Genomic DNA, 218617 nt, shown 5'->3' on the forward strand with positions numbered 1-218617 from the left:
CTGAATAAAGTCGCTCTTCCTTGCCCCAAGAGCTAGTCTCTCGATTTATTGGCCTGTCATGCAGCGAGCAGTATGATCTTGGACTCAGTAACAAGGCCAGCAGAGCTCTGGACTACCCAGTCCCCCTGGCCTGGAGGAGGATGGCCCCAGGATCTGAGGATTCTGAGTGTGCAGCCCCTGTGCTGTCTCCTAGCAGGTTGACCATCTCCCCAGCTGCTCCCTGGGTTCAGAGTAGCTGTCAGCCAATCTGCTCTCAGTTGCCAAGACACGGTCCCCAAGAGGACTTGCAGGGAGCTAGTCCACCGTCCTCCCCCACCCTCTGCCAGCCAGTGGGGGAGCCAGCTGCACCTGATGGGTCTGCCTCCTTGTCTCCCAGACCCAGTCAGCACCAGCAGAGAACTGCTCCTGTGAGCCCCCAGGGTGGGAGGACACACACTCTCCCCAGGACCTGACAGCTCCAGGCTCGAGGGCCAGATACACAGGGCAAGTTACACCTCTGCTGAGGGTGGCATTCCCAGCCAGGGCTGACCAGACACTAGGAGAGGCCTCCCCACAAGAGCCAGGGGGAGTCCCTGGCTTGGCCTTTGAGATCCACTATCATTTTGTTCCAATAATCCAATTCTTTCACTTACATTCTGCTCTTTTAAGAAAGATGACTTCATAGCCTCAATTTCTTTTCTTTTTAATTGAAGTATGGTCAGTTACAATGCTGTGTCAGTTTCTGGTGTCCAGCATCATGTTCCAGTCATACTTACACATACATATATGCGTTTTCATATTCCTTTTCATTATAGGATACTGTAAGATACTGAATATAGTTCCCTGTGCTCTACAGTATCTATGTTATATATAGTAGTTAGGATTTGCAAATCCCAAACTCCTAATTTATCCCTTCCCACCCCCTTTACCCCTGGTAACCATAAGTTTGTTTTCTATGTCTGTGAGTCTCTTTCTGTTCTGTAAATAAGTTCATTTGTGTCATTTTTTTAGATTCCACATATAAGTGATATCATACCGTATTTGTCTTTCTCTTTCTGGCTTACTTCACCTAGTATGACTATCTCCAGGTCCATCCATGTTGCTGCAAATGGCATTATTTTGTTCTTTTTTATGGCTGAGTAGTATTCCATTGTATAAATACACCACATCTTCTTTATCCCATCATCTGTCGATGGACATTTAGGTTGTTCCCATGTCTTGGCTGTTGTAAATCGTGCTGCATAGCCTCAATTTCACATGTTGTACCCTTCCCAAGCCCACTGTTTTTCCTTGTCATAATTTTCTTGGCTAGTCTAAGGCATTTAATCTTTTTATACGAACTTAAAAGGATTTTGTCCTATCCCGCCACTAGCAAAAAACCCCCAAAATCCAAAAAACAAAAATAACAGCAAAAACAAAACAAAATAAAACAAAACACTAGCACCATGTTTCAAAATATAATTTCATTCACTTTTCATATCAGATTTGGTCCAATAGACAAATGCATTCATCCTAGGATAGAGATGTCTTTCTTTTTGTTTAAACCGTATTTAGGTTTTTAGTTAAGATTGTATCACTTTCTTGCAGTGTATATGCATTTTAATGTGGAAAGGCATTTATAAGTTAGAACACTGGTTCTCAACTAGGAGAAGAAGCGGTCATTTGGCCACGTCAGGAGACACTTTTGGTTGTCACAACAGGGGTTGGGGGAGGGTGCTTCTGGCATCTAATGGGTGGAGCCCCGGGCTGGCTCCGCACAGCAAAGAATAATCCGACCCCAATGTCAGTAATATTGAGATGGAGAAACAATACGTAGACCACAATTAAATTTTTCTAAAATACTAGTAGGAGTGCTGAGCTTAGAGATTAGATATAACTTTGTTTATTTCCTTCTTTCTAAAATTTCTATGATCGGCATTTTTGACTTTAAGCTTTTTTAGACAATATTTCATTATGAACATTTGCAAACATAGGGCAAAGCTGAAAGAATTTTACAGTGAACTCCCATATACTCACCACCTGGAACTTACAATGAGCCCTTTACTTGCATTTTCACGTGTGTCTCCATTCCTGCATTCCTCTGTCCATCTATTCATCCATCTTATTTTTTTAAGCATTTCAGAAGAAGACGCTGCCTACAGTAGACTTGCCCTGTTTCCCTATTAAAAAAAAGAAAAGAGAGGAAAGGACAAAATTTGCTATTCTCTTCAATTGCCCATTACAATACTAGAAAACTCTCCCATAGCAGTTGTTACAAAATCCCCAATTCTCCTTGAGAAACACCAAAGAAAGATAAAAGACGATGCAAGTTCCTATTTTTGCTTCCATTTCGTCGTCATGGCTAGAAGTCACTTCTTGCCTTTGGGTGGTAAGTCTTTCAAACATTTTATTCTCTTCAACTAGAAACAGCAAGGACTCTTGGCTTCTCATATTCTACTTCGTTTTCGACGTTGTGACCTGGGCCGTGGGGGGCCGGGAGAGGGAATCCACTTTCTTTGTTCTTTGAAACCACAGCTGGGGTGTCTTCTATGGAAATACCTAGAGGAATTAAGAAGAAGAAGTAATTCAGAATGATTCCTAAGGAAATGGGAATTTTTTTCAAAGCCTACAATCTCTAATATTCAGTCAAACAAGGATTGGATGGAAGTGAACCCCTGGGCATCACCCTTCAAGACATGAATCGATTTACCCTAAGAATGGATTCTTTTATGTCAGGGCCAGACTTTCGGCATGGAAGGCTGCCCCGCGCTCATTTTTCTTCCTGAAACTGAGATAGAATCTCCGTCTTTGGGACCCATTTACTTAGACAAGCTAGAATTCCCACAGTGTGTGTCCTCCAGGTTTTAGAGCTGACTGCAGCATCCAAAGAGCTCATCAAAGCACTGCTTTTCTCTTTCCATCTGAACATCCTGCGGTTGGAACTGAAAACTGAGAGAGAGCCTTCCTCTCTTCCAGGGAAAGTATAGTTGGTTTCTGCTCCTGATTTTGGAAGCTCCCAACCTCCCAATTATATAAAACATATTAAAATTCTTTCTCATTCCAGGCTATGGTTGGGGGGGAGGGGGTTTTGACTATAAATACAAAGAGGTATATATAGTTTTCTATGTATTTCTATATAGCATTTCCATAATTTTATTTCCATAACTTTATTTTTTAATTTACTAGCCGGTGATAAACTCACATCTAATTGTTCAAGTCCTACAACTTTTATGAAACACTTGCCAGATGAGAAAACCTGACCTATGTATTCTTTTCTTTTTTTAAAAAGTTTTAAGTAAAAAATTTTTATTATCATTTTTGTTTGTTTTGGTGGGGTGAGGTAACTAAGTTTATTTATTTATGTATTTTTTAACAGAGGTACTGGAGATTGAACCCAGGACCCGGCCCTCGTGTGTGCTAAGCACGCGCTCCACCGCTTGAGCTACACCCTTCCCCTCTATTTTCAAATATAATAAAGTGTTAATGCCTGAAAAATTCAACAGTTGATTAAGTCACATGACGTTACCTTTTGCAGGCATTAAAGTGAACATTTATCTATTGATGTTGTTCAGTTTTCTAATTTTACCCCCTATTTTATCTATTTTTCCCCCTGAGGTCTCAAATATTTTTATGGATCTGTGAACACTTTTAGCTCTAAATGATAAAACCGTCGCTAGAGGGCTAAAAGTACATTGGATGTACCCCGTGCCTTTGGAGGAACTAAGCACCCAAGAGCTATTTGAGGGAATAACAAAAAGTCAAGTCAGTCTCAAGAGAGTCAGATCCTCAGAAAACACTTAAAACATTAAATTCCCCTTTTGTTTTCTCTCCCAGGGCTTTCCTGCTTCATTTTCTTCACGAGCATTCATAATTCATTCCAAGGTACGTGGGTGACAAGCAGAGGGAATCCGAAATGGCTCATGGAGCTTGTGTTTCTAAGATACTTATTTACAACGCAGTTTGGAGATAAGCAGACCAACTTTTGCTGTCCCCCAAATTCACACCTAGAAAGAGAAGTATGGAAATGGTGAGCACTGGCTCAAGTTCATGCAGCCATCCAGGGACACAGCCAAGTGTAATTCCAGCCCTTGTAAGTTTTCTCTCCACACTGTACTTACAGCATTTGAAAAGAAACAGCTTCATTGGTTTATTCTTACTATTCCTTTCTTTCTTTCCTTCCTTCTTTCTTTCCTTCCTTCTTTCTTTCCTTCCTTCTTTCTTTCTTTCCTTCCTTCTTTTTTCTTTCCTTCTTTCTTTCTTTCCTTCTTTCTTTCTTTCCTTCCTTCCTTCCTAACTTCCTTTCTTCCTTCCTAACTTCCTTTCTTCCTTTCTTCCTTCCTTTCTTCCTTTCTTTCTTTCTTTCTTTCTTTCTTTCTTTCTTTCTTTCTTTCTTTCTTTCTTTCTTTCTTTCTTTCTTTCTTTTTCTCTCTTTCTCTCTTTCTCTCTTTCTCTCTTTCTCTCTTTCTTTCTTTCTCCCTTCCTTCCTTCCTTCTTTCCTTCCTTCCTTCCTTCCTTCCTTCCTTTCCTTCCTTCCTTCCTTCCTTCCTTCCTTTCCTTCCTTCCTTCCTTCCTTTCTGTCTTTCTTGGTTCTTTTGTGGAAGAGGTAATTAGGTTTACCTTTGTTTTTCTTTTGCTGCATAAAGCTTTATTGTTTTTGTTTGGTCCAAGGCTTGGGAGAGGGCTCCAGGACAGTTAACAAGCTGCCTGGTGACTGCAGAAAGAGGCTCCAGGCAGAAGCCCTGACACCAGAGGGGCACAGAGGCCGCTGGGGTGCAGAGGCTCCTAGTCATGCTCGAGGGTGAGCCTTTCAAAGAGATACTTGCCCAGCCCAGCCTAGGGACCAGAAAGCCTGTGGGGGTTGGTCAGGTGGTTGCCCATCTTCTTGATGAGTTTCACCTCCTCATCTAGGAAGTGGCTCTCCAGGAAGTCACAGAGGCGTGGGTCTGCGTGGGCAGAACCCAGGGCATGCAGATCCAGAAGCGCCTGGTTAGGGGTCTTCTCCATACCTACTCATTTTTAAGAGAGGCATTGGGCCTGAGCTCAGAACCTCGTGCATGCAAGGCACACACTCTACCACTGGCTGCGCCCTCCCCCCTTATCCTTACTGTTTAACTTACACAGGCTATTTACACAAAGAATCCACAAACATCAGGAGAAACGTTATATGGAAATAACAGATGACCACTCTTTTTATTACAACATTTATATACATATATACCCATTTAGCTATTTATATATACCTATATATGTGTGTATATAGATACCTGTATGTACTTATTTACCTATTTATGCATGTAAATGTATAAAATATGTTTATTTGCATATATTTATATAGATATATAAAATATGAATATAATTTATATTTATATAAATCAAATATATAAATGTATAAAATATATTTATATTATAATATATGATAATATAGTTTTATGTTAATCATATATTTATATTATAATACATTAATAATATATTATTTATATTATTATAATGTATACTGTATAATATAAATGTATAAAATGTTTATATATTTTGATATATTTAATATATAAATATATATAAATTAATATATATATTTATACAGATGTAAACATACATTTTATATATACCTATTTATGTAAATATATATAAATAGATAAATAGGTATATATAATATATACATATTTGGCATAGGAATATGTAAACATATATTACATATATTTATAAGTAGATAAATGGGTATATATTTAAACTCTTTAAAGCTCTAATAAAAAGTGACATCTACTTATTATTTCCATATTATTTTTCTCCTGATTTTTGTGACTTCTGTGTGAATAGCTTGTGTATGCTAAATAGTATATGCACAAATATGTACATGCATTTTTACATATATAAACAGGTATAAATACAGACCGAGATTTGATAGATGCAGGTTTGACCACGTACATATTATTTTACCGAATGCGGTCACAGTTTATAAAGTGTCCTACAGTGGGCTTTTATTTCACCTATTATGTGCTAAAAATCCTCTCTTGACAATAATCAGTGAGCCGTCTTGTCGTTAGAGGCTGAGTAGCATGATATTGCATCTCTCCATTTATTTATGAATATATTAATCTCATAATATAGAGAAGCATAAGATTCCATACCGCGCAAAAAGAATCTAGTCAAAACCCACGCAGAGAGAAGTATAAAGGAGTACGGCAGACTGGGCCGGCGTGGACGACCCCCCTTCCTCACCCCCACCCCAAGATCCCATTGAAATGCTGGGCAAAATTTAACATTAACGTTACCGTCTGTAGACAGTCAGCCAGACATGTGCTGCTTTCTGCTTTTCAGTTTTCTATTTTCACTGTGGAGCCAAAGACGGAACGCAAGGAGGAGGAAGGGATGGAGAAGGAGGGGGCGGGGAGGCTCACCAGGCGTCTGGCATGTTTTCCCTGTGACAGGCGCCGCGCGAGCTGTGCTCGTGTTTAATTACTGATACTCCTGTCACGCAGGCACACACTGTGATTAACCTATTTGGCAAATTTAACACAGTTACTAAGTAGAGAAGGCAAACTTTGAACCAAGGTGGATTGGTTCCGGGGTTATTTTTCTTCAAATTTCCATCCTCAATTCTCATTCCAAGACAAGTAACATAGCGTTGTGCTGACTTGAGGTGAGGAGCTCGCTCTGGGTGTTCTAACTTCCAAAGCTTCCAAGGGCTATCCTGTTCACTCAGAGTGAACTAGAAAAACCCCATCCACTAACCCAGAAGGGCAAAAAGAAAATTTTCTAGTGGCCCCTGCCCCTAGGTGGGGGGGTGGGGGGGGAAAGAAAGAAAGAAAAGAAAAATCCACTGAAGCCTCATGCATTGGCCAGGATCGGGTCTAAACTTACATATTCAAATAGCAGGGATCACAAACTATCACAATAGCAGGAGAAATTCACACGCCGTGGGTCCGCAGGGAAACTTTCAGGACCCAGTACGTGCAGAATGCCAGCAGAAAGAAAACAAAAAGTAACAATTCTCACTGCAGAGTCATCACTTGTAACGTGTTTATTTAACGAATCCCCTCGGCATCGGTGCTTGGGTTACGTCTTGTTTCCCTCTAGGGGGCAGTAAGCCTTCTTGAGTACACATGTTCACGCACTAGAAATTAAACTTCCTGAAGTTAACCTGCAGAAAGAGGAAGGACTTACATTTAAGACCGCTGATAACTATTATGAAATTTCCTCTGGAAGACTCCTTATCAACTTAGGCTTGCAATTGTGTCTTTTGTAGCATAGGAGGGACACTTTTGCCTGGTGGCTAAACAACTTCTCTAGGGTTCGATAGAACTGACTTTCCCATTTACCTGCTATTCCATCTCAGACAGGTCAGATTTTGGCTTCATTCCACCCTCCCCTAACATTTTATGAAAATCTTTACGGAAAACTTTTAAAGATCCTGCGAAAGCAAATGAATTAGATGCACTCTGAAACCCGGCATCATGCACCTGATTAATTACAGAGTTCTCTGTCTGTTTCTTTTTCTTCTCCTGAAGTCAACAGAACATACGATGAATTGCCAAAACCTTAAGTGGACTTATTTATGAGTTCTTCATGTAACTGTGCAGCTCAAGCCCCTGTCAATATATAGAGCATCAGAATTACCCCCCAGAGCTCCCTCGCGTCCTTTCGCAGACAACCTCTGCCCGTTCCACCTAAAGGTAGTATACCTGGAGGCGACCACCGTACACTAGCTTTACCTGTTTTGTAGCGTCATATAAATGGATTCATGGAGTATCTAATCCATGCCTGGCTTCTTTCATCCCGCATAATGTTTCTGAGATTTATCCACATGGTTGATTGCACCAGTAATTTTTTTCCTTTTAATTTTGAGTAACATTCCGTTGTGTTAGTAAACCACCATTTGTTTATCCATTCTCCTATTGGTGGAGTCTTCTATTTGCTTTCTGATTGTTGACAATTATGAATGGGGCTGCTATGGACATTCTTGTACAAGTCTTCCTGTGGACATGTGTTTTCATTTCTCTGGGGTAAACTTCTCTAAGTGGAATCTCTGGGTCATGGGGTGAATTTATATATTTAGTTCTATTTTTTTTTTTAAGTCAGAACTTTATCCTCATCTGCAGAAACTTTTGGTATTGTCTGTCTTTTTAATTCTAGCCGTTCTGGCAGGTGAGTAGTGGGATCTCATTGTGATTTTTAATTTGCATTTCTCCAGGCTGATTTTTTTTTTTTTTACTTTCATTTGATCATTTACAAGATGGAGTAAATTATTCTGCATAGTTGGGGGAGTTTTTGTGAGATTTCATGGAAACCACACAAATTAAGTACTGAACATAATGGCTGACACCTAGTACATTTCAAATATGTGCTGTTTCCCCGATGCTTATGGTACCCACTGGAAACTGTCAATAGTAGGGAAGAATTATTTTCACGAATATTTAGTGGGAGATTGCCCTGGGACATTAACTTTTTAAAATTACATTTTGAACTCAGGGATGATCGTTCCTTCTCTCTCTGTTCACTCCTGTCCAGCTCTACACTCTGAGTTGGTCTCCATCACAGCTTCTGCCTCGGCTCAAAAAACCCTTCCGTCAGATTTTCCCATTCTCTGCACAAAATCATCTCCACCACACTTGCTCTGATCCTCCTACGGACTCTCCCCTCCTAGCTCCCTCTTAGCCTCTGGCTCCTTGCACTGTGTTTATTTGCGGTCCTTTCCACACAAGATAATTTGTTCACATGCCCCCCATAAAACTGTAAGCTCTGTGGAGCCAGGAACTGGAGTGCTTTCATCAACTGATGGGTCAGAGAGCAGTAAAACTTAGTGCCTGGCACCGAGCGACTGCTCCATCAATATATTTTTTTTCCTGTAGGCACTCTTCTTTCCATTTAATTTTTTTCATGATCTTTTTTTTTACTGACGTATAGTCGATTTACCATGCTGTGTTAATTCTCATGTACAGCACAGTCCACCAGTATTTGTTGACAGAACGCCTGCATGACAGGTTGGTGACATGGACTGAATCCACCAGTTTGACCTCTTATTGATTCTTAGTCACAGATGTGAATGAATGCCTGAATGCCGCGACTTGCCCTTCGAAATCCACCTGCAGTAACACCGTGGGAAGCTACTTTTGCACCTGTAAACCCGGATTTGAGTCAAGCAGCGGGGAACAACATTTCACTGACATCGGAGTGACTTGCAAAGGTGAATGCCCTTTAAGAATGTTCTCGGAAAAGTATGTAAACTTATCCCACATACTTAAAGTTTGGACCCAGATTTTGATAATAACTGATCAAATCAAGACCTTTGAGAGTGGAGACCTACATATTACGCCTGAATAATATTTTTTTGTTGATTATCATAAAGATTCCTTAAATCCTTTAGTTCAAGGATTTTTGATCAAATCACAGTCTTTTTTTCCTTTTTAAATTTTTCATTACATCATTCTTTTTCTTTTTTTAATTCCTATTTTTTATTGAAGTTTACAGAGTTTGTTTCAGGAGTATAACAAAGCAATTCAGTTATACGTACACATACTTTTTTTTTTTCAGATTCTTTTTCATTATGGCTTGTTACGAGGAGTTGAATACAGTTCCCTGTGCTATACAGTAGATCCCCGTTGTTTATCTGTTTTCCACATAGTCGTGTGTATCTGCTAATCTATCCCTCCCCTCCATTTCCCCCTGGTAACCACAGTTTGTTTTCTGTGTCCAAAATCACATAGTCTTTTGATCTCATGGGCTATCTGCAAACAATAGATGGGGGCTGCCTGGATCTACTCTCTTTAGTACCAAGGGAGAAGGAATGTTAGCCAGGAATAAATAAAGGGGATTTGTCCTCAATTTGGAATACTTTAAAATTCCATATTAACAAGTTCATAGCAAGCCTGTTTATCATAATGATTTTTCTTCTCATTTGGAAACACATCTTCAAGTATTCAACTAAAAATGTATTTTCTCACCAGTTTCCTAATACATTCAAAAAATATAGATTATACAAAATTTTATTGTTACCATTTTGCATCCGGGGGTTTTCAAAAAACCTCTCTCAGTGCATAATGTATATTTATAGAAAAAAATGTATTTTTAGGAAATATATGTATTTATAGGAATATATTTATAGGAAAAAGTACATGAAAAAGTTATAAAGATTTGTGCATGGGAGTTTGTTTTCATTATATTTTCTAACACGCTATGGCTGGTGTTTAGAAAATCATTTTTTTTTAAAGTGTTTTCCTGGAACTCAACTCCTAAAACACAGTAGTGATTTTTCAAATGTTGCTCCCAAATTTTTCATATTGAAAAATCAAATCATATAAAAAGGATTATTTATATCTTTTTTTTTTATGTAAAGAGAGTTTTTGTCTTCTCAGCATATTGACTGGACCCTTCAGAGCTCATTTGGAAAAATGGCTGCAAGTAGCCAATTGTATTTATCTGACTTCAATCGGAAAATCACTAATATTTATTTTTAAATAAGACATTTTCCGGGTTTTTTTTGGGGGGTTTGTGTTTTGCTAAATACTCTTTTTCATTTCAAGGTCTTTCCCCCTCTATTATTAGTTTAATAAGATTTTTTTGATTCTCAGAACCATGCATTGAATTTTGTGCCACTCTTGTTGACCTGAAGATGTTTTCATTGAATATATAGTCAAATAATCCTAAAGACTGCCTCTGTGAATAGCTAACTTTATCTTGTTCAGTATCTACAAGGGATACGGCTGCAGTTTACTTTTTGCGGGTTCTCTTTCCCTGGAAATTCTCAGATTCCCAGAAGGCAGCCCTCCATCCACGTACAGCCTCCATGCACAGTGACAACACTGTGCTAAACTGGGAAATGTCCACAAACGCCCACACACTAATCTTTTGAATTGGTGAATGTATTACTGTCTTAGTCTGTTTGGGCTCCTCTAATAAACTATCGTAGATTGTGTGGCTTATGAACAACCAGCATTTATTTCTCACCATCCTTGAGGCTGGAAGGTCCAAGGTCAAGGCACCGGCAGACGTGACGTCTGGTTCCATAGGTGGCACCTTCTCGCTCAGGGAGCTCTCTGGGGTCTCTTTTCTAGGCACTAATCCCATTCATGAGGGCTGCACCCTCTTGACCTAATCACCTCCCAAAGTCTCCATCTCCTAATATCATCACACTGGGCATTCAGTTTCCAGCAAATGAGTTTGGGGGCAGGGACACAAACAGTCAACCTATAGCAATTACCTTACACGTCAAAAGGGGTTTTCACAGATGTAATCAAGTTAAGGATCTCAGATGGGAAGATGATCTGAACTATCCAGGTGGACCCAGGTAATCAATGGTCCTCAAGTCATGGAGGAAGGAGGCAGAAGTTCAGAGTCTGAAATGAACTGAGTGATGCTCAGCTGCTGGCTTTGAGGAGGGAGGAAGGGGCCAGGAACTAAGGAATGTAGTGGCTTCTAGAAACTGGAAAAGGCAAGGAAATAGATTCTCCCTTGGAGCCTGTCGAAGGAATGCAGCCCAATTGACACCTTGATGATTGCCCTGTGAGATCTATGTTGGAATTCTGACCTCTCAGACAACAAGATAATACATTTGAATTGCTACAGAAATCATGGGAGGCTCACACAACCAGTGACCTCTGTAGATCCCTTGTATTTGATTCAAGCTGGTGAGTCTCAGAACTGATGACCATGTTTTTCCTCCTTCCCAGACATAGATGAACGTCAAGGTGTATGACTTATATCTTCCTACCTGTGCCTTGAAGAACTCTTGTAATTCTTAAGCATTGTAGCCAGCTCCTGCAACCATCTTACACTCTTAAACACAAGCCTACCACCTGTGATCAGGACACAGAAAGCAGGGACTCATCCCTAAAGCCTTAATTCTTCTGCACAGGCGTGCTCCGTTCTGCATCCTGACTCTTGCATCACTGTTCCTTTTGTCTGGGAATTTCTTGTACAGTGTTTTCTTATCCCCTTACATTTTGTCTTAAGTGTCACCTCTCCAGATAGACCTTTTCTAAACTCGCTCTCTAAAAATCTCTACTCATTCACTCTCTTCTGCCTTCTGCTTTTTGATCTTCCTTCCTGGTAGGTGCCCTTCATTAACAGGGACTCCTTGTCCCTGTCCTCACGGTGAGCCTCCAACATTAGAAAATAAATGCTGATTATCCTGTTCACTGTGCTGTTAGTGGCTGACAGTCTTGGTTTGGCTGGTACTTCGTGGATTTCTGGATGCAGAACATTCCACTTTATACCAAGACAGGCTTGAGCAAATGAAAGTGAATTGATCACCCCAGACATACATAGGACTGTGCCTGGTGTGAGGTGGACATGCCACAAGCATGTGAATGCAGATTAGAGAGACGCCTCAGAGCGCTGTCATTGATCCCTTTTTCATCTCTTTCCTGCCACAGATAAGGATGAATGTAAGAACTCCACCTTGTGCCCACCTACAGCCACTTGCAAGAATGTCCCAGGAAGATACTTTTGTGTCTGCAAACCTGGATTTGTGTCAATGGATGGGAAGAATCGGTTTACTGGCCCTGGAACTTGCAGGGCAGATTCAACGACTCCTTCAGGTGAAAATTTTCCTAAAAAAAGAGTTGAGCAAAACAAAGAAACGAAAACAAACCAACAAACAAAAAACTCATCACTATGAATTTGACTTCAGTTACTCTAATAACCTTTAAGTTCTTCAGTTCTGAAACATTGTTATTTGATGCATGTATGTATGTGTGTGTGTATAGATATAGATATAGACACACAGATGGAGTTTTAAAAAAACACCCTTATGACACATGACCTCCATCACTGGAGCACATAGCCAATCACTAGGTGTATGAGTGAGTTCATCTGAAATCAGGCAACACTCAGGCAACCTGCCAATTTCTTAGATATTCATAAGTGAGTCCAGGTCGGTTGATAGCAGACAAGCCCAACTCAGACCAGAATAACTGCCCAGCTGAGCCCTGCCCAGATCACTGTGTGCCTGTCTAACTAGAGCCATCAAAGTTTTCTTTCTCTATAATATATAAGAAGATCAATGCAACCATGACCTCTATGAACTATAGTGAAATAAAACAAGAGTATTTTCATAGGAAAGACCAAATAAACAGAGGCATTGAGATAGCTTGAAAACAGCAACTGAAAAAGCAGACTTTCTGTTTTTATCTAAATCACGCCTAAATTTTTAGGCTATACGTTGCTTACAGTGTCTTTTTCTTCTCCTCCTTAATTTCCTGTGCTAGGAAAAAATAAGTGTCCTCCTGTTGTTTTCCTGTCATTAAATTTTCCTTTTCATAGCATTTTCGCTATTATTACTTCTTATGTTGCAATATACAAACACCCCTACATGGGTCTGAGTTAAAATAAATCTTATCCTGAGAAATCTCTTTCCCAACTATGAAAGATTGAAAGAGGTATGAACGTTAAAACCTGAGGTAAAAACCCAACTTTAGTAACTACATAGGCCAAGATTATTAAATATTTATTTTAACAATTTGGTTAGTATTGTCGACTGGGGCGGGGTGGAGAAGCACAGCCTAAAAGCTGAGAGTTAGCTTTCTGCAAGGGGAATTTCTGAGGACTTAAGCCTGGAATGCTGCCTCTCGGATCACACTCTAAAAGACTCCTCTAAAGAAGCAGGGGAGGAGCAAAGAGCAGGTAGTTGAAACATCAAAAGATTGCTGTTAATTAAAGAAAACCAGACATGTCAAGTTGAAGAATTTAGCCCTTTTCTATGTATGGAAAGATGCAAGAGTCTGGGCTCATTGAAATGATTCCTTTGACGTGCACCTCCACTATCTAAGGCCAGTATCTTTCCCTGTTCTTTCCCACCCTGGGTTCCGTCTGGGTGCGCTGTTGGGGATGGTGGCAGAGGCCGGGCTGCCTGCTTGTCACCATCCTGAGTTCCCTCTGGCTCACGGTCAGAGGTGGCAGTAGTGGCTGACAATTGATGTCTGCAGCGTCCTTTGTTTACTGACATGGCAGGCAATGTTTTTCATCCCCAGTACATAAGCATGATTTTCCTGTTGCTTGCATAGCAAATTACCAGACCTCTCATTGCTTGAAACAACACAAACGTCTTATTTTACTGAGGGCTGTAAGAAATCACGTGGAAGTCTGAAATGAGTCTCACTGAGCTAAAATCAAGATATCTACAGGGCTGAGTTCCTTCCCTGAGTCTCTAGGGAAGAATCCATTTCCTTGTTTATTCCCCACATTCCTTGGCTCACAGCCTCTTCCTTCATCTTCAGAATCAGCAGTGCTGCATCCGTCTGGCCATTCCTCCCTAGTCATCTCTCCCTCGGATTCCTACCAGGAAGTGTTACCACTCTTAAAATCCCTGTGTCAGGGTATTAATATTGGACCCATCTGGATAATCTGGATAATCTTCCCACATCACAACACCAACCTAATCACCTCCGAAAAGTCCCTTTTGCCACGTAAGATACTATAGTCCTGGGTTCTGGAAATTAGAACTCGGACATCTTGGAGGGAGGCAAATTTTGCTGACTGCAACATGTTAGACAGGTAACAGAAGGGACATACAACAAATTGCATTTTTTTAAACTTGTCATCTGATTCTAAAAATCATTGTCAAGATAAAATGAATGAACTCATAATATTATTGTTGATAAAATCACATTGTTAACTATACACTGTTGGCTTCCTAACAGCACGACTCCCTTCCAGACACGCAGCTCCTGTTACAGTAACACCAATGACTCCCCCTAGTGGCTGCCAATGATGTATTTTAACTTGTCATCCTGACTCCTATTGAAAAATCCAAAGATGGAGCAACCCAGTTAAAAAATGGGCCGAACACCTGAATAGATGTTCTTCCAAAGAGGACATACAGATGGCCAACAGGCACATGGAAAGATGCTCAACATCACTAATCATCAGGGAAATGCAAATCAAAACCACAATGAGGTATCACCTCACACCTTTCAAAATGGCTATCATCAAAAGAACACAAATAACAAATGTTGGCAAGGATGTGGAGAAAAGGGAACCCTCATACTCTTGGTGGGAATGTAAATTGGTGCAGCCCCATGGAAAACATTATGGAGGGTTCTCAAAGAAGTAAAAGTAGAGTTACCATATGACCCAGCAATTACACTCCTGGGTATATATCTGGAAAAAAAAAAAACCAAAAACACTAATTCAGAAAGACATATGCACCTCAGTGTTCATAGCAGCATTATTTACAATAGCCAAGATATGGAAGCAACCTAAGTGTCCATCAACAGATGAATGCATAAAGAAAATGTGATATATTTACACAATGGAGTACTAGTCAGCCATAAAAAATAACAAAGTTTTGCCTTTTGCAATAACATAGATGGACTTGGAGGATGTTATGCTTAGAGAAATAAGTCAGAGGAAGACAAATGCTCTGTTAGCACTTATATGTGAAATCTAAAAAATGAAACAAATGAATGTATATAACAAAACAGAAACAGACTCACAGATATACAGAACAAACTAGTGTCTACAAGTGGGGAGAGGGAAAAGGGGACCAAGATAGGGGTAGGAGATTAAGAGACACAAACTACTATATATAAAATAAATAAGCTACAAGGATATATTGTATAGCACAACGAATATAGCCAATATTTTGTAATAACTTTAAATGGAGTATAATCTATAAAAATATTGAATCACTACATTGTGCACTTGAAACTAATATAATATTGTAAATAGACTATACTTTAATTTTTAAAAATAAACAAACATAGGGCGACCAGCAGGCATGACTGAGAAGCAGGAATCCCATTTGGAAAGAAAGTTGGGAGGGAAGTTGGGGAGAATTTTCCATCTCTTAAGGTAAAGTCACAATTTCAGACCATGAAGAAACATCTCTCTCTCTCTCTCTCTTTTTTTTTTTTCTGCTCTCTCATTCTATTTATAGGAATCAACCCTACTTCCTCTACCCTGAGCCAAGATACATTTTCAAGAGACTATAGCCAACCGGTAAGCTTACATCTTATAAATGTGTGTATGATGCACACCATCAGTATGTGGAAGGAAGCAATAATTACAAATAAAATACTCTCTAAGTATGAAATACAAAACAAGGGTTCAAAGCATCTTCCCCCACATATACACATAAAAAAAGTGATCTCTGGGGGAAAAAAAGTTTCCTGATACTTAATATTTTTACATCCTCTCATATACCTTCCATATTTTGTGCTTTATCAATTGCTTCCATTTTGAGCAACAAAGTATTATTTGAGAATAGATCGGAGCCACAAAATGTCCTGAGTCAACACTAGTTTTGTACAGGATTAATTATTTAAAAAGAGGCAACCCCAGGCACCCCTACAATTTAAACATCCTTATGGTGGATATAATTTCACTGTTGCAAGTTGCTGTGTGTTATTATAAGCAAATCTTTAAAATGTGACTTACAGAATAAACATATGTTACACCAAGATATTAGGGAAATCAGGACATACACCCATAAGATGAATTTTTAAAAATCCAAGCCTTTGCTTCATTAAAAGTTATTTGTAGTTTGGCCTAAATTGTCCAAGCTCAACATCATATGGGACTTAAAAATGCTGCCTTTTAGGCTGTTTAGGTGACCGCGTGCTTTTGGAAAATAGTGTGTCTCTAGTCACAGCCAAGAGTAAAGATCATTATGCTTATGAAGATTGTTTTTATTAAAACTGAGAGTGGAAAAACATTTCTAAATTATTATATTTTGCATACAAATATTATAGAGAAATATGAACATATTAAAATATTTTTATAAAAATACAAATAAATTTTAACATATTGATTATTATGAAAGGCATTCGATCTTTTTACCTCCATCCTCCAGCATTGAGATATTTGAATTGCCCCTCCTCCAATTTTAATTTGTTTTAATTTTCTCAGTGAGAAAACAGAGACTAGTCTGATAGTTGGGATTTTATTATATATATCTTATTATATACATTTATTATAGATATTTTTAAACAGAGGTACTAGGGATTGAACCCAGGACCTCGTGCATGCGAAGCGTGCACTGTACCCCTGAGTTATACCCTCCCCTCCGGGGATTATATTATATCTAGACATTAGCTTTCCAGAAATTACTTTTGGGGATAATGAGGTAGTTACTGAACTAATTTGCCTTTTGCAAATGAACATCTACTTGTCCTAAAACAATTTATTGAAATCTATTTACATCGTGTGCTTGTGTTTATACTCCCAAACCCTTTGCTTATCACGTTAAATTCCCTTAAGTTATTTTTAATTTTGCAGTCTTGCATTCACACGTACACCAGAGTATTTCTCCACCAGGACCAACTGTTTTCATAAAGCTTATATGAATTTAAGAACAATCTCTGGATGCTTTTAGCTTAATGAAAACTGATGAAATGTTCGTACTCTTTCCTTTTCGGACACCACTAAGGACCAGCGTATCAGCCAGACGACTTCCTCCGGTTCAATGAAGATAAAAGATGTATCTGAACATAGAAATGCTACAATTTCTTTACAGGTTTGAAATCGTTCCCAGTTTTGGTTAATGTTGTCTCACGCTAGATAATTCTCCATCTTTTCCATCCTCCAGTACCCTGAGGGAACTGACGATCAGGTAGGTGGGACCAGTCCTTTTTCCCTTCTGTCTTCCCATCGCGGGAGAAGTGCAATCCCCACGTGTAGATTTCTGCCTCAGTTCTATTGGCCATAGAGCGCTCCCTTCCTAGTTCTTCTCTGAAAATAAACGTCTTTCCATACTGGATGACGATTGAGCGTGGCCCCCTGGGGTTTAGCAGAAAGCCGAAAGAGAAAGTACAAACGCAGGGAAATGAAGAAGAAACACAAAGGCGAAACAAGATAGAGGCAAAATCTAGGACAGGTGGATTTAAAATGCTCAATTACTTCACACTGGAAGGGGATGACTGTACAAGGTCCGAGTCCCTTCCTGCCGTGTGTAAACGTTCACACCTTGCTCCTAAGCCGTCGCCTACATCTCATCCCCTTCTTCCGCTGTTAGGAAACGGAAGTCGCCCCAGAGAAAGGTTGCAGTTATCTAAGCTTTCAAAAACGGTCTATTCGCCCCCCTCCAAGTGTTTTAATTAAAATTTTTTAAAGTTAAAAAATTAAAAATTAAAATTAAAAATTTTTAAATGTATATTAAAAGATTTGGAAAATTGGATCTGTAGTCTATTTCCTTCTACCATTTCTTCCAAAAGAATAGGCATTTTTCACACTCACTATTTTTTTCAATGTGAGCTTCTGAAATAAAACTTGTCAGTTGAACTGAGCCAAAACATACTATTTTTTTTCACATTGTACACATGATTTTTTAAAATTGAAGTATTGTTGATTTACAATGTAGTGCTAGGTTCTGGAGTACAGCAGAGAGATTCAGTTATACATTTATATACATAATTTTTTAATTGAAGTATAGTTGGTTTACAATGTGTTAATTTCTGGTGTTCAGCACAGTGATTCAGTTATACACATATATATTCTTTTTAATCTTCTTTTTCATTGTAAGTTATTATGCTATTGAATATAGTTCCCTGTGCTGTACAGTAGAACCCTGTTGTTTATCTACTTTATCTCTAATAGTTTGTACCTGCTAATCCGAAACCCCTAATTTATCCCTGCCTTCCGCTTTCCCCTTGGATAACCAGAAGTTTATTTTCTGTGTCTGTACACTTGATTTTTTATGGCAGGAAATAGCTAATTCTATTGGCCACATCAACAACATCATGACCCAGTCATCTTTGAAAAACAGAAAAGAAACTGCCCTTTTAGCGACGCAGTATCTTCACAGAGTCCAGCTGGCGGCGTACGAATCTGCCCTCAACCAGTCCACAGAGGGGATACAGAGGGTAGCGTTGCCATTCGTGGGTAAGCTATGGTTATCCATCCTCAGGCTGGCATTTAAATTTAATTTGGGTTCAGGAAATGCTGGTGGAGATAAAATTCAAAAGCCACGACTGGCATGAAACAGCCTTCTCTGTTCTTACACTGGCGAGATCCCTGTGTGTACTTGGTGCAAAATATCCTGTTTCTCTCTAGAATCCTAAGTTTGTGTTGGAGGAGGCTTAGAAGTTCATCCTGCTGAAACATCATTCAAGTCTAACTTATTTTCAAAATGACTCTTTTGTGGCTGTATGTACTGTCCCTTTTAGTCTAAGAGTCACCGTACGGTTGTCATGGACACATCTTTATCAAGGATACATTGAGGGATAAAGCATTCTGGGCTTTTAGAGCTGACAGGTGTTTCCATGGGGGGAGGGACTAAACAGTGCCTGATAAAGTGCCTGATGCCTGAAAGTGTTTAGTAATTTTCCAATGAATGAATGAATGGCTAAATACATGGACACACAAAAAAATATGGTGCTGTCATCAATTAGAAGACAACATCCTGCTTTTTTAGGTTAAAAATATCCCAGGGAATGTCAGAGAACAAAATAACAACAGATTTTATCTCCCCCAGGATGAGTGAATGTTGTGCCTTGTACAGTATTTAACTACAGTATTTTCTATATACGAAGTAGAAGGCTATAGAATAATTCAGAATACTTTTCCCCTCGCTCCACCCTATGCTCTTTTCTTCCTTCTCGAAGGCATGTAGTAGCAATTTTGCGTCCCTTGAGTCTGTGCGTTTGTATTTTTTATTACACATTTGTGTTCCCGGAGTAACTGGTGCTACTTATGGGTGCTTGTAAATTTCCATAAATAACCTCATAGCGTATGTTTCTCCAAGCTGCTTCCATTAGTCTACATTCTTTTTTGCATTTTTATAGTGGTAGGAACACTTAGCATGAGGTTTACCCTCTTAACAGAATTTTAAGTACAGTATTAACGATAGGTGCAACATCGTACAGCACCGCTCCAGAACTCACTCATCCTGCATCACTGAAACTACACACACACTGAGCCCCATCTCCCCAGGCACCTGCCCACCCGACCCCTGGAAACCACCATTCTGCTCTCCGTTTCTTGGTGACTATTTTAGATTCCTTGTATAAGTGGAATCATGCGATATTTGTTCTTTGGTGGCTGGTTTACTTCACTTGGTGTAACGCCATCCAGGTTCATCCATGTTGTCACACATGGCAAAATGTCCTTCCTTTCTAAGGGTAAATAATATTCCACCGCGTGTATATGCCACATTATCCATTCATCTGTCAAGGGGTGTTTAGGCTGTGTCCATATCATGGCTGCTGTGAATAATGCTGCAGTGAACGTGGGCTTGCACAGATCTCTTTAATATCTTGATTTCCATCCTTTTGGATTGAGTAGTGGGATTGCCGAATCATATGGTAATTCTATTTTTAACTTTTTGAGGAACCGTCATACTCTTCCACAGGGGCTACACCATTTTGCATTCCAGCCTACAGTGCACAAGCATTCCAGCTTCTCCCCAACAGTCTCATGTTTAGAAAAGATGACAGGGGGTCATGCCAGCCCCACCATATTGAATTTGTTCCTTCCAATGAGAGACTGGGTCCCCAAGTAAGCCAGCACTCTCAGGTGTCCACTCTAATTCCATCACCCAAGCTCCAGTTTTTAGTTGAACCTCCAACTCTCGTCATTTTTTAATGAGATCGACAATGAGATTATATTTTTAAATAACTGATTACAAAGATATCCAATAGTCACATTGACTCTCTTTCTGTTTTGTTTGGGTTTTTTTTTAGTTATCAAAACACTGACCATCAAGAATGGCTGCAGAACAGAAAATGAGATGTTTAAATTAAAGACTGAAAAGGAGTCGATGGACATTGCCTGCACCTCCATCACTGGAGGAGGAATGGAGGGTAACAGAAATTTCTCACATTCTCTAGAAGTCTCTAGAATTGGAGGGAAGGGAAATTTACTGTTTTTATTGAGTTATGATTAACATACAATATTCTGTTAATTTCAAGTGTACAACATAGTGATTCGATATTTTTATACATTATGAATGGTCACCACAATAAGACAAGTTATGATCCGTTACCATACAAAGTTGTTACAATTTACTGACTATATTCCCCTTGTGTACATTTTATCCCCAGGACTTACACATTTTGCAGCTGGAAGTTTGCACCTCTTAATCCTCTTCACCTGTTTTGTGTGTCTCCCTTCCCCTTTCCCCTCTGGCAGCCACCTGTTTATTCTCTGGGTCTAAAACTGTGTTTCTGTTTTGTTTTGTTTGTTCATTTCTTTGTTTTTTGGATTCTGCCTATAAGCGAAATTTTACACTATTTTTCTTCCTCTGTCTGACTCATTTCACTTGGCCTAATACCCTCCAGCTCCACCCATGCTGCTGCGAATGGCAAGGCTTCATTCTCTTTTTATGGCTGAGTAATATTTCTATATAAGTACATATAAATTTATATTTAGATTTTATAAATGGAGTTTATCAATTTCTTGCAGTGGCTTAAAAGTAACTCAGTGCTTAGTACATTCAGACAGCAAGTCGTCTCATTTATTTTGGCATACTATTTACAAAAAGAATTTTTTAAGAGAATATTTATAGCAAAAAGTTACACTAATGAAAGGAAGTATTGGAGGCACTTTATTAAGATATTTTTTCCTTTACAGCTGGGGTGGATGTTTGATTAATCTAGTTGGAGATCTGATTAGTATTTTGTTAAGAATACGTAGGAGATATATACATACACACACACACACACACACATATACACACACACACACACACGTATATATGTATATCACATCTTTTGGGGGCGATTTTAAAAATTTTATTGAAGTGGAGTTGATTCAGTTTCAGGTGTACAGCAAAGTGCTTCAGTTGTACGTACACATACATGCAGATTTTATTTTCAGATTCTTTTCCATTACATGTTATTACAAGAAATTGAATATAGTTCCCTGTGCTGCATGGTAGGTCCTTGGTGTTTATCTATTTTATGTATAGTAACGTGTGTCTGTTATTCCCCAACCCCTAATTTATCCCTCCCCACCCCTTTCCCTTTGGTAACCATAGTTTGTTTTTTATGTCTGTGAGTCTGTTTCAGTCTGCAAATAGAATTTGTATCCTTTTTTTTTTAGATTCCACATATGAGAGATCACATCTTCTTTATCCATTCATCTGTGGGTGGACCCTTGGGTTGCGTCTATATTTGGCTATTGTAAATAGTGCTGCTATGAGCAGAGGGGACTTAGCAACTTGGAAATGGCAAGACTTCAGAATCTCCCCCAATCTGTTTTATACGGATTTATGGTCTAATAAAGTAGGATTCAGAATCCTACATTCTGTACACCAGAAGTTGACACACTGTAATTGACTATTCTTCAATTTAAAAAAAAAAAAAGAATCCTACATTTTGTGTTTGACTCCTAAGAGACTTGCCAGATAAACCCTTAACTTTGGCTAGACCGTCCCCCACTTCCTCCATAGGCTGATGGGTTCCTTGTTTCATTTCAGGTGCCGTGGCCTTTATTTCTTACAAGTCTATCGAGTCCTTCTTAGACAGCTCGTTTGTATCTAAGGAAAACCTAATTCTCGATGAAAAGGTGGATCGCTTTCAGCTGAATTCCAAGGTGGTCAGCGGCACGACGGGGTGCCGGAAGACCTGCTCCCTGGCCACCCCCGTGAACTTCACTTTTCTGCACACACAGGTGGGCAGTTACCAAGCTGCTTGTGCACCAAGACGTTTCTTATGATCACACCTGTAAGCCCAAGGGTGGGAAAGTGTTGTTTTTCACAGTCGGTGCTTTCTGCCTGAGCTGGTCTGCCAGGGACTGCGCGTGGAGGCTGGAAATACAGCCGGTGCTTGGTTAATGGCTACTCCACAAACATTTGCATGATGAAAGCCATTCTTTCAACAGACTGAGAAGCTGTATATCCTGTAGCCGTATTTTTTAGGGAGGAGGTAACTAGGTTTACTTATTTATTTTTGGAGGAGGTACTGGGGATTGAACCCAGGACCTTGTGTATGCTAAGCATGTGCTCTACCGCTTGAACTATAAACGTCCAGGAAAGTGAAGGAAAAAGACACATTTGCATCCTGGCAGTAGAGTACCTATCAAAAGTCAGAAAATATTATCATCATTCATGATGGTAAAGACCTCGAGTGGAAGTTTCTGGTTTGATTTGGGTTTGATTACTTTTTAAAATTTTAAAATTTATTGCTGTATCATTGATTCACAATATTGTGTTCGTTTCAGCTGTGCAGCATAGTGATTCTGTGTTTTTGCAGATTATATTTCACTATTGGTTATTACAAGATATTGGGTATGGTTCCCTGTACTATACAGTAAATCTTTGTTTCTTATCTATTTTATATATATTAGTTTGTATCTGTTAATCCTATACCCCGCATTTGTCCCTCCCCTTCCCTCTGCCCTTTGGTAATCATAAATTTGTTTTCTAAGTCTGTGAGTTTGCTTCTGTTTTGTATATACATTCATTTCTTTTTTGGATTCCACATGTAAGTGATAGCATAGAATATTTGCCTTCCTCTGTCTGACTTATTCCCCTAAGTATAGTGTTCTCAGTAGAGTCCTCTCTAGGTCCATTTGTGTTGTTTCAAATGGCAGTATTTCATTCTATTTTATAGCTGAGTAATATTCCTTTGTAGATATATATATATATACGTTGTATATATATGCACACACACACATTTCTTCTTCTTAAGCCATGTTTTTGTTTTTTGAGAGGGTAATTAGGTTTATTTATTGTTATTATTTTTATTTAATGGAGGTGCTGAGGATCGAACCCATGACATCCTGCATGCTAAGCATGTGCTCTACACTGAGCTGTACTCTCCCCCGCCAATTGTCTGTTGATGGGCACTTGGGTTACTTCCACATCTTGACTGTTGCAAATTGTGGGAAGTTTCTGATTTTAAATGATGGTGTCTCATGAATGAGCAATTCTCTTTCCAGTTGACAGGGGAAAGCAAAAAGCCTCTCTGTGTCTACTGGAATGACATCTCATTGGGCTGGTCTAATGAAGGATGCCACGCCATCTTTTACAACGGAACTCAAACCATTTGCAGCTGCAGCCACCTGTCCACCTTTGCAATTCTCATGGCTTCGGTGGTGCTGACGGTATGTGTATAAACGCACTTAACGCTGAGATTGGCTCCCCTGCAGAATGGTGTTGGGCTGGGTGGGACAGGTGACTGTATCTTAAAAAAGAATGATATTTGTGTAGCCCCTTCTCTTTTCTTCTTCCTTTTTTGGTCTTACTTTAAAAATTGTCTCTTTTTTCTTATTAGAAAATATAGCCCTTTCAGGAGTGTGTATGGTATCTCTGTGGTTTGAGTTTGTGTTTCTTTGATGACTAACGGTGTGGAGCATCTTTTCGTGTGCTTTCATGGGGAAGAGCTTGTGAGCGAGAGCAGCACCCCTTGTGTCTGGGAACCCAGTCACTCAAAACTGATGGAATTCGGTGATTCCACCAGCCTTTTGGAATTTGGTGAAATGCTGGTAGATTCCTTCACACTCGCTCCTGGAACAATGACCGCTTCCCTCTGTGAAGTGAAATAGTTCATCTGTCTCCTCTCTCCTTGGAGGATCTTGAATAATATCGCTTGTTTGCTGTGTAGATGCAACCTTCTGATGGGCTTGAGAAAAGTTAATGATTTTGTCGGTTTTCTCATTGTTACGATGGGAGCCATGTTCTGTTGTGACTTTCTACATCTTAACCATCATAGAACCCTCTCTTTCTATTTTCAACGTTCACCTGAAATTTGTTTTTGTTAATTTTTTAAAATGTATTTATCCTTTAATGGAGGTACTGGAGATTGAATCCGGGACCTCTTGCATGCTAAGCGCACACTCCACCACTGAGCTGTGTCCCACACCCCCACCTCAAATTTATTTTTATGTGTAGAGTGAATTAGAGTTAAATTTTCTTTTATTCCCAATTTTATTCAGTTGTTGCAGTGCTACTAAGGCTTCGTTTCCAACTGGTTGAAATTTCCAATTTTTGAAGAAGCACAAGCTCCTTAAGGAGGTTATCCAAAACGCTTAAAAATTGGAATGAAATGGAAAGCTAGCCCCGCCCCTTATGCAAATCTGTACTCCTATGTTAATGTCCTTGCCCTTCAGACGGCCACCTTCTCACTTGTCCTTCACTCAGCAATAAAACTTACTCTGAAAACTCCCGTCTTCACCTCTCCCTTGTACTCACTGCCTTGAATTATCTTTTTATCTTTTCAAGCCATCAGCACACTGGGGAATTCGTATTCGGCAGGGGTTTTCCTTACGTGGATGATAAATAATGAATCTGCTTGAAGGTTGCACATGTCATCAGATGTGTACCGATTCCAACTGGAAAGATATTCGTGGGCAAAATGAGGAGGACAAAGACAGCAAGGATAAAGGAGAGGCAGATGTCCAGGGAGGAAGCGAATGCTGGTGATGTTTTCTGCTCATTGACATTCTGTCTTGGGCATGTGCAAGATGAACCAAATGAGAAAAAAACAGACTGCATTCTGAGCTTGCTATAGCAAGGAAGTCTGTCACCATCGCTTGTGTTTTGGCAGAGACTCAAAGGCAAGTCGAAGCCTAGGGGAAATTTATAGTGGAAAGAAGGGACAGCTTCAGGCGTGCCCTGATTGGAGGTTGATGGACCGGTGAAGCTGAAGGCAGGCTATCTGGAAGTGCGGCATCCTATGTGATTGGTTAAGGAAGTACTTTTTGTTTTCTCTGGTCGGTCCAAGTTGAAAGTGGGAACAAAATTGAGCAGAATTGTCAGTTATTAATCAAGTCTTGGCCATTTGGAGCCAATTGTTCTGGAAGTTATTGCTGGACGTCCTGAATTGTCACTAGAGAGAGCCCCCTGGATTCCTGCCTGTCTAGCACACAGCAGGCTGGCTTGCTGGCTTGTTCATTGCAGCTAAGGGGTTTGGTTTCCTGGGCACGTGGCTGCAGGCTGTGGGTCAGAGTTCTCTTTTTATCTATGGTCTGGCCGTTGTCTGTGTGTTCGGTCTCTCAGGAGGACATTCCTACTAGGCGATGCAATTGCTAACCTGGGTTGTTAGTGACCACAGCATCCCAAACAAAACTGAGTTGGAATCTCTTTTCTTCTGCTGGATCCAGGAGGATCCTGTGCTAACTGTGATCACCTACGTGGGGCTCAGCCTCTCTCTGCTGTGCCTCCTCCTGGCAGCCCTCACCTTCCTCCTGTGCCGGCCCATCCAGAACACCAGCACCTCCCTGCACCTGCATCTCTCCATCTGTCTCTTCCTGGCCCACCTCCTCTTCCTCACAGGCATCGACCGGACGGAGCCCAAGGTAGGAGAAGTAGCCAAAACTCTTTCTTCTTTAAAAAACAGCTTTATGTGTTGCAGAAAAGTCTGTTACAGCTCAGTGTTACAGCTCGGTGTTACAGCTCAGTTGTAACAGCAACCTGGATCCGGGCCAGAGACCAAGCAGCACGTGGAGAGTTAGAGAACTCAGGTTTATTACGCCAGCGGGCCCAGAAGAGTTAACACTCCAAGCTCTGGACCCCGTCTGCAGGTTTACACAAGCTTTTATAGGCTACCAGTCTAGACTTTGTGACATTTTGTAAAATCATATGCAAATAAAGTATAATAAAAGTGACTAATTAGGAACAAGCTTTGTAGAAATGAACCAATGAGGAGTGAGAGAAATGGACCAATCAGGAGTTAGCTCAGGGAACCAAGATTTTTAGGGGCAAGTTCCACTTTCCTAGAAGTAAGCTGTTTCAGAGGCAAAAAGTGAGATAAAGCCGCTGGGCCAGGGAACCAGATGGTGACAGCAGGAGAGTAGTGGCCCTTCCTGGGGGTCCTGCTGGTCTTTTTTATGGGGCTTCCCACCTCATATTGAGATATAATTCACACCTATCTAATTTGCCCTTTAAAAACATACATATCAGCGGCTTTCAATATATTCACAGAGCCGTGTGCCCATCACCACAACCCATTTTTTTTCTTTTTGCTAAATCTGTTGCCACACAGAATGTTTAATTGCATTGTAGTTACCCTTACACACTTTCTCTCTCTCACTTCTCTTTCACTTTTTTTTTAGTTGAAGTATAGTCAGTTTACAGTGTTGGGTCAATTTCTGGTGTACAGCATAATGTTTCAATCACACATGTGCAGACATATATTCCCTTTTATATTCTTTTTCTTTCTAGGTTACTACAAGATATTGAATATAGTTCCCTGTACTGTACAGTAGAAGCTTGTTTATCTATTTTATATATAGTAGTTAGTATCTGCAAATCTCAAACTCCCAATTTATCCCTTCCCACCCCTTTTCCCCTGGTAACAAGTTTGTTTCCTATGTCTGTGAGTCTGTTTCTATGTTGCAGTTCATTTGTGTCTTTTTTTTTAAGATTCCACATATAAGTGATGTCATGTCATATGATAGCGTTTTTCTTTCTCCCCTCCCCCCCTCACTGAACTTGAAACATGATTCATTTTCATGTTTCTTCAGTGGCCTCAATGACACCCTGCCTGAGGCATGGAAACAGATCAAGGGGCTCCCTCCAATCCATCTGAGGGCCAGACTCTAAATAAAAGAAGCACATGCTTAGCAACACCTCCCACTCAGTGTGTCCAGAGGCAGCCTTAGTGACTAGCGGATGCTGGGATGGCCGTGCCCATCAAACGCTCCAGGGGCTCTCCTCTCCCCGCCCCTCCCCTCCAGGTGCTGTGCTCCGTCATTGCAGGTGGGCTGCACTACCTCTACTTGGCCTCCTTCACCTGGATGTTTCTCGAAGGTCTCCATCTCTTCCTCACCGTCAGGAACCTCAAGGTGGTCAACTACACCAGCGCAGGCAGATTCAAGAAGAGGTTCATGTACCCTGTTGGCTACGGGATCCCAGCAGTGATTGTGGCTGTGTCTGCAGGGGTCAATCCCCGTGGATACGGCACACCTTTGCAGTGAGTACGACGCTGAACTCATGCTGATGGGACCATGTGGACACAGCCGTCCCCGTGTGACAGTGAGGCAGAAAGGGAAAGTTGAGCTCATCCTGCCTCAGGTTGATAATAAACATGCTCACCATTTACTCTTCCTGCCCCCGTGTGAAGTGTTTCATAGACACCATTTCTCATCTCTCTCCAGGGAGGAGGGTAAAAGCTCAGTGGTAGAGCACATGCGTGAAGTCCTGGGTTCAGTCCCCCACCACCTCCAGGAAAGAAAGAAAGAAAGAAAGAAAGAAAGAAAGAAAGAAAGAAAGAAAGAAAGAAAGAAAGAAAGAAAGAAAGAAAGAAAGAAAGAAAGAAAGAAAGAAAGAAAGAAAGAAAGAAAGGAAGGAAGGAAGGAAGGAAGGAAGGAAGGAAGGAAGGAAGAAAGAAAGAAAGAAAGAAAGAAAGAAAGAAAGAAAGAAAGAAAGAAAGAAAGAAAGAAAGAAAGAAAGAAAGGAAAGAAAGAAAGAAAGAAAGAAAGAAAGGGAAGAAAGAAAGAAAGGAGGGAGGGTGGGAGGAAGGGGGGAGGGAGGGAAGGAATATTATCTTTCATGAAACAGCTACAGGGGAAAATACTCCTATTTATTTTGTAGGCTAAGTGAGGTTTAGAAACAGGGTGAATGGCTGGTCTAAAGGAACACAGACAATAAACTTGGAAGAGCATGAATTCTGGGCTTGATTGCCTGGTTTCATGTTCAAGGTCCCTCACTCACTAGCCTGATGACTCTGGGGGAAGTTAGTTAAATTCTTTTCTGGGTTTTCTTATCTGTGAAATAAAGATAATGATAGTATCCACTTCATCATACTTAGACACAGTGCAAATGCTCTATAAATATTATCTATTACATATCATTTATTTTATCACATTACCTTTTTAAGTGCTACTAATATCGTTTGTTTGGTTTTTATCAGTTGCTGGATCAACCTACAAAAAGGATTTATCCTGAGTTTCATAGGACCCATATCGGTAGTCATCCTGGTAGGTTTGTAGTATGTGTGTGTGTGTGTGTGTGTGTACGTGCTATGGGCACTAAATGTGTATACAGTATGTGTGCGTAGTTTGTAGTGTTCAACTTAATTTGAAGATCAAAACAGGTACTATCTTAACAGTCATTTGTTTCCTTTTAATTGCTGACATTTGAGCATATTGACTGGTTGATTTAAAAAGATCTTTGAGCCTATTTAAATGCTGATGTATAGAGAGGAAATCAGCCCTGTCTCTCTAGTACCTAGCATATCTCATGTACTTAATAAATCTTTCTTGAATAAGTGAATGAGTTGATGTGAGAAAAGACCATTGTTTGTATAATCAGTTTAACGTGATCTGGAGGAGATACCACTCATGTCCTTAAATTTTCTTCCATCTTTGTGCTTGTTCTACTGTTAGGATAAAGTCTGATGATTAGTCAGTATAGGCTAAAACATGCTGCAGCAACAAATAAGTCCTGACTTCTCAGTGGCTTAACACCACAAGTGTTTGTGTGTCTGTTCTTGCAAAGTCCACTGTGGATCAGGAGGCTCTTCCCCTTTAATTTTGTGGCTCTCTTATTCTGACACGTGGCCTCCTGGGTTGTTGCTGGAGGGGAAGAGAGCTGGAAGACTGTGTAGACCTCAGGCATACATCACTGCCACCAACATCCCACTCACTGGAATTCAGCCACGTGCTCCAGGCTATCTGAAATGAGCCTGGAGATGTCTGCCTGTGACCCATGTGCCCAAGGAAAGGAATTGATGGAGACATCACATTGCATTGTCCCTGGACCACCTGATCATCCATTCATAGTTCTTTTGTGGACTTCCAGGAGTGCTTAGCAGTATCATATAATATCCACAAGCCACTGAAATGAGTTTCAACATCTTCTAACTAAAAACCTCACACCTTTCCCATACCCACTCTCTATACCGACTGTAGGTATTTGTCCACAGCTGTTTGTGTTTTATGTGTTTTTTTTTCCTTTCAGATAAACTTAATCTTCTATTTGATAACCCTATGGATTTTGAGAGATCGACTTTCTTCCCTCAATAGAGATGTGTCCAAGATACAAAGCACAAGGTAAGACAGTTTTTGATAGTTAGAGGGGCTTAGCATGAGTTGCATTTCTCTAGGATTTTTTTCTGACACTACGCAACATGGATTTTCCAGATATCCATGAAACTGAGTGTGTGTCTGGGGATGGAGATGAGTGTAGGTGGGAATAGGAGAAGGGAGGGAAGTGTTACTGAACACCTACTGTATGCATCAGACACTGTATTAGAAGCCTATGAAGCAAACATATGTATGCACATGAATGCCTGAAACATGATGCTGTACACCAGAAACTGACACAATGTAACTGAGTACCAGAAAAATAAATACACTGAGATAAAGCACAGATGTTCACAGACACAGCCAAAAAATATAAGCCTATGAAGTAAATACATTTATCCCACTAAACAGATGGAGGTTGAATACATTTAAGGGTGACAACAACCTATGTTAGAGGATGATTTCCACTCTACATAAGGATTCTTCCTTTTTCCTCTATATTCCTTGAAATCCAGGTCTAGCAAACTACAGTTCATGGACCAGATCTGGCCCTCTGTCTGTTTTTGCACAGCCTTTAAACTAAGAATGACTTCTGTGCTTTCAAATGGTTGGTAAAAATCAAAAGCAGAATATTTAGTGACATGGGAAAGTTATATGCCAATCAAGTTTCAGTGTCCATAAGAAAGCTGAATTGGAAAACCGCCACATGTATTTATGGAGAGTTAATCTATGGATGTTTTCCCACTACAATGATAGAATTGAGTAGTTGAGACAGGGACCCTGTGGCTCACACAGCTGAAAATAATTTCCTATCTGACCCTTTGCACAAAAATGTACTAAACCCTGCTTTAAATAACAAGGCAACAATTATTGGACCTTATTTAAGGATACAATTAAATGCAACCACATAAACAGTCATTTATAGAGAGTTGGCTGATATGTCAGGAACCAGTATCAAAACAGGATCAACCCCAAAATCATGTGTATTTGACAAATAATAAATGCTGGAGAGAGTGTGGACAAAAGGGAACCCTCCTACACTGCTGGTGGGAATGTAAATTGCTGCAGCCACTATGGAAAACAGTATGGAGATTCCTTAAAAAAACTAATGATAGACTTGCCACATGGTCCAGCAATCCCATTCCTGGGCATATATCTGAAGCAAACTCTAATTTGAAAAGATACATGCACCCCAATGTTCACAGCAGCACTGTTTACAATGGCCAGGACGTGGAAACAACCTAAACGTCCATCAACAGATGATTGGATAAATAAGTTATGGCATATTTATACCATGGAATACTACTCAGCCATAAAAAAGAATAAAAGAATGCCATTTGCAGCAATATGGATGGGCCTGGAGATTGTCATACTAAGTGAAGTAAGCAAGTAGAGAAAGAAAAATACTGTATGGTATCACTTACATGGGGAATCTGAAAAAATGACACAAACAAACTTATTTACAAAACAGAGACAGACTCACAGACATAGAAAACAAACTTATGGTTACCAGTGGGGAAGTGGGTGGGAAGGGTTAAATTGGGAGCTTGGGATTTGCAGATACAAATTACTATATATAAAATAGATAACCAACAAGTTTCTACTGTACAGCACAGGGAACTATATTCAGTATCTTAGAATAGCCCATGATGAAAAAGAATATGAAAAGGAATATATATGTATGTATTTATGACTGAATCACTATGCTGTACCCCAGAAACTAACACAACATTGTAAATTGACTATACTTCAATTTTTTTAAATGTATATTTGAACCCTTAACATTAATGAGAAAATTCACAGAGACAGAACGTAGAATTGTTGTTGCCAGGGGCTGGAGGGAGAGAGAAATGGAAAGTTATTGTCTACTGGGAGCAAAGTTTTGGTTTTGCAGGTTGAAAAAAGCTCTGTCGATGGGAAGTGGTGGTGGTGGGATAACAGTGTGGATGTTCTTAGTGCTTCTGAACTGCATTTTAATATAGTTGTGATAAACTTTATGTGTCTTGCCACAAATTTTTAAGTCCTGATTAGACACCATTCCAGTTGCAAACATTCACATTAGAGGAATAGACCCAAGGAAGAAACACATGATCATTTATTACAAGAGTTTTCTCATTTAAAGGGACAGCCAAATAAATATTGTACACACCACCAGAGTTTCTCCAAGTCCATCCCAGCTTGAGAAGAGCTCACCAGTAATTGTAGGGAAAGGCAGATGGGTACCTGAAGGCAGGACAACAGACTACTCAGGGGAGAAGGTGAAGAGGTTGGTGACTCTCCTTCTTGGTGTTACCAGGATGCTGACGTTTAAAGCCATTGCTCAGCTCTTCCTCTTGGGATGCTCCTGGTGTCTGGGCTTCTTTCTCGTTGAGCTTATAGAGGAACCATTCAGGTCGGTCATTGCCTATGCTTTCACCATCATCAACGTCCTGCAGGGGGTCTACATCTTCGTGGTCCACTGCCTCCTCAATCAGCAGGTAACGTGAACCGCCACGTCTTCTCCCCAGCTCCCCGCTACAGTCCCTTCCCGTTGCTCACATGACTCATCCTCCTCTGCCACATTCGAGCCCTCCTTTCTGTCGCCTACATAACTGATGGCCTGTTCCCATTTTTCCCATTCCTCCTATTCTCCACTGAGTCTAGGGAGTTCATGCCTCTGTTTTCCAAGTTTCCAGTTTCCCGATACATGAAAATGCATTGGGGATTGGGTGGTAGCTTTCCCGTTCATCCTCCCTGGGTCAGAAATATGGAGTCTGAAAGTAACAACACAAAGGTTTGGGGGACAATGGTTTCCATTTCTTAATATCCAAATTATATTTTAATGATTATTACAAACCTGGCTTTGAGAGGATGCAGTGGCTGCTTCCTGAAGAGGGAAGAAATCAGAAACAAGACAGAGCATAAGCAGACATTGAATTACCATCTGTGATTTGCACCATGGGGAAAAATGTAGGCAACATTAGACAACCAAGTGAGGCTTCTTTAGACTTGAGAGCGAGGGGCTTAAGGTGGGTGGGAGTCAGCCAGGCAAAGAAGGGAAGGAAAGCTGGTGTGGAAACTTGTAAGAGTTCCAGAACCCAAAGAAGGGCAGTGCTGTGAGCATAGGACAGACTGGTGGGGTGACGGTCCAGATGTCAGCGTTGGCTGGACCACATAAGACTTTTTAAGCAGTGATTTTGCATTGCATTTGGACCAGATAAATAGGTAGCTATAGCTAAGTTTCGCTCCATAGGGGATGTATAATTTTGCATTTTGACTAGTAATGAGTAAGAATCCTTGTTTTCAGGGGTTGGGTGTGTAAGTAAGTGGTAGAGCATGTGCTTGGTGTGCATGAGGTCTGGGGTTCAATCCCCAGTGCCTCTGTTAAGGTGGGGGAAAAAAATCCTTGTTTTCCTCCAGAAGCACCAATGGAGGGTTTCATCCAAGCTTTGAACAACCAAAGAGAAATAGAGAAATGCAAACTAAAAGTACACTGACAGATGAGATAATATAAAATATTATATAGAAACATATAAAATATTGTATCATGTATCAGTGATTCCTCTTACTATGAATGATCTTGTTTATCTTTTCACATATTTAAAGGTCATTTCTTTCCTCTTCATCATTTTTCTATTGGTGTTGGCCCTTTGTCCTCTTGATTTCTAGGAGCTCTTTACATGTTAAAGACACAAGCTCTTTGTCTATGATAAGTTATTGATACTTTTTTCAGTTTGTTGTTGTCCTTGAGATGTTAAGTCTTGAGAATTTATTTTATACCATGTTCTTTACAAGATAAGTCACTTCCCATGTGACCTCATCCTTTGTTCCCCACACACACTTCCTTCCAAGAGAGACCATGGTTTCCTCTGCCTCTACTGTTGATTTATTTTGCGTGTGTCTTTTTTCATTATCATGTCACTAAGAGGAGGGGGTTCATACAATTTGGTCTCAGCAACTTTCTGCACTTGATCAAACTTCAGTTATGTTCTTGGCTTGTCTCTAATGAGTACAAACACATAAACATATAAACCTGCCACTATCTACGCTTCTCTCTCCTGGTTTTCCAAATGTCTGGGTAGACAGGACATATTCTCCTAGACTCGCTAGCTTAACAAGATTATATTGCTACTGAATTTTAAGTTACAGATCATATCTCTATAAACCTAACAAATGTATTTTTTATATATGTATCAGGGAACATAATTGCATTCATTTCCTAGTGCTGCTGTAATAAGTCACTGCATACTAACTGGCTTAAATAATACAAATGTATTATCTTAAAACTCTGGAGGGCAGAAGTCTCACTGGACTGCAGTCTATGTGTCGCAGGTCTGTGTTTCTTCTAGAGGCTCTCAGGGAAAATCTGTTCCCTTGCCTCCTCTGGTATCTAGCAGCTGCCTGCATCCCCTGGCTCATGGCCTCTTCCTTCAAAGCTGGCTATCGTATCTCTCTGTCCTCTGCTTCTCTCTTCTCGTCTACTTCTCTGATGCTCCTGCCCATTCTTTCCCTAATCAGGACCCCTGAGAATATATTGTCTCACCCAGATCATTCACGACAATCTCCCCATCTCAAGAGCCTTCACTTAATCCCATCTGCCAAGACCCATTGCCGTGGAAGGCAACATATTCCTAGGTTAAGTGAATTAAGATGTGGATTGACTCTTAGATGTGGGGGTCATTATTCTCTGTACCACAAATCCATAGGATGTTTCCTTTTTCCCAAACACCATATCTCCCTATGGATTAATACGACCCACCACGAAGAAGACCTAGAATAGGCATTAGGTATGGTTTTATGTGACATATTAATTTTGTTATTTCAGCAGCCATTTAGAAAGAGCTATTAAGTTACCAGGGTTGCTCTGAGAGATTGGCTGGTGGCTATTGGCTCCAGAAAATCTGCCAGAAATTAATATGCTTGCATTGATTTGTGTTGAAATCTATAACCCCATTCAGATGAGTTTCTAGCGATTTGCTGGATTCAGAGACAGAAAAGGACTCTGAGCCTAACCTCTGTCGTATATTTTATCAGCGTCAAGGTTTAAGCCTAAGACCTAAAATTTGCATTTATTTGCATTTCTCATTTAGTTTTTTCTTTTTAAAGACTTCATTTGCATTTTTTTTTTTTTTACTCTCCATCTTGTATGAAGAAAACAGAGTAGGTCTTCCTTAAATGAGACTCATTTTTCTGAAGCTAATATTTTTACCAAAAAAATTTTTTTAAACAATACTCTGATAATATTCTGAGCATGTCTTTCTCCTAACAATTGAAAGGACTGGAAACATTAACGTCGTTTTACAAAGGAAACGTAAGACTGGTCAGGTAAGCAACTTGGTCAAACTCGGTGAAAATCATTCCATAGAGACATCCTACCATTTGTGCTCCCAAAAATCCAAGCACAGACTCCATACATCCTACTCATCTTGGCGCTGGCGCCTTATCTCCAGTGACGGGGGTCGCTCTGTCCTCCTGGTACAGGAGATGGGAGGAAAATATCTCTCCTTCACAAAGGGAAACTTATGCCCCCGTTTTAGGCAAATGAGGGGAGGGCAGAGAAATCTTCTTGCATTTATTGATTCTCAGTTGTCTTGAGCTCAAAATTATCCATGTGCCAAAGTGGCTTATTTGTGAACCCCCTTCGGGATCTCTGCTGAGCACAATACTCAAAATCCATTAGCGCACATGCGTTGAATGAAGGAATACGCCTGCGCAATGAGAGACTAAAATCAACAAAGAATCCCAATTCACACATATTCAATATCTGTTCAGCTAAACGATGGATGTCTGCTGTGTACCGGGCTCTGTGCATAGAAAGAATTCTTCCTCTGAAAAGTTAAGGAGTTAAACCCATAATGTCATTAGGTAGAGGCATAAATTAAGGTTGAATATCCATCATGGCTATCCATTTGACCAAGTTCAATAAGACCCAGAAAGAAAGAGATTAAAAAATCAGATCTCAGGGAGGAGGGTATAGCTCGGTGGTAGAGTGCGTGCCTAGCATGCACGGGGTCCTGGGTTCAGTCCCCAGTACCTCCACCAAAAGAAGTAGGTAAATAAATAAATGAACCTAATCACCTCCCCCCCACCAAAAAGAAAAATTGGATCTCAACTTCCAGGTCAGTGTTTCTACTAAGCAAGATTTGAAAATGTATTGATTTTCATTTAATTACTAAATTATTTATCTTGTCATTTGAGGTTGCTCTGTTAAGAGGAGGTCGCAATTCTCAGTGGTTACAGAAAAGTGCTCAGGTTCTTAGTCATACATCAGTGCTGTGTGATCGTTAGCGTAAATAATGCACAAATAATATCTCTTACCCACTCTTGGATAAAACTCTTGAATATAGCCTATATGAACCATTGGCAAAGATTAATGGAGGAAAAAAAGCCCTATTTTTTGGTAGCATCCTTTTGTAGTCTTCGTGCCTATAGCAGGAAAGCATTTAAAGGCAAGATTTTCAGTTACAATCTTTTTCAGGTGAGAGAGGAGTATGCCAAGTGGTTTAGGATGATGAGTAAAGTGCCCGAATCCGATAGCTACGTCCTGTCCAGCTCCACCGCCCACACCCACGTGGTAAGGCGATCCCTCTCCCCGTCCGTGCGGTTTCTTTTTTGTGTTTATTTTTCTAAATTTCTTTTGTTTATTTGTGTGTGGTGGGGGTAATTAGGCTTTTATTTATTTGTTTGTTTGTTTGTTTGTTTTAATGGCGGCACTGGGGATTGAACCCAGGACCTCGTGCATGCTAAGCAGGCGCTCTGCCCCTGAGCTGTATGTACCCTCCCCCCACCATGCTGTTTCCTAGTTGGAGATGCTCTCTCCTGCCTGCAGCTGGGTCTGCCACCCCGATAGTGATGGAGTCACACAGTGATTCTTGGTAGAGGAACCTGTTAGCATTTCTGTCTCAGCTGAGTATCTCCCACCTGACTGTGAGCGCCCCTACGTGGGGGGATGGTACTACACTGTCTGCACACCGAATTATTTTGCTTTTCTAGAATATGGTTCTATGTGAGTCCAAATCTTGGAGTTATAGAAACATGAATGAAAGTCTTCCTTGGTTACATGAGATTGGTTCATGAGTTCTACAAGGTTGCCAAACAGGTGTTTTATTATGGTTTCCTATGAGCCAAAACCATGCACACATTTTGTAATCCTCCAAAGGGTCCGTGGGATTCTGGACTTTCCCAAAGTATTTGTCAAACTTTTTTTTTTCCTGTTGAAAACGTCTTTACACTTTGTGGAACACTGATGTTTGAAAGAGCATAATTTAAGGATTGGTATACGCAAAATAGTACATGAAGAAAGAGATAAGATGTTACAAGCCGCTTCTTTTATTTGATAATGATGATGGGAAAAATGAAGGAAGGGTTATATTGATGGGTTTAGATGAGATTTCAGAGCAGGAGACCTAGGTTTCAGTGCTACTTCTGCAGTGAATTTGGTATGACTTTGAGGTCAGCCTCCTTATTGGTGAGATGAGAGGACCAGACCCCATCCTCTTATCCTTACTCTCCAATCTTTGACTTTCTGAGATACAAAAAGCAAACTTAAGAACATTAAGCCTGGAAGAAAGACCCTCATACTTTACCTGGGATCCGCACGTTAAAATGAATCTCATCCTTTTGCCAGGAAATTCCCAATGAATGATTTCTAAAAATGACTTTACTGAATATTTCAACATTAATTCTCTTTATGTCTCTCCCACAAACTCACGTATGGCTCCTTGATGGAAAAGACATCCAATTTTAGGGGGAAAAGAAGCAATACTTCAGACTGAAAATTTCAGGCCACTCCGTGTCATCATCCCAACCATCCTGGAGAAAGAATCAGTCGTGTTACTCAAACATCCATGAGAACCGCTTCATGGTCCAGGAGAATTGTTGGCAGAACGTATGCTTTGGTTGAATGATATTTTGTGCCTTGCTTCACTTACAGCCCTTACGTTTTCAATTAAAGTATTTTACACGCAAACATATAGATCTTAACACATACATTTTGATGAGTTTTCAAATGTATATACTTGGATAACTATCCATCTTATCAAGCAAATCAAGATATAGAATGTTTGCATCACCCCTGAAAGTTCAATCGTTTATCCCATCTTCCACCCCTGAAGCAGTCACTCTTCTGATTTTTATCACAGTAGATTAGTTTTGCCAATCCTTTAAGTCCATAGACATGGAAATTCACAGGTATGTCCTCCTGGTATCTGCCATGTTTTGCTCATCGTGATTTTTTTTTTTTTTGCAATTCATCCATTTCATGCATATATTGTTAGTCTGATCCTTTTATTTGCTGGGTAGTATTTCACACTATTACGTCTTGCGATTTGTTTATCTATTCTCCTGCTCATGTACATTTGAGTTATTTCCATTTTTTTCTATCATAAATAAAGTTGCTATGAACATTCTTATGGCATTATTTTATTAATTTTTATGGCTGAGTAGTACTCCATTGTATAAATACACCACATCTTCTTTATCCAGTCATCTGTTGATGGACATTTAGGTTGCTTCTGCATCCTGGCTATTGTAAATAGTGCTGCTGTGAACATTGCGGTGCATGTGTCTTTTCAAAGTAGAGTTTTCTCCAGATATGTGCCCAGGATTGGGATTGCTAGATTATCTGGTAACTCTATTTTTAGTTTTGTAAGGAACCTCCATACTGTTCTCCATAGTTGGACTAGCCACGTTTTGAATGCTCAGTAGTGACATGTAGCCAATGGCTACCAGATTTGGGGAAAAAAAATCATTAAAACGTGTCTTTTCAGAGCAGTTCTAGATTTACAGAAAAGCTGAGTTGAAAGCACAAAGATTTCCCGTGTACTCCTCCCCTACCCCACCCCACAGTTTCCTCTTTACAGTGTCTTGTGCACCTTCTCTGCAGTTCTGTCCTGAAAGGGTTAAACAGAAACCCCAATATATGAGTGTTACCAGCATCCATCCCACATCACAGCGCTTGAAAACACAGTCAAAGGTCTGGCGCAGAAGAGTTTATACATTTGTTCAGGACTCATCAGAAACGCAGCTGCTGTTGAAATCAAAAATCTGTAACTTGGTTAAGAACTGAATAACACTTTGTTTCAAAAAGGACTTCCCTTGCCTCCCCGCTGCTGCCCAGACAGCAGGCAGGGATGGACAGGTCTGTCTCACTGAGCTTCCAGCCTTGAAAAGGGAAGGCTAAAAAGAAAAAAACAGCAAAATGTTAAAAACTCTCTTCCCCACCTCCTCCGTTGGAAATAGCAAAGTCAGCGAGAAGCGAAGAAATAAACGATGGATGGTTCGGGGGTGGGGGGAGGAGAAAGCACAGGACAGGTGATGCAGAGAGCTTTGGTCCATCTCCAGCAGTCCCCAAGGCACCACTCATCACAACCATCAAGCAGAAAATAAAGAAGTTAAAATGCACTTACTGCTGGAAAATGACACCTTTGCTAGGTCTCTGGTTCCTGCTATCTGGGAAAAACGTATAAAGGGGGAAAAAGTCACTAATCACCACACCTCCATCTGTGTATACACTGCGTTTCATTCTCAGAAAGCAGTTGGGATCAGCCAGTCTGCATGCAGAGAGGAAGCTACAGGAGCAGAATGGTAAAAATTAAGAGTAACGTATTAGAAGCCTTGCAAAGCCCAAAGTCTGTCTGCGAGGTGCGAGGCGCAAAGAGTGTAAACATGTCCTTACACTGTGTATTAAATCGTCATTTTCCAACTTATTGAAATGCTAACTTCATCATATACTGATCTTCAATATACACAAAAACCTGTGTCTAAACCCTCTGAATCACTCCCTCAATCGTTTGTATTTGATGATTCTCTTTCCTCCAGTAACAAACCTTACCGAATGTTTTGGTATATCACTTCTTCCATATTCCCCACCACAGTTCTTCGTTTTTCTTAAATGTTCTTATTTCTCCTTTTAAATTTTCTATTCTATGTGAATTTGAGAATCAACATTTCCATCTTTTCAAAACTACATCATGGTTCTAACTTTATTACAATGAATCACATGGTTAGGGTGAAAGTTACCTCTGTACAATGTGGTAAGCATTGATAAATTTGGCATTTTCCTATTAAAAACCAGAATTCTTATTTCCTTTCATAATGTATTATCATTTTTGTTTTATTTTCCCTATGTATTTGCTTTAAATGCACTGATTTTTATTTTTTCCATCCCTCTACTTGCTTTATTTTGCTCTTCTTTTTCTAATTTCTCAAGAGGAAACTTTCATTATGGATTTGAGACCTTTTCTACTTTCCAGTGTGTGCCTTTAGTGTTATAAATTGCACTCTTAGCACTGCTTTAGCTGCATCTCACAAATTGTGATACATTGTATGTTCATTTTTATTAATTTCTATGTATTTTTTACTTTCCTTGAGAGTTCAGACACTGCGGGATATTTATATTCTTTCATGTTTTAGTTATCACAATGATGCTAGAAAATGCTAGAATAAAATTGATTTAAAACTTTAGTAGGGAAAATGATGTGGGGGAAAGGGAAGTTCTGTGCACTGTTGGTGGGAATGTAAATTGGTGCAGCCATTAAGGAAAACAGTATGGAGGTTCTCAAAAAATTAAAAATAGCACTGCCATGTGAACCAGCAGTCCCACTTCTGGGTAAATATCTGAACAAGACAAAAGTCACTATTCTGAATAGTCATCTACACCTCCATCTTCACTGCAGCATTATTTACAATAGTCAAGACATGGAAATGACCTAAATATCAAAAGATGAATGGATAAAGAAAATATAATTCTACATTTTATACATATATATGTATGTGTACACATGCTCATATCCATACACACACACACACATATGTACATACTCTTTAGCCATAAAAAAAAATTAGAAAATCTTGCCGTCTGCAACAACGTGGATGGCTTGTTGAGGGCGTTACACTAAGTGAAATAAGCCAGAGAAAGACAAATACTGGAGGATCTCATTTATATGCGGAACCTAAAAAAATTTTTTGTATTTTTAAAATCTCATAGAAAAAGGTATCATATGTGTGGTTACCAGAGGTGGAGAATTGGTGGGAGGAGAAATAGGATGAAGGCTGTCAAAGGCACAAACTTCCAGTTATAAGATGAATAATTACCAGGGATGTAATGTACAATGTGATGACTACAGTTAACGCTGCTGAATGATATCTATGAAAGTGTTAAGAAGGTAAACTCTAATTCTCATCTCAGGAACAAAGCATTTTCTTACATCTTTTTTTTTTTTTTTTTTTTTTAGTATACGAAATGATGGATCTTAAAGTTATTGGGGTAATCATTTCATGATATGTATGTCATGTAATTACACTGTACGCTCTAAATAGTGTTGTATGTCAATGATATCCCATAAAACCAGAAAAAAATTGAAGATAAAAAGTGCAAAATTATAAATGAAAAAGGACAAATTACACTGTTTTTCTTTTCGAATTACTTTATTAAATCATAAATGTACAACTGCTTCTTAACTCTACACATGAACTTTTTAAAGGAATACATTATGTCTTATTACACCATAATCCTGGCTAATAGTTTTTCAAAACTTTGAGAAAACCCTTTAAAACAGTTTTACATGTCACCCAAAATGCATACATTTAACATTATCAAAAGAAGAATGCTTCTACCTTCTTACAGAGACTCCTAGAAAGAAACAATTAAGAGCCTAAGAAACTGTCACAATGGCATTTTTTTCTAACAATCTTTCCTCCTCGGTCAGGTAATGTTATTAAATAATCCAACCCATTCACAAAATGCCTCTCTGCATCTGCTTTTGTGTCTTCTGCTACATCACCGCATAATTATGCATGAGTGAGATGTGTTGCCTTAACATGGTTGTTTCCATAACCTGAAGCCGTTCTGTGACCTCTGGGCTCTCATCCTCTCCTATTAATACACTGAAGCCCATGGCAAATAGGAAGAAGCTCAATATGCACTTCTCCCTCCATAACCCTCACTTCCTCCACCATATGGTCCCCTCATGTTCCTGCCAACACCAAAGTTCCCATTCTTCATTGGACCGTAATTACAAGGTTGCTGGTTATAATTCCCAAAATCACTGTAATTCCCACTTCCGTAACTTTCACCTCCATAGCTGTCAGAACCACCTCCAGAGCCCCCAACCTGGTTGTCATATCCAGGTCCTCCACCACCATGTCCTCCTCCTCCACTGCCGGGGATACCTCCAAAACTCCCACCTCCAGGTCCTCCTCCATAACCATAATAACCATCCCTAAATCCAGGACCACTTCCATGTCCATCAAACCCTCCTCTAAAATTCCTTCCTTGTCCTGGTCCAAAATTTCCATCACCACCAGGAGAATCTCCAAAACCAAAATTACCTCCTCTTCCACTTTTAGAACTTTGGATTTCCTGCATTTCTTGTCTAGACAAAGCCTTGCCTACTTCCACATGATGACCATTGATGGTGTGGTGTTTCTGCAACACAATCTTATCCACGGGGTCATGGTCATCAAAAGTAACAAATCCAAAGCCTCTTTTCTTTCTAGACCACCTATCAGTAATTATCTCAATGCTATCAATTTTTCCGTATTTCTCAAAGTAATCCCTAAGATGATGTTCCTCGGTATCTTCCTTAATTCCACCAACAAACAGCTTCTTGACCGCTGCATGAGCCCCCGGCTTTCCAGACTCCCCTCTTGCAATAGCACGTTTGGGGTCCACCACTCTCCCATCAATTGAATGGGGTCTGGCAGCCATGGCGGCATCGACCTCGGCCGTGGAGGAGAAGGTCACGAAACCAAATCCTCTGGATCGTTTGCTTGCAGGATCCCTCATTACCACGCAGTCTGCAAGGTTCCCCCACTGCTGGTAGTAGTTCCTCAGACTTTCTTCTGTGGTTTCGGAGCTCAAGCGACCAATAAAGAGTTTCCGGAGTTGTTCCTTTTCTCTCGTGTCCCCCTTCACAGCGGCCGATCTCAAAGTCGGCTCCATCGCGGACCCTGTGGCTTCCGCGAGATTTCCGACTCCTCGCCGCTGGGGCGGACAAAGGAGATCTCGCGAGATGAAGGCAGACGAACCGGCCCCCGCGCTGCGGCGAGGCTCTCCGCTGGTCCGGGAGCGGCGCGTGCGGGAAGCGCCTGCGGGGGAACCCGGCGCTGCTGCTCCTGCCTCTGCCGCCGCGGCCGCCCTTGAATCAGTCTCGAGCTCCTTTCAGTTTTCCTGCAAAACACCGTTCCACAGAGTGACCTTCCTGATACAGTCATCAAAATCAGTATTACATTTTCTCTGTTAATTTTTTCAGTTCACGTATGTGTATTATTATCTGTTTTTTTATATTATTTTTCTCACTAAGTTGGATCCTTAGTGACGGGAAGACTAACGTGGACTTCAGTGCTTTTACACTGACACTCATTTATTCACTTTGCCCTTAGAAGGTGCTCAGATATGTTTTTTTGAAACTAGTCAAACTCCAAAAAATAAATACTTTCTGAATTTTTCTGATAAATTCACTCAACTAGAGTCATACAATGATATAATCTCTTGTGGTAGACTGCAGTTGTCACTATAATTTCAAATCCTTTCTCTCTGTAATCCACTCTTAAGTCTCTGTTCACAATGATCTGGTTAAAATGTAAATCAAATCAGTGCACCCTTTCTTTTAAATCTCTCATTTCTGTCTTCAGACGCTATTTTTAAAGGAAGAAACTAAAAATCTTGTTTTATTCCTGTTGTCCCGCCACAATTATTAATACTACCTCTTTCGTTACTCAGGACGTCTCAGTTTGGGAGGAAAATTACTTGATTCACCCATTTACAGAGCACCTACTATATGCCAAGTTGTGAAATGAAACCCAGGATTCTGAATTTAACAAAAACAGTGCCCCACGTTATTTCAGTTTTGATGAGAGGAAGGGGTTACAGACTAAAGAATGTCTAATCTAGTGTTAGGTACAATTGAGTGCTGTGATAACCAGTAAGACCAACACAGAGACAGAGAGAAAGAGGGAGATATGAAGGAAGAGAAGGAAGGGAGAAAGAAATAAACAACAATTATTGATGAAGAAATTGGGGAACGTCGTAACTGATGACATATTTGAAGCAGAAAACAGAATTTTGAAAAAAAGAAAAAAAAGACCGAGCACATTGTGGGTAAAGAGCTTTTCAGAGACAGTTATTTAAACAGCACAGTCAATTACTACTTCCACAAATAGTGATTTTGTTAAATAATTTTTTAAAACTCTGGCCTATTATCCCAAAAAGTGTCATACACAAAAATATACAAACCCTTGAATATTTCTTAATACTAACACTATGTAAATAGCTTTCAATAAGATAGCTTCTTGTTTTAAAAGCTAGCTCAAAGAGATTTTTACACCACCCCCCACAAAAGAGAAAAAAAGGATACAAATGGACACTCTTGCCATCAGTATGGATTCCACACTCACCAGAAGAGTTTGGCTTGGAAAATAGGCGGATGCAGCTTCCCCTACGTTCAAAGGGCTGTCCTCTGACCCACTCCTGAGATGCAGAGAGCCTGAGCTTGCTAGAAAATGAAGTGACTTCTGCCTCTGTTCCCCCTTTATAGCGGAAAAGGGTGGGTAACCCAATCGGTGGATAATCCAAAGGACACACCCTGTCTCAGATTGATGGGATTGGAGAGGTCCCTAAGTCTTTATACACAAACACAAGAACTTGAGGCTACCAACATGGTCAGATACTGACGTAGATGAAAAAATTTAATACATTTGTGTATGGGAGTGGTATTTGCAGTGTCTGCCAATATTTTAATGTTTTCCTTCACTCAGTGTGGATACATTCTACAAAAATAAGAATGGAAGTTTCTATATACAAAAATATCCATACAACTTATATTTTAACAGAATAAAATGGAGACCGTTTAAATGTTTATCAGTAACAGAATGCCCAAATTTTTATTAACAAATCTGCAACGTCTATATCACACACAGCCGTTCAAAAGAAATTAGTGTTTCGTGCATTCACGTGACACCAAATCACCGGTAAATTTGAGATGATCTCACCCATCTTATTCTTTCTTTGCCCTTTGACCTAGATAGTCTATTAACTCTCTTCACCTCATTATGATTTAATTCTTTCATTATTTCATTTTCCCTCTGTCATCTTATTTGAAATTATACACATATCTTGGTGTAGTTACATTAGTGATGGTGATTAGCTTGTAAAGCTTGATTCGATGTAGTTGAACACAGATAATCACTTTTACTACCTTTCCCGAAGGCTAATACCTTAGAACACTTTCAATTCCATTTTAATGTTCCTGACTTTTCTACGTTTTTTTTTAATGGAGGTACTGGGGATTGAACCCAGGACCATGCTTTACCACAGAGCTATTTCCCTCCCCTGTTTCATGCATTCTAGTTCCATATATATTTGTACACATAAATATATAATATATAAAATACATGTATTTTTATCTTCAAGAGATTATTTCTAGAATTGCCTTTTTCCAAAAAATTCATTTATATTTATGTCTAAATTATCTTTTCCCTTTATTCTTTATCCCTTCCTGTGTTCCTGGTTTTCAATCTGAAATTATTTTCCTTTGGAACTTAATAATTCTCTCTAGTATGTTATCTTATTCAAGGCTGCTAACAATGAAATGTTTCATTTTAAGTATTTCTAAGACATCTTTACTTGGGGCAATGTTGATGCTGGTTATAGAATGTTTGAAATAAAATTATACTTTGTGTGATATTTATTATATGTGACAGTGTCACTGGGCTAAGGGATACCCAGATAGCCGGTTCAGAATTATTTCTGGGTGTGTTCTTTAGGGTGTTTCTGGAATAAATTAGCATTTGATTCTATAGACTGAGTTAAGAGATCCACCCTCACCAGTGTGGGTGGACGTTATCCAATCTGCTGAGGGCCCAAATGGAAAAAAAAAGAAAAAAGGTCAAGGAAGAGTGAATCCATCCTCTCTTCCGGAGCTGGGATGTCCATCTGTTCCTGCCCTTGGACTCAGAGCTCCTGGTTCTCAGGCCTTTGGACTCAGACTGAATTACACCACTGGCTTTTCTGCTTCTCCGGCTTGCAGGTGGCAGATTGTGGGACTTCGCAGCCTCATAACCACGTGAGTGAACTCCTAAATAATTCTCCTCTTCTGTATGCTTTACATCGTGTTGGCTCTGTTTCTCTGGAGAACCCTGACTGATACACATTATTCAAGTAAGAAAAGTACATCTGGAGGAAATTTTCCAAGGCATAGGCGTCTCCCCCACACCCTTGAAGGAGGCGATCCATCCTACCGTGGCAGCTGGTGCACATGAACATGCAAAAAACACACAAAAATGAATAGACCCTCATGCTCAAACTAACTCTGACTCTCTCTCTCTGCCTTACCGTTGATCACAGCAGTGATTTCTATACAACAGGTTATAAACTTTTTGCTCTATTTATTGTCTCTTTCCTCTTATGAAGATTAAATTAGAGGGCAGTTGATTTCTGGATCAAAGATTTTATACCAGAGCTTTGCACATAGTAGGTGGTCTATAAATAGAGTGACCAAATGATTTTTCTCTCCAAACTGGGACACAATGGGGAGCAAAGAAGATAGTGTTAATCATTAGAACAGGAAAACAGGATAAATATCTGCTGAAGACAAAAATGAAGGACTGAAAAATTACAGTGAACCATCAGGTATTCATTTTAAACAGATCACTGTGATTAGAATCTCATGATTGGATTACAAGCAGAAAGAATTTGGGATCTAAACTGTCATTGCAACTTACTGCAGTCTATCACTCAAAAATGATTATCTTTGCATAAGTGTAGTTAAGTAGATGGATTTTAAATATCTCAGGAAGTAAAGGTTAAGTGTTTGAATAGTTTATTACATAAACGGGTCTGGATTTGGCACTGGGTAATGACCTTCACTTTTCTGTCCTTGTCACACATCAGCTTGACATCCCAGAATCCCATTCTCCACGTGTGATGCTGGTACCTGCCGCTGCTTCAGCATCACCTGGGAACCACTTAGAAATGAAAGTTCTCCATCCCCACCCCAGACCTACTTGGACTGAGGTCTACAATCTGAGTTTTTAAAACCCTCCACTATATATAAAATAGATAAACAACAAGATCCTACAGTATAGCATGGTGAACTCTATTAAATACCTTACAATCACCTACAATGAAAAAGAATATAAAACAAAATATACATGTAACTGAACCACTATGCTGTACACCAGAAACTAACACAACATCATCAACCAACTATACTTCAATAAAAAGGAAAAAAACCCTTCAGATGATTGCGATGCACTCTATAATTTGAGACACATTTCTCCAGGGAGAGGAGGGTAGACTATCCAGATGAGCTGAGAACATTCTCTGTGGGCGGCAGACTTTGTCCCATATTTTATTCAAATTTCACACTTCTTTTGCTTTTAATGGGAAAGCTCAGAAAATATACCCCAGCTTTAGAGAGGAGACCATGAAACTGAGGCCAAGCAGAAAACTGGTTTAAACTCTCCACACCCTGTAAGGCTGACCAGCTGCCTATTTCAGAGTTCAGTCGCTAGAATAATTTTCCATCCTGACAGTAGGTCAGGGACAGTCAATGGGAGGAGAGCTTGGGGGAGCCCCGGCAGGTCTGCGGGAACAGGAGATGGCAGGGCCTCCAGGCTTGCAGCAGTGAAGGAGAACTTGAAAGTCCTTTGGATTTCGCAAGTACCTTAAAAGCATTTGCACTGGGTGGTCCAGGCGAATCCCTGGACCAAGCTGGGGGTGGACGGGGGTCTGCACACCAGCCGTGACTCCACTGGGCGGTGTCTGTGTTGGGCAGAGATGAGTGCAGAAATTGGTCTGGGTCTCTTACAGCCCCTCTACAGGCAACGAGTAACTACTGCAGCTAACGGAGATCAGAAGCCACGTGGGAAGTGAAAAAAGCACAGGAGGGCCTGACTGTGATCCTGAGGGCAGATGGGATTGTCAGGCAGGCAGAGGGAAACAGGAGGCAAGAAAAACTGCCTGAAAACACAGGGAGAAATAGAGTCTTTGCAGATCTGATTAAAGAAGTGAAGATGAAGTTATCCTGGGTTGAGGGTTGGGACTAAACTGAATGACTGGTGTCCCTCTAAGAAGAGGACATGGAGACGTGGAGGCAAGAAGACTGTGGAGATGGAGGTGGAGGTTGGAGCTACGCTGTCACAAGCCAAGGAATACAGGCGCTTCCAGGAGCTGGAAGAAGCGTGGGAGGGTTCTCTGCTGTTGAAAAACTGTCAGTCAGATGTGGGACTGCCCATTTATTCTCACTCAAACCATCAAAACCTGATAGGACTTTGTCTATAAAATCCTAATGACCAGGGGGCCCATCTTATGGATAGCCTGACATCGCTGACAGGACAGTTGCCATCATTTAAATTCCTCAGGTCCACAGTAATCACACCTGAACACCTGCATTTTTCCACTAACTCCCGGAAATCATAGGTCACATCTGGGAGGTGCTCAGCAATCCTTCTAATGCATGGGAACAGAAAATCCAACTAAAATTAACATAGGATAAAATGACTTAGTAGAACATGAGAGGAGAGAAGAGAGGACTCAATGAGGGAAGAAATCAGCTCCTGTTAACCGGACTTGGGGAGTAGACTGTGTCCAGGCACAGATACACGCAGTGCACAGAGGGGGCAGGTCTTGTCCTGACCCTCCTCCCTGCCCACACCCATCTTGCTCTCCTCCTGCTTGGCCTCAAACCCAGGCCGCCCCACCTATGCTGTGACCTCACACAGCTCCACTCCCCAGAACTCCAGGTCTGGCAGATGAGAACCAAGCATATACCCAGCTCCACCTCCTGTTCCATAAAGAACCGTGTTGCTGGTCCCTGTGGGACCAGACAGGGCCATGTGACATCCCCTGTCCCAGGACACTGGGGTTGGAATATGCAGATTACCTCACACTGAAGAGCTGGAATCTGTCCTGGTCCTGGGATGGAGTCGGCCCCACACCAACGCTGTGGGCTCTGGGAGGGACCTGTCACTCAGTTAAACCCAGAGTCCGTGGTTAGGGGCCCCAAGGCACAGCTGAGGACTCAACGCACGTTCTGCCCTTCTGTTCTCAGTCACTCTTTGGCCCTCTGTAATCAGCCTTCCTTCTCCACCACTGATAAAACTGCTCCATCAAAAGTGTTCAAGGAAATCCAAAAAATGCCAGATTTTTCCTAACCTACATCATACTCTTTCCTTCTTGATCTAGTGAAACAGTCTTCCCCTCTGACTTCTGTAACACAACACCTTTATTCCACCATTTATGTGTTTGGCACAAATGATTAATTAAGACATTTATTGAACAAATGGTTTACAAATAAAATGAACTGTTTATTAACAAGCAATGTTGTGTTTATTGAATAACTACAAATTACGATGTACCCCACACTGTGAGGTGGACAAGTTTTGGTGACTCAGGACCTACTTCAGGGCAAAGGCAATAAGTTTGCTGGCAAGTCATTTGCAGCATAAAATATTTCCAAAGAATATGTTCCTTCTTAAGGATTGAAGGTCAAATCTCTTTTAAAAAATCAACCAGGAAATTTTTAGGTAATAGATAAGGATGTAACACATAGCTTAAGTGCTAACTGAATAACATTAAAATGTCTTATACCTGATTTAGCATTTGGCACAACAATGACCAAAAAAAAAAAAAGGTTGTAACTCATGTCAGAATGAGAAGCAAAAGCAAGCTTAATAAAATAAGATTTTTCTCAATTTAATATTAAAAAAATAATCTCTTTAGAGTAGGTATCATTTCCTCCTTGAGTGTAATTAATGTAAGCAAATATTATACTAAAAACACTAAAGAATCCCTCAGGCTAGGTTACCTCCATAGGCTTCAATAAAAAAGTCATGATAAACAGAAATTGAGGACAGCAAAAATCTTTTTCTTGTCACATGAAACCCCATCTCTTAACACAAGACCCTTTACTCTTCCCATATTTGTCAAACACAAGAGTTCAGTAGAGTATAATGTTAATATCACAGAGCATCTTGGTCCAGAGCAGGAAGCAGGGTTGACATCCAACCTTCACAGGGGCCACACCACTCGGCTACTTCAGGATGACCTTCTACTTTTCACCTAGTTCTCAGGACCTTCTTTTGGGCTCCTGGCTCTCTCCATCTCCCTGGCGAGCCTGTCTGCCCTCAAGGCCACAGCCAGTCTCTCCCTTGCTTTCTTCACTTTCCGAGACTGTCGGCGAATATCTGCATATGTGACTGGTTGTCGGCACAGGGGCTGCGGGAGGAAAAGATCCAATCCTGGGACCGTCTCTGACCCATCTGAAGACTGGACAGTGATGGGCTCAGGGCTGGTGGGCAGAGACCCTGCGCCAGCGTCACCCAGGGATTCACCTGCCACACCCGCTGCGATTATTTCTAAGATACTTGAGGAGCTCTCCAAAGTGCTGAAAGGTTCTCCTTCAGGGCTGCAGGCCTGGAGTCCCTGCAGTCTCCTGTATGCACAGACTTGCTGGGGTTTCTCCAAGGTCTCCTCCCACTTCCTGCACTTGACTACATTGCCAGGATGGGAGGTAACCCTTGTGACCGGGCTCTTGAAAATGCAGCTGGTCAGCCTCATTGGAAACGCAGCTCTGTCCCGTTGTCTCCACTTGGCTCTGGCTAAATGGACTTTTCTTTTCTTCTCCAACATCTGGGGCATCAGACTTCTTCTGAGCTTCCCCTTTGAAAACAAAGTGAAATGTAAAATTTGAATAAAATTGGGGGTGGAATGACTGCCAGTCAAGGAGAATGTTCTTAGCTCATTGGATAACCACCCTTCTCTCTCCCTGGAGAAATGGGTCTTGAACTGATCTGTGCATCACAGTCATTTGGTGGGCTCTTAAAACTCAGATTTCTGGATCTCAACCCAAGTGAGTCCAGCGTGGGGACAACAATTTGCATTTCTGTGTTCCCAGCTGATGGTGACACTGCTGGTACAGGCATCACACGTTGAGAACTGGGGCATCGAGCAGATATGCGTCAAGGACAGAAAGCTCAAGGTCACTCCCCAGCACCAATTCCAGACTCTTGCCCCTCCACCAGCCTCCTCTAAGGATGTTCTCCTCTTCCCATCTCTGTCACTGTCAACCACACACATGCTGGTATCCCTTACCCACCATCATTTGGACAGAGGGATCACAGTATCATTTGTATCCCAAGATATTAAACTTTTCAGTATCTCCCTTTCACTTTGCTTTAAGACACACAATCACTTAGTTTTCATCGTCCTTTAGTGCCTCATCTCCAGCAAAATCGTGTACCTCTCAGCCCTTAGACTCATTTTCACACCCAAGTCCCACCTTCACTCAAATATTCTCCTGCTCCTAAAGCAACTTAGAAAATCCATATTTCCATCGCACAGTTCCATTTAAGCACAAAGAACTCCTCTGTAAACAGTCATTTTTACTCCTCTGACTCCCTTCCTTCCCTGCTCCTCCTCCTCTCTGTCAGTCTGGGCTCTACCATCTCACTTAACACAACAACCAATGCTCCTTAGAAGTCGGTCCTGCTCACACATCTGTTCCAGATCTACACCTCCCTCTAGACAATCCCATCCATCTCCCTGGCTCCAAATATCATCAATGAACTAGAAACGCACACAGAATCGGCACCGACCTGGCTTTAATCATAAAATCCAAGTATCCCTCTGCCCACTCACCATATCGTTGATAAAATCAATGACTCAACTCACCAATCAGTGACCAAGTCCCATGTTGAACCGGGTGGTTCCCCAAATCAATCATGCTTATCTCAGTGTCCCCTAAACTCATTTTTTGGTACTAATATCCCATCTGCCCCTGAATGGCATTCTGGACACCCTACCTCCCCACACTCTTATTCCAATTAATCATCCATTTGCCTTCCTGAATCCACCTGAAGTTTCTCAAATTTTGAATAATTCTTGCACACCTTTCATTTGACCTAAAAAAATGCCATTTCCACAGAATGACCTTTCCTGATCCAGCATCGAATTAACATTACATTTTCACTGTGTTAACTTTTTTCAATTTTTAATTTGATTTGTAGTATTATCTATTTATTTTCTATGTCTTCCTGACTAAGTCAGGTACTCGAGAGGACACATGAGGAACTGAATGTTTACACTGATGCAGTCACATCACTTTCACGGCTGAAGGAGCTCAGATATCTTTTCTGAGAGAAGTTATTCAAACTCCAAAAAATACTTTCCAAATTTTTCAAATAAATACACAGAACTACCAATATTAAATGATTTCATCTCTTTTCTGGTAGACTGCAAGAAATTATTCCTAAGATTTCAAATCCTTCCTCTCTGTAATCCACTCTAAGACTCTTCACAATAATCTATTTAAAATGTAAACCTAATCAGTGCACCTTCCTTTTAAATCGCACATTTCTGTCTACAGAAGATATTTTATAAAATAGAAAAGCATAAATCACATTTTATTCCAGTTGTCCTGCTGTTATTAATACTACCCCTTTTATTACTCAAGATGTTCTAGTTTGGAGGGAAAATCACTTGATCCTCCCATTTATAGATCACCTATCATATATGCCAAGTAGTGCACTAAAACTTCCCACTCAGAATTTAACTTAACAAAGTCATTGCCCCAGACTATTTTACTCTTGATAAGAGAAAAGGGTTATAGACTAAGGAATGTCTAATAGTGTTGGGTATAGTTAAGTGCTATGATAAACAGTAAGATCAACACAGAGACAGTGGCAGAGGGAGATACGGAGGAAGAGAAGGAAGAAGGGAGAAAGAAATTAACTACAATTATTAATGATGATGAGATTGGGGAAAGCCTAACTGATGACATATCTGAAGCAGAGAACAGAATTTTTATAAAAGAAGGAAGAAAAAAAAAAAAAGACCAAGCACATTGTGGGTAAAGAATTTTCTGTGAAGGAAAATAATTTAAACACCCTAGGACCAAATACTACTCCCACTACATAGTGACTTGGGTTTAAAAATATTTTATCTACTATCCCAAGAAAGCAGCATATATAAAAATACACAAAATCTTGAATTATTTCTTAACAAATATTAACACCTAGGAAATAACGTGCAATGAGGTTACTGCTTGTTTTAAGAGCCAAAGTCCACTAACTTAAAGAGATTTTACAGAAGGAAAAAAGCATACAACTGGACACTCTTGTCATCAGTTTGGATTCCACACTCACCAGAAGAGGCTGGCTTGGAAAGGTCGATGTTGGTTCCCCCATCTTCCAAGAGTTGTCTTCTGACCCACTCCTGTGATGCAGTCTGTGGTTTGCAGGAAAGTGCATTGACTTCAGCCTCTTATTCCCCTTTTATAGAGGAAGAGGGTAGATAATCCAATCGGTGGATAATCCAGAGGAGACACCCTATCTCAGATCAAAGGGATTGGAGAGGTTTCTAAATCTTTATACACAAGCACAAAAATATGGGGCTGTTGACACTGTGGCATGCTGTCCTAGATGAAAAAATGTAATCCATTTGTGAATAGAGGTGCTATTTGCACTTTCTATCAAAACTTTACTGTTTCCTTTTTTATTGATGTACAGTAACAATTTCTGGTGTACAGCACAATGTCCCAGTCATGCGTATATTAATGTTTCCTTTTTCACTCAGTATGGATGCCTTCCACAAAAAGTTATGAAAGTTATGCATCTCACAAATTTTGATGTTGTATTTTCATTTTCACTTAGCTCTATTTATATTTCCTTTGAGAAGTCCTATCAGAACTATGGATTTTTTAAAAATGTGTAAATTTCCAATTGTTTGGTGATTTTCCAAACAAAATTGACTTGAAGGATGGTCAGAGAACATACTCTGTTTGATTTCAATTCTTTTAAATGTGTTTATGTTTATTTCATGACCCAGAATATGGTCTATCTTAGTGAATATTCCATGGTGCTCGATTTGAGTGTGTATTCTGGTGCTGTTGGGCAGAGTATCCATTACGTCAACTGTGTGTCTTATAAACGTCAGTTGATACTGTTGTTTGATGGATTGTTCAGTACTTACCTAATCTCACTTTGTCTAACAGTACTATCAACTGCTGAGGGAGATGTTGAGAGGGGCGTGGAAGTTCCCAACTATAATTTTGGATTTGTCTACTTGTCCTTTCAGTAATATCAGTTTTTAATACATATATAGATTCTGTGTTGTAACTACTGTCTTCGTGGTGGATTGACCCTTTTTTCATGATATAACATCCCACTTTGTCACTTGTAATTTTCTTTGATCTGAAATCCACTTTATCTTACAGCAATATAGGCACTTGGCTTTTTTTAATGTTTGCACCGTGTAAGTTTCCCTCCGACGTTCTGTGTAGAACTGAGCCCCAGCCCTTCGCACATGCCAGTCTAGCCTTATTCTTGCCACGTGTTCGCCCAGCAAACTCGCTACCCGCTCACAGCCCCGCCCCCGGATAGCCACGCCCCCCGCTCCAGAGGCCGCCCCCGGGCCGGTCGCCGCCCACGACCCCCGCTTCCCAGGCAGATGCTGGTCCCCATTCCCAGGCAGATCCGGCTCCCGCCCAAGTTTGCACAAAGTAAGCAAACGAAAAGCCCTCGGCCGGAGGCTAGGGTGCGCGGCCGCTGCCCCCGCCGGCAGACTCAGGTGGGAAAGCCCGAAGATCCCCATCTCCGCCCGGCAGCCCGAGACCGGAAGCGGAAATGCGGCGCGGCGGGGGCGGGGAGGGGGCGGAGTCTTGCCTACGGCGGGGAGTCCAGGCCGGTCAGCACGTCGGGGCGGAAGCCCGCGTGACGCGCGGGACTCGGTGAGCGGCGGGAGGGCAGGGGCTCGGGGGAGTCCGGGGCGGGGTGGGCGGGCGTGGACGGCGGGCAGTCCCTAGTCACGGGCTCTCGCGTCCCAACGTCCCTCTCGGGAGCCCCTTTTCCTCCCCAGGGGCTTCGCATCGTTTCCTCGGCCTGGGAAACTTATGTTTTCACGCTGCCCCCTCCTCAGAGTCCCCCGCATCACTCTCACCTGGGGGCCACCCTTCCCACAACCCCAGGGTGCTTTTGGCCACGTCCGAAGATGCTCTAGGTTGTCACCACCTGGGAGGGAGAGAGAGGTGTGCTGGCACCTGGGGGTGGTGGCCCGGGACGCTGTTCAACCTCCGGTAATGTACAGGACGGCCCCCATGACAAGGAATTTTCCAGCCTCAAATGTCAGCAGTGCCCCGGTTGGGAAACCCTGCTCAAGGGTCTTAAAATCTCTGAAGTTTTGAATGAACTGTGGAAATCGTCTACAATTCAGCTGTCACTTGTAGGGCCCGTAAGTGGCAAGTCGTTTTTAAAGTGTCTCGAGTCGCCATAAAATCTCTGTCCAGCCAAATGAGCTGAGCTAATCAAATGCACACAGTGTGAAGCTTTTTGTCCCATTTGGGGAGCAGATGGCTGGATAGGATTCAGCAAAAGCTAGCCACGGCCAACAGTTAAATCAGTAAATACACACGCACAAAAGCTGAATGGGGTGGTTTTTCTATCCAGTAATTGTATTACACCCTATTAAAAGCCTCAGAAGCAATATTTGTACTTTTTTCCCCCCACAGACAAGAAAAGCATCTCTGGATCTAAAGTTTCTGTTGACAACGGCCTTAAAGGTCCATGTGTCCTGGGTGATCTGTGGATTTCTGTGTGACCAGGTGAGTAGTGTATGGAACTTGTAAGATCAGGTTCCAGCAGCTTCAGCTGTGCGGAACTGCTCAGGGGCCTTACCGTGCTCAGGTTGAAAACACAAGGAGTCGCTAAGAGTCTGGGGCTAAAAATTAAATTACTCAATGTCCTTATAAAATATTCAAATGTTTAAAATTTTGATTAAAACTTTTCTTTGCAGTTGGTTCAAAACTAAGATGATATAAAAGGTTTACCTTACGAAGTCTTGCCCTCACCTGTTCGTACATTCTATTCTTAGCCACCTATGGGTAATTACTTTTATTGGCTTACCATGCATTTTTAACCTTCCAGGTTTTCTTTAAGTAAACGCAAGCAAGCAAATATATTATCATTTCCACTTTACTTACACAAAACATTGTGGAACTGTATGCATTTTTCCTTGCCTTGCTTTTTTTTTTTTTTTTTTGGCTTAACATATACTGAAGATTTTTCCATTGTTAGTGCATAGAGTACTTTGCTCTTTTTAACTGTGAATAGTGTTAGAAACCAAAATCTAGACACTGGGTGTGCTAAGCGCATCTGGAGTATCATGGCTTTTAGGACCTTTCACTGGATATAGCTAGGAAATACACATTTTTTTAAACCATAAGTTTAGCATATTTCTCACTCAAATTTAACTTTACAGTGGCTTTTTTCCTTATCTTCTTTGATTTCATATTAATCTCTCATGTGTTATATTAAAAATGTTGGTTCCTAATAACACTAATCTGTTTACTTGGTGGTATTCTCCATCAGTGTATGTAACAAACTACTCTCCGAAGCTTTGCTGTTCTTTCCTAGCAGTCTCGCTTCTGGAAATATGCTCTGAATGTAAACCTCCCAAAATACAAAACAACATATACACATGAGGTTATGCATGGGAGGATTATTTCCAACAGCAAAAGATGAGAAACAACTCAGATGTCCATCAATAGGAAACTGGCAGAATTGGCAATATACTTTGTTTTAACGTCATACGTAAGCATTTTTTTCCGAACTGTGTTGTGATCATGTTTCCAAGTTGATGTGCAGTTAGGCTCATTTGGTTATTTGTTTTCAGTGGGAAGGATTGCAGTTGTGTTTTTAAAATATGGTTCCAAAGTCAAAACTATATAAAAAGTCATGTCTAGGGGAATCTAAATTCAATTCTCGTCTCCTCAGTTATTCTTCTGCCCTTATTGGTTACCATTTACATTCATTTGTTTTATCCTCTCTGCATTTCTTGATCTGGTAGATAAGAAATAGCATCAGTGTGGTTACAACATGCATCTCTGTTTCTGTGAATAAGATCTCAGTGATTCCACCAAAGGCATTGTCCTTGAAATGTTAGTGGTAGAAACCAGAATGTGCCATGTAGAGTGAGCAGGAGGGGAGAAAATGAGACAGAGTGAAAAAACTGGCTGTGATGAGGGAGACTGGGTGATAAATGGGAAGAAAGCTGTGCTCTTGGGGTAGATTTATTTCGCTGCTGAAAATACTACATTGGGTTTAAATGGTGTGAGGAAGTCTGGTGGAGTGGGAGAGCTTGAAGAGAGGGGGGACTAGACATAACTGATAGTGTACAGCTCCTAAATGTGGGCGGGATGGAACACAGAGCAGAGCTGCAGAGCCTGGCCCAGGACCTCATGCATGCTAAGCACGTGTTCCACCACTGAGCTATACCCCTACCCCCCTGATTTATTCATTATTTAATTACTGCATAAAAAATTATCCCAAGCCTTAGTCCCTCAAAACAACAAAAATCACATATCATCGCTCACAGTTTGTGTAGTTCAGAAATTCAGGAGCAGCTTAGCTAGAAGGTTCTGGCACACTGGAGAAAAACCTTAAGAAGGTAACAAGTGTTTTCATGTGTTCTGCACTAGATGTATCCTCAAAAGGCACAAGAGTTCATATTGGGGAGAGTCATTATGAATGAGATCAGTGTGGCCAGGCCTTCAGCGTGAGCTCCTCCCTCACTGTGCACAGTAGAATTCATACAGGAGAGAAGCCTTACGAGTGCAGTGCTTGTGGGAAAACCTTTAGGAAGAGCTCACATCTGACACAGCACATGAGAACTCATACTGGAGAAAAACCTATGAGTGTAACCAGTGTGGAAAACCCTTCAGCAGTAGCTTTCCTCTTACAGTGCACGAGAGAATACACAGTGCAAGAAACTCTATGGACGTAGTAACTGTGGGAAAGCCTTTAATAGTCTGTCATCTCGTAAGAAACACGTGAGAGCTCCCACTGGAGCAAAACCCTGTGAGTGTAATCGTTGTGGAAGGGCTTTCAGTAGTAACTCTTACCTGTCTGTGCACAAGAAAATCTATAATAGGTAGATACGGCTGCAGTAACTCTGGGGGAGCCTTTGCTGACTTCTCATCCCTCAGACACCTTGGGAACTCTCACTGGATGTGTAAATTGTCTGCTGTAACAAATTGGCCCCAAAACTTAGTGGTTTAAAAACAGCAGGCATTTATTATCCCACAGTTCATGTAGGTCAGGAGTTCAGAAGCATTTTGGCTACGTAGTTCTAGCTCAGGCTCTCATGAGGTTGCAGTCAAGGTGCCACCTAGAACTGTGCTCGTCAGAAGTCTTTAGGACTGAAGGGTCCCTTTTGAAGACAGCTTACCTCACGTGCCTGACCAGCTAGAGCCAGTGGTTGGCATGGGACCTGCAGTTCCTCACCATGTAGGCCTCTCCACAGTGCCGAGGGTCTTTACAATATGGCGGCAGGTAAATGATCCAGAAAAGGCGATGCAGAAGCCGTGATGTCTTTTATGACCTAACCTCAGAAGGATATATTCTTTCTTCATCTGTATGGTGTTGGCCACCCAGAAAGATCCTGACTCAGTGTGGGAGGGGCCCACACAAGTTATGAATACTAGTAGGAAGAGATCACTGGGAACCATCTTGGAGGCTGGTCATGACTCAGTGAAGAAAAGCTCTCTTCAGACCTTCACCCTCCCAATTTAATCAGTATGGAGTGGCATTCTGTAACCCACATGTTAACTTACTCTGGAGAGAAACCTTATAAATGCGGTCTATGTGGTGAAACCTTCAACTCAACTCAGAATGTTTTTGTGCACACATGCAAAAAATTGCCTACTGGGGAGAAACAGGAGGAATGCAGTTCTGTGATATCTCTGGTGAATCAGAATGGTTCACACCAAGAGAAAACCCTACAACTACCATCAGAATGGAAAACCCTTGAGAGAACGCTCACCCCTTAAGATCTATGTGAGAAGTCACACTGGAGGAACACTGTGTAAGGAATGTGGGATGGAAACCAACTGGCCCTGAGCCTGGGGAGGTTGATGGACTGCATCAGTGGGCTTATTTGTCGTGATACAAATATTCTCCAGTGAACTATGGTGATAGCTGTGCATTTCTGCGAGTCTACTGAAAGCCACTGAATTGTGCACTTTAAATGGGTGAATTTATGTGGTCATGTTACTAAATCCAGACTCGCTCTGCTCACCGCATGACAGGCCAATAAATTGGGAGATGAGGTGTTGGGGCAAGGAATAATGACTTTATTTGGAAAGCGGGCAGACTAAAAAGATGGCAGACTAATGTCCTGGAGTACCGTCTTCCCCAAGTCAGAAGTCAGGCTCTTTTTATACTAAAAAGGGGAGACACTGTGGTTGTTGCAAGCGTCTTGGTGTTGGAATCCTTTGTTCTTACAGCTGTTCATGTGGGTCAGGTCATGGTGTCCCTGTAAACTTCCAACAAAACGTGTTATTTTTTATTCTGCAACTTGTTATCTTTGTGTGAATGGAAACGTCTTAATACCCTTAAAGGTAGAGCCTTGAGAATGGTCCATCCTGTCTATTTCAGGCTATAGGCAACAGTCTTTTACAAAATGTGCAGAACCAGCCCAGGAAACAGCACAGCATTAAAGCCAAAGGAACAGATCTAATATGGAGTCAGATTTGTTCTTTTCTATTACAGTATGGCATTTGAATTATATCTCTTAAAGTTATTTGAAAATTTTAAAGAAATGAAGGAGATAAATGGACCAGAAAAATACACATTTGCTAGGGCAGGTTTTACTCATCAAGCAGGAAGGTTGTGGGTGCAAAGATGCTCAGATCCACCCTAATTCTCAAGTGGAGAATTGTCCCATGAACCACTCGGTGGCTTCCAGGAAATAGGTCTCTGGCTCCTGGACGTTGAGAGAATGGTTGTGACGTTGGCCCTGAAAGGAGAAGAACAGTTAGAAGGGATAGGACTTGCAGGGGACCTGAGCTGTCCCTTGTAGGAAGCTGACTGATGGGTTGAAGGCCCTCTCTGGAATCAGTAGGGGCCAGCAGGCAGCCAAGCCATCCTCTGGCTAGCTTTAATTACAAAAGAAAGATTCTGAAAAGCGCACTAGCTTCACAAGCCCAGCCCTTGAGGTCAGTACCCACCCTTGTTGGAATGACAAATGGCATTTAGCCACCTGAGAGTGACGAGTGATAGGTCAGACATGCCCTTAGATGTCCAGGGCTACACTGAGGGCCTCTGTGCTAGGCATTGGGAGTATCACCAGTCACGAGTCCTTCCTATGCCTGTAAAAGATGATCCGACCCAGCCACCCCCAGCCCCTGCAGCGGACGTGGCCATGTGACTTATTCTAGCCAATGAAATCTGAGCAGAAGGCTGGGCAAGTCTCCAGTTTTTCTTCTCTTACTGGCACAATCCTGGCCTCAGAGACCCCAGGCTGGGATCTCTGACGCCAAATCACAAGGGAGAATACTAAGCATCTGCAGCCGTTTCCAGCAGTTCAGTGGGGCATCCTGAGGATGCTCTCAGTTTGAGGACAAACTGGGATGTGGCACTGATACTCTAAATGGTAGGCAGACAGGAAGGGAATCTCCAGTTCCTCACAGAACTGATGGATGGCATTTTTGGAGGGAGACCAATGACTGTACCTGGGTGATGCCCAGGTATTTTTTTTTGTTACTGACCAGGGTTCTTGGTCTCCTTAATCAATGGAAATTGTTAAGAGAGGTCAGACGAGAAATTCAGGCGAGGCTTTGTTGGGACTCAGCACAAGGGAGCAAAAACAAGTCACAGGCTCCCTTGCTTGCTCCTTGGAGGGGGTGGGTAGTGAGCTGGTCCCTGAAACGAGGTGAGGATAGGGGCAGATAGGTGAGCGAGGCTGGAGGGGCGGCTTGGATGATCTGCCCACCCCCTTGGTGGATCTGTGTGCAGGGATCACGTGCAGGACTTGCTTTTGCTCCTGGCACCTCTGAAGTGACAGTTGGGTTTTTGGTCTTTTCGTATCTTGTTGTTCATAACTTGCTCTAGCTGCACACAGTTATTTTTAGGCCCTTGTAGTTTCTTTGTATTCTGTTGCTCGAGGAGACGTTTGTCCAGGTGCAAGCATTGCAGCAAAAGGCCCCAGGTCCCAGCCTGTCTCATTTTCATCAGGTCTGGTAAGGTGGAGACAACTGCCTTTGAGAGATGAGTGTATTACTCACAGTGCCCAAGAGGATGGGGTAGTCCGTGCCACACAGGGCAGCACAGGGAGGCGCCGGGGGGTCAGGTGGCAGGAGGAGTGGCAGGAAGCATGGGCATGAGCCTTTATTGTGGTCTCCATGGGAAAGGCAAGGCAGGGTAAGCAATATTAGGACTGGCTAGTTTGAATAATTTTTGGGAGCTCTGGGCTGTAGGGATGGTCCCTTGCTCTCTGATACCGGCCCTGGGGTGACTGAGAGCAGGGAGACTATTAACTCATGTGAGAGTCAAAAGAGGTGGGTAGGGTATGGACCCTGGATTGGTGGGTGTGCATATGAGAGGCGCACTCCCAGGAAGGTTTGTCCACCGTCTACGAATTGGCCAGCCCTGGGAAGGCTGCCTCTTCCAGATCAGCAAGATATCAACACATCCTAAAGTACAGGAAAATTTTAAAACATGATCAGTACATGCAGACCCTAAATACATCTCTTCAGAGCCTCTGGGCATTATCCCTGTCTCTTGTTCCAGCTGCCCCTACAGTAACCATTCTGCAAGAGTCAAGCTAGCAGACCTGAGTTAAACATGTATTAAAAAAAAAATTGAGGGGGATCATATAAAAGAAGAGCACCCTACAGTCTGTCTTTCTAAGAGAATGTGAAGGAAGTCCAGAGGTAGACATTCCAAAATGGAACATGCTCTTTAAATATAGAGCCCCTCTGTCTGCTAATTCCCCGACTTCTCCACGAGCCTGGATCCTGGACGGAACAGGACGTGGAGTGGAGCTAGGGGCAGTCTGCAAATGCCACGCGGCTTGGGAAGAAGGAGTGTTGTAAGCTGCTGAGGCCAAGCCTGGGGCCAGAAGTGAACCAGGAAAATAACCATCTCGCCCTCATTCTCCTCCCTCTCCACCCCGCCCCCCCCCCCGCCAGGTCTCCACCCTGCCGATGAGGAGGAATGTCATTGTCAGAACCCACCAAAGCCAGAGGGCAAGGGTCCCTGCTGCATCCACCGTAGGTCAGCCTTCTGGGGTCAGAGTACAGGGTGAAGCAGCATGCGGAGGGACAGACAGAAGCCATCGGCTCGGCATTTGATCAAAATGCAAACTCCCTTCTGAAAAAGAGTGAATAAACTAGGAATATGCACTGCTTCCCCAGTGCAATAGAAAAACCTAAAAACTCACACTTCGTAGCCAGGCGCTGTGCGAAGGGCTTTCGGGTATTAACTCACTCACCCTTCACAGCATCTCTATGAAGAAGATACTGTTACCCCCGTTTATGCTCATCACGGAAGTGCACTGCTCAGATCTCACCCGATGGGGTGAGGGGAGGGTACCACAAACTGACCATCTCCAGCTGCCGCATCTTCAGACCTGCTGGAGGTTCACGCCAAAGCCATGTTGTCCCTGGGCTGCTCCCAACCAATGCCCGAGCTTGAGGGATGGGAGTACCAGAGCCAGGTCATTTCTCACCAAGGCAGGGCTCCTCTCACAAGCATTCTGTGCTCTGGGTGCCCCCATCGGCTTTATGGAGACTTTCTCAGAACGGTCCTGAGAGCTACTCCTGCTCCCTCTCCCCTTATCCACACATCCGATTCTGTTTTAGTGTCTGCTTTTCAAAGAACCTAAGTTACGGCGCTATTTTTCAGATGAGAAAACTGACATGAAGGCACAGAGAGGTTAAGTGACTTACTCAAGGTCACACAGCTCCTAAGAGATTAAAAAGCTGACAGTCTCACTTCAGAATCTGTACTCTTAACCATTCCACTATGAGAGAGAGAGAACCCAAACAACATCTGAAATATTCCTCCTCATCTTGATTTTGTAACCCCGCTGGCCCATCTGAATTATGATTTTCTGCTACTTTGATCCATTTTTCCAAAGGCTGACAACAAAAACATCTCTGGAGTGTCCTTTTTAATTCCAAAATAGTCCCTGAAGATGGCAGTGTTTCATCAACAAACCGAACTGTTCCTAGAACCAAGGATCACAACTAGTGAGGCAGTACATTGTTTTATAACCTGCAGATCTTGATTCCACGTAGTGTACACATTGGTTAACTAGCCCACGGAGGAGTTTCAACATATGTAGCAACTAATCAGAGGACCCAAACCCAGAGCTACAAAGCACCAAATAAAATTCCCACCCCCCGCGTCACTCCATGCGCCGGAACACGCACTGACTTTTACAGAACAGCAGCAGCAGAGCAGGAGCAGGAGATGGAAATGCTCTGTACAGGCATCAGTGTGAGGGAGGTGAAGTCACATTTTGGTAACAGGTGGTCCTAATGGACGTGGGGTGGCTGAAAAAGAATCTGGGATCCTAGGATGTGATGTCAGCGAGCCCTGAAAACTGGTTACAGAGTATGGGAAGCATCTGCATTTCAGGCTCATTTCATTGCTCACAACCCAGATAACAAAGCAAGAACAGTTAATGATTGCAGTGAACTGTATGTTGGCGCTGGCCAGCAGGATCATCTGTTCATCTCCTCGTGACTTCAAGCTCTTATCCAAATGACTCCCCTGGGACAGGGGGGAGGTATAGCTCAGTGGTAGAGCGCGTGCTTAGCATGCATGAGGTCCTGGGTTCAATCCCCAGTACCTCCATTTTTAAAATTAAATAAGTAAACCTAATTTCCTCACCCCCACCAAAAAAAATGACTCCCCTGATGGCTAACATATGTCCACCTTCTGAAACCAATCATCACCAGTTAGACATTTAAGCCAGTTAGCACTTGACTTCTTTTATCCTCCCACTCAGAACCATAAATTGATCTTCTAGACTCCAGTTATACAAGTATTCACTCTGAAGAAGGGGAAATCTCTTCAGGGTCACAGCCGTGGTAGCCATGACACTTGTGATCACTGATCACCCCAAGGGATGGAAAATCATAGTCACTTGCTCAACAACCCCTTGTCCGGAGAGTAGGACTTGCATGTATCTTTTGGAGGGGAGGAGGTTGCAATTGGACCCATAACATGCATTTAGGCACAGGGGTCCGGCATTTGTACCCCTGGACCATTGCCAGATGTGGCTGCCCCTAGGGAGGGGATATGACCTTGGACAAAGCAGCTCCCTTGAGCCCAGGAGAGTGCTGGCAAAGGGACTCAGGTGTGAGCCCCCAGCAGACAGCCTTCCTGGCAGCTGGAAGTGTGAGCACCTGGGTTCTGAAGACGTGGTCTGTGTGGTACTACAGCATCAGCTACGGTGGGTCACCGCAGTGGCGTCCTGCAAGGCTCTGATTATAACGAGGGCTTCTAGAGGTGCCTGGGGTTTGTGATTCTGGATGAGTCACCTTAAGGACCCAATTCCAGGCAGCACTGTCAGCTCCCTGGGGAGAAGGGGCCCCAGCGGAAGGGTTGGCAGCATCCAGAGAGGTTGGAGATCAATGGCTAGAACCTTTGGATCTCATCACACATAGTCTGGACCACCCCACAACCCTGTCATCCCTTCCAGAGTATCACTTCCCTCTTCTATGGAGTGCTTTGGAGAGACCAGAGTTCTCATGTGCTTCCTCTTGCTTGTGCACCAAGCTGATGACCACTGTCCCACCTGTTGTGCTGTTCACATCTGGGGCAGAGCCAGGGCCCCTGCTAAGTTGCACTGACATCACTTAGCCAGGAGTTTGAGGAGTCCAAGTGGCCCCTCTGGGCCTAGAGCCCACCACCCACCTGCTCACCCTGAGACTGAAGCATCCCTGGGACTCTTTCCTGGGGAGACTCTTTCCAGCCTCCGTTGTCCAAGAGGCTTCTACTGAATTTAACAAACCCAGAGAGGCACAATTCAGGCTACCACCTAGCAGGGGCACCAGCTTCTTGGAGGACGGGGATCCTGGAGGGGTGTGAAGGTGTGGGAAGGACATCCTGGAGGGAGCGTGAAGGGTAAACGTTACCTCATTTGATCCTCACTACGGTCACATGAAGGAAGGTCTATCATCTTCAGTCATAGAAGGGTAAAGTGAGACGTGTGGGCTGTTGTTGACTCTCAGTTGGTTCACGCCTCCCTGTATCCAAACTAATGTATATAAACAAGTTTATACTGTACAGCACGGGGAACTATATTCAATATCTTGTAATAACTTGTAGTGAAAAAAATTAAGAAAATGAATATATGTATGTTCATGTATGACTGAAGCATTATGCTGTACATGAGAAATTGATACAACATTGTAAACTGGCTATATTTCAATTAAATATATGTATACAAAAAAATTTAGCATCTAAGTCTCCAGCATGGTGGAATGGAGCAAGGTCCTGGGGGGGGGTCCCCCTGGCATTCTTCTGGTGAACCACTTAAGTGTTTGGATTCTTGGAAGGTTGGAGTCCTTGGGGGAGCAGTTACTTACCAACTAGCATAGAAATAGTTCAGTATTTAAATGGTTGGTTCAACTGTACAGGTATGTACCAATGGAGCAACAGCCCTGCTGGTAACAATATTTAACTTCCTGCTTCAGTGTTTTGATGAACCGGGGGGGTTTGTCCCCTCTCCAAACAGACACCCACAACCCGCCAGAAGGTGTCGGGTAACAGCCCATCCCACAGTTACAGCTCCACACTGTTCACAGGTCCTTGCTTGGACACCACACAGAAGCAAGAGTATTCTCAGATAATTTATTCAGAATTTTCATATAAACAGGTAATTATCCCATATTTTACATGCAGAGCAATTTCAATATCCAAAAAACAAAAAGGCATATTCTATACATGGTGCTACTTGCCTCTTTTAGGAAAACATTGAAAAAAAAATAAGAATTGAGCTTTTGGTGGGTTTTGTGTCTCCGAGTTGTTTTCCGCCTAAGCCGAGGCACATTTGATCCTGCGTGGCTGACAGCGGATGGGTGTCTGCTGCAGACACGCAGGGCCTGGACCCCCCACCAGGCACACAAGGTCAACAGAGTAAACAAGCCATTCCTGAACGTGTGTGTGGACACACATTCTTGGCGGGGAGATGGGTAGGTGTTGCCTTCCTTCTCAAATGGGACCAGGAGCCCCAGAGTCATGATCTGAGTTTCAACAAGGATTTTTAGGGGCCACACCCAAATAGTCATTATTTCCCTCTCTTTCTGGGGGACCCCATAGGGAAACATTTACCTCCAGTTGCAGCTTCTGAACATCCATCACATTCTTTCATGTGTTTGAAAGAATGAATGCCAGTCTGTTCTTTGCATTCCCAACCTCAGCTCTGGGGTAAATCAATACTCTGAAGAACATTCTGGAAGGTTTTCTGAAGGGACACCATCCTACGTGCATCATTTCTAAACAATCAGCATTTTCCCATCCCCCACTCCCAACAAAACCATAATTTCTAAGTAGCCTGAGGTGTCAACGACTCACCAAGTGGCATCTGATAGACATTTAACCCCCAACTTCCACCCACCACAAAGTAGAAAAAAGATTGTCATTGAGGGCGCAGCACACAGATCACTTATGCAGGTGGCTAGCACGGGCCAAGCCCTGATGGTGTTCCTGCCCACTGGCCAATGTTATTGCTGCTGCCAAGAAACATCTCCCAACCCAACAAGCATGTTTCACAGCAGACCGTCTGCTCTGGCTGGAGGAAGTGGAAGATCTGTCCCTCAGTTGGTGGCAGTCTCCAACCATCATGGGATTGTATGTGCAGACCTTTGCATCAGTTTTCTTTCAGTTGTGCTCGCTGTCTATCCAGAGAACCAGCAGCATTTCCCCCCTTTCTTACCAGCTTAAAATGACAGAAAAGCACCCTGGACAGCTCCCAGGATACAAACATTTCCAGATGTGTGTTCGACATCACTGGTCCAGGGAGAAACCACTATGTGGATTTTGCCACACAAATAAAAAAGGGTTTTAAAACCAGCAAGACATCTTTAAAAACACAAACAACAAAAAGCGTCAACCAAAGCTGGCTTTGTTGCTTTTTTTCTGTAGCACATCACTACAACCCTCCAGGACATCCATGACTTTCTAGGACCAAAACTCTGTTGTTACAGAGCGAGTCAACATTATCTGATGTAAAAAGGGGGCTGTTATTCCAGGCTGCTTGCTCTTTGACTGCAGCAAGAGAGACAGCTAAACGAAGGCGGGGAGATCCCGTTCACACAGGGCAGGCCCAGCGCTCTGAACTGCCTCTCCAGGACGGGTGGGGAGGTACGGTAAGGGCGGTGACGTCTGCTGAGGATGACAGCATCCCTGCTGGCCCTGCCCAGACTTAGCATGTGGGCTCTCAAAGCCCCACAGGATCAAATAGTATCATCTTGAGGTCAACCAAACCACAATACAGGGGTCCAAGGTTTTGTTGCTAAAAAATGTGTTCAGCATGGTGGGTTTTGGTTTGAGATTTCTCAACGTGCCCCCTTTTCACTCAGAGAATAAAAGAGACACCACGTTGGGTGTCTGTGTGCAAGGTGCCCATGAGTGTGATTGGTTCCATGCCCCTCTCCAAAAAAAAAAAAAAAAAAAAAAAAAAAACCTCAGCCTGAAAGGAATGGAAATAAGCCATACAGAGCCCAGGGCACCTTGGTGCTCACACCAGAAGGATGCTGTGGGACAGTGGGGGTGCTGGCCCTGCATCACAGCCTGTCTTTGCCCCAGCCGGGGAGCTTCCCTCACCAGAGGGTGGCACTCAGGCCAGGGTGTCCCCCACACATCAGATACATCATGATGGCCTGGAACTTGGTTCATGTTTGGAGAGCACAGTGTCAATGGATGGAGGATTTAAAAAAAAAAAAAAAAAAAGAGGAAGATTAAATCCAGAGAAGAATATTATCAGCCAGAAAAAAAGGATCTGTGTTCATATGAAAGCCACACTTCAGCCCAACTCCCTCCCTCAAAATTCTTACTGGTCCCTGGCATTCGGAATCAGCTGATACAATTTTCCCTGATTCAGATTGGATCCAGGCAGAATTCTGAAGTCTCAAAGATGTTGATGATTGAACCACATCCTAACAGTACACTGAGGTAGACTGTGCTGGAAAAAAAAATCATTAGCCCACATTCACCTGTTTATTTTTTCTTTGAAAAAAAATTTACATGCACTCCATTTTTTACGAAAGTGATTTTTACAGTGATTTTTATATATTAAAATAAATAATTTTTCCCCTAATATAAGAAAACCTTTCTGAATTAGAAAAATGTGAAAATTGCTGCTAGTGTAGTATATGGCCACTACAAATTTACTACGGAAAGAACAAAATACCTAGATCTACGGGTATGTGTTTTTTTAATTTACGTACAGACCCTCTTATATGTACAAAATAAATTTGGCGAAAATAATTTCTGTACTCTTGCTCCTTGTACCCAATCGCTGAGACTCCCCAGAAGTATTTTACATGCTGAGATTTCTCAAATCATATAAATAACAATAGGCAATTGGGATGTGTGTCTACCTGTGTCCTTAATCAAGAACTGAGAAGGTTCAGAGGTCGCCATTGTGTCTCTATCCTGTTCTTCAGCCCACAGCTCTTAAGAGAAGGAAGCAAGCAAAACTGTGAGAAAATGCACTCAAGGGATGACCCAGGGGTGACGATTTCGATGAACCAGAGTGAGGAGTTCACCATGTTCTCTCTTTGAGCAGCTGTCGTCCTCTCCCCTGAGGGAGGAAGCTGTGGACTCATGCCCATTCGGAAGTTCTCGGTAGCGCTGAAGGTCCTTGGTTTCTCCTGCAGACTCCTCTCTCTTAGGGACTGCGACATCGTAAGCACCTGAGGGTTCGGCTCAGGCCCCACACCTGGCCCAGCTGAGGTCCCTGGGCACAGAGCAGCTTCTGGGAGGTCAGTTTTGAGGACAGTCGGATGCCCTGAGGGCGGAGGGGACCGCAGGCACATCTTGCTTCATATTGCTAGTGTTCTCAGAGGCCGTCCGTGCTGTCCCACTTTGGGGTCTGATTCTGTTGTGTTTGCACAGTAACTGTAGGACGTGCCCACCCAGTTGAGGAAGCCCAAGAGGTACACACGGGACCAGAGGATCCGAGAGCCACACGCGTGTTCGAAGGCAGGGCTCAGCTTACCCGAGCAGAAACCAAAGCATCCATCAAACCCAGTCGCCCACACCCTCCGCGTGGCCTCACCACGACGTCCAGAAGGGTTAGCAGCTAACGTGGCTTTATTCCCAGAAAAGCAGATGCCTTTAAGACCACACCGAGAGGCCACTGGTGCCTCGTTCCCCCTCCCCACACAGGCAGACCAACCCACAAGCCCTACCCCCACCCCGGGGAAAGGGGCAATAACTTAGGAGGCTGATGCTGGAGATTTCTTTCAAAAATTAAATATGTTACAAATATATTCTCAAAACTTATCATCTCAGTTTTTTTTTCTTTTTTTTTTTTTCTTTTTTTTAAATGTCCTGGCTTTGTTTTGGTCTTGTAAAGATCCATTATCACTCCAAAGGACTCCCTCGGCTCCCGGAAAACGTTTTTCACCAAAGTTAAGGGAGAGAAGACTCCTGAGGCTAGACTTGGGACAAAAGAAAAACCTGTTGAGGGCACAGTCTCCCAGTAAAGAAGAAGGAAGGAGGCGGGGGACCAAGGGCTCACATACTTGAAAAGCAGAACCTTCATGAGCTGATCCCCAAAGCAACAACTCAGCCCAAATGATTGGCGTGCACACACACTCAGACACACACACGCCAGCTGCGCCTAACCTGGACACACACCCGCACACACACGCCCGAGTACACACGTGCGCCACACACCCGGACTGCAGGTCCTTATCGAAAGTATAAAAGCAGCAGCTATTGGTCAATTTGAGGAACTGATTTTTGTGAAGGAAAAAAAAAAATCCTTCAGCCTGGATGAGAAAAACTTTCTCGAAGCCCACTCGACAAAGCCTGGAATTCTACTTGAACAGGGTTTTCTTTCTTTCTTTCAAACTTTTGTTCCACAAACAAGTGTTATGTTTTATACTGTAGCTCAGACACCAGCAAAAAAAAAAAAAAAAAAAAAAGTAAAAACGGGTGCTTTCTTTCAATCTACCGAAAAAGTAGCATCTTGGCTTGAAACCGCGGTGGCCCGAAGGGACAGCAGCGGTGGAAACCTTTCCCCTCTGTGTTCACAGTTAACTTCTCAGACGAGTCAAGTTGGCAATGGAACCAATGTGTTTTGAAGTCATCAGATGAACAGAAATGGATCGCCATGATCTCCGAGCTCCGTTTGACACTGTGGCAGAGTCGTGTGCAAGTCCTGAGTTTTCTGCAGGCCTTCAAACCAGGAGGAAGTGAAGCCGGGAACCCCTGCCCCCCGCAGGGGCCGTTAGGAAGGGTCGGACCGCGGCAGGGTCAGGATGCGGCCGTTCCTCTTGCCCCCGTTCATGTGGGTGTAGGGGATGTGCTCCTCGTAGCCCCGCTTCAGCCCCAGCGCCGACCCCGCGTCCCGGCCCCCGGCCTCCTCCCGCTGCGAGTGTGCCGACCGGTCCAGCGGGACGCTCTCCATGTCCTCAAACTCCATGTCCAGCTCCTCGCTCTCCGGCGCCTTGTTCTCCTCGCTGTGGAAGAAGGAAACTTCGGGAAAGCTGGGGTGCAGGTCGTCCTTGAGCAGGTCGACGATCTCCAGGAAGGTCGGCCGCATCTTGGGGTTGAACTGCCAGCACATGCGCATCAGGTTGGTGCTGTGGGACGGAGGGGCACGTGGAGGGTGAGCCCCGGGGTCCCCCCACCGCCAAGATGCCCCGCCCCGCCACGCGGTCCACACCCACCGCGACCGCCGACGGCAGCAGGCAGAAGCCGCAATTCTACGGCGGCTGAAAGATGATTTTGGCAAGAGAGCCACGGGCCCTGCCTCATCCCAAAACCAGATCCAGAAAGGCCTGTCCTGATGTTGCCACTCGGTGAGGACTGCAGCTCATCACTGGACGTGTCCCTGCCCGCGATGGGTGTGTGCAGCTGCGTTGACTGACCCTAGGGGTCCGCCCTGCACGCCCAGCCCTCACTCTCCGCAGGGGACCTTGACTTTGCTCAGGACAGGCACTGTCCTGCTCCCCGGCTCCCTTCTCCCAAGGCAACCACCGCTGCGGGGTTTCCTGTACAAGCTTCCAAAGATACGATGTGCAGTAAAGCATCGCGTGCAAAGATGCAATACACACACACAAATATGTACAGTGACACGATGTGCAAACACAAGTGTGCGTGCAGAGATACAACGGGCTAACACAAGCACACGTGGACACAGGACACGCAAACCCCAGTAGCCATGCAAAGGGCAAAGGCTTCTGAATGAGCGGCCCACACACTGCACCCTTTTCCGCACTTACACTCTGTCTGGACAGTTGTCAGGTTGATCCAGATACCCTCCATCCATGACGAATTTCAACACCTGCTCATTAGATAGGCCTTGGTAAGGCTGTTCTGCCAAGCTGGTAATTTCCCAGAGGACCACGCCGAAGGACCTGCCAAGGACAGCTGGGAAGTAGTACCAAGGAAGCCATTAAAACACACACACAACACACCTTCTTGGTGTACGAGAACCTGGCCGGCCAGTTCTTTAAACAATCCATGCTGCAGTTCAGAAATGCCTGTGAGATTAGTTTCACAGAAATGTCACAGTGGCTGCAGAAGGGTCCCCAGCCCTGACATCGCCTTCCGCGAGGAGGGCAGTTTTTGCCTGACTGTCTTGCTGGTCATTCCAGTAGAGCAACCTGGAATTCAAGCCCAGCGTTCTGGCCGTCAGCCCACCCGCGACTCACCACATGTCGGAAGAAGTGGTGAAGACCCCGTCCTTCAGGGATTCGGGTGCCATCCACCGCACGGGGAGCAGGCCCTTGCCCCCTTTCCGGTAGTAGTCCGTTTCGTAGATGTCTCTGGTCATTCCAAAGTCTGCCAACAAACAGTTCACATGCTCTTAACCTTCAGCCTGTGGCCCTGCTGTCTGCCATCTTTACTGCTCCGCCCCGGCGTGTGCTCACCTGGGTCATGGTCAAATCCACTGAGAATGGATTCTGAGGGCACTCATGAGGATGTGGGGGGAGAGAATGGTCCGCCATTTAAAGGGAAGGAAAAGGAGCCACCAAGTGGCAAAGAAATGACGTTCTGGCCTGCAGCTTGGGAATCCCATTCTCAGCAGCGCTTCCTTCCCACCCATGACCTCACAGGCATCTCAAACAACTTCTCACTCTCTGCAGCCAACCTACTGTTCTCCATTGGATACGGCCCCACCAACCACCCAGCTGCCCAGCTGGAAACCCAGGTTTGGGTCCCCCTTTGGCCATCTCCTTTTCTTACATCCCCCAGCGGAGACAGTGGTGAGTTCTGCCCGCTCTCCCTCCACATCCCTCTCTAACCTAGTCTGCTCCTCTCCATTGCCCTGGACACACACAGGACCACCACCATTTCTCACCTGCAGGACCCTCCCTCCGCCCTGACCCTGACAGCCCACTGCCCAAGAGAAGCTACCTGAGCTACGTGCCGCTCGCTGCGTCGCACTGGTGATGTGGGATGTAGGGTGACGTCTGCACAACTCACCGGGACTCGCAAGGTCCTCCTGGGTCTGGCTCCCGCCTCTCCCCTTAACCTCACGTCTCATGCTGCTCTCTGCTCCCCTCTACGTTCATTTTATTCACACCACATCAGCCATCCTTCCAACCTCAGGGCCTTTGCATGTGTTCTAACTCCCCCAGGTCAACATCCAGTCCTGCAAGTCTTGCCTAAAATGTTGCCTCCTTACAGAGAGAGGCCTTTCCTCTCTTATCACGCACCTCTTACTTCCTTCAGGGCTCCTTCCCGTCTTCATTAGCTTACCTAAGTGTTAACTATTTTACCATTCGTCCAGAACAGCTCTGGCCAGGAGAACTTTCCGCAACGATGAGCATGGCCTATCTCCGCACTGTCCCATATGGCTCCAGGTGGCTACTGAACACCAGAAGGGTGGCCAGTGCGACTGATGGACTGAGCATTTTATTTTACTGAATTTAAATTTATGTAACTGTAAACGGCCACACGTGGCCAGTAGCTACCGAGCTGGACAGCGCGGGCAAAGGCTGCAGGGGGCATGGGGGCAGTAAAACCGCGGCAGGTTATTCAGCCTCGCGCCCGGCGCATGTGCCGCAGCGGCTTGCCCAAATACTGCTTAAAGAAGTGAACAAGTGAGTTAATGAGCAAATGCAATTCGATTACAGTGTCAGGATGGGGCCCTCGTCCAAAACCCTGCCCCTTTGCACTATTAGAAAAGATTCCAGTGCTCATCACAGACAATTCCTTCTTGAAGTCAGAAGTCCTGGGATCTACATTTCAAAGCAGAAAGCCAGACGCACCTCCGATTTTGACGGTAAAATCATGAGCGACCATGCAGTTCCGAGCTGCGAGGTCCCGGTGCACGAACTTCTTGGCGTTCAGGTACGCCATCCCATCGGCAATCTCCGCCGCCATCTGAATCATCTCTTGCAGCGTAGGGGGAGGGCGACCAGGGTTATTCTAAAGTCAAAACATGGAGTCGTGTTCAGCGACACTGGTGCCCGCAGCCCAGAGCGGGCGCCCTGCCCGGTGCCTCGCGGCAGCTCACCTCGGCCTCCGGCCGCAGGGAACGGAGGTAGCTCTTTAAGTCTCCGTGAGCCATCAACTCCATCACCACCAGTGTCGGCTGGCCTTTGGACACCACCCCCAGGAGGCGGACCTGCAAAGCAAGCATGGGTGGGAAGGGGGCTTCTTGAATGAGGGTCTGTGGGAAGATTTCAACGCAGCCAGCTCTCCCTGTCTGGTACCTCCATCACACACAGCATCCTGCTGCTGAGTGGACTGTGGGAAGCCCTGGTCTGTCTGGCTGAAATGCCAGGGTCAGCATCTTGCTGGGTGGGGGCTGTGGGGGGAGGGAGATTTCAGGACTCACAGTCTGGTGGGTGAGGGGAGCAGAGAGACCTGCCCACCCATAGCAACATAGCGGGGCAAAGCCCTGGATATCTCCATGCCTCTGAGCACTCAAGGCACATTCTCACCTCTGGGCCTTTGCACCAGCTGCTTCCTCTGCTTGACCCTCTGTTCCCTATTTGCAGCTCAGTCCCTACATCTTTAAGTCTCTGCTCAGACAAGCCTTCACTGCGGCTGCATTCCCAGTTCCCCAGCTCTGCCCTCCTTTCCCATTTTGCCATAGCATCACCTCCTAAAGTATGACATAATTAACCTATTGTGTTTAGATTCTGTCTCCACCCGCTGGATTGGGAACTCCGAGAGGGCAGATGTGTGCTGCATCCCAGAGAGGGGAACAGGGCTCAGTACAGAACAGGTGCTTCGTTAATATGTGTGGGGCAAGGAGACATTAAGGGACCACTGTGGGAGCAGAAAGACAGGGAATCTGTGCTGACTTGGCGGGCGGGGGAGGGAGATAGGGGTGGGTGGACCACAGTATGTTTAAAGGTTACAGAGGAGCCAGGAAGATAGGAGAGATGGAGGATCCTGGAGAGTGATGGGACAGGAAAGGGTCTGGCTCTGGGTGAGACGGGAGAGGATGGGACTGGAGAAATGAGAAGGGAGGGACCCTCTCCCCAGCTTAGGATGCTCAGCAGAGAGGGGGGCCAGGCAGGGGGGTCCATACCCAGCCTCCTCATGCTTTGTGCCCTAGGAGGAAGGATGGAGGCGGTGGGATGAGGGAACAGGCTTAAAAGGAAGCCTTGGTCCCCTCCCAGGGCCAGTGCGGGACTCACCACGTGGTGGCAGGTGAAGCCCTTCATGACCGAGGCCTCGTTGAGAAACTCAATCCGTTCTCGCAGGCTGGCCGACTCGTTGACCGTCTTCACCGCCACGCGGGTCTCCGCCTCGCCCTTGACGATGTCCCTGGCGTTGCCCTCGTACACCATGCCGAAGGAGCCCTGCCCGAGCTCTCGCAGCAGCGCGATCTTCTCCCGGGGCACCTCCCACTCGTCCGGCACGTACACAGAACACGGGAACACTGCTCCTCATTATCTACACAGCAGCCTCAGTGGCTCCCGCGGGGGCCCCTGGCCACCTCCCACCCAAGCCCTGCCTCGCTAACGTTCATCACTAAGTGACGTGTGATGCAGTATCTGTGCCGGGCAGTGGGCACACGGCCAAGAACAGGACAGGTGGAGGCTCGGGAAGGAGCCACAACTGGTCCAGGGTCCTGGCCAGGAAGTGCCGGGATGGGCCTGCATCCCCATCCTTCCTGTCTGAGTGCAGAGCCCTGCCACCAAATGACACTACTCTCCACCCGAGCCTGTTTTCTGCAAAGTGCCAAGGGGACGGGGGAGCACCCAACCTGCCAACCCACAGACATGTGAGTGAGCCCATCCAGGACCACCCAGTGCCAGTGGATCTGCAGACCGGCCTCAGCCAACTGGGTGAGACCAGGAGAACCAGCACTGCCCAGGTGGCAAACCCACCAAATTGTGAGCTAAGAGATGGTGGTGGTTTTAAGCCACTAAGTTTGGGGTGGTTTGTTACACAGCATATGATTCTCAGACAAATGCACAAAGTCCTCATGAGAAAAGCCAAGATGCACCTGCCTTCCTCTGCACCGGTTGTGGGCTGAGCTGTGTCCCCTGCAGATTTACATGTTGAAGTCCTAACCCTGGCATCTCAGAATATGGCTGTATTTGGAGACAGGGTCTTTATAGAGGGGATCAAGGTAAAATGAGGTCATTCAAAGAGGCTCTAATCCAATCTGACCGGTGTCCTTGAAGAGGCGATTAGGACACAGACCCACGCACAGAGGGACGACCACGTGAAGACACACGGAGAAGGCGGCCGTCTCCAAGCCAAGGAGAGAGGCCCTGCCAACACCTCGCTCTCAGACTTCCAGCCTCCAGGACCGCGAGGAAATCAAATTAAGTTTCTAAGCCTCCAGTCTGTGAGGCTTTGTTACAGTGGCCCGAGCAAACACAATACAGTGACCAATGCCTCCTGCAAGGACACTGGGTCAGACAGGAGCTCTGCACCCAAATGACTCATAGATGGTCACTGGGGTGGGGGTGGGGGCACTCTGCCCCCTGGGACCCTGAGCTTGGACCATTCCGTGTGTTCCCTCTGCCCAGATCTTCCTGGCCTTAAAGACTCATGAGCCCCAATTTCTGGCTTTCACCGAGCACCTTTCTGCCCTCAGCCATCGCTGCATCCCCAGAAGGAAGCAGGCCGGTGGGGGGGCAGAGGCAGCCACGAGCAGACAGCCTGGCCTAGCCTGACTCTGAGGCCAATGGCAGCCTTGGGGTCCAACTCCCCCGTTTCTGATGTCATTGACACCATTCCCAAGCAGGTGAGGGGGCTCTGGATCCACATTCATCCCCTCCTGCTCCTGGGCTCTGTGCATATTCCCCCTGGGGTAACCGCCTCGTCTAGTGTCTCTGCTCTGATGCTTTGAGGGCCTGCTGACTCTGGAAGCACTGCCTGTCCCGGGGCAGCCAGTTCCCACAGGTAGTAAATGGCTCACCTGGGAGTCCGCCTTTCATACCTGCACCAGCCAGTTCAGAGCCCACACCCCAACCCCTCCCTGATCTGGGCCGCTATGCCCCTGCCCTGATCACCCCAGGGCCAAGGAGCGGACATGCAGGGACAGCCCCTGTGCCCCAGACTCTGCCAAAATGGTTCAAACTAGTCCCTCCCCCATCTCGCCCTGCCCTGCCTCGCCCTTCCCGTGGGAGCCACAGTAGAGGCTCTCGCCCACAGGCTCCCTCGCACTCTTGCCTCCTGACAGGCCCTGGTGCTTCCCCAGTGGCCCTGCCTCCCGTTCCTAGGAATCCGTGAGGATAAACTTCTTCCTCATGACAGGCACCTCCGTGACTGCAAGTCTTACCAGACTTGTGTAAAGCAAATCCCAGGTGCCCTCAAACATACCACCCCCGTATCCCGAGGCAGCCTCTCGCTGGGCAGTGCTGTTCATGCTTTGAAAGTCACTTTTTGATTTTTTGCTGCATGAAGCATTTTAGAAGCTTGTAAAGCAACAGCTGCCTTCACGTCTGAAGGAGCAGCCAGGCCTTATCCACAGGGGTCACTCACTGGCCTTTGGTTCAGTCAAGGGGAATATGGCCATCCGTCCTGCACTCCTGCCACCAACATAAGCATCCCATCCATGTTCCACAGATGTGTCCCTGGTACCCACCCAGCCTCCCGTCTGCCCCCTCTCGTCCCTGCTCCTTATCTCCCCCCTCCCCGACCCCCAGGCCCCCCTCTTGGCTTCCGACTCTCACCTCCCTGGTGAGACGGCCAATTTGGTCACTGCTCTCTGGCTCTGACCCTTGGCACTCTCTGGCACGAGCCTCAGACCGCACAGCCCCCACGGCTGGGGGACCAGGTTCTTGGCCTCCCAGCCCAGCCCGCAGATCCCAAACCAGCTAGATCAGCCCATCTAAACAGGCGCCAGACAGACAGCAGGTGTCTGTCTGCTCCCAGTAACAGGGTTTCTGAAGCAAAGGGCAGGTCTGCAAGCTCAAGTGAACAAGAGGACTCTTCTCAGCATCCCGGGTGTCAACCCCTGAGTGTCACTCGACACGGTGGCAAAGGGAACTGCACAGCAGGGTTCTGGTCACCCATGGGGAGGGGGCTAAGACTCACCATCGCTGGCACTGAGGTACTCGGGGTTCGAAGAAGCATACAGTGGTCCCAGTGGCCCATCCGGCTGCCTGGATGAGAAAAACAGAGGCACCCTCATAGGACTCTGTGGGTCACTAGTGGGAGGTTACCAGCCTCCCCAGGGCAAATGGCCACCCTTATTAGCAGCATCCACATAACCCTGCATACACTCTGGAGTGAGGATGTGGGACCCTTTTTTTTTTTAGTGGAACCCATCAGATGCCTACTTAAGTGTGCCACCACAGAACTGCTCACCCATAAACTGTAATTTATGGTTGTTCCACGTGACACCTTTTAAAAACCACTCACCCACCGCTGTTCTGAAGCCATCTCTTTCCAGCTTATAAGAAACAATTTTCAATTTTCAGGAGATTTGCAAGCCAGTTGTTAAATACAGCCATCATTAACATTGAATCGCATGGGCTTATAATTAAATAAATTGTATACGAAGCAAAGGTGACGGTTATTCAAGACCCACCACTTCCTGATAATCATACTACACTTTACTAGGATCCACACTCTTGAGCCCGCCTAGTTACCGCACGTATTTACATTATTGCATCCGTGTGGCAGAAACACTGTATGACAGTGAGCGGCTGCTTATCTCCTCCCGACTCTGCGCTCAGTGACATCACGTCTGGAGCTGGAAATTGGCCCCGGTGGGAACAGCCACACCACAGAAGTAGGCAAACACTACAAACCAAGACTGATTTATCACTCTGTTGTATGTCCAGGCTTGAGAAAGTGATGGCAAAAATGTTAATAATGCAGACGAAGCTTAAAAATATGTCATCTCCGGAGCCATGACATCGCAAAAGGCACAAAAAGATTGAGAAAATGTGCTCTCAGAAAATAATCTCAGAATTATTCTCTGATTCTGCAGAGTCACTCCTATTACCGATAAGCATGTATGTACATCATTTTTGTCTCGCTCTTTAATGCACAGTATCAGTCGACACTTATCCTGGAACTACGCTCATTCGTGAACTGCAACCATACGTTGGCTACAAAGGTTTGGGCGGGGAAAAATTGGCAAAGACATTTGGTGAGGCTCAGCTGGCCAGAGAGTTTATGATAAAGAGTACTGTGTGCTGCATTATGACCATTATCCGTAAATTACATGCTATGCGTCCTTTGCACCAGTAAAACGCATAGCAAGTCTAGATGCAGCGCGAGCCGGTTGTTAACCTTTTACACTCACCTCTTTCTCAGGAACAGATAAATACTCCCAATCACAACACTGAAGAGAAACACAAAGATGAGGGGGCCGATGATAATCTTTGCAATATTTGATGGGACGTCTACTGAAATAGAATAAGAAAATACATGTTTCACATCAAAATGCGTTCCCATCAAATCTCACATCAGAACTCACATCTGCATGCTTTAACGGTGGGCCGCACAACCTCGCTGTCCCTGTGCCTCTCCTGCTGGTGTCCACAGGGCTGGGCAGCAGGCTCAGAGGCCCGTATTCTGGAAGCAAGTCCCTGACCCCAGACCCCTGCCCACTACCAGCTTTCTCCCTTTGCCACCGACGGTCAGTTTCCATCAGCCACATCCCCAGGTTTAATGCTTGGCTGTCACAACCTTGAAACTCTTAACAATTTTTAAGCCAGGGGCCCTGCATTTCACACTGGACCCTGTGAATTAAATAGCATATTTTAATCCCAGCAGCACCCATGGTAGATGAAAAATTCACCAGGAAGTGCCCTGAGTATGCTGGGGGCTCCTCCCACCAAAAACTAAACCAGTTGAGGAAATGTTACGCAGCCTTAATTTTTTTTTTAATTCACATGCAAGGCCAAGTTGTCTGAAATTATAAACATGTATTCAGACGCTTCCAAGCCCAGGAGGAAAATGAGCTCTGATAAGTCAGAGAAGAAACCGGGTCCTTTGGGTCTTTCACAAGAGCAGCTTGCTGAATGCTTGCCACCACACCCGGCGGTGTTTAGACTGCTTTGACAGGTGATCTTAATTAATCATCCCATACGCCAGCGTGTGAGATGCTACGACCAACACCAGTTAACAGAGGCTCAGAGAGGTGACGGGTCTTGCCCAAAGTCCCAGAGCTGATCCACAGGGGAGCAAGGATTTGAACCCGGGCAGTCTGAGTGAGTTCTTGGCAACTGCCCTGAGCTGTCTTTGGTGGCCAGCTCTATCCTGAGATATCTCATCCTCCCGGACCTCCCTGTATTGACAGCCAACTGCCTCCTCCCATCTCCGGTGGCTCCTAGCATTCAGAAAGCCTCCGTAAATATTTGATGATTGAATGTGACTTGAGAAATGGAAACCATCTGGTCATGTGCAGTTGTCGGCGGGGTGTCCCTCCTCCCCGCCCCTTAGGAGGTGGGGAAAGCTGGAAGCTACCAAGTGCTCAGGACCCAGCACATCTCAGGGCAGAATATAAGAGCCATGCCGTCCCCCTCTCCCCATCTCTGCCTCCCCGAACCCCGCTGTCCCGCTTACTCCCCAGGTTCCAGGAGCTGCCAGAACTAGGCTGAGGGAAGGGAGGCACCCAGGGCGGAATTTGAGAGGAACCCTTGCTCTGGGCCATGACAGTGAGCGCCTCTCTAAATTCTGCACCCCGGGTGTCTTGCTGGCTTCCCTATTATTTAACAAAGAGTTTTTCTTGTAAGTAATCTAATGAGTCAAACATTTAATTCTCCAGATGTTTTGCTCTTGTTAGTAAGCTGTGCTGGATTTCCTTGAACATTTAGCTTTCTTGGACATCTACGATCACTTCCTTAGGATAAATTTCTAGAACCCAGCACCACTGGCTGAAACAGTGAGAGCCTTCGTAAGGTTTTTTTGATACGTATTATTAAAGTACTACGTTTTAGCAGTCACCTGCCATGACAAAGAAGGGCCATGTGCTGGCACTCTCGGACAACACTACGTAGGTCATTAAAAGACAGAAATAAACAGAAATCTTGCCAATTTGGTAAGTTAGAAATTACACCTTGTTTTAATTTGCTTTTTTGTCTCTTGTTATGGTTTTGAGTGAGGCCAGACATTTTTCTCTTATGTTTCTTATTTTTCAAATCTTCTTAAATCGGTTATTTATATTCTTTGCTTATTTTTATGTTAGGACATATCTCTTTTAATCATATGAGATACATATATATACACATATATAGTTATTTTGTATTAAGGATGTTAACTCTTTGTCAATGATATTACAAATATTTTTCCCATCTTGATATTTGCCTTTGAATTTTATTCATGGTGTCCCTGTTTCTTAAGACAGGGACTCCAAATCCTTGAAATACCCTGAGTATTAGAAGTGTCTCTGTTACTGATGAGCCCCCGGGAACACACCTGAATTTGTGCTGAGAGAGGAGAGGGCCCGGGATGGGGGCTGACCGCCGCGAGACCAAGCGCGCCGCCGGAGGCGCGGGGCTTTCAGCCTGACCTTCGCATGGAGGAGGCGGCTGGAGGTGGAATCCTGTCACGTGGTCAACGATCCGCTCAGTCACACCCATATAATGAAACCCCAATAAAAACTCTGTTCACCAAAGTTCAGAGGAGATTCCGGGCTGATGAACATCACCGCGCCAGGAGGGTGACGTGATGTGTCCTGATTCCTTGGGACGAGGACAAGGGAGCTGGGTCCCGGACCCTCCTGGCTCCCACCCTACAGGGCTCTTCAGCTGGGAGGTCCTGACTTACATCCTTTATAATAAAACTGTCACTGGAAACCGCGTTTTCCTCGGTCTTGTGAGCCATTCTAGCACACAACCAAATCTGAGGGGGTCGTGATAACCCCCGAGTTTGTAGCCAGTCGGAAGCGCTGGCGGCCTGGAGGACCCAGACTTGGACCTGGCGTCTGACGGGAGGGCGGTCTTGCTGGGAACTGGGCTCCTTAACTTGCAGAGTCTGCGCCACCTCCGGCAGACAGCACCCGACTCACAGCACAGTGTGTCCGGCTGGTGTCACAGCACTCACTCTCTCCCTGGCCTTGGCCAGAACCACGGCAGCAAGAAATCACTTCCCATTTTCCACCCTCCCCCCATGCCTAGAACCTGAAAATTCCACCAGCCAAGCAGAGGCTCCGTCTCCCCCCTCCCACCCAAGTTCCCGCTCCTCCTGGTCTAGAGTCTTCCCTCCTTCCAAGTCATGTGTTTGTTCACTCATCCAAGTTCCTACCACGAGTTGGGCTGAACATGTTCTTTTGCCCCGACTCAGACATTCTTCCAGGTTTCCACCAAGATGTCACCACCTCCGGGAGGCACTCCCTGACCAGCTCAGCCTTGCCCACCTCTCCCCGCCCTGCTGTCTACAGTGGGTCCAGCTTGTCCAACAGCAGCACTCACGGCCAGCATGTTGAGAGCACACCCAAGGCTGAGGAGGTGAGCTCCCACAGCCTCCCTCGGAGGGCACGGCCCATCTGAAAAAAAGGTTCAGACACCAGGAACAGGAGCGTGTTTATCAGATGTGCCCTGGGCCAGCCACTTGACAGTCACGTCATGGAAACCTCCCTTCTTCTCCAGAGGTGGTCCTATTATTACACCCACAGCCAGATGAGGGAGCGCGGGCTCAGAGAAGGCAAGGACCTTGCCCCGGTCACACAGCGGCAGCCGGTGGAGCCAAGGCTCAAGTCAGGGCCAGTGCCCACGGCCTCCACGCTTCCCCATCCATCCTCTGAAATGCTCTGCTGTGCCCAGAGCCAAGCACAGACCCTACCGGTCGAAGCGGCCACGCAGACTTACAATAATCTGTCACATAGAAATAAGTGGCTTCTGTCCAGGAGCCGTTGCCCGCCAGGGAGGTGGCCCGAACTCTCACGCTGTAATTCCCGGGCGGCAGCCCGCGCAGCCTGCAGCCCCGCTCCAGAGCGAAATGCCTTCGAGAGACGCACAGGTGCAGCTCCTGAAACACAAGGACGCCTCTCAGCGGTGGCACGGAGGGAGCAAAGCACAGCCAGTGTCACAGGAAAGCAACTCAAGGAGTCCCTGAGCCTTGGCTCTACGGATAAGGCACAGACGCAGAGGTCATGACGGTAGCAGCCCATCTTCCCAAACCACAGCCAAGCACGTGGCCGCATCCAGTCATTTAATCCTGACAACAGCCTTGTGCTTAGCCTCAGGTTAGAGACGAGGAAACTGAGGCTCAGGGCAGGGGTCGGTGAACTTTTGCTGTAAAGGGCCAGATAGTAAATATCTTCAGCTTCAAGGGGCCACAGGATCCCTGTCACCAACTCCACCCTGCCATCCTGGCTCAGAAGCAGCCAGAGAGGAATCTTGAATCCGTAAGATTCGTTAACAGCTAGGCGCACTGGATGCCCAGTGAGACCCTGTGGATGCTGAAAGCAGACCCTCGTCAAAATTTACATGTATCATGAGATACTGTTCTGCCTTTGATTTTTTTTTCCAACCATTTTAAGATGTGGAAGTGATTCTCAGCTCACGAGCTGTACAAAAATAGGCTTCCATAAGTAGTTTGCCCTCCCCTGGCCGGGGAGCCGAATGGTCTGGCCCTGACCTCACAGCTGGTGAGTGGCAGGGCAGCCCTTGAGCTTTCTGGCTCCTAAAGTTCTCCTTGAAGCCACCAAGAGGTCTCCAGAAGCGGGGGAAAGAAGGGACCTTCGTTGCTTAAATCGCCTAAAAACCAAATGGATACACAGGCTTAATGTTAAAACGCCTTCCTTCTCCTGGTGCAACCTTTCGATCTGATTTTATTTATTTTGCCATCGTTGAAAGAGTTGGGATCTACCTAAATGTCTGGTAAGAAGAGAGGAGGTAAGTAAGCAGCTACAGCCCAGCAGCAAACATGTAAAACAGAGGAACCCAGGGCTGATGACAAGAGGCGTGAGGCTCGCTGGGCAACAGGACCACGAAACCTGCACGCATCGGCCCCTGAGGGCTCCCCTCCTGTCCTGACTGTGAAACATTTCCAAAACAGCTCCAAGCTAATGGTGCATGCAGAGAACTGGACTGGAACATGTCAGGGGGGCGTGGGGGCAGAGAGAGCGACGTAAAACTCCCCATGCTTATCATGTGACAATAACAGCAAGAAAACAGACTGAGCTGGCGGCAGGGGTGGGGACTCTAGTCCAAAGGTCCTTCCAAGTAGGATGAGTCACCAAGTGGAGAGGGACAAATAAGCAAATATAGAAACCAAAGGAGGCTGCTATCCGGGATAAAGGGGAAATGCGTCCTCCAAAGCTGCCCGTGTGCCCCGGACACCTTGAGGGCGGGAACAGAAAAAGCCAGAACCTCTCTCCATAGGCACCAAAAAACCCAAAGAAAAAAACAGCAAAACAAGAAGCAAATCTGATCAAGAGTGAAGGAGCCAGTTACAGAAAAGTCTGTGCAAACAAGATAAAAAAGCTCAAACCTGCAAAAACATACTGAATCGAAGGATGTAAGTGCACACACGAAAAGACTGAAAATCGATCAATGCTCTTTGCAGGGAGGGAGTGGTCTCTGGGACCAGGCTTTCCCAGGGCAGGGAGGGGAAGGGGTGAGGGTCCTAATGTGAGGTGTGAGGGAAGACAGCTGTGCCTGAACTCCTTCCGCTGCTCAATTATGGGAGCTAAGCAGCTCCCCTTTGGTCATAAGCTAGTTTGGGGGGGGGGGTTCTTAGATGCTGGTGCCAAAGGAAGGAGAACGGCTTGGAGGAGCTGAAGTCCAGAGCCTGTAACCTCAGCCTCTACATTACACTGCACAAAGAGCTTCCCAGACGTGGTTTCCGAATGGCGTACATCCACCAGTTCCAGGGCTATACCGTCCTCTACGTTTCCATCCTGCAGTGGGTAGACGTCTAGCGGCCTGTGATTTTTGCTAGTGGTGAAATCTTATGCATAAAGCTTTGCCACCACCCCCAACTTTGAATTATTTCCTTGGGACATATGGGTTTTATATATAGGGGCTAATGTATTAATAAGCTCTGCGATCATGGCCCCTAAGAATCATGCCTCCCGTTAACGCACCCCTGAGGGCTCCCCTCCCATCCTGATTCTGGGCTTGGCCACTGGACTCGTGTGGATGTACATTCTTCCTTGTTCCTCTGGATTACTCTCTGCAGGACATACAAAAACTAGCCGAGGGGTCACCGTTTGCTGGTTTCAGTTCTAAATCATCATCAGAGCGGAGTATTTGGACATCAACAGCAGACGTGGTCGAGGAGGGAAGACAGAGGGAGTTCAGCCGCCCTCTCTGACTAGGGGAAGCCATGCTGAGCCCACCTGGTTACAGAATGACTCTCCCCCAATGTCCAGGAAATCAGGCAGTTTTGTTACAACCTCTGTTAGGCGTTGGCAAACTATGACCCGCAGGCTAAATCCAGCCCACTGCTTGCTTTTGTAAATAAAGTTCTACGGGCACAGCCACTCCCGTTCATTCTCCGTACTGTCTGTGTCTGCTTCGGAGCTGACCAGTTGATCCAGAGACCGTGTGGCTCCCCAGGCTGAAAGCACTGGCTCTTTGCCCCTTATAGGAAATGCCCTCTGACCCGCATGATCACCCTCATTGTAGACGGCAGGCGCCAGAGCCCAGTGGTCTGGGTTTGAGGGCTGAGTGTGTGTGACCCTGAGCAAGTCCGTTCAGCTCCCCGAGTTTCCATCCTCTCAGCCGTAAATGGAGACACTGGAAGGTTTCATTTCCTGGGGTCATTGTGAGGTGTAAATGGATCATTGCAAACGGCTCAACCGAGGGCCAGGTGTTGCCTCTGGGTCAGGCCCAGGGAGGTGACCTGACTTATCTGCCTGAAGTCACCCAGTAAAGGGGGAAGCTGTCCTCTCTCAGGTCCAAGCCCCGGGAGTGCCTCTCCTGGCAGGTGTAGACCCCAAGCCCTTTCTGGGGATAGAGAGCTGCCCCATGGTGTTACAGGCTAAGAGCAGGGGCCAGCAACCAACGGCCATTGGGCCAAATCCAGACTGCTTGCGGCCTGTTCTTGCAAATAAAGTTTTATTCACACGCAACCATACCCCTTCCTTTATGTGTCACCCCCGCGGGGGCTCTCACGGTGCAAAGGCAGAGTTGAGTATTTGCATCAGAGACCACCTGCCCACAAAGCCAAACCTGTTTCCTCTCTGGTCCTCGACAGAAAAAAGTTTCCAGCCGCCGGATGAGAACATCAGACGGGCTTGGGTTTGAATCTCGACTCTGTGCTGAGAAACCTTGGTGCCACGTAAACTCTGGATGCCTCAGCACCAGGCTCACGTGGCTCACTCTGAGGTGTCACTGCACTTCGCTGATTCCAGGAGGCCTGTTAGTTCCACGTTTTGACATTTCTGCAATTGGAGCGCATCTTACAGTTGGCAACGCCACCTTACGATTAGAATTGGCAGCAGCTTTTCCTTTCTTAGCGGTCCAGAGGGGTAACGGGGCCTCTTGTCAACGTCTCACGTGGTAAAATAGGGTAATGAGATGCTGCATGAAAAGCGCTTAACGCGCTCGGGCGGGGCACGCAGTGAGCCGGCAGGACACCTTAGCTTCTCCTTAAGAGTCCGCACCTTGTGCACCTCTGCGTTGGCCCATCATCTTGCAGACACCTTGTGTCTGGGAGTAAAGAGAGGCATCCAACAAAAAGTCCTTTATCGTTTTCAGTGATTCATTCCAGACTCAGACGGCTGTCTCTAAAGTGAAATGAGTCTCCTGCCAGGTCGGAAGGGCCGCACATGCAGACAGCCGTCACTCAGCGTGCGGAGGAGGGCTAGAATTCAACGTGAGAAACTGAGGCAGGAAATCAGATTTGTAGGTTGGCATTTCTGACCCATCTCCCTGGAAAGTCGGGGCTTTGAGTCCTAACGACAAAGCATCTAATGAGAGGAGCATGAGGACCAGAATTTAAGAAGAGGAAGGAGGTACCGATGACAGCCCTGAAGGCACACGGCCAAGCACCAGGGGCCTTACCTCATCGCCGTATCGTCGGTAGCTCACTTCATAGAGCACGATCAGACCGTTGGGTTCCTTGGGCTCCTGCCACATCAGGTGGACGACGTTGTTCTCGAAGATTTCGTGGGTCACGGGGCCCACAATATCATCGGCCTTGGCTGTGTGGAGCGGTGGTTAGAGGTTGAGACCCGTGCCCCGGCTTAAATCCCACCTCCACCAACCAGCTGAGCCACCTCGAGCGGGTCACGCGACTGTCCCGTGTTCCATTCCCCTTGTCGGGAAACAAACATAAAACTCACCCCACGGGATTACCAGCATCTCTATGTCTGTCTGTCTGTCTGTCTCACATCCAGTTGGTTCTCTTTCTCTAGAGAACCCTAATACACTACACATGTGTATTTCTTAATTTTACTTTATTTTTCTCATGATTTGTGTGTACCTTCTAAAGTTTATATAATGGCTATGCAGGACTCATGTCATTAAAAACTAATAAAAGCAAACATGCATGCACCTTCAGGGCATTATGTCAAGTGAAATAAGGCAGAGAAAGACAAATGCTGTATCACCTCACTTATACGCGGAGTCTGAAAAGGCTGAACTCATAGAAACAGAATGGAATGGTGGTTGCTGGGCGGGGTGAGGCGAGGAGGTGCAGCGGGGAACCGGGCGATGCTGGTCAAAGGGGACAAAATTCCACTTGTAATATGAGTAAGTTCTGAGGATCTCATGTACAGCATGGTGTTTGGAGTTAATAATACTGTACTGTATACGTAAATGCTGCTAAGAGAGAACTGAAATGTCCTCACCACAAAAGAGAAATGATAATTATGTGATGTGACGGAGCTGTGAGCTAAAGCTACCGTGGTCATCATGTTGCGATATGTCAGTGTATCCAACTGACACACGGTACATCTTAAACTTACGCACTGGAATATGTCCACTGTATCTCGATAAAGCTGGGGGAAATTTTAAATGATTAAGGCAAATGAGTTAAAGTCGCATGTCTGCTGACGAGAGGGTGGAGAGCTGCTTTTGGCCCCCCGATGAGCCAACCCACCTTCGGGCATGGTCCTGGCGCTGACGTAGGCGGCCACGCTGCACCGCTCCTCGGGGGCATCTTGGTTGCAAGCCTGCAGCTCGATGCGGTAGCCGGTAAAGTGACGCAGCCCCGAGATGACCAGTGACTCTTTGCTCACCACTTTCTCGAAGGGTCTGTGCTCCTCTGAGCTGGTGGGTGCGCTGGTGGAGGAGGCGTTGGGGAACCCCGGGAGCGTGGGCACGGCCGCTGTGCCATTCCCTATGTCAGCCAGGGCCCTGCGTCTCCGCGACGGCCTGTCACAACAGTAGGACACACGTGGTCCCTCAGTCACCATCTCTACGTGCTGCTGGGGAATAAAGGCTTAAAACCAAGGACCATGGTGCAGCGATATTCAAAGGGGCCCATAGGTTAAAATGCAGATTTCCAGGAATTACAACCCAGAGCAGCTTTCAAAGAAGGACAGGCAGGTTCACCCCAAGATGGGGGGGAGAGGGTCCCCAGGACCATCCGTCATAGACATCCCAGTAGTCCCCTCCACATGCTTGATTTCAGATTTTCATTTTGCAGGTTAATAGTCCACCCAGGGTCAGTGTTAAAAACAAAACGCCAAAAGTGTGCAAGAGTCTGGCTTTTCAGGACGCCCTGCCGAACGGTCCCAGCTATTGCCATCACCAGTTTAAACAGGAGAAGTGCACCTACTGATCCTTATGACCACTCGGGACATCTGCCTAACTTGAGTAATTAAACTTCAGTTCTTGGTAAAAGACTCGTATCACACAGGTTGCTAGGGGTAACGGAAAACAAAACCCGCCTATGCCATTGGCATATTCTGCCCCCCCCCTTACATAGATACATGAAGAAAAATGTGATAGCCTAAAAAATAATAAATACAAAAAAAGTCTAAATAAAATTTAAATTACTCATTATTCCACAGCCCACTGGGTCCTAGTGTTACTTTTTCTGTAAATACTCTGTATGAGTGTAATGGGGACCAAGCCAGTTTTATAATCCACTTGCTCACTTGCTGTATTGGAAGCATTCTGAAATAGATTCCTTAAACCCTAATGTCTTAAGTAGGACAGAATTTATGCTTTGTTTTTTTTTTTCAGCGTGAGGGTTTCCCCTCTTTGTTAGGAAAGTACCGCAGGCGTGTTGCAGAAAACTTGGAAAACGGTAGAATATTCCATTTAATGCATGAGCCACAAGCTAACTTAGTCATCCTCTCCCTTTTTTAATATAAGCGTAGCCCTAATTTTTTTTTCTCTTATAAATATTGCTTTGATCACTGTCCAGTTGTCTTATTAGTCCCTGAAGTCGATTCTAAGAAGAGAAATGAGTTGATTGTGCCTCCTGGCCCGCATGGCTACGCTGCCCTCCAGACGCTTCGCGCGGACCTGTGGTCTCAGCGGCAGCCCAGGAAACCGCGCCCCGGGCTAATCTCAGCCGTGCTGAAGGTTAACAGGAGTTTTTGTTTTGTTTCTTTTTTCCCTTTTTCAGATTTGCAACCTGACGCTTTTTTTTTTTTTTTTTTTTTTTGGAAGCATCACTCTGCTGCTTTATTGGCTCCTCTCTGTACTGCTGAGTGTAAACTCTTTTTTTCCTTTGTTGATTCTTTTGTGTTTCTCTAAGGAATAGCCCACCCTGGTCCTCTGTTTTTCCATGAAGTTCTAGGACCTTCCGCCTTCCTGTTCCTGCACTGCTCCCTCAGCAAAGGACATCAACCTTTTATCGATCTACCCTGATTTGCTGTGTGCCAGTGAGTTTTCTTGAAATGATCTGAAACAATCTTTCTCATTTATCTGTAAAAGTTTATATCTCAGCAATTTAGAATTGATTTTTCTCCCCAGGTAATTCTATATGGGGTTACTAAGGTTTTAGGGCAGTTATAAAAAGGGACCTTTCCCCCTGATTTATATCGTAATTATTGCCAGTGTATCTACTGGCTTTTTACTCATTTACGCTGTACCTACTTACCCAAACTCTCCTTCTGAGAGTTTTTATGATTGATTTTCTTGGGTTTTCAAGGAACACGCTAGAAAAAGGGTCAGCAACCTTTTCCCATAAGTGCTAGGTAGTAAATATTTGGGGGTTTGTGGGACATGTGGTTTTTGTCACAACTACTCAACTTCCAATGGCTTTCAAGCCATTGCAGACCGAGCAGCCACAGACACAATGTCAACAGATGGGTGTGGCCACAGTCCACTAAAACTTCCTTCAGAAAAACAGGCAGCAGCCGTCTGCCCACCTTCCCACTACAGGATTTGCAAATATCAGTCATTTTATTTCCCTCAATCCATTCTTTACAATTCTACTTTACATCTTTACTGCACTGGCTAAATGAAAGAGAAGTGTTAATTAGTGATGATAAGATTGGCTTTTCCTTCCAACTCCAACAGAAATAGTTTTAAGAAAGACATCAGCTTGGCTGTTGGTTTCATTTAGGTAGTATTTATCTTGCTGCAGAAGTTCTCTCTTCCTAGTTTTATAAAAGGCCTCTTTCCCACTCACTCCCCTTTCTCTAGCTGAGGAATTTTTAATTAATGTTATTGAATGAGGTGATTATGATTTTCCTTACTTGGCCTCTTGATGAATTACATTATATCATCAGAACTCCTGATCTTGAACCATCCTTGCACTTTTGAGATAAACGATGCTGCCAGCACAGAGTTGTACTTAGGACATTTGGATTTAAAGTCCCACACTAGCTGGTCCTGGGGTTTTCTTTCAATGTAGCATCTTTGTCAGGTTCTGCTAAGGGGTGCTGTGTCAGTTTTATAAAACTGGGAAAAGTTTCATAGATTTCTATGCTCTGGAAGTTTCTATATTACAGAAAAGAGTTGCTCTTAGAGAGTGTGGAAGAATGTACAACTCTCTGAGCCTGGGGCCTTTCTGCAGGGGTGGGGGTTAATTGACACTTTTTTTAAAGTCCTTTCCTAAGGTTATTAGGATATTTAATCATTCTGCTTCTTCTTGAATTCGCTTAGACAAGTCAAAATTTCTCACCTCTCTGAACATTTCAAATTGAATGGCTCATGGTTATCCAGAGAATTCTACATATTAAAATCTCCCCCAGACCTTAATTTTATGTCACCTCCTTTACTTCTAGTTATTGTGCACATTTCCCTTTGATTATATTTACCACAAGTTTTGCTATATAGGTTTTCCACTCCCTCCATGACACATTACACTTTACATTTTGAAGTTTTTTTCTTAATTTATGAAACCATTCAAGCCTACTAATTTGCATCGAAGTCCAGCTTCGGCAATATGCTTACAAGTGAAGGTATGTGAGATTCACGTGTCCATTATTTTCCAAACGGACTTTAATGGAAGTTTCCATTTTTACTTTCACCCAATAGATGTCTAAGTGATCCACTGCTAATTACCAGGAAGGAGAACTTTCTATTCAAATTTTGAAGTTTACTTTTCGTTTTCATTGCTCTGTGGTCAGAAATCAAACCCTACTTTGGCAGGAGGGTCCCCACTAAGATTTTCTTTGTGGTCTTTTTATATGAAAAGACCAATGGATTGGAAACCAAAGCTGTGAAACCAAAGATACATCCATATTAGCAAGATTCAGAACATTTCTAAACAACCACAGATGGGCCTTCCAAAATTGACTGAGAGGCTGGTTCTTCATGAGAAACTAATGAGAAACTGGTATCTCAACAAGCGGAAACATCCGTGCTCTCCGCAAATAGGCCAAATATGCATATGTGAAGAGGTTTATATCCAAAAAGACCACCACGTGGTCACGAAAGGCCCCCGCCCCCACCCACGGGGCAGCATCAACTGATCTTCCCACTGGCGACCTACACAGCTTCTTCTTACCCCCCAGTCTCACCCCAGGAGTGATTCTGCCCTCTGGTCCCACCACCCAGGGGACATCTCGCCCCGAATGTCAAGAGGTCCGAGGTGAGAAACCCTTGTCTGGATCAACGCCTCAAATTTCTAGACCTTTCTTTCCTACAGATTATGTTCCAAACGGCCACTAGAGGGCAGATCGGGGCCGCAGGCAGGGCTGAAAGTGAATAAATAAACCCTCCGCTCAAAGAATAGAATCCGGCCGCCTGGCCGCAGCCTGCCTTTCCGGCCCCCCTGCCTGTTTCTCCCCCTAGGAGCCCCGGACTGGGCCCACCGACTTGGCTCTCCCCCAGTTCTCTCTGCCTGGCCTCTCCTCCAGGACAGCCCTCCTTAATTCTTGAAGACGCGAGTCAAAGAGGAGCGCCCTTGTCCTCAGCAGAATTAAGGGGCTCCCGTCTGTCATGCGGCACTTGTCACGCGGCGTAAACCCGTCCCGCTCGGCCTCGCCCACTCCCTGCCGCACGTGGCTGAGGCTCTGGTCCCGGGGACGGGTCTGCACACACGCTCGGCGTTGATAAAATGAATGTCTAGTGAGTGGCTGCACGGAGAGACACGTGTGGCATCTGGCCGGTGCCCAGAAGTACTCCCTGGGTTCTGTGCTTTGGTTCAGAGTGTGTTAGTTAAGATTCCCCACCCCCGACCCCCGACCCCCACATTCGTGCCCAGGTCCCATTTCCGGGTGAAGGCGTTTAACGTGCGGGTTTGTGCAGCGCCAGGCCTCGGCGCAGCGGCGCGTCGCATGCATCAAGCCACAGAAGCCCCCTGCGGTCCCCAGGGCGCACCACATGCTTCCCGCCCCGCGCGCCCCGCCCGCACGTCCCACAGGTGAGTCGTACCTGGTGTCCTCCGCGCCAGGGCCTGAAGAGGATTTTCTGTGAAAACAAAACCAACTGCTTTTGAGGACAGACAGAAGTTCTTTAGACAGACCTCGGCTTCTGACAGCCCGGTAGCCACATTCTGTACCAGCAGCCCGAGGGCGCCCTGCCCTTGCCTATGGACCACTGTTTCCCATCACCTGAATCACGTCTTCCCAGCAGGTGCAGAGAACACAGCAAGGAGGGGTGGGGGGCAGTCAGAGAAAACGCACCCCCCTTCCAGAGACCTGGCCATCTGGGGTTCCCTCTGGATGTCGGACTCGACTACCTTTAAACACCACCACTGACCCAGCCTCTTCCTTAGGTCTGGCAGCTTTTTAACGTGTGGAACAGTAACCGCCTCAACGCCTGGGCTGGGACACTCAGTGCTCTTCTGAGCTCAGGGTGAGGGATGAGAATGCAAGAAAGAGGGAAAAGGAGAAGTGTTACGTGTTGATGGTGCCGGGGAAGCAGCTACCAAGCACAATGGGAGGTATCTGAAGACACCCCGTCTAGAATCTTGTTCTATCCCAGTGTAAACCTCTGGGGGTTTCAGTCCACTTTGGAAACAGCCAATTGGACCGGACTTTTCTGGGTAGCTGTCTGGTGAAGTCTGTAAAGGGAAGAGGTCAAGGGTGGAGAGGGAGGGGGCGGGTCAGAGTCCACATCACACATTTACTGTGAAAACCTGGGCAGTCACTCATCTGCTAAAAAAAATAATAAAAATAAAAACAAAAACAGGTTTCGGACCCAAAACAGGGAGATGGCTGCTGCTTCAGTGGGTTACTGGGAAGGTTCGCGAAACCATCTGATGCAGACGGTGCTACCGGCGTCACGTGAGGAGAGGCCAGGGGTGCTACCCAACATCCTGCAATGCACAAGATGGTCCCCGTCACAAAGAATGAACTGGCTCCAAATACCAGGAGTGCCAAGGCTGAGAATCCCTGTAGGACTCGTGCAGACTCATAACCCTGACAGCAGGGACTCGTCTGCTCTCCACTTTACAGGTAGGTCAACTGAGGCACCGAGAGGGGCGGGATAACCTGAAACCCACACAGCCTTCTACCTAAGTGTCTGCACAAAAGGCAAGGACATATGGAAAACTGGGAGTCATTTTTATCACAAACCCTCGCTCCATAGATCAGGTGTACATCAGCATGTGAGCCCCTTCACTCACTAAGGGAAGTATTTAAATAGGAGCAGCCTCTGGGGTTTTGAAGAGGCCATGGAAAGTTCTGGAAGGATGAGAAGGTCACACAGATTTTAAAAAGAGAATGCACTGTGCTTGAGACAGTAACAAGTCAAGCACGGGGCCAGGCAGGCATTCCTCAGTAATCTAACCTAATAATTGAATCTGTCGATTATTAATTACTGTCTATAAGAATCTATCAGATAATAATTAACCACCAGTAATCTAATGGAGTTGGTTCCAGAACTCAGACTGAGGCCAGAGGCTGGGCTGAAGCGTTCATGAGACATCGGAAAGCAAGTGTGGAGTCTTTTCAGCTTTTTCCCCTGTTCTGATGGTCACGTGCTCTTCCTGGTCAGGAGCCTACGGAAATCACAAGATCTCGTCCTTCACCCCGGGAAGCGGCTCAGCAAGGACTCTGCCCGCCCTCTGTGTCCCCACTTCATCTTGGTCCCTAAATAAGGTTCCCCAACCCCAAGCCAATGGCAAACCCTGACCTGGGGATGAAAACCACATTGTGCAGGTAATCCTCAAATGTCTTCCGGAACGAGGATTCCTCCAGCTCCTTCAGGATCTGAGAGTCGGTCTTCGGGCAGGAGCAGCACTCTCCGGCAGCCTCCTCGTACTCGGTCTGATTGTGCTTCTGGGAGCCCTCAGACTCAAACGGCGGAGACCAGGTCCGGGACGGCAGCTTCAGCCCTAGAGGAGGGCAGAGCAGGTGCGCTCAGGTCTCTGCCTGACACACACCCCTACCCTGAGCGAAGGGGGCTTTCTCAGAGCGGCTGGGCACCCGGGCCAGAGCTCTCCCAAGTTCGACTGGGAAAAATCAGATCGCTCACTGGAGGGTCCTGACACTGTCAACTGAGAAGGTTCTTGTCAACGTGCAGCGGGAAGCTGTCAGACACCATAACCCCACAGGGCTAGAGGCTGAAGGAAACCAGGCATGTCCCTGCCTTCATGGAACTTACATTCTAATGGGTGAGCTGCATCAGGGCAGCGGGGGAGGAATACAAAAATAAAAAATAAATATAATAGAGACATATGCCGTGGATCAGAGGGCAAGGTGAAAGGACACAGGGTGGCTGGGGGAATATTTCAGAGAAAGTGACCACTAAGCAGTCTCCAATTAAGTACAAGAATGAGCCATGCACATATCGTGGTGTAAAGCAATTCAGACAGCAAAGAGCATGTGCAAAGGCCCTGAGGTAGGAGTTTCGTTGGCATATCAGAAGACACCAAGGACCCAGTGTAGCTAGAAGGGGATGAGGGAGAGAATGGTGAGGGATGGGATTAGAAAAGGACAGGGGGCCCAAGTCACAGTTAAATGGATGAATGATGCAATCATCAATCAACCACGTAAAGTGTGGAGAGGGCAGAGCAGAATTCCACATGGTCCGACTTACAGACCCAGTGGTTGGACTGAGCAGTCAAACTGTGCAGCACAAATGAAAGACTCTACAGTCATTCAGGAAAACAGAAGTCAGATTAGGGCAGTGGTTCTCAGGGGGCGGGCAGGAGGGGGGAGTGATTCTGCGCTACACCCCACCCCCTACCACTGGGCAAGGTCTGGGGACATTTTTTGCTGTCAGGGCTGTCTGGGGAGACAAGGGGACGAAAGGCATCCAATGGGTGTCAGCCAGCAATATTCAACATCCTACCTTACACAGGACAGCCCCCACCACAAAGAATTATCCTGCCCCAAATGTCAACAGTGGTGAGACTGAGAAACTGTGGGCTCAGGACATGAGAGAAAATTGGGGGAAGAAATTTTTCAAAGAGGCACAGAAAAGGAAATTTTAAAAAGAAAGAAAGAAAAAAAAAAGAACAACTTCTCAAGGTAGTGCTCTTAAAAATACCACACTGCTTTTTCAAGGACCACAGCTGGTATGTCTTGACCCCTGAGGTCGGGTCCGGGGAATGCTTGCCGCCTGTCGTGTGAGCACAGCCACGCGGTTGGTTCAGCCTCAAGGATGCAGGCTACTCCTTAAGGGCAAAAACAGTGCCCTCAGTGCTGGGCGGCTACTCAGCGAGGGGAATTCCATTCCTTCCTCTCTCCTTTAATGGCTCCGGCAGACAGTGAGCTCTAAGTAGCTCCCTGAGGATGGTGAGTACCCACTCGGAAGCCCAAGTATTTATACAGTTTTGGAAATACTTAAAAATACTTCTTACGTTTATTAATAGGCATGGAATAACCCGTCTGGTTTAGCTGTTAGAAGGGCTATTGATGGCACTATGGATGGGAAAAAAAACCTTAGGATTTCCCTAGTAAAGGGGGTTCCTGACATTTTTTTCTGGGGAGGAGAGGTCTTTTGATCAGGCACAAGCCTAGCGTCTGACACGTGTCACTCTTCCCAGCACCCACTGCACGACGCTTGGGGCCCCTACGGATTCCCTGTGACTATAAAATATAGTGAAGTATCTAAGACAGTCACATCCATAGAGACAAAGCAGAAAGGTGAGCGCTGGGGGGTGTGGGAGGGGGAGGGGGAGTCCATGGTGACTAGGGACAGAGTTTAAGTTTGGGAAGATGAGAAAGTTCTGGAGTTGATGGTGGGGATGGTTGCACAACAATGTGAATGTGCTTAATGTCACCGAGCTGTGCACTAAAAACTGGTTAAAACAGGGAGTGGGGAGGGTGTAGCTCAGTGGTGGAGCGTGTGCATAGCATGCGCGAGGTCCTGGGTTCAATCCCCAGTACCTCCATTAAAAATTTTTTTAAATAAATAAACCTAATTACCTCCCTCCCCCAAAACAACAATAAAAGACTCAATAATTTTAAAAATGGTTAAAATGGTAAGTTTTATGTTATGTGTGCTTTACAATAGCCAACACAGAGTTGGTAAGACCACTGTACAGTTGGCATATGCTGAGGGAGTGGAACCTAGAAGTTCTCACCAACAAACAAAGAAACAAACAGTAAATACGTGATGTGGTGGGTACATGAATTCACTGGACGGGAGGAATCCCTTCACAATGCGTATGTGTATAAAAATCATCATAGTTTACACATTAAACATCTTGCCATTTTACCTGTCAATCATAACTCCATAAAGTTAGGGGGGAAAAATCACTTGTGATACGAAAGGAAGCTACTGCTGGTCGCGGTTAATAAGTGATTTGTCTCGTGTGTGTTAGGAAGGTTATTTCTTTGTGTGTGTATTTGGTTTTTTTCAGCCATGGCAAAATACACATCACATCAAATTTACCATCTTAATCATTTTTAAGTGTACGATGCAGTGGCATTGAGCACACTGATGTTACTGGGCAGCCATCCCCACCCTCTACCTCCAGAACTTTCTCATCTTCCCAAACTGAAACTCTGTCCCCATGAAACTCTCATCCCCTCCCCCAGCCACGGCCCCACCGGCTCCTTCCTGTCTCCATGGATGCGACTCCTCTAGGGGCCTGATATAATACAATATCTGTCCTTGGTACCTAAGTTTATTTTTAATGACATAAACTTTGGCATCATTACGAATAAAGCCATGTTGAAATAGTCATGTTGTAATGATAGATTTCAACTTCCAGAATAAAAGCTGTTGCTCTTAAAAAAAAAAAGCTTTGCCTGCCCGGCTGCTGGTGGCGGTTTCGGTTACTCGAAGGCAGGGCCAACGGCTCACAGCTGAGACCATGACTTTGCTTGCTCTCGAGTTATATAAAGCATCCAAGGAGATAAATCACGTTTGCAACCCTCTGCTCAGGCGGGAGATGAGGTCACAGGCACACACATAGCACATGCTCTGACAGCTGGGACCGCTCCCGGAGATCATCTGGCCTCCCGCCCCTTCTCCCCAAAAGGAGGCAGCCGATGGCAAGCCGGGTGACCACCCGAAGCCCTGCAGCGGGTCAGAGGTCGTCGAGCCAGGAGCAGACCTCAGGTTCCCGACCTCACCCACACCTCGCCCGCGGCCCCGAGGCCTGAGGATACCGCTAACTCAAAAAATCTAAAGGAAAATATATACAGACAAACAAAACCCACTAAAGAGAAAAAAAAAATGACTTCTGTTTCTCCGATTTGATGGGCTTTTTAAAAACCCAGTTCTAAAATAAACTAATTTATACAAACTCATTTGAGGCTTCAAATAGTTTTCCATTTTTCTATAGATGGATGGAAGCCCATTAAATAAACAAGATTAAAGACTGGAAAAAACCTGTCATGAGGGTACATGTTTAATGGGAAGCACAGGAGGGAACCGGTTATCACCCTCTGCTGTCTCCGATCCTTAAAGCTTAAGGGTCTACGATGCAGGGCCAGACTTCCGCCCTGACTTTGTCCGTCACCGCCGCACACATCTGCGGGTCTGCACCTTAGCAGGGGAGCCTTGCGTGGGTTAACACAGCTACACTCCCACTGGGGGAGGCGGACGAGGGAGGGGGGAGGAGAAAGTTCCACAGGGAAGTGGTGCCAAGACGTAGGGAGTGTCTGATTCCGACCCGAGTCTTCAGAGCATGTTCTCGGGCTGTGATCTTTAGAAATGTGTGCAGACCTCCTCTTACTGAGCTGCGCAGATACGGCGTTTTTCCACAAACCAGAGATCTGCGGCAACCCTGCCTTGAGCAAGTCTATAGGCACCATTTTTCCAACTGCATTTTTTTCCCTTCATGTCTCCACGTTATGTTCTAGCAATTCTGGCGATGTTTCCAACTTTTTCATTGTGATTATATTTGCTTTGGTGATCAGTGATCGGTCATCTTTGATGTTACTATTGTAATTGTTTTGGCAATTTTTTTAGCTATAAAGTACTCTTTTTTTTTAGCAATAAAGTACTCTTAATTAAGGTATGTACCCTTTTTTTTAGATCTAATGCTATCGCATATTTAATACACTTCAGTATAGTGTAAACATAATTTTTATAGGCACTGGGAAACAAACAAAAAAAAATCACACGACTCGCTTTATTGCGGGGGTCTGGAACGGAACACACGATGTCTCTGAGGTCTGCCTGTGTGTGCGTTTTCGCAGGAGACCAGAGGGAATGTGTGCACCCACATGCACTCGTACGCACACTGGGAAATGGGAGGAGGGGAGAGAACAAAGCAGGTCCAGTGTGTAAAACCAGCCCCTCCCGCGCCTCTGCCTGCACTCACCTTTGAGGCAATAATCCAATTCATACAGCTCGCTGTCTTCCGCCTGCCTCTCCCAGAAAACCAGGTAGTGTGTGATGTTGCCGTTGGGGTCAGAGGGAGGCTTCCACTTCAGAATAATCTGGGACGAGGAATTAGAAACCGAGATGGGATCCAGCGGGACGGAAGGATCTGCACAGGGGAAAGGAAACAGGTCCACAGTGAGGAGGAGGACGCATGGGTTACAAAATTTCAGTCCATTCAAACCACAGCTTTTGTAGATGACATAGCCATTCGTGTTCAACCACTGATGCAACCAACATTCATCGCGCTCCAACTCTATGCCAAGCTTTCTCTGTTCTGGGCCCTGGAAAGGTGCTGGGGATGGTAGAAATAGACAAACTCACATTTTCTGGTTATGATTAGCCCCAAATGGAACCCAGTCATGACAGGGCAAATTCCAGCACTAAGATGTCACTCAAGCGTGTCCCTGAGCTGGCAGCCCATTTAACATCCCCCTAAAACGCACCACCTTTGGGTGGTGGAGGGAGTCGGTGAGGGATGGGGCCAGGGCGGGGGTGTGGTCTCAAAGCAGAGGACACGGTGTATCCAAAAGCCTGGGAGATGGCAGTTCCTGGAAACTATTCATCCTTTGGTGTTGCTGGAGGGTACAGGATGAGAGGGCAGTAACCAAAAAAGCTGGGGCTGGTGCATAAAGTTTGGACTCTATCCTACAGGACAGGATTTCTCACCCCCGGCACTACTGACGTGCAGGGCTAGATAATTCTCATGGGGGCCGTCCTGTTCATTGTGGGGTGTTGAGCAGCGTCCCTGGCCTCCACTCACTAGATGCCAGCAGCCCCACCTCCGCAGTCATGACAACCAAAAATGTCTCCAGACATCGCCAAATGCCTCCTATCACAGTGGCCGGAGAGGACTTAACGCTTGATGGAAATATAACTGAATTGCTATAAAATCCTCCAGTGCGCCACCCCCCCCCGCCTCAAAAAGTGGAGATGGGGGAGGGGCACAGAGGTGAAACCAAAATGGCAACATATGGGTAATTGCTGGAGCTGAGAAATGGTTATTATGTGGGAGGAGGGGTGTCATTTTCTTCTTCTTTTGTAAATACTTGACAATTTTCCAGAATGGGAGGAAGAAACACAAGTCCCCCTCTCGTGTATTCCTGCTAACGCCTCATCTTCTGAAATCATAAACCTCGGTGCCCGTCTCTTTCAGAAGCCAGCAGCCACGCCAAGGGGCATTTTAGATGACGTCACTGCGTCCGCCTGTTAAAGGCAAGACGTGTGACTCACGCACGGGTTCACATCCACGAGAAACGCTTACTAGTGGCATCTGTCTGGACATAGATGATGTCGCTCTTGGCCCCGTACGTGCGGCGTTCGTCAGAAAAGGTGACCAAGGTCTTGACAAAGATGGCGTACTGGGTCCAGGGCTTGAGACCCCGCATCAGCCACCCGGGGTGGTTCTGTGACTTGGGGTCATTGGACCTCATCGGCGGGTCAATGTCCACCACCGTCCAGCTGTTGGAGCCGCACGCATCCTGTCCATCGAACTCCGTCACGTTCTGATAAGGGCTTTCAAGACAAGAACAGGAAAAGGCGGTTACCGTTTCTCAATTACAGCCCTGAAGACCAAAGAGATGTGGCCAGGGGAAGTTACATCGGGTAGGGGTGCGTCCTGTTCGCCAACGGTCTTGTGCCACAAGGGAAGAGCACACAGGAACGGCCAAAGAGAAAGGGACCACATCCCTCATGTCTCAGTTTCCCAACAAGAAGAATGATGATGGTGATACCAACTGCCTGACTTATAGGTAAGATGACACGAGAGGACTCGTGTGACTTCTCGGCACACAGCCTGGCACCTGGTCAATCTTGAGAGATGGAACAATCATGCCTTTTCACTCTCACCACTCCCATTATCTTCCTTTAAAATTTCAGCACAGTCAAAACTCAAAACAACGGGGTGTTACTGAACGGGGACCGAGTTTCCGTGTGGGGTGACGAATAAATTCTGGAGGTGGACGGCCGTGATGGCTGCACAACACCGTGAACGTACTTAATGCCACCAAGCTGTACCCTTAAACCTAGTCAACACGCTCAGTTTTACGTTGCGTATGTTTTACCACGACTTTTTTGAATGTTGAAAAAAATAAACTTTTTAAAAAATCTGCTAAGTAGACAGAGCAACTTTTTGTGGAAGATGCCTGGTGAGAGGTGCATTTAAGAAACTAAATGGAATCTCGCTATAGGAAACTGCCCAATCTGGACTTCCAAAAGAAACCCGTCTGCTACAATTTTCTTGCTCTTGGCAAAGGGCAACGTTCCTGATGGCACACCCCATCCGCCGGTGAGACCCGACAGAGGAGCCTGTGGTGTTTACTCCCCGAGTACGAAGGCGACAGAGAGGAACCTCCAGCGGGGCCGTCTGAGCCCAGAAGCAACCAGCACGCCTCTTCCACTTTCTACTTACGCCTCTTTGTAGAAAAGCATGAACCCCAAGAGATCTCGGAAGTCAGGGGGCCAGTAGGGCTCCCATTTCAGCAAGATCTTGTCATGAGATGTCCGAATGTAAGAGAATTTAAGTAATTCATTTTCACCTGGGAAGGTAAAAAAAAAACAAAAACAAAAGAACTCAGTATCAGAATTAAATAATTTGTTTCAGCCCGAAGTTGGGGACCCTATACTTCCAAGAGCGTCCGTGAGAAGGAGGCTGTCAGTCTGATGTTCCCTCGACAGGCCTCATCCCCACGTGCCTCCCCCGGGTTCAGAGGGAAGACTGGGACATGGACGGTGGTCCCAGCTGCAAGCCAGTCACTTGGCCAGAGGCTCAGAGGAGTAGCAGCAGTCAGCACCGACATGAAGACCAAGGGCCAGTAGTTACTGGGAAAGGAGGCTTTGGAGAATAACGTTTGTCCTGACACAGTTTGTCTTGCATATGCGACTTCCATGCCTGACATACGAGAAGTCGTAACTGCAGGGCAAATGGACACATGCCAAGTGGGTTTACAGAGTGTGGAGGTCATTATACTTTGGAGGGAAAGTTCTTTGGAAAGATGATGCCTTGGAGAGAGTAGTTCCCTCTGCCCGAAGGCAAGCCCTCTCTTAAGTTCCACCCTAATTGCTGTCTCTCCCTCCGTCCCCCGAATTCCCTTGGACCACATTCTAAGGAACTGACTGCATGGAAGCCCTGGCACCTCAGCGCTCAGATATCCCCTCAGGAGAAAACCTGTGAGGGTCCTGCATGAGAGGACTGCAGTCAGCTGACGGTGTCTGGCTGTGGCAACTGCAGAATGTGCTGTCACATTTGAGCCAAGGCCACATTTAAGGGAGGTGTCATTCATTCATTCATTCAATGCTTATGTGGCGTCTTCCAGTATCAGGCACTGGGTTTTGGTTTTTGGCAAAGAGGTAAGATGTACAACACCTGTCCTCAGTGTCAGAGAGCCTATCACACACACAGTTGTACTAGTTCGTTGTGTGGAAGTGCACTTCCCCTGGGGACCAGTGTGGTGGGGGCTGGGGGGCAGCCACATCATCTAGTCCATGAGCTGGAAAGGGCACAGCATCACCACTTACAGGACGCCTGGTCCCCATTGGTCTTCAGGGCAATGTCGTTTCTCTCCTGGCGCCCCTTGGTTCCTGAAACTTCCTCCATCTTGTGAATTTCCGACAAGCAGAGCTTGGGGTTATAGTGGAAGAACAGTTTCCCCTGCGTGATGGTGAGGTTGTGTTTGCTCCAGTCCCACAGCTGCCTTAGGTTCTGGTTGTCCAAGGCGTAGAAGGAGTAGTTCCTGCGGGGACACACAGACACGCCTAATCAGCCAGCTTGGCGTCTCCAACTCCAGTCGGCGGGGCCGCAGCTGGAGCTGATCTCGCTCAGGGCTGCGTCCTCAGTCCTGACCACGTGCCTGACACCTACTCGCTCCCATGGTGAATGGAAGGCAGGAGGGACGGGGGAAGCTGGGGAGGTCTTCATGGCCGGGAAGGTGTCTGAGCTAAGTCTTGTCGGGGAGGAGGGTAAGACTGTGATGGACTGAGACATGGGCTTTGCAAAGGGGAAAGATTAAAGACACGGAGGCATCCGAGCTGGGACCAGGGGAGAGCAAAGGCGCCTGCTCTGGCCGACAGGTGACAGGCAAAGCTGGAGAGCTGCAGTGGGCCAAGCCCTCTAGGGCCCTGCACGCCAGACCGAGACCCAGAACACACGGCCTTCCTCGGCAGGCAGAAGGGGACCGCTGAAGGTTTTATGACAACTCAGTAACTCAATCAGACCTGTGCCTTGGAACTATTAGTGGGCCACCAGCACATGGGGGACAGAAGACACAGAAGCCACGCCTGGCTGCTGAGCACCTGAAATGCAGCCCTTCTGAACTGCACTGTAAGTGAAAAACAGATCTCAAAGGCTTTGCATGCAAAAACAGAATGTAAAAGATCTTCTTTATATGTATTTTTTATATTGAGTCCATGTCCAAATGACATTTTAGATGTAATGGGTTGAGTAAAATGCATTATTAAAATTCATTTCACTTATTTCTTTTAAAGTTTTTACCATGTGGCTGCCAGGACATAGTCTCACATGTGACTTGCATCATATTCCTGTCGGATGGCACAGGTCTCGTGCTAGGACCGGCTAGGAGATCACAGGAACAGTCCAAATGAAAGGGCTGAGCTTCAAGAATCAACATGAGCCAGTGATTCAAGAATGGAGTCTGAATAGTTCAGTGGGTTGGCTTCTCAAAAGCCATTCACAGCCGCCTCTTCCCTTGCTTTCCTCCACTGCACAGACTGGAAGAGGTAAACAGTCGCTCTCCCAGCCGCCCTTGCCGCTCGGGCGCAAAGTCTGGGCCGCACCCCCTGTGGCTCCCCAAGAGAGACTATGAAATGGGTACCGTTTTCCTTGGCTGGATCTTTAGATGTGTTCTTACCCCCATTCCTTCCTCTCAGGACTGTTCCAGACACTTTCTCCTAGTGGATGTTTTGTTTGTTTGTTTGTTTGTTTTGTTTTTAAAAGCCCCTAAGTTACAGCGTGGTGACTATAGTTAATAATACCATACTGTGTATTTGAAAATTGCTGAGAGAGTAGATCATAAAAGCTGTCATCACAAGGAAAAATAAAAATGTAACTATGTGTGGTGACGGATGTGAACTAGACTTATTGTGGTGATCATCCTGCAATATAGACAAAATAGTGAATCACGATGCTGTTCACCTGAAACTAATATAATGTTATATGTCGATTATCTCATTAAAAAAAAAACTCGGGTTTTCTTTTTCCTCCAATTTTAATGAGATATTATTGACATATAACGTTGTATTTGTCAATACACATATATTGTGAAATGATTGCCTTAATAAGTTGAGTTAACCTCCACCGTCTCATATAGTTTTTAAAAAATTGTTTCTTGTGATGAGAACTTTTAAGATTTATTCTCTTAGCAAGTTTCAAACATATAACGCAGTATTGTTAACTACAGTCACCGTGCTGTACATTCCAGCCCCAGAATTTACTCATCTCACCAGTGGAAGTTTGTACCTCTGGAACCCCTTCACCCATTTCCCCCACCCGTCAGCCCCTGGCGCCAACAATCTGTCCTGTCAGACTTGTTTCACTTAGTCTCATGCCCTCAAGGTCCGTCCATGGCACTGCAAACAGCAAGATGTCCTTCTTTTTTATGGCTAAATAATATTCCAGTGTATATATATAGACCACACCTTCTTCATCCATTCGTCCATCGATGGAAACCCCTAAGTTTTTTCTAACTCATGAACTTCCTGCTGAGCGACTGGGCCACAGTGACAAAGTCAGGCTCACATACCCAATCTCCAAGGTCTCTCCTCGAATCAGACGTAACTTCCGGAAGAAGGAAAGTGACACGAGGGCGTAGGACCGGCGGATTTTCAGGTACCCTGAAATTTCTTCAATGAGTCCAAGGTTGGCCTCCAGCTCAGCTGCCAGATTGTCTAAGGAAAGGAGAGGATATCGGTGGGTTTCTGCTGAGATACATTAACCTTCCTGTAATTCCCCGTGGTGAAGACTTAACCCACAGGCTGAGGATGACTCTGACGCACCCTGCTCGAAGCACACCTACAAGGCACAGGTGAGCAGTTACAGCAAAGACCGTGCTGCCCACAAAGCTGAAGGTATCTGTTATAGTCCCTTCATAAGAAAAGGCAGCCGACCCTCACCCCCTCCGTCAGCCCACTCTGGTGCCCTTCGTAGCGTGGACCACCGCCTGGGTTTACATTATACGTGCATTTGTTTATTTGCAAGACCCACCACGTGCGGACTTCGCCTCGTTCACGGTGAGTATTCAGTAAATGTTAGCTGGATGAACAAGCAAAGGAATGCCTTTCTGCCTGTGACAGAGTTTCTAGAAACACAGTCCCCAGACCTGCATGTTGCCTGCTTGTTAAAAATATAAATTCCTGCCACCCCAACACACAGCTTGGAAATTCAGAATCTCGGGGGGGAGGGCAGGACTGAGCTGTGAACTTCAGACTTGGAACTCCTTGTGTGCCTCCGCTGAGGGGCATCTGGGCTGTTTGCTTTCTGTGCTCACAGGGAGAGTGGGTCCCCGCAGCCAGCGCCCCTGCCACCCCCCCAGGGCACTCACTGCCCCCTCGAATGTTGATGATTAAGCTCCCGTTGACAATGGTGCAGCCTCGGAGCTCCTGGGCGGACGTCACTGAGTCGATGGTCTTCTCACCTTCCAGGAGGTGGCAGACCTTGGGACAGGGGCCCAGGCATGGAGTGCACATCAAGCTGCAGAAAGAGTGGGGAGAGAGAAGTCAGGGTACACAGGAACACACGCACACATACGCACACGCGCACACACGCACGGCAGGCTGCACACGGTCCCAGGTGACGGGACCTCCACTGTCACCCTAAGGCAGGGTGCTTTGACCATCGATAGCACTGCTGATATTTGGGGCAGGAGAAGTCTCCACTGTGGGGGACTGTCCTGAGCATTTAAGGGTGTTACGCAGCAGACCTGGGCTCCATCCACTCCAAGCCAGCAGCACCCCCAGCACGGCAAGACAGCCAAAACTGTCTCCAAACATAGCCCCTGGGGAAGGAGGGGCAAGCCGCCCCAGGCATCTCTCTGTGCCGGCAAGTCCTACAGCACTACTCTGAAGTCGAAGGACTCACGCTTTTACCACAAAGCCAGCGGGACTCGTGGCGTTATCATGGTGATGGGAATCATACAGAGCTTTGCCGCTATGTGGACGTGGCAAAGCTGATGCTGTTACCCCAACTAGCAGAACTCAGGCTGCTACTGCAGGATGATGGGACATTGGCTGTGCTATGTGGGGTTTGACATGAACTTCCCGGAAAGAGAAACTGTCTTCCTTCTGGAGTATTTAAGAGGGTACTGCTATATTGCTAGCACGGGGCAAGGGGCGAGGAAGAGGCTGTCTGAGAACAAAACCAGCAGGGAGAGAAACAGAGCCAAGAGCGGAATGCAAGTGATCAGGTACATCCCTTGAGCTCCTGGATACAGCTGAACCTGAAGCCGTTCCCTGAACGTTTTGGTTTCAGTCACCAGTAGACTCATTTAATCTTGCTTAAGCCAGTTTGAGTTGGGCTTCTGTCGCATGAAACCTCAAGATTCCCAGCTGTTACATCCTCCAGGTCTGTGGCCTCATCGGTAAAATGGAGTCAATAACAGAGCCTGCCTCACAGGCGGGTGATGAGGACGAGGTAACACATACCACCTGAAGCACTTGGCACATAGAAAGCAAACACCATTAGTCCCTTGCGAGGACATCACTTTTTACTATGGAACTGTCACTACTGTCGTGTCCATGCTCCTGCATATTCTTAGCTTTGTGATGCTGGTATAGTAAAGAACACATCTGGTCTTTGTCCTGAGTCCTGGCACAGAGCTTCAAAGAGCCCTTGGAATTTCCTGAGTAATAGGAGCATCTTAGTTGTGTTAATGAGGAGTGGCGGTCCCTACTCACTTCAGGATGGGGGTTGGTTACCAGAAAGACCAAGTACTTGACCTCCAGAGAGAGAAGAGGGGCTGGGAATGGAGTCCAAACCTGTGGCCAGTGATTTAGTCAATCACACCAACGTAATAAGACCCCAGTGAAAACTCTGGACACCAGCCGAGTTCAGTTTTCTGGCCAGTGAACACACTGACGTACTGGAAGGGCAATGTTTCTGATCCCATGAGGGCATGGAAGCCCTGTCTCTGGAATTCTCCCAGCCCTCACTACGAGCATCCTTAATAATAAAGGTATAAGTGCCTCATATGCCTCTCTTTGACTGCTGAGGCCATCTTATTTCAAAAGACATCTGTCTTGAATAAATGTCTCGCCAGCTCTGTGACACAGCCACTAGCAAAACAACCAGATAAGGAACGAGGTTGCCCCCATCCTTCTTCAGAAACCCTGGGGAACCTAGATAATGACCAAGCTTCTCCTTCCCTGTGCCCAACTCCTGCTGTTAAGCTTTAAATTGACCATCAAGTGAACCCATACAGCCCTCGACATCCCACCCTTGGACCCTAACAAAAGCAGACCCAGAGGTGTTTCTCTCTGCTCGGGACTGAAAGAGGATAGCCCCCCCCCCCTTTTTAAGCTCTGAGTGTTGTTCTAACAAATTACTGAACCCAGAGGGTTTGTGGGAGCCCCCAAAGTTGTAGCCAGCTGATCAGAAGTGTGGGTGGCCTGAGAACCGCCCCCCCCCCACAAAGCATGGCTGGTATCTGATATAAAGCCGGCCTGGTAGAGGACCAAGCCTTTCCCTCATGGCGCTGACGCTCACTCCAGGTGGCTGATGTCGAAGTCTACTGTAGTACACCCAGCTGGTGTCAGAACAGCTGGGGTGGAAGCGGAAGACTGACCAAATGTTTGGGTTCTTTTGTTGGTTCTACAAATATTCCCTGAGCCCTTATCATGGGATAGGTGACACTCTAAGCCAGGGATAAGCAAACTATGGCCCGCAGGCCACCGCCAGCTGGCCACCTGTTGTTCTAAACAGTATTATATTGGAACACAGCCACACCCCCTGGTTTGTGTATCATCTATGGCTGCTCTCATGCTATATGGCCAGAGTAGAGGAGCTGCAACAGAGACCATATGGCCCTCAGAGCTGGAAATATTTACTACCCGGCCCTTTGCCAGTGCCCATTCTAAACTGCAGGCACACAGGAGTGGACAAACAACCTGCTTTCCCTGTGGGAAATGGCTTCTTTTCAGCCCTTCCCACTGACAGGTGGAGTCCGCTTCCTCATCCACTGAACTTGGACTTGGCCATATGAATTGCTTTGGCCAATGGTACACGAGCAAATTGATACAGCAGAGGCTTAAAAAGGACTTGCACCTTGAAGCATGCCCTTCCTGGCTACACATGGAGAGAGGCCCCAGCTGCCCATCCAGGCTATGAGAGGCTAGCCTGTACCAGCTAATCAGAGCTGATCCACCCCAAGCCAGACAAACTGCCAGTCAACCCATAAAGTCATTAGAAATCATAAGTGAGCATCATCTTAAGTCACCAAGCATTGATGTGGTTTGTTACACAGCAAGAGCTAGCTGATACACTTGAGAAGTGTGTGGTCTAGTTGGAGAAAATTAATAAATTGACAATTAAAAGATCAGCTAGTGGTAGATGCCATGAAAAGAGTTAAAATGGAGTGGTATGGCAAAGAGTAGTTGGATGGCTAATACAGACACTGTGGTCACACAAGGAAGGATTCTCAAACAAAGTGACTTTTTAAAGCTGTGACCTGGATGACAAGAAGAAGCCATGTAAAGATCAAGGGACAGAGCATTCTAGGGAGAGGGGACAGGGATGCCCCACACCTACCGCATACTTAACATGCACCCCAAATATCAAGTCATCCTCATCTCACTACAGAGTGCCCCACCAGGAACCTCAGAGCGACCACAGTTGGCAAGGTCTCTTCATGAACCCACGTGGTTTCCCAGACCTCTGGTCTAAAAACACCAAGAACTATTTCCCAGATAAGCCACAAGAATGGAGGAAAACATATCTGGCCCTATTTGATATCAAACCACATTAGAAAACATGACAGTCCTAAAGTCTTTCACACACACACAGAAAGCTTCCAAAGGAGAAAAAGAATTTTTTTTAGCCTACAAAGGAAAATACTGCCATGATGGCTCATAATTAATATCCCTCACTTTCCCCTCATTAACTCAGTAAAGGTCCGAAGCATTAAAGGATGAGCTGTCAGTTTCCTGGGGCTTCAATCCCGGGGCCCCTGCCATCAGCAAGAGCATCAAAGGAGGTCGCTTTATTTTTCAGGTCTTAGTGATGATCAGAAAAAAAAAAAAAAAGAACAACTTTCATTTAAAGCCAATGTCTTTTAGACAAACATCTCACCGGATGTTAATACCCATGCTTTATTTCAACGTGGAAAAAAAAAACAGAAATAAATCAAAAGGAATATGGTCATTTTCCCAACCTTACTGATAAACTGACCCAAAAAAGAAAAAACAGCTCTGTCTGGCACACAGGTGATTTATAGAAGCCTATTTTTGGTCAACAAAGCCACTCGATAGGTTTTATCAAAAACGTATAAAACAAAACATATTGTACTTGCAGGTTTCACAAACACTCCAAAGAGGCTCATAAGAACCGAAATATTGTTTTCCTTCCCACCCTCCCCACCCAGGGAAATAAAATTTCCCACCAGAACACTCTCACTTGGCTAATTTTCAAGTCTGAAGAGGAAGATTTTTTACGTAAGCAGGTCAGCTCAAGGCCCCTCAACATGCGTCTGTTTCTGATTTGTTTTTGTGTTGTGTGTGTGTGGGGGGGGGGGGTGTTTTTCAAACCCTCAACACAAAAACCAGGAAACAGATTTTTTAAACTTGGTTACAGCCCCGAGACACCGAAATAGCTCATCTGAGAAGCTAACAGCCTGAACAAAAAGTCTCAGATATGAGTAGGAAATCTGACTCACCCCCAGGGGAGAGAAAACCCTGCTATTTCTTACCCAAATAGTAGGAAATGGTTTGACGGTACTGTCCTTCAAAATACAATAAAGCCTTGAGAATAATCTAGAAGTGAGTCTGTTCCTGCTCGTACTCCAGGCTAACCTCCGCACACCATCCAGCTCCAGCTTAGAGAAAACATTTTAAAAAATCTGAGCTCTGATCTTGCTGTGAGAGTCAGGCAGCTACACAAGAGGGGACAGGCCCATCTGTGTAAAGGACTATATATGAAGCCAAGGAGTTCTAGTCCCAGTGCTAAGCACAGAGAGCTTTAAAAATAGTATGCAGCAGATGACTGGATAAAGATGATGTGGGAGATATATACCATGGAATGCTACTCAGCCATGAAAAAGAATGAAATAATGCCATTTACAGCAACGTGGGTGGATCTTGAGATGATCATACTAAGAAAAGTAAGTCAGAGAAAGACAAATATCATTATCACTTACATGTGGAATCTAAAAAAAAAGATACAAATGAACTTATTTGCAAAACAGAAACAGACTCATGAACATAGAAAATAAATTTATGGTTACCATATGGGACAGAGGAGGGCAGGGATAAAGCCGGAGTTTGGGATTCGCAGATACAAACTACTATATATAAAGTAGATAAACAACAAGGTCCTACTGTACAGCACAGGGAATTATATTCAATATCTTTTAATAACCTCTAAGGAAAAAGAATATGAAAAAGATAATGAAAAGGAATCCTTATGCTGTACCACTAGAAATTAACACAACATTATAAATCAACTAAACTTCAATTTAAAACAAAAAAAATTTTAATAGGTATGCAAGACGCCAAAAATATTTACTCTCTGGCCCCTTGCAAGAAAACGTTGGTAGAGTCCTGCTCCAAAGGCTAGCACAAAAACAGGAGGCACTAGGGGAGGGTCTAGCTCAGTTGGTAGAGCACATGCTTAGCATGCATGAGGTCCTGGGTTCAATTCCCAGTACGTCCGTTAAATAAATAAATAAAGCTAATTTATTCCCGGCAAAAAATAAATAAAACAAAACAAACAAACAAACAAAAAACCAACCAGGAGTCATACATGGTTTCTAAGAGGCTCGAGCAGATCCCTCGCCATCAGTGGCTCCCTCGCTCATGGCCAATGAACTCAAGGTTTTCACACAGTTTTAACAGGCGGCACAACCAACACCAACTCCAACTCCATGCTTTTTTTCCCTCTTTGCTACCCGCCCACCCCCCGCCCAGAACCCACACCCAGGACTCACTTGCTGGAATTCATCGTGTACCCAGAGGGACACTCAGGGATGCACTTGTTATTGTGAATGACGTACTGGTGGCAGCCCTGCCTCCGAGAGTTCTTGCATTTGTTGTGCAGATCCTGGCAGAAGCTGAAGTTCACGCAGCGCCAGTCTTGGAAGTGGTAGTAGGGGGGCGGGCAGGTCTCCACGCAGCGGCCGTCCAGGTAGAAGTTGCGGCAGGCCACGCACTTGGTGGGGTCGTCGGGCTCGGAGCAGTTACCCAAGCACTCGCTGTGGCAGCAGAGGCCCTCTGCGGTGCAGCCGTGCGACTTGCAGATGGTCGGACAAACTGGAGAGAAAAAGAAAACAGCTGGTCAACGGCTTTGCCCAAATCCTGTCTTCACGGCAGCAATCCTGAATGAGGGAGTGCAAGCCAAAGAAAATAGTAACAGTAACAGCTCGCTTCTACAGCATTTGCTACCCGCCAGGCACCGCTATTCACTCACTTCAGCCCCCAAACCAGCGATGGGCTCGTAAATGTTTAACAGCCTCTTCAGGGAGGGGGAGAGGGAGGGGACGGGGCGGGCGGAGGGCAGAGAGGCTCTGCTTTATAGCATTTGCTAATTTCCATGCTGTAAATACTGCCCCCCATGGTCCCTGTCAAGCCACCCACCTACAGCTACTGGATGTGGAGCCAGTAGGAGATACATAGCAGCGCAGTATTAAATAGTCCCCAACGCAGGGCTACAATAGTAGCAAACGACCTCAAAGGCATAAATAATGGGGGAAAAAAAGAAGAAAAATGCAGCAAGATGATTAGGAAGTGGTGAATTTTGACTATTTATTACCTTTGCTTTGAACATCATTTGGTTGTAAGTTCCTATCAGTTAAATTTTAACAACAGCTGGTTTAAGAAATAGTCTGCAGGTTTCCTGAAAATCACCCAGTTGGCTCTAACATGCAGCTGTAGGGCCGGCATAAACGGAGAAGTTGCCATCTCCGTTTTCTCCGCTTTACAAATGGGGAAACCAAGGCACAAGGTGGTTAGGCAAATGGCCCAAAGGTCATTTACTGCTTCAACAGACGTTTGCTTGCACTGATCTGATCTAGGTTTTGCAGGCACTGTGGGAACAGTTTTCGAAGACCCTGCCCTCCAGACCACGTGCTCTAAGGGAGGAGGCATTTTAGTTACTTTAAAGTTTACCTGTATACACTGCAAGTGCTGAAGGTGAGAGGGGGTGGCCGTTCTGCTGTGACCTGAAGGAGCTCATGAATAGGAAAGAAGGAGGGGGCATGGATTTCGTGGCAGAAGTGTATCTTGTGTGATGCGACTGCACTTGTCCGCTGAAGGCTGGACTCCGCGCTGGCTTTCTCCAGAGGCGTGTGGCGCATCCCCGCTCTCCCGATGTCTCACTACTCATCCCTTCCTGCTTACCCTTGACTTTGGTCCCTCAGCATCTGGCCTGGACCTCAAGGACCAGCCCTCCCTTCCCAGACTGCCGGCAGATTTGTCCGTGGACAGACGGCTTCCCTGAGGCTGGAAGACCTGGGCCACGGTAGAGTCTTTTCTCAGGGTGCCTTCTTGGCTCACTGCCTAGACAGCTTGAAACACGGTTTGGAAGCTGGGGAGTGTGATTCACCCCAAATCCTCAGGCCCTTTGATTGTTGCAGGGAACATCACAGCCCAAGTGGACCCCACCCACCAGACCCAGGGAACCGAAGTGGCTTCAGAAGCCACATTCCCACACGAGGAGCAAGCCCTGTCTGATGGAACTCACTGCGATGACGGAAACGGGCCGGCTTGGCGCTGTGCAACACGGTAGCCATTTCTGCCCCGTGGCTGTTGTAGGTGGTTAGTGCAACGCGGAACCAAGTATTTTTTTTAATTGTGGCAAAATATGCACAGCATAAAATTGACCATTTTAACCGTTTCTAAGTGTACGGTCCACTGGCATGAAGTATATTCACATTGCTGTGCACCCATCCATCTCTGGAACTTTCTTATCTTCCCAAACTGAAACTCTGTCCCCATGAAACACAGACTCCCCACCCCCTCCCCCAGCCCCTGGCCCCACCGTCTACTTCCTGTCTCTGTGGATTTAACTCCTCAAGGGACCTCCTGTGAGTGGAATCACACAGTATCTGTCCTTTGGCGTCTGGCTTATTTCACTGAGCGTCACGTTCTCAAGGTCCCTCCATGCTATAACCAGTGTCAGCAGGTCCCTCCTTTTGAAGGCTGAGTACTATTCCATCATGTGTATACACCACATTCTGTTTACCCATCCATCCGTCAGTGGACACTTGGATTGCTTCCACCTTTTGCCTATTGTGATTAACACTCCTGTGATCATGGTTGATTGACCATCTCTTTGAGACGATATTTTCAATTTTTTTATGTATATACCCAGAAGCTAAATTGTTGAATCAGAGGGTACTTCTATTTTTAGTTTTCTGAGGAACCAATGTGCTGTTTTCCACAGCATCTGTACCATTGGACATTCTCACCAAGAAGACACAAGGGTTCTAATTTCTACTGAGGAATCAAGCTTTTAACTGTGTTTCAATTTTAATAACCACAGGTGACTACTAGCTCTGGCATCGGACAACAGAGGCTTAGAGAATACAAATAAACTCCTTGCCAAAGCCTACAGGTCTCACGCGCTCCCAGCCCCGGGAGCAGGGACCCCCCTGCCCTGGAGCCCCCCTGCCCCTCACGCACCCAGGCTCAGCCCCACGGCAGGACCTCTGTGTCTGCTGCTCTGGCTGCGGAACCCGCCCCTTTCTCTCCTGTAACTGGCTCTTTCTCGACCCTCAGGTCTCAACCCCGAACTTCCCTGACGTCCCCACTCCCTCTCCTTCTCAAGGCACATTCTAACACGTGATCTTACAACATTTTTCTTACTTACCAGTCTTGAAAATTATCTTGGGTGCTTGTTGACTGTCTAGAGGGGAGCTGGGGGGGGGGGGGCAGGGCCGTGTCAGCTCCATTCGCTGCCCTGGCTCCCGGGACACCCAGTCCGAGGACGGAGCCTTGGACCAGCAGGAGCTCCGTAGACACATGTCCAAAGAGACAAACAGGAGGCCAAAGGAAGACCTTTGGGGCACTTGTAAGTCCCCAGATTTTAGCCAGTGGCTCAGGAGTCCGCCCAAGACCCCCCGTTGCAAGAGCCCCGCAGACACCACAGAAACTTACACGGAAAATCCAGAGCATCTTTGCACGGGTGCACATTCTGATTTTCTGCTTGGATCCAGAAAGAACAGGAACAGGATAAGGGCCAAACCAATAATGTCTGTGCAGCTTTTTTAGGGTTTACATACCTCCCCTCTTTAGATTCTTACTTCATTCTAACACAGACCCTGGCAGGGAAGGGGGTAAGCAGCATTACCTCCGCCCCACAGCGGAGACAAGACTTGCTCAGCTGAGAAGCATCAGGGCCCAGGCCAGAACCTCAGGCTCATGGCTCTGAACGCTACGTTCCTGGGTCAAAAGAATGACAGGGTCCACCCAGTCGGGGGGGGAGAAGTGACATGTACAACGCTTCCCACCACACAGGCACGCCATGAGGGTTTCTCTAAGGAACTACTGGGAGCCTCAGTTTTCCTGTCTGTAAAATGAGTCCCTCAACTCCTTCTCACACCTAAAAGAGAAGCTGTGGGTAAAACACTGGACCCTTTCAGAGGCCCGCTGCAGGCTTGATATCAGGTAGCCGCTGTGGACACTATTATTACTACTATTACCATTATTAATCATCTGTCTGCAGGGACCCAAGGGCTGGAATTCAATGGCAGGAAGCAATATGGAAGGCAGACAATTATCTCGGACCCACAAGGACCCCACCCTCGGGGAAGGCCTACGTGAGGGCAGGAAGGGGCCTGTTTCCTGGGCTGGGGCTGCATCCAAGGGTCAGTCCTTAAGTTCAAAGGAGGTGTCAGCAAAGACCTAACAAAAACTTCCCGAACACATAAGCCTTCCGGCCAAGACAATGGTAAGAAAAATTATCCAACACTCGCATACAAGGCCAGAGGCTGACTGTAGGACCATTCAGTTTTCCTCTGGAGCCCTGCGGGAGAGACCCACCCCGGGGCGCTGTGTCCCACGCCCCAGCACAGGAGGCGGGGCGCTTTTTCTGTAGAGGGTCAGCAAGCAAACGTTCCTGCCACACGCTCCAGGCCACTCAGCTGCTGGGCGGGAAGGCATGTGGCCAAAAGCACGTTGTGTCCGATAAAACTTTATTTACAAAAGCAGACGATGGGCCGGGTAGCTTGCCAACCCCGCAACCAGGGAAACGCACCTGTGACTGACATTCTACCATTTCTGTTAAGGCCTCAGCTCCAGGGAGCCAGATGTCCTCGTACAGACAGATACACTGTAAGTCATTTTTATCCCGTGAAGAAGTCAGCTCCAAAGATGGCAGGTTTATTGCCCCCAGGACACTGAGCGTCCCCAAGCGGACCCTCGCAATCCCGCTTGGGTGATCACGAACGCTGCGCTTTTACCACCCTGTCGGCGCCCTTGCTAGCGGGTCAGAAGTGCTGCAGGTGTTCCTCTCTGCCTTTTTTTTGTTTTTTTTTTTTTTGCCTGAGAGTCATGTTTTTTTACCTTTCAAAGACTGTACTTTGATAACGATAAGCCAGCCCTGGTATGTCCCATTCGGTTTCCAAGTAGTTTATCTTATTTAATAGAAATGTCACTGAGGGTGCCCCCCACCAAGTTTGAATTATGAAAACCATGTATTTTGCAAGATGAAAAGGGGCCCCGATGGAGAAGGGGGCTGGCTCTCCTCTCCCTGTGACCCGTGCCCCCTGTTACAGACACCAAATGAGCCCTAGCCACAGTCCCAGCAGCCAGGCTCAGAGGGCCACCACCGCCAGGCCGTTTCTGCCGCAGAGAATGGCAATTTTTTCAAGACAACACTGAGCAGTCCGAGAGCTGCCGACCTTCCAGGACAGGTGACTGTTGTGCGCGTAGGAAACATCTGCCACTTCTCAGGGACAGCAAGCACCAGCCCTCCCCCTCCAAACACACAGATTCCTTGTCCCCAGCTCCTACCCAAGCTGCCTTGGGCTGCTGGCCCCAATTTCTTCCAAATTCTCCCTAAAGTTTCTAAAAGCCCCTGGCTTCTAGTTAAACACTAGCCAAAGCAGCCACTACCTTCCTCAAACTTTCAACTCAAGTAGCTTTTTCATTAGACTCACTGAGAAGATTGAAAACTGAACTCTAAATAAGCCATTGGAGTGGGAAGGAGGCAGCAGACGCAAAGCCTTCCAGTTGGACCCTCTAAAGCAAGCAGAATGTGCCTCACCAAATGATGCCTCCCCCCAGGGAGAGCTCTACAGCTGTGCCAACCTGCTTGAGAGGTGGTTTCACTCCTGGGCATATAGCTAGAAAAGATGAAAACTCTAATTTAAAAAGATTACAAGTACCCCCCACGTTCACAGCGGCACCACTTGCAACAGCCATGACATGGAAGCAACTGAAGTGTCCACCGACAGACGACCGGACAAGGAAAATACGGGCGATCTATGCAATGGAATGTTACTCAGCCAAGGAAAAGAATGGAATACTGCCATTTGTAGCAACATGGATGGCCCTGGAGATGATCATACTAAACGAAGTAAGTCAGACAGAGACAAATATCACATGATATCACTTATATGGAATCTAGAAAAAAAAATGGCACGAGTGAACTTATTTACAAAATGGAAACAGACTCACAGACATAGAAAACAAATTTGTGGTTACCAGGGGAGAAAGGGGAGGAGAGGGATAAATTTAGGAGTTTGACATTAACAGATACAAACTACTACATATAAAATAGATAAACAAGGACCTACTGTAGAGTACAGGGAACTATAGTCAATATCTTGTAATAACCTATAATGGAAAAGAATCTGAAAAAGAATATATATGTATCTCTCTCTCTATATATATATATACACATACACATACACATCACACACACATATATATACATATATACACATATATATATAACTGAGTCACTTCGCTGGACTCCTGAAACACTGCACATCAACTACACTTCAATTTTTAAAAAGAGAGAGGTGATTTAAAGCAAAGGAGGCAGGTACAATTTGACCCCAGTATTTCTACTGCTAGGAACTATCCTGCAGACAAGAGAGAACATGTGCACTTAGACACCTGGGCAAGGATATTCTTTACCCCATGGGAAATTAAACATTCCAGTTTATAACAACAAAAGGCCAGAAGACGGGTGTAAATAAATGACTATGGATGAAGGAGGTGGAATAGTACGTAGCTATAAAAACGCAGGTGGCTCCTATGCATTCTGATGTTGGAGTCAAGTTCAAGATAGCATTAAGTGGGAAAAAAAAACCAAAAAATAGTGTCTAAAGAACATAACTTGTTAGTGGAAAAAGTAAAGAGATATACATAGTGCAAATACAAAATGGACAGCTAGTCTGGAAAACAGTTTGGTTGTTTCTTATGAAGTTAAACATATACTTCTTACCCTTACCACACAATCTAGGGATTTACCCAGGTGAAGTGGAAAAAATATTTTTTTTTTTTCACAAAAAGACCTGTTACCTGAATGTTTATAGTGGCTACATTTGTAACCACCCCAAAATTGAAACGTCTCTCAGCTGGGGAATTGATAAACATTGTACCTCCATACAATGAATTCTACTGATCAGTCAAAAAAGAATGAAGTGCTGACTCCCACAACACATGGATGAATTGCAAATTCATCGTATTGACTGTGAGAAGCTGGTCTCAGAAGCTACACACTGTATGATTCCATTTATATGACATCCTGTTAAAGGCAAAACTAGAGGGACAGTGGACACACCAGTGGTCATCAGGGGCTGGAACTGGGAGGAGCAGGGACTGACTGCAAGGGGCACAAAGAAATCTGAGGGATGATGGAACCATCCCCTATCTTGACTGTGGTGGTGGTTACATGACTGTATATATCAGTCAAAACTCACAGAACATTACACCAAAACGGGTGAATTTTGCTGTATGTAAGTTATATCTTAAAAAGAGGGGGAAAGAAAAAGACAAATGGGACATATGTTCCTCTGGAAGGGCCACAAGATATGTGCCGGATGACTGCCTGCAGGGAGGGGGACACAGATGGAGGGGAGGGTGGTAGCAGTGTCCTTACGTATCAGCACAACTTGATTTGTTTTTCCTGTGCATGTGTACTGCCCTTCTAAAATTTACATCTATTTGAAAGCACATTTTTGAAAACACATTTTCTAAAAACCTCTGACAGATGATTAATAAATGTTATTAATCAATTATATCATCCTACCTGCAAATATTCCAGTAGTGCCTGTGTAAGAATAGCTGACAGAGAGACTTCACAAAGGTTCTTTTAAGATCTTTGTTGCCTCAGTACAAAATCAACAGTCAAAGCAACTAAATACCACGTGTGATCCTAGATTGAAATCTGGACCAAGAAGAAATATTATTGATGGTGAACAACATTTGGGACGATGGATGAGATTGATCTAAGGGACTGGGGATTAAAACATTGCTTCAGTGTTAATGTCCTGATTTTAACCATACTGCGGTTGCCTAAGAGCATTTTCTTGTTCTTAGAAAATGCCCCACTGAAGAATTAAAGGTAAAGGGACAAAATGCCTGCAAACGACTCTCCCATGATCAGGGGAAAAATAATATGTATTTAACGTGTGTACATAAATAGACAATAAAACAGCAGGATACAATCTAAGTAACTGATGAATCTAGGTACAAGTCTTGCAGATTTTCTGTAAACTTGCAAACTACATCAAAATGAAAAGTTACCAATTTATATCCAAGCAAGGTTAAAAGCTAGAATAGGGGGAGAAACAAAGGCTGTACCGTGTGGTAAATGACATGCCTACAAAAATACAGCCACTTTTTTTTCCTTGGCGTTTTTAAGTTCAAATCAGTTTGGTTTTTCTCAATTAAGAAGCTATACGGTAAAAACAAAACAAAAATTTAAAGAAAAACCCACTATTAAAAGTCTCCATAGCACAGCATATGTTAACAACATTTTGCTACATTCCTTTCCGAAACCTGTAGTTAAAAAAAAAAAAAAAAAAAAAAAAACCTCAAGATTTATTATTTCAAAAATTACTACTTTCCAGAAATTTCCAAACGGAACAGTTGCGTCATGGGCCTGCAGATACATTCACCACAGAGCCTTGTGGCTCTCCCTGAAAGTGTGAATTTTATAAACTCCTTAAAGTAATTTACTTTGTTTCCATTCAAAGACTTTCTCTCTGGCGCTGGCCCCAGACCCTGAGAGTGGAGGTTCGAGTCCCCGGAGCCCTGTTGTTAGGAAATTCCTCCCCTTGTAATCTGTTGATTTAATGGTGGGGTGGGGAGCTGGGTGAACTTTTGACAGCTGGGTGGTCAACAGACTGCCTTTCGAGTCTGCGCTCCCGGAGAAGCGGCGACCGCAGAAGTGCTGTCCTTGAAGAAAGGAAGCTCCCCTTTTCCTTCCCCGACCATGCCGCCCCTACGCGCGAGAATAGATTCGATTCCCAGACGCGTTTGGACTCTAGTTGCGGAGCTCTTCGGGGAAATACGGCGCGCGCAGGCCAGAAAGGAGGTGGAGCCCCAAAGGGATGGGCCGGAGAGGGGGGGGGGCTTCCTCGCAAAGCCGCCTCAGGATTGGTCGGTTCCAGGCATCTCTGTGTTTGCTCATAAGGGGAGGGCCCAGGGCGGGCGATGCCCCACCCCCGCGAGCCCCCGGCGCCTGCGAAGCACAAAGCCTGCGGCGCGCTCCGCTCCGTGGAATCCAGGCCGGGCGATGGCGGCGGCCGCAGCGCCGCCCTCGCGTTCAGCCAATGGGCGGGCGTGCTGCCGGGGCGCTGGCCCCGCCCCCGAGCGCACGGGGCTCGGCTCGCCCGGCTGGCGCTCGGGCCGTGACCGCCGCCGGGCGGTCCGCGCCGGGGGGCCCCGGGAGGGCCTCTCGAGGGTGCAGACCTTGCAGGGCGGGCCTGCGAAGGATGGCGCTTCGGAAAAAGTTAGAAGTAGAAACCGAGCGTGCTGGCCGCCTGAAGCAGCCGCTGGGCGTCTTGGGCCGCGCGCGGAGCTGGGCGTGTGCCCGGGAGGAGATCGGGTCACCGCGTGGCGGGCAGCGCCCGGCATGGCCGAGGGGCGCCCTGGCCCCAGGCTGCCCTCGGGAGGGGCCCAGCGAGGTGCGGCGGCTCGCCGGGGTCGCACAGCGAAATCTCCCAAGTAGGGGCGAGGGGGTGTGGCAGGGGCAGAGTCCGCAGCACGCCGGGGGCCGTGCTTTCAGACCCTGCCGTCCGTGTTTCCACCCACCACTCGCCCAGAATACTCGCTCATAAATTACGTTAAGAAAACTTACAAGGTTTCTTTTTGGGGTGCCCTCCAGCGAGTGTTACCCCTGCATTTGAAAACGTCAAACTTGTGCTCCACATATGTCTGCAATACCAGTTGACCAAGACATCAAATGGGCATTCTCCAACCCCCCCCCGGGGGGGGGGATACACTAAAATGTATATTCCGTTTCCAGAACACAACATTCAACCCATATCGGTTAATACGCTCTTATTAACCCTACTATTCAGACAGCCATCTCCATTACGGATGGAGAAACTGAAGCACAGAAGGGCTGTTGCTAATGCCAGCTCAGATGGCAAACAGCAGGGCCAAAACTGGAACCCTGATCTCCCAGGTAGACGGGGACTGGGTGTGGCATCATGGACTTACCCTGTGGGTTTGACTCATAGGGTTTGCCATCCTGGCCCACCTGCCTTTGGCCCCTTCCTGGCATTGGGATGCAGAAACGGATGGAGACACTTTCTCTACTCTCCCAGGAGGTACAAAAAAGTTAAGCTACATTTAGGGGAGGCTTGGTACTGTATCTGTCTTATTACTGCATCCCAGTGCCATGCACACAGTAGGTGCACAATAAAGCTCATAGGGGGAAAAAAAAAGTGAGGGGAATCAGGTGACTGGCTTTATCCCAGCAGGACAGGAACAGTACATGCAAATGTGTGAATCATCAGATCTGTCTTTAACTATAAACAGTTCAGAGTTGATGAAGGGCAAAGTACAGAGGAAGCAGTGTGGGACACCAGGCCGGACAAGAAGGTTAGGGCGCCGAGGGGCTTGGACTTTGCATCACAGGACAAGACAAAGAAGGGCTTTAACCAGAAAAGACAACACCAGATCCACATTTGGAGCCAATTTTCTGGTTTTTGGTGGATGGCTGAAGAAGGCAAGGGCAGAGGGAACAGGGAGGAAGAGTCTGGCTCCTGAAGCCATCAGGGAGGTGGAGCCATCAGGACTTACCACGTGGATGACTCCCAAGTTTCCACCTTGGGCAGGTGTACGAGCTCACAAGAAGAACTACAAAGAAGCTAGGTACTCAGACCTGGACGACCTGGATTTGAGATGTGGAGTCCAGGACATCAGGGCTTCTGCACATGATTGACTGTGTTTGTGGCTACTAAGTCATGTCTCAAACCACCCCAACCTGCTCCTGAAAATCATTCTTACTAAGGTGCATGGGCCCTTGTTTGCTGTGGGCAGTTTTGAAGTTTTCCCTCATTTACGTATGCAATACATACACATTTTAGGCAATTAACTAGAGCAATAACTTTTACAAAGTTGAGTTTTCGCCTACTCACGTTTTCTGATTCTTGAGCCAATGTAGATTTTACAGGCTATTTAGAAATTAATAATGGTGAAAGAATGCAACTTATGAGATGCTGGCATAGCTGTTCTCAGGGGCAAATTCAGAGCCTTAATGTCTTGCAAAAGGAAACAATTAACCTAAATGAAATAAGCACTTAAACCAGTAAATGAAGCTATCTTAATAATATTTCCCACATTATTTTTTACCAGAGCTGTCTTTATAACTTTTTCATGGATTTTAAGTTACATTTCCATTTCCATTCTTAATTTTATATATTTGTTCTTCCCGCATCCTTTCCCCCCCCCCCCCCTCAGTTACACTATCTGGAGTCTTCCTGCTAAAACAGCACTGTCCAATCAACTGTCAAAGTTCTGTATCTCTGCTGTCCAATTTGATAGTCGCTAGCTACATGTAGCCACTGAGTGCTGAAAATCTGGCTAATGTGACTGAGAAACTGAATTAACTTTCCTGTGTCTAGTGGCTGCCCTCTTCTGCATTGCAGCTTCAAAAGGCCTAGCTGTTGAATTTGTCACTTCTATCTGTTTTCTAGTCATTTAGTCCCTGCTCATTTGTTTCCCTCGTCCTGCATAGATTAGTCTCATGATTTGTTATCTCATTTTTGTGATTTCTCTATATAATTATTTAAGGCTTTGCCTTTTACATCTGCATCCACATTCCCCCCATCTTCTAAAGAGACTGTCCTTGCAGTGTTGAGATCCTCCTTTGACCAAAGTTAAGAGTTGTGTTTTTAATTATCACATGGTGGGAGTTTGTCTTGCATGCTTGTTTGGTTAAGCTTTTAAAAATTAATTTCCAGTTATGTTTTCTCACAGCCAGAGATTAAGCTGTTCAATGTCTGCTTTTGGGAATATATTGGGTTTTGGAGTTGGGTGTTTTGTTTTGAGATTTAACAGATGATTAGTTTTTATAAATACTCCAAGAGCACTTTAAAATGTGTACTGTTTGCAGAATACAAAGTTCCACCCATATCTGTTACCACAATTTTATTAGCCGTATTATTCAAACTCCTTGTTGCCTAATTGAGGTTTATCTACATGATCAAGGTGTTGTTTGTGTCTCCCCTGAGGTTTTGCAATTCCCCTTGTATTTCCTACAACGTGCTCTCTAAGGCTGGTTCTCTGGGTATTTGACTCTTACCAAGGACCTTCCCTTTACCCAGTGACAAAATCTCTCTCCGATAATGCCTTCTGCCTCGAATCCTTTGCATGCTTTTCTCATTCACATTTGCCCACATGTTTAAGTTTTCTGTGCCATTTTTTGGAATTAGGTAGAATCATTTTCTAGTGGGGAGAGGTGAGAAAGAGAGAGAGAGAGAAATGCAGCCTCTGTGGGAACAAGGAAGTGGGAATGGGAAATGTCAGGGTCTGAAATCTGTCACTGTGGAAGGTCTGAGTTGCAAGGAGGATTTCCCTGGGGACAATCTTGACCATAAAAAAGGTTCGCTCACATGACCGATGGCTTTTCAATGACAAGCACACAGTGGTCTTGAATGTGTACAGGTTGGCAGAAGCCAGTTTCCCGGGAGCTGCTACGCCCACGAGTTGGCAGAGTTTAGGCACAGGGACAGAGGATGGAGAAAATGTCCTCGGTTCCTAAAGGACAAAAGTAAACAGTAGGTGTACTGCATTTCTGCAGAGACACTTGAAATAGAATCATTCATCAGAATGAAAGAGAAAAAAAGAACAAAACACCTATTTCAAATTCCATCACGACCAAAGAGAGACAGGTTTTCGGCTTATTTCCTTTTTAAGTTGGTCCCTAAATCCAGTCTGAACCTGTAGTGAAAAAGAATATGAAAAAGAAAAGCGTATACATATGACCGAAACATGATGCTGTACACCAGAAACTGAGACAACATTGTAAACTGACCATACATCAACTAAAAAGTACAAAATTAATTAATTAAAAAAAAACAAAAACAAAAACAAAAACAAAAACTAAAGCCAGTCTGGCTGCTTTACTTTCCATCTAGAAGAAATGAGAAGCTGCATGGTGTGCCCACCCCAGGGAGCCTTGGGGCTGTTCCTGGGACACTCCCCTGTGCTCACGTCAGACACCGCTGTTCTGTTAGAAAAAGACGGCATTCTCTGATGGGGAGCGCCTATCTCCCGCCCATGTGTGTTTCCACTAGAGAAGAGAATGAGTTTTCCCTCTTTGCCACTGGATCCTCAGACTCTGCTGGCTCTTTGGGTCCACTTGGCAGCCCTCCGTCTACCTGAGTGAAAAACCCATCCACCTGAAACCCCCTGGCTCCAGCTCTCTTGACGATGCCAAGCCCCGGTGCGCACTTAGGGGAAAGCGCACGAAGGAAGCTAAAGCTGCTCCAACGCCTTCCTATCAGACGGTACGCAAGGTATCATCCAAGAAATTTCTAAGAAAGGTGGATAACGTTTCAACTTCCCAAACCGGATGGAGAGAAAGGTCATTGGTAAAAAGCTTTTTTACATGCAGACTGCGTCTACGGAGGAATTTTGTTTCCCCACCAGCATCAACAACCTCCACACCCTGCTCTCCAGCCAGTATTTATTCACAGGTGGATTGTGTTCTGCACCGTGGAGATGCCCTAGAAACCCCTTTGACCTTTACAGACAGGCTCTTTGACTATGAACTCTTAGTTTCTTAATTAAAAAGTTGACTAGGCAGCAAAACATCTCCTCTCACCAGTCCCATCATCATCTTCCTTCTAGGTCCCTCAGTCAACGGCCCTGAGCTCCCACTGAGTGGCCAGCACCATCCTAAGGTCTGAACACAAGCTGCTGAACAGAGCAGACATAATTCCACTGGCTCCTGGGGAGACAGACGGACGTCAGTGCACCGCCTCTTGGGGAGGGATGGAAGTGTTAGGTATCTTGATTGTGGTGGTGGTTTCTTAGGTGTATATACATCTATCAACAGTCATGTGTGTAGTTTACTGTACAGTAGTTATATCACAGTAAAGTGATTTAAACATTTTTAATAAAAAATAAATAAATGTTGCCAACCCCCCCCCCAAAAAAAGAAAAGAAATCAGTGCAGCAGCACAAGGACATTTAGTTACAAATCGTGCTGATACTCTGAACAAGTTAGCAGTGGGGCTGGAACAGGCCTAGCATGTTAATTTCCTCAGAAGGTTATCCTGTAAAAGCTACAGTGTTTCTTTCTTGCATTGAACAGCCAGAGAGTCCAATGCCATCTTCTGGCTGAACCCTCTGCCTTGCCTGAGGCCCCCCCAGTTTCCCTCTCTGTCTTTGCCGTATGATTAAGCTGATAGTCAGCCACGCATCCCAGTCCCTCAGATGCCCAGCCTGTGATGAGGAAGGTGTGATGGGCTCAGAGAAATTCTGCATTGTCCAAATCTGCTCTTTCGAGGCTCTCCCTTCAGATCTGAGGTCTACAAACTTCACATCCCCCAGGTGTGGAGCACAAGGAATTATGGAGCCAGGCAGACCTGGGTTTCCAGTGGACGCAGCCACTTCCTGGTCACGTGACTCCACTTTTTGTGCCTCGGTTTGCCCATGTGCACATGGGCACAGTAATGGTACTTGGGGCTGTCCTGAGCATCGGATGGGATGATGCACGAAACATGCTCGCCACAGCAACCAGCCCCTTGCAGAGCCCAAGAAAGGGTTTTCAATGGTGTCCTCAGCACCAGCAACAATTTCAGGGACCTCATCTCTCAGCCTCCTCCACCAAATGGCTATAATAATCCCCAACATCTTATGGAGGTTAGATGACCAAATTTAAAGTGCCCCCCCTGCAAACACTCATTTCCTTCCCCCTGAGGCATTCTTAGAGGAACTGCTTTTGCGTGATGCTCCTCAAATCTGCCAGGTATGGGAGGAAGGGCAGATGGAGACTTGGTATCGCTCGTGACCCTGGACTGATGGCTGCTCCTGCAATTCCAGCCCATCACTGTGCTCCATCCAATTCAACAAATGCAAATATATACTTTCTCTGGTCAGTGCAGCCCCAGGCCAGGTACAGGAGGCAGCAACAACCGAGCTGTCCCTGCCCACCAGGATCTGCACAACTGAGCACAGACAGGTCCCGGCTAGACACTTCTGCGTGTCCATCCAGATCCGAACCCACATTCCCATCAACCTCACGATGACCTGTTCCTCCAAAGGAAATAGCCTCAAAGAATTGTCCAGGGCTCTCAATAAAGCGCTTTGAGTGTTCTTTCCAAAGCCCAGCTCCTTTGTAAGATAACCAAGCTTCCTGACCATATCTAAATGGTCTCTGAAGTCACTTGGAAGTTTCTAGAAGGGCTCACCCACAGCAGCAGAACACTGGGGACTGAGAGGGAAAACACAAGATGCCCAATTTTCCCCTCAGAAATCAGGATTTAACAGCCTTCCAAGGAAACCATAATTGGAGGGCAATTGGGCGCACTCCTCCCCGAGGCCTGTGATTACGGAGCACGGGGAAAGGCTGGGAATTTGGGCCACGAGCAGCTTTGGGCTCAAACTAAACTGAATCTGACCCAAAGCAAGAGGGGTCGCTATGTCTCTTCACACACACACAGGCGCTGAGAGGAAGCCGGACGGAGCACAAGGAGGTTGGTGGGGTGAGGGGGGAGAGAAATTCTCACTCAGAGAAACCAAGCTCCAACTTCAGCTAAAACACGTGTCCCCACCCCGGCTAAAGGAAGGATCATTGCACAGAGTTTGGCCTTGGCCTTCGTGGGGAGGGATTTATGATGAAGACCTGCCCCCGTCCCCCTTCCTGCTCTTGCGTCCCCCAGAAAAACCACCTCATGCTTGGCTCGCAAACTTCTGCTTCTTGGAACGGGTGTGAGGCAAAGACAACACCCGCTCTCGGAGACACCCACTGACCCCGTGCCACGTAGAGCTTGCGTGGCCGCCAGGAGGAGCTGAGCGTGTTTGGCGGGGGGTTACTCCTACACGCCTAATCCCCGGCTCCCACCTCACCTTGTGCTCCTCACTTTGAAATGAGACGATCAAAGGGGCATCTCCGTGCTGAAGCAGACGCCCCCCTCCCCCCAGTTCCCTTCCTGTCTGCTTCCTCGGCAGTCCTCGCCCCCCGCTGCCCATTATTCGCAAGGAGTTCCGCGGGGTGCAAAGGTAAAATGTTACGTGCTTTTCCTTAGCGGAAAAACGGGGGTAAAAAGAAATGAAAAGGAAAAAGCCTCTTGGAAAATTAAACAGCAGGTATCTAAATAGAAACTTTGCATTGCATTGGTGTCACACACACACTCACACACACACACAAACATATTGACCAGCTTCAGAGGACAGTTCTCACGTATGTGAGAAACCAGTGGTCACAGCCATGGAAACGGGGGTGGGGGAAGACCCAGCGGTGCCGAGCCAGCCAGGCCTCCGAGACAGGGGGGAGCAGGCAGCTGCGAAGCTGAGGGAGGGGAGTCTAATGGGGGGTGAAATGTGAAGCAGTGCTGTCTTTACACCCCACTTAGTACTCGATTTAGGGTAGGATGTGCCAGTGGTTAGAAACAAAAGCCAAGGAATAAGAGCCAAAGAGGACCTTGCCACTCCCTGACTCTGGGCCCTTGGGCAGATGTCTTAGCTCCTCCAGCCTCAATTTCCCCTGTTGTATAAGGAAGATCACTAGGCCACCCACTTTGTAGAGTTGCTATGATGTTCATTCTGTGCCTCGGTCATGGCGCCGAATAACCAAATAATAAAAATCTTTTCCTTCAAGATCACCAGGCACAGGAGAGGGTATAGCTCAGTGGTAGAGCACATGCTTAGCATGCATGAGGTCCTGGATTCAATCCCCAGTACCTCCACTAAAATAAACAAACCGAATTGCCTCCCCCCTCCCCCCCAAAAAAACCACCAGGTGACCTCAGGGCCTTTGTACATGCAGTTCTGACCACCCAGAACTCACTCTGCTGCCCCTGTGCCTCCCACCGCAGCTTCTGCTGCATCCTCTGGTCTCAGCTCAAGCATGAGCCTTAGAGGGACTCCCCAGCCTCTTTTCATCTAAAGGAGACCCCTCTCACCTCGACTGTCTTGTCGCCCTGACATACTTCCTTCCAGGACATAAAGCAATCTGGAATTATCTTGTCCACATGTCTCTGGACATGTTTACTGGCCCCAAGCCCACGGAAGCATCGGCTGCCAGAGAGGAGGCCCCTTGTGTTTTTAATTCACTGCCAGACCCTAGAGACCACCACAGAGCGAGAGCTGCCCACAGTAGCCGTTGTTTTAATGACATCCTCATGCGGGTAAGAGGTCTGCCGGCCCACAGTAAACACGGGGGCCGGTCACAGACCTGGAGGTGACGAAACTGAGGCCTCGCAGGTGATGAGCTGGACCCCAGGCCAGGTCTCAACTTCCCTGTTACCATCTGACCAATGAAGTACAGCTCATTCTGCGATGGGGTGATGTAAGCATTTTTATATAAAAATCACATTTATGGGGAAAACGGGGTTAAGGCCACCGAGGTCAAACAAATCTTCGGTGACACATAATAAAATTAAATGGGAATCTAATTTTTTTTTAAAAGAGTAACAGTTTTACATGTGTTCCATGGTTAAGAAATACACAACTACAACAAAACATTGACACTTGACCTTGAAAGGGCCTGAAGTTTGCTTGTGCGGAAGTGGGTGTCAGAGGGCTGTGAAGAGACAGAGGGAGGGTTTTCTGAAATCAGATGCAAAGTCGGAACCTCCGATGTGGATGGTGGCAGCTTGTTACCCACAAGGGGTGCTGAGGGGGCCAGGAGATATTTGAGATGCGAGCCCACGTTCTGTGGATGCCCACGTGGCTCGGTTTGGCTGAGTGCAGTTTTCAGAGTTCAGTCCCCCTAGCGTTTCTCAGAGATGGGGTTGTGCAAAAGCAAACTCAAAATCTGCACCATGCTCAGATTCTTCCCTCGTGTCACCACAGTGCTGGAACAAATTCAAGTCTTCAAAAGGAACGTGACAGCAGGGCTGACTGTACCACCTCGGGAACAACTCAGGCCAGGAGGGAGCGTTGATGGTAATGACCCACACCTGGAGCTTGGAGGCATGAGCCACCTGAGGCTGGTGTGGGCCTCAACACGAGCCTGGCATCACCTTAACAATTAGGGCCAATTCTTCCGCACATGCCTTGCACAGAGCAATGAATGTGTAACACACCTCACCACCAGCAGCCTGCAGAGGCCAAATGTTTTTTAGAATTTCCAGTTTCTGCTCTTAAATGTATGCGAAGGTGGAGATCAGCTCTGTAAAAGTCATGTGTTTTACTCCGTCAGATTCGTGTGGGTTTGAGCAAAAGATAATGTGTGAATAACTTAGCAGGTTAAAATACAGGACGTTCTGCATCAGCCCGCATCTTTGCATACTAATTCAGCCACGCTCCTCCAGTCCCAGAGAAAGGTCTAGGATGTCTTCAGCATCCCCGCCCCCCTACACCCCCCTCCCCAAACAAAACTCCAGTGCATTTCAAGTGTGAGGACACTCGGCTCCTTCCCCACTTACAATAACAAAGGGCTGGAAATGTCCATTGATTGCGGGTTGGATAAATACACTACAAATGAACATGGCCACAAAAGAAAAAGATTTAGACGATTTCCAAGAAGTGTTATTATGAGAGAAAGTCGAGGCGCAGAGCAACCAGCAAAGAGCATTTTTGCAAAAGGGGGGGCAGGCAGACGTGTGTGGCATCCGCACACATACACATAAAATTCCTCTCCACAGTGAACCGGGAACTCAGAGGGGTGTTTGCCTCTAGGGAGAGGGTGGACTTGGAAAGGCCTAGCTTTTCCTTGTAAATCTCCTGAAAATGGTTCTGACCATTGCATGTACAGTACTCTTTTTAAAAATCAGTTGGATTTGGAGGGAGGGAAATCGCTCAGTAGTAGAGTGCATGCTTAGCAGGCAAGAGATCCTGGGTTCACTCCCCGGTACTTCCATTAGGGGAAAAAAAGGAAGCAGTTGAATGGAGGGAGCGGGGACGAGCAATATATGGGGGAGGGGATTAAAGGGCACAAAGAAGTGTGTATCAAATAAGCTCCAAGGATGTACGGCACAACCCGGGGAATGCAGCCAGTATTTCCTCATAACTATAAATGCAGTACTGCCTTTAAAATTGTGACTCACGATATTGCACACCTGTAACTTACATAATACTGCACATTAGCAATACTTCAGTAAATTTTTTTTTGAAACACTGCATTGACGACTGTAGCTCTATAGCAGTGTCTGAAGTCTGGGAGGGTTATTCCTCCAGCTTCGTTCTTTTTCATCAGTACATTGCTTTGGCAACTCTAGGTCTTTTGTGATTCCATGTAAATATTAGGGTTATTTATTCCAGTTCTGTGAAAAATGTCCTAGGCAATTTCATAGCGATGGCATTAAATGTGAAGCGTGCCTCGGGCAGGACGGCCATTTTAACAATATTGATTCCTCCAACCCAAGAGCATGGGGTATCCTCCCATTTCTTTAATTTCCTTCATCAGCATTTTGCAGTTCTCCCTGTATGTCTTTCACGTCCTTGGCCAGACTTATTCCTAAGTATTTTATTGTTTTGGATATGATCTTAAAAAGGATTGTTTCTTGACTTTCTTTTTCTGATATTTCACTGTTAGTAAAAACACTGCACTGAAATACTGAGGGTTTGTTTGTTTGTTTGTTTGTTTTGATGCCACCAAATATTTTATGCCCTGGGGTCCCTCTCCAGAGACCTCAGTCAAACTGTCCTTGATACAATCAGGTAATTTAAGAAAAAATCGCCCCCTGGGGATCATGTTGTTGGTTTCCTTAGCAAATAAGCTAATTCCATTTCAGGAGCCGACCCTGCCATCGAGGGGCCAGCCCTCCTGTTCCAGGGAAGGATTTTACTCCACCCTCTGCTTTTCCCAAAGCAAGGACCTGCCTGCCACCCAGCTTTCTCAATGACCGGAGGCTTCAGGGCCAGGTAAGTTCCGGATTTTATTACTAGTAACAAATTAAATTAGCTAACAACAGAAGCAGAGCACGCAACCCAGCGACCCTCTGAACCAAAACGTGCCCACGCACACGTACTCGGGGCCGAGCGCTAACAGCTGAGCAGCTGCCTCCTCTCGCACAGGCCGGGCAGCTTCGGGGCCAGCGGCCGCGGGGAAGGAAGCTGTCCCTGTCGACGCAGAACTGGAACAATCCACAAAGCTTATCAAGGGAGGGACTGGGGACAAGAGGCAACAAACACATCTGCCAAACAGGGCTCTGGAGGGGATCCCGGGCTGCGAGGCAGGACGGGACCCCTGCCGGCTCCCAATCCTGTATCCTGGCCAATGCCACACCTGGCAACCACGGGGAACTTTCCCAAGGCACAGACTCGGTCTGGGGAGGATCCAGGACTGTCAGTTCCGTCGCTGTGGTCCTAGAGCACAGCTTCTCAACATCCTCTGGGGACAGTGGGCGTCCCGGGCACTGCAGGGGGTGGAGCAGCCTCCTTGGCCCCACCCACTCAAGGCCAAGAGCAGACCCTCCCCCTCACCCAGTTGTGACAACCACAGATGTCCCCAGACGTGCCAGAATCACCCTCGGGTGAGAACCACTGCCTTCACACGTGACCCGTGGCAAAGACGGAGGGAAATCCTCAAAGCGGATGGGGCTGAATTGGCTGAGTTCATCTGTCTGTTCACCCAGCCCTGAGTACCAGCTTTGGAGTCGCCAGCACTCCTCCCCCAGGCTTCCCTGCAGTCACACCACAGTTTCCAGTCGTCCCCACAGCCCAAGTGTTGCGACACCAGCTCGGCTCCCACCTTACCCATGTGCATGGAAGCCACGGCACCATCCACCTGTCTGAATTTTGCAGAGAGCTGGCCACGTGCAAGGCCATGGGTGTCCTCTTACTACTGCCCTCATGATGCTCCAGCCTCACAGGCAGGCAGAGTCAGAGAGAAGTTTCTCCTTCCTTTTTAAGGCTGAATAATATTCCGTTGTATGGATGGACCACACTGTGTTTATCCAGTCATCTGTCGATGGTGCCCCTTGGGTTTTAAAGCCCAGCTTTGCACTGACATCTTGCACACATGTGCGCAGGCAGTGGGCAGCTAGTGGTTTCCCACCACATGCAGGTACAGAACAAAGCCCTGCCTTCCCACCCTCTGGCTGTGTGTGCCCTCAGTCAAGTCTGTCTGGGAGAGACGAGAAAACCCAACCCATTTCGCAAAATGGCCTCAGGAAATGGGATGAAACAAGACATGTGAAATAGTTCGGAAATGTCCAACAAACGCGGACCTCAAAGTGCCTGCTTCCTTCCTCTTGCACAGAGCCCTTCTGACTACTTGACTTTTTGTTCGGAAGCCTTCCCCCCTGGGTCTGGGTTGTGAGTGGTGGCCTTTTTCTTCGTGAGTCATTTGTACAGCCCATGCACCGGGCTAAGGATTATCCGGCCGTAAAGGTGCGCGGATGATTCGCAAGCTTTGCTTCTGAAACCATCCTCTCCGAGCTGCTCCTTGTCTTGATGAATGAAGAAGCCGTAAAGGAGAATTCACCCCGAGCATCCCCGGTGAGAGACACAAAAGGAAAATGAAGCTTAATAATAGCCCCCTGCCCGCTTCATCGAGGGCAGGTTCTCGCAGGGCCCTGTAATGCTTTGAGGCATCCTCAGTATCTGTTCCAAGCCTCGCATTTTAAACGGAGCTGGATGCACAGGAGAAAACCTGTGAGCTCAAATAGGACCCAGAGTAAAGAGACAGAATTCTCTGAGTCTGAGAAGTCATCCTAGAAGAGAGCCACGTAAATATGGGTTTTTGGAGGAAACAATGGCTGATTCGCAGGACAGAGGCACTTGAACTTCCTGAGACCCAGGCAGGTGGGCTATTAACAATTCCTTTTCAGGACGGCTACCAGGGGAAAGTCTTTTCTTTTTGTCATTAAACTACAAACTCATCCAAAGAGGGAAATTCAGTCTATAAAGCGAACCAGCTAGGAGACGAAACATTTCTACCCGGAGGGAGCAGTGACCTCCTGCCTCCTGGCCCCTGAATTCATTTCTTCCAATGCCTTTTCCTTTACGTCCGGGCAGTGCCTGAGAAAGCAGGCTTGGGTCATATTTCCACCTGTGCCCGCCCTCCATAAATGTTTCCTGAACAAATAAACCAATGGGTTGGAGGCAACAGAAACCTCAAGACGGTGGGTCGCCCAGCCACCTGACCGGAGGAAACCAGTCGTTAGCACTCAAGTTAAAAGTTAAAAGCCTCCCCAAGGTCACGGAGCCAGGTCTCTAACCTGGCCTGAGGTCTTTGTTCCTCTCTGCTGGGCTTACCCAGGTTAGAAATGCACCCCCCCACCCCGACTTTCTCTGCAGGTGGGCAAACGTTGTGGGGGCTGAAACCTACCACAGCTAGAGATTTTCAAACGCTGTCTCATGAAATCCACTCAGCAAACATCTGCAGTGGATGTGACTATTATCCCAATTTTGTAGAAGAGGAAACAGAGACGTTAAGTAAGTCCTGAGGTCACACAGCAAAGAAGTGGCAGAACCTAGATTTGAACCCAGGACGAGGGCCCCTGTCCACGCAGGTTAACGTGAGCACCGGCCAGCTTGAGCATGCCCAGGCTTCTCCCGGAATGTCAGGAGCTTCCAACCAAGACACAAGGGACCCCGTTCCACTTTGCTGTGTCTCAAAAGGCACAGAAAGACTCTCAAGCGGGATGCTTTGCAGGAACAGTCAGTGAACCCTGGGACAAAACCCGAGCCTCCTTTGCCAAGGAGGTTCCCCTTTCTGTTTCCCCATCTTCCTTCTAAGACACACTCACACCAGGAGGCACAGCTCCTTCGGGAATTTGGATGAAAAGTGAAACAATTTCTTGAGGCACATAGCCTCGTTTGAGGGGAAAGAAGAAAACATAGCCGTGTGCCCAGCACACAGCAAGCACAACAGTCAGGGGAACAGCCAGAGCTCTTCTACACAATCGGGAAAGGCTGCTTCAGAGACCCCGCGGGTTAAAGGCTGGAGGACACGCGGAGCGCACATCCTCGGTAAAGCAGCAGGGCGGCTGAGCGGCGCTGGGAGGGGAAAGATGGCCGGGGCGCTGGGGAGCAGAGGGGTTCTTGACCAGCCCCTGACCCCGCTTGACCCTTTGGGCTGCAGCCGCACTCAGATCCCTGGCCTCTGATGACCTTGAGCTGTCTTGGCCCCGAATCCTAACCTCAACCTGTTTCCTATTTACTCTGCTAAGACCTGACACTCGACACAGGCGGCTTCCCTCATTGATGGTGATTCTGCTTACTCCTTGCTCTTGAGGGGAGACAGCTCTGTCCTCGAGGAGGGCCAGGCTGGAGGAGTCAGGCTTCCTTGGCAGAGGCTGCAAGGGGGCCCACCTGCTCCAGGGACAAGGGTGCCGGCTCCCACGCAGGGCAAAGAGGAAAGTCGACAGACAAGAACGACTAAAGTCCCAGGGTTGCCAGGTGCCAGATGCTTTGTTTTGCTTCACTCATCTAAGCACTAAATACCTCACTTAATTCTCACCCAAACCAAGAAATGGAACAGACTAGAGAAAGAAGCCAAGCACAATGCTACAGATAGGTGTTTGGGGAGATGACCGGAGTTCAGGGTGCGGCAAAGAGAATCCAACGGGTTTCCAGGCTCCAGTGTAAGAGTCTGCCGCTGGGTGAGACCTAGGGTGACCACCTGTTCTGGTTTGCCTGGGACTGACCGGTTTCCCAGGGACTGACCGGTTTCCCAAGAAGCAGAGCTCTTAGTACTAAAACTAAGACAATTCTAGGCAAATCAGGACAAGTCAGTCACCCTAGTAACCTAATTCTGGTTTCTAGGTATTGGCCTCTGGTCAGTTTAAGGAGGAGCAGGAGGCCGAAGTCATTACAGGATGCATGGCTTCTTCACCAAACTCCTATTCACCCTTCAAAACCCAGTGCAAAAGTCCCCTTCCTCTATAAGGCAGAGTATAGCAGGAAAAGCTGAGGATCTGGAGCCAGATTCTAGATTCAAATCCCAGGCACATGGAAAGACTATCGTGAGGGCCACGTACCTGGTAGATGGATGGTGCTTAATAAATGCTGGCTTGTGGATGTTCCCAGGTGCTCCAGAGTCCCTAATCTGCTGTATCTACCTGTCCTTGTCCTTCGTTAGACCCGGAGTTCCCATCTTCCCTTCCCTGAACCACTCAAACAGACTAGCACACAATTAAAAAAAGATAAAATCTTGTAATGTGTGCAAACCAGTTAATGCAAATCTCCATTTCAGTCTTTCTCCATCGACCTCAAGCCCTGACACCAAGCAGGGCTGTTTTTCACTTGGCTTTTCCTCTCCCAGTGATTTCACAAGAGCCCACAGAGAGGCGTGCAGCGAGGTAAACAAGAGAAGCTCTGAAAACCCATTCACGGGCAGCTCAAAGGTGTCGGGCAGTGCAGGGGTGCAGCCGAGTCTTCAGCCGTGGGGACAAGGAGCCTCCGTGAAGCCAAGGAGACTTGCCGACGGCCCCACTCCGGGCGACCAAGCCACATCTGGACCAGGGGAGCCAGAATGCACAAAGAAAGACAGTGTCATGGCCAGAGGACGGAGGTCTCAGGCAGCACCCTGCGAGGGGCAGAGAGACGTGCCGTCCCGGGGAGACTCACTGTGGCTAAATATAGCTGCAAGCGTTTTGATGAAGCTCGTGTTTGAAAGTGGAGATGGTCCAGGCTGGCCAATAGTGGGTGGGCTTTTGAGCAAACAAATCAGGGACTTTTTCACAGAGACATGCGCACAGTGCGAAAGACTCTAAGCTCTGTTACACATCTAGGTGACACTTATCTCTCAGCTGGCTGGCTGAGAAAAACCTGCAGCCAAACTACATCAGAGATGGGGGGAAAGGAGGAGAAACGGCCAGGTTAGGGGGCAGGAGTGGGGGTGGGGAGGTCACAGCTGACAGAGGAGACAGAAGAGGACAATGGAAGGAGAAGTCAGCGCCATCAAGACAGCAGGGGAAAGGGGAACCCGTGTCCGCGTGCTGCCTGCGCACAGGGATGCCTGTGTGCCCAGCCCTGCCCCAGCGGTTAGCCATTTATTCCTCCCAACAACCTTAGGCACTGCTTCTCCATCTTACAGATGAGAAAACAGAGGCCCAGAGAGATGACGTCACTGCCCATGGTCCCACAGCTGGTGAGTGGTCCAGCCACAGTCACACAATCCGTGTTGCCCTGAGCCAGCTGCTGTCATGGGTGTAAGATGAGTCCTTTTGATTCCACCCTACTGTGTGTGAGGCACTCACGGGAAAATGCTGAAAGTCCCTTTCCCTGACTCTTCCTCCGGATCCAGAAACTCCTCGAGTTCCCAGCACCCACCCTGAACCAAACAACCTGGACCTGCACCCTGGGCTCTCCCGGTCTACAGCGTCAGTGACCAGGTGTTGAGCGGATGGCTTCCAAGAGGGCAGGCACCTGCCTGTTCCGCTCCCTGCTGCTGCGCCCCCGCCTCCCAGCGCAGCACCGGGGAAACGCGTAAACCCACCGGCCTTGGCCTGTAACCGCATTTCCTCGGATTTCTCGGTCTCCCAAGGGTGGAGATGTGGTTTTTGTCAGCAGGTGGCATCGTGATGCCAAACCATTGATTCTACACACACGTGGCTGACAGCTGGCTCCTGGTTTCCATTTTGCTGTGAAAAGCAGCAGAAAACACCTTCAGAGGGCCCTCCCCGCCCCAGATTCCATCATCCTTGTCCAGTGGTCCTCAAACAGGGCGAGCCTGCCCTCCAAAGGGACGCTGGTGATGTCTGGAGATATTTGTGGTTGTTACAACTGGGGGGAGGTTTTTTTTTTTTAAATACAACATAACAACTTTATCTAACAAAAGTAACAAGTAAAGTCAAACAGGCACTCACACTAAGAAAAAGACTGACCAGAAGAAATTTTATCTTAAACACCTACAGTAACCTACTTGCAGATACATTTAACTGAGCTCTGCTGCTGTGAAGAATAGAGCTCTTGCACACAGAAGGATGAACAATTTGTACACTTTTCAGCATTCACTGAATACTACCTTATATACACATATACATTAAACTTGAAAAAGGTTTCATTGATGCTCCCCAGAGAAACTTCATTTTGTATATGCTCCTGGCATCGGAGAATGGGGCCCAGAGATGCTTCTGAACACCTCACAGTGCACCGGACAGTCCCCATCATGAAGGACTATCCCACATTGACTATCCTAAGTGCCGAGGTAGAGAAATCCTGTCCCCGAGTGAGAAGACCCCGTCTCAATGGTACCACAGCCAAGATCTCATCATTTCCAACTCCAAAACAAGCTGAGAGGGAGAAATGTCTTGTCTTTCAAACAGCTGGCTGCAAAGCTTTCTTTAAAAAAATGCCTGAGAGAGGAAGTAAATCCTAGAAACCAGCACAATTTACCCCTACTCCAAACAGGTTTCCCAATTTCAAAAACACCGATTAAAAAAAAAAAAATCCCTTAAATCTGATGTGATCCGCCCCCCGCCCCCCGCACACCCTGCTGCTCTTGAGCAATTCCACTTGGACACTGAAAAAATATGCCAGAGGAGACTTATTACGCTGATTTCCTTCAGTAAACAGTTCAGATCTTACCTTGGAAACCCATGAAACAAGGAGACCCAGCCACGGGGCCAGGCAGAATCCTTTCCTCTCAACGCTAAGCATCAGACATTCTGTGACTTTTGCGCTTGAGGTGGTAAACACAGATGTTTCTAGACATGGCATGAGTTTGCTCTGCAGCATCTGTATTTTTCGTTTTATTTTTAAGAGGCTTTAGTGTGAAAGATGAGACGACCAGGAAACAAGCAACAGAGAAGATTAGAAAGTGAGTGTAATCACTGTTGGCCGCTAGACAGCCCCTCTGGGGCGAGGCGAGCTGCGTGTTCAATAACCATTTCAGAATCGAGCGAAAACTTGCATTCTTGTCTAAGGGGCACTTGTGTTTCCAAAAGCATATTAGAGCTTCGTATCGATTCCAGCCAGCTCAGAACAGTTCCTGACGCCGGTCTCCCCTTTCACCAAGAGGACCAGCAGTTCTTGCACATTCTCTTGCAAGTTGCACAACAATTTCTCCACGGAGCCACACGGGGCTATGGACGAGAAAAGCGGCCGCCTCCATGAAAACCACAACAGAAGCCTAATCGCTTTGGTTTCGTTCAGTTTTTTTTCCTGAAAACCAACATGGATCGCCAACACTTAACATAACATTCTGAAAGGTGTCTTTCCTGTTTCTTAACATACCTGGAACAAGGTAGTCTGAGATCTGTACCTTCACACGAAGATCCTATTTCAACCCAGGAAATAGGGTGGCATCACCTAGAAAAACTGCTGGCACACTGGACCAGACTGTCCCAAACCTGGGGCCTCTCTCAGGGCACAGGAAACAGCCCTGAAGGGCCCCAGTAGGTCCTGCTCACAACGGCAGCTTTTCTCTGGCCACCACCATGCAGGGCAGTCCTGAAACCTATCCTCACATTACAGAGGACACGGGGCTGCAAGATTTCCCAGGCCTGGAGCCCACCAGACCACCACCCCCCCCCCAACCCACCATAGAAAGCTGCTCCGGAGTGGATGTGGCCTCTTGGCAGGAGGCGACAAACCGATACTCCGCTCTGCTCACAAACTGGGGTGGGGGGGTTTAAAAGCTATTTTCACAGCTTAACAGCTTAACACATTAAATCTGCTGTCCTCAAAAGTGGACAAATGCCATTTGTACCTCTTGGATATATGAGACAGTCAAGAGTTCATGATTGCATCCCATTGACTAAGCGAGGCTAAAAACAGGAAGGTCAAGAGTCTTAACAATTATATAATTATCCTCCGCAGTGAAACAATCGAAGCATTCCACCCCAGTCAGAAGCGAGCCTGGGCTGAGCACGGCCGACCCTGCCATTTAACACGGTTCTGAAAGCTCCCGCTCTACCACGGCTGAGAGCAATGACGGCATAATCGCTGGTAAAAGGCAGCAGATCATTGTTACCGTCACGTGCTGTGATTATGGAAAATTGAAGGGAACCGACTCCCTGGCTTTTAGAATTAGTGAGCACTTAATAAAGTAGCAGAGAGCAGAGAATACACAATCCCTGTCCCATATTCTGAAAAATTGCCACTTTGAATGCTTTTTTTTTTGAGGTGTAGTTGATTTACAATGTTGCATTAGTTTCAGATGCACAGCAAAGTGACTCAGTTACATATATACACATAGATTCTTTTTCAGATTCTTTTCCATTACAGGCTATTACAAGATATTGAACATAGTCCCCTGTGCTCTACAGTAGTTCCTTCTTGTTTATCTGTTTTATATATAGTAGTGTGTATGTGTCCATCCCAAACACCCAATTTATCCACCCCCCCCACTTCCCCTTTGGTAATCATAAGTTTGTTTTATATGCCTGCGAGTCTGTTTCTGTTCTGTAAATACGTTCATTTGTATCTTTTTTTTTTCAGAGTCCACACAGGTGATATCATACAATATTTGTCTTTCTCTGCCTGACTTGTTTCACTTAGTATGAAAATCTCTAGGTCTATCCATGTTGCTGCAAATGGCATTGTTTCATTCAATGCTTTTTAAAAATCTCTCTCACATTAGATAGACAATAGAGAGATTAGATAGGTAGGTAGGTAGGTATGTAGGTAGATAGACAGACAGACAGATAGATAGATAGATAAAGAGGTAGGTAGATGGATGGCTAGATGAAAGAATGGATGGGTAACGGTGGATGAGTAGCTGGGTAAACAGACAGATGGATGGATAGAAAGCCAGCCAACCTACAAAAAATGCTCGTAAGAATTAGATTCTGCCTGAAGAAAAATCATAAATCATTTCTAAGAATAGAAAAGAACCCTTGGGAAGACAGAGAGGTACAAGAAAATATTGTCAAGATGTCACTTCTCTCCAAATCAACCTACAGCCTTGACATCCCACAATAAAACTCTCAAAGGGCCTCTGGGTCTGCTTTTTTTTTTTTTTTTTGTCTTGCGCTTTCTCTCCTTTTTCTTTCTTGGAACTGGGTTACACTTTCTACATTTTGAGAAGAATAAACAAAGTGAGGGTGCATTTCAAAAATGGGAAGGAAGAATGACCTAGAAGCTACCTTTAGGATCCTTTTACGATCATTTTTATTGTGACGTGAAGGCCAAAGAGGAATGGGAAGATTGATGGTTTAGAGTACGTGGCTCTAAAAGCAGACTTCTGCTCTATAAGTACACTGCCCCTAAAAAGCAAATAAATAAATAGAACCAATGTGACCCGCTTACCCGCCCATGAGATGGACCATCGCTGCACAAATCTGAGCGTCACGGTCTCACTCTGTGCCACAGTGTAGCAAACCCCAGGTGTTTCATACACATGGTGCAAAGCAGAACTTCTCAGAATGGAAGCAATGGTAGAATCTCAAATCTGAGGGCTGGCGGGAGCCCAGGTCCAAACTTAGGAGACTCAAGAGATGGGGTGGGGGGAGCAGGTAGGGTAGAGCTCAGTGGTAGAGCACGTGCTTAGCATGCCCAGGACCTGAGTTCAATCCCCAGTACCTCCATTTAAAAAAAAAAAAAAAAAAAAAAAAAAGGCAGAGAGGAGCGTAAACTTCAGGCCCTGGCCACTTGAACCCTATTGCGGCTTCCAACCCACTTCTTTTCAGAGACGGAGCCTGGGTCAGCTTGCTAAGCCTGCTCAGACAAAGCGCCCCAGACGGAGTGGCTAGGACATCAGAAATTTGTCCTCCTCAAAGCTCTGGAGGCCGGAAGTCCGAAATCAAGGTGTCGGCAGGGTTGGTTCCTTTTGAGGAAAGGACCTGTTCTGACCTCTGTCGGTCCCTTAGAGATGACCGCCTTCCCTCTGTCTCTCGTCGCATCACTTGCCTGTACACGTTTGTTTCTGTGCCCAAATTTCCTCTTCTCATAAGGACACCCCAGTCACATTGGATTGGGGCCACCCCGGTGACCTCACTTTGACTTAACTGCCTCTCTAATGAACCTATTTCCAAATAAGGTCACATTCTGATGTCCTAGGGGCCAGGACGCCAATGTTTCTTCCTTGTGGGGCACACGATCCAACCCATAACAGAGCCCACTGGGGCGGGTGGGGTCCCAAGATGTGGCCCACGCTACTTCTGGACCACAGCAAGCCCACTGGTGACGGAACCCAAGCACCTACCTCTCTAGTCTCCACTCTCCTGTCTGACAGCACCCCCACCCCCGGCCCTGGGCACACTTAATGCCCACTTCTTTCCCCCGATGGACCCGAAGTCCTCACACCTCCATCCACTGAACGACACTGCTACTTGCCACGCTGCAGCCACCAAGCAAATACTGGAGCCACCAAAGATGGAGGGCACACAGCCCTCCAAGTGAGACAAGACGCTTCCTAGCCTGCCAAGGGCTTCGCGGTACCTGGAATAATATCCCAACTTTCCCCCGTGGCCCATGGCTTTTTTTTTCTTTCTTCCTTTTTTAGTTTATTTTTTAAATTGTGACTTAAAATATAAATAATATAACATTTACCATCTTTATCCATTTTAAGCACACAGTCTGGTGGCATGAAGTACGTGTACGATGTCATGCAAACATCACCACGCCCATCTCCAGAACTTTCTCATCTTTCCAAACTGAAATCTGCCCCCATCAAATAGTAACTCCCCATTCTCCCCTCCCCAAAGCCCCTGGCCCCTACCATTCTACTTTCTGTCTCTATGAATGTGACAATTCAAGGAACCTCCTACAAGTGGAATCACACAGTATTTGTGTCCTTTATTGCAATGGCTTTATTTATTAGCATGAAGTCCTCAAACTTCATCCACGTTGTAGTCTGTGTCCCAATTTCCTTCCTTTTCAAGGCTGGATAATATTTCACCGTGAGGATACGTTACACGTCTCCTAACTATTCATCCATCGATGGGCATCTGTGCTGCCTCCATTGTTCGGCAATTGTGAACAATGCTGCTATAAACACGAGTGTCCAGTCATCTCTCCGAGTTTCTGCTGCCCAGTGTTTTGGGTGTATGTTCAGAAGTGAAACTGCTGGATCATCTGGTAAATCTACATTTAATTTTTCTGAGGAACCACCGTACTGTTTTCCACAGTGGCTGCACAGGTAACCCCCCAACAGCGCACAAGGGCTCCAGTTTCTCCACATCCTCACCCACATTTGTTATTTCCTGTGTTTTTTGATAGGAGCCTTCTTGGGGGGGGGGGGTGCAGTGGTATCCCACCGGCCTGCAGCTTATCGACAACATCTACCATTTCTCCGATGGAATGTCAACCTCAAAAGGGCAAGAACTCTTACCTTTGTTGTTCTCAGCCACCCCCTCAGAGCCTAAAACAGTAACTCCTTGGTAGGTGGATTGAAAGTGAAGGTCAACTAAGAAGCAGCTTGGGCTGGGAAGATGGATTCAAAGGACACTTAGAAGTCAAAGATAGTCTTCGATAACTGATTAGGAAGAGGAAGGTTCTGGACCAGAAGATCTGGGTCAGGCTCCCTTGGGTGCGGAGGGAGCTGGAAGCAGCTGGGTCCCCCTGAGTGTGGTCCTGATCTTTCTCTGAGCCTCAGTTTCTTCCTCTGTAAATTGGGGGTGATAATGGTGTCCACCTCATTGGATCACCAAAGAGCTGGTGAGATAAGCTGCCCAAAGGGTCTGGCACAGTGCTCTCCATCAGTGTCAGCTCACAACCTCCCCTAGGAGAGATGAAGTCACACTGCGAGGCCCTCCAGCACGCCCAGGAGCCCCGGAGGTCTGCGCAGAAGAGAAACCATCTAGGGAATGTGTTTTCAACCAAGCATATGCCAAAGGAACACGTGTCTACAACCGGGGCTGTGGCCTTTAAAAGCCTCCAGCTTCCCTGCCTGGCTCAGGGCACTCACAGCCTTGGCTGGCCCGAGCCCTCGGGCGGCCTCCGGAGCCGGAGCCAGGAGCCGCGAGCCACGCCACCAGCCTGCTGAATTGCAGAAACTCAGAATTGCCCACTTAATCTGCACAGCTTGCTCCGAGAAAACAGAAAAAAAAAACATCTCCGTGGAACATTCTGGCCGTTCAGCAAAGAGGAAAGTAAAAGTTCCTGATTGTGAACTTGCCTGTGCGAGTTCAGACGCTTCACATTGTCCGGATAAAGTTCAAAGTCATCAGGTGTCCGGGTGTCTATCTGCCACCCAGCAGTCTGCCAAATGTCCTTCCCGCTCCGACCACCACCAAATTCTGGGTCTTCCGATCTTAAAGGCTCACGGCAGTGAATTTCATCGACTACAGCCTGCCAACAGCTCTCAGGCTTTTCCCAACAAGACTTTCCTGAGGCCACGTCTCATACACTTTGTTTTGTTTTTTTTTTTTTTTTGCATGAGAGGTACGAGAGGTCTGAGTGACAAGGAATTAATTGGAAAGGGATACGAGAGGACTCCTGGGGTAATGGCAGCTTGTTTGCGGCAGTGGTTACACGAGTGTATATGCTTGTTAAAACTCACTGAACACTGAAGTCTGGTGCATTTTATTGTATGTGAGGTGTTGCAAGTATTTAAACTAACTAAAAGGGATTACACAACAGCAACATTATGAATACAATGTATAGTTAAAATATATTATGATAATAGTAACAATGTAAGTACAATGTCTATCACCCCTGTAATGTCTTATCTGATCCTCACAGCCCTGTGATATATTTCCATAGCAGTCGCCCCTTATCCACGGGGGGTATGTCCCAAGACCCCCAGTGGATGCCTGAAACCAAGGACACTACGGAACCCTGAATATACATACTATATTTTCCCTATACACACACACCTATGATAATGTTTAATCCGTTAATTAGGCACGTAAGCACATCCAGATTGCCAGCACCCCTACTCCTGTGCTTTGGAGCCATTATTAAGTAAAATAAGGGTTACTGGAACGCGAGCCCCGCGATACCACACCAGTCGGTCTGATAACTGAGATGGCTACCAGTCGTGTATACAGGATGGGTACTCTGGGAAAAGGGATGATTTATGTCATGGGTGGGACAGAGCAGGACAGCACAAGGTTCATCACACAACTCAGCACGACACGCAATTTTAAATGAATGAATTGTTTACTTCTGGAATTTTCCATTTACTATTTTCCGACCCCAGCTGACCACATGATTAACTGAAACCATGGCTCGTGAAATGGCAGATAAGGGGTCTGGTGTGTTCCCATTTTACAGATGAGGAAACTGAGGTACCATGGAGAATTCCAGTAACTTGCCTGGGGTCCCACAGCTAGTGAGTGGCAACACCTGGTTCCAAATCATAGCAGCTCCCTTTAAGCCCTGGTATGTGCTTGTTAGGGGAATGAAAAAATACAATGTGACTACAGCTTTTCAAGAAACGTCCCCACGGAAGTCATAAATCCAAGTGCTGTGAGCCACTGCCAGTGACAAAACCTCATTAGCAAAGACAGAAACCCCATCACACACACACACACACACACACACACACACACACACACACACACACAGTGCCACTGAACTTCCCTACCACCCTGGACACTCAACACATTCAGACCAAGGATGTCCAGTCCCTGCAAAGTTAAGCAGCCCAGGAAAGCTTTCATTTATTTCTTTTCTTCTAACTATTGAAAGATCTATTTATTATTCTGACTCTTAACAGAGTTGTTCAGTAATCCAAAGCTACAGTATGCATTTGTGTGTGTGTGGTTTTGTTCTTAATAAAACAAATATAGACCACTTGTTTTTTAGCAGGGTCAATAGTCTCTTGCTTTCTCCCTCACACGCCTTAGTCTGAACTGTGATGTCCTCGCGCTAAATGACCGCTTGCTAGCTTACAGCTCCAGGGGAAACTTGGATTGTATTTTATCTTCTACAAGTGGGAAAGCAGAGGCCCCCAAAGGATAAACAACCTGCCCAGAGTCGTTGTCAGTTAACAACAGGCTCAGATTTAAACTCACTTGAGCCCTTCATCACAACAACAAAGTGGCTTCCTTGAATTTGACTGCGAGTTGCTTCATCTAAAAAAAATTATCTTTAATTTTGATAATTTGATGCTTGTGGACAAAATCTTGTTGATAGAAACTTCTGAACAGCTTTAAAAATATAGCCTTGGATGCATTAAAAGATGCTCAATACCACTAACCAGAGAAATGTAAATTAAAACCACAATGTCACCTCACACCTGTCAGAATGCCTATCATCAAAAGGACCACAAATGACAAATGTTGGCGAGGATGTGGAGAAAAGGGAGCCCTCCTACACTGTTGGTGGGAACGTAAACTGGTGCAGCCACTGTGGAAAATAGAACGGAGATTTCTCAAAAAGACTAAAAATAGAACTATCATGTGACCCAGCAATTCCACCCCTGGGTATTTATCTGAAAAAAAAAAAATGAAAACACTAATTCAGAAAGATACATACACCCCAATGTTCATAGCAGCATTATTGCAATGGCCAAGACATGGAAGCAACGTAAGTGTCCATCAATAGATGAAAGGATAAAGATGTGATATAGATAGAGAGAGAGAGAGAAAGAGAGAGAGAGAGAGAGAGAGAGAGAGAGAGAGATCTCAAATGGAATATTACTCAGCCATAAAAAAGAATGAAATGTTGCCACTGCAACAACATGGATGGACTTGGAGGGTACTGTGCTTAGTGATATAAGTCAGACAGAGAAAGACAAATACTGTATGCTATCACTTATATGTGGAATCTAAAAACAAAAACAAACTGTTAAATATTATAAAAAAGAAAACAGACTCACAGATATAGAGAAGAATCTAATGGTCACCAACGAGGAGAGAGAAGGGGCAGGGACAGGATAGGAATAGGGCACTAAGAGGTACCAACTACTACATATAAAGCAAAGTTACAAATACAGCCAGTAGTTTATGATAACTCTAAATGGAGTATAAGCTTTAAAACCTGTGACTCAGTCTGTTGTACACCTGAAACTTATATAATATTCAGGGCTTATTACTTTACGTCTTTGCTCAAAATTTCTTTGGAACTTAGCAACGGTAACTTTTTAATGTGTCTACATGCTCTGTGTTTGAAATGTGATACTAAGTTATGGTCAGCATGGAAGCCTTGTAAAGACCCAAGTCCCTGATACATGAAAAGAACAAACACAGTAAAATTCATCCAGTTGGGTTGCAAACTTTTACACAGCGAGTAGGATGCAGTTTGATCCACTCAAAACGCATGCAGCACTGTGCGTAGGTCAACATTTAGCTGTTAAGAATACAGTCTTGGCAACCATTTAAAGACACAGTTACCTCTGGGAAGAGAAAGGGGATTTTGACTGGAGGGACGTGCAGAGGGACTTCCAAAGCGCCCCGGGGTGTTCCGACACTTCACCTGAGCCTGGCGTTCTTTATAATTACTTGCTAAACTGCACAAATGTTCTACATGCTTTCCTGTCAGCATGTTTCAAACTACAAATAGAATCAGAAGGAAACGAAAGTGAGAAAATTGAGAATTCAGACTGTCGGGACCTAAGGATAAGATTTTAAAACACTCCCTTTCATATCTTCGAATCATGAAAACAAGGTTTTTTTAATCCCTTCTTTTAAATATATGCATGTCTGTATAACTGGATCATTATGATGTACGCCAGAAACTTACACAACATTGTAAATCAACATACTTCAATAAAAGGAATTTTTTTTTAATTTGTTGAGCCATAGTCTTCAAATATGTGCATTTTATTGTTGGTAAATTACATCTCAATAAAGCTAGAAAAGTAGAAGTTGAAAACAATCAGAAAAGTGAACAAAAACATTTGGGGCGCAGTAGGCTTCCATGCCAATGACAAACTGGAAGCAACCTCAAAATGTGCACCAATGCCGGGATTTAAAGTGGGATGTAGGTTCATATCCACACAGAAAGAGTCGGAAGCTCCCGGGGGAGGCGGGCGGGGACCGGCAACACGGCTGTCACACGGCATTGCATCGTCTCATTTCCCTCCATGCACAGTAGGATTCCACTTGACACATAGATGTTTGCAGACACAATTATGGAAGACTTTGCATCAAAATTAAGAAGTCATAGCTCTGGGGCAGTGGGTGTTAAGGTGCCCTGACGCTTTTCCTTTTAGCTATATTTTCCCAAAATAAACATGGATAACTTACGGAATAAAGAATATGTGTTTCTAAAAAGACATAATACAAACTTTTAAGTGGGCAAGATAAAAGCACAGAATCTAGGGATGCACTCTGGCTGGTAAAACTACACAGAAGTGCAAGGCAGTGATCACTCTACGTCCGGACACCTGCTACTGTGGGAGGAGTGAAAGGCACTAAGACCACCATAGCTCATGCAGGGGGCTAAATGGGAACTGGCCAATTCTTGGACCGGGTAAAGGAAACGAGGCTATTTGCCCTAGAGCAGTAGTTCCCAACCAAGGGACATTTGGCAGCGATGTCTGGGGACATTTTTGATTGTCACCACTTTGGGGGGCGGGTGCTACTAGCATATAGTGGGCGGAAGCCAGGGATCCTGGTCTCCATCCTATGATGCACAGGACAGCCCCGCACAACACTGCAAAATGTCAGCAGTGTTGAGGTTGAAAAACTCTGCCTAAGCTCACTAAGTTTAAAAACAAAAACAAAAACAAAATACAAGAGACAATATGAATAGGACCAACTTTGTGACCAAGAGAACACATGTTAAATGCACCCTAATGTTCACAGCAGCACTATATACAATAGCCAAGACATGGACACAACCTAAATGTCCATCCACAGATGACTGGATAAAGCTGTAATACATTTATACACTGGAATACTACTTAGCTATAAAAAAGAACAAAATAACGCCATTTGCAGCAACATGAATGGACCTAGAGATTGTCATTCTAAGTGAAGTAAGCCAGAAAGAGAAAGAAAAATATCATATGATATCACTCGTATGTGGAATCTAAAAAAGAAAAAGGAAAAAAAGGACACTGTGAACTCATCTACAAAACAGAAACAGACTCGCAGACATAGTAAACAATCTTATGGTTACCAGGGAAAGGGGGTGGGAAGGGATAAATTTGGGAGTTTGAGGTCTACAAATGTTTGCCACTATGTATAAAAATAGATTTTGTTTAAAGTTTCTTCTGTGTAGCACAGGGAACTATGTTCAATACCTTGTAATAACCTTTAATGAAAAAGAATATGAAAACAAACAAACAAACAAACAAAAATGCATGTTAAGGTCACTATATTCCTTTCCCACACCCTCCACTAGGACCCAAACTAAAAAGTCTGACATTGTTAATTCGGGGAAAAGATGTGGAGGGGAAAATGGTGACTTTTATTCACTACAGCCGTGTTCAATATTTAATTTTTTAAAGTTTAAACCTGTCTATGATCCTATGTTAAATAAGACAAAATTCATGATGCAAAAACAACACTGAAAACACTGAATGTTGTGTGTCTTAGGAACTATTAGAAAATAAAAGATTTGGGGGTGAAAAGAGATTTTGGCCTAAAAATAAAGAGGAAAAGAACATAAATACAAGGGGACACTCCTTTAAGATCAGCAACCCACCCGCAGTTTCTGGCTGCAGCCAAGACAGAGAAAATGAGATTTTTTTTGGATGATAGAGCTGAGCCTCTGGGTGGATGTTAAGGCTATGTCGCCAAACCCACCCGCCCCAACACCACTCTTAGTTATGAGCAATTAAAAAAAAAAAGCGTCAGGAGCACAGATTCCAGATGGCAGATTAAAAACCTTTATTAGATCTCAAATGAACATTCCTACTGTAATACTTCGAACGTGATGCAGTCCCATAAAAATAAAGATGAATCACAGGCCGTTTTAAAGGAAAGGTTTGGCTGCATTACGTCACAGCAAGCCGCACTGCCTTTCAGCATCCTCATGCTGAGAGCAAGACCCAGAAATAGACACGGAGGCCAAGCAGCAGGTCAGCCCACAGGTCAAGTTCAGCCCTGGACCAGCCCTCGCTCTTTTAAGCCAGCATCACAGAACTATAAGCACATGATGAGGGAAGGAGAGAGAAAGTGTGTTTGGGAAAACTAGTTCCAGCTGTCTCGGGTGGCGGGGCAGCTGGAAGAGCAGGCAGCATGGAGTACGAACTCTCCAGAAACAGTTCCTAACTCCGGGAGGGCAGAGGTACTTTGCCAGTGAAATTAAGCCTTTATTTTCACTCTCCACGTATATGTGGGTCCCAGGGGAATTCTTCTGTGTGGAACTGTAGATTCTGAGCTCTGATTCTAAATTCACAGGCTCTTCCAGCTTCTGTACAACATCTACAGAAGCCACATTGAACAGTTACTCAGCTACAAAGAAGCCACAAGCAATTATAAAAGGCAGAAACTCTACGACAAGTTAATTTTTTTTCAAACCCCATCAACCGGAAATTGAGACAACCTATTAAAATGAACAGTTAATTTTTTTTTTAAACCCTAACTACTAGTGATTAAAACTCACTCAACTGGAGAGGCAGTGTAGCAGAGTCAAAAAGGCACATGGTTTAGAATCAAAACAGACCATGGGCTAAATTCCAGCCCTACCCTGCCCCCACACCATTATCCATGTGACCTTGGGCCAGTCGCTTTACCTCTTCTGGAGCTATTAAACCAGGGTAAAACAAGGATAATTCTTAGGGAGGCTATGAAGGTTGATTGAGATAATTTATATAAAGTGATTAAAAAATGATAGGCACTCAATCGCAGCTTTCATGATACTAATTATCAAAAATAACAAATCAAAGCTATCTTCACAAACTCTCTAGAAAACAAGAATGTTATTCAGTCAAAACCTGTGAGGGCAGCCAAAGCTGTGTTTAGGGGTGAATTCATGGCTTTAATTGTATTAAAATTATGGTATTAAATTCTTCACTTACTTATTTATTTGTTCCCCAACTTATTGGATTTATTGGATTTTAAAGGATTTCAGTGTCTGGTGAGTTATCCAAACACTTCACACCAAGGGGAAAAAAGCAAAATCATGGCTCAGAATAATCTAAAAATGAAAAAAAATGGGAAAAAAAATAATTGAATAATAAATCCAAGGTCTGCTTTTCTGAAGAAAAAAAAAAGGGAGAGCAAAACTGGCAAATCTAAATAGACACAAAGAAGAATACACCAACAAGATATAAAAGCATGCTATTAAATCTGAAAATTTCAATGAAATGATCCCTAAGAAAATACAAATCACAAAAGTTGACTCCAGAAGATCTTACCAGAGGTTAAAACAATTTTCAGCTGAATTCTATAAACTAGCATGAATTTTTTTAAGTTATTAAAGAATGACTTCTTTAAAAAGTTATTGCACCATATGATTTTTCCAACAAATTTCAAGGAACCATTAGTCCTAATGTCATAATTCTAAAATATTGAAAATGGAAACTTGCCTAGTTCACTTTATGTGGTTAGACTATCAGATAATAAAACCTGATGGAGATTGTAAAATAAAACATACCAAAAACATAACATGATTTCACTCATGAATACAGATGGTAAAAATCCAGAAAAACAAAATAAACCTAGCAAATCAAATTCAACGTTATACTAAAAGAATAACTCATCACAACCAAGTAGGGTTTACTACACAGGAAAGCAGGGGTGATTTTATATTATGAAATCTATTAAACATGATTGTCAGGTAATACCACTGTTAAATATTTAATATTAGTCTTGAAGTTCTTTTCAGTAGAATAAGATTTAAAGTAAATGAGAGGTCAACATTTAGACATGATTAAAAATTTTTAAAATGGAGGGGGTATAGCTCAGTGGTAGAGCACATGTTTAGCATGCATGAGGTCCTGGGTTCAATCCCCAGTATCTCCTCTAAAAATAAATCAACCTAATTACCTACCCCCACTGCCAAAATAAAATAATGAAATAATACAATAATAAATTTTAAAAATATAAAGAATAAAATCTTAAAATTAAAAAATAAAATAAAAAATAAATTTTGTAACAGATAAAATTGTATACAATGAATAAAAATATTAAAAACCTACTAATCAATTTCACTAAAGGATCTGGATTCAGGATTCAGGATAAACATGCTTATTCACGGGAGCAACAACTAACCACAAAAACTCCATGTTACAGGAATTAGGAATCATCATAGTAAGAAATATATGGGATAAATATTTTTAAAAGCACAACATGAAAAGATTTGAACAAACAGAAAAACTGATCACATACCTGCATGAAAAGGAAAAACATTAAGGCATCAATTTCTTATGTTAATTTATCAATTAAGTACAATTTTTAATCAAAATCACAATGACTTTTATGTGTACTAAAGGATGTTGATTTGGAGATTCTTAAGTTCGACAAGAAGAATAAACATTTTGAAAAAATGTAAAGGAAAACACTGGATCTATCATCAATAAAACATGTTCTAAATCTATAATAATTAAATCAGTATGTTTCTGGGGGAAGAACAGACACAGATGCATGAAATAGAATTGATGTCCCTGAAGCAGATCTTGGTTTTTGGTTGAATTTAATAAATGATAAAGAAAACATCAAGAGTCTTTGGGAAAGGAACTGATTATTCAATAACTGAAATTCAGGAAATTAAATAGCTCCTGCGGAAAACCATTTTAGATCCTCAGTTATACCATACACAGTCTTGGGTGTCTGATCAAGTTCTAAGTCCTGGCTAAAATATTTCATGAGTTCCACTGTGTTTCCCGTCCTGAGATTCTGTGTAGGTGACAAAGACAGCCACAAATGCTTCCTCTCCATCCAACAGGTGGTGTCTATATCCACACTCTTCCTTCAAGCTTGCCTTGGTCATGTGACTGGCTTTGACCAATGGGATATTAGCACACATGAAGCAAACGGAGATCTGAAAAGTGCTTGTGCACTGGGGATTGATCTCTTGCTGATCTTGGAACCTTGAGACCACCATATGATCCAAATCTTAGCTAGGCTCCTGCAGGATGAGTGACCATGTGGAGAAAAACCAAAGCATCCCAGCTGACAGCCAGCATCAACTACCAGTCACATGAGTGAGGCCATGTTGGGCCATCCAGCTACCAGCCATCCCACCAGCTCATTCCAGACGCAGGGAATAAGCAAGCCTGTGTCTGTGGTGAGCTGTGTGGGAGGGCATGTCCAGCCCAGAAAACCTACTTAGAAAACCTACTTCACAGAATCATGAGCAAAATAAATGACAGTTGTGCAAAGCCATTATATTTGGGGGAAGGTCTGTTACACAGCAAGAGCTAGCTGATACAAGTTCCAAGAGAAGACCTCATGTCCTCCCAGTAAACCACCCCCTTGTGGTTTAAGTGAATCTGAGTAGATTCCCATCACCAGCAATCATGAGTTGACTTTGATGCTCAATGCCGAGCCAGGAAGACAAGCTCAGGCTGAGGCCTCCCTCGGTGTCCTACCCATCCTGAGTCTATTTCCTCTCTGCCCACACTCATTCTATTCTGCTTAGGCTGCAAAGCACTCTGTTCTCTGTTCCCCAGAGAGCGAGGAGAAGCCAGGAAGGAGCTGACACATTCCTCGATCTTGGCCACCCATAGACATGATGACACCCTCAGCCCCAGTCGACATTCTCAGCCCTGGTCGACACCATTTCCCCTTCCTTGTTCCTCTTCTCCCACAGATGTACCTATAATGGCCTCTTTGTTGTGCTCAACTTTCTCAAGCCACTCCTGCCTCTATTCCTGGGACTCTCAAGGGCTTACAAAGGTTGAAAAAAAAAAAAACCTCATTGTTATATTTCATGTTTAAGGGGGAAAATATCAAACTCAAAGTCAGAGAAGAGGAATGAGATTTTTACTTTTATCAAAAGAAGATGTATCGGTTAAAAGTCGAGATTAAAAAAAAAAACTTTGAGGCTGGTTCCCTTACAATTCCTCATTATAGATGAGCAAACAGAGGCTGAGAAGAGCTTGGCAACTTGCCCAAGGTCGCACAATTCAAAACCAGGCCCGTGTGACTCCAGAGCTGCCCTTAACCGTCAAATGAAATGCCCTAGAGCAGTGCTGCCCAGGAGAACTCTCCGCGGGGCTGGACATGTCCTCCATCCGTGTTGTCCAAATGTGGTGAATGTGACCAGGGGACCAAGGCTTCATTTTTTTTTTTTTTTTTCATTTTAACTCAGCTACATGTGGCTAGTGGGGTTACCTTTTTGGACAACGCTGCTCTAGAATGTCACCAAGTTGGTTCCACGCCACCACTCAAGCTGGGACCTTCAACCAACTTACCTTTCCTGAATCCCACCCGCAAACCTAGGAGAGGCGGCAGCTGAAAGCAGATGAGACCTTAAGAGGGAAACAGCACAAGGGAAGCCGGTGACAAGCAAGCCCAGCAAGGCCCCTCTACAGATATTCTAATGTCCTCCGAAATAAAACCAACTGACGACCAACGTCACGTTGCACGCAAGGCGTGAACAAGAACAGGTCCTGAAGAACGGATTCCCACTGGTCCAGCTGGCTGGCTAGCTCCCTCCCTAGGTCTCCTTCACGGAGCCAGGAAGAACTCAGACATCCACTGCCCCTGTGTAGGCAACATTTTCACTTTGCATCAAAGGGGAAAGAATTGATGTCATTTTCTGACTTCTTTGATTCTGAATTTGTAACTCATCTGACCTGAGTCTGTTTTAGCTCCCTTCAGCCTTCCTTCCAAGACCTCAAGGCCAACACACCAATGTGTCCTTCATTTTCTTATGTCCCTCCAACTCCTGTGTTTCATTCCACCAGATGCCCACTGCTGTTATTTCCAACCCCCAACAGGAAACACTTGTAAATGTAACACTTCAAAGGCCAGTAGTCCTCAGATCAAGCCAGGCAGTGCATCAAGCTTGTGGGTCTCAAAGACATCCTTTCAAAGCTGTGCACGTCTACGCAGAAGTGCAGCCTCATCTGAACTACATGGGAATCTTCAAGACGTTTTCCAACGTTTTCCTCATCAAACTCATCCCCACTTGGGGTATCTTTCCTTTCTCGATTTGCCTACTGTTTTCCCTCTGACATGAGCCTCAAGGTCTTGAATTCGTGCTGCCTTCTGTACAACCACAACTCCTAAGATCAATTGCTTGTATTTTTTTTTTCTTGCCCTTGTAAAATTCCTTTGCAAATAACCCTCATACCTCACTCGCTTATAAAAATAATTTTCCTAGCAAAACTTGCCTTGGTAAAGAACACAGAGTTTTGTTATGAAGTTCAGTCTGTGCCTTGTTTATCGTAAACTAAAAAAGGGAGGCCAACGAGTACCGACTGTATAAAAAATTTTCAGATTTGTGAAAAAGAAAAAAACAATAATAATGGAAGCGCACACCACTACCCATGGCCATGTTTCAGGGGAAGAGGAGCCAGTATGATCATCTCTCAACACAGCCTGTTGCAAACAGTGCTGGGGCTGGGGGTGTGGATGTTAAAGAAAGTCCACAGAAGGAATAGAACCCATGTTTGACCCTGGCTCTGGGTCCATAGGACAGAGGACCATGATTAACTCCGCCGGGAGAGGGCAGTCAGTGACACTCCGATTGGAGGCATGCCCCAGGGTGGAAGAGCCCGGTTCCCCAACAGGGAGAGGATAAGGAAAAGAAACGGATGGAGGGGAACCTGTAGGCTAGGGGTTCTCACCCTCAGCTCTACTGACAGTGGGGCTGGATCCTTCTTGGTGGTAAAGGTTTTCTCTGCATTGCAGGGTGTTGAGCAGCACCCCTGGCCTCCCCCCCAATGCCATGCCAGGAGTACCCCCACCCCACAACTTGTGACACCCAAAAATGTCTCAAGACATTGCCAAATGTCCCCTGGGAGGCAAAATCACCCCCAGTTGAGAATCACGTCTGTAGATCCAAAGGGACATATCCATTTTTTTTTAATGGGCAAGACTAAACAATATTGTCTAAAGACTCACACTCGAGTGATAAAAATATACAGAAGGAAGTGACCAGCAGAAAAGAGAGAACAGTGACCATTTTGGGGGGAAGAAGGGGGCTGTGACTGGGATGGGGACCCTGCAAGGGTTCCGGAGGCAGGCAAAGTGCTATTGATCAACCGGGCTCGGGGAGGGTGGAGAGACGGTCATAAGGTTGTTTGCCTTAGAGTAATGCATTAGGCTGTACATTTGTCTTGTGCGGTTTTTCTGAATCTGTGTTTTCTTTGATAATAAAATGTCTTTTAAAAAATAAAATCAAAAGCAAAAAACAAGAAAACAAAAACAAAAACCCTTGACTCTTGACTCTAAACAAAAACATAGAACATCCTTAAATAAAGCAATACCAAATTAGTACTAGGTACGCCAAATACAGCACTGGCAACACAGACCGAGCAATTCTGCTCCTGGGCACAGCCCCCCAAGAGAACTGAAATAAGTATTCAAACAAAAACGTGCCCACAAACGTCAGCGGCAGCACTATTCACCATAACCAAAAGGCGGAAGTAACTCAAACGCCCACCAGTTGGTAAATGGATAAACAAGACACAGTGTATCCATACAAAGGAATATTACTCAGCCAGAAAAGGGAATGAAGTCCTGGTGTGTGCGACAATGGGGATCAACCTCCAAACCACACGTAGTGAACGCAGCAACACATAAAAGGCCACATCTTGTGTGATTCCATTTATATGGGACATCTACAACAGGGAAGTCCACAGAGACAGATGTAGATTGATGGTTGCCAGGGGCTGGTGGAGAGGAAATGGGGAGTGACTGGTAACAGGCACAGAGTTTCTTTGTGAGGTGATGACAAGTTCTGGAACAAGACAGTGACAATGGTTGCCCAGCACTGTGAACATGCTCAACCGTCACTAACGGTAAATCTTAAGTGCATTTTGCTACAGTGAAAAACACCGTTTCTAAAGAAAAGAAATCTTGAATGCTTCAGCTCAAGCATGCTCTGCCTATCGCCTGTTAGGCTACTCAACTTCTTTGCTAATGTGGAAACCTTTCAACTTGTCACCACTAACGAGGCATCCGCGATGGGAGTCCCATCCACCCGCAGACAAGCACTGCGGGTGGTTAACAGACAATGTTGTGCTGGGCGCGCTTGCTACCAACGCGACTAAGCGCCAGGGCGCGACTGAAACCCTGTCCTTATCAGATCTTCCAAAGAGAGCAGTTTCCTGCATAGGTGAGGGCTTGGAAACACCCCACAGGTAAAGCCTGGCAATCAATCTCCCTTTCTGGACTGCAGCCATCATTCAAGACCTTCTTTGATGGAGCAAAACAAGAAATGAACAAACAAACAAACAAATAAACAAACCTCCTATAATACAAACGTCAAGTGATCCTCTTTCCCAAACCCTCCAGGCACTTGACAATGACGGACTTTATCCAGCAGGTACCACCCCCTCCCACCCAGAGCCAGTTTGATGACCGCACTCCATTCTGTGCCTCTGTGTCCTGTGGCTTAAGTCCAGGTTGGGAGAGCTCAGTCCACTTCCCAAACCTGGAACTGGAGAGAAAGAGCCCACTCTGCTGCTATTCACGTGACCCACCCATGACGGACAAAGGGGGGACCCAAAGGAAAGCAATTTTTCATTTGTTTGTTTCCCACTCTTGACATCACTTATCTCTAAGTGTGGACAGACATTTAGCCCGAGAACAGACTCGAAGCCCAAGACAAAGAGAAGGCAGAGAGAGAAGGGGAAGTGGGAGGTTGGACTGGGGGGAAATGGAGGGAGAAGTGGAGAGAGACGAAGGAGAGGAGATAAAGGATACAATTTTGAAACCCACTACCCACATCAGGTCTCTTTTACTGGGAAAAGGAGTGGTCTGTCAGGCACAGGTGCAAGGAGACAGAGGGACTGACCACAGAGAGCACCTGACTCCCAGCCTGACGGGAGCTGAGGTCCCCGGGACCTCCCTGGGGCATTTCAGGTGTTCAGTCACAAAGAACAGATTTTAATGCCGACAAAGGGTCTGGTGACATGGTGGGAGATGACTGGTCAATGAATTTCATCAAGTAGGAGGGAGAAAAAGGAAAACTCGTCAGACCAGTTACCAAGTTACCAGACCTTTCCGTAATTATGTATTTAACTCTACCCCACCTTCTGCCAAAGGATCGGGCCAATTTATTTCTCTAGGCGAAAAGGTGACTGGATAGGGTCCCAAAGCCCCCTCCGGGGAGCTGGGCACTTGTTAGAACCATAAGTCTGCATCTTCGCTAATAAATTCTTGGCCAGTTCTGTCCCCAAGATGTCAGGTGTCTATGCGGACAGCCAGCCTACCTGTCTTCAGTGCACCCTTGAGCCTATGGAAACACTTCCTTGCCTACCTAAGTTTATTTCCCTATAGTTATCTCTTCGACTTTCTCCCAGACTCAGCAAGGACGTTGGGGCCCCAGCAACATGCCTGTCTCAGCACAACCGCCCGCTCAGTATCAGTGGAAGCAGCCTGTGCTGCACGTAGAGCCCCAGATGGAGCCTCCGTGAGCTCTCCATCGCACCTGCAGGAGAGCTTCCGGCATTCAGAGCACCTGACGGCCCAAGCCTCTCTTCACAGCATGAGGCAGCCTCCTTACCCTTGCCCGCGCAGGTACCATGTGCTTTGGTCGCTGCCTTTCCACGCACCTGGAACACCCTTCCCTCACACCCTCTTTCTGAGCATCCTTTGCCACACAAACCAAACCACATCTGATGGACCACTCCAATCCGGAACAACCTCTCTCCTTCTCCAAATGCCAGTGGCAACTTGTCATCAATCCTGGAGAAGGGAGGAGGGGCTCAGAAAATTACTCTCTGGAGCTCTTGCTCTTTCCTGCTACACAAAATCCAGTCATCGCCAGAGTCAGAAGTTCGTTTTACAAATTCCAATCATCTCAGTGACAAAGAAATTACAAAGACCATGGAAATTTTTTCAGTATGGTGCTTTCAACTCTCTCCTAGATTTTTTAAGAAGAGATCTTTGACAAAACCCAAAGGAATAAATAGGAACGAAACATGCAAATCGCCCACTATGCTATGCAATCTACCGTCTTTTGTCTTTTGTTAGTATCATTCAAGACTTTTCCACTTTCTGCATGGACTACAGTGACATAGCCACCAAGGAATTTAATTTATCAATATTCGGCAGTGTTATCTGGAGAACATCATGACTTCCAGGTGCCCTGGCACCAAACGTGTCTAGAACCACTGGCCCAATGACTCATTTGCTGGGGAAAGCAGCGGGGGCGGGTGGGGGTGGGGGGTTCCTGTCTTGCCTTGTGACATCTCCTGCTGGCTGGGCTGCCTTGAATGGCTAATTCATTACTGCCTTTCAACTCCCCAGCCACACTGAGAGCTCCTGAGGGGCAAGGATGATATCCTCTACTTTGTAGCCCCTTCCCTTGGTGCCAGCAAGGGGCAGAGGGACCATGTTGGACTGCTACTGAGATGGTCCCAACTTCCACTGTAAACAGCCTCTATCCCTAAAGATCTCTCTCACCTTCACAAGCTGCACAGCCAAGAACGGACGTCGGCACACTTTATTTTCTGTAAAGAGCCGTATCAGCTCTGTTGTAACTGCCCTTAGTACTACAGCAACCCCAGGCAAGATGTAAATGAGCAAATGACCAAGCATGGCTCCAATGAACTTCATTTAGCGACACCGAAGTGTTCATTTCATATCACTTTCACCTCTCACAAAATACCATTCTTTATATTTCCCCCCTCAATATTTTTAAAGTATAAAAAGCATTCTGAGCTCACAGCCCATGCAAACGCTGCCAGAGGGCTGCACTTGACCCGAGGATCATAGTTTGCTGATTTCTGGTCAAGGGCTTTACACCAGGCAAGTCTGAGATCAAACCACTTCCCAGCAATGTCTCCTAGTTTCTTAATTACTATCTGAGCCTCAGTGTTCCCTTCTGCAAAATGGGAATAACATCTTCTCACAGGCTCCGGTGAGGATTCCAGGAGGCAGAGCCTGTCCCATTCTCGGCACAGGACTTAGCACATAATAAGTGCTCAGTAAGCCTTAGCTAGTGAAGAGCGGTCAAAGGTGGCCTTGTTTATCTACGGGACACAACAATAAACGTCCTGGTCCCTGTATTCGAGAGAACGTAGTCTGAAGGAGGAGGCAGCTAACTGAAGACGAGATGAGAGGGGCTGCAAGAGAAGGCAGCCAGAACGCTGGCAGGGGGCAAATCCTAAAGGCCCTCTCCCAACCCCAGATTTCTTTGTTCTCTGCAGTTCCGCAGCTTTCCGCAATGAGCGCAGGAAAAGAAAGCACAATGCTTAAGAGCTCGGACTGTAAGCCAGAGCACCTGGGTTTCGGGTTTGAAGCCCATCTCTACTGCTTACTACCCCCGTGACCCGGGGCCAGCGGTGTAGCCCGCCGGGGCCTCCGGGGCCTCGTCTGGGAGAAGGAATTGTTGCAGCATCAGACGCAGAGCGCTCAGAACCGCGTCTGGCACGAAACTAGCGTTTGCTGCCAAGAAGATTCTGATGATTAGGATATCAAAGGGAAAGTTTTAAAAAAAAAAAATGGAAGAAGGAAAAGAACATTTCAATAGGAAGTGCAAACCTTTGCCTAAGAACAAATCCTTCAAGGGTGGCTGCGCATGCATTTAAATACCTGGTGTTTACGGTAGAAATGCAGACAACATTGTAAACTGACTACACTTCAATCAATCAACCAATCAGTACCCGGTCCTTAATGTAATAGTGCCTCCCACCTTCCAGAGGCCCTGAAACACGGACGGAAGGGCAAAGTCAAGAAGGAGAGACTGGCCTCCCTCTGCACCCCGCTCCTGCTTTCTTGCTGATGTCCAGAGACGGCATCGCTGACCAGTTCCCTGGCGCCCAGCAGGCCCCGGCTTCACCCACCCCTCTGACTGGCAGCGAGCAGCTGGGGTGGCCTCCCAGAAAAAAAATGCCAGTGGGTTTGGCCAGAGCAGCTGGTCAAGCAAGCCTCGTGGTTTCTGGTCCCCCCTCCCCAAAAGCCCAGAGCTTGGGGTCCCCAGAGTGTCGGGAGCTGAGCACCAGGTAAGCGTGAGTCCGAGCGCCCAGCCCTCCTCAGCAGGTCACGCGGTGGGCCTTTCCCTCTGCCTGCCCCCAAGACCGAAGTCGGAAATGGAGCCAAGCTTTGGCAGACACTTCCCCAGCGGCTGGTCTGCCCAGAAAGGGTAGTAGCCTTATGGTGCCTGAGAGAAGCTTCCAGAACCTTCACAAGTGCCAGGGGCTGGACTTAGTGCACCCTGTGTAGAATCTCATTCCACCCCCAAACCACAGCCCTGACAAGCAGGTCCCATCATCATCGTGGCTCTTCAGATCGGGAAATGCAGGCGTGGTCCAGCTCGTGAGCAGCAAATGGCAAAGCGAGACTCGGAACAATTCTCGTGACCACCTGGAAGCGGGGCCAGCAAGGCCGGCCCTCTGGATCCTAAGGGCTCACGAAGGTGGGGGGCGGGGAGGTGTTCTCCGACCCTGGAGACCAGTTAGGGCTTCGCCCCAGGCTTTCGCCCACAGACCTCCCTCTTGTAACCTTCCCCACAATGTCTGTATTTGTCACCAGAAGGTCCTCTCCAAGGAGGCAGGGGCTGTTCCCTCCTGTGGCCCCGAGGACCCCAGTACCTGGCACGTAGCCGTCTCTCAATAAACACATTTTGTGGCCCAGCGTACATGGACTCTGCCTGTACTCTGCCCATCCAGGACTCCTTGCACTTGACCTCTACTGGCACCTCCACCCTGAATACACAGACACAGTGATGGAGAGGGAGCATCTCAAGCCACACAACACAGTGACTTTTTTTTTCCTTTTAATTACTTTAACCATTGTGAATTTTTTTTTCTCTCTCTGCCAAAAGCATCATTGTTGGGGTCAGGTGGAAGAGGGGACACTGTAGAAAAGGCTTAAACTGGGTCCAAGGACCACCCAATGCATTCATGCCAAATGCTGACCAGACCTTTGATGTTTCCTGAGCCTGGCCATCGTGCAAGAAAAAGGCTCGAAGAGACCTCTAGGAGAATGGAAGACTTGATGGATAGCTTTCACAGGTCTGTGTCTGTTGCCTAAGACAGGGGAGTATTCTCCAAAAGCTCATTTCAGTCTGTTTTGCATTCAAATGTCCCACACCATGTTGTATAAGCCTTCTAAAGCCACAGTAACAAAGTAATATTTTAAAAGCTGGAGGTGTACACTCATGTTCAGAGCAACCTTATTCAATAGCCAAGAGGTGGAGGTAACCCAAGTGTCTATTGATGGATAAATGGATAAGCAAAATGTGGTTCATCCACAGAATGGAATATTACTCAGCCCTAAAAAGGAAGGAAATTCTGACACCTGCTACCACATGAATGAACCTTAAGGACATTATACTCAGTGAAATAAGCCAGATTTAAAAAAAAAAATACTGTATGATTCCATTTATTTGAGGTCCCTAGAGGAGTCAAATCCACAGAGACAGAAAGTGGGATGGTGGGGGCCAGGGGCTGGGGGAGGGACGGTGAGTGAGTGTTTCATGGGGACAGAGTTTCAGTTTGGGAACATGAGAAAGTTCTGGCAATGGATGGTGGGGATGGCTGCACAACAATGTAAATGTGCTTAATGCCACTGAGCTGCACACTTAAAGATGGCTAAGATGGGAAATTTTATGTTATGTGTATTTTACCACAATTAAAGAAATGGAAGGGGGAAAAAAAGCCAGAGATGAGTTGTACTCAATAGACAAGAGTGTCTGTTCAAAAAAAAAAAAAAAATCATATCTTGACATCTGTTACCAGGACAGGACAATGCCTTGCCTAGGGGACCCCATCACTGATTACAAACCAGGGGCAGCTGACATCAATGCCAGACTCCAGGATCTGGTACCTGGAAGGTCTCAGCCGCAGGAATACGTGCAAAGCCACACCTTCCCTGGTGGCGAAACCCCCAGTGCTGGAAAAGCAAGCCCTGTTCTCAAAAGCACAAGATTAAAGAAAAAAAAAAAAAAAGCACTGCTCAAAACATTAGGGACATTTCTGCAAATAATACCATCCTGGATATTTTGACTAAAATCGGTACAGAAATAAATCCACAGAGGAATGTCTTAAATTATATCTCAAGACGTGTGAGCCTGGAGCATTTCAAACAAGAATGTGAATTTGGAGGACGGAGCACTGGGATGAAAAAGTGTTCGCTGTTTTCCTGGTGCCCCAGCTAGAAGTGGCTTAAGCAGCTCTAAACAGAAGGGGCAACCCCCACCCGCCCCCCCACTCTTCCTGCAAAACACACATGCTATTTTTGTGTCTCAGACATGGTACAAACCCTCACTGTATTTTATTAGCTGTGTGGTCTTAGCAAATTAAGTAACCCCTCTGGTCTCTAAAGCAAGGATAACAGAGCTCCCCTTGCAGCTGTGTGTCCACATAACACAGGAGGTCCTAGGCAGCCTCTCCTCCCCACCCCCACCTCCAGATTCTTCGAGATCATCTCTCCCACCCAGTTCATTCACCCACACCCCGAATCCTACCCATGGCTGAGAAGTCTCCCTGTTCTCATACAAAATTCCAAGTCCACGGGTGGTCCTCTACTTCCGCCAGGACTTTGCCCCGGCTTCGATCCTTCCTCTCGGGCATCACTTGGCTTCTCTGTGTCCCTGACCTACCGACGTTCTCAAGACTTTTCCACAGTATAATGATCATCATTCCTTCCCCATCCACAAACCACCAGGCTCTCGTTCCCTTCATCGCTCAACCTCTTAAAGAGCGGTGTCCACTCTCACCTCCTGTTTCCTCCCGTCCAGCATCCCAGACCTGAAAGGGCCCCTCTCCGGAGGTCAATGGAGTCCTCCCTACTGAGTCCAGGGATGCTACTTAGGACTCACCCTGTGTGGCTTCCTCATAGCTTTGAGCTCAGGTAAGAAGCCCCTCCTTTATCCCTTCCCGTATCTTTTGTGATACAACCCTTAAACCATCCTCTCACTCTCTCTCATTCCGTCTCACATTCGCTAATTCTTCCCCGGGAATTCCGCAATGTGGGAAAGAGTCAATAAAACAATCAACAAGTAACACAGTGTGTGTGTGTGTGGAACTAGTCTTCCTGGAAACCAAAACATTACAAAACAACACTGATTAGAACAGTAACAGCCCCAGAGAGAGAAAAGGCAGGAGTATTTACAGAGACCAAGAAACAGACCCCAAATCAATGACAAAGGCGTAAATTTCTTCAATAAATGGCATTGAGACTCTGACTAGCTTTTGGGGTGGGGAGGGGAATGGATACCCTTTTGAATCATGAGCACAAACAAATCCCAAATACCCAGGACAGTTTTTTTAAAATGATAATAATTAAAATTAAAATAGAAAACTTGGAGGAAAAAAAAAGCATTCATTTTTATGGATAGAAGGGAACTTTCTCAGTATAAAATAATACGAGAGGCATGTGAAAATCCGGCTCTGACCTCCATAAACATTTTAAGCTTCCAGAGCAACTGACACCCAGAGTACTTTCACCACTGAACAACAACGTCTGAAAACGTAATTGGCAAAGAGTTAACAGTCTTCGTCAAGGAAAACCACACACAGATTAATATTTCAAAAACCACTAAAGCACAAAAAAATAAACGGACAAAGGCTACGAACAGGAGGAAGAGAAAACCCAAATGATAAACAAACATGTTTTAAAAGGTTCGACCCTGATAGGAATCAAAGAAACGCAAATAGAACGATGACACCACCTCAGCACCTCCCTCCGGGAAGTTAGGAAAGACTTTTCAAACAACACTCAAAGCTGGCCAAGGTGTTCCCTCTCAGCCAATGCGAAGAGGAGTGCCCTCTGGTACAACATTTCCGGAAAGCCATTTGGCAATCTGTATCAAAAAACTTTGACCCAGAAATTACACTTCAGGAAAAGCAAGATGTGAAGGGAAAAAAAAAAAAAAGTTCCATAAAGCTTTGACCCACCCCAAATGTTCACCCCTCTTTGTGAAAACTGACAATCATCCAAATGCCCCCAAAACAGGGAGAGTTAGTTAAGACAGAACAGAACCACTAGCAGGAAGTACCCCCAATCATTGTGGAATACGGATGGCTGTTTTGGTTTTTTAGCTTTACACAGTTCTTTTTTGCAATCTGCAATCTCACTTCTATAATCAGATAGAAAATAAATTTGGGTTTTTTTGACAACAAAGTCCATGCTCATCCGCTTGCTCGAGCAAGAGGAACATTCAACTGTCTAGCCCAGGATTTGGCAACATCCGGCCCCCTGCTTGGTTTTGCAAATAAAGTTTTATTGAAACACAGCCACGAGCACTTGCTTATGCGTTGCCTGTGGCTGCTTTCCCACGCCAATAGTGGGAGGCTGCGTGGTTGCCATGGAGACCAGTGCAGACTGCAAGGCTTAAAATATTTAATTTCGGAGGCTTTGCAGGAAACTTTGCCACCACCTGGTCTCGTGAATGCCTCCAGCTTCTTTCTAACCAACAAACCATGAGAAACGGCTTAGGCCCCCGCAGACCCCGGTGTACCTTTCTGACAGTGGCTGTGCGTCCAACACCGCTCGACAAATTGCCCATTGATGACAGTGGCAGGGCAGTTGGTTTTGCCCTTGGCAGTGCCTGGACAAATGTCCCCACATTCCTCGTTGTCATCTTTGTTCAGCACGATGTAATTATCCTCCACGGAGTCCAGGATGCGCGACCAGTCGATGGTGGCCAGGTAGCAGAGCTCATTGTTCTTCTCGATGCGGACCGAGCCCCGCGTAATGTTCATCAAATTGTAGAGGCCAAGCTCCTTCAGGTGAACCATCTCGAAGATGACCAGCGCGTAGTTGAAGAAGAGGCGGGAGCCCCGGATGACCGTGAGGTTGGGGAACAGGTCCTTCAGGCTCTCCAGCCCGTAGACCCGGAAGAGCAGCAAGTAATCGGTGATCATGATGAGTTTGGGGAAACTGAGGTCTCGGAAATCCTCAGGCCTCGTTTTGAACATCAGCAGTATCTGCAGATGTCCTTCGATGACGGAGCAGTTGGCCAGCTCGTGCAGCCGGGTGAGGTTGTTCCGGATGTCCATGCCGGGGCACACTGCAAGTGCAGACAAGCAGAGAGCGGGACAGGTGAGCAAACCCCCCAAGGATGGTTTGTAAGAATCAGCGGCAGGGCCAGCTACACGGGCATGTGACCCGGGTCCTGCACCCGCTCAGAAGAGCCCTGCGCTTGGCTTAATGCTCTTCCCTCCACCTTGAAATCCCTAATCGTTTTTGAGCGAGGGGCCCCAGGGTTTCATTCTGCGCTGGGCTCTGTGAATTCTCTAGCCAGCCCTGATCGGTGGCTTTCTCTGTGAAGTGTCCATGCCTAAGTAATTACTCTCAAAGGGCAAAATAATAATAATAATAATTCCTTTGGCAGTACCTGTGAGAAGCCTTAAAGTCATTGCATCAAAGATGACGCAATGGAGACACTGGGATTACGAGGGATTGAGTAATGCAGCAGGTGCCAAAGGGGAAAGGAGAACCGTCCCCAGTGAGTCAGTGGCGATAATCTTCAGGAAATAGATTTATGGGGGTAAAGGTGCCCGCCTCAGAAACGGGACAAGGAGAACTGACACTGTTTTGTCAATTCTCCCACCTCAATGACGCTCCTTCTCAACCTGCCTCCCTGGCAGGCAGCCAAGGCCTAATTACCTTTACCTGGATGTGGCAAGGGCTTGCCAGAGAGTCTGATCTCCCCTGTACAAACACCCTGCATGCTCATTCTCCCGCAGGTGGCCCCTCCATGGCTCCCCACGGCCCTGCACTTTCCTCTCAGGGCCATGGAGGTTCTGCTCCTGCATCTGCACCATGTGACAAGGCCTGCCCACCACTCACACAATTCTGCCCTCCCTGTAACGTGACCTATGAAGAGGAGTGAGTGAAATCATGCAGTGGCTGGCACATAGTAGGTGCTCTGTTAGCGTCAGCTGTTTTGTTTCGCCATTGTTTGTTTCTCCTGAACGTATCACAGCCATCTCTAGGGGAATACGCCTTCATTCCTCTGGACCAGGGGTGGGCAAACATTTTCTATAATGGTGCAGACAATAAATATTTTCAATTGTGCGGTCAGACAGCCTCCATCCAGACTACATCACTCTGCCGTTATAAGCTCAAAAGCAGCCAGAGACAATGAGTGGCTGCGGCTGTGTTCCAATAAAACTTTATTTATAAAAGCAGGCTGTGGGCTGGTGTTTTGCCCTGCCACTGTAGTTTGGTGACACTTGCCCTAGTCCAACACAGTCCAACAGAACTTCTAGAGTGATAGAAATGTTCTCCATATGCATGGCCGCCGTGGAAGCCGCTGCCATTTGTGGCTGTCAGGCACTTGAAATGTGGCTAAGACTGAGGAACTGGAGATTTGATTTTACTCTAGTTAATTTAGAAAGAAATAGATACATGTGCCTAGTGGCTACTGTACCGAACAGGGTAGCCCTACCCCCTTGGGCTGTCAAAGTCCTTTATACCTTAGCTCCCTATTTCTAAATCCAGCCCATCATCCTCCAAGATCCAGTTCAGACACCACTCCTCCAGGCAGCCTTCTCTGATTTCCTTTCCTCCATATACCTATTTGGATCTTACCCTCATCCTGTGTTCCTAATACTGGAGTTAACCTTCAACAGAACTGGATTCTTTAGACAGCTTCTCCTTGCAAACACACACACACATACACTCACTCACTCAGAAATTAGGAGCAAGCTTTAAGGGGACTGAGATGCCAGTTCCAGCCCCACACACTCATGACACTCAAGCCTGGTCTGGGGCTCTCAGCTTCTCACATACACAGCAGCCACATACAAAGGTCTGGACAGGTACTGCTTCACGGACACCCCCCAACAGGCCCCCTCTGCACCCCACAGGTGGGGAAACTGGACCTCTGAGAGGCAAAGCCAAGGACACTCAAGGACATATGGCCCCCTGGTGACAGTCAAGGTTGCCAAATTTAGCAAATAAAAATGCAGGACACCCAGTTAAATTTGAATTTCAGATAAGCAACAAGTACTTTTTAGGATAAGTATATCCCATGCAATATTTGGGCCATACTTACCCTTAAAAATTATTCATTTTTCTATATAAAATTAACATGGTGCCCTATATTATACCTGGCAACATACAGCTTAGACTCGGCCACAGGTCTGGGCTTCTGAAGCCTGAGCCTCACACTCTGTATTTCACACAAACACACAAAATTGTGAAATTGATGCAAATACAAAGAACACAAGCCCACCGCTCTCCCCAAGCTGTGGGAGGACCAAAATCAGATATGAATGTGCATTCAAAGATTAACCAGCTGTTGGACATCAGAGAAATGCAAAAACAAACCACGATGAGATACCACTTCACTCCCACCAGGATGGCTAAAATTAAAACAACAGACAATAGTAAGTGTTGACAAGGATGTGGAGAAATCGGAGCCCCCATACTTTTCCGGTGGGAATGGAAAATGGTGCAGCTGCCACACAAAACCATCTGGCAGTTCCCCAAAAGGCTAAGCAAAGAGTTACCATCTGACCTAGCAACCTACCTCCACTCCGAGGTAGAGACTCAAGAGAAATGAAAAAACAGGTCCACCCAGAAACATGCATACAACTCCACAGCAGCGTTATTCATGACAGCCAAAAAGTGGGAACAACTCAGATGTCCAGGAACTGATAAATAAATAAACAAAATGTGGCGTGTCCATACACAGGGAGATTACTCGGCAGGAACACGGGAGGCAGCACTGACACAGGCTGTGACACAGAGGAGCCTTGAAAACGTCACGCTTGGTGAAAGAAGCCAGACACAAAAGACCACATGTGGCGTGAGTCCTTTTACATGAAACGTCCAGAAGAAGAAAACCCATAGACACAGAAAGCAGGTTAGTGGTTTCAAGGGGCTGGAGGAGGGGGGATGGGAAGTGACAGCCAGAGAGTATGGGACATCTGTGGGGGTGATGAAAGGGTTCTAAAATTGATTGTCGTGATGGCTGCACAGCTCCGTGGATGGACCAGTGCACTAAGAGCTGCCAAACTGTAAACTTTGCAATTGTAAAGTGAATTGTATGGCACTGAATTAGATCTCAATAAAGCTGTTATAAAAAAATTAAACAACTACAATTGTACAGGACAACAAAGAATTGCTTTTTTTTTAAATCTCCAATGACTCTAACAACTCATTTAAGCCATGTGTGTCTCTATGAGTCTAAGACAATAGAGCAATTTATTCTTGGGACAGGAAACACTCAGAGGATGTTAGAAATGGTGCCAGCAATAGATGTCAGGCCTTCTACTGGCTTTTAATTCCTCGGGGTGGGAACTGAAAGGTGCATCAGGTTCTTAGCAAGTGGCACCTGGCTAATCACCACTCTGCACACAGGTAGGGAAGGACCACATGGAGCAGGGGGAGGAGGGGGGTCCTGGTGACAGCTAAGGCACTTACTATGTAAAGCACTTGGCCACTTTCTGGAGGACATGTTCTCTGGATTAATTCTAAAAATAATCCCCAAAATAAAATTAAAAATAATCCCAGGGGAAGTGCCATTTTCACACCCATTTTTGTGATGAACAAATGGGGACTCAGGCTGTTTCAAGTGGTAAGGCTAGGATTTCAACCAAGCATTCGAGTGCCAAGTGTATGCTGTAACTATGTTACAGTTTTACTGTTTTTGTTCTCTAAAAAATATCCCAAAGGAAGAAGCAGGTGAATGTGACTTGGAAACAATAAAATAAGGAAACAATGAAATGATTTTCATGTAGTGGCAACCTGGAGGAAGCTTGTGAAAGAGAATTGCCTTCCATCACTCCTCTTTGACACAGCCTGGGACAACCAAGGAGGGCTTCCCAGAGGAGGTGATGCCAGGACTAAAACCTACGCAAACAGTGCAGTAAGAATTATTCAGCTCTGCCTGCTTCATTCTAAAATCAAGCCACAGCTTGTTGCTGTCAGTCGCCTGGGCGTGAAGGGTCTAGAGGAGCCTCATCTGATAGAAATACAATGTCAGCCACACATAAAATTTTAAATTTTCTCTAAAAAGGTAAAAAGAGACAGATGACATTAAAGACACTTAATTTAATCCAATGTATCTAAAAATTTCACTTCAACACGTAAAGCAATACTAAAGAATTATTCAAATGATGTTCTACAGGATCATTTTCAGACTTGCCTCCAAATACTGTTTCACACTTACACCATGTCTCACTTCAGTTGCTAAACTTTGATCAGAAATACTCAATCCATAAATGCAGATTTCATAAAATGAATCACTGAGTATGTGGGTCCTTCCTGTCCCCAAGTTGTTCCAAACATATTAGAGAGCTCTCCAATAACAGAATCAAGTCGTGCTTTCTTTTTTTAACATTTCAATCCACTAAAGTGAAATAAAACTTTACATTGACATTTAGATGAATTAAAATTAAGTAAAAGTACAGTTTTAGTCACTCTGGCCACAATTTCGAGCGCCCCACATGGACAGTGGCCACCAGAGTGGATGACATAGCTATAGAGACCATTTCCATCAAAGCGGTATGTTCTCTTCAGCAGTGCTGGTTCGGAACTTCCCCCTCAGCTGGAGGCATCTGAGAATTTTCCAGAAGGAGAGAAGACTGACGTAAGACTGTCCTGGAAAGTGTCCCCCCTCTCCTGGTTTTCTCTCCACCACGAAGGAAGCAAAGGAGAAGTATTGAGCTGGGAAGGCGGTACCTAGAAGATTCTGAAACTCCTTAAGAATGCTAAGAGTTTCAGACCTTCTGCTTTCAAAGTGATTCCTTAGACTGATTCCTTAGGCTCAACATTCTTTAAAGGCTCCCTGGTGACCAGTTCTGGGGCCACCCATTCCTCTCCGCAGTCTTTCCAGTCTTAACATTGCTTCCTCTGAAGTTCAGGAGTCCTGGCCAACAAGCCTTGGGTTCAGGTGTCAGGCCACCACCCTGCCAGTTTCAGGGCACGCTAGAAACCCAACGGGTCTGGCTTCCCAGACCTGGCACCTCCCAGCTACATAATCCTGGGCCACATGCTCAGATGTCTGTGTGCCTCAGTTTCCTCACCTGTAAAGGATAGTGATCGCATCATAAAAAGTATGAAGGAGTGGTGAGACCTGGGGTCTGGCCACATCCACGTATTAGTTCTCCACTCCAAGCGACACGACCCCAATTCCCAGATTTATTCCCTTCAGAAATTAGAATGCTGAGGTATCAGATACCCTTAAGATTCTCCATCTGCCTGAGAGACTGGCTCTCCGAACAGACCTCCACAGAGAAGGGAACACGGAGGAACTGCGGCAGGTGGCGGCAGCAGGAGACCTGGATCCCAAAGTCGGGTCTGGAACCGGTAAGTCACTCTTTTATTCATTCAATAAACAAAGGCTGGCTGGGCATCCTGGTGTGCCAGGCATCCTGCTGGGCATGGGGACTATCAGGATGGATAAGGTGCCTTCCAGCACCCAGAGACTCCTGTTCTGGAAGTCTGCTGCAGGTAGGTTCACACATGCAATATGACCTTGATGCCAGCCCACTGAACCCCGCACTGTCCACAACGGCCCAAGACTCAAAACAACATAGCTGTCCATCAAAAGGGGATCAGTTAAATCAACCATAGTCCATCCACATTCTGCAATGGTTCTTAAAGTGAGGTCCCTGGACTGGCAGCATCAGCATCACTGGAGAACCTGTTAGACAGGCAGATTCTCAGGCTCAACCCCAGACCTCCTGGATTAGAAACTCAGATGGAGGAGCCAGGAATCTGCATTTGCCACGCCCTCTAGGCGATTCTGATGCCCACTCAGGTGCAAAAAAGCAATGATACAACGCAGGGGTCAGCAAACTTTTCCTATGAAGGGCCGGACAGTAAATACGTTTGGTTTTGTGGGTGATGTGGTCTCGGTAGCAACTACTTAACTTCTTATTTGCAGCACTAAACCATGACAACGTGGTGTGGCTGTGCGCCAGTAAAACTTTATCTAGAGATACTGAAATTCAAATTCCATAAGTTTCATGTTTCGTGAAGTAATAATTGGAATTTTTGTTTAATCACTTAAAAATATGAAAACGATTCTCAACTCAGGAGCAGGTGATGGGCCAGACTTGGCCCGTGGGCCATAGCTTCTTCACATCCAATGCAATGGAATGTTATGCAGCTGTTTAAAGGAATAAAGAAGCTCCTTAGGGGAAAAAATCTCCAGGATAAATTGTCAATAGTAAAGAGCAAGATGATTAGTCTGAGTGATATGCTATCACTTATGAAAAATGGGGGGAGGGAAATAATTACACATATTACTGTATATGCACTGTTCTCTAGAACGGTAAACATGCCCTCCCCCCCCAAAAAAAAAATGCAACACTGATTGTGGAAAAGGAGGGAGTAGCCAGGTGACAAGAAGGGAGAAAGAATTTCACTGCCAATGCCCTTCATACCTGTGAATTTTAGCTCTGCGGCTGGATCATATAACCAAAGTCACAAAAGGGTTAAAAGGAAATATAAATGAATAAGAGGTAAGGAAGTGAGGCTGCAGGATATTCTTTCCAGGGATCTTGTGAAAGGAAAGAGCCAGCGTGACTCGTGGGGGCATCAGCTTCAGGGAGATTTATGGATGGGTCAAAGACGGGAGCTGAAGCATTTCCCAGTATTTTCACAAAAATTCCCAGCAAAAGCAAGGAACAGTCCACAAAGATAAGATCTCAGGAGGCTGGTCTTCAGCCCAGATGGAGGGATGTGACTTGAGTAGAAGGGAGGGTCCCTCTGCCACCACTGAGGCCAGTCATGCAGGGTGGGAGCCCCCAAGGAACAGAGGGATGCAGATGAGAACCATGGACCATCAAAGATGGAGAAGGGGTGGGGGGGATGGTGTCATCAGTGGCCCAGAAATGAAAAAGGGCCACGATGAGACTTTCACCATCCAGACTTCGCCCGATGCCACCAGTCTTGGGTACCGACAGCATCTTTTGAACAAACGAAGAGCCAGCAAGGGGCTGTGGGGGATGTGGAAGTGGAAGAAAGTTCCAGGGAAAGACAGCACCCCAGGGGTCCCCATAGGGTTCCCTCACCTCGGGTGGGAAAGGCAGGTGCCTGAGCCATGACATTCACAAGGCAGGGGCATCACAAGGCTGGAGGAGACCTGAAAATTCCATGGACCGTGGGTCTGCTGTGGGAGACGAGCTCAGAAAAACAGGCTTTGAAAGGGCAGCCCCCGAAAAGCTACAGCAGGAAGAAAGGCCAGCCGGGGCGCGGGACGGGCTCCAACGGGAACCGCTGGGAGGGCGCGGGGGGCGGGCAGTGCCCAGCTGGGCTGTGGCTGATACGCAGAACGCTGTCCGCTTGTCTAGGAAGAGGAGAGGAATCAAGGCAGAGAGAGGAACACGTCCCCCTCAAGGTCACAAAGCAAGGACGAGACAGAGCTGAGATTTGAGGCCAGGATAATAGTCTCCTGAGGCCACCCTAACAAGGGGCCACAGGCCAGGTGGCTGAAGCAAGGTAAACTTATTTTCTCCCAATTCTGGAACCTAAAAGTCCAAGATCAAGGGGTCGGCAGGCTTGGATTCTGCTGGGGCCACTCCCTCTGGCTTGCAGATGGCCGTCTTCTCCCTGTGTCCTCACGTGGGCTTCCCTCTGTGCGTGTCTCAGTCTTAATCTCCTCTTCTTATGAGGACACCAGTCTTACTGGATTAGGGCCCACCCTGAAGATCTCATTTTACCTTGATTACCTCTTTACAAACCCTGTCTCCAAAGGCAGTCACATTCCGAGGTGCTCGGGTTAGGGCTTCAACCCGTGAATTCTGGGAGGGGACACAGCTCAGCCCATCACACACAGGCCCCCAGGACACCGGCACCTGCACCCTTAGTCATCACACAGGGTTTCTCAAAGTGTGCTCCGTGGACCACCAGCATCAGAATTCCCTGGAGTGGGGAGGCGGGCAGATTCCCGGGCCCAGCTCTAGGCCCAAGAATCTGCATTTTAAGCAAGGTTCCCCGAGGATGTGTAAGGGACTCAAGCAGGACAGACATATGGTCTACCCGGCCTGGGCCACCTCTCCAGCCCGCGTTCCTCTGAGCTCTTTGCCCCAGGACCAATGCCATCAGATTCCTTCTTTGGGGTTATTGATTGTTACTAGAGGGAACCCCATAAGCCTGGCGGACTGGCTTCCACGAATTTCAAAAAAAGCTGGACGCACACCCATTTTACCTGCCTGAGCCCCCGGCAGCCGTGTCTTCAGAGCCACTCCTGCCCTCAGTTCTTGTCCTGGTCAGCTCAGGCCGCTATATAACAAGATACTGTGGCTGGCTTCAGCAACAGATGTTTATGTCTTACAGCTCTGAGGCTGGATGCCCAAGATCAAGGTAGGCAGCATGGTCAGTTTCTACCGAGAGCTCCCTTCTCGGCTCGCAGGCGGCCACCTCCCTGTGTCCTCGTGTGGCCTTTCCTTGGCGCGTGCATGCCAAAGGGAGAGAGCTTTCTCTTTCTCCTTCTTCTTTTAATGCCGCCAGTCCTATCAGTTTAGGGCCCTCCTCTTATGATCTTGCTTAACCTTCACTACCTCCTAGAAGCTCTCTCTCCAAACATAGTCACACACGAGGGTTAAGGTTTCAACACGTGAATAGGGAGGAGGGAGGTGGCAATTCAGACCATAGCAGTTCTTTTCCAGCCAAACCCTTCTGCTCCTAACTTCAAGCCATCCCATCCTCTCCAGGACTTGGCCCCTCTGGGCTAGACTTTGCTTCCTGCTTTGGACAAACATGTATCAAGCCCTTCTCTGACCCACACTTAGAGTGTGGTTTCATTGATCCACACAGTCCATGTTTCACTGGAACGCACCTCCAACGGGCAGACCAATGTCTACGGGGACCCAGACAGATACTCGCAGTCTGTACTGACAGGGAAGGAGAATGGGATAGGTGATGAAGCAGAGAGGGAAGGAAGGAGGCCTCTGACCTGGTTCCGTGAGGAAGAAGCAGGTGTCCATGGGTGAGAAGGGGGAAGAAGGGTGCTTGGGGCACAGGAAGCCAAGGCAAGCACGCGAAGAACAGGGAAGCCCAAGGAACTGCAGCCCCGAGCTTGGGGAAGTGAGATGCACATCCCACAGCTGGGGCCAGGCTCAGCTGCCGGGGGCGGGGGGGGGGGGGTGGATTTAGCTGGCAGCTGCGGGAGGACAGAAGCAGGAAGTAGAAAAATCTCTCCGGCAGCAGGGAGGAGAAGGTTCTGGATGGGACCCAATGGAACCACCTCTATGGCGTGGTCTAGGGGCCTATCGTGGGGGTGGGTACAAGGGAACAGGTGAGACCACAGAGATACTAGAGAATGAGAATCCACGGGATGTGGTCCCCAGGGACGTAGAGGAGCAGGGGGAGAAGTGAGGGGCCACCGCTAATGGACTTGGAGATGATGAAGTAGGACCAGTGTTGGGTGGCGAGGACAATAGGCTCAGTTCAGGGCACACTGAGTCCAAGGAGGCTCTGCAATGCTCCCCAATGTGGGTCCAGTGGGCGTTGGGAAGATGTGGGTCTGGAGCTTGGGAAGAGGGGCAGATGCTGACAGAAGTGAAGACAGAGGGTGATATAACCAGGAGGGGCCAGGGCAACTGAGACAAGAAGAGGATAGAGGGTGGGGGGAGGGGTTGGGGGCACCTGGAGAGCACAATATTTAAGGGCAAGGAACTAGAGAGAGGACCAAAGACACACAGCTACCCCAACACCGACACCTTCTACAAGCCTGTCTAAAAGTTCTGGGACGTCTGGGATAATTCTTCCAGTCAATGTCCCAAGGACATCACACATCCAACCACAGGATCCTAAGGGGCTTCCATGCCATTTCAGGAATCCTGCCTTCTCGTGGCTACAGATAAGGACAAACAGCGCCACAGAAGACACAGGAAAGAAAACCAAGAGAGGTCTTGCAAGGTCAAAAAAAGTAGCAGATGTCTTTGATACAATGTAACCGGATATAATTAGGAAAGATCCTCCATGAGAACTCATCCCGTTTCTAATCTTCTGCAAGGAAACAGGATCCATCTTTGAAAACAGACGAGCGACAAGAAATCACAGAAAGGCCACCAGAAAACAGGCAGGGCCCCGCCCTTTTTACGCCTTTGTGTCCAACCACCACCTTCTTCTGCACTGTTAACAAACACAGCTTTTTGGAAAGTACCTATGTTTTCCACGGTCCCTCAAAGGCAAAGGAGAGGAGCGAGAAGCTCCTGCTAGCAGGCTGCTATTCCTAAACACAGACCAGAAGCTACCATATAAACCTGCTGTGACACCATACCCTTATGGAATTGGAAGAAAAACCCAGCTTTGAAATCAAATTTTAATCCTCAGCAGTCTGCCTTGAAATCAAACTGGGACTCACATCCAGCTCTACTGGAAACAAAACATGCTTCTGAAACCCCTGAAAGCCATGGGGCACCTTCCAGCCCAGGGTCAACAGAACACAGGAGACCCACCGCCTCCCTGAAGCACAGGCCAGGAGCTTTGTGCCATCTCATGAAATTGCCACGAAGTAACCAAGGATTTGTGCCCAGGTGAAAATCTGACTATGCATGGGGACCATGCTAAACAGCAAAACCACCACCAGAAAGCATATAAAATATGCAAAACCTGGCACTAAATACATTGCCAAAGAGGATACTTGCTTTAATCCTTGGGGTTGGTATGAATCCACATTGGAGACCGTATGAATCCTGCTTGTAGCAGAAAGGCAGGGTGTCACCTTATTTGATCTCAGCTGGAACGTGTGTGTCAGGTGAGTCTAAGTCTTTGCCACTCAGTGCATGTCCAGGAATGACCACTAAAGCGCCAAATACTGATGGTGGAGTTACAAATACATTTCAGCGAATAGGCGAATTCACAAACATGGAATCCGGGAACAACGAGAAACGTATGAGCACTGAAATTTAAATTTTTTAAATTTTAAGAATACTGATCCAATGCTAAGATACTTCTTAAAGCCTGGAGCAAACTACAGGGATGGACAAGGATCAGCGTTGCCGGGGTTCGAGGTGGGGATGTTGTCATAATAAGAGGGTGGCTGGAAGGAGTTTGGGTAGTGATGGATGGGAACTCTTCTGCATCCTGGCTGTGGGGACCACCACCCAACTCTGCTGGGGGCTGAAATGCAAAAACTGTGCACCCCAAAAAAAGGCAACTTTACTGTGTGATCATTTTCAAAAAAAAAGTTTAAAGACACACACCAAACTGGTAGCATAGTCACCTCCCAGGACAGAAATGTAATGGTTTTAGGGACAAAGTGTTGAAGGAGGACTTTTGTTTTTTCCTCTCTGTACTCTTATAAAGTTTTTTGCAATGAGAGTGCATTACCTTTTTTTTTTTCTTTTTTAATTTAAAAGCCATAAACACAGTCCGACTGCAAAACAGAAACCAAGCCACCCTCAGGTTCTCAATAGAAATTAACATAAGGGGTCTCAGGAGAGCATTTCCTAGCAGACACCACTTTCTTTTGGTACCAGAGGCAGAGCACAGAATCCTCATTCAATGCCAAGAGGATGGTTTAAATAAATAAATCCTACGATCACACACACACACACACACACACACACACACACACACACAGGGAGGGAGCATCACCGTTACCTTCTCACCATCATGCCCTTGCTGCAGCTCGCTCTGTAAGGGGAAGACACAGCATCCCTGGGCCGTTCCTTCAACTGGGTTCATTCGAAGTTGTGCAGGACTACACGGGCCATTAGGCACGTCATCATGACCCTCAAGGAGTTTATTCTGAACCAGGAGTCGGCAGACCTTCTCTGGAAAGGGCCCAAGTGTCAATATTGTTGGGAGCCACACGATCGCAACTCTTCAGCTCTGCCGTCAGGCACAAAAGCCGCCACAGAGGATGCATGAACGGTGGGGCAGCAAAACTTTATTTACAAAAACAGGTGTGGGCAGGCAGGACTGGGCCCCTGTTCTAGATAAAGACGATTGGCTGCATATAAATTAAAAAGGAAGTGAGAGAGAATCAGAGGAGGGAATGCAGAGGGGGCGAATATCTTAGCCCAGGAAAGGAGCAGAGGAACAGAAGAGAGAGGCTGGGGAAAGCCAGGTGCAGGGGACAACGCACTGGGAGGCTCCCCTCCCAGTGGGAGGCCGTGGGGAGTGGCAAACCCAGAGAAGTCAACTGGGGTGAGGCTGCAACTGGGGGGTGCGGGATGGCTTCTCTAGAGCCATCAGGGAAGCGATGGAGACACAAGCCAGATGCCGTGGGCAGAGCAGCGGGTAAAAGGTGCCAGAGCAAGGGTGGTGGGGGCCTTGGAGGCCAGGGGCAGGCTTGGCAGGGGACAGCGAGAGGTAGGTAGTGAGTAATAGGTTCAGGGGAGTATTGAGTATTTACGGGCTGAAGAGAAAAAGGCTCCTGGGCGGATGGAGATCCCTGAACAAACAGAGGGGAGAGGGCAGGGGATCCAGGTGGGTAAGTGTCCTACACAAGGAAATCGTTATCTCCCCAAATGCAGTGGTTCTCAAGTCAAGATGGTTAGCAAGGTCTGAAGACACTTTAGGTTATGATGATTTGGAACGGGGAGGTGGCATCTAGCGAGCAGAGACCAGGGATGGTGCTCAACATCCCACAATACACAGGACCGCTCCCCTCCACCCCATGCTTCCTGCCACCAAGAACTATCCAACCCCAAATGGCAAGGACACAGAAGCGGAGAGGTTCTGCTCTAACCAAGTAAGAATGGAAGTCACTGATGGAGTGGGGTGAGGTGGGGACCCCAGGGGGACTCACCCCAGTGACCTTTATGAGTGAGTGGGGCAGGGATGAGAGGCAGGTCTCCAGTAGAGAAGCAAAGACAAGGACTGGACTAACCCCAGGGAGGTGACCGAGAGAGCGGAAGCTGTGCTCTGAGGGTCCCGGATCTTGTGCCAACCTCGAGAAATGAGGGGGGTCTGGGAACATCTCACACCTCAACTAACCAAAGCACTGGGTGGCCCCCACCAAAGCCCGGTCGGTTTTCACTTTACTTAATCCCACTTTGCCTTCATTCTCTGCAATACCCCGGGGAGTCTCCGGCCAGAGGCAGTCAACCGGAGCAGGAGCGGAGGAGGAAACCATTGCCCAGTTCGGCAAAGCAACAGATCCCCCACGGGAGGATGAAGCCGGGTGGCCCATCCACACGACATCTCCGAGAGAGTCCTCATTCCTTAAAACTTCCCGTTGATTTCCCTCTATCCCCCGTCCCGCACCCCTGCCCAGCGCAAAATGCCGAATTGGTTGATACTGGAGATGAACGGTGTGTAGAGTTTCTCACCCCTCCCCAAAGCCCCAGAGGGCATCACGTGTTATTCATTGGGTAGTATTTTCTTAACCTTTCCCACAGGGCTGGGGTGGGGGAGGCTCGGATCCAAAAGAAGATCCTTTTATTAAGAAACCGGTGCTCCACAGTCAAACTGAGGTCCTAATCTCAGCTCTGCCGCCTCGCTGAATTTCCTCACCTTCAAAAGGGATGATAAACTTTACCTCAGAGCGCTGTGATGAGGATTAACTGAGGTCATCTACGTACAGTGTGTAGAACAGCACCCCCTGAGTGCGTGCTCTTATTTTGTTTGTTTATTGGGGGCAGGGCGATTAGGTCTACTTATTTATTTATACATTTATTTCATGGAGGTGCTGGGGACTGAACCAAGGACCTCATGCATGCTAAGCAAGTGCTCTACCACTAAGCCATATACCCCTCTGGTTAGTTAGGAATTATCTCGAGAATAAAGGAGCCGTGGCTTGGTGAACTAGTGAGAACAGGAAGGATAGGTGTTGACTTAAGAATAAATATTTATCAAACACCTAGTAGGTGTCAGTCACTGTTCTAGATTCTGGAAATGTAGCAGTGAAAGAAAGAAACATAAGCCTCCGCCCTTGTGGAAACTGTAAACATGTATGAAGTTGTAAATCCATCTACTGACCCCCAAAAGCCCAGGCACAAATCCACAATTAATTACCAAAGCTGCAAGGAACAGAAGAGCAGGGAACCACACGTACATATGGGTGTGCGCACACACAGAGGCAAAGCCTGACATAGGTCTAACAACTGGTCTGGGGTTTTCTTAACAAGAACCTCAACCAACTGCCACCCTGCCCTCACGGAGCACCCATTGTATACCAGGCACCTGGAGACATTGCCTAGTTGGCAGAGATGCTCAGCAAACCCAGTTTGTCAACTCACAACCCTCTGTGTGCTTTCCCACACACCTCAGTCACCATCAGCGAACTCAGGAACTTTTCTTTCCCTCCCTGACCCATTCCTCATCACAACTGATTTCCTTTTATGGAGAAATCTGAAGTCACCCGACAGATATTTTTTGAAGCAGGGTCTCAGCCATCATGGTGGGAAACCCCAACTACATTCCCTTAAACGACTCTTCAGTCCCTGACCCACAGCCAGAAAGACGTGCTGTCAACCCCAAGAAGGATGCTAGGGTTTGCCTGGGTCTGCTGCCGGCGCAGAGACGCCCAAGAGGGAGGCTCCCTCCCTCAGGGCTAGGGGCTGGGAGAGGCTGACCACGGGCTGGAGACCCCTGGGGGCTGACACGTGAAACTGCGGAATGGAGGAGGGAGGTTATCAAGGAGACATGGGGTGTGGGCAGCAGTCCAGAGCCTCGAGCCCGCGCCACACACAGAGAGTTCAAGTCCTCCCTGCGGCACTGACTTTGGGGCAAGTGAGTTACGTATCCTCCCTGAGCCTCAGTTTACTCCTCTATGAAATGGATGAATAACGGTATCCGCCTCCAGGCGCCGCTGCAAAGGTACGGAGAAATAAGACTGACTAGCCTGTAGCCTGGGGGGGGGGGGGCAGATGCCCGCGCCAGCAAGACGGAGCCCGTCTTTAACGTTTTGCTATTTTGTTCATCGTGGACTTCGGAGGATTCATCCTAAAGCCCGCAGTTACTACCGCTACAACTGTGCTGTCGCCAAGGCGCTAGAGTTTGCCTCTGGAGATCTGGAAACAGAACCCAAAAGTGTAAACACGGACCTGAAGTCAGAGGCAGCCAAGGGGCTAGATACCAGGAGGGGAGGGGCGGAGTCTACAGTTCCCCGCCCTGGGCTGCGACACCTACCAGCTGGGACCCCCCAGGCGACCTCCAGTCCGTCTCCCTCGACTCTGGCTCCAAACTGTGTGCACCCCAGGCATTTGGCTGTCCGAGGCTGTCCAGTGACCCCGCTTCTCGGAGACGACCCAAAGAGGACGTGTGTCGCGTCTCCGGAGCCAGCTGGGCTGGGAGAGGTCCAGGCACGGGTCCGAGGCGCGCTCGGGAGAGGCGCCCGCCGTGAGGCGGGCACTGGGGCAAGGTTCCTCCAGCCCGGGGCCCGCACGCGGGGCGTGGAGCCGCGAGCCCAGGAGGGCAAAGGCCAAGGTCAGCGGCTTCCCGCCCCCCGCGGGGCTGGAGCGACCGTCCCGGTCACCCGCCCCCCGCCCCCCAACCCCCACTGAGGAGGGTTCTCAGTCCACGGCGGGGGTTCCATTTTGGCAAGCTGTCCCCTCCCCACCGCGCTGTTCCCCGCCCACTCCCGCGCCCCCAGACTCACCCTCTCCAGGGTACAGGTGGCCCGCGGCGCCCACCAGCAGCGCGGCAACGGCCACCAGCAGCGGCACGGCCGCCGCCCCCCGCCCGCCCCCGGCGCCCATGGCTGCGGGAGCGCGGGGCCCCGGAGGATCAGAGCGCGCGGCGCCGGCCCGCTGGGGACATGCTCCACGGCGGCCGCCCGGGAGGCGCTGGGGGCCGCGCGTCCTTCTCGTCCACGCCGGCGGCCCGCGGGCCGCAGCCTCCGCCCGGGAGAGCCCTTGGAGCAGCCTCGGGAGGGGCGCGCGGCCTCGGCCGCTGCAGATCGGGCGGCGCGGCCACGGGGAGGCGGCCCCGACTCCGAGCCACTGAGGCCCGGGCCCCGTCCCGCGATCTCAGCAGGGCCCGGAGCCCCGCGCTGAGCCCCTGTCTCCCGGCTCTCGGCCCCGAGCGCTCGGGGGCCGCGGGCGTCGGACGCGCGAACAAACGGACGCGCGGATAAACGGACGTGCGGCCAGGCGGGCGGGCACCTGGCCTGGCGGGCGGCGGGCGGGCAGGCGGGCGGCGGGAGCGAGGGCTGCTCGGCCCGTAAACAACGCGGCCCGTCAGCTGGGCCCTGTGCGGGCCGCGGGAAAAGGCGGCGCGGATCCCGACTCGGAAGGGACTCGGCGCCCGGGAGAGGCCCGAGACGGGTGGAGGGAGGGCCGGCAGAGGGGGAGGCGCCGCCCGCCCCGCCCCGCCCGCCCGCCCGCCCACCCGCCTCCCCACCCCGGGCCCCGCGCCGGAGGCCCCGCGGCGCCCCAGATCCCTGCCCAGCCCCAGCGCCTCCCGTCTCAGAGCCGGGGAGGGGGCGGGGGGGGCGGGGCCCGCGCCCGCAAGACCGAGCCCGTCTTTAACGTTTTGCTATTTCGTTCCTAGTGGGCTTCGGAGGATTCGTTTTTATTTTTTTTTAATATTGCGTTAAAATACTGCTTATCTTGGTTCCTCGGTTTTTTGATACTCCCTTAAATGTTGATCTCGCCTCACCCTCGTCCCAGTCCTGCCAGCGAGTGTCGTCCTGGAGCGCGCGGGCGCCCCAGAGGTCCTGCCCCGAGCGCGCCCCGCCCAGCGCCAGGCCTCTGGGGACAGCCACGTGCACGCGCGCCCCGCGCGCTCGGCGTTCTCCGTGGCCGGGGCCCCTCCGCTCGGCTCAGGTTAGAGAAACGACACCCGGGAGAATGCACACCAGGCGCTGGGGACGTTGGGGTACAGCGCAGGTGGGCACACCCAGCTTTCAACCCCCAGCCCCAGAGTCCACGTGTGTTAGAATGTCCAGCAAATGCCATTCACGGATAGGACATGACAATGGTCAACCGGCCTTGCTGAAGAAGGACGAGGGGCCTCAAGTACAGGAAAGCCAGAACCCAGTGGGAAACTGGTTCCTTCACCCTTCACTTCCTGGGTGACCTTGAAGGAGTAATTTTACTGTCGCTGGTTTGGCCTCACCCGTGTGATGCTAATAACACCTGCGTGCCGGATCTGGGGGAGCTGCAGGGGAAATAAAGCCTGCGAAAGCACCCAGCACAAGTCTCGGCTGAAGGCATGCATTCCTCCTCTATTAAACAAAGGTTTGTTGGCCCGAAGCAGGGCCCACTGTTCTTCCGACCCAAACCTATCCCTGCTTCCTGGCCTTTCCCTGGGCTGTTCCCCCAGGCCATCTTTCCAGCGCCTGGCTCCACCTCTCTGTTCCAATAAGCCACCCCTGACCACCCTTTGCAAATGCTCCCCGTCCCCTCCTTCCTTGGTGCTGGTCCCTGTTTCTACATCCCACCAGTGTCTCCATCTGAAATTTGGAGTTATTGTGTGTGTGTCTTTGTCCCTTCCCAGGAAGGCAGAAATCTTGTCAGTCTTGTTCACAGTTTTACACCCCGGTGCCTGACATCTCCATGGCTTAATAAATATTTGTTGAATGGAAGGATCAACATGCAGTAATGGGGATTTGCGGTGAGCAAAATAAACACAATCTATTTCCTTGTAGACTTCACAGTCTAGTGGGAGAGAGTGCTAGTAATTAAACATCGTACGTGTTGTAAGGTGGGGTGGGGAAGGAGGGAAGGAGGCTCCAAAGAAGTGATTTTGAACTGAAATCTGAAGATGAGGAGGAGCTGGCCAAGGGAAACATCACAGAAGTGTTCCCGGTAGAGGGAACAGCACGTGCAAGGGCCCAGAGGACAGGCTGGTGTTCTCACAAATGAATCAGGCACTGTAGCTGGAGCACGGGCAAAGAAGAGGGGAAGCTGGGCTCATAGGCAGGACTAGAAGGGGTAGAACATCGGATACACGATGTGAAAGGTTCTCCCCACCCCTGCTTTTACCCTAAAAGCAACAGAGAGGCAATAGAGGGTTTAGACAAAAGTGCTAACACAATCGGATTTTCTTTCCAATGTATCTCGGTCAAAAATGGAGTAAGAATGGACCCAAGGAAGGGGAGAGGGTATAGCTCAAGTGGCAGAGTACATGCTCATGCATGAGATCTGGGAATCCCCAGTGCCTCCTCTAAAAATAAATAAATAAACCTAATTACCTCCCCCCCTCCAAAAAATCATTAAAAAAAAAAAAAAAAAAAAAGCAAGAATGGATCCAAGGAGAATGAATAGGAGGAAGTTGCAGTCCCAGGGTTTCAAGAATTGTGGATTAGGTAAATGTTCCCCTTCCTTCTTGAGCTTCCCTCTGATGCACCAGAGTCCCCACAATTCCAGACAGGCAGCCCACGCTGAAATTCCAGGCCACATGCTGCCCTCTGGAAATCCTTCTGCATGCAGGACTTCCATGCTGGGTGTGAAGTCAGAAGAATCATTCAGTTGGGACTTGCTGGGAGAAGATTAAGACACCACCACTTCCTACAAATACTCACTGTTTCTTTTGTGAATTCCCTTCCTTCCCCCCTACCCCCAAAAAACCCAAGCATCTAAACACTGAAAGTCAACCTCTGCCTTTTATTAAAATCATGAGAATGGAAGTAAAACATCACCATTCGCTAAAATCCAAAACAACTGACTCCTGCACGAACCACAATGTATGCTAAAACGAACAGTTGGAGGTTTGAGAAGTAACATGATATTTCCACGGTCTCCAAGTACCTCTGCACAGGACACTTGCCAATAATGAAAGAAAGGATAAACAGTAGCTTCATAGAGGAGAGACCTGGCAGGCATTACCCTAACTCAGCGATCAGAGTTGTTCCTGGATTTTCTTTTGGAGCTGCACACTGAATGATCAATGTAGGGGTTAAAAAGCTTAATATCTGCAACTTACTCTCAAATGGTTCAGAAAAAAAAAGAGAGAGAGAGAGAGAGGACAAAGCAGATTGATAGAAAGCGTGAGAAAGTCGGTAAATCTGGTTAAAAGTGGGCATGCAAGGATTGACTGTACTATTGGGGCAGCTTTTCTGGAGGTCTGACATCAGGTCAAAATAGAAAGTTTTAAAGTTTTGATAAATTGTTTGGGACTTTTTGTTTGGCTTTGTTTTCTTCGTATTAACGTTTTAAACACACTACTTGGAAGGCATGGGCTAAAGAGAGAGAGATCGTTTCACAGCTCATGCATATAAGCACCAAACACTGCTCTACTTCTGTTTTTACCAAGGAGGGTTTGGGGGGCCCCCACCACCACCCTGCTGGGGTCTTCCTTTAACAGGGCCCTTCGGTGCAGTCTCCCTCAATCTAGCTGTTTTCTGTTCCATTAAAGCAGGAAACCAAATATAAATCCTAATTCCCTTGTTGTCACGGAAACTTGCTTTAATACATTACGTTTAGGAGGGGGAGGGGGGCGTGGGGGGACTATGGACTGATTGCACTTGTGAATAGTAGTGCAAAAACCCAGCAGCGAGGATTTACTACAAGAACCAGGCAGAAGATGAAAAGAACACGACACTTCTACCAGGATCAGGTTGGAACGTGAGCCAGGAAAGCGAAGATGGTTCAGTGCTAGGGAACTTAAGTCATTAAGATCGCAGTACTCGTAGGTCCAGGAAGAGGAGGTGCACGGGCATCTCCATGCTGCTAAAAATGTACTTGATGAATTCCACAGCCATTCAAAAATGAAACTATACACCCCTACGATGTGGAAATTGTGCTTCATCCTTGCAAAGCGGGGAACGTCTCTTTAAGCAAGACGCAGATCCCAAATCTAAAATCTAAAAATAACTGAGTTGACTATGTCAAAATTATGCTGGATGAATAGCAAAAAAAAGCGTACATGAAGACAACCGTCAGATTTTTTAAAGTGAGAAAAATATATGCAACTTAAGTGACAGATAAAGAGCACTGTGTTATATGATGTTACAGAACATATGATACATAATATTAATTTTTTTCAGCGAGAAAAAAACACATGAAACTCTTGTTTGCCAAAATTAAAATGGCAATAGATATGAATCGGCTGCTCACAGAAACAGACCACTGACAAGGGAAAAAAAAAAAAAAGAATGCAAAAGGTGGTCAAGTGTATAAAAGGATGTTCAGCCTTCCTCATAGTTAGAGACGTGCCCGTGTCATTTTCACCGAGTTTGCCAACAATTAGGAAAACAGGAAACCCAATCTAAAGGATTGTGAGAATACATCCATACATTCAATACATTGTGAGAACACTTGGATACATAAGTTCGACCAATTGGGGGGGGGGGGGAAGCAAGCAATTTGGCAATAATTTTCTTTTTTTTTTTATTTTTTAGGGGGAGGTAATTGGGTTTATTTATTTTTATTTATTAACAGAGGTACTGGGGACTGAACCCAGAACCCCGTGCATGCTAAGCACACGCTCTACCACTGCGCTGTACCCTCCCCGCCATGACTTTCAATGTGGAAATTGCCTTGATGCTTTTTCCCACTGGTCTCACTTCTAGGAAATTACAGGCTGCACAAACATCCTCCCATGGGTGTAAAAAAGAAATATTCACAAGGATATTTATTGCAGCAAAGCCTGGAATCAACCTGAATAACTTTCCCCCCAAGAAACGGGGCGACCTAGACATTCTCCTGAAAATACCTAATCAAGTCAGATATTTCAAATTTTCTGGATTTTCCTTGTACTTTCTCTGTCTTTTCTTTCTTCTCGGATACCACTCCCATATGATATCTGTCGACAAGCCATAGGAACTTGCAATATTCTCTTATGTGTTTTTCGTGGACTTTATTTTTTCCTTTGGGGAACTTTAAGGAGATAAAGGCAGGATGGGAAATGGACAGCTTGCTGTCTGCCCATCCTGCTCCCCGAGGGTGTGTTTCAGCACGCCCACGTGGCTCTGTGAGCCTTAAAAATGCCCATTTCTGACCCTTATTCAAACCCACTGAGTTATTATTTTTCGTTCGATTGTTTTTTATTGTGATAAAGTACACATAACATAGAATTTACCATTTAAACCCTTTTAAAGTGTCCGGTTCAGTGACATTCAGTCCATTCACAGTGTTGTGCAATTTTTACCACTCTCCAGTTCCAAAATTTTTTCATCGCCCTGAACGGAAACTATTAAGCAATGATTTCTCGTGCCCTCTCCCCTCAGCCCTGGGCAACTGCTAATCTACTTTCTGTCTGTATGGAATTGCCTGTTCTGGACATTTTATGTAAATGAGACCATATAATATGTGATCTTTTGTGACTTGCTGCTTTCACCACTTAGCCTAATGTTTTCAAGATTCATCCATATTGTAGCATGATTATTACTTTATTCTCTCTTACGGCTGAATGATATTCCATTATCTATTGGATTTTGAATGCTCAGACCCACTCCAGGATCCCATCTTGCACCCACACTTGAATCCACATTCCCTTTTTTTTTTTTTAATTGAAGTATAGTCAGTTACATGTGTCAATTTCTGGTGTACAGCATTATATCCTGGTCATGCACATATGTACTTGTATTTGTTTTCACATTTTTTCATTAAAGATTATTATAAGATATTGAGTATAGTTCCCTGAGTGCTACAGAATAAATTTATTTTTTTATCTGTTTTTATATACAGTGGTTAACATTTGGAAATCTCAAACTCCCAAATTTATCCCTTCCAACCCCCTCCCCCCCAAGTAACCATTAGATTGTTTACTATGTCTATGAGTCTATTTTTGTTTTGTAGATGAGTTCATTAGTGTCCTCTTTTTCTTTCTCTCTCTCTTTTTTTTTTAGATTCCAAATATAAGTGATATCATATGGTATTTTTCTTTCTCTTTCTGGCTTACTTCACTTAGAATGACATTCTCCAGGGACATCCATGTTGCTGCAAATGGCGTTATGCTGTCATTTTTATGGCTGAATAGTATTCCATTGTATAAATAAATTTTATCCAGTCATCTGTCTATGGACATTTAGGTTGCTTCCATGTCTTGGTTATTAGTGCTGCTATGAACATTGGGGTGCATGTATCTTTTCCAATTAGAGTTCCCTCTGGATATGTGCCCAGGAGTGGGATTGCTGGAATACACAGTATGTCTACCTTTAGTTTTTTGAGGAATCTCCGTACTGTTCTCCATAACAGCTGCACCAAACTGCATTCGCACCAGCAGTGTCGGGGATGGACCCACACTTTCTGAAGCCTGCGCTGTGGCTGAACTGCAGCCCGTGGGGATTTCTGAGTGAGGGGCTTCTCTTGGTTTCTGAAGCTGTTGGGCCATTGGTAAAATTGAGGCTTCCTCTTAATTTCAGGGAATTTAGACTGTGACTGGACTTAACAAATAAAATGCTTAGGGGATGGGAAAGAGTCCATGGTGAGCTATTTGTACCTGAATAATACAAAAATATTAAGAAAGAACCACCAACGTATCTGAAAACGTTATCACTGTGATGTTTGCCTCCCCTCTGCCTCCTTTCCTCCTCACAGCATAATTTTCAAGAAAGATGAAAGATACTACATAGCACAGGGAACTATATTCAATATCTCATAATAACCTATGTTGAAAAAGAATATGAAAAGGAATATATAGATGTGTGCATAACTGAATCCCTGTGCTGTACACCAGAAACTAACACAACACTGTAAATCAACTATACTTCAAATAAAATTTTTAAAATCTTTTTAAAAAGAAAGATGAAAGATGTGATGGAATGCATGTAAAATACTTTTATTTCTCAAAAGTATTTCCTTTAATTGTTGCAATGTAGAGGATTCTTCCCTACTGGCTGAGAGTGACAGTTACCAGAATCTAGATGGAAAAGAATAGTATATAAAAATGTATAATGAAAAGAAAACTGTTTTCTAATATAAATAAATAATGGAAAAATATTCAGTGGGATTCTGTGACCTTAAGAAAAGACAAATTAAATCCACATATGCTGAGATGACAAAATCTCCAAGACATAGATTATTATACCTCCCAAAATTAAATGAATAGCAGTGTAAGTGGAATACCATCATTTGCATTTTAAAGGGGAGGGGGAGAGGTGCGGCACCACAGTGAACATATCCACATTCACAGATGTTTCTAGATTCATGAAGTATCTCTCAAAGAAGACACGGGAAACTGGTAATCCTTTTTTTATCTCTTTGGATTGTTTTAACCTGTATGTTAATTTCCTTTTTAAGAATCAGCATAAGACAAACATTTTTCAGAACAGCATCACCATAGCTACAAAGGGACATAAAATAAAATACAGAAGAAAATTTTAAACACCAATAGCTTTGACCTATTAAAAAAAAAGATAGTATTTATAGTGACATAAAATAAGACTTGAATATATGTAAAGAAATATACTTTATTTCTGGTTAAGAAAAGAGAATATTGTATAGGAGACATTCCTCCTCCCCCTCTCCCAAAATAATTTATATATTAAAATCTGTGTCTAAAGAATATAGGAAAATTATTCTGAAATTCATCTAGAGAAGGGTTTCTCAACCTCAGGACTATGGATATCTAGGGTCAGATAACTCTTTGTCATGGAGGCCATCCCATGCATGTGGGACGCTTAGCAGTACCCCTGGTCTCTAGGCCAGTAGCACTGTCCCAGTTGTGACAACCAAAATGCCTCCAGGCATGGCCAAGCGTCCCCTGGGATGCAAAATTCTGATGGAGAACCACTGGTCTAAAAGAATAAGCAAATCAGCATTGAGAAGAAAGACTCAGAATACAAGCGTAATTAGGAAAGGCAGTAACACTTTCAGATATTAAAATGTTAAAATCTTATAAAGCTAAAATAAATTTAAATAGACACAAGTGTAGGCAGTTGAATCAATAGATCAGGAGGAGTAACTGAGAAATACACCCTCATTTCTAATCACGTATTTGTAAAGGTGACCCCCAGTCAGCTGGAAAGAGAAAACTCTTCAGTCCCATCGTTCAGTAAAAGGAGCCTGGATAATGGTTTGGTAAATTGAGAAGGAATTCTATAGAGTCGTTAATGAATGGATTTCAAAATTACATCGAAAAGTGCACTTAAATGTAATTTGCTAAATTGAACATTTTTAATTGTCCTGTTCTTCTAGAACAATCTGGAAGAATGTAGAATTGAGTGTGTCTTAATCTTCCAGAGAGAGCACTTGCTAAGCCTAAAGTCACCCCAAATAGGATCATAACGACTTTAAGACTTCACCCCACAAAAATAAAAATGTCGACACACCCAAAAAGAAATGACTAAAATGAAAACATAAGCAACCGGAGGCAAGAACACATTCAAGAAGCGTGACACAAAGAGGTTCTTATCGATGTCGCATAAAGGGTGTTTGCAAGCTGATAAGGGGTTAAGAAAGAGACCCCAGCAGATGACAAGCAAATGCCACCAAGGGGCTGCTTCCAAGAGAAAATGCAACCACCAAGAAACTGAGGATTCAGCTTAACTCTTAACCGAAGAACCAGGAGTGAGAACAATTCAGGTGAGGGCGCTCATTCCTCTACCACATTTGCCGGTTTAAAGATGAGGCACAGAAAGACAGAGATGACTGTGCGATCCAGCGAGCCCACTCCTAAGTGCGTACCCCCCAAGAAGGGAAGGCAGGGCCTCCGATGCTTGTACACCCGTGTTCGCAGCAGCATTATTCACAACGGCCAAGAGCTGGAGGCAACCCACGTGTCCATCAGTAGGTGATGGATAAACAGAATGCAGTCTGTGCATACAATGGAACACTATTCACGCTTAAAAAAAATAAATTCTGACACCTGCTACCACATGGACGAGCCTTGAAGACATGATGCTGAGTGAAATAAGCCAGAGCGAAAAGGACAAATATTGTTGGACCCCATTTCTGCAAAGTAGCTACAGGAGTCAAATTCCCACAGAGGAAGCAGGTTACAGGTTACCAGGGGCTGGAGGGAGGGGAATGAGAAGTTGTTTAACTGTACAGTGTTTGGGATGATTTTTTTTTTTTAAGTTCTGGAAATTTGCCAAGAGATTAGATTGTAAGCATTCTAAAAAAAAAAGTAACTATGTGAGACGATGGATGTGTTAATTAACTGGATTGTGGCAATTATTTCACAAAATATCTATATGTCAAATCATCACATTGTACACTTAAAATGCAGACAATTTTATTTGTTATGTAAAGCTGGGGGGTCAGTTCTGGAAATGGACAGTGATAATAGTTATACAAAGTTGTGAATGTATTTAATGTACTGAAATGTACACTTTAAGTCATTAAAATTGTGACTTTTATGTTATGTATATTTTATCATTTTTTTAAGGAACAAAAAAGACGTGGAGGAATCTGCAATGCATCGCCCTAAGCGAAAGGAGCCAGTCTGAAAAGGCCATGCGTGTGAGTCCAACTACGCGACATTCTGAAAAAGGCAGAATTACAAAGATAGAATAAAGACTGGTGCTTGCCAGGGGCTCAGGGGTGGGAGTGGAGGGGAGGGTGAGAGGGATAAATAAAAGGAGAGAAGGGCTTTTTAGGGCTGTGAAACTATTCTGTGTAGTCCTGCCATGGTGAATTCATGTCAAAATCAAAGAAGACACAAGGCCAAGAGTGAACCCTTGGGCGAACACCCAACTTCAGTTCAACATTGGCTCCTCAGTTGTACCAAAGGCACCACACTACTGTGAGAGATGTTAGTAACAAGGAGAGTTCAGGGGAGAAGGAGGAAAAAGTAGGTGGGAACTCTGTACCTTCTGCTCAATTTTTCTGTAAACCTAAAGTTACTCTGTAAAAAAATTTTTTAGAATAAAATTATTTAAAAATTTAAAGGGGGCTGGTATAGCTCAGTGGTAGGTTCAATCCCCAGCATCTCCATTAACAAAAAAAGAAAAAGGACGGAAGGAAGGAAGGAAGGAAGAAAAAGAAAGAAAGAAGAAATTAAATTTTTAAAATTTTTAAAACAAAACAGAAGAACACATCTGGGACCCCAAGGCCACATCAGTGGGATGCAGTGAAAACAGCCGTTGGTGGGGAGGGTTGGAGATGGATCCAAAAAGCCCTTTCCTGTCTCTGAACTGTTCCCAGGCGGGGCATGTGCCAGCTCTGACCTTGAACTCCACCCCACCCCCACCCCCACGCGCCCCAGTGTGAAGGGGCTGGCCTGACCCAGGCATCTCCTTTGACTCCGGGACCCCCACCCCACTGCTGGCTACCTTTCAGCAACTTTAACCTCAGCTTTGCTGTACCGTCTCCAGCCCTGAGTCCTGAAACCAGTCCTCCCATCATTCATTTAGCACACATTTACTGGGCATTTACTAGGTGCCAGGCTGAGTGTATCTGTTCCCTGCTGCTCCTGTAAGGAACTGCCTCAAACTCACAGGTTTAAAACACATTTATTATCTGATGGCTCTGGAGGTCAGAGGTTCCAAATTGTCTGGCTAAGCAAAAATCAAGATGCTGGCAGGGTTGCGGTCCTTCTGAAGGTTCTAGAAAATCCATTTATTTGCCTTTTCCAGGGTTCTGGAGGTCGCCTGCGTTCTTTGGCCCACAGATCACTCCTCCAGCTTCAAATCCGAAAACGTCAGGCCAAGTCCTTCTCACGCTGCCGTCTCTCTGGTTCTCTCTCCAGCTTCTCTCTTCCACAGTTAAGGACCCTTGTGATTACACTGGGCTCATCCAGATAATCCCGGATCATCTCCCATCTCCAGGTCAGCTGATTAACAACCTTAATCCCTCTTTGCCACGTCAGCTGACATATTCACAGGTTGGATCAGGAAGTGGATGTCTTTGGAGGGGCTGTTGTTCCCCCTTGTGGACATGGGCTTAAGTAAAACAAACACGATCTCTGCCCTTGTTTGCAGAGCTGACAGGCTAGCGGCCGAAAACAAGCCATAAACGTGGGGTGGGAGGGAAGCGATAGTAAAGATGATTGCTGATAGCAAGGAAAGCTGTGAACAGAATGAAACAGCTGGAGCTGCTAAGAGGGGATAGAAGTGCCACGTGCAGGAGGATGAGCCCTGCGGCGCGCCCCGCGGAGGCCGCCCAGCAGCGTGGCACTGTACTGGGAAGGCCCAGCTGTACCCGGCTTTTGCGTTAAGGCCACACCGCTAGCCGGAGGGAGGAAACACGAAGACTCATAAGTGCATGTCGCCTTCGATGCTACCCCTCTGCCACCACCTCTAGTGACAAAGTGGCTCAGTGAGACTCCAACTAAAAGCCGCAGAGATCCGTGCAAAGGGGGCGTCGTAAGGAGCAGGTCACAGCCCCACCCCCAGGGTGACTAACGGGAGGCAATGTGCCGGCATATAAATGTGTGAGGCTCAGAGAGCAGACTGGACTAGAGGGCCTCCGGGGAAGAAAGGGGAGCCCCACATGGGTGAGGAGGTGGAGGAGTGACCCCAGCCTCCGAAGTCCGGTAAGGAGGGGTTAGAACTAGATCCCGAATGCGATGGGAAGCCAGCCACGGGAGGGCTTGAGACAGAAAAGGGGCGCCGTCCCTCCGTACCCAAGCTTCTCCTCCATCATTTTTCCCATCTTGGTCAAGGGAGGTTCCTCCCCTCCCGCTGCACCAACCAAAATAGTCATTGGAGTCACCTTATCACTCACTTCCAGTCCTTCAGAAGATTTTGTTGACTCTGCCAGCAACATCCATCCACCGTCTGATCACTTCCCCGACTTGGTCCAGTCCCCATCATCATCGTCTGCACCAGTGCTGTCCCGCCATCCTGCCATCCTGGTCCCCCTGCTCCCGCCTTCGCCTTTCACAGTCTGTCTTCCCCTCTTCAACCACCAGAGGGCGCCAGTGAGCACCTGAGTCAGGCCCCGCCCTCCTCTGCCCGCAGCCCTGGGGGCTCCCACCTCCCTCCGTCAGGGTGGAAGTCCAGGTCCTCCCTGCTCCCGTCGCCTCCCGGGACTCACCCCTTCCCGCTCCCCCACTGGCTCTTGCTCCAGCCTCCTCACTATTCCTCCAACGCCTCGGGCAGTCCTGCCTCAGAGCCTTTATACCAGCTGTTCCTTCTGCCTGGAACACTCCTGCCGCGATATCCCCATGGCTCCCTCTCTCCCGTTTCGTCACCGCTCAGGGAGGACTGCTCCGATCACTCCATTTAAAATCCGCAGGGGAGTGGGGAAGGGAAATAGCTCAGTGGTGGAGCCTATGCTTAGGATGCACAAGGTCCTGGGTTCAATCCCCAGTACCTCCAATAAAGAAAAAGAAAAATCTATATCACATCCCCAGTGGTTTCTATCCCCCATTCCTCTGTTTCTCTCCCTGTGATTTTTGTTTATTGTTTGTTTGTTTTTTTAACATTTTTTATTGATTTATAATCATTTTACAACGTTGTGTCAAATTCCAGTGTAGAGCACAATTTTTCAGTTTTACATGAACATACATATATTCATTGTCACATTTTTTTCTCCATGAGCTACCATAAGATCTTGTATATATTTCCCTGTACAGTATAATCTTGTTTATCTTGTATACAATTTTGAAATCCCAGTCTGTCCCTTCCCACCCTCCGCCCCCTTGGCAACCACAAGTTTGTATTCTATGTCTATGAGTCTGTTTCTGTTTTGTATTTATGCTTTGTTTGTGTTTTTTTTTTTTTTTTAGATTCCACATATGAGTGATCTCATATGGTATTTTTCTTTCTCTTTCTGGCTTCCTTCACTTAGAATGTCATTCTCCAGGAGCATCCATGTTGCTGCAAATGGTGTTATGTTGTCGGTTTTTACAGCTGAGTAGTATTCCATTGTATTCTCTCCCTGTGTTGATCACATCTGAATATGCTGTCAGTTCTATACTTTTATCATTTCTTGCCTGGCTTTCTCCTCTCAAGCACAAGATTCATTAGGGTGCGTGTCTCCCATGCGGAGCACCGCTAACCCCAGAGCATGGTTACTGAGCAAGGAGCACCCATTAGCTGGAGGGATGGGCGACCTCTCTTCTAAGATCACTTCGGCTGTTGGTGGAGAATGCATTCTGGAGCAGGGGTGGAATCAGGGGTCATGTGGTGCAGCTGTTGTAGAAAACAGTTTGGTGGTTCTTCCACAAGTTGAGCACAGAAGTACCATCCGAGAGAGCAATCCCACTTCTGGGTATAGACTCACAAGAACCGAAGGCAGGGTCTCGAGGCGATATGTGCGCACCCGTGCTCCCAGCAGCATGGTTCACCACAGTCGGAAGGTGGAGACAACTCAAAAGTCTGTTGATGGATCAACAAAATGATGGTGGTGATGCCTGGACAAATGAGAACCCACTTAATGAACTGGACACTCAAAAACAGCTAAAGCCGTAAATTTTCTGTTATGTATGTTTTGCCACAATAAGAAGATAAAAATAAATCTTAGGGGGTCAAGGGAAAGAAAAAAAAATTACTTAGAAAGTAATAGCGTGGTGGAAGATAATTTAGTGACCGGTGAAGACAGAAGACTCCTTAACGGATACTTAGTTCATCGCGTTTATCATGCCCAGGTGCTCTTCTCAGTATTGGCACCTTGAATTGGTCCTACAGACAGGGAAACTGAGGCACAGAAGCTATGGCCACACAGCTGGCATGTAGACAACAGTAGGACTAGATTTTGAACTCAGGCATCCTGAACCACCATAAGGCTGGTCCTTTACCCTCCCCCTTCCCACTCTACTCACTCATCTGAAAAATGATTTAGGCTTCCTGTATGTCATGCATTGAGTCCAATCCTTTGCATATATTAACAGAGGTATTCAAACATCCATATGTGGTAGATATTATTTTTTGTGTATATATTTTTTATTGAAGAATAGTCAGTTTACAGTGTTGTGTCAGTTTCTGGTGTACAGCATAATGCTTCTGTCATACATGAACATACATATATTCTTTTTCAGACACTTTTTCACCATAAATTACTACAAGATATTGAATATAGTTCCCTGTGCTATACAGAATGAACTTGTTATTTATCTTTTATGTATACTGGTTAGTATTGGCAAATCTTGAGCTCCCATTGTATCCCTTCCCACCTCCTTCCCCCCACCTGGTAACCATAAGTTTGTTTTCTATATCTGTGAGTCTGTTTCTTTTTGGTAAATAAGTTTGTTTGTCTTTTTTAGATTCCACATATAAGTAATATCATATATTTTTCTTTCTCTTTCTGGCTTACTTCAATTAGAATGATGATCTCCAGGTCCATCCATGTTGCTGCAAATGGCATTATTTTACTCTTTTTATGGCTGAGTACTATTCCATTGTATAAATATGTGTGGTAGATATTATTCCCATTCTACAGATGAGTAAACTGAGTCATGCACTCTTCTACAGAGGCTCTGACCTTCTTACTCCCCAGCTAGAAACCTTCCATGATGCTCCACTGCCCTCAGGCTGAAAATCTGAGTTCGCCTAAGCACCACATTCAAGGCTCCTGTCTAGCTCAGTATCTTATTTTCACTTCTCAGTGCAGCACATGCCTTTGCCTCTGGCCATTCCCAACTTTTTGCAGAGGTGAATGGAAAAACCTTTTTCCAGCCTCACAGTCTTTGCACGGGCTGTGTCTTCTGCCTACAAAGCTCTCTCCTTCAGCCCCATGAACCATGCTGTTGCAACGCCCAAGGCTCACCTCTGCCCCAGGTATTTTTCTCTGTCAGTTCTTTTGTTAATGTCTCCATTGGGATTGTAAGCTGAGAGCAGAGACGTGTGTTAGTGAGATGCTAACAGCTGCAAGTGTTAGAGACTCCAACTGGAAGTGACTTAAATCTTAAGGGACAAATACTGTATGATCTCACTTCTATGTGGAATCTAAAAAAGCTGTACTCGGAAAAACAGAGAGGAGAGTGGCGGTTACCAGAGGTGGGGGTGGGGGTGGGAGCTGAGGAGACGTTGTTTAAGGGTTCATACTTGCAACTAACTTATAGTGGATAAATACACCTAGAGATCTAATGCACAGCATAGTGATGATAGTCAGCGATACTGTATTATAAACTTCAGAGTTGCTGAGGGTTGCTTCCTTAATTATTCCCACCACAAAGAAGAAAAAAAGGGAAATGATAATTATGTAATGTGACAAATGTGTTAGCTTAACGCCGTGGTGGTAATCATACCGCAATATACAACCTAGACAACTGCCTTTCATTTTAAAAGATCATTTAAGGGAACATATTATCTCATAGAACAAGGAGGTTTGATGTGGGGTGGCTCCAGCATTCCAAAATTCAGCAGAATCAGAATCCAAATTGTTTCCATTGTTTCACCCTTTCATCAGCAGTGTGTTAAGTGAATGAAGATGCTGAGTTCTGTTTGGGGACACGTTGAGTGTCAGGAGCACTCTCCTCCGCGGTTGTGACAGTCAACAGTGTCTCCAGACTCGGCCAGATGTCCCCTGGAAGGCAAAATGACCTCCAGGTGAGAACCGCTGCGTTAGGATAACGCCAGCTGCTATAGCAAGTACAGCCCAATGTTTTAGTCCCTTCCTGCTCATTTATGTGACTGTCTCTTTCCAGACCTCAGTTTCTACTTCTGTAAAATGGGAGCTCTGGGTTGACAGCTGATGATTCAGGGATGTAGCCCCCTCCTGTCTTGTGCCTCTGACATCCCTTGGCTCCCTGGCACGTGTTTGCAGCAGCATCCCTTGAAAGAGAGGGTGGGAGAGGGAGCAATCCAACTGTCCATCAGCAGAGAACTAGGTAAATAAACACTAAAGAACATTCACAGCGTAGAACAGGGGCTGGTTTTCCTACACAAGGTTTTATTGGCACACAGTGATGCTCGCCCGTCTCTCCATGGTCTGTGACCACTTTGCACTACAACAGCAGAGTTTTAATTGCAACAGAGACCATCAATCTGATCCATAATGCCTTCACATTTACTCTCTGCCTCTTAAAGAAAAAAGTTTGCCAAGTCCTTCTGTGGGATATTATACCATCCTCAGAAGCGGCGGGTTGCCTTTCCGGCCCCCTCCAGGTAATGACATGGAAAGATGAAAACAATCTATTATTATGGGGGTTTTATTGCACAAATTATGCATAGGACAACTCCATTTTGGCAAAATGTTATGGGTATTATTTATTTACTTGAGTCTAGGTAATTATCTTAATTATGGTGATGATTTTATGGTTGTGCAAGTATGTACGTCAGAACGCATCAAAAATTTGACTTTAAATATGTGCCGTTTATCGTACGTCCGTTATGCGTTAACAAAGCCACTAAAAACAAAAACAATGGAGATGCATTTAGTCCAAAGGGGCTCTGCTACACACACAGCTGCCAAAGAGGATCATTTCCATCCATCTGGATCCTTCATCTCCCACCTGTACCACGAAGCGCCTCCTCCCCGAACACCCAGCTCCCGCTCCTGCCCCCTAGAGGCCGTTCTTAACACTGCAGCCATGGGACTTTTCCCACCTGGGGTCCCTCCCGGGTCTCCGGAGGGCTGGCAAGGCAGCTCCTGGCTCCCTCTGCTGACCTCCTACCACCTGCCTCTGGCTCCCCATGTTCCAGCCTTAGGAGGTCTTCCAGCATCACTGTGTCCCCGGTAGGTGGAAGGAGTCTTGGCGCACAACAGGCATTCTGGGGATTTATTGTTTCCTGCACAAATATTTATGGAGCGCCCACTTCGGACCAGTTCCTCAAGTTGGCAGTAGAAAACTTTGGTCTCTGCCTTCACGGAGCTTACAGCTGGATCAAACAATCATACAAATAAATATACGAATATGTATTATGATATATTTATTAAACATTTTGTTTATTCAATTATGTCATAAATGTACTGATTATATTACATTATGAAAATAATAAATATATTATTACAAATGCCATTCATTTGTCCGCTTAACCGCACCGTGCCAGTGATCCATTCTAGGACACACCTGGCCTTTCATCCCTCTGTGGCTGGTGTCTCAGCTGGAAAGAACCTCTTCTCCATCTAGAAAACTCCTAGTCATCCATCAAAGCCCAGCTTAAAGTTTCCATCCCCTGACTCTCCTCTCTCCTACACTTCATGAAATTAACACCTCCCTCCACTGCGCTGCTGCGGAAATAAATGAACTGCTGAAGCATTTAATTCAAGAAGTCAGAAAGGGAGAAATAAAGCAAGCTGAGGAAGGAATTCATAATGAGTAACAAACCAGATCTCCACCAATGAGAACACATAAAAATATTAGAATAAAGAAAGGAATTCAGGAACAAAAGAGTCATATCTCTAGCCAGTTTATTCAAGAAATACAGAAATCAAGCACAGTTACCTAAAACGAGATATGAAGGGATTTTTTAAATTAAAAAATATGACATACAACTCTAGGCTGAAAAATTCGAAGAATTTCTCATAAATGTGAATGAAATCATAAAAATTTTTAGGGATATAAAAAACTAAAGTGAAATTGAGCTTTCTACAAATATATGCATTACCAACATTAACTCAAGAAGGAATAAAACATCTGACTGAATAAATAAATCATGATGGGAAAAAACTAAAGATGTTATAAAAAAATAACCCCTCCCCAAAAGGTCAATCTCAAATGGTTATGCCATTTAACCTTTGAAAGTTCAAGCTTCAAAAGTTCAAGAAATAGGTAAAGATTTCTAAGCTAGATGGAAAATTTGCTAATCATTCCATAAACAGCCCGACCCTGATACAAAACCTTACAACCTAGAAAAAAATGTTTGAAGACTAAACACACCCCCAAAAAAGAGCAAAAGTACTAAATAAAACCCAGGTTCACAGACTCTTTTTTTTTCCCACACTCTCATCCATAATTCTGAAAAACCAAAACGCTCGGCAAAGTGAATGTTTTGGCTAAGTTTGGCATCAAAACTAAGTTGGTAACCAACGTGACCCAAAGGCATGAGAGCCTCTTTATGTTGATGACAGAAAATGTGAGTATTCCTGCATTTTATTTTTTGCTGCTGAAATATTAATGTGCTTGATTACAAGGTCTCCTGCATAACCCACTAGGGATGTTATGTGACAGACAGTACGATAGTATATGCACTCTGTTGTACATGTATGTGTTAAAATAATCATTTGCCATGACTGTCGAGATTTATGCTGGGAATGCAAGTATGAATCAGTGTTGGCTGCTGAGTCACAAGAAGCAACAGGGTGCATTTCCTCCCGTCTCCTCACTCGGCGATACCACGTTGGTAGCTTGAAGTCATCCGTGGGAAGAGTATTTACACCACAGAAATTGTTAAATGCTTGTCAGAACTCCCGCCCCACCCCACCCACCCCACAACTAACCAGCTCTCTACTGAACACTGAAAAGTCTTTTAAATAAAACTCACTCTCAGTAACTAAGAGAAAAAACAGTAGATGCTCACCACCAGAGTAGTCAGAAAGTTATTTGATAAAAATCTCGATCCATTCCTGATAGAAAAATTTATTAAGTTAGTAATGCAAGAACATTTTTGTTGTCCGGGGGGGACGTGACAGCACACGGCTAAACAAAGAGGCTCAGAAGTTCTGTTCCCTTTTTTTAATCTGGATTCTTCCACTGGCTCGTTTTTCTTGAGTTCTCTGAACCTACATTTCCTCCTATGAAAATAGGAATAGTAATAGTACCTACCTCTCAGGGCTGTTTGAAAGAATTAAATTAAACAGTTCTATAAAACGCTTAGAAAAGTGACTGGCAGATAGAACCTCACAAATGGTAGTTATTGCTGCGAATTGATAAATATGAAACCATATATAATACTTTCGTGACAGTGAGTTGTTTTATCTCAACCAGTCTATTTTGTTTAACAGAGAAACATAAGCTTACTTGTTACAATTAAGGAAAGGATATGTCCCCATTATTAGTTGACATTTGGATGTTCTAACCATCACAATGAAACAAGAAAAATTAAATATCAAGAGGAAAGGAAGGGAGGAGGGTATAGCTCAGTGGCAGGGAGCATGCTTAGCATGCATGAAGTCATAGGTTTGATCCCCAGGACCTCTGTTAAATAAAAAATAATAATAAATAGTACTAATAATAAATAAGTAAACCTAATTGTCCTACCCCAAAAAAAAGAGGATAGGAGATCAAATAATCTGTATTTACAGGTAATAATCTTGTTTGCCCTAGAAAATCTAGCTGAAAAACTATTCAAGTTAACAGGAAGTCAGGAAGGCAACAGAGAACAACAAAATACACAAATACTAATCAGTTTCTTACAGACTAGCGATCACCAAAAAAATATTCTTGGGAAATGACTCATTTTATAATAGCAACCCAAAATATGTACAAGCTAGGAATAAATTTGATCATAGCTATATAGAGTTAATGTGAATGAAATCATGAAAATTTTAAGGGATATAAAAAACTAAACAAATAAATATTCCTGAATGAGAAGAATATTATGAAGATGTTGCTACAGCACAGATAACCAAAAAAAGACAAATTTATAGAAAAGAACAGAAAAAATCCTTAAATAGACCCAAATATAGATTATTATTTGCATTTATAAATGAGGAACTTCAAATCAGAATGCAAACGGCTACTTATTCAATAAAATGGATCTGGGACAACTGACTAAACATTTGGAAAAAAAGCTACATTTGACCTTCATTTCAACCCTCACAACCAAATAAATTCCAGATGGATAGAGAAGTTAAATGTAAAAAAAAAAAAAAAAAAAAAATTGCACTCACACACCACAAGAAGAAAATACAAAATGAATATTTACCAAAGGCATAAATAATAAAAGAAAAGACTGAGAAATTTGACTAGATAAAAATTTTAAAGTTCTGGGGGGAGCCAAAACTATTTTCAAAAAGTTAAAAGACAAAGGGAAAACTTGAAAAGGCTAAAGGAAGCTTTATATGTGAGAAATCTTAGGAATTAATAAAGAAAAGACAAAAGACAAATGACCAAAAGACACATAAAGAATGCTCAAATATGCAGATACTGACTACTACATATGAAATAGATAAGCCACAAGTTTCTACTACAGAGCACAGGGAATTCTATTCAATATCTTATAGTAACCTAGAATGAAAAAGAATGTGAAAACAAACATATGTATGTGTATGTATGACTGAAATATGATGCTGTACACCGGAAATTGACACGTGGTAAACTGACTATATTTCAGTTAAAAAAAAAAAAAAGAATACATAACTTCATTAGGCATCAAAATTTTACAAATTAAATTTCTTTTCCTATTATTTTTCATTATAGGCTATTACAAGGTACTGACTATAGTTCCCAGTGTTCTTCAGAAGGAACTTGTATGTATAACTCAATCACTATGCTGTACACCAGAAATTAACATAGCATCGCAAACCGACTATACTTCAATTTTCAAAAATAATAAATCAAAAAAATGTTTAAACAAAAAAATTTTACAAGTTAAAATGAGATGCAGTATTTGTCTATCAGTTTGGGAAAGCATATTAATACCCAGTGCCGTGAGAATATTGGAAAACAAGGAAATTCGTGCATAGCATGTAAAAGAATAAATTGGGTCCATCTTTTCTGAGATCGATTTTATTTTAGGTATAAAATATACACACCATTCTACCCTGAAGTCTTCCGAAGATTCATTTCTGTGACCCAAGAGTAGCTATTCACTCAAAAGAAATGAAAACTATGTTCACCAAAAACAACCCTTATGGGTGTGACTGTGTATAGTGGCTTTATTTATAACTGCCAGAAACTGGAAGCTACCCAAATGTCCTTCCACAGGTGAATGAATAAACTGCGGCTTAAGCCAAATCCTAAAATGTTTCTCAACAGCAGAAAGGAACAAATGACAGACACACACAGCTACAGAATCTCAAATGCTTTTTGCCGAGTGAAAGATGCCAGGTTCAAGGAACTAAATCGTGCGTACCTCCATTTATATGATATTCTGGAAAAAGCAAGGCTATAGTAACAGTAACAGACATCAGAACAGTGGTTTCCAGGGATGTGGGTGGAGGAAAGAAGTTGACTGCGAAAGAGCCTGCAGGAATCTGGGCAGACGATGGAATATTCCATATCTTGATTATGACAGTGGTTATATACGGCTTGTATTTGTCAAAACCAAAAACAAAAATTACAGACGAAACTGGGAGAATCTTACTGTGTTTGCATCATACCCCAATCAACCTAAAAGTTTTTGAAGAATCATCCATCTTAATGAAGAGTACATGCAGAGAACTTTACATACAGGCAGTAACCATAGCATAGCACATAAGAATACATCATTCAGTACAACCTAATTGTATAGTATCTGAGACCCGACACCGTAAACCATGGAATATATTCCATATGGGATCCTGGCTTGAACCCTGGAACAGAAAAAGGACGTTCGTGGAAAAACTGATGAAATTCAAAGAAAGTTTATAGTTTAGTTAATAGTTACGTACCATGATGCTAATTTCTTTGTTTTGATCGCAGTTCCATGGTTGTATAAGGCAGTAACTTTAGGCTTTAACCACTTTTCTGTAAATCTAAAAATTATTTACCAAATATATTTTTAAAGACCGTTTAAACATTTATTTATTTTCTTAAATCTAATTTATTGGGTCATTTATTACTGGTAGAATTATTTTTTTCTTTTTTTTCATTGAAGTCTAGTCAGTTTACAATGTTGTGTCAATTTCTGGTGTTTCAGTCAATTGTGTACATACAAATATTCTTTTTCATATTCTTTTTCATTCTAGGTCACTATAAGATACTGAATACAGTGCCCTGTGCTAGACAGTAGAAACTTGCTGTTAAACATTTGTTCTATAGACATTGATAAGAACTCTGGCTACGTGTACCAAAATGTTGACGTAAAATCACAGCCGGCTTTTTTGTTATTCCCTTTATCCGCTCTTGCATTTTTTCACAATGTAAGTACACATGACGTGTGTAAATTTTTTTTAATGGTATTAAAATTAAAAAAACAAGAAGTCAGTATGATCTTGCATGAAGCTTGGTCTCTAAGCTCACCTTCTGAGTTTACTAGTAATAAAGTACCTACTGTGTGCCAGATACAGAGACGACTTTTGGACAGATAATGTCTTAATTTCACACAGACGCACACACACACACACACACACACAAACCCCGAAGTGACAGGCTGTGTGTTTTCATTCCGAGTCATCAGTGTCATGAGACAAGACCATCCAAGCCCAGGCTCCAAGAATTGCATTGGTGAGTTGTGACTACATAGTAATTTCCTCAAAGAACAAGTGGGCACATGTTTTCAATATTACTGCACACTTAGCAGTTCAAAACAACCCTCATTTACTGGCTCACGGGTTCCGTAGGTCAGCAGTCCAGACACAGCTTAGCTGGGTGCTCTGCGAGGCTTCAGTCAAGCTGCCGGCTAGGGTGGAGTTCTCCTTTGCAGCGTTCAGTTCCTTGCAGGCATTGGGATAAGTGCCTGTTCTTGCTGGCTGTTGGCCAGGGGACACCCTCAGTCCCATGCCCTGTGGCCCTAGGGTAGCTCACAGCTTGGCAGCTGGCTTCTTCAAAGCCATCAAGGTTGAGAGAGAGAGAGAGAGAGGAAGGGAGGGAAAGAGGGAGGGAGAGATCCCTACCGTTTTAACATCACAGAATCCTGAGCGCATAGTCTCAAGCATCCCATCACTTCTGCCATGTTCTGTTGGTTAGAAGCAAGTCACAGACTGAGCTCCCACTCAAAGGAGCGGCTTCCACGAGGATGTGAATCCCAGAAGGGAGCCACTTCTGGAGGGGAGGGTGGCATTCTAGAGTCTGCTTGCCTCTCTAAATCAAATCACTGCTTCAACCTCGTTTTAGCAAAGAATCTCAAACACAGCAGCCAAGAGATCCCATCGGGGATGAAGGCTGGGAACACTAGGCTGGGAACATCAGAACGTTAGGAGCTGCCCAAGATCACACAGCGCATCAGTGTAGCCAAGCCTGATGGGCACATATGTATGACTGTGACACCAGTCTCCAAGTGGGGGGTTTTCTCCCCAAGCAATTCTCAGACAGCAGCTGGGTGTCCGGCAATTTGACTCAGTTCTGACGCTATCTATCGAGATGGCAGTCAGATCCCACAGGTTAAGAGCTCAGCCCCACAAAACTGTCCCTCCCCCACCTTCAGGTGCCAATTGTAAATCCAGGTTGTCACCTGTCCTTCTGGCCGAACTGCTTATAGATCAGAAGTTCCCAGGCACCCCTCCTGGGGTTTGATTAATTTGCTAGAGCTGCTCACAGAGCTCAGAGAAACATTTTACTTACCAGATTACTGGTTTATTATAAAAGGAAATAACTCAGGAAGAGCCAGATGGAAGAGATGCACCCGCCAAAGTGTGGGGTGATTGATTCAACCTCCAGCCTCTGTCTCCTCCCCAGAGGTCAGGGGCTGAGATTGAGAGTTCCAACCTTCTAATCACCTGGTTGTTTCTCCTGGGGACCAGCCCCCATCCTTAGTCGACCTAGGGGCTTTCCAAGGTCACCTCATTAACATAACAAAAGACACATTTATGCTCTCATCACAGGAAATTCCAAGCATTTTAGGAGCTCTGCACCAGAAATGGAACAAAGACCAAATGTGTATTTCTTCTTACAAATCACAAAATTGTAATATGCTACACCAAGCTGTGGCTTCCTCCTCCAGGAAGCCTCCCCTGATGCCCAGCATCTCTCCCACCTGTAGTCGGAAGAAGTGCCAAGTGGCATTTTCTGAGCTGAGCTCAGACCCTCTTCAGAGATGCTAAAAGCCCTTTGGTCTCTCCATTTCCCCTGCCACTACTCTGTCCACACAGTGACCCTGTTGGGACCCTCAGTCAGAATCATCTTCCTAAACTCACCCCAACCTCCCTGACCCAGGGGTTGTGATTTGGCCTCCAGCCCTGGCCCAACTGACTCGGTCACCCTCACAGATATGGGCAGGTGGCCTCTGCATTCTGTTTTGTCATGTTTTTTAATTCTGGTAAAATCCACATAGCACACAAATCACCATTTCAGTCATTGATAAGTGTACAGTTCCATGGCGTTAAGAACGCTTTCAATGTCGTACAACCTTCCCCACCATCCGCCTCCAGAACTTTTTCATCTTCCCAAACTGAACCTCTGTCCCCCTGAAACACTGGCTCCCCCTCCCCCTCCCCAGCCCCTGGCCCCACCACCCTGCTTTCTGTCTCTATGAATTTGGCTCCTCTCGGGACCTCGTATAAGTGGGACCACACAGTATTTTGGGGTTTTGTGACTGGCTTATTTCACTGACCATCGTGTCTTCAAGGTCCATCCATGTTATGGCCAATGTCAGAATTTCCTTCCTTTTTAAGCCTGGACAACACCCCCTGGTATGCAGAGGCCACGTTTGTTCACCAGACGGCCCTCAGTGGGCACCTGGGTTGCTCCCGCTTCGGGCTGTTACGCCCGTGCGCACCTACACATCCTTCACCTAACGCAGCGCTGCCGTCTGTACTCACCGCAGTGTGCCTTAGTTCCCTAGGGCTTTCCTTGCTGCCGCTGCAAGTCTGTGCCCTTTAATATCTGCCCTCTCCCTCTATCCCCCATCCCCGGGAAACCAGCGTTTCGCTCTGTTTTTACAAGCGGTATCATACAGTACCTGCCTTTCTCTGATTTATCTCACTTAGTATAATGTGCTCAAGGCCCATCCATGTTGCGGTAAATGACAAGGTGTCCTTCTTTCTCATGGGTGAATAATATGTTTTTATGCCATATCTTTTTTATCCATTCATCCATCAACGGGCATCTAGGTTGTTTCCGTATCTCGGCCACTGTGAGCAGCGCAGCAATAAACATGGGCGTGTAGATATCTCTCTTATATTCTGTCTTCATTTCCTTTGGGTGGTTACTCAGAAGTGGAATTACTGGGCCATATAGTATTTCTATTTTTAGTTTTGAGGGGAACCACCCTACTGTTTTCCACAGCGGCTGGACCGGTTGACGTTCCCGCCTGCAGTGCCTGGGGCTCCCTTCTCCCCACATCCTCGCCAACACTTGTTACCGCTTGTCTTTTTGGTAACAGCCATTCTAACAGCTGTGAGGTGCTATCTCAGTGTGGTTTTGATTGGCATTTCCTGACGACTAGCCACGTTCAGCACCTTTTCCTGGACTTGTTGACCATTTGGATATTTCTTTGGAGAAATGTCTATTTAATTTCACTATACATTTTTTTAATTAGATTGTCATATTGTTTTGATTTTTTTTAAACAAATCTCAGTTGACAAGGGAAAGCAGTGCATTGGAAAGGAACCAAGTAGAGAGTGTTCGAGCCACCTACAGACTGTGTGCTTGAGGGGAAGATACCTACTTTCTCTGAGCCTCGACCACCTCACCTGGAAAATGAAAACACCTCCCGGGGAGGGGATGGAGATTCAGCGAGGCTGGCATGTGGCACGTGCTCGGCATTGACTCGGTGGCATCGTGATTACTGTCACCTTTGAACTTCAGCCTCTCTGGTGTGAACTTCCTGGTCTGTGCCTCTCCTTTGTAGTTAATACATGGCAGGTTCTCAACATATTTCTGTTGAACGAATGAATCCTTGTATTAATGGAGCTGTATGCCCACGGGCTCTTCCATCCTTCCTTCCGAGATTTCTTTGAGTGCTTGATCAAGATAATGAACAACTTTTGAGCCCACGTGTGCCAGACACTGAATTCTAAGCACTTCCCGTGGGTTTACTCAGAATTAAGAAACATGATCATACCTATTTTATAGACCAGAAAAAGGAGAGATGGAGATGTTAAATTGCTTGCCCACATGGATGGTAAGTAGTGGAGTTTGGGATTCAGTTGGAAATAGACTGGCCAAGACCCTGACCACACAAAGCTCCCATTCCAGCTGCAGAGAAAGAACAAGCCCGGTAACCATGAAGAAATTCAGAGTCATGAATGTAATAAAGAAAATAGGGTCAAGTGATGTGACAGTGAGTGATGAGGCAGGTGATTCCTCTTTGGAAAATGGGGAACACTTGACCTAAGACCCAGTGAGTGAGAAGGGACAGCCATGAAGATCTAGGAGGGAACAGCGCCCTGGGGAGACATTAATAGCAAGTGCAAAGGCCCTGAGGCTGGAGAGAGGTCTGTCTGAAGGACAAAAGAGGCAGCTGGTGAGGCTGGAGGGCCAGGAGCAGGAGGAGAAGGGTCCGGTTTGTTGGGAAGAAAATGTAAAACAGCGTTTATAGCACCTCAGCCTTGGGCCTGGCACCCAGCCCATACTCCATAAATATAAAGATTGTTAGGACTGCATTCAAAGAGGTGGGAGCCATCTTTGCTGAGCTGGAGGCTGAATTTTGGGAAGTTCCCTGGCCTTGAGGCGTGGCTGAGGGACAGTCGGCTGTGGGAACCTCTCCAGGGCCTGGCTCAGGAAGACCCTGCTGGGAAGGCCCTGACCAGTGGATACATCCTCTTTCCTCAGGACCTCAGACTCGGACCTGCCTTCACCCACACCCACCTGCCGGGAACAGGGCTGGAGTCACCACCAGTTTCCCAGTTCCCCAGGAAGCCTCTGTCAGATGTCAGTGACTTTTTTTCACACAATAGCCAAGCTCAGGAAAGGAACAACAAAGGAGAAGAAGGAAGAGGGGGAGGAGGAAGAGGAGGGGAGGAGGGGCAGGGGGGAGGGGGAGGGGAAGGGAAGAAGAAAAGAAAGGGAAAAAAGAAAGAAACTGTTCAAAGCATCTTTTTTTTAAGAATTCTTTTTTTTAAGAATTTTTTTAAACTTCTATTTATTTTTTGTACATGGTGGGGGTGGTAATTAGGTTTTTATTTATTTATTTTATCTTCAGAGGAGATGCTGGGGGTTGAATCCAGGACCTCGTGCGTGCTAAGCACACACTCTACCACGTTAGCTATACCCTCCCTGCCCCAAAACATCTTTATTCTGCGTAACAGAATCACTTTGCCATACACCTGAAACTAACACTGTAAGTCAACTACACTTCCATAAAATTTTTTCTAATCTTTATTCAAAATACTTGTAGGCACACACTGCATTTAAGACACACTGCAGTGACTGCCGAGAGTACAGGATTCTTAAGAAGCCAAAGGATTGACAGTTTAATGGACGCCTGTGCCAACCAGAGACTTAAGATCCTGAATGGTGGGGCACCATGAGCCCTAAGCCCTGGGTCGTAAGGCTGAGCAGCTCTGTTCTGCTTGATCAGAAAACACGACTGTAATTCTCTGCTCGTCAGTCTGTCAGGAAGTGGAATCCTCTTCCCTAGCCAGGGAGTCTGGGCCAGCCGTGTGAATTTATGACTTGGTGTGACCGACAGAATGTGATTGCACCATCTAACCACTAGCACCACTAGCAAAAGCGTGGAGGGTCCCAGTTGCTCCATGATTTTGCCAACATTTGGTATCTTTGCAAATGTCCACTTTGGCCATCCTGGTGGGTGTGTTGTGGTGTCTCGTGGTGGTTCTAATTTGCATTTTCCCTATGACTAAGGAAGCTGGGTGTCTTTCGTGGGCTCACTGGCTAGTCATCTGTTCTTTTGTGCTGAAGCATCCGTCAAGGCTTCTGCACCTGAGATACCCTTTGTGTCTCCAAATTCAGCCCATGCTCTGGGATCCTGCCTGTTCCCCAAAACCCTCACTGGAGAGTTTCTCAGCCTCAGCACTTCCGACATCTGAGGCTGGCTCACTCTTTGCTGTGGCTGGGGAAGGTGTGTGGGGGGGGTGCTGTCCTTGCCTTGTAAGATGTTTAGTGGCACCCCTGGCCTCTACTCACTAGCTGACAGGAGCATCCCCTTCTGCAGACGTGACACTCAAAACCATCTCCTGTCATGTCCCTGGGGGACAAAATCACCCCCCAGTTAAGAGCCACTGGCTCAGAGTTACCCAAGTTTGACTTAAATCCCTCTGGGTCTCCCCAGCTCTGAAATGGGGACACTGTTGACAATGCCTCTCAGGGTCTGCTGAGGGTTTTGTCCCAAAGCCTCCCAGATGCGCCATCCGGGTACACACCAGCTGCCCGATAGCGCTTGTCTATTTTGTTCCTATCAGCCAGTTCCCCGTGGGAACCCAGCAGTTAGGTGGTGGAGCTGGATCACACCGGCGGAATCAGCTCCTGAACATCTCGGTATTTGTGGGCCCAGGTCTTGCCCCCTGGGAGCCAGGAGCCCCTTCCAAGAAGATTGTTCCCACACCAGATGGCTCTTGATCCCTCCATGGGAGCCACCGGGAGGCCCGGAAGCTGCCAGAAGGAATTTCCTCCACTGCATCCCGGTTCTTTGAAGGAGAGTTTGCCTTGGGGGGTGGCCAGAGGGGCTCGGGGTCAAGGTTGGGGGAGAGAGGAAGTCACGTGGGGCCAAGCTCCTAGCGGGGTCTGACGTGAGCCAGTGCTGCAGGTCAGGAGATCCCCTGGATCAGGACAGGACAGCACTGAAGGCACATGGGTGCCACACACGGACGCACTCACACTCACGTGGGTGACGCACTCACACTCACATGGGTACACACTCAGGCACGCTGGGGACACGCACGTGTCGGCGTGGGCACACGCACACGTCTGCACATTAGTAAGCACGCAGACAAGAATACTCTCAGATCACCCATGCAAACACACACACCGACATGCCTGGGTACAGGGGGGCACCGTGCGATCACACGCTCACGGACACGCCCCAACACAGCCACGCGGGCTCAGGTGCGTGCATGCGCCTGTCGGGCCGACGCGCACAGATTCCTCTGCACGCAGGTACCCCCGTGTGGGAGGACACACGGGGACACGTGTGGCAGGCACCTTGGCCTCGGACACACGTTCTGACGTGCTCAGCACACACAGGCACATGCACGACACATGCAGAGATGAGCTGTCAGGCTCACAAACGTCTACTGAGCGCTTTGTGTAGCGCGGAGGCGCTCTGCGCGCGGCTCTTGGGGTCCGTGGGGGTTAATAAAACGAGCTCGTCTTGCCCCGCGGGCGTGCGGAACGCGAACCTCAGCCCTCCTGCCAACACAGACCTCAGGTGCGGAGAAGAGCCGGGGAGACACAGTGCCCGAAGGGGTCCACCGGGGCCGGGGGGTGGGGGGAGCTGGGAGTCAGGGGAGGCGACTTCCGCGTGAGGCTTCGACGGTGGGTGGGCTGTTTCGCAGACACGCACACAGGCCGCGCCCAGGACACGCGCACACGCTGGTGGACACACACACACGTTTGCGCCCCCACCTCCCTTGTCCCCCCAACCCCCGCACTTTCCCCGCACGATTTTTATCCCCGAAGTAGCGGGAAGAGCCCCGGAGGACTCCAGGGGAGAGGACGAGTCAAAGGGCCACAGAGACGCGCCTCCAGGCCTCTCCTCGGGCCTCCAGTCCGAGGGCTCTCCCGCCTGCTCAGCGCCCCTACGTGGGGGTCCCGCGAGTATCTCGCACCCAGCACGCTCACACCCAGAGTCTGGCCTTCCCCGCAGCCGGCTGCTCCTCCGTCTTCTGCATCTCAGTTACTCCCCTGGACCGGAGCGGGTCCGCGCTCTCATCCAGGCTCCGGCTCTCGCCCCCACTAGCTGTCCTCCCCGAATCAGCCACCAGAGGGCGCGTGTGAGCACTCGAATCAGGTCCTGTCCCTCCTCTGCCCACAGCTCTCCCGGGTTCTTACCTCCCTAGGGGTAAAAGCCTGAGTCCTCTTCTCGGTCCACAAGGCCCTGCATACGTCCTTGTCCTCCCCCTGCCCTCACCTCCTTCCTTTCCCCCCCGGCTCACCCTTCCCCAGCTACACAGGCCTCCTTGCTGGTCCTCCAACAAGACAGGCACAGCACTGCCCCAGGACCTTTGCACAAGCTGTTCCCTCTGTCCAGGCCATCCTTCTCCCTGATATTCCAATGTCTCACTCCTTTAACCTCCTTTGGTCTTCATCTTTATTCTCTGTCCCTTGCCTCTCAAAAGGTCACTCCAAACAGGGATGTCTGTGGGCTTCATTCTCTGCTGCTGTCCCAGTTCCAAATGGTGCTGGTGCCAGTGCCAGGGACATATTCCATAAATATCCCTTAAATGGTGAGTAAAGGTTAGACATTCTTGTTGCTGTTCTTAATCTATTTTTTGTCTGTCACTTCCCCCGGGACAGGGGCTTGCTCCTCCTTTTAACAAATATTTATTGAGCACCTGCTGTGTGCCTAGTGGACAAAGGAAAAAGGCAAAAAAAAAAAAAAACCAGAAAACCTGCTTTCAAATGCAGAAGGCAGATCAATGCATACAAAGCAAGAAATGATTTCAGACAGTGGCAGGAAAATACAGACAGGAGAGAAAATAAAACTGGGAGGAGGTTTGCAGAGTGGCTGGAGGGGAGGCAGAGAAGCTGAGAGATGGGGTGAGGGAGGGGGACAACGTTAAATCAGGCTGGCGCTGTCACTGCAGTTCCAGCTGTCGTGGGCAAATGAATGAACGAAGAAACACACACAGAAGCAGAAGTATGTGCTCCGTCCAGCGGGCAAGACACACACCCCAGGGCCATGTGCACACATGTGTCCAGAGGACCAGCCCCCCACCCCCCGCAGACCTGGGCTTCCTTGACCCTTGAGTCCAGGAGGGCGTGGGAAGAAAGTTCCCTGTGGCTGAGATGCCCTGCCCTTCCTCCAGGGTTCCCAGACGCCCTGCCACGGGCTCCCCCGGAGGAAAAGGAAGAGCGTCAGCCCAGGGCAGCCTCTGCCTGGTGGGCCAGCTGCTGGGGTGGGGGGCCTTCTTCCCGGCCCTCTCCCTTCCAGCGTGACCGGAGGAGTTGCTGGAAAATTCCAGGCACAAGAAATGCAAAGGGGGAAATGGTGGGAATCAGGCGGGGATGTTACACCCACAGACTAGCGGGAACTGAGGCCATGTGTCCAGAGCGCTGACCCAGGAGCCTCCCCCAGGGCCTGCCTGCTGGGGAACCAGGCTCTGATCCAGGAGGCAGCCCCGAAATCCAGCTCGTCCTGCCTCCTGTATCCCCCTCAAAGCCACCCCCGTCTGTCCTCCCTGTGCTGGTGCTAAGCGGCCACTCTCTCCTCATGGGTAACAGCACTCCCCGCTAACCTGCCTTCCGCCTTCCTGGCGGCACCCCCTCTCCAGTCTCCCTTCACCCAGCCAGGGGCATCTTTCTAAAACAAAGCCTAGACTCTGCCAGCCACCCCCTGCATAAAGCCTCCCATGGCTCCCCCATTGCCCTGGCAGCAAAATCTAAATTCTTTCCAAACCCACATCCTCCGACCCAGCACAGCATGGCCTCTGCCTCCAGCTTCCTTCGTTATGGCTTCTCCCTCTGTGGTTCTCATTGCTGCAGGCAGGACGAATCACTCTGGGTTCCCCCGCAGTTTGTCCCAGGGTCCCCCAGCCTCAGGCATCCTTCAAGAGTCTGCTGAGCATCACTCCCAGAAGAGGCCTTCCTGGACTCCCAAGTCCGAGTTCACCCAGGCTCCCACGGGAGCACATGCCATGCTGCTTTGTTCTCACCCGGATCTCTGTCTCCCCAGCAGACCTGAGCTCTGCAGGGGCCTCCCACACGTGGCACAGTGTCTGGTCCAGAAGAGATGCCTGCTAGATAACACTCGCTGTCCTGTACAGGGAGGTGGGTTTCAGGCCGACTGCGCCAGGCAGGGGCCAGCCTGCTGCTGGCCTAACCCCTGTCCCCTGGTTGAGGGGGGTGGGCGGTTACCAGGCACTTCCTGGTAGCTCTTCACTGTCCACACTGAGGGCGGACACAGACGTCTTCTGTTTCCTTAGCCAAAACGATCTTCATGGGCCAAAAAAGAAACTTTCCCAGCGGTGAAAAGTGCAGAATTAGAGTCTAAATGTGAAAAGCCGAACTCCCCCTAGCATGGGTGGGGGGCTTGGATGGTCCCGGTGCCGGGACGCTCACTACCTCTCACCGTTGATGACTCTGATCGTTGGAAGGTAGGCTTTGGCCCCATCTCTCTCCAGCCTCTGTGTACCCCTCCCAGCAGCCAAGGTCGACCCTTGCCCTGCCGCAAACAAACCTCAAGAGGGAGCTTTGGCTGGAAAAAGTCACAGAACTTGAAGTCATATGGTGAGACGCTGGCGAGGACAGCAGTGCCCCAGTGATGTCCAGGAAGGCTGAAGACCTGAGCTGGGGGAGCCTTGTGGAGAACGCAGTGGTGGGAAGGGAGCAGCTGGGGCATGGCGCTGCGTCCCCTGGCGTGTCTCCCGTGGGTGCGGGGTGGGCAGAGGCCATCCATGCCACCAGCCACATGAGCCCAGAGCCAGGCAGGGCCAGCAGTACAAGCGCATGGGCAGCACCCCCAACCTGGCGGCTGACGCAGCTCCCCAGAGGCTGTCTCTCTTAATGTGCCCTTAATCAGGCAGATGCGCTAAACGTTCTGCCCACCACAGCCCCTGGTGGGCAGGGTGTCACAAGGCCTCACCTCACTGACCCTCAGTTTCCTCATCTGCAAAATGGGGCCACTGGGACCCACCTCCCAGGGTAGCTGTGGAGATTCAGTAAGTCACAGAGAAAGTGCTCACAGAGTGGTGACCTGTCTTGTACGATGTGTAACCAGCCCTGGAAGCCACTGCAGGACGCATCTTCCAATTGGAAGTATGTAAGGATACAATACCACGCTTCTGTGGGCATCTCGTTATGAGAACGTTGGTTTCTTGGGTTATATTAAGATGCAGTTTTCCTGTTGAAGACTCTCAAGTCCTCTGTGGTTTCTCTGGGGTTTCAGCAGCAGGGGAAGGAGCGGGTCCTTGGTGAGGAGGCGGCAGGAGAAGGAGCCCAGCCTCCCCCACCTCACGGTGTAGTCTCAACTTGGAAACCAGCCCCCAGGAGGTCAGGGGTCACCCCAAAGTGTCCCCCAGAAGGGCTGCCACAATTGGCAAATAAAAATATAAGCTGTCCAGTTGTCTATATTTTATCCGGCAACGCTGAGTCTACAGGCATGCTAGGGACCCTCTCCTGTCTGAATAAATAATGTGTCCTGGGTATATGCTGGTCTATTTTTGTAAGGGCAGGGGTGGGCGCTGTTTTGCAAAAATACAAATTGATGAAAGGCATTAATGAACTAATCTTAGCTTTGGTTTTTCACTTAAAAATAGTTGTATTTAACAAACAAATAAATAGTTGTATTTATATTCCAAAACTTACCCTGCAGCACTCCGTATTCGCATGTGGTCTCCCATCCAAGTACTTACCAAGCCCCATCCTGCTTAGCTTCCGAGACCAAAGGAGATCAGACACGTTCAGAGTGGTATGGCCATAGACTAATTTTAGCTTTTTGCGCGCACACACACACACAGAGTTATGCAGTTGAAAGGGGACCAGAAGAAAAATATTCCAACACAGGGACTTGCAAGTGCAAAGGCCCTGAGGCTGGAAAGCTGTTGGCAGAGGAAGCTGTGAGACGGCCTGCCTGCTGTCTACACTGCTGCCATATCCTGTTCCGAGCCCTTTATCTGCATCATTTCATCTAAACATACCACACGGGACTGTTACAGAGGGGCAACTGCAGCACAGAGGTAGTTGCTTGTCCACACAGGTGCACAGCAAGGAGTTGGCAGAATCAGGAGTAGAACCCAGACCCCCACACTCTTAACCCCCGCAGGCTCTATCACCTTCACTCTCCATCTGTGGATATTTAAAGCCCCAGTAGAAATCATCCACATTTTCTGATGTTACAGATATAGACAACAAACTAGTAGCTACCAGTGAGGAGAGGGAAGGGGTGAGGGGCAGGACAGGGGTAGGCGATTAAGAGGCACAAACCACTAGGTATAAAATAATTAAGCTATAAGGATATATTTTACACTGCAGGGAATATAGCCAATATTTTATAACAACTTTAAATGGAGTATGATCTATAAAAATATTGAATCACTATGTTGCACACATCAAGCTAATATAATGTTATCAATTAACTATACTTCAATTAAAAAAGAAAGAAATCAACATCGATAAAAGTAACCATTAAAATTTTTTTCTGATGCTATAAAGGGGCCCTAACACAATGAAAAACCACTTACAGAGCAACTGGAAAGGCTAAAATTAGTAAGTGACAACACCAAGTGCTGACAAGGCTGTGGGGCAACCAGAACTCTCAAACATTGCTGACGGGGATGCAAACTAAATGCCCTTCAGTGGGTGAATAAATAAACAAAACAGTGGTATGGCATGCAATGGAATACCACGCAGAGATAAAGGCAATCACTGATACACACAGCAACATGGGCAAATCTCAAATGCATTACACTGAGTGGAAGTAGTCAGACAAAGCTAAAAAGCTGAGTGATTCCGTTTATATAATATCCTGGAAAAGACAAAACTATAGGGACAGAGAAGAAATCAGTGATTTCCAGGGCTAAGGAAAGAGGATGCCTGCAAAAAGGCACGAGGGACTTTGTGGGGGGCAACTGAATTGTTCTATGTCCTGATTATGATAGTGGATATATGACTGTCTGGATTAGCCAAAACTCATGCAAGCGATAAATTTGGGAGTTTGACATTTGCAAATGTTAACCACTATATATAAAAATGGATAAAAAACAAATTTCTTCTGTATAGCACAAAGAACTATATTCAAAATCTTATATTAACCTTTAATGACAAAGAATGTGAAAATGAATATATGTATATATATATGCAAAACTGGGACATTATGCTGTACACAAGATTGACACATTGTAATTGGCTATACTCAACTAAAAAAAATTTTTTAAACTCATTGAACTGTAAGCTAAAAGAACTGAATTTTACTATATGTAAGTCATGTCTCAGTTTTTAAACACTGAAAAAATGGGGAGCCTATACTCAGAAAATGGGACCCTATTGGGTATCTTCCTCCTTGGGTCTTACATGAAATGGGATGGGAAATCCTAGAATGTAAGCTCTACTTCTGAAACAGGATGCCAGGGAGCATGACAGAGATGCTAAGGGGTGTTGACCTCAAACAATCAAACAATCAGTTATTTTATCAGCAAAATGGGTTTATTCAGGTACAGCAAAGAAATTTGGAACACACAACCAACGTCAAATCACAGGCAAATCCAGAGAACGAAGAAGAGGAACCTTCCTTTATAGAGAAGGGGAAGTTGGGTGGGGCTGTTATGAACCAAAAGTCCATTGGAGGAAACTGGGGAGCTCGAAGTATCATGGCTTTTTATTGGCTGAGTTGTGACAGACTCTCATTGGCTGAGCTGTTGCTGGGCAAGAAGAAATCCCTCCTTCGCCCTGCTGGCTAGCAAAGCAGTAACCTTCTTTCTGCTAGGGATGCAAAGGAATCCCTTTTCCTGCTGGTGATGCGATTGACACAGAGTGATAGGGCATGAGAGCTCCTCCTTCTGGCCTCCTGACTCCATTTTTGATGAGGTGTCTATTTATTAATTTTCACCCAGGCAGCCTCAGCTGTTTACGATCTAGCCAAGATAGGGGAAGAGTTTCTTAAGTATATGATAATATGTACCAGTACCCTTTTCTCTGCATCTCTGTCAGCAGTAGGTGTTACCATTTTTTAACATTTTTATCACTTTCTAAAGCATATTTTATGACAATTGCTTGAAAAAAACCTTTGTTCAATTTTAGAAAATATTGGATTTCCAATATCAGGGACAAATTAAACCTGTAGGACTTCACCAATTTCCTGATTTCCGCTACAATTTCAACTACAGTAAGATGATAATTAAATACGTGTTTCCACTCTTTTGTTGTTGTCGTTTTTCCCACTCGCTTGGGTGTGAAGTGATCCCTCACTGTTACTGAAGTGCACACTCTCTGGGCTCCCGTGACTACACTTTCACGTGTTCTTTGGCACTTGGTTCGGGGAAGGGCCTCTTCATAACTTTTCTAAATTTTCTGTTTATCTTCTTTGTCTTTTTCTCACCAATGTGTAGAAACTCTTTACATTTGTATATAAAGGTACGCACCATTCTCAAACAGCTAATTGATCTTATTGTTTTGGTTTATAATACAATTCCCCTAAAATTTTGTAGGTTTATATATAATCATATGTTTTTGTCTTTTCTTACACGTCTTCCAAATTTCCTGTCTTAGATTTTTTTTTAAAGCAGGTTTTTAACCCTAAGTTGTAAAAGTAGCCTTGAAATTCCTTCCACAATATATTTGAGGGGTGGGGAGGTCGGTTTCCTTGTAGTCTTTGCTGGAGACGCCCTGGGAAAGTACTGCCCTCTAGTGGCTATGAAAGTGATAGCAGCTACAATCCGAAATAAAAACCATCTCTTGAAGCTAAAAACAAGATCCATTCTCAGGTTTAGGCTTAAACTCTCCAGCAGCTGTTACCCAAAGGGATTGAAATCAAGGACTCAAACAGGTATTTGCACACCCGTGTTCATATCAGCGTTATCACAATAGCCAAAAGATGGACACAACCCAAGTGTCCGTCGACAGATAAATGGACGAACAAAACGTGGTCCACCCACACGCAGTGGAATATTATTCACATTATTCAGCCTTAAAAAGGAAGGGCACCCTGACACCTGCTCCACCATGGATAAACTTGAGAGCATTACGCTCAGTGAAATAAGCCAGACACAAAAGGACAAATACTGTTTTTTTTTTCTTCTTAGCCATTTTCTTTTTATTTACTTATTTATTTTTAAGTGTTTTGTTTTGTTTTGTTTTTCTTAATGGAAGGAAGTGGGGATTGAACCCAGGACCTCATGCAAGCTAAGCGTGTGCTCTACCACTGAGCTATACCCATCTTACCCGCAGGACAAATACTGTTTGATTCCACTAATATGAGCCCCCTAGAAGAGAAAAATTCATGGAGATGAAAAGTTAAACATGTCACTAGGGGCTGGGGAGGGGAATGGGGAGTCAGTGTCTCATGGAGGCAGAATTTCAGTTTGGGAAGATGAAAAAGTCCTGAAGGTGGTGGTGTGATTGCACAACCATGTGAAATGCACTTAATGCCACTGAACTGCACACTTAAAAATGGTTAGAATGGCACATTTTACATTATGGATATTTCACCATCAAGGGAAGCAGGAAAGGGTGGTGCGGGTAGAGGGGAGCCCTTGTGGAGGTGAGACAGGGTAGTGGGTGGGGACAGGGGAGCCAGGTGCACACAGCTGGGGGGTCTGCATCCAGGAGGCCAGTGGGGGCCTCAGCAGGGAGCCGACAGCGCAGTGGGGATGGAGGCCAAGGTGCAGGGGGTGAGAAGCCCGGACTGAAGCACATGGACCATAAGAGAGAGGAGCAGGACAGGGGGGCAGGGAGGGGGCCATGGAGTCAGGAGAGAAGCCTGAGAAAGTTTAAATTCTGGGGAGGCAGAGCCTGGAAAGGGGAGAGGAAGAAGAGAGACAGAGAGAAAAGCAAGGTAGAGGAGGGAGAGACACAGAGAGAGAGAGAGAGAGAGAGGAGGAAAGGTGAAGTGAGCCAGGAAGACAGAGAGGCAGAGAGCAGCCCCTTCCGGTCCCGGGCACAGGATCCTGAACCTGCCTTCCCCCCCATCACTGCCTTGTGATGGCATCTGTGTGGGTCTCTGAGCCTCCTGCCCGCTCTGAGCCACCTTGTCCCCAGTTCTGCCCGTTCATTCCCTGCTTGAGCCCCTCCCGTGGTGCCCATCCATCACACCTACAGTCTGGGTCCCCAGGGTCCTGCAGGTCTGAGCCCTGCCAGCCTCACTGCCTCTGACCGTCCCCACCAGCCTCCCTTTATTCCTCACACACATCAAACTCAGTCCTGCCTCCAGGCTTTTGCCCCTGCAGGTCCTGCCACCTGGAATGCCCTTTCCCCAGATTTTCATTTACACGCCTGGCTTCTTCTGGGCGGGCACTTGGGTCTCAGCTCCACTGGCCTCCCCCACCCCCACTCTCACCCCCACCCCCGCTAAAGCAGCCACCACCCCCACCCAGTCTCTGTCACACCATGGTGTTTACTTCCTGTCCCAGCAAAAAACACCATCAGAAGCAACCTCGTGGGTCTGTTTCCTGGTTCACAGTCTGCCTCCCCCACTGAACCGTGAGCTGCCCCAGAGCAGGGGGCTGCGTCTGCCTTGCTCCTCCGTAATCCCCGCCTCCAAAAGGGCCTGGCAGACAGTGGGCACTCAGTGGGCATTGCAGTAAATAATAAACTGGTTACAGAATGTGTCGTGCACACAAATCTGTGTGCTTTCATGTGTCCTCGTGTCCCAGGTGTATCCACGTTGGTACATTTCTGTGCACTGTCCTGTGTGTGTCCCTGAGGACAAGCATGGAGCTCTGGGTCACAGCGGGTTTGTGTTAAAGGGTCTCTGGGTCTGGGGGTTTGTGGTTTTGAGGGAGTGTCACACGGCAACCAGTGTTTCCCGGTCTTCGTGTGTGTTCTCACAGGTGCCCAGCATCTGCTCTTGGCTGTGTCTGTGTGTGTGAGTGACTGTGTGACGCCCTGTCTGTCCAGAGGTGTCCACAGTGTGTGCGCACGCGCCTTCACGTCTGTTCTGTGTGTCCGCACGGCGGCGCGGGCTCGTGTGTGGCCACGCGTCTGTGTTAGTGCCTCCTTGCCCGCCCCCTCTGGGTGCGTCTCTGCAGATTCACACTGTGCCTGTGAACCTCTCAGGTGTCCTGCGTGTTTCCCCGTGGGCTCCTGCATTCACGTGTGTGACTGTCTGTAGTGTCACGAGTGCATGTGTGTGTGCCCTGTGGGTGGCGGTGGGCTGATAAATGGCTAACAGCCAGCTCTCAGGTGGGGGCCGCTGATTTGTAACATCTGCCCATTTGCATGCTGTCAATACCCTCCCCGGGGTCGATTTCAAAGGACCAGTGTGATGTCACTGAAGGCGAAATTGCAAAGGCGTGGCACGGCATATATCTTGATGGACAGATCTACATAGATACGTAGGTGCAAAGCGTATGGAATGCCTTATGTGCTGTGTCCATCAAACACTTTCCGCACCTATAAATAGCTTCAGGAGCATGACTAAGCAAAAAAGGTACCCAAATAACTAGGAAGTGAGGAATCACTTCTTTTTAATTGTATTGTGGTAAAACACACAAGACACAGAACTTACCACTTGAACCACGCTGAAGCGGGCAGTTCAGTGGCACTAGCGACACGGTGATGGATTTAAGGGATCATTACTCTGGTTCTTAATGTAATTTAACCACAAATTCATATGACTACACTTTTTTACGATGGCGGCTTATAACCACCGGCTCACAAAATTCCTACACGTTTAAGAACCGGGTCTCAGGAGCCGAGAGGGCTGGCTCTGCCTGTCTCCGTGTCTCCTCACAGACTCCCACTGGCCTCAGCGTCCAGGTGTGTGTCCCGTGCGTGTGGTTCCATGAGTTTGCTTGCATAATGCTGTGTGTGCCTGTGCACTGACCTGTCTCCGAGTGTAAAGGAGCT

The 218617-nt window shown here is 46.1% G+C and overlaps 4 protein-coding genes, 1 non-coding gene and 1 pseudogene across 11 annotated transcripts; 2 read left to right on the plus strand and 4 right to left on the minus strand.

Annotated features, from left to right (window-relative positions):
* The first annotated feature begins 2165 nt into the window (after positions 1–2165).
* Positions 2166–38164, plus strand: LOC105087661 (adhesion G protein-coupled receptor E3). Of its 3 annotated transcripts, XM_064479811.1 has the most exons (18): positions 2166–2347; positions 3793–3840; positions 3967–4048; positions 8987–9139; positions 12327–12491; positions 15830–15891; positions 17321–17407; positions 18594–18771; positions 20571–20690; positions 22307–22500; positions 23770–23934; positions 25933–26127; positions 27508–27743; positions 28683–28749; positions 29732–29823; positions 32093–32273; positions 36254–36349; positions 37509–38164. In XM_064479811.1, the coding sequence occupies exons 1-18, from the start codon at positions 2282–2284 to the stop codon at positions 37548–37550; spliced, it is 2229 nt and encodes a 742-aa protein (XP_064335881.1). In that variant the 5' UTR covers positions 2166–2281; the 3' UTR covers positions 37551–38164. The 3 variants fall into 3 exon arrangements, with proteins under 3 accessions (XP_064335881.1, XP_064335883.1, XP_010976669.3); XM_064479813.1 differs by lacking the exon at positions 3967–4048 and having other exon boundaries at positions 2261–2347; positions 8993–9139; positions 37509–38163; XM_010978367.3 differs by lacking the exon at positions 3967–4048 and having other exon boundaries at positions 2262–2347; positions 37509–38162.
* A 3212-nt stretch (positions 38165–41376) lies between these two features.
* LOC105087662 (heterogeneous nuclear ribonucleoproteins A2/B1-like) lies at positions 41377–42780 on the minus strand. Its single transcript, XM_064479583.1, has one exon. It carries the CDS (start codon positions 42716–42718, stop codon positions 41690–41692), a length of 1029 nt encoding a protein of 342 aa, XP_064335653.1. The 5' UTR covers positions 42719–42780; the 3' UTR covers positions 41377–41689.
* A 7057-nt stretch (positions 42781–49837) lies between these two features.
* LOC105087663 (methyl-CpG-binding domain protein 3-like 2B) lies at positions 49838–52962 on the minus strand. Its single transcript, XM_010978369.3, has 2 exons — positions 52921–52962; positions 49838–50437 (listed from the first exon to the last, which is right to left on the minus strand). The coding sequence occupies exons 1-2, from the start codon at positions 52960–52962 to the stop codon at positions 49838–49840; spliced, it is 642 nt and encodes a 213-aa protein (XP_010976671.3).
* Positions 52963–63339: 10377 nt separating this feature from the next.
* Positions 63340–63411, plus strand: TRNAA-AGC (transfer RNA alanine (anticodon AGC)). Its single transcript has one exon. It is a non-coding gene; the product is annotated as a tRNA-Ala (tRNA).
* Positions 63412–65401: 1990 nt separating this feature from the next.
* Positions 65402–179316, minus strand: INSR (insulin receptor). Of its 5 annotated transcripts, none has more exons than XM_064479815.1 (22): positions 179202–179316; positions 163203–163754; positions 110354–110675; positions 104762–104910; positions 103964–104108; positions 101724–101938; positions 100618–100744; positions 99472–99722; positions 98149–98316; positions 93558–93759; positions 91854–91889; positions 87172–87446; positions 86133–86272; positions 81987–82146; positions 78479–78578; positions 77260–77327; positions 74400–74644; positions 73265–73375; positions 73017–73176; positions 71454–71583; positions 71022–71156; positions 65402–70379 (listed from the first exon to the last, which is right to left on the minus strand). In XM_064479815.1, exons 1-22 carry the CDS (start codon positions 179299–179301, stop codon positions 70025–70027), a joined length of 4146 nt encoding a protein of 1381 aa, XP_064335885.1. In that variant the 5' UTR covers positions 179302–179316; the 3' UTR covers positions 65402–70024. The 5 variants fall into 5 exon arrangements, with proteins under 5 accessions (XP_064335885.1, XP_031292938.2, XP_064335886.1 ...); XM_031437078.2 differs by having other exon boundaries at positions 78479–78581; XM_064479816.1 differs by lacking the exon at positions 179202–179316 and adding an exon at positions 178733–178843 and having other exon boundaries at positions 78479–78581.
* A 33104-nt stretch (positions 179317–212420) lies between these two features.
* Positions 212421–212539, minus strand: LOC116148538 (5S ribosomal RNA; annotated as a pseudogene).
* Between the last annotated feature and the right edge of the window lie 6078 nt (positions 212540–218617).

The sequence above is a fragment of the Camelus dromedarius genome, chromosome 27, assembly GCF_036321535.1.
Source record: "Camelus dromedarius isolate mCamDro1 chromosome 27, mCamDro1.pat, whole genome shotgun sequence".
NCBI classification, from domain to species: domain Eukaryota; kingdom Metazoa; phylum Chordata; class Mammalia; order Artiodactyla; family Camelidae; genus Camelus; species Camelus dromedarius.

Excerpts from the sequence above, each read along its gene's own strand:
- INSR (XM_031437078.2), bottom strand. The coding sequence starts at position 179,301 with ATGGGCGCCGGGGGCGGGCGGGGGGCGGCGGCCGTGCCGCTGCTGGTG. Across the intron at positions 104,109-104,761 it reads CATCAACATTCGAGGGGGCA|ACAATCTGGCAGCTGAGCTG; the intron begins GTGAGTGCCCTG and ends TCCTTTCCTTAG. Across the intron at positions 78,582-81,986 it reads TTTCTATGTGACAGATTATT|TAGACGTCCCATCAAATATT; the intron begins GTAAGTCTGCGT and ends ATTCTATTTCAG.
- LOC105087662 (XM_064479583.1), bottom strand. The coding sequence starts at position 42,718 with ATGGAGCCGACTTTGAGATCGGCCGCTGTGAAGGGGGACACGAGAGAA.
- LOC105087661 (XM_064479811.1), top strand. The coding sequence starts at position 2,282 with ATGCAAGTTCCTATTTTTGCTTCCATTTCGTCGTCATGGCTAGAAGTC. Across the intron at positions 12,492-15,829 it reads AGATTCAACGACTCCTTCAG|GAATCAACCCTACTTCCTCT; the intron begins GTGAAAATTTTC and ends TTCTATTTATAG. Across the intron at positions 20,691-22,306 it reads CACTGGAGGAGGAATGGAGG|GTGCCGTGGCCTTTATTTCT; the intron begins GTAACAGAAATT and ends GTTTCATTTCAG.
- LOC105087663 (XM_010978369.3), bottom strand. The coding sequence starts at position 52,962 with ATGGGGGAACCAACATCGACCTTTCCAAGCCAGCCTCTTCTG. Across the intron at positions 50,438-52,920 it reads TTCCAAGCCAGCCTCTTCTG|GGGAAGCTCAGAAGAAGTCT; the intron begins GTGAGTGTGGAA and ends TTGTTTTCAAAG.